The sequence below is a fragment of the Sciurus carolinensis genome, chromosome 14 (genome assembly GCF_902686445.1).
Source record: "Sciurus carolinensis chromosome 14, mSciCar1.2, whole genome shotgun sequence".
Classification (NCBI taxonomy): Eukaryota; Metazoa; Chordata; class Mammalia; order Rodentia; family Sciuridae; genus Sciurus; species Sciurus carolinensis.
In genome coordinates, this window is record NC_062226.1 from 52,966,216 (window position 1) to 53,210,008 (window position 243,793).

The 243,793-nt window shown below is 38.7% G+C and overlaps 1 protein-coding gene across 1 annotated transcript; it reads right to left on the reverse strand.

Annotated features, from left to right (window-relative positions):
* Positions 1 to 37,006: 37,006 nt before the first annotated feature.
* Sh3gl2 (SH3 domain containing GRB2 like 2, endophilin A1) lies at positions 37,007 to 237,920 on the reverse strand. The gene is made up of 9 exons (XM_047525840.1): positions 237,601 to 237,920; positions 88,011 to 88,079; positions 75,463 to 75,535; positions 48,163 to 48,306; positions 47,178 to 47,311; positions 45,090 to 45,248; positions 42,872 to 42,975; positions 40,553 to 40,683; positions 37,007 to 38,577 (listed from the first exon to the last, which is right to left on the reverse strand). Exons 1-9 carry the CDS (start codon positions 237,643 to 237,645, stop codon positions 38,378 to 38,380), a joined length of 1,059 nt encoding a protein of 352 aa, XP_047381796.1. The 5' UTR covers positions 237,646 to 237,920; the 3' UTR covers positions 37,007 to 38,377.
* Positions 237,921 to 243,793: the final 5,873 nt, after the last annotated feature.

Sequence of the window (243,793 nt, forward strand, 5' to 3'; positions counted from 1 at the left end):
TCGAAGAGGGAGGAGTGAAACCCTGGTCCATGTTCAAATGAGAGAAAGCAAGGTCGGAAGGAGATACAAACTCTGTCACATCGAGACTGTCCAAGAACTGCGGCTGCTTTAGATGGGGGAGGAATATCCAGTGGCACAGAAATCTGAGGTCTTTTTTTGTTTTAAGGTAGTCATATAATTTTTAAAACTATCAGAGTGTTTTTAAAAAATACTCTAGGCAAGCATTCTACCACTGAGCTACAACCCCAGCCCAGTAGTCGTATAATTTTTAACTTTTTATTATAGAAGTTCCAGGACAAGTACCTGATAAAAGCTGCAGAAAGTAACTTACATATGGAATGGAGTACCTGAGTGCAGTGAGTTCCCTGCCCTAGTAAAGGTGGATGGTCCATTGATGGTAGTAGGGCAGAGAGATTTGCACTTTGGATAGGGATAAGATGGATAAGAAGGCAGAGCAGTGCAATGCTTATGGGGAGCTCAGCACTATATACAGTCTATTCATTTTAATACGACCCCTAACACTCAACTGAACTTCAGTTGCTTCATGAGGAAATAGAGATAATAGAGCCTGTCTCATGTTTAAGAAATAAATACATTAATGCATATAAAGAACTTCACATTGCACTCCATAGATAGCGCTTAATAAATGACATGTTTCTTAACCATTAATCATGACTATTGGGATTCTGATTAGCCCAGTAGTCAGATGTAAACTTTCCAAATTCTCTAGTTGCAAGGAACTTTAGCTACCAATACTTGTGTTTCTAACCACAAGGTGGCAGACAGAGGGTCTCCCTAATGTACTCCGGGATCTAGTTTGGAAAGAAACAGTGAGAAAGCAGTAAATCATGAAGAGGAAAGAAAAATGATCCAGGACCCACATGCTCACAGCTAGAAACAAATCAGGGTGGGACTTTGAAGTCAGGTCATGGATTGACAAGTTTACTGTGCTTTGACTTTTATATGGTTCCTTTTTTGTTTATTTTTTATAGGAATGAAATATCATTTGAATAAATAGAAGCTTTGCTGAAAGTTCATGCTTATAGTGACTTTACTCCATGAAATAGAGACAAGTGGGACAATGTGGTTAGAAAAGGGAAGTATATATTTATAGTCATGCGAGGTAGATGCTGGACATTCATACAGCAGCCCTCCTGCCACCCATCCACAGCTGCCTCCAACTCAGGCCAGCATCTCTCTGCATGAAGACATAACCCACACAAACCTAAGAGTCCTTTCCTGTCAACTTTTCTTCCAAGCTTACCCTCCCCAAAGTCCTAGTAAAAGAAATACAAAAGAATGACTTTCCCTTGGAAAAGGCATTGACATGGGGTTCAGATGAGTGGATCCTAGTCCCAGTTGGGCTACTTTAGTAGTTGTTTGAGCTTGTGGACAAATCACTTAATCCATGTCCTCACCCACACTCTACAGCAGATGACCCAACTCTAATTTAGCTCCAAGATGTTGTTCCCTCCTCACATCTTACCCTCTAAAGCAGAGAACACCATTCTCTGAATTCTAGCACCTAATCCTGAGTTACTTGATCTATGATCCACAATTCACATGAAAGTACCCAGATGCAAAGACAGTTAAACTGGGAAAAAAACCTTGAAAATCAAGTAGTGCTGCCCCTTCAGTGTAGAGATGAAGAAACTGAAACTCATAACAATAAAGCAATTTAACCAACAACAGTTAATTAGAGATTAGGCCAGGGCTGGGGTTCAAGCTTTCAGAAATTCTGATCATTCCCACACATACACACACCCCACACCCTTTGTGCAATGAAATTTTAAAGAGCTTTGTTGAAAACAATTTAGCCTCCAGAAAATTCACCCATTTAAGTGGCATAATCCAATAATTTTTAGTAAATTTACAGAGTTGTGAAACCATCATTACAATTTGATTTTGAACCTTTTTATCACCTCATAAAGCTTGCTAGACCTGCCCATTTCAGTCACTCTCCATTGCCAACACAGCAGACATTAATCCACTTTCTGTCTTTACACATTTACTCTTCAGGACATTTTGTATAAGTGAAACAAACAATACATATTTATCCTTCCAATTTGTCTTTCATCAATAAATATGTAGCCACCTGCAGATTTTCTGAGTCCCTTATCAAGTTGAGAAAATTCCTTTCCACTATAGATTACTGAAATTTTTTAAAAAATCATAAATGTTAGACCTTGTCAAATGCTTTTTTTGTCATCTATTGAGATAGCAATTTTTGTCCTCTATTCATATTACTATGTTAATATGGTATTACATTGATTAATTTTTTAGATATTTAAACCAACCTTATAGTAATGGGGGAGATCCTGCTTTGGCATGGCATTTAATTCTTTTTATACATTGTTGGATTCATTATCCTAATGTTTCATTGAGGATTTTTGCATCTAGACTACTGAGGAATATTTGATGGGTTTTCTTGTGATATCTTTGCCTTTGGTTTGGAGGCAGTAATGGCCTCATGGAGGTTATAAAGTATTCTATATTTTCTGGAAGAGTTTTTGAAAAATTGATATTTTATAGAATTCATGTGGGTCTAGGCTTTCCCATGAGGGAAAATTTTCTATTATTAAACAAATTATTTATGATAGGACTATTCAGATTTTGTTTCTTCCTTGATTTTATTAATTTGTGTCCTTGTATGAATCTTCCTATTTCATCTAAATTTTCTAATCTGTTAAAATAAATTTGTTCATAGTAGTATTTCCTTACAATGCTTTTCATTTCTGTTTAAGGGCAACAATAATGCCTCCTCTTTTATTCCTGATTTTGGTAATTTGTGTCTTCTCTGTTGTTGAGCAGTCTACATCAGGTTACCTAGTCCCAGCACTATTGATATTTGGGCTCAATAATTTTTATTAGGAAGAGGCTATCATACATGATAAGATGTTTACTAGCATTCCTGGACCCTATCCTCTGGATATCAGTCAAGCACACGCGCGCACACACACACACACACACACACACACACACACACACACAAGATATAGCAATTAAAAATTTCTCCAGATGTTGACAAAGGCCCTTGGGCAGCAAAATCACTGATGGATGAGAACCACTGGTTTAAATAGTTTCAATTTTGTTGATAATCTGTTTTTCACTGATATAACATATATGTTGGGCAAATTGTAAACAAAAAAAATGCATGTGGCTCACAGTTCTGGAGATTGAGAAGTCCAAGGTCAAGGGTCTCATCTGGTGAGGGCATTCTTACTGTGTCATAACGTGGCAGAAGTTATCACACGCGACAGAGAGGAAAAGGAGAGTCCCCTTCTTGTAAATAACCCACTCCCACAGATAATGGCCTTAGCCCACAATGAGGGTGGAGCCCTCAGAGCTCCCACCTCCCAGCGCATTGAGGATTAAGTTTCCAACACATGAATTTGGGGGGAATAAATTTAAACCATAACCTAAACTTTTCAAATAATCAACTTTTGTTTTCACTGATTTTATCTAATTTTCTGTTTTTCATTTCATTGGTGTCTACTCTTGTCTTTCTTATTTCCCACTTCCTGCTTGCTTTGGATCTAGTTAACCTCTTTTTTTCCCTCCTTAATTTCTTCAGAGGGAGGTTTAGATTATTCAATTTTGGGTGCACACAGCAATTTTAAGACAAATTGCTAGAAAAATGCTAGAAAACCTAGCATCCTAGTATTTTTTTATGTTTTAACAAACAGTAAACTGTTAAAAACTTCTCTGCATTCAACATTGCCTTCCCTAAGAAAAATACTATGTAAAGGAAACAGCTATGGTGTCCTAGCCTCCTCACTTATCCCTTAACCCTGTCTCCTTTAAATTACACAAGTCCTTAAGTCATTTCTTGAAACGTCTTTCCTACCTTCCATCTGCATTCTGACTTATGGTTTCTTTTTTCCTTCACTCACATTGAAAGATTAGCAAATCTGATTGAACAATCGCTGCTGATAATATAAAAGAGTATTATTTTTGCTAAATGCTATAATTATGAATGGCACACATAAGTGATCAATACACAGTATTTGCTGGGCTCAGTATGCAGGGGTAAAGCACTTGCCTAGAATGAACGAGGCCTTGGGTTCCATCCCCAGTACCATAAAAAGAAAAGAAGAAAGTGGTACTTTCTAAAGTAATCTCTATCTTTGTTGTGCTAATGTAGATGATAAAGGAAAAATTAGACATAAAGACAGGACACTTTTAGATCAGGAAGGGTGGAGGAAATAAAGTCACATCAGAAAGGAAAACTAAGTTAAGTTAGGCTGGTAGTCAACTCCAATTCCATGAACAGGTGGCAAAGCTAGGATGGGGTTACTGCCAGGAGTGAGAGATGATTTTAAGCCTCCTTAATAAGCATGAGAGCCAATGCTTGGAGACCAGATTCATTCAGTGAGCACCAGCTCAGGAGCAGAGCTAACCATAGGAGATGGCAAAGATAAGTGAAGGGCAGAGTATGAGAATTTGGAAAAGTAAAGAGGGTTTTGGATGGAGAACATTTCCAACTAGTCTGCAACTTGCCTTGCTGGGTTCACCAGGTTTGGTCCAGTGGACTTAGAAATTACAAGAAAGCTGTCCATCAGCTGGCAGCCTCCTCTGCCTGTGTGCTGCTCACAGGGGACAGTTGCTGTGCCCTGCCTCCATGTGAGGCACATGCATGTTCTGCAGGACCTGTGAGTAGGAAAGCAGTTGAACTGAACATTCTTTCCTTGATTCCAGTGCCTCTCCCTCTCTCAATCTCTACCCTTGCCCTCATCCCTTTACCAGTCGCAGTTCATCTTCCATTCTCCTTCACTCTTTTTGTTCCTCTCCCCCTGCCCAAACCTGGCTTCTCTCACATTTTTTAATTACAAAGGGCTACATCCAAAGCTAAGCCCAACACTGGTGGAAATATTCTTTCTCTACTTTAAACCCTGCTTCTTAGGAAATATCAATTCTTCCTATTTCAGGACAGCCTGGGTGCAGTGCATGGGTGTTTACAGAACAAGAACATATTGTAGCTTTGCATAGACAAGCAACAGGGAAAATGCTGAAACCAGAAAATTGGGGTTGGAACTGAAATTCTATGGGTAGCTCTCTTCTGGGTTGAAATGTGCCTGTTAGCTAGGGAATGTGGCATGAAAATAGGGGAAAGTTAGCAGAAAAATGTTTTTATTAAGAAGGGGGAGAAGGTGCTGCCTGAAAGTTCCAGAAGCTTTACAGGTTTAATTTTTGCAACTCTAAGAAAGGGTTTGGTTTTGTTTTGTTTTTAAGAAAGGGTTTTGATTTTCCTTATTTTACAGAGGAGCAAAAGTGGGACTCACAAACTCAAGTAACTTGCCCCATATGAGCATGTGACAAAACTGGGCTTCTAACCCAGGGCTGAATGACTCCAAAGTCTCCTCTTTTCAATACCACACTGCTTCACAAACCATTCAATGGAGAACATGATGTGAACCTTGGACATTTTGTGGTCAGCCTTCTTTCGCTTAATAGTCCCTAGAGAAGAGAATCCTGGAAAGTTGACAGCTTGAATGTTTCCTGATCCCCTTCACTCCCTGCTTGAATCCAGCTACTTCTCCTGAGTCCAGCACTGCCATGGCTGCAGCTGACAGAGATAAAGGTATAGATTACTTAGTGCATAGGACTTTCCCACCTGGGCGAGGTAAGAACCTAGAAACAGTACTGGAGACCTTAAGGTCAAGGATTACAATACATAAACCAGAAACAGAACTTAGCCCACTGAGATCCATGGGAAACCCTACCTCCCACCCTAGGAATGGGCAATGGGGCCTGGATAAATGTGTCTGGCTTCTCACCCCTGAAATGCTTTACTCCTAGTAAAAGGGACTTTCTTCTCTCTACTCCTTAGGTGGGAGAACCCAAGGAGTATGGGAAACAGAAAACCTTCTTTTTGATGCTGACACCTCAGTAGAGAATGATAAACTGTCTGTTGCTCCATTACTGTCTCAAAGGAGCAGAGACCACCAAGTTTCTTGTTGCTCCTGGGACAACACCACTTAATATGCATCAGAGTTGAAGCTAAGCCAAGTGAGCAGACAATCAAACCCAATACAATTACACACGTGGGTGTCTGGAAGTCAGCAGGAGGCTGCCAGAGGAGATGAACAATAAATGGGACAGGAAAACCAGTTATTAAAGAGATTAAAGTACAACACAAAAATTGTCACTCAGTACCGAAAAACACAATTGAAAATTATAAATTCGATTAGTGAATTGACAAAAGAATAATCACCACTGAGATTGAAATCACAAGCCAGATAAATGGAAAAAATATTTTAAAGAACTAAGTAACAATATAAGACAAAAGTCATTGGGTAAAAAAAATAAAAGGTTTTGAGAATTAATTGAGGCAGCATAAGAAACAAATGAGTCCCAGAGGAAATAAAAGAAGATTTAGAGGTGAGACCATCAATAAACATAATTAAATAAATCACCGAAGAAAATACTCCTCAGTTGTAAATGAATTTGTAGCTGCATAGTGAAAGGCTGCACATAATTAAATGTGAAAAATACAAATGAAAACAATGTTTTGTGTGGTATGTAATATACATAAAAATAAAATACGACAACAGTACACAAAGGAAGGAGGAAATAAACAGAAGTATGGTGCTTAGGATCTTAAAGTATATGTGAAGTAGCATGTTACTTCATGGTAGAGAAGCTAGAGACAAATATTTTAATATCTAAAATAACCACAAAACAAAGAGGTAAAATAAAAAGCAAATAGCAAGAGCAGAACCATTAAAGATCTAAATTACATTAAATATAAATAGACTAAACACTAACTTTAGAAAGTGATTGTCTGATTGGTGCTCCAAAAAAAGCAAGAACAACTATATGCTGTCTACAAAAAATGTACCTAACACAGATAAGTTAAACATAAATGGTTGGGAAAAGATATACTGTGCAATTATTATTTCTATAAAGAAAAGCTAGAGTATATAAAAATCAGGCAAACCAGACTTCAAGGCAAGGTACATTACTAAAGATAAAGACATATAAAAGGTCAATTCATTAGGAAATGTAAAAATCTCAAACGTGCATGTGTCAAACAGCATGAAGTAAATGCTTGCAGCAACATTTGACAAAATGGCTCTGCCTTCCTCTGTCACTTCTAAGCATCTAAAAATATAAAATCCATTCTTTTCATAGTGGGGCAAAGAAAGTTTGTCGTCTAAGCTATGGGGCTATGCTTTTCTGATCCCTGAACTAGAATACATGTGTTTTTTAAAAATATAAGTATGAGCTCTGGTTTCTCATTCCCCATAAAAGGAACTTGAAGTTGCCAAAACAACAATAATAAAAATTTGACAGAACTAAAGGGTGGAAAATACACTATCAGAATTGTAGAATTTTATACTTCTAATAGAAGAAGAGGCCAAAAAAATTTTTTTAAATCAGTAAAGATACAGAGCATATGCTCCCAAGTATGGTCTGGCTAACAAAGAGGCTCCCTGAGACCCTTTCAAGGAATCTGTGAATTCAGAACTAATTTCATAATAATGCTTAGAGGTTATGTGTCCTTTCCACTCTCATTCTTTACTAGAATAAAGCATAAGAGAAAATGTTCAGAATCAGGCAATTTGTTCTTATATGGGGTGTGAAAAATACTAAGCCTACAAGGAAAAGTATATAAATTCTACTCTATCAAAATTTTAAAAACTTCTATGCATCCAAAGACACCACAAGCAAATTGTAAAGTCAAGTCATAGACTAGAATTTGTATTATTTGCAAAAAAATACTCTGATATAATACTTAAGCACAGAATCCCATACATTCATAACAAAAGTCAACCAAAAATTTTTAGTTGAACAAGACTTAGACACTTTATAAAGGAAGCATACAAATGCCCAAGAAGTACATGAAAAGGTGCTCAAGATTATTAGTCATTAGAGAACTACAATTTTAAAGTCTAGTGAAATGCCACTTTACCAGAATGACTAAAATTAAAAATAATGACAATATCAAGTGCTGGGGAGGAGATATGGAGTAACTTGAACTTTCATATACCACTGATTGAGAGTAGAAAATAGTACAAACTCTTTGGAAAATGAATTGGCTACACCTTAGCAAGTCAAAAATATACAAATTCATACATCATGTACAAATCTCAAATACACCACAATAAGCAAAAAATGTCAAACACAAAGTATATTCTGTTAGATTTCATTAATCTAAAGTTTGAAGAAGTTCTATTAAAGGTAAAATCAATCAATGATATATTTCAGTTTTATAAATTATACTTCAATAAAACATTAAAATTATCTCATAATGTTTACCATCTCCCCCCTCCCAAAAAGCATAGAAAGTTCACAAAAACTACAAAGTACGTTTTATAAATTCTCTTATCCAAGCATACATGAATGGCACTATGACAATTCTTCCCCAATTTGGAATTCTACCTCTTCCCTCAGGCTATCTCTTGTAGGAGATCTAATTGCCATTCTGTGGCATAAAGAATGAGTGAATCTACCAGTTGATAATTGATTCATAATTAAATATAATTATGTTAAGTGTAATTTTATTATACTTAATATAATTTTTCTGTTAAACATAACTAATTTTGATTTCTTAGTTTTAGAAAAGAATAAAAAGTTATACCTCTACTTACTCTTTAACAGGTTATCTTGGACACCCTTGGACATGTGTCTGCCATTTTGGATATTGCTGGTTCAAATGCTTTGCAACAAGATACACTGCAACTTGTGGCTCAAAAGCAGTCTCAAAAGATAAAACCCAACATGGAGGAAGGGACCAGAAAATGAGGGTGATTCTAATTCATGCTAAAGCAGTAATATTTTATTCTGTTGACAATGAGTTGCCTCTAATATCTCTTAGGAAAATGAGAGATAAATCGAATAGCATTGCATGAGCGCTAAAGACAGAGAGATCAGTTTGACTTTAGAGAATGGGGTAGTCTGAATTAAGACAGGGACACTGGGGTGGAGAAGAGGACAAAATTAAAAGACATTCCACAAGCAGAATCCAAAGGTGTCCAGGCAAAACCACTGATAGTCTTGGTGGTAGACCAGACATGGGAAATGAGAATGTAAGAGATGTGATAACTCTCCCTGGGTTTTTGACTCAGTAGTTGGGTGTGTGGTGGTACCCTTAGCAAGAAGGAAGTCCTGGAGGTAAAGAAGGTAATGATTAATTTATCTTTGGGTGTCTCAAACCTTCAGTACCCAAGAAATGCTCAGTAGGCATGTGGGAATACAATGCTGATGCACAATAGTGGATCTTGTTAGCAGACAATGGACACTTCAGCCTGAGGCTGTTGTCTTACTGGTCTCAGTCCTGCAGCTCTTCCTTAGCAAACAGTGATTGCTGGGAGAAGCTCCACCTTTCTTCCCTGGTGTCACTGATATTCTCTTCCTTCCTTGCTGTACTTGAGAAGAATGTAAACGGATGCCATCTTCCTCTCCCACCTCTCATTAGTTATGTCTCAAGGTTTGGTGACTCTGACTCTGCTGAGCTTGTGGATCATCAAGCTTGTATGCCTGGCAGCTTACTTTCCATTCTCTTCATCAAGGAGCCACATGCACGTAGCACTTAAGCTTTTGCAACATGCCAGGCTTGTGCAGGAGATCAGATACACAGAACCGCAAGAGCATGGCACTTGTCCTCAGGCTTGCAGTGGACATACAGACATACATACGGTTGTTCGATGTTATAATCATTAGATTAACATGGAGATGGCTGAGATTGTGTAGGATTTGGTGGCAGGGTAAGGCTGTAGTAAACAGGGAAGGCAACAGAGAGGTAGTAGCCATTGATGTGACACTGAAGAATATACAAGAATCAGCTGAATAGGGCAAGATGGAGCAGATGAATGGGTCTAAGCAGAAAACCATGTAAATACCTGAGGGGTGATAGAGTCTAGCATATTGCAGAGCAAGCAATTGTAGACCATGTAGTATGTGTGGCTGCACTGCAAGGTGCAAGGACAGAGTGTTTGAGATGGAACACTCTGTAGGAAGAGCATGTGAATTGTTCACAGAGCAAGAGCTAGGCTTTGCATGGAGTTTAATGTTTCACAGGCAATAGGAACAGTCATTTTCCCATTTGGGCTCTGTTGTCTAGATGTATGAACAGTCTGGAGCTAGAGAAATAGTGTCTTTGACATCATCATGGGTGTTCAAGAAAAGAACATTTGCTGGTTAGTTAAGATGTCTATTGCTAGAGAAAACCAAGTTATGAGGTCTGTGAGGTCAAGGCGTGGGGTCCTTGGAAAGGGTAGCCAGTAGTGAGCCATCATTGGGCCCAGGATCCAGCACCAGCTCAGGGTGCAGACATTCAGAGGACCTGCCTCAGAACAGTTCCATGGGTCAGACTGACAGGAGAGTCAATGGGGCCTAGAACACCAACATTGGCTCCAATCTCATTTCTGCCTGAAATTGTGCTAATTACCTCTCAGGGACATGGCAAATCAATTCCAGTGGACAGGGACATGGCTAGATTCCTAGGGGAAGCAACAGTCATGGCAAGAGCCACAGGGACCATCAGAACTCAAGCAGACACAGAAACCTTGGGCCAAGACAGTGCAATGGCAGGTACAATGACAAGATGGGGGAAGAACACAGGGGAAAGAGAGGATGGAACAGCAGTGATGGCCAGAGGACACAGCCACCCTATGCACATGCAGATGGCACAGCCTTAACACAGGTTCCTTGCAGAGATATCCTACAAGCTTCTGGGTTCCTTATCGGCTCTAAGTGTTTTTATGATTTTCATTCCTTCATCTTGGTAGAATGTGGGAACTTGTCAGAAGGACAAGGAGCCAGTTTTATCTGTACCCGTTTGAGTCCCAAGTAAAATTTGGTGCTATAGATAGTAACCCATAGAATGCAATGAAGTTCATCAGTCCATACTTATATAAATACATAAATAAATAAGACTTCAAAGGGGACTAAAGAGGCATGACAACCAACTGCATCGTACTATCCAAATTGGAGACACGCAAGAAAAGTAAGTTTATTTTTTGCTACAAAACACATTAATGTGACAATTGATAAAATTTAAATAGGTCTATTGAATGTAATTATAACTATAAGAATATTAATTTCCTGGTTTTTATCATTGTGCTGCCATTATGTAAAGAGAGCCCTTGTTTCAAGAAATACACTCTGAAAAATTAGGCATAAGGAAGCATTATATTTTAAATGTAATTTCCACTGATTCAAAGAAAGAATTTAAATCAAATTGGTAAAGTGTTAACATGTCAGGAATCTCCAAAGTATATGGGAATTTTCTGAAATATTTTTGCAACCTTTATGAAAGTCAAATTATTTCAAAATATAAAGATTTTTAAAAGATTTCAAAATAAATAAATAGAAAGTTTCTATGAGGTTTGTACTTACAAAGAATTGCACAGAATCTCATACAGGATGCACTGAGCTAAGGCTGGAAGATAAGTAGGAAGATACCTCTTCTACTTATACCCACTGTGGGTCCAGAATGGTTATTTTTCCTGGCTGTTTCCTGTTTCCTAATGTCCTCTAATCTAATTCCATAATATATACTGCCAGGAAATGCTGGTTCTCTGCCCCTAACCACAGAGCAGCCACATTCAATGCTCTGTTGGCACACCTGGAGTCACCTCTGAGCATCTCCTGAGGTCACAGTACCTATGGGGCAGAAAGCCCAAACCATGCCTCCAACTACAGGTTCTGGTTATTTTGCTGATTGTGTCCCCCTCTCCAGCATCAGTCTTCACCCCACCCCCTAGAACCTAACCAAAGTATTACAGGGTTTCAAATAAGCCAATGCACAATTTCTTCTGAGTTTTGATCATATTCTATTTGTGTTTGTGTTTGATCAGAATCTAGTGGGAAAAGAATCATAAATTAACCAAAACCACAAACTGTGGTAGGAAGAGCACTGAACTAAGAGTCTTGCTTCTACCACAACTAGCTGTGCGAGTTTCTGTAATTTACTTCTATAGTTCTCATCTATAAAATCAGTAATCTGAACTGAACCTTCCTTTGTTGTTGTTTTGTTTTGCAGTACTGGGGATCAAACCCAGGGATGCTCTACCACTAATCTACATCCCATCCCTTTTATTTATTTGTTATTTTTTTTACTTTGAGATGGGATCTCATTAAATTTGCCCAGTCTAGACTTGAACTTGTGATCCTTCTGCCTCAGGCTGGGATTGTAGTCCTGTGCCACCGTGCCTAGCTCCAAATCTTGATAATGGTTATTATGGTCTCCTTCACCTCTAAAAATGTGGCTTATTTGGCAAAAATAGGATCCTAATTAGAATAAGTTATACTTCATGTATGTATAATATGTCAAAATATACTCATGTATCTAAAAAGAACAAATAATAAAAAATACTGTTTATTATTAAAGAAAAGGCCCTCTGACTTTAAGCAGGTTGCATACCCATGAGAACAAACTTTTCCTCCTGAGATAAAGTGATGAGACTTTTGCATTTGATTCTCAGAGTTGACCTTGGTTTGAGTTCATGGCATTGACCCTGCTTCACCCAAGGGAAGGATTATAGCTGAGAGGCAGCATTCCCACACCCAAGTTCTATTTTACAACAACGCCTGGCAGCTTTGCTATGTTTAGCTTAAACTATTTCTGGATACATAACAGTTAATCACCTCTTCCAGTGAAAAATTAAAGGAGAAAAAAAATGGGAATAAAAAGGAGAGGAAAGAAAACAAAAACAAAACAGGAAGTCCTATATCATTCCTAAACACCCCTAACTCCCTTCATCTCTGAGATTTCTCTGCAACAGTGGGCATATGAGTTATGCCTATGTCTGGTATCTTCAGGTATCTACTTTCTTCAGTCCTGGCTCAGACTCAGCAGCTCTGAGTTGTCAAGGAGTTGGGAAAGCTGTGCCCAGTTTTGCATGAAAGCAGGATTTGGGCATACACATTTTAGAATTATTTTCCAGGCTCTTCCTTCGCCCTTGGCTACTCATCCATGCTGAAGTCTGTGGCACTTTCTCCCTTAGTCCAAACTTCTGATATATCATCTCTTCTCTTGGTGACTATTAAATACAATTTATTTACTTTTTCAGATTTTGCTTTGATCTGATTGTTCCTTTTTGCGAAGAAAAAAAAATCCAAGTGAGAAAGAAAGTTATGCTCAATTTCCCTTGTGGGGCCAGACAAGAGAATATAATGGGAGTCTTATATCCTGGAGGAATGCAAGGAATCCCGAAGATGGGCACAGGCAGCCTGAGCCGACTGCTTTTTATAACAGAAAACATAAGAACAATGAGAGTGGGCAGTGTACACTGGGAGTAGACAGGATAAATGGACTCTGGGATCCTCGAGGCCCCAAAATTCTAAAGGTTCTGTACAATAGTGGTGAAAATATTTTTTTCCTTTATCATGTCAATTTTGTAAAGTAATAATAACATAATATTAAAATATCAAACATACCAAAGTAAAAAATTTAGTATAATCAGTACCTATAGCATTTCTCCACATTTGTTTTCTTATATTTTTGGATGCGTTTTCATATTTGCTCTGATATAGACATGAGTATGTTTGTGTACTGCTAAAGCACTTTGAGAGAAATTACAAGAATACTTAGATTCTAAATACTTAAGTTTTTCTTTCCAAAAATAAAGACATTTTGACTTAACAGTAATAACATTGTTACTCTCAAAATTAACAATAATGTCATAATATATGTAACACCCTGCTGTCAAGTGTCTTCATGGTTCTAAAATGTGTTTTATATTTGATTTGTTCAAAATAGGATTCAGTCAAGTCACTTGCCTGGCTGACTGCAGCATTTTGTATTTATCTAATTATTCCCTTCTGGTGTCATTTCACTTATCTCAATCATCTTTTTCTCTTTTCTAGAGATTAAATCTGAAGGTTTGATTTTCAGTTTCAAGATTTTTGGTAAGACTCTTCATAGGTGGTGCTGTATGGTATATAAAGAGAAACTTGATACCTGGTTATACAACTAAGGACACTAAATTTGAGTACCTGGAAAGTACAGTCAGTTGTGCTGTGAGGCCCCATAAACATACTTTAAAATCATTGTGCTGTGTATAGTATAAACCACAAGGTTATGGGGGAAATGAGGTTATAGTTCAAAAACTTTTTGGTGAAATGTTTAAAAAAAGAGATAAGTACCTTTTAAAAACAGCAGCATAGTTTTACATATGTGAAATGACTAAGAAAGAGGTAAATACCACAACAAATATGGATGGTTCTTAAAGTTGAAAAAGACCTGAAGTTTGCCTATGGAAATAGGTATCAGTAAGGTTGAAGCTAGTGGACTATTGGGAGGTAATGGAAGGGGGTCATCTGAAACTAAATATGAATGCCTTTACAGCTCATTACACAGTGACATGGGTGGCTGGAAGATATATACATGTGTGCTCTTTGTGCATCCTACATTACTTGGCTTATCTGGGTATGTTTTTTTTCTCTTACCTTTTATTTATTATGCACAAAATCATGCATAAGCATGAGTGAAAGAACATTATGCTTCCTCATAAGTACATTGGAAAGTATTTGCATTTCAAAACAAACACTATATCAGAATTGACTGATTTGGTAATTTACTCCTTTTGTCTTGATGAATCTAGCTTGAAGTTTATCAATTTTTGTTCTTGTTGAAGAAAAAGTTACTGTTTTCATTCCATTTTTCTGTTCTTTTGTTCTCTGGTTCAGTTATTGTTCTCATATTTATTTATTTCCTTCGTTCTAGTTACCTTTAATTTGCTCTTATTTTCTGACTTTCTAAAGTAGAAGGTTTAGTATACTAGTTATAGATCATTTTTTCATAACTTTTTAAAGAAATATATTTTCTCTCTACTGTTTTAGCTACATGTCACAAATCCTGATAGGTTATGTTTTCACAACATTGGATTCAAACTATTTTCTGAGATTTCTACATCTGTGAAGATGGAATAGATATCCTCTTCCTTATTCTTTCTGTTAGATATAGCTAAAAAATCCTGGATATCATATATAAAAGAAACATAAGAAAACTCTGAAAGATAAACAGCAAAAAACAGGTGAGCTAGGGCCCTACCTAGTGTTTATTGTGCACCAAATCTTAAGACAAACATGTATGAAAATGCTTTGTGCACCATGGTGATATCTATGACATCAAGAGGCAAAGCAGGGATCCTGACCTCTCACCCCCATATGGCAGGAACACCTTCCTGTCTTCAACGTCTTGGCACCTGCCCCCTTCTGGGTGTCCATGGAGATCCACTGGGTAATGGACTTCCTTGCCACCTGCCCTCAACAAGCAAAGTCTCTCTTTCACCACTGTCAGGAAGCCTTCTAAATAAGATGCAGAGTCTCATAACACATTAACCAAAATGTTCTGGTACACTTGAAAATCACTTGTCATACCAAGAGCTAGGAATATCTTGACTTAATGAGAAAGATAATGAATAGATGCCAATGGCAAAATGACACTGATATTAGAATTATCTGACAAAAAATTGAAAGCAGCAATCACAAAAAAAAAAAAAGAATCTCTTGAAATAAATGAGAAAACAGTGTCTGCAAAGAAAGAGAAAGATCCAGAAAGGAAATGTAATCTATCAATAAGCACAAAATTAAAATTTTTTGTATAAAATATATAATAATGGGAATAAGAAATTTAGTGAAGGAGATCAACAGCAGAATCCAGAGGACAGAAAAAAAATAAAAACTGAACTTGAAGATAGAATAATAAAATTACCCAATCTGAACCACAGAGAAAAATCATCTGAATAAAGTCAACAGAGACTTGGGGACTTATGGCACTATGACAAAATATCTAATATTCATGTCACTGGAGTCTCAGAAGGAAAAGAGAAAGAGTGGGACTAAAAAAGTATTCAAAGAAATAATGACTGAAAATTCCCCAGATTTGGCACAAGGTATAAACCTACAGATCCAAGAAGTTAAATAAGTCTCAAATATGATAAATTCAAAGAAGTCTATGCCAACATATATCAGAGTCAAAATTCCAAAAACTAAAAGCAAAGAATAATTATTGAAAGAAGTGAAAGAGAAACAACTCCCTCCCAATTGGGGAAAAATAATTCAAATGAGAATGAATTTCTCATTAAAATCATGGAAACCATACACAATTTTCAAGAGCTAAAAGAGAGTTGCTGTCTGCCAAGAGAACTGTATCCAGGAAAAAAAAAAAAAAAGTCTTCCAGGGATGAAGGGGAAATCAAGACACTGTCAGCCAAAGGAAACCAAGAGAACATGTCACCAGCAGACCTTCCCTAAAAGAATGGCTAAAGGAATTTCTCTAAAGAGAAAGGAATGATGAAAGAGGAATCTGAGTATCTGGAAAGAAGAAAGAACAGTGGAAAGAACAAAAATATGAATAAAGGAAATTTTACTTTTCCTCTTGAGTTTTCTAAACTGTGCTTGAAAGTTGAAGCAAAATTATAATACTCTCTGATTTGATTCTCAATCTATGTAGGGGGTGTTTAAAAATTAATATTTATTTAGGGCAATTATAATTGCAAGACAGTAAATGAATGTTAAGTGAGCTAAGTTTTCTACACTTCATTGTAACCCATAAATTACTGACAATGGTAGATAGATAAGGTGTGTGTGTGTGTGTGTGTGTGTGTGTGTGTGTGTGTGTTCTCTCTAGTAATCAATTTCTAAGTAGGTTCAAAGTTGAAGCATTTAACACTGTCTGAATTAGATTTAAAATTCTGTATTTTTTAAGAAGCAAATTTACATTGAGCATCTATTTGTGAGCCTATTAATCTTTTGAAGACATGAAGAGTTGTATATTTGATTCCCCCATCTCTGGGGAAACCAGACTTATAGACCTCAAAAGAGGAATAAGAATATAAGGTACGAAGTAGATTCTGTAAGTATTCAGAAAATAGAGAGTACTTTGTTCAAGGAAGATTTCATTGGAGATTAGACATTAAATGGGCCCAAAGAATAGCTGGGACCTGGAAGGAGCCTATGGAGTGTGTGAACACAGCACCTTTTGGCAGGACAGCAGGCTGGCACAGAGCAGTCCTCACATGGCGGGTCATTAGGAAGACCTGGTAATTGGGAAAAATACTGGTTTCTAAGGGTCAACCAGAAAGGTCCTCAGGTATTTCCAGTGATTATCCAGGTTTGGAGCATCCACAATATTAAACGTATTTAACACAGGCTCACAGTTTGATAACTGAGGGATAACATGTCTGTTTCCATATAACTATTTGATTACTAAAAGGTTTCATCAGATTACCAGTTCCCTATGAATATAGCCCTAGCTATAGAAATAATTGATTAAATGATATCAAATATCCTTACTCCCATTTACAGAAGTAAATGGCTTACAAAAGTAAGGTTACAAACCAGACATGGAGGCACTCACCAATAATCCCAGCTACTTGAATGGCTGAGACAGGAGGATCTCAAGTTCAAGGCCAGACTCACCAACTTAAAGGGAACCTGTGTCAAAATAAAAAAATACATTTTAAAAGGGCAGGGAATGTAGTTAGTTCTGTGGTAGAGTTCCCCTGGGTCCAGTTCCCAGTACTGGGGGGAAAAAAAAGCTTACAAAGGTTAGCCAAGGGACAACATCACATATATGACAGACACTTACATACAGAGTGTAGTGGGTGGTGGCAGCTTTTTCTTTCACTTTTGTCTTAGCTCTCATAGCCCTGTAGCCCAGTGGAATTCTTAGTTTGTGGACTGGCTTAACAGGAACCAAAGGAATGAGGATCTCCTGCTGCTTAAAGCTTCCTGCAGGATGTGGTTCCTTCTCTTTCTTGGAATACTTCTCCTCAGGCTTGTCATTCCCCTTAGGGACAAGATTTAGGTATCTGAGATTTCATGTGCACTTGGGAAAAGAGAGCCCAGGAAGTCAGAGACTCTCAGAGTTCAGGAGAGCTGGCTGACCTGACACCAGGTTAGGGCCTACAAGCCCTTGACCTTTCCTCTTCCTCTCTTTTCTCAGGTTTCAGGGAACCAAGGCTGGGGCCAGATGGGGTCTGAAGTTTCTGGGATATCTAAACACCTATAAATTTAGATAGAAGATAGAAGTCTTTTCTACAGTATCTTGTAGAAGTTTAGAGTTAGATGTTTGCAAACCTCAGAAACCTTAATCACTGTAAGCAAATTATTTAAATCCAACTACTTTCAAAACAATTTAGCTTAGTGGGGTAATTGTAAAGTGCTGAAAAACAGCTATGGACCAAAATGATTCCACCCTAGCACATGTTAAATAACTGCAGCATGGTAAAATATTCTCATCATTTTGGAATAAAAAAAATTGTCAACTAAATTATCATTATCCTAGAAATGAGAATGGAGTTTCTTTGTTGTTTTTGTCTACAGAGGTGTCATTCAAGGATTCTCCATAGCCCATCCATAAGGGTACCTTATCTTCAAGTTACTTGGGAGATACAATGATGCTTATTATGAAAAGATGTTTCTTCTAAACTCTCTTCATTTGATTTCCATTTAGAGATTAGATCTGAGTGTGTAAATTATCTCCACCAATTTTTTGCTCTTTCAAATGCTCATGTGCTTGTATTTTGGGGTTTGTCTTTTTAAAACCTAATGCATCCTCACAAAGGTTTTGATGGAGGAGAAGGAGGGGGAAGAGGAATAGAGAGCAGGTAACAGGGGTGGGGGGAGGAGGAGAATTTACAATAAAACAAAACAAAATAAAAACAAAACACACTGATAGCTTGTCTAATCTGCTGCTGACCTTCATGGAGATGCTCATGACCTGCATGAGAAGTTGCTGCTGGTTCTTGAGCTTTCCTTTAGGCTCACCTCCTACCAGAGCCTGAAAAGCACGTGAACTACTAGATAAAAGAGTTGGATTTGAAAGGTGCAGTGCTTGGTTCTCTATCAGAGCTGTGGGAGGCTTGGCTGTGTCTGCAAAGTCTACAGAGCATTTTTGGAGACAGTAATATAAAAACAAAACAAAGTCTTTGTCTCACAACCACTGAAAGGGCCTGTCAACCGTGAATCAGTTCTCCCCAGCCCCACCTGCTTAGATAAGCAATTATTCTTAATCCTGCATCTCTAAAATGCAGAGGATTATGCTACGGGTAAACTTTCTCAGAGATCACTGAAGTGTTTTTTAGAAGGTAGCATGTGGAGTCAGGCTTCAGTGCTAGAGGGGCCAAACTACTTCCTGATGTAGTCATCCATTGATTTTCTTCTAAATTTATTCATTCACAGGATAGATTGATAAGTCAGAAGCCCAGGTTCTGAACTGGGTTCCAGAAGTACTAAAATGAATAGCACATGCTTGTTTTGTTCACAGTCTGACAAGAGATACAGACACGCAAACAAGAAAGCAAGGTGCCACACAGCACGGTGGTAAAGGAAACGCTTCACCAACACTTTCCCCCAGGAACCCACGCTCCAGGTCAGCCGCTATGAACCAAGCCTGGGCAAGATGGCTGCTAGCACAACACACTGATGAGTTTGGGGGATATTTTGTGCTTTTCTATATTTTATATGCTTCCTTTGTCCTTAAACAAGAAGCCTAACCCAAGCTTCTCTTGGACACTGAGTAAAACAAGTAACTGCAAGCCTCCTCATCCCAAGCTAGTGACATTTCATTTCCCCCACCAGTGACCTACAAGGTGCCTCTGCCCCCACTGATGCTATTCTTTGCTTGCCACAGGCAAGCTCCCTCTGGACTTGAGGTTGATTCTCTTCCACCACAATTTTTCTGGAATTAAAGGGGAAGACTCCCTTTCACAGTAGTATCTATGGCTCCTTAATAGGCTCCCAGACAGGAATATGCCCCTGATGATATTTGCGTTTCCTGTCTTGAGGAATTCAGGTCCAAGTTTCCTGTGGTTTGCAGGGAAGACATTTGAATGGTACTACCTAGTTTTTACCTTACAAAATACTTTTCTCTGACCCTGAATTAGAGCACACCACTCTGGTACTCAGCAGGATGCCTCTGCCTGTTAGTCTCCCCACACCATTTGTTATCTTAATCTAGGAATGGGAGGGTCAATTAATCATTTAACCTACCTATGGTTTTTGTTTTGTTTTGTTTTGCCTTGTCATTCTCTCATGGAGAGAATATTCCTTCACAGTCCAAGCTCCCCTGGTAGCATTCAGATCAGCCTCTTCTTCTGCAGATACACCTGCAGGTGCTTGCAGATGGTCCATCCTTCTGAGTCCAAAGAAGTATGAGTAGAAAGCCAGACCCACACAGTTCCCCGTATTTGTAACATTCTTAATTCCAGCAGAGTGCAGCAACTGAGTAACCCTTGAAACTTCAGAGTGCAGGGAAAATGCTTCCTTGCTCTCTATTTTTATACCGGAACTCCTAAAACAGTTAAAATTGCACAAGGGAGAAGGAGAAGGGAAGACAATAACCAAGTTATTTACTTACCACATATGTGAATAAAACTTTACAACACATTTGGTAATTTAATTACATTTCATCTTATTATCCCAAACATGTTAAATCTACAATTAATGCCAGAAAGTCAGAAATGCTCTTGATAAGAGATGAGGTGATTTTGGATTTTGTTTACCATCTGTTGTAAATTGCAACGTAGCCCGTGGCTTATAAAGTGAAACAATTCCCAAACCTCATCCCATGAAAAGGGGCATTTTTTTTTTTCTTTTCTTTCCTTTTTTTTTTTTTTTAGGTCTTCTCAGAATTTTTATAGAAACTCTCACTGAATCTTACAGGAATTCTTACAATCATCAGGAAGTGCTTGAGAGCCAACAAAGTCAAAAACAAAAATCTTTGGGCCTTTACTCAACTGGCAACTTACAAGCATGAAATATGCCTCTGGTACATTACTAAACCCTGAAAAATTATAGAATGTAAATAAAACATGATTCTCAAGTAGTCTCTTATGGATAACTATTCATATTATCATAAACAGAAAAGCTTAAGGAGTCACAGGCACACAGAGATCCCTTAGCAAATAGCACTTTCAATTATTAGCATCTGTGCTATGATGGAGGCACAAGAGTCTTTAAAGATCCTATGGCAGCACAGGGAGAAGAGGGGCAGGAAACTAATGCAAGATCCTCCAAGGGGGTGCTCTAGGCTGAGCATCCAGAAACAGTGACATATTCCAGTGAAGAAAAGGCAAGAGCTTTCTCGACAGAGGAATAGCATAAAGGAAAGCAAAGACTTGAATTGACGCCCAGATTAAAGGAACCTGAGTGTGTCCTATATCAAAAGAATACAGGGTTGAAAAGATGGGTGGGAGTAGATGCAAATATCAAGGCAAGTTGGGCCCAGATTATAAAGGACATTTGAAGGTTAGAGTTTATAGACAATAGGGGCAAACATTTTGAGGGGGGAAAGTCATGTGGTCAAACCTATGACTCTGGAAAGCTCATCTTTGGGGAAGATAAAAAAGAAGGACTGTGTAGGGATAGGGACTGCAATTAGGAGGCTCTTGTAGAACAGGAGGAGATAGGAGGAGGAGGAGACCCAAACAGGGAGTGAACAGCAGAGACGGTGACTTAGGAAAGAGTTAAAAGGCAGGTTTTTTTATTATGAATTACTGTGAAAATATTCTTTCCAAGTTACTTTCCAAGTTTTAAATGAGGTTCACTTCTATAAACTGCAAATTCTTTTTCAATGAAAGGAACAACTGGATCTTTACAATCTGTTCCTCCTTAGCCTGTTCCCAGAGCCTAGGGAGGTAACCTGTTAGATTTTGCAGGCACCACTTGGTGGCCGCTGCTTGAATTACAGGCATAGGACCCAAAAGTATTAGACTGTCTGACTGAGGTATTTTTGCTAACCTGTTGGGAAGTAATGACAAATGTCACACTGAGGTTTCACTATTTTCTCAGATAGGATAGGAAATGATTTTTCTTGAACTATAGAAATAAACATTATAAAGGTTCTTACTTCAGCTAACAAAATGAAATACTGCCATTTGGCATGAGAGCAGAAAAGGGTGGAAGGACAGGGGCAGAGGACACTAAGAGATAATAGTGCAGTCCCTGGTGCCTGGGTTACCTCTTCCAGATCATCCAAGCCTGACTATGAACTGCTGTCAATCACAGAACAATGTCAGAAACCCCCAAGCTGCAGCCCCCTGTTATTTGAAATTGGAGATCCTCACTGTTAACCATAGTTGTTTGGTATTAGTTTTGGCATTAGGGGTACCAAAGAGCCTAACATAGATGACTAGGTCAGCCTTTGTTTAAATAGCACCCTCAAAAATGAGGGAAAAATAATGAGACCTCTGGATTTGGCCATTTTGTAACACCCTTCATTTAATCATCTATCAAAAATCCAACCAATTCCATCATTAAAATCTTTCAAGTACAGCCTAATTTGTGTCCACCGTGGGTCACCTCACTACTGCCACCACTGTCCTGCCCCTAGCACCTCTTGCCTGTTCCCTGCTCTCTGTAATAACCTCCTGGCTGGCCTCCCTGCTTCAGCTGCTGACCACCCCTCCCAGTCAGGTCAGCCAGGATTTTCTTTCTGAAGAGTAAAACAGATCAACTCACTCCACTGCCTTTGAGACAAAAATTTCATTCCTCATCAAACCTACCAGGCCCTCCCTTCTCCACCCCTGCGACCTCTCAGACCTCATCTGCCCCCACCCTTACTCCCCTGCTGTAACTCCTGTTGGCTCCTGGCCACAGAAACAGGCCAGGCACTCTTCTGATTTAGGGTTTGCTGCACTTGCTTAAGTGTCCAGAGTGTTCCGCCCACTACGGCACCTACCTCTAATAGCATCCTCCTCCAGTCCCTTACTGTGCCTTTTATTTATTTATTTATTTATTTATTTATTTATTTATTTATTTATGCATACTTTATTATGCATGTTTGTTTGTCTCCCTCCCTGGAAAGTAAGTTTCATGAAGTCAGGGGTTTATTTATCTGTTTTGTCCCTGTTTCTAGAATAATGCCAGGCACATAGTAGGTTCTCAAATATGTATGAAAGGCATGAATGACTGCTTGAACAACACACTCTCTTTATTTCCAGTTCTGAAATAACACTTACCTTTACCCTCACAACATCCTCGGCCAACCTGGTCTGATTTCCCACAAAATGAAGGCACAGAATGGGCTTTGTAGCAGGTGACAACAGACTATGCTCTACAGACCACTTCAGCTCTTCAGACCACTTCTTTGGAACTCAACAGTTGCACCTGTTCTGCCTAAGAAGGGGAAATTAAAGCGTGCATCACATTAGCAATAAACCTCAGAAGAGTAAGTGGAAGTAGGCCATAACTCTGAATGACCTCAATAGAGTCCACGGATGCATTACACAAGCAACATATAACTTAAAAAATAATGCATGAGTTCAATCTTTTTATTGAGAAACTCAAAAACGGTACTTCTGTGAGGAAAAATAAAAAGAAAGCAAGCTTTCTGCTGCAGGAATCAGCAAGCGCTGAAAGGCACTCTAGCCAAAAGCCATAGTGCCCTCTACTGGCCATTTGTAGCTAACAAAGCCATGTGGGGAACCACAAAGAGGGAGCCACTTTATAGTCACATCCATTAATGGAATTCTTAAAAAAACATTTCAGTTCCTTTAAAAAAAATGGGCTGTAGCTATAATAGGGGGTAATATTCAGTCCCTATTTTCAAGCAGGTTGAAGATTACTATGAGGAACAGAAATTTGGAATTAGAATGAGATAATGATACAATCTAGAACACTAGCTGGACATTTAATCCAGCAAGTAGAAGTGTGAGGTGATGCCTGAGCTGAGGTTTGAAAAGAAACTAGGAGGTGACCAGGGGCAGGAAGTGGTGTATACCTGAGGATTTACATCCCAGGTGGTGGATCCACAGATACTGAGGCATGGAGGTGAAAAAACATGGTTAGGAACTCCAGGAGTAGAAAGTCGGGATAATTACTTTTGGTTGCTTATCTACCACACATTCTCCCACCCATCTTTCCTTGCTGATTTGCTTTTTGCTTGGTGTCTGAAAGTACCAGATAATGATTTTCCTAGTTGCTTTTATGGTTAAAGATAGACATTTGACCCAATTCTGCTCAATGAGATTGCAGGGGACATTGATGGAGGAATGGATGAGATATAATGTCTTCCATGTTAAAAAAGGAGACACTCATAAGGGCACCCTCCACTTTCAATCTACTTGTTGATGTCACACGAAGTTATTGCTGTTTCATGAAGATGTTGCTGTTGCTGCCATCTGGTGACCATGAATGTTCAACAATGCTCTGGAGATGGCAGTCCTTGATGAACTTATGGAGCTACTGAACTTCCCCCACCTATCTCTGGAATTTTGTTATGAAGGAAAAAAAAATAGCCCTTATGGCTTAAATCTTTCTCGATCAGGTATTCTGTTATTTGTAGTCAAGATATATTCATTGCCATGTTCACATTCTATGATGCGAGGAACCAATGGATGATTTTAAAAGGTTATAATATAATAAAATTTGTATTTCAGAAAGACCAAGTTAAAACAAGCAGAAAATGAATTAAACAGGACGAGACAAAAGGCAGGAAGACAAATGAGGATGCTTATAATGGTAAACATCGAGATGGAAGGAAGAAGGCAAAAATTATGGCCTTTTGAACCGATATACACATACTCACACACACACAATTTTAGAGGTAAAATGGACAGGATATGGTCATTTGTGGGAGAACTATTGTTGAGATAAATGGAAGAATTAAGAGGTTAGGTAATGACATAGGTGGATGAGTTATATCTTAATGACTCAGATTTTAGGAGAAGAACCAGATCAAGGTTGGGATGGAAATGAGTAATTGTTTGGGACATACTGGGTTTGAAGAGCCCAGAAGAAATGTCCAGTAGGCAGCTGAATTTTATATAGAGAGCTCAGAAAATCTGAACTTGAGATAAAGAGTTACAACATATCAACATGCACATGGGAAATGGATCCATGAAAGAAGATCAGTCTTTTGGAGCATATGTATAGAGGGAAACAAAAGAAGTGAGTTAGAAAGGACACTTCACGGTGACCAACGTTCGCAGACAGAAGGAAAGCCTCATACAGACTATGAAACTGCAAAGGGAGAAAGCAAAGAGAGAAAAGCGCCTCCAACGGCAAAGACAGGTTCCACAAGGAAACCTCCTACGTCAGAGGATGTAAGTGAAGTAGGGTCAGAAAAGGATACCGTGATGACCTTTGCCAGGGTGGTGCTGTGGAGTGCTAAGGGCAGAAGTCAGAGTGAGTTAAGCAGAAAAGATGAAGAACTGACTCTTCTTTTAAGAAGATGTCTATGAAAGGAAGGAGGAAGATTGAAGACAGGGACGCATGGGGTCCGGGAGGTGTGAGAGTGTTTATATATTGAGGAGAAAGAACTGTGAGAGGAGGCAGGCAGGTCTGAGAGGGATCCAGGTGGTAACTGATGGGGTGAGGATTCAGGGGGTTTGGAGGCACACACCTCGCAAACAATTCCAGCTTGCAGTTCCCTCTAAAGAAATTTAAATCCGACTCTCAAGGAAAATTCAAGCCATCAATACTGGAGCTCTCCCACTTCCCTAGGCTCCAGCAAGGGTCCTAGCACACATCAAAACATCTGGATGGAAACTCCTGGTGCTAACCACAGTGGTTATCACAAAGATGCTGATTCTTCAAGCCTGCAGGGAGTGATCTTCTTTGGGTGATGCTGGGAGCTTGTAGACCTGAGGAGTCAGCATCATTAGATTTATCACACAGACATCTCAGCATCCCCCAGGGAACCACCACAGGGTCCCATTAATGGTTGGAATTCCCATCTCTTTTCCACCTCCAGCCTCCTCTTAGTACTCAGAAAATCATTCTGCTCCTATATATGGTAGCTTAATTGTGTCTTTTATTTATTTATTTTTTTGACCCAAACAAGCTGCCTCTCCTCCTAAAGGAGAGGAACATGAAAGGAATAGGTGAGGGTAAAGACACAGGATAAAAGCGCACAGCCAACCTCCTCAAGACAAGTATCATAGGACTATTCCTGTGCTTGAACTACCTAAAGAGACTTCAAAACATGGTATTGGCATGACTTAGGAGTTGCATTGCTTTAACATTAGCTGGCAAATGATACAATGTCGTAATATCTCAGGGTCCCACTAACAGATTAGGATTTTATGGCTCCCTATCCTTAGTCTGACCTGAGGATAGCCCCAAACATGCAAATGTAATTCATCATTCTTACCTAAAAATCAGCTCTGTGAATCAGATGTTCATTCTGAAGATGCCATTACACATTTTCAGTTCAAAAGAAGGAAGTGATTCTATTTGAAAAGCAAAAGCAACAATTCTCTTTAGATACTTGGACAAGGACCATATTCTTCAAGAATTTAAATGCTGAGTATAAGACCTAGAACTCCCCCAACTAAAGATTCCAAAACCCGGTAGTTAAACTGCATCATTAAATGCAATATTATTAAGAGAATAGGAGAGGAGGTGGTGGTAACTGGTGTACAAAGAGGAGTCTTGTGTTTTACACAATAGTCCCCAGCAATATCCTGGGAAGGGGGAGCTTGGTGGGTGGAAAGGTACATTCCAGATCTTCTGTAGGAATACCCCCAAGGTGGAAATGATTGCATCAGGCTATCAGAAAAGTTGGACATTATGATTAATGACTACCTGAAATCAGATTAAGCACAATGAGGTTAAAATTCAGCTTTCTGCACAGCTCAGCTGTACAAACAACACATAGATCAGATGATCTGGCCTTTCCAGCCTATGTGAGCATTTCTCCACCAGCTGGCATCCCACATTGCTTGAGTGAATGTTGAACCATCGTTAAATAAATAAATCCTTGCCGCTAGTCCTCCTGAGGCCTATTTCCCAGGCCTGCCCATGTGAGAAGCAGCTTGCTCATACAAATCAGTGCCTGAAATTTGAAGCATCTGGCCTAGTGACTTCAATTTTAGGCTTATATTTGAAAGCACAGCTTTATTTCTCTGTTCATTAAGCATATCTCATGTGGTCAGCAATCCCACAGGCCTTTCATCAGGCCTCAGGTTCAGTTCCTTGGGAGGATAATAGCCTATATCTTTGAGAAGCCCCCAAGTACTTCCAAAGATAATGTGGCACGGCGGGGGGTGGGGGGCACCTCACGAAACCATTTAAACATACCCATACTGTCAAACATACCCTGAAATTTTCTAAGATCTATAGAGCCTTGTTATGGAATTGGCAACAGTCAAAGCTTATATGTTACTTACATAAATTGTAATTGAATAACTTGGCATTCTTGTTAATGCAGAAAACAAAATGGCCCTCTGGCACCTAGACTGAGGTCTTGAGACTCTATCTCCTACTCAAAGGAACCAGGATTCCTTAAACAAATATTCAATTTTAGTTCCAGGGCAAGAAACCTACCAGATGAGCCTGGCACATTTTACCTCACCAGCAAGCAAGGAAGCTAGGAGGGACACCTATATGGAAGCATCTATATGGAAGCAGCTATATGGAAGCACCTTAGAATTCAACTCAGATGAAGTCACACTTCACACTGACCCAAATAGTGGCATTCTGAGTACCAATAAGAATAAATGAAACATATTAAATATGCTAGATCCATGAGTTCACAATGGTACTTATTGGTCACCATTGGAGATGCTAGTGAATTAACTCTGTTTTCAAAACAGGAAAATAGAAGAGAAAAAAAATCAGATTTTATGCTACCTTTCTTATATAGCCTGTATATAGCCTGAGAAACAAGTAGTGGATAAAAGGAAGTTTCTTTTTATATAAGTATTCTAGTAAATATAGGAAGAATTAATAAGTTAGGATATTACTTTGCAATTCCTAATGAATTAATGTTTCTAAAGAGTGATCATCAATAGCTGCCAAAAATCACAGAAAAATAAATTATCAAAGATTAAATGTCACTCAATGGAAGAACTCACTAGGGGTCTGTCTTGCTAAAAACTCAAGGTCCTTCTCTAGATCTATCTACCTAATTACTAGAAACAAATAGGATGTTGGGAACGTGTATACCACCACCATGGGGATACAATAAGCAAATATATGGGATGCTCTGCAGTGAATGATCTCGTGCCTTCATCAAATTGCAAGAAAACCACATAGAGTGGAAACAGACTGAGTCTTAAGAGACTATCAACCCTCCCACAAATAAAGGAAATTACTGACACCCACGTTTTTCATTGACCTTGGAGTGATCCCTCAGAGTTCCTATTTTCCCAGGATCTGAGCTGTAGCAATGCTCCATTGTGATTCTGTTAGTCCCCAGTCCTACCTCCTATCCTGTTTCTCATCCTGCCCTAACATTGAGATTCCATCCCTCCCCCATACCCTTCAGTGCGTTTGTATAAACTCCGTACTATCAGCCACATGAGCCCTAAGATCTGCAACTCTGACATCACCAAGAGGTCTTGTTCTGGGAAGTCCAAGGGGCTGGGAAGGTAAAACTGGTGCTAGAAGCTGGGTCTATAGTGGTTGGCCAATGCAGGGAGAGTAATGGAGCACATCTGAACCATAATCCCAGATGTGCAGTCAAGAAACAAGCATCAGGAGGTCAAATATAAACATTAAACTTAAAAGTAAATGAAGTTATAAATGGCAAAAGAACCAAGAGCCAGAAACTGGTTGGGACTTAGACTGGAGGGAAAAGAAGAAGAAAACAGTTGAGAATGCTTGAGATTGGGAGGACAGGGGGAGCATCAGTTGATTTTTGCTTGTCTGGCTTCTTTCTTTCACTTTGGGAGCTGCTGCTTCTCCATCCCTAAACCTTAAACCTCCTAGGACAATGGCAAGTATAGGACTATCATGGGGCTACATCCACCTAACCAGAGAAATGGAACCAGAGTAACTGGTAACTGGCCCAAGGATGAACACAGATCCCAGTGGGGCCAACCAGAGTTCTTCCTTGAGATGTTTCTGTTTGGAAGAAAAAGGGGCTCTCTTCCTATAAGGATGAAGATTTGCATCTGTCAGCAGTTATCATTCTCATGATATGCAAAAAATTGTCTATAGAAGTAGAGAATTAAGCCAACACATTAAAAAAGAGTGAAAATGTGCATATATGAGAATTTTAAAAAAACATTTTGAAAAATAAAATACTAGGTGCCGTGGCACACATCTGTAATCCCAGTAACTCGGGAAGCTGAGATAGGAGGATTGTGAGTTCAAAGCCAGCCTCAGCAACTTAGCGAGACTCTAAGCAACTCAGTGAGACTAGAAACTGTTTGGGACCTAGACTGTCTCTACATAAAATATATAAAAGGGCTAGGTATGTGGCTAAGTGGTTAAGCACCCCTGGGTTCAATCCCTGGTACACCTCCCCTGAAAAAAAATTTTTTTAGTTAAGAGAACAATAAGCACCAAAGGCATTTCTTAGTTCCTGGAGTTATTTTTATTTGTTTGTGGCACTGGGGATTGAACCCTGGAGTACTCTACCACTGAGCTATATTTCCAGCCCTGTTTTAATTTTTTATTTTGATACAAAATCTTGCTAATTTGTCTAGTCTGGCCTTAAACTTGCAATCCTCCTGCCTCAGCCTCCAGAGTAGCTGGATTATAGGTGTGCATTACCACCCCCAACTACTTCTAGACTTGCCCAAAGTGTATTCTACCTTGAAACCTATCAATTACATTTACCAACTCTTTCCTTTTATATTCATTTTTGTTTTAGTGTGTGTTGGTAATTGTCACTTGCAACAAAGATCTTCACTGCTGTAATGAGTAGGAGAGGTTTGAGCCATATCCACCTCAAACATTCACAAGGCATGACTTTTCCTGTTTGATCAACCTCCATTTATTTGGTCTTCCCAGTTTGATACCTCTGTTTTTTAAAATCTGATTGACTCTAATCTTATGAGTTCCTATTTCCCTGATCTGAAGAATAAGGGAATGAATTTTAACATGTCTATACTGAATGCAGACTACAAATAACCAAAACCATAAATTGTCACTGTTCAATATTACGTTTGCTGAAAAGAGGTGTATAAAGAGTATTTTGGAAAATGAAATTCATTTTCCCATAGGCTTAAATTACCATTTTATATATGTATCATAAAGGAAAGCTTTGGAGTGGGGGTTAAAAGAACTGATTCTAGTCCCAGAATCTGTGAGTCTTGTTTTTGGCTTTGTTTCATTATACCACATGGTATGCCTATACTGTGTCTTACACTATTTTAAATATTTCACATATATTAAATCACTGAATCCTCAACAAATGATCATAACATTTAGGGGTGCTGTTATATCCCCTTTTACAATGAAGGAATCTGTGGCACAGAGAATCTAATCTACTCAGTAAAACAGAGCTGTTAAATAGGGTGAGGGTTTTGTGTTTTGAATTTGAGGACTTGTGTTCCTTATCTAAAAAATGAGTTATTTGATAACTGTGCCATGGTGCAAAGAAAGCATAGACTTTGGAGTCAGAAAAGTTGGTGCTAGAAGGCTGAGTCATAATTTCTTCATATGTAAAATTGACACCTTTCTCTTGGATTTGTTGCATCAATTACATGAGACAATATATACCAAGCATCTATGGAAATGCTTGAGGAAATCCCCTCCCTTACCACCCCTATGAAGCAAATGGACTATGCCCCATGTATTTTTAAGATACAGGGAGCATTTGACTTTCCTAGGACAAGGAGATATCTGCCACAAATGAGGTAAGAGAGTTGAAATTAGATACCACTACAGGCTAATGATTTCTACCTTGAAGAAAAAGTGTGTCCAGATATGTAGTCCCTTTCCCAGAGAATACTCAGCAGTGGCCAATGCAGAGATTCATCAGTGTGTGCAGACAGAAGCCCTCTCTATCCACAGTCCACCAAGAGAACCACACCAGCTTGGGTCCGGACCATGAAGACAATTGAAACATCATCTCTTCAGCAGGGGATTATAATCAGCAAAGTTAGCTATGGCGTAGCAGTTGGTCTTGCATAGAGAGTAACACAGATGAGAATGAGGTTCAGGGTTCATACCTCACTCATGGACCTGATATTTCCATCACCTTGTGATTAAAAGAATTAGCATGGGCCCAGTGGCTTGGGAAGCTGAGGCAGGAGGACCTTAGGTTCAAAACCAGCCTCGGCAATGGCGAGATGCTAAGCCTCTTTACAGAAAGACCCTGTCTCAATAGAGCTGGGGATGTGGCTCAGTGCCTCTGAATTCAATCTCCGGTATCCCCTGCTGCAAAAAAAGAAAAAGAAAAAGAAAAAGAATTAGAATAGGAATTCCAGTATAAACATGGCAGTGAAACAAATTTCCTAGTTCTCCACGATATTATACAACACTAGATGAATGGAAATAAAATTGTTGGGGGCAATGCCATTTTGAACAAAACTAGACAAGAGACATAATCCTCAGGCTCAGAGGGTATCTAGGGGATGTCCAAAGTAGTCAAGCTGGTGCAGAAATGGCATAAGAAAAAGTTCTGCAGGGGGAATGCTTAGTGAGCTGTCTCAGGGGCTCAGAAGATGCCAGCAAGTATATACTTCCTCTGGGTAAGAGGCTTTCCCTGATATGACAGGTAAATATCCTTGAATATAACAAGAGTTGCAAACTCTGTGGGAGAGAAGGGTAGAGATGGATTGAGCATGAGCTGCATGCTGTGGGAGGTGGGGCATACAACGTGCATCACTTCAATTCCTCTTGGCCTTACTTCTTACTCCCGCCAAGCTGTAGCATACACTTGCATCCCAGTTTTACTGGTTTGTATGACTTCAGTTAGTGCCTTGCTCTAGGTTAGGACTGCCTACCTTGACTCTTGGAAATCTACTCTTGTGTTCAGCCATGAGATACCCAGAAGTGGAGCCAAAAGATAACTGCTTCCCCTTCACTCCCCAAGTGAATAGTTCTCCTCAGCATATTGCAGTGGGATCATGCCCTACTTGCCAAAGCAGGACACCTCAATAATGTGTCTTTGTATTGGCCATCCCACGTGCAGATTATCTGCTTCTGGGGATCATAAGCTCAAAACAATTCACCCACATACAAGGCCTGTCCTCAGATGCTGTTTATTGGGGTACCAAGCTGAGAAAGATAGTACCAGAAATGTTCCCAGAATGCAAGTACTTAGAATGGGATTTTTGGAGCGGATTACCCACCAGTCAGGTGGCAATAAGGACATCACTTATGGTAGTCATTGATGGACAAGCATCACAATTATTCACGTTTACCTGCGGGGGTTAGGATTAGGTGCAGGTGGAAGGTGAAGTTACACATGGGACTTGAAGAGTATAGGGCAACTCTACTTATAAAGATTATGGCACTGACTGCTTTGGTAATTGCTTTGAATATCCTGAACAAAGAAAATGATGGCTACAGGTCAGCCAGCCACGAGCTGTGAAAGCCAGAGAACGTCTAGGGAAGACTTTGGGAGGTCCCTACCTCCTGTGGTATGGGATAGACCCGATTAGAAATCCAAATCCATCTGTCGAGATAAAACTGTAAAGAAAATGAGATATGCAGTCTCAATAGCCTCTTAAAGTCAGGGAACGTGGAACCCAGAAAACAGCAATAGAACTGGCCAGGTGCATGAGGCCCAGAAGCTTGAATTCGGGGTTTTTCTGAATCATCCCACCTGACAGAGACAAATTCTCCACTTCTCTAGCGAAGACCAGACCTCCCTTTGCTTCAGGTTCCTCAGGCTCCACCTTCAGGCTGCTCTTTGAAAATCTCAGCCCCTGCTTCCTCTCTCTGCCTCCAGGTTGAAAGAGTCACCGATTAGTTCCTCCGCAGCAGACAGATGCGTGTCTGCTCTGGGAGAAATAGTCCACAAAGTGACGGAAGAGGCAGCTAATACGCACCAACAGGAACTAGGGATACCCGTGGGAGTGGGTCTCTTGAGAGTGACCTGGGCATGGGAGTTAGGAACACAGGCTGAGCTGGGAACGATTTATTGGCAGAGCTGCTGAAATTGGCTTGTTAAAGGACCACTGACTTCGGCAACATACCGTGGGGGAAAAGGAGATCTTAAGTTCAGCCTACGCATGAGGATTTTAAAACTACCATGGGAATTTGTCAGATTTTGACTCTTTTTTTTTTTTTTTCGTTCTTTTTTTTAGCCAGCAGAGGGCAATCTAGGTTCCATGAAACTAATTCAGGGGAAATAAAAGGAGAGTGGATATAAAATACACAATCATCAGATGGCACTAAAATGTTGGTGTCTGGATACATTATGTCAGTCAATTCAGGTTCCCCCAGACTCAAGAACCACCTTCCTCTTCCCAATGCTATTTCCTACATAACTATTTCCAATCTTTCCTGCTCCTAAAAAGAGAAGCCAAGAGAAGAGGCTTTGACGCTGCCGGTGCCAGGGGCTGAGGTTGTGCATTCTGCAGTGCTTCTCACTGTCTTGTCCTGGGAAGCACTTGCATTACAAGCTGAGAGGAAGCTGGTTCCTTCTTTCTCAATTGCCAGCCCATGTCTATTAACCGATCCTCCTCCACCATACACACAAATCAATATTCCCAAATATGAACCAGGGTTCCTGAGAGTGTGGCCTTGTACAGCCTGCAACAAACCATAGGGTTGGACAGAATGCATAACATGAAATTCCTGGCGTTACTCCAGAGAAGTGAATCAGTGTCCCTGGGGTCAGGATCCAAGATCTGCATTTTAGCATGCATCCTGTATGATTCTGATATGCCCTGAAGCCTGTGGCTGATTAATATAAAAAAGAAAAGCAAGAGCTCTGGCAGGAGCCCCATGTAGAGTCTGAGTCTACTGTAGACCACCCTCTCTCCTAACCCTCACAATACAGGAAGTTAGCAGCGAGCATCAAGGAATGGCAGAGACAGGGATTCCAAGTCAGCACAGGTTCAGATCAGTATGTCTTTCGTGCTTAAAAGGTTGAAAAACATCACTGGAGTTCCTGGATTTGCAAGATCACTATGAGTGAGGGTAGAAAAGCACATATCAAATATTATTGAATCAGTCAATAAACATGAATGTCTTAAAGCAAAAAGAGTCAACAAGAAAAAGTCAGTGAGCAGTTTCCTGCTTATTTAGAACATTTGCATAGAGGAGTGCTTCCCAAAGTTGCCTGAATTTGAGTCATGTGGGAAGTGAACTGGGACTCTCCAGAGCGTGTTGAAGCAGTCACCAGAGCATGACTGAAGTGCGACCTCTCAGGTCTGCAGAATCTGCCTGGATTTTCCCCAGTCGTCATTCTCCACAGAATATTGTGTGTGTGTGAACACAATGAACAATTAGGTGGGGAAAATAATAATAATGAATAGTGTGTCTATGTTTCCTCATGATGCTCAATACCACAGGAAGGGCCTAAAAACTAGGAAATGGCTGGCCCTTCCCAAGAACTTTATCTAGTAGGACAGTGATACTCCAAGTGTTGTCTAGAGCTGAGCAATAACACTACAAGGCTTGGTAGAAATGTGAATTTTCAGGTCCTGGCTCCAGACCTAGGACTAGTTTCTAGGGGTGGGGCTCAGACATCTACTGTAAGAAGACCCCAGTGATTCTGACACACATCAGCACTATGGATTTTTCCTAAACCTTTCTGACGGTAAATACAATTTCCTAGGTTCCTCTGTGTGCAACACTGATTCAGAGCAGCTGGAACAAGAACCTTGAAATTCAGTTTGTACAATCAACCCCAGGTGACTCTCAGTCAGAAAGGCTGAGGTAACTGCAGGTTCCTTCCTAATCTCTTACCTACTTGAGTTCTGATGGAGGCAGATACTTGGATAAGAAATGTATATTAGAATCACTTGTAGAGCTTTTTAAAAATAGATTCTCACATTTTCCAAACTCCAGTGGATTGCATTCACCTTCTGTTTTAAGCAAATGGCATCGAGATGCTCTTTGCTTTTGCTTCTAATGTGGACAATTTCACTTATCAAGCATTGTAGCTCTTCCCTTCTCCAAGTGGAAAGCCACTCTCATCTAGTCATTTGCATTGAGTGACATCCAAGGGACTGACCTTTAAGGGGCTAGCATTCAATTAGCCCTTAAAAATAGCTTTGTTCCTCTGACAGCTCCTTTAACCTGGAGTCAGAACAGGTTGTCAACAGTGGTGTCCAGGAAAGGTTGCAATGGCCTTGCTGCGTTGCAACTCTTGTCCCCAAGCCATCACCCAGAGTTCCTGTGCAGGTATCACACCTACCTCTTCATCTTGAAGTCTGTCCTTCCACCCCCATCCCCAGGGAATGAAGGGCAGTGGGCATGTTAAGCAGTTGTTAATCTGGTTGATGAAACACAGGCTTTAAAAGGTGTCCACAAGATTTCATCCAGAGTGCTGGAAGCTATCCTAAAAATACAGCCTGAGATAATGCTGATTTCCTAAGCAATGTATGCAGAATAGGATCAGCCAAGGTCCAGGTTATATACCACATATACACAGTCCCATGGAAATTTTCATTCCTGGTCATATCATTCTTATTCTGTACTTATTTACAGAGAAGATACATTGAGTGGGTGGAAAAAAACATGTTTCCAGAGTTTTCTAAGGCTTATTAAACCTTTTTGAAAAATAAATAGACAATTGCCCCACTGAACTTATTTACCATTTTAGGTTCAATTTCAGTTCCTCTTCCACTTCTGAAAGTTTGTTCTGTGATTACTTTGAAGGGCAAGTATTCTGGAGTAAGTTTAACTTACAGTGGTTCACAGAGTTGTCTATTCTATGTTTAAGATTTCATTACAATGTACTTACTATAGTTCAATAAAAATAAGAAATTCAAATTGTTATGAATCCAGTAAGTGTATTAGTAATGATCTCCAGAAGACTCTCATAAAGGTTGATTGTGTCCTGGAATCTGTGGTCAGAGCACTTCATTTCAATTGACATTGACTCATAATGAGATTACTCTGTTTGGTCAGGGTCTTGATGTTAGTTACCCTTTAGGTTACAAAGACAATATTAAACAGAAACAGGTGATATGACTATATCACATTAGAGATAATGGAATACTTTATTGGTTCAAATATGGTTGAATGTCTTTCTGAATTCAATATTCTGTATAGACCATCTATTCTTTTATTGTTGCATTTATACTACCTTAATTACTAAAATTCTATAATGTTTTAGATCTATACAGGGTAAGTCCTTCCAGTAGTTCTTCAAGAAAAAATATCCCTTTGCTTTTCCATGCAATTTTATGAGGTTTGAAACTGAACACGCAAATAAATGTCTCGAGATTCTGGTTGAGATCACACTGAATATTTCAACAGGTAAATTTGGAGGAATAGCTTACCTTTATTGAACTGACTTTTCTAATCCAGAAACACAGAATAGCTCTTCACTATTTTTTCTAAAACATTTCATAATTTCATAAGCAGAGATCTTGCACTGTCTTGTTATATTTCTATATATAGATTTGACTTTTGATGCTTTTGTAAATTTTTAATTTTTAAAATTGGTATACAAAAATCAAATAATTTTTAATATTCCTCTTATACCCAGTAATCCTATAAAATTCACTTATTAACAGTTTATCTTGAAATTTTTCTGGATTTTCTACATTCATAACAAAGTCATTAGTAACATTTTAAAACAATTCATCAGAAATAATCTAGAACTCATGTAGCTTGCACAGAAAATATTTTTGTTAGGTTGGTTATAACTTAAGATATGAAACTCTTCATGTTATTTTAGAAAATCTGGATTTGTGGTCTGACCATAAAATAATTCAAAGGGCACCAAACATATAAAGAGCATGTTTATCTTCTTGGGAGCTTTGGAAATACCTATTGTGTGCAATTTTCTCCTGTTTCCAAGCACCCAGTGCTGCTACACACAACACACCGAGAGAAAAGAATGCTGGACTTTAATCAAACTATTTTTCAATATATATTTCTCTTCATGTATGAAAGAAAACAAAAGACTGGTTGAGGTACCATATTTTATTTGCCCCTTGTTGCATTATTATTATTATTATTTTTTACTATTGCCACCAATGCATCTTATTGAATCTTGAGAACTCCCTCTTCACTTGTCTTCAGTTTCAAGTTCTCCTTCCTGGAGTTAATGGAAGTTACCAGTGTCCAGGCTAGCTCACTCCTTGCTACTGGAACTTTCCCTACTTACAGTGAGGTAGGAAGGAGGTCGGAGCCAGCTCTGGGTGCAGCAGGAGGCAAAGGAGACTGAAATGAGTCCTCTTCTACTCATTGTCAGACCCAAAGAATGGACACAGAATGAAGAAGCAGAGCCTTTGTGTTTGTTTTCAGCAATATTTATTGGAAACAGCAATTGCTTCCTGGGTGAGAGTTTATACATTAAGCAGTAAGATTTGCCTTTCACTCCACATGATCCACTACCGCAGGTGGCACATCGGAAGCAACACAGTAAATCTCTGAAAGAGTCTGTACAGCTAGATAAATAGAACTCTGGATAACTAACAGGACTTTCATGACTGATATAGGGGGAAAAAAACAACACTGATAAGTTTACATACAGCACTGTACACACAAAATGGAGGTGGGGTAGAAGGGACAGATGTAGGAGTAATGACTGAATTGGGAGAGTCTTTGCATATGCAGTCACATACCTTAAATCGCTAAGCACAAAAATCATCTTTATTTGGTCCTCATTGAGGGCAAATACACACAAACAATGTTCAAGGAACACAAGGTAAAAGTGGAAAGTAAAGACATTTACTGTTTCTTGGTCTATGAAGTCGTGGGAAATGGTTACTAGTTTCTTCTCCTTGTATCACTGTGCCTAATGAATCTATGTAATGAAACATATAATTCATAAATAAAACTGAAGGGAAGATAACTGTTCCCTCTTCTCTGTACCCTCCAGAAATGGTCTAAATATATACATGGCTTCTGTACAGCAAGAAATTTAAACTTGGAAAACCAGATCTCTTCCCAATTCCTCATAATGGAGAATTTCTTCTTTTCCGCCCCTTCTACAGTATGCTGACTGCTGTCTTACTTAGAAATAAATATCTCCCTGCAACCTTGGATTTAATAAGCAGGGGGTAAAAAACACAGGCTGTACCTCAGAAATAGGCATCAGTAGGGGGAACAAAAGAGACTGTTTCCGGAGAATGCTTTGAATCCACCATTAATACTTTTCTACTACTGGCATCAGGAAACTAACTCATTCAGACCAGAAGACAATTTGCTGGTGAGGGAGGCTTTCTTTGACAATTCCATGCCTCACACATTTGGGAAGGGACAAAGTGAAAGAAGGAACTTTCTCCTCTGTGAATGAAGAAGTTGAGACCTTGAATGGCCCCCGGGTGATAGACAATATCTTCAGTAGGATGGTTTTTCTGTGATGTGGCTCCTGGTCATATTCTAAGAAACCACAGCCTCCTGAGAACTGGGTCAACAGCAGTTCTGGGACTACTGGCTAGTCTCAGATGGTGTTTAAAAGCACATGCCATGCCCACCAGGCTTGGAAGATACCATCCGTCACCAAGGCTCCCATGGGAGCACACAAGTCAACCCAAGACACTTGTGGGGCATGATGACTTGGTCCACTGCGGCCTGCACTCGAGATGTGTTGTAAGCAGCATTACCAAAGCAGTGGTTAAACTTAACTATCTGGGTCAAGAGGAGGTGAGCCAGCCAGCATAACTTCCTAATGGGGCAGGGCAACCAGAATTTCTACATAGTTGATGGGGAAGAAGCCTGACTGGCCATGAAGCATCCCCTCATACCAGTTCTCATCAATTTGGTTGGTAAGTGTGATGATATCACCCTCTTTAAAACCCAACTCCCCTTCATTTTCAGGTTCAAAGTCGTACAGAGCTCGGCAGCAGGGCTGATCCATTGGGGCACCTGGGAGTAGGAAGAGGAGAGAACACAAGAGAATGGGGGTCTTTAACTTGCAGTATCTACTGCCTGCTACACCCAGCTGGCTTCTTGTTCCCCTTCTTCCCTCCCTCGTACCTCTCCCTGCCAATGCTTCCTCTTGCTACTGAACTCCAGCAACGCTCCAGGGGCATCCTGCCCCTACTAGTTTTCTGATGCTTTCTTCGATCTTTGGAAGTTGGATATTCCTGTTTCTATTTTCAATATGGATAAATGGCTACATCTATTCTTGTGATACATACAGCAGAGTTCATTAAGGTTTGCCTTCTCAACAATGCTCACAGATGGGGGATACAATGACTTAGGGAGCTTATAATGAGATCTAGGTTAGTAACACAGCATGGCAAGAATCCTCTTATATGAGCACTTTAAAATCTCTGCACATTCAAAATAGTACAATTAACTACATGTACCATGCTTTGCATCCTCAGAATAACAGTTCTCACTCTTTTAAAAAATAACTCACCTCTGGAAAACTGCTGTAATGTAATGAAAGCAAAAGAATAAAACACGCTGGGTTCAAGTTCTTACTCTGTGTGACCCTGCACAAGGCACTTTACTCTTGGTTTCTTTTCCAAAAATTGAAATTAACAATAGAATTTACTTCATATTATTGTGTCTACTAAATGAGATGATGTTAAAAAAGAAATACAATTTATACTTGGTAAACTGTTGCAGTGCTTCAGAGCTATGGTAGATAAAAATAATGTATTCCACCTTAAGTAAAATAATAAGGAATGGAATCATATCTTAACAGTTATCTATCTGAAATGACCAAATATATTAATATAGCCCATGTACACTTATGAATATGAATTCAAGTGCGTACAGTTCTCATACAAACTAGCTGTCTTGGCAGGGAAACAATGTAATTCATTATTTTATTTATAGAAAGTCCCAAATTAAAATGGAAAAACAAAATTATCTATTGGTTTGTGAGGAGAAGCACTGTTACAGATAATTTATATGACTAGTCCTGGTAGACAGCTACTTCAGAGCCACTGCTGTTGACACAAGGAGGCACAGCTACAGAGGTAAGAGCAAGGACAGCAAGCTGAGCTTCATCTGTGGGCTCCCATCTCCCTTCCTTTCCAGCTCCCTGAGAGCATCTTATGCAAAGTTTTCTCCTAAAGAACATCAAGCAATGAAGATGCGTGGAAAATAGGATAAAGCTGCATGTATCTAAAATTCCATAACTAGTGGAAGACAGTTCCCATGCTTTAACCAAGCCAACGTCGTGGAGTTAGCAACGCCTCACGCACAGGCTTTGTCTATCCTATGGGGAGGGGGTGGAGAGTGATCGTGACAACTGAGAGAACATGTTACTGAGTGTGCATCGATATTCCTTGGAGAAAACAAAATTTAGCCCTCGTCAGACCAACCTCAGTTACCACAGCATGGTGAACTGGGAGAGGGTGGGAGTAGGAAAAGAAACTTAGCAGGTGCTGAGGTTCAAAATACATCCATCTGCAAATATATTGAACCATATGCTCCTGTGACTCAAGAAATCCAGCTCCACACGTTCCTGGAGCTGCTGTCTCTGGGTGATGTGGGGTGTGTGTGGGTGCACACTGCCCAGGGGCTTCATTCTCACAAGCTGCATGCACAGGAGGGAAAAGATGACACGCCCAGTACCTGCCTGTGGCGCTTCAGGACCACAAAGGGGGGACAAAAATCAAATGTGTTTGCTAGGAAGTCCGTGCGCTGCTGAGTGAGAGAAAAGGGTAATGATGGGAAGGAAGTTTTACAGAGAAGTGGTGGAGGGAAAGAAAAGGAAAAAAGATAATCCTTTAACAGTTTCTACCCAACGAGCCGTTCCATGAGAACTGTGTTATTGCACATTTCTCATGAAGTCAGGCTGGAATGCTCCTAGAAAGTCGGGAAAAATTTTAACCCTGTGGACAAAGCCCAGGAAGTGAGGGCAGTGATCTGCACTTCTTACCTGCAGGCTTGGGAGTGCCGGTGTGGGAGAGGCCTCCATTGGGCTGAGTGCTGTCTCCAGTTGGAAACTCGAGGCTCATTCGAGGTTTAGGCTGATATTCTCTTCTAGGCTGAGATGAAGCTTGTCTTATTCTGCACAGAAAAGAAAGGAGAGAAAAAAAAAAAAAAAAAAGACTGTTAGCTGATTTAGAAGTCAAAACAAAAAGCAATAAAATCAAGGAGATGCTTGGGCCACTTGCCAGGCTACCATGACAGAGTGGGAAAATCAAAGGAGCCTTAGTTTTCTTGTGTCTGCACCTATGCTCTTGGAGATGTCCCTTGTCAGTCTTACCCTTGCTGTCTTTATTCTTTCTCTCAGTCCCTCTCTTCCTCCCTCCTTTTATTCAATGTTTTATGCCAATATGCACTGTGCTAGGTGCCAGGAACACAGAGATGAGCAGATACAATTCTTGCCCTCAAGAAGTTTATAGTCTGTAGGGGAACAGCACAACAGATTATCAAGTTATAGTAGTGCTGTTAGGGAGAGAGTTATAAAGTGCTGTGGATCATGGGATGGGATGGGGGTAGGGAGCAGTCTACCTCACCTGGGAAAGGTAAAGAAGTTTCAGGAAAGATGCAAAAGATCCCTAGTAGTCATTTCCAAAACACTGTGCAAGAAAGCTACTCTGTCGAACATGAGAAGTTTTGGAGGGAAGGAAGGAGAAAATACCAAGAAGGATGAGCAGTCTGAGATGTAGTGAGGGGAAAGGGAATGAGGGAGAGCGAGAGAAAAGTGGAAAGGTATGGCCGATAATATATTCTGCATACCACTAAGTATTTTCCACAACTTCAGATACTGGATGAGCAAAGAACACCAGAGACGTGCAAGCATGGGAAAGGGCTAAGGGCATGGTCATTGTAGAATGATTCTGACTTTCAATGTATTTCAGAGGAAAGAAAGGAAACTGGTCCCTTCATGTTAGACAGACGTCACAAAGGCACATACTTCTTTAGTATTCTGACATGTACAGTTTTAAACCTTTCTAGAGGCTTCAGTGATATACACATTCCCACAAGGCACAGTGCACCAAAGGAAACTGCATGATCAAAGCACCAAAGAAGATACTGAGGAGAGGAAGAGCCTGGCCAGATGGAAATAGATGACGATTCCAACAGGGCAGCTCAATACCATGGGCGTCTTCACTGTGCACTCAGCCATCTGATCAGCTATGTGTCTCATCTGGCCATAAGCTGAGAATAAAGGATGCTGGGTGATCTTTTAAGATATATATATATATAGTAAAAATCATCCTGCTTCATCTGGTTAAGTAAAATAACACATATAGATAGTTGCCAGCCTACAATGGTTTGACTTAATAATCTTTTGATTTTTGAAGATGTCAAAAAGATACACACTAAATAGAACAGTACTCCAAACTTTGATCTTTTCCTGTGTCAGCAACTTGCAATACAATACTCTATCACAATGCTGAGGTCAGGAGTCTGGGGGAGTCGGGGCAGCAAGCCACAAATCCTAGTCAGCAATATAATCACAGATATAAACAATCCCTATTCTACAGTGTACTGTGTTAAGCTATGTTGTTCCATAACTTAGGCATATTAAATGCTTTTGATACTTTGGGTTTATTGAATATAATCCCAAATTAAGTCAGACAAGCAGCATCTATAAGATAGTGCAGTGTCACTGCATGTAGCTGTTCAGGCTGTGTCCCCAAATTCAGACAGTCCATTTGCACAGAAAACTACTATAGCTCTCTCTGAAGTGCATCTAAGGAGGTAGAAGAGGTATATGAAAATGGCTCTCTCTGATAGTGAAGGACTTTATTATCATTCAGAGAAACCTACGTTACGAAAAGGTACAGGTTTTCAAATAAGTTGTGCTCGAGAGTGAGCCTCAGCTCCACCACGGTATATGACCATGGGCTAGTTACTTCACCTCCCTAAGCCTCAGTTTGATCAACTGTTATTTAGTCTACAGGGATGTTTTAAGAATAATTATATGCCTTCAGCGCCATGCTGAACATCTGCTTGCTGAACATTGCATCCATCGTCATCAACAGTATCTGGGTGTCCATCTGTGGCAGCCCAGGATAGAATCCGAGCATCAACCTCTCATAAACCCAAGACTAGATTCAAAAGAATAAAGTAAAAGCACAGACAAAATAAAAGCAAAACAAATAATCCACAAGATGCCTATGTAGGTCTGCAAGAATTTTGGCAAAAGTTTGTCTCCAAATGTATTCTATTATTTTGGTTTTTTTTTACGAATCATTTTGTATCAAGGACATGTGAATGAGAAGTGCAAGGAACTGTAACCCACCTTTCCTCCAGTCTGACGGTGACCTGCTGCAGGATCTGCACTGCCTGTTTGTGGTACTCCAGTTGGGCTTGCACAAGTGCAGAGAGCTGGCTCACCTGTTCAATCTGCAGATGGATGGGAAATCATGCTTCGGTTACCAGGTCACTGTCCTCAAGCAGCTACTACTGCCCCATACATATCATTGTGCTGTCCCCAACACACAGCCCAGTTCTTGGTAATGCTGATGACTGTATGGCAGGTCAGGCCAAGACAGACAGTTCTGTAGGCTCCAAATTCCTTAGATAAGAAAGCATCCCTGTGCTCAGAACCACATATATCAGTACCAGGAGGAGCAAGAGCATGAGTATGAACCCCCATGAAGATAACATCCCTCTATTAACAGTCTGATGTTTAGCTACCACCTTCTGATTATGATGTTGCTTCTTTTATTGATTTCTTATAGGAAAAAGATGCATTGACCAAAGGACTCTTACCTATATTTTTCATGCTAAGTTAATATTAGTACTGTAATAAAAATGTGAATATTGATCTCTCACATAAGGCACCATAGGAGGTAATAAGGAAAACCTTTGGTTCTCTCAGAGCTTCATTTGTAGTGCAAAGGGGTTTGATTAGGTGACATCTTGAGTTCTTTCTGGCGCTAATATTCTTAAGTATCCTTAGTTTCTCTTCATTTTGTGTCTCCTCCTGTGTTTTGATCAGAGTAGCAGCCTCCTAGTCAACAGAGGTGATGTTAGCCTATGAGTTCAAGGGTGGGATGGGACCCTGGGTGTAAAGAAGGAGCCCTGAGATTCAGATTCCTATATTATTCCTCCTGAGTATTTAGGTGGTCAAAGGTTATTTCATATAAACACAAACCTTTACTGCCTCTGGAAGATGGCAAAGATTAGATTTGTTCAATATGCCTTCCCTACCACAGGAGAAAAGCAGTTAAGTGATGTTATGGTTAATTTTAGGTGTCAACTGAAGTGGATAGCAAGCAAAGCACTATTTCTGGGTATGTATGTAAAAGTGTTTCCAGAAAAGATTAGCATTTGAATCAGTGGACTGTTGTAAGGAAGATGTGCCCTTATCCAAAGTGCACCATCCACTTGGCTGAGGATCCAAATAGAATAACACTGCAGAAGAAAGGCAAAGTCTCTCCCTCTCCTGAAACTAGGCATCTACTCCTGCCCTTAGACATCGGATCTCCTGGGTCTACAGCCTTCAGACTTGGTTTCTAGGACTTGCACCACAGCTCCCCACCTCTGCCTGGTGCTGGGCCTCCAGCCTCAGACTAGGAATTGCACCATCAACTCCACTGGCTCTCAGACCTTCAGGCTTGACTGAGCCATATTACCAGCTTCTGTGGTTTTGGATGGCATATTACAGGGCGTCTGAGACTGTAATGTCATGTGCCAATTTCCCTGATAAATCCCTCTCCTCTATCTTTACCTATATCTGTATTTATACCCTATTGGTTTCATTTCTCTGGACACCCTAACACAAGTAATGAGTACTTAATATCCATAAACATTTTGGCAGAAGTTGATCAGCAGTTGATAGGGTAGGAGGTGGGGATGAACAAGGACAGGAAAGCTGGTATAACAGGTCTTATTGCATAAATGAAATGAGGAAGGAGGGTCTTCCATAGTAATTTCAAAACTAAAAAAAATTAACAGAATGTAATGTCTAAAGCAATGAACAATAATTCATCACTCTGGCTGTGCTTTTAAACCATTTCGTCTATACTCCGAATGTAGTACCTATGCTACTATTATAAATCTCAATAAAAATTACTTTTTCAAAGACAATGTCAACTTTACTTCAAAATATAGAACATCTTAATCTATGTTGGACACTCAATTCTGAATGTATTTTGGTTGACATTCTTTCATGACCTCAAATATGTACTCTGTATTTCAACAAAGTATTTTTTCAAGTATTGGATTTATTCATGGATCATTACAAACATTCTTTTTTCTCTTTGCACTACTGGAAATATTTTAAGATTCATTAGCAGGAAAAAAATCTAGGTAAATCAAACTATAACAATGCAGGAAAATACTATTTCTCTACTTTATCACTTAAAATTATTTAAAAGAAGTAACCATCTATGTGTTCTCACCACGCACGTAGTGTAATCTGATTTTAACATTTTTAATATCATACCCTTTAACACAGTAATCTTGAGCCTCAATGATAAGATTAAATTAAAAACCTCAGAAGAGTCACTTACATCCATCTCCAAGAGATTAAACATGCTTGACTCAGCAATTTCTTTAGACTCATCAAATTTCTCCAGAGCTTGACGGAGCTCTTCATCTGGAATCTTGCCTTGTCGTTTCTTCTTATAATCAAAGTCCAGGCGTCGACCTTCCAACTTCTTTAGATGATGCTAAAAAAGTCAAGGGCAGGAATATGCTCTGAAAGGACTTAGAGAAAAGGTCTATGTGCAGCTCTTATCCATCATGCCTATTAGCCTCCAAAATAAGAAAGGCTCTATTTCAAAATAGCACATCACCAGAGAAACAAAGAAATATGCACTAAGGAGGCAAATGCTTCCAAATGTGGGGAAACAACTTCAAAACTAATTAAGAATGAGAAAGTAATTATGGGAAATTCCATTGTCCTTTATTTTCTGACTTTGCCAGGTCAAAGTCATGCTGGACTTTGCCTTTCCCTCCCAGTGATAAGAAGGGAATATGTTTGCACGTCCTAAACACACTTAAAAGAACATACTCAGCTCACAAATCACCACCATCAAGAGAAATGGTATCTCAGGAGAAGGCAAAGGAAAAATACTTTCCCTGAAGTAATGTGCAAAGGAATGGTATTCTTGAGTTTTTCATCATTCAGTCTGTTAGAATCACCTAAGCTGTTCATCAATAAAATAAATAATTCCTGATCACCTGAATCAGAATATCCAGGACTGGGCCTGGGAATCTCTATCTTAACATTTGTTCCAGCTGACTGTGGCAGCTCTCGGGAACCACTGATTTAGCCAAAGCCTCTGCCTTGACAGATACAACTCAACGCAAAGCCTCACTTGTACAGATTTCATCTAATGCTCCTCAATGAGCTGCAATCCCTCCTTGCACCATCCCCAGTCAGGTTTCCCAGTCTTTGCCCAACATTGTTGGTAGCCAGTGGGAAAGCCACTTTCCAAAGTCAAAAGGCACTTCCCCTACCCTGAGAGCAGCAGTCTTCTACTCTAATGAATGAAAGAAAATGCTGAACTTGCCCTTATTACTGGGTACGTCTGGAATGGAAGGGAAAGAGGGCCAGACGTTGCAAAGAACTGAGAAGAAAAGGAGGATGAAAAAATATCTTTCCCTCCCACTTCATCCCTTGCTCCTGGTCCAAGGCTAATACAAACTAAATGATATCTGTTCCTCTGGAAGAGACATTCTTTAAAACATCTGAACTTTTGGTCAGCTGTAGGTAGAGCACTGGGTCAGTTACAGTTCGGATGTAGAGCGCCAGTCTACCCCTTACTGAGTGACCCTGAAGGAGTGGTAGGGCTAAAGGAGACTTAGCTAGAACAAGGAGAATCAGAGAACCTGATTCAAGCAGTGGAAGTCCACTTAACAGTTCACAAAATTTAAGCTTCATCAGGTTCAGGAAATATTAATTGTTCAGTATCAGATTCAGTGACTGAATGAGCAAACATCACATATCCAGTCAGAGACAGAGCCCATTGAATTTAATTTATTAAAAACAGCTTGATGGGGGGCTGGGACTGTAGCTCAGTAACAGAGCACTTGCCTAGAATGTGTGAGGCACTGGGTTCGATCCTGAGCAGCACAAAATAAAACAAATAAGATAAAGGCATTCTGCCCATCTATAACTACAAAAAATTTTAAAAATAGCTTGATGATTCTATAAGTTTTAAAAGGAGGATTATTGGCTATTCCTGTTCAATCCTAATAACCATTATGAAAATCAAAAAAATGTTTAAAGTGACAATATTTTACTTAAGTCAACAAATAGTACAACTAGCATTTTAGGGGGTGATATCAGCCTAGCAAATCCAATTGATAAAATTATGCCTTCTCAGGTAAAGAATGTTATCCTTCCAAAGGGAAAGATGTTTGAAAAAACTAATGTGGAAACTGAACACAGAGAAGTCACATGTAATACACAAGAGGAGCACAGTCATAACAGTAGGCTGAAGGGTACCGTGTTTCCAGTTTCTCTTAATTTGTCTTGCAGTATTGTTTTGAATTTCATGTGCCCAGTTCTGTCAACATAAATATTAACTTAAAAAATGTTTTCTAAAGGAAATAGGCATCTGGACACCTCCTAGAGGACTAGTTGCACATACCTGAATTTCCCTCAGATCTTTGTCATGAAGATTCTGAAGGGGGTCAATGAAGTTCTGCTTCACTTCCATGTCCAAAGAGTCTTTTACTTCTGAAAGTTCCCGCATGGCCTCCCCTACCTCACCAAGTGCTGGACCTGCAAGGAGAGAAGTTCTTATGCCTTCAAGAACAAAGATGAGCTACACTTGCAATAATAGGGCCTTCACAGATGAAAATGGAGGGATTACACATCCCAAAGATGACACAGACCAGAGAACTGTGTAATGTCTTTTCCACTTAGGATGCCCATTCTGGGAACCAGGCTCAACAACCCCTCCTAATGGGGAATATCCCATATCACCAAGAATGTAACAATTTACTTTACTTTTAAAAAGTAATTTGAGAGGCTCTCTGCCCTCTCCTGAAAGTACCAGCTCTTGCTGATAGGGGACCAGTTTCAGACCAATGCATTGAGAAGTAAATGCCATTAATGAAGAGGCAGGTTCAACCAGGAAGAACAGTCAGCATGTCATGAAGCACATGTCCCACATCACAAGGGGGTGAAGACAAGAGGTGTTTAGTGTCATAGTTGAGTACTGGAGAACTGGGGTGGTGAAGGAATAAATAATGTCTCACCTGGGACAGTGGGATAAAGTACAAATACAAAGGAGCTAAGATCTAAGAGAAAGCCCATGTGGGAGGATGTTGAATTGTGCTGTGACTGCTTCCTCTAGCTCCATTCTCATTTCCTGCCAGACACACCCAACAGAAAGTGCAGAGGCACCTGGGCATGTTAATCATACCTCATCACAGAAAAAGAAAAATAAACAAAAAACACAGACAAGTCACCTTGAAAAAGAGGAAACAATTCCAAAAACAAATTTTTGGCTGTGTGTAAGTCAAAACATAAAATAGTTTGACTAACTTCCTACAGAGTTTCTTACCAGCACTATAGCCCCCATTCATAACCAAAGGAACCACACTGTGAGAAAGCATGGCATTCCTTACCAAAGTTGCAATCATCTCCAAGCTCCCTTCCGAACTTCAGCATGGCCTCTGCGAGTAGTGCCTCTGCCTGAGGATAGCCTGGCCCCTTCTCCTGGCCACGGATTTTAGACATGGTGTTGATCATGCTGAGCTTGGCTCTGGAAGCTGAAGGCAAAGAGAGAACAGGCTTTCCAAGTCAGCAATGTGGTATGGTGGAAACAGGGCTGAATAGAGAAGCAGATCTTAGATTAGCCTCAGCTCAACGATGAAATCAGCTCAACGATCAAAAATCATATCTTTATCCTTCATGGTTTGGACTTCATTTGAAAAATGTGGATGTTGATGTACAGATAGATAAAACAGATAGAAAGATATTGATGTATACATATTTTTACATATGTATGTAAATACAGACAAATGTTGATATATAATCACTAAACTCTTTCCCTTCAAATCCTATGAGGAATTAAAAGGCAAAATAAACAAAAAACACAGACACAGCTTCTCAGAGAAGCAAGAATAGGGGCTCAGATCCTATCCCATCTGTCCCTCCCTGTCCCCTCTTCATTCTGGTGGCTTTAGCTGAGATTCTGTGGCATTAGGTGGCTCCACAGAGACCACTCTGGAAACTCCTGAATTATGTGATGATCTCTAACTTTATTCCAGTTTTATATCTCAATTCTAGAAGTCTATGGAATAAAGTCCAAAATCAATGGTAAATTATTGTAGTGTGAGCCTTATGCCATGTTTCAATTACACCATCTATAAAATAGAACTATGTTCAAAATAATTTCTTAGTTAAGATTATGACCATAAATAGTTACATGAAGAAGAAAAATAGTGTGTTCATTAAAAAGACTTAATTACATCTCTTGCACATAGCTACATCTGAAAATTAGTTTAATGCCTCAAAGACAGCATATCAATTTTTTATTTGGCTTTTATTTTTATAAAAGAAGATACTCGGTAAGCAGTTCCAGTCTTAGTGGAAGAAATTGCTTTATTAACAAGTTAGTAAAGCTTATGATTTAATTTATTCTAGGATGCCTGGGTTCCTCATGTTCATTGTTAGAGCTGGGATTACACATTAACCCAGGACTGTGCCCAGGATTCCATTTGCAAGGAAACCCCTGACAGAACCACAGCTAAAGGTACTTCTAGCATTCAGTGGCTGACATTTAATCTTGAACATCTACTTCAAATAGGCTCTTATTTAAACTTTGGGCCTAACTGGTGTAAACTAGAGATAAAAGAGTTATCATGGGGGGATTCTCCAACCCTGCCTGGGGACATTACAGTGAGACAATTAAGGTCCTGGCTTTCAGAGTTTATAAGGACCTGAGGGTAAAGTCTATTTTAAGAGTAATTAGTGTGAAGTATACATACTAAGTGCCATGATGGGGGTCTGCAGTGAGTTATAGGAACAGGGCCCTGTCCAATTTATGGGGTGGAACACTGCAAAGGATTCTGAGAAGGATATATCACTGAGCTTAAAACCATACAGAGCACAGGTTGGCTAAAAGCATGTGCAAAACTAGAGGTGACTGTAAAAATGTAAAACCTTTTAATACCTCAACTTTCCATAGAAAAGTGTATCACAGATGTTAAATTTAAAAAAATTTAAAATGTCTCATGATCACCCATTTTTGAGAGGACACTGTCATTAGAGTTGAATTGCAAAGCTGTTTCTGCAGCCAGCCACATCTGAGACCCAGGAAAGTCCCAGTTCCTGTCCTCACGGTGCTCAACACAGACAGGAGCTGGGCAGACAGGCGGTGGTCTGATAGGCTAAAAATTATAAAGGCTGATACACACAAGGTGCTGGGGAAAGTGAAGAAGTAGTAAAATCAGCATAAACAAAAGAAATAAGCCAACACCTGACAAGAAGGTATGCAGGGTGAACACACGGAAAAGAGACCAAAGAAGGTGGTGAAACGACACACGGTGGGCAAGCCTTCAAATCCTGTTTTGACCATTTTACATTCCATAGGTTTATTCCATTTATGAAAGCTGGGTACTGATGAGTGCTTATACCTTGTTTCTGCTAAAAATTGCCTTTTGGTAAGCAATTTTAAATGGCTTAATATATTGTAGCTAATTTTCAAATTCCTCATTTCAACTGTTGCTGACTTATGAAGAGCCCTGTTCTCTTACTAGTTACTTAAGAACATCTTTGGCACATTCCACCTCTTCACAACAAGGAAGAATAAAGCCATATTTTATTGTCTTATTTATTTCTTCAAATGATCTAGAAAAACTATTAGTCCACATATTGAAGAGGTTGGCTTTTAAGTTCACTCACAAACTCATTAAATTTTTATTAAGAACCTTGGGTTGGCAAAAATTTTCTGTTCTTGAAAAATATCATCAGACCTTGGAATTACCATCTGCAAATGTTAACATAATCATTTCAAAATGATTTTCTAAAGGACGCTGAGTATGAGCCTGGAAAATACAAATATAAGATGTTAAGGTTCCTCTAATGGGACCACAGCCTGGATTGTTTTTGCAAGTTGTATGTGACCCTGGAAACCTAAATCCCTTTTCTCCTAAAGGGGCCTGATTATTCTCCTTCAAAATATCTCCCCCTGCTTCATCACTTGATTCTCTCTTGCGAACTGTTATATTCTCTCTGAATATGCCCCACCTTTACCTGCCCACCATCGCCATCTTAGCTCATTTGGTTTACTGAAGAAACAGCCTCCTATCCTAATAGCCATCTCTCCCCTGGGCCATGAGAGCAGGACCCCGGTCTGTGGATCTCCCAGCTGGGGTCGGCACACAGCTGTGCACACAGGAGATGTTCCACACGCCTGCTGAAGGCACGAAGGGATGAATGAGTAGACAACTCAGAAAAGACAGAACAGAGCAGAGAGTGGCATAAATGGACTGCTCCCATGCTGAGAGCCTCCTGAAGCATAAGAGAATGGGAACAAGAAACCGTGTTTCTTTTTTGAGAAATAAAAGGAATGGCATTTCAACAGACTTTTTTTTTTTTTTTTTTTTTTTTAGAGAGGAAACACCTGACCCTGTGAGCACAGGATTCTGCGGCAGTCGCCATGTGCACTGTGAGACTTGCCAGCTGACGCGTTTAGGTTGAGGGTAGTATCCCTCAATGTCCGTGTATTAAGGGCTTGGTCCCAAGTCGGCACTATGTGGAGGTGGTGGAACCTCTGGAAGGGGGTCTAGTGGGAGATTCTTGGTCACTGGGGTGGTGGGGGTGTATGTCTCTTTCTGCTCTGACTTGAGAGGCGACCATTTGTTTCTATACAAGTTCCTAAAACGATGGGTTCTCATTCACTGCCCTCACTACAGGCCACACCAGCATGAGTTTAACAGAAGTTTTCTCAGGAAACAATGAAGCAATGCCTCCAAATTTCTTAAAGAAAATAACCTACTAGTCTATATTTGAATTATCAAAGACATATAAAGGTAAAGAATATATATATCACCGTTTCTTTATCCATTCATCAGTTGAAGGGCATCTAGGTTAGTTCCATAACTAGCTGTTGTGAATTTAGCTGCTATGAACATTGACGTGGCTTCACCACTGCAGTATGCTGATTTTAAGTCCTTTGGGTATAAACCAAGGAGTGGGATAGCTGTGGTATATAGACACAATGGAATATTACTCAGCCATAAAGAAGAATAGAATTATGGCATTTGCTGGTAAATGGATGAAGCTGGAAAATATTATGCTAAGTGAAATAGGCCAAGCCCAAAAAAACCAAAGGCCAAATGTTTTCTCTGATAAGTGCATGACAATATATAATAAGGGGCAGGTGATGAGGGGAAGAGATGAATGAAGGAAATTTGGAAGGTGTAGAGGAAAATGGGGTGGAAGTGAGTGGAGGACAGAAAGATAGTAAAATGAAACAGTATTACCCTGCGTATATGTATGATTACATGAATAGTGTGAATCTACATTGTGTACAACCATAGAAATGAAAAGTTGTACCCCATTTGTGTACAATGAATCAAAATGCAGTCTGTAAAAATAAAAAAGATTTTAATAAAAAAATTTAAAAAGTATTTTGTAATTGAGGAAAGAAAAAAATAAACATACTGGAAAAGAAACAAGGAGAGGTGAACAATGGTTAGGACTGGATGGGGGATAGGAATGAAAAATCTTTTCTTCATATGCTCTGTATTTTTCCAGGAGAAATTTTGCTAGTAGACAGGAGATGATATTGAAGTTTATGGTACCTAACAAAGTAAATAAATAAATAAATAAATAATTTTTTTTTAAAAAGGTCAAAAAGTGACATTTTCAAACACACACAAGGAAGGTCACAACTTTTCCCCCTTCCCAGGCTAATGGAAGAGTTCTACTAAAATGAAAGTATAAATCAAGGAACAGGACAAGTATGGGATCCAGAACATAAATAGGAACCCAATGTAAAGAAACAGGCAGAAGAATCCCAAGATGACTACAAAGAGAGGTCTCAAGAGAGTTCCAGTATTCCAGGCACCACAGGCAACTAGAGCGGACCCTACACATAACCAGGTGTACGCAGCTCTATGAGCCAGGAGCTGCAGAGGAGTGACATGCTCCCCAGCTCCACAGCATTAATTCTCAAGTTCGCTTTGCTCCCCATGCTTCCCAGTGGGATCATGCTGCAGTTGCCCACCATCATACTATGCCTTATAATGTGCCCTTTACTGGCTTCCTCTTCTTTCCTACTCTCCTCACAGGGTTTGCTGGAATCAACTTGCAAACCAAATACTTGTGCTAAGTCCTTGTCTGTGGCTTGCTTCTGAGGAACTCGACTGAGGGAGGAGCCAATCCACAGTGCAGCATCGGGTGTTTCAACGATGAACACCAGACAGGTTTCAGTGTTTTGAGAAGAAATTTATATGTGAGGAGCTTGGGAAAGAATTGGTGAAGGGTATACACAGAAAATTCTGAAAATGAAACATAAGATAAAGATTAAGTCCAAGAAAAAACAAAAATATACACAAGAAAGAAAATATTTATTATTCTACATGCCTCGGCTTTGTACAAAGTTTACAAGAACATGAAAATTAAATACTGATGAAACACAAATTATGCTACGAACATACCAGAAAAATGAGAGGTGAGAAGTATGTGAAAAATGAGAAGATAGGAAAAAGAACAAGTAATTCCAATTTTCCACGTTGTGAATCAAATGGAAAACATCTAAAACTGGAAAACTAAGCAGGATCAACATAAACATTATTTTGAGATTAGAAGCAAAAACCAAAGAAATGGCCAAGAGAGTCTTCAAAGTGTTGCTTTTGGGAAGAAGAAATGGGGGCAGGAAGGTAATCCTGGGGAGACTGCTATGTTTTGTAAAATGTATTTAAACTACTTGCTATTTTTATGTTTGTGTATTACTTCTATTCTAAATAATTAAATTTAAAATATTTTCCATATATTTTTCCCATGGGGAAAAGGATGTTTAAAACAAGTCCTCAGTTACAGGGGTGGAGGAAGAGTCCTCAGCTGACCATGTGGCACACACCTGTAATCCCAGCAGGTTGGGAGGCTGAGGCAGGAAGAAGGCAATTTTGAGGCCAGCCTCGGCAACTCTGCAATATCCCGTCTCAAAATAAAAACAAAAGAAGAGCTGGAGGTGGAGCTCAGTGGTAGAGTGTCCCTGAGTTCAATCCCCGGTACTAACAGGTAGTTGGCTGATAGACAGACAAATAAAACAAATCCTCATCTAGTGATCAAAGCAGATAAGCAGTATTCTGCCTTGACAATCAGGCCACTGCTCCCACCCCAGGGGCCTTTCGGTCAAAAGGTTTGGTGAAAACATACACTCACTGGTATAGAGACAACTGGGAAGACAAAAATTAATAAGGCATGACAGGTGGAATGCTATCAGGAAGTACCATCAGGAGAAAGGGTCTGATGTCTACACCAGTGATTTCTAGAAGGAAATTTATGGATTGGACTGAAACAGCAGGAAGTGAAAGTGGGATAACCAAAAAGAGCTCCTACTCAGATAAACAGGGCAGTTGCTATTTTGAAACTACGCTCAACATCTATGTTCTCTTTTAAGGAAGACAAATGAGGGTAGCTAAGCCTCAATCTTCATCAGTGCCCAACCCCGAGGCATCATCTGCAGCATCCTGACCAGCTTTCTAATTCTGGGGACAGCCAAAGGGAAGTCCAGGCTCTGCTTCCCAGCAGCCCCAGCAGCCCCACACGCTTTGCCTAAGATATTTTCCGCTGACCTAAAAGCAGTGTCCATGTGAGTCACTGCTCAGTCTCCCCTAAGGCCATCTGTCCAGTGTGGCAACTAGCTGGAAATGCTGCACATCCAGTACCTCCACTCTTAGTTTTTAAGATTTTGACTTTTTCATCCAAATTAATGAAGAGGAAAACAAACCACTATTAGGTCTTAGCTTTCATGGAAAGAAGCAGAGTGCGTTAAATTAAGCATTATTTCTGAACACAAGCCGACATAGGTAGAAATTCAGCCTGTAAATTCTGTTGTTAGCTGTGTATCCCTGAGAATTATCTCATTTGTAAGGTTGTCACCAGTGCTCAAGGATAAACAGAAAACCAGGCTCTCCTCGGGGAGTTTGTGCTGCTCCATGGTCAACTTGGTTGTGCAGGGAACCACGTTTCTCAGAGTCCCTTCCCCTCCTGTTTCCATGGATCAAGCAAGAACTGGACCAAAGGGAGGCTGTGTAAGAGCTGGGAGGCAAAGGTAAAGAAGCAACCAGGACACTCTGGAGGCTGTCATTGGTTAAGGGAGCCAGAGACAGAGGCAGAGGTGCCAACAGGCTCCAGTTTGCCCTCGCTCTTTCCCACTGTGGGCTGAGTCCTTTCATTTAAAAGTAGGACTCTTTTTATAAAACTCTTCTGTACACATCAATTTTTTCTAATCCATAAAGAAGGCTTCTGTGTTCAAAAGCACCCTGATCTCCCTCTGTGCTCTGAAATGGAGCTAGCAGCTGCTGGTCAAGTCTCATCACTCCCACTGTGGTCTGTCTGATGGGTTGGTTGGAGTGTGGGTCAGGCTGCAGGCAGCTGGCCTGCCTTCCCTTACAAATGTCAGACATTACGGGTCCCAAGGTGGCCAGGCTTTTCCATTTCTCCATTCATAAAGTGCAGAAGGGTAGGGTCCTACTTCTCAGGTGGTCCAGGGAGCCACGACTTTGTACTCGTTACCCTACTCATTACCTGATGTTTTAAAACACTTTATCTTTAAATTTCACCATGAAGTTTTGCCTTATGTGAGAATGACAAAAATCCATCTTACACTGTCCCTGAATTAGGGAACAGGTTCTCATTTCCCCCAACCAGACAGGGTTCCTTAGCTAAATTATGGGTTCTAGCTAAAAAGATTTTTTAAAAGATCAAATTTAAAAACAATAAGTATTTTACACTGGAAATAATTACTACTCTTCCCACAAAACATTCTAAAATTGTGCCTGATTGAATTATTTACCAAAATATGTTTTTAAAAGATTTCCCCTGGGATATAATGAAACTAGTATTGATTAAACACTTAGGTGAAGGAGACTGCTGGAAGTAGGACCCCCACCTCTGCCAAGGAGCCGTCCTCCACTGGAGAGCCAGGGGGCTTACTCCCTAGCACCAGGCAGAAAGTAGGCCATGCCTTGTGGGTGGTTGTGAACATTCACACAGAGAAGAGGGCGACCAGTTCCCCTAGAAAAGTAAGGGCAGGGAAAGGTAATGAGCAGTTCTTTCTAAAAGAGTCAACTGTAAAGGCAGAGTAGGGAAAGGATATTGTCAGCATCTGAGAAAAGGAGCAAGGTACCCAAATTGACATCAAGTGTTCAGAGGGTGCAGAACCACCAGAACTCTCAAAAAGAGCATGTGGGAAGACAAACTGGCAGGACATTTTAGACAGTCACTTGGCAGCATGAGTCAATCTGAAGAGACATCCGCCCTGCAAGCCTGCAGTTCCACCTCTAGGTGTACGTCCACCAGAGATGTGTACGTACATAACACGCATCGTACATAAAAGGAGCTATTCAAAGCAGCTAGAGAGGGGAAACACCTTTGGTTTACTGGTGACAAAATGGACAAGAAATGGTGTGTTTTCTCATGAGGGAACATTCAGAGATGAGAAGGAAAGAACCACTACACACAATAGTAAATGCAAAGTTGAACAGAAAAAGCCAGATCACAGGAGCACCTGCTGTGCACACGGTTCTGTTTAAGGGAACTTATAAGACAGACAAAAGTGTGTGATGTTGGAAGTCAGGGAAGCTGGTGTCATGGAGGGCTTCTGGATCCTGTGGGCTCGGCTTCTTGAGCCTGTTGCCTTTATGCAGGGTCATCGGTTTACACTATGCCACTGAGGGACGCACTTCTGATCTGTGCACTGCCCTGCTCCCCTAGGTCCAAGCCACTGTCATCTCAAGCCTGGATTATTAACATATGCTCCCCGCTTCTACTCTCACATGGAGAATCGATTCTAGGGTGCGAGAGTCAGGGTGCTCCCATTTGGTGTAAGTCATGTTGTATCAATCTGCCCCAAACCCTTTAATGTGTTCCCAGGTCATTCAGGGAAGAAGGCCAAGTCCCAACAATAGTTCTGAGGTCCTATGTGCTCTATCCCCTTGGACATGCTCCTCATGCTACGGCTTTTTACTGCTTCCTGAACGCACCAAGAACACCATCTTCCCAGACTCAGTTACTTTCTATTCCCCTTACTCTTCATTTTTCTTCACTGCACTGAGAGAACCACCTAATGTTAAATATTTATTCTCTATCAACCTCACTCCACAAAGGAAGGGACTTTGTCTCATCCACTGATGTCCGCCCAAGGCTTAGAACACTGCCTTAGAATAAATGTGGCAAATAATTAAAAAACCTGAATGGATTTATTCATTCCCAATGGAGAAAGTCAAAGTTACCTCAATGTGAAGATCAGAAATGATGTCTGTAGAGTACTTCCTGGCTGTGCTTGGCACTTACAGAAAAACTCATTAAAACAGAAGTTACAACCAATACAGCAAAGTCTTCTTGGTATGGAAGTAGGTTAACAAAGAGGATACCGAGAGAACAAATATGGCATTCCAAGATTTTCATGGACAAGAGGAAAGTTTGTACAGCAGAATAAACAGGCTTTAGGTGTAAACATCTAACATTGTCTCTAGTGTAATACTGAGGATGGGCACAAGAGAACTCAATCTAGGATAATGGAATGGAGTTGTTCAGTGATGAATGTAAAAAAGATAAGAAGGCTGCTATGGATTGGATTGTGTTCCCTCAAAATGCATGTGTTTAGAAACAGGGGTTTTAGAAGTTAACTAAGATTAAATGAGGTTATAAGGCTGGGATCCTATTTCAATAGCTATTATAATTCAGTGATGTGTACTCTATTCCAGGCATTTCAAATGGAGTTTGTTCAGTAAATACAAAGGAGAAAGACAAACTCTAGATACAGAATCAAAGCACATGAGTTCTTAAACAGCAACATGCACTAACTTCAATTATTATGTGTCAAATAAAGAATATATACACTTTATGTATAAAGTAGATTTTAGGATTTATTCCTTCTAAAACATATGAGAAAAATAAGAAGAGATGTCCATACAAGAAGACTTGTAAGAAGGCTATGTGGGGGCTCAGGGAGAAGGTGAATGTCTACAGGTCAGCAGGAAAGCCCCCTTCAGAAAACAAATGGCCAGCACTTTCATCGTGGACAGCCCAGCCTCAAAAACTATGAGAACAGAATGTTTCTGTTGTTTAAGCCACCCATCTATGACAACACAATGGGACTGAAGGTCACACTCTGAAGTTCTGGGGGACATGAATTTGGGGGGAATACTAATCAACCCACTATATTGTCTTTTATATGATTATTTTAGAAAACAATATAAAATATTTTTTATGAACTTGCTGAATTGCTACATTTATGAGAAAACCATTTATTGAATAATTTTCATTTCACATGGATTTCTGAAGCTTCTATCTTTAAAAGATCCCACCTGGGGGTGTTATGGAATAGGCCAACCAAAAAGAATTAATTTTGAAAGGAGCCTCATAAAAATAAAAATTTATTGACTACATGATTTATTGATTCCTTGGGTAATGAAATTTTATTTATGGAAGCTTTATTTCTATAAGAACACAAGCATGTGGATCAATGAATGAATGAATGTGTAATCAAAAGTTTTCACAAATCTAGAAGAGACAGGTCCCTAACGTCCTCCATGCTATAAAGGTCTCCCTGCCTCCATCCCAGGTATACACTGGGCATCTGCTACTTACCTCCCTGTGGGAATCACTATTCTGTGGCAGTGGTATTTCTGCTTGACCAGCAGGGCTTTGGGGAGCCAGCTGTGTGGTTTTCCAAGTCTACCTTTAAAAATACCTTGTTGGCAGTTTGAAAATGGCCATAGGATACTTTTTAACACAGACACTGTCAACTGCTACAAGCTAAGGTGTTTCTTTTGGAGAGACTATTGTTAAACAATTAGCAGTATTAAAGCACTATGAAGTAGTTAACCTGCCAGCTTGAGGGGAATGTATTGTTCTGCAATTTTCATCTGTGCTGGCTATACTATTTTACTTAAAAAATGAAATAGTTCAAACACAAGAAGAAGTACCAAAAATAACATAACACTCATATACCATTCAGATGTTTCCTTGTTGAAAACAATTTTCCCCATCATCTCTGAACAGATACATCTTGTAAGCAGTTCTATCTGCTGGGTCTCTAAAATACGGGTGCAGCACACTCATAAAAGTGGGTGTTGAAATTTTATATACATTTGTTGGAAAAGCCTTGGGATCTGCTTTTCTAGAAAGGTTCTGTGAACTGTCAGCACGTGCAACTCAACAAGTCTCAGAAGACCAAGCACTTATGGTGTTTTCTAAGGGGTTTTGGTCCCAAGGACAATGATGCCAGAGATGGATTGCTCCTCTTCCTGAGGAAGAAATAAGGAGTTCTAATGTCATCTTTCTTATTTTAAGTTGGGTTTACTATAATTCAAAATCGAAGTTTAAAATGAATGGGATTTCTGTAGCTCTGGAAACCAGCAGTCTCTGTGGAACAGGAAGTCCGAATGGAGAGGCCCAGCACAAATCCAAGGCCAGGGTGGAGTGTGAAGGAGGGTGGAGGGGACAGGGGTGATAAAAATGAGTGCTAATGCTGGAAGGAGCAGGGAAGAGGGTGAGTCTGCCCTTCTGCACCCATCTTCCTTCCCATCACAAATGATTATGACAGGTGTGTTTGAAGAGAAACCACTTATAAATTAAAGACAAAATTACAGCCTACTTTATGCGGCTGTGTTATGCTCTCAAGAATGACTTCCTTCCCTCTTCAACTGTGAAATTTCAAAGAAGACAACATACTGAAAGGATATCTGTCTATCACAATAGGGAGAAGAAAATCCACCCCACCCTTGGCTCATGTTGATGAACACAGCTGATGTGTTCAGGCAGAGCAGGTGGCCACAGCACTGAGTCACATCTTCGTGTTCTGATTGGGGAAACCTGATGGATTTAGCACCTATCAGAGAAGACCAGAGATCTGGAACAAGTTTTGTCAAGCCTTTCATTGCTTTTAGGGACTTAATTCTTTTGTCATCTCTGTCTACATTACAGAAGCCAAGCCTCATTGCTCCAAGAACAGAGAGTTACTTGGCAGGAAAAATGTTGGATGATTTATTCTAGTATTCATAATGCTACTATCTGATCTAAAAACTTGGAAAAATCCCCCAAACATCTTGGAAAAACTGAAAATCAGGACCACATTTCATTCTATACCTATCGTTTCAAAAGTATCTATTCGATGCAGTTCACACATCATCTCTTTAATACTAGCAATGACACACAAGATAGGTTTTGTTTCTTTCTTTTACAGAAAAGAAAATGAAGCACATAAAAATAATGTTGCTTGCCCAAGGAAACGTAGCAACAAAGACGTGGAGCCAGACCTTGAATCACACTTAGGTCTTCCCAGAGTGCTAAGCTGGCTCTCACTGCTTTATTAGATCCTCAGTAAACTAGGTCAGATTAGGACCTGTCAGTAGCAGAATGCAAAGCTTTAGCTATATTTACATGCATTAAGTCTTTTAAAATGCAGAGGTGAGGAGGTGTGGTCACTCAGGAAACAGGAGTGCACTAGAGGGTGGAGGACTTTCTGACACCACACGACCTCTGGTGAACTGTCTAACCTCTGGACTTTTGCTTCTTTACTCAGTACATGACTAGCTCACCTACATCTCACAAGTCCTTTGAAATGCAAAACTTTCTGATTCTTTCCAAAAAAATCTTCTAGGACAAGTGGACCACATCATTTGCAAATGAATAGATGTAACTATCCCAATGAACACAGTGTTTTTAATGTAAAATTTCAAAACCCAAGAAATACAATCCTTTACAAAACCATTACTTAGATTGAAACAGTTATCACTTTAAAACTCCAATGAACTATTATTTTTTAATCTGCCTTAAAAAAATTTTCCCACATAAATGTATACCTCAGTCAGATCATTTTCTGATGATATGGTTTCTCTGTACAGGTCTGTGTAAAGGTACAAATTTTCTTTTTTTAAAAGCTCCAATGGACATGTCAAGGAAAACACAAAGGTAGCTTATTCTTCCTTCTTCTAAAAACTGTCAGATTTCATTAGAGATAATTCCTAAATACAAGCAGCACTGCAAACAAATATTGTTAAAACATAGAGGACCAAAGTGACATACAAATTTTGAAATGTAGTCTCTTTTTGAAGATTACAAAATTAGAACTGTCTTCTCCAGTGACACAATCTATAATCATTTCCTGCTAATTAATGCAAGGGTACATGATATCAGAGGAATAATATAGGACTAGGTTCAGATGTGATGGTTAATGAGATGATGTGTGCAAGCAAGGTAGGTACTTAATAAATGTTGGATTTTTTTTTTTCCTTTCCCACTTTTGGCTGGAGAAAATTAGTTGATAGCCACCTTACTGAAATAGCCAACAACAGCCAAGAATCTACTTACCATTTTATCAAACCTGCCAAAAGACAGAAGTTGGTTCATAGAGAGATAACAGCTAGATGGGCTGAAAAAATATAAGGAAAGGGAAGGGAAAAACATCTTGCAGGGTGCAGTGGCTCACAGCTGTAATCCCAGCAGCTCAGGAGGCTGAGGCAGGAGGATCGCAAGTCCAAAGTCAGCCTTAGTAATTCAGGGAGGCCCTAGGCAACTTAAGAGAGATTCTGCCTTAAAAAATATAAAGGCTGGGGATGTGGCTCAGTGGTTAAGTGCCACTGTGTTCAATCCCTAATACCCCCCCCCAAAAAAAAAAACAGAAAAGAAGAAAAACTCAAGTTACTAAAATCAGAAAATGGGGACATTACCAACAATTCTACAGAAACAAAAAAATTACTAAGAGAATATTATGGTTAATTTTATACTAAATTGCATAACCTAGATGAAATGAACAAACGTTTAGAAACACAAAACCTACCAAGATTAACAAACAGAAAATATGAATAGACATATAACTTTTAAGAAGAATGAGTAGTCAAAAATCTCCTGACAAAGAAAAGTCCAGTGTCTGACAGCTTCATGGATTAATTTTACCACACATTTGAAGAACTAACACCAATTTTTCTCAAACTTTTCCAAAAAAATTGAAGAGGAAACACTTCCTAACTAGTTCTATGAGAACGGAATTACACTGATAACAAAGCCATACAAATAAATCTACAGATCAATGCTTCATGAAAATAAATATAAAAACTCTCAACAAAATATAAACTTAATTCAGCAGCATATTAAAAGAATCATACACCACAGTCAAGTAGAACTTATTCCTGGAATGAAAAGACAGTTCAGCATATGAAAACTGACCAATGTAATACACCAGACTAAAAAAAAATGAAGGTAAAAAACTATTTGAGCATCTCAAAATGATGTAGATAATGCCTTGGGCAAAATACAACATTTGTTCATGTTTCAAAAACAAAACCACTTAACTAGGAATACAAGAAAATTATCTCCACATAATAAAAACCATATGTGAAAATTCCACAGCAAAAATCATGTCAATGATGAAATACTGAAAGCTTTTCCTCCAAGATTCAGAGCAAGACAAGGATGTCTAACTTTCACAACTTCCATTTGACATAGTATGGACATTATAGCTGGAACGATGAGGCAAGAAGAATTCAAATTGGAAATGAAAAAGTAAAATTACCTGTATATAGATGATAATGATCTTTACGTAGAAAACTCTAAAGATTCCTACAAAAATCTATTAGAATAAATGAATTTAGCAAAGTTTAGAAAGAAACAATATGCAAAATCAACACACAAAAATTAGCTGTGTTGCTTTAAAATGACAATGAACACTTTGAAAAGGAACTGAAGAAAAGAATTTCATTTACAATAGCATCAAAGGAGTAAGATACTTAGGAATTAACCATAAAGGAAAAAGATAATAAAAACTACAAAACATTGCTGAAAGAAACTAATGAAAACATAATAAGAATACATCCCATGTCCAAGGACTGGAAGACAACTCTTTCAGCTCAATAGTACTTAAAACAATTTACAGACTTAATGCAATTAAGATAAAAAATCTCAATGTTGCTTTTTGCAGAAAGAGAAAAACTCAATCTAAAATTTACAAAAGATCTTAAGGGATCCCAAATAGCAAAAGCAATCTGGAAGAACAACAGAAATAGAGGGCTTATACTTTCTGATTTCAAAACTTACTACAAAGGGACAGTAATCAAAGTAGGGCATGTCTTAGTCCAATTGCGTTGCCACAACAGAATACTCGATACTGGACACTATATAACAAAATAGGGCTTATTTTTTATTTATAGGGTTTATTTATTCATGGTTTCTAGTGGCTGGAAAGCCCAAAAAACATGGCGCTGGATTTCTGGTGAGGGCTTCCTGGCTTATCACAATATGGCAGAGAAGTGGAAAGAGAAATATCAGAAGGGGCATGTGAGCAAGTTGGGAAATAACCCGCTTGCTCTCATCTAACAACCTACTCCCACAGGAACTAATCTCCTGAAAGAGAACTACATCATTCCCTTCAGAGGGTATCACCTCATGATCTGATCACTTCGTTTTCTTTTTTTCTTTCTTTTTTCTTTTCTTTTGGTACCAGAAATTGAACCTAAGGATGCTTAACCACTGAACCACATCCCTAGTTCTTTGTAATTTTTGAGACAGGGTCTCGCTAAGTTGCTTAGAGCCTCACTGATTTGCTGAGGTTGGTCTTGAATTTGTGATCCTCCTGTCTCAGTTTCCCAAGTCACTGATGACTTCTAAAAGGCCCATTGCCTCAATACAATTACAGTGGGGAACAAACTTTCAACACATTAAATTGTGAAGGACACACAGGAACCATATCCAAACCACAGCATGGTGGTACTGGCATAAAAACAGAAATATAGACAATGGAATAGAATAGAGAACCCAGGAATAAACTTGATTTTTTTTTTTTTTGTACCAGGGATTGAACCCAGAGGTGCTTCACCACTGAGCCACATCCACAGCCTTTTCTATTTTTTCATCTGAGACAGGATCTCACTAAGTCCTTAGGACCTTGCTGAGTTCCTGAGGCTGGCCTTGAAATTGCACTCCTCCTGCCTCAGTCTCCCAAACTACTGGGAATACAGGTGTGTGCCACTGCACCCGGACCTCCATACATTTTTGACAAGAAACCAAGACTGTTCAAAGAAAAAGACAGTCTTTTCAACAAATAGTGCTAGGAAATTTGGATATATCTGTAGAAAGACACATGTATGTGCACACACATAGGCGCACACACACACACACACACACAAAGGATTTGGACCATCTTCTAATATAATATATAAAATTAACACCAAGTGAATGAAAAACCCAAATGTAATAAAACCCTTAGGAAACTTTTATAAAACCCTTAGAAAAAAACATAGCAGAAGTTTTTACATTAGATAATGATTTCTTGTATATGATTCCAAAGGCACAGGCAACTGGATTTTATTGAAAATTTTTAAATTTTGTGCATCAAAACCCACTACAAACAGTAAAACAGCAACCCAAGGAACTGAACATAACATCTGCAAACCATATCTCAGAGGGATCAATATTAAGAATATACAAGAACTCCTAAACCTCAACAAAAATCAAACAACCCAATTTAAAAAATGGGCAAAGGGCTTGAACAGACATTTCTTCAAAGAAAATTTTAAAATGGCCAATAAGCACATGAAAAATTGCTCTACACCATTAACCATCAGCGAAGTGCTAATCTAACCTACAATGGCATACCACCTTACACTCCATTTGAATGACTACCAACACAAAAAGAAAAATGGCGTCTGTGAGGATGCAGAGCAACTGCAATCCTTCCACACTGTCAGGGAGGACAGGGACGGGACAGCCACTATGCAAAACAGTGCCATGTTCCTCACAACAGTAAAACAAAATTGCCATGATTCAGCAGTTCTATTTCTTGGTATATATCTAAAAGACTGGAAAGCAGGGTCTCAAAGAGATATTGTCCATGTGTTCACTGCAATATTATTCACAACAGCTAAGATGTGGAAGGAATCCAAGTGTTCATCAACAGATGAGCAGACATACAAAGTGCAGCATATCTAGATATCTGCTGGAATACTATTCAGCCTTTGAAAGGAAGGGAAGTCTGACATATGCTATGACATGAATAAACCATAAGGACATCATGCCAAGTGGAATGAGCTGGTCACAAAAAGACAAGTACTATATGATTTCACTAGGATATTTAGAGTAGTCAAAAATCAGTGACGGAAAATGGAATGGTGGGTACTGAGGGCTGAGAGCAAGGAGGAAATGAGATATTATACAATGGCAATAGTGTTTCACTTTATAGATGAAAAGAGTTGTGGATGTGGTTGTTGATATGATTGTACAGCATTATGAATGTATTTCTTACCACTGAAATGTTTTTTTTAAAATGGTTCAGACAATAAATTTTATATATTTTACCGCAATAATTTTTTTTAATTCTCAATTATTTTGACTAAATTTGTAAAGTGTAGTAGAGAGAATAATATTAGAATATGAGTATAAATCTCCAAATCACACTACATTAAATTTGGGGCTTAGTACTTGCAATAAAATGTATGTAGTAAGGAGTTCAGCATCTTTCATGCTGGCAATGTGATGATTGTGAATAACAGCCTAATTTTCCTGAGTGAAACTTCAGAGCATCTGCAACTCTGAAATGTGGTCCTCTGATGCTCCATGCACCGTGAGCAATGTGCTTCCCTACCTTGCACACTAACAATTACTAAAAAACCCACAAGATTTATATGGTAATTCATTCAGTTTCATTTGAAATTAAGTACTATAAAGAATTGAGGAAAGGGAAGAGGAAACTCTGCCTGCTGTCTTGTACAAATAGGGAACTCCAGCACTGGATCACAATGCTCTCAGGCCAAATAATGGTATTTATGTAACGCCTCTCTCTGAGGTGACAGGTCTTTTATGCTCCTGAGGGGGAAAGCAGCAGGGAGGTATTTTTAAGACTCTGCTGTGGTATAGTCAGCAGCTGTAAGAACTCGTGACATGGGACAGCAAACATCTCCATGTCAGGACAGGGTTTGCAAAGTGCCAAGGCAGATCTCAAAACACACCCTGGGAAAGCAGACAAGTGCACCCCAGGAGCATAAAAAGTTTGTGCGATCTGAAAAACACACAGGCCCCAGTGTACTAACATGATGAGACTGCTTCTTCAAGTTTTCAGAGCAATGACACTACAACATTGTCATGAGAAGGGTCACACAGGGGCACTTGTCCTGAGAGGTCCTGCCTGAGGAGGAATGGCTGAGGACACATCTGAGATGCTCTCAGGTGGAACTAGAGGCCTCTGGGAAGGGAAGGGAAGTAACAATTCTTGAGCTTCTATAAAGTGATAGGCATTGTGAGAAGTGCTGTTTACTATCATGGTTCAAAACACAAAGATACCTTCAGTCTCAACATGGAATGGACTGTCCTGCCACTGCCTAGCATGTTCAGGAGACTTCCCTCGTGAGCTGAAGAGGCAGTGATGAGCACTCCCAATCCGTCTCCTACTCTACTGTATGGTATCCAGTGAGTCAAGATCAACAGGAGCAGAGGGCCTGATGGCCCCAGCAAAGAGTGATATACCTGACACGGGACCTCTACTTGGGAAACAAACACACTATAGCCACACTGTGTTGGTTTAGCTTCAAACAACACATATTTATTATCTCAGATTCTATAAGTCAGAAGTCCTCTGCTTAGGCTCTCACAGCAGGGCAAGCAAGGTGTAGGTCAGGCTGTTCGTCATCTGGAAGCCTGAGTGGGTTAGAAGCTGCTCCTGGGCTCCTTCCTCTTGTTGACTGGATGTGCTTCCTGTGGCTGTGTGACAGGGGTCTGGCTTCTTACTTGCTGTCAGTTAGTGGCCACCCTGTGCTCAAGGGACCACCCCAGTTGGTTCTTTCTCCTTAAGCAGTCATAATATGGTGGTTGCTTCTTCTAGGCCAGCAGGAGAATCTCTCTCACTCCAGTTGACTAAGACAGACTCACAATGGAAGTCAATCATGGAAGAAACAGACCATCAGCTTTGCTATATAGTGTAAGCTAATCAAGGGAGTGGTGAATGGCTGGTCCCGTGACTTCTGCCATACTTAGGGTTAATAAGAAATCACAGGCTCCACTCACTCAAAAGTCATGGGTTATAACATGGGTGTGAAGCATTAGGGGTCAACATAAGAGTGTATCTTCCATGTATACCAAGACTGAAGGTATCTTCATATTTTGCAGCATAAGATAGTGAAAACAAAATGACATCTAGAGACTGCCATATCTAAAAATTCTGGTTTTCTATTGAATGATTTTTGGGAAAAAAAAAATCAATTTTGAACCTTAACTTTTCTCATTTCAAACAGGAACAACTATAATCTAGGTCTATAAAAACAAATGGTTTGTCACTAGCTTGAGTCCAATGATCTCACACATGACAGTATGCACATCTACAACTTTCCCAAAGCAATTAATGGTGAAACATATCAATCCTGTGGAACATGATGTGGATATTGTAAAGACAAAGTAATAGCTCTGATTCTGGCCTACACGAGTCTGCAGACCAAGATTCTACCTGAAAGTGTGCTGCTTCTATAGGATGGGGTTTAAATAGGCTTAATGTGATCTGAATCATTCATTCGTCAAACTAACTGCTAGGCACAGTCTTTGCTTATAAAAAATAAGCAAAACAGACATAGTCCTTGTCTTGGATGAGTTATGATACAATGGGAGGTTCATTCACAAAATATTTATGACTGGCACTGTTTATATATGAGGGATATATCTTGTTAATTAACAAGACAGTCAAGTCCCTACCTTTGTGGAGATTACAGTCTGGATGGCAAATGGGGGTGATGGACAATTTAAAAAAAAGGTAAGCTAGAGTATAAATTCAATTGGGGTCACAAATAACAAAAGGGATAAATAATGAAAGAAGTAGGAGCGGGATATTTTAAATAGGATAGCCAGGAAAGGACCATGTCAGGGGAAAGCATCTGGTGGAGTGATGGGAAGCAGAAGCTATCTTGAGAGCTAGGAGAAGAGTGTCCCTGTGCAAATACCCTGAGGCAGGGACAAGGTTGGGTGTCAATTCTCAGTCTATTCTACCTTCAGTGGAAAATACTGAGAGTTGTAAGCAGGAGTGACAAGATATGATTTACATCTTGAATATACAGAAATGGCTAGGAGAGTAAGGGAATAAGGTAGTATATTGAACAAATAACATGACATACAAAGCAAACATTTTAAATACAGTGAAGAAACGAATCAGGCTCCTTGCAGTGTACCAATAACAATCCTACACTCCGACCATTTGCATTACGGTGACAGAGACAAGCAACGTTTTAACAATGAAACACAAAGTGAATGTACTGGAGATAAGTGCTACAAGGAAAATAAAACAAGAAAAGGTGTTAGGGAGTAAAAAGGTTGATATTTTAAACGAGAGGGACAGGAAAGCCATACAAGGTGAGATCTGAGCAGAGAGACAAGAGTCTAGAGTTGGAGAAGACCTGGAAAGGAAGGATTCGGGCCAGAGGACTGATGAGGCCCGCATGAATGACGATGCTCACGTGTCTGAGGAAGCCTGATAAGGCTGGCAAAGAGGGAGCGTGATGAGAATTGCTAGGAATGCAGGAAATAAGGCTGGACCACCAGGGCCCTGTCACCAACAGTAAGTGCTTTCAGTCTTGCTCTATGTGGGACCACTTGAGAGATGTGTGGAGGGGGCCTGTGTGATGTGACAGTGTGGTAAGAAGGAAAAGCTGGAGGGGCCTGCAGTATGGGGCTCGGCAGATGCCTCTCAGTGGAGAGGATGATTTAAACTGAGGAGGGATGAGTAATAGGACAGAGGTCAAAAAGGGGCAGGGGGGCCCTCCAGGAAGAGGGAACTGCTACCACAAATTCCTGGTGCAGTGAAGAGCTTGAGGCAGTTGAGAAACTACAAGGGTGGTAAGGTAAGATGGCAGCACAGTGAACAGGGGGAGAGGGGACTTGGAGAGGCAGAGAGTGCTGGTGCTTCTCATGCTGTGGCACAGTCTGAGCATTCCTGAGGCCTGGGCCCAGTCCCCAGCACCAGTGTAATAATGATGACGACAGCAGTCTGATTTTAAATAATGTCTGGCTTCAGTATTCTTCAGCAGTCTTTAGAGACACAGAGAATGAGTATCATTAATCCACCAGCAGTTCCAGCTGACTTAAAACTCTGAATTACTTAAGTTGTCTCAAATATATTAGGAACCTATTAACTTTCAATATTTTTCCCAAGGATGCAATAAAAATAGGAAACCACGCCAGCCTTTTCAATGCATACCGTGTATGAATCATATCGGCTATTGCTTTGCTTACATGTTCCTCTTTAATATGCTATCCTCGCGAGACCCTATTCCTTTTAAGTTTAACAACATTTTCCTCACAACTGCTTTCGTCATCTGTCCTTTATTCATTTTGTCAATTTCTCAGTGTTGGGATTTGGAAAGGTAAAAAGGGCTGCAGCCTTCATCCCTTCTTCAAGTGAGGGAGGAAGGCTGCAGATTCATCAGGCACTTATGGCAGACATACTGAGGGCAAACCACACTGAGTCCAACGCCAAGAGCTTTTAAAGACACTGGGATGAAAACACTCAGGCCTGTCCTCCAGGAAACACAGAAAATACAGTGCTGTGCAAAAAAGGACTGGGCAAACAAAGGTCAGGTGATCCATGCATTGACTTTCAGTTCTTCCACCACCAAATACCTTATAATCACTGTATTTATTCATCTTTGAAAGAAGATGATTAAGAGGGCAGCCTGTGGGAAAGAAGTGTAATTTGATATAATATCTTTTCAGGGACTAATGAGATGTTTTAGAACTAATGCAGCTAACTTTTATTTCCACAGGCAACATTCCACAAATGAGATTTGAAATTATTATTTAAAAATACTGGATAGAAATCTAATGATCCCAATTTAATACCTCAGTCTCAGACACACTGGAAAAAGACCTTCAAGGCATTTAAGACACTAGAATTTCTATAGAGAACCAAATCTCTACTGTGCATAATATAATATTTTTTATGTTCCAACTATATTTTTTCTCAGCAGCCTAGAAATTTGTATCAGTTTATGACATTAGGGTCAGAATAATTTCTCAGTGTTAAGTGAAAAAGTCTCTACCATAGCAAGTATGCTACAGTTGGAATGGATTCACACTCTGATGTGTGATTCCGTTTGAGGGAAAATCTCTACACGACCATGAAATGAATGTACAGATGTTAAAAATAATATAACTTAATGATCTTCAGCTTGATCCCAAACAAACTTCATTTATCTATTGAAAATAAAATATATGAATATGAATACACCAAGGGGCCAAAAATTAAACATTTATCAAACTATGAACACATTCAGCATTTATCAAACTAAGTAGTGTATATTTAAAAAATCTAAACTGGTTGAATGGAGAACTCGCTGGTGCTGTGCTGTCCATTACAGAAACACAAGGAGCTACAGGGCACTTAAAATGTGGCCAGTCCAACTTAAGATGTGCTGGGCTTAATACATACTGAATTTCAAAGACTTAGTATCACAGAAGAAAAAGAATGCAAAATACCTTGATAACTGTCTATATGAATTAATATTTTACATGTTGGGTTAAACAAAATGTATTAAATTTCTCTTTTCATCTTACTCTCTTGATGTAGCTCTTAGAAAATTTGTAATTTCATATGTGATCTGCATTATATTTCAACTAACAATGCCTATTTAGTGCCTTTTTCTTCCCCACGAGGCATGAGAACACTTAAGAAACTGAGTTATATTTTGTCCAATGATCTTTGCTCTTAGAGACACAATAGAGTAGACTTTGTGCACAGTGCTTTTCATGTTCAAATTATTTCTTATCTACAAAGGAGCTCTTGCACACTGTTGAAGGTAATGTTAATTGATTGGTGCAGCCATTATGGGGACCAGGATGGAGGCTCTTCAAAAAATTAAAAACAGGAGTGTCCTATGACCCAGCAATCCCTCCACTTGGTATATACTCAAAGGAAATGAACCTGTCTGTCAGAGACACCTGCTCTCCCACGCTCATGGCAGCACTGCTCCTAATAGCCAAGGGATGAAAACAACCTAAGTAAGTGTCTATCCAGGGATGAATGGATAAAGAAAATATGGTACATATACACAATGGAACTACTCAGTCATAAGATGAATGAAGTCCAGACATTTGCAACAACATGAGTGGAACCGGAGCTCACTGTGTTAAGTGAATTAAGTCCATTAAGTGAATTAAGGCACAGAAACTCAAGTACCACATGGTGTCACTCATATGTGTAATCTACAAAAGCTGACCTCACAGAAGTTGAGAGCAGAAGGGTAGTTACCAGAAGCAGGTGGGGTACAGATGGGGAAAGGTGGATCACTGGGCGCAAAGCTAACAACAAGACAGGAGTAAGAGTCTCTGGGTGCTTCTGCACAGTGGGAGGACTACAGATAATAATAATGTATTATATGGTTCATAAAACAAGAAGAAAGAATTTTGAATGTTTTTGCCATAAAGAAATGGCAAATGTTTGAAGATACAGGTATGTATAATCTGATTTAAACATTATATAATATATACATATATTAAAACATTACATGGTACTTCCTGAATATGGATAAATTTTATTTTTATGCATCAGTCAAAAACAAATTTTAAAAATATTTTCTAAAAATATCTTATCCAATCAGCTTAGAAATCAGCACTGGTTCTGCTACTCCTATCAGATTTCACAGTCCCAGCTGAAAGACTTTACAGGTCTGTTTCACACCCTTGAAAGCCCTGCTTCACAGGGCAGAACTTCTGGCCTATTGAGTTCCTGTGCCCCACTTACCCTTCCTCACCTCATCAATCAGCTGGAATTTCCACAAGGAATTAGCTGTGCAGCCCTGTGGTCCACCCTCCTCAGATGTGTGTCAATTACACTGTCAGACTGTCAAGTGCCAGAGGTATGAACCTGATAAGGGTCTTATTTTACCCCCAAAACATCTAGAATTGGCCCAAATAGAAGAAAACGTTATGTGATAAATGCCTGTTATATGTGTGGTTCTGATGGTTTGGGAAGAAGAAAGTTTTTACCTCCTCTCCTTTGTACAGCAGTTTTATTATATTACCTACTGTTACCTGTGCTTCCTAATTCACTTATTCAAATAGCCAAGAGCCTACTGGCTGCCCTACTGGCTGCCGGGAACTGAGCTGGGGGTTGGGGATGCATCAGTGAATAAAACAGGCATGGGACTGTCCTCAGAGGGGGGAAAACATGTTACATGATTTCAACAAGGATGACATGTGACACTGCTGAAAAGAAGCTGGAATTACAAGAGGGACACTGACATGGGCCAAGGAAGGGTTCTGCACACCCTGTGTACCTCAACCTGGAAGAGCTGTTAGCTTAGCAAGGGGGAGGGGAAGGGCAGGTTGATGAGGAAGGAGGCAGGACCCTTCAAAGCAAGGCTGAAAATTTAACACTTAATCCTAAAAGCATGAAAAGCTATTGAGAGTTTTATGAAAGATAACAATGTGATCAGATTTGCCTTTTTAAAATGTCACTGTGGAGGTGGGCAAGAACGAATGTGGGACTTTCACAGAGCATATCCATGAATTCCTGAAAATTCATCAGAACCTCCTTGGTCATCGTGTCAATAGGGCCTGAGTTTTAAGATTATAAAAGCTGTGTAAGCTCCACAACAACAAGATCTGAAACCCAGCAAGCACCCCAGAGTATAAATCTAACTCAGGGTACTCTCAAAGTACCCGCAAAGCACTCATTTCCACTGCCTGAACTGGCTGTCCATGTAAATTTGTCACTTGGCATCAGTCTCCATCCTGAAGCAAGACAGTCCTTCCTTACTCAGAACCAGCACCCAGCTATCCAGACTGGTTGACCACTAGCCCTGGTTCCTGAGAGCTGGGGTGGTTAAAATACTTAGTGCACTGCATAGATTTGGAATATTGTTTCTGCTCTACTGTGCCAAAGACTGGGCCTCCAAATGCTGGTCAGACTCCTGTGCCTGCTTCACAATGACACCTGGGTTCTGAACAACTAGAGTACCTTTTCCAGAACTTCTATGCTGTGTCTGCTCCCAGGGCAAGAAATTCAAGGAGGAACTAAACCATACCTGTCATAAACCATTAAAAACAGATTGACCAAATTCTGTGCAATGATTATATGATTTTTCATTTGGTTCTTAATTCTTAGGAGTGACATTTATTTGTACATATATGTGACTTTCCTATAAATGAATGCTTTTCCGAAACCAATCTGAGACTGCCTGGTGATGGCCTTAATTGTTCTTCTGGGTGGCAGATATCCATTCAATTCTCAAAGAGACATAAAACCATTATATTGGCAATTAATTAGCATGTTCAGTACGCTCTTAAAAATGTGTCATTTCTAAAAATACACATCTCCCTCAATTACATCCTCCTTTAATCTTTCTTTATCAAAATAAAAATAAGCCTTAATCTCATAAAGTTTCCTTTCTAAATTTTCAGTGTGTCCATTCTGAAAGTGAAGGACTCTTTAAATCTAAAGGAAATGAAACTCCTTCTTCTAAGAGGCAGGATGGCTGAATGGAAATCATGTAGACTTAGGAGGCATCAGGCCTGGGTTCCAATCCCAGTTTCATCCCTTGTTGGATAAGTGACTCCAACAGTCTCTTAATTTCTCTGGCCCTTGATATTTCTCTGCACAGCATGAAGTTGTCCACAGCATTTGCTTTCTTAGGCTGCCACTTCAGATCAATACAAACTGGATGGCTTCCACAACAGACTATACTCTCACAGGTCAGGAAGTCTGAAACTACAGTCAGCAAGGTTGGTTCCTTGCAGGTACTCTGTGGGAGAAATCCTTCCTTGCCTCTCCCCACCTATGGTGGCTTCTGGCATTCCTTGGCTTGTGCCAGGTTGTGATGGCTCTGCTCACTCCTCCCACAGTTGTCTTCTGAGACTGGGTCCTCTCTCTCCTCCTCTTATGAGGGCACTGGTTCTTGGATGTAGAGCCCACCCTAAATTCACAGTGAGTTCTTCTCAAGATTCTTAACTAATTACATTGGGAAAGACCCTATTTCCAAATGGGGTCACTTTCTGAGGTTCTGGGCAGACCTGAATGAGCGGTAGGTGGGAGAACATACTACTCAACCCCCTACACCTACTTATGACAGAGGATAACTCACTCAAGAAAACTGACAGGTTCCCAATGAGGGATTTGTTAACACAATTTTTAGTTCACGCTTTACATTACAAATTGTTCAGTTGTGTTTGATTTTTATATTAAGATTAATAGTCACTTTAAAAGATGAGACAGTGACTATAACTAGTACTGCGCTGAAAATGCACTCGGGCTCAATAAATATTATATTTCTCCCCTTGTTCCCTACATTTAGCCCACAGTTGTGAGTTATTAGCATAATTCATGTGTGAATCTCAGGAAATCATAGGGCATTTCAAGATTCTATGCAAAATTAAAAAGTTTCCTGCCCAAAACAATCATTTCCTATGAAGTAGGGTATTAGTTCTCTTTTCAAAATCTGACCCATTACTGTTGTTTAAATATTATGGCATAAACATGCAGCTAAGGTATCTCTGTATTTCTTTTGAATAGAAAGGTTATGAAGAAGGTTCTGGGTAAAAATTAGGGGTTTGGCTTTTGTTGTTCTTTTACCTAAGTTGCTAATAACTATTTGAATATTTCCAAGGCTTGCTGTCAATTAAATTCTTGGTTCCTATCCCTTCTCATACTTTTTCTATATTTTCCACCCTTACATTATCTCATTTCTTAACATGTTTTAAGAAAGAAATATAAAACAGAATGTTAGTCCCACATAGTTTGTTCATCTTCAAAATAGCAGCTGTGCTGCCATAGGTAAACAAAATTTGATTGAAAGCTGCAGCCAGGTGGGCGGCGGAGGCAGGGGTAGGATAGAGTTAGCAGCCTTACTAGGACTGGAACTTCCTTTTATCTCACACTCCACTTTCCTTGTCTCTTGCCCACTTAGGTTCCATATCCAAATCCACTGGGGCTGAGACAGTCCCTGCACCATCTTTCCAAGAGCCACCAGAGACATGGCATTACAACCCAAAACTCCCAAAGAGACCCGTCTCAGGAATAAGCGCTTCCAAATATTCGAACATCTCAAATACATCCGGCCTTGTTTTGAGTTTCTACACTGTGGCCAGGAATGGATGTACAGGAAGTATAATGAGGAGGCTTCCGATGTAGGCTGATCTGCTTTGCTATACCTTGAACCTACTGAGAGAGGCGGTTCTGCCTGGTTCTCTTTTCAAAGTACAGATCGATTATTTCTATTACAATTCCTTCCTCAAAGGTTAGCAGGAACAAATGTCGATCCATGAAATACATGAAGAAGAAACAGAATCCAGGACAACCCTCTGATGCCAGAGGAACAGAGGCCCTTTGTATTTCACAAATGTATTCACCTTCCTATTTTTTCACAACTTCTGAGATTATATCTTATCTTAAAATTATCCCAATTTTCTTCCTTACCACCTCTTGAAAATTAAAGGTCTACTGCTAAGAGCTGGAGGCCTGACGTTATGTGTCAATCAAGCTGGCCATGCACACTGTTTGTGAAATACACCACGGTTGGGTAAAACACCACAGCTCCTCCAGTTGCCTCAATGTGATCTTTAAAAATTCACCCTTCCCCAGGTGAAGCACTCTGTGTAATGTCACTGAACCTCCAGAAAGGTAGACCAAGGAAGAAGAAGCACATCCAACCTAAAATGTCTATCAAGGAGAAGCTAAAGGTTAACTGAGAGACACGCCAAATACAGGTAAGACGATCCCTTACCTGGATTGGGTTGAAGGTATTCAATTGTTTTAGTCATTATTTCCATCACAGCCCTGCTGGTGACATCCACTTTCTGAAATGAGAAAATACACATTCTAATTGACAAAAATCATTAGTGTTTTATTAAGTCTATATAAAACCACCATTGGGGCAACAGAGTAATATCAAGTCCAGCAGTAGGTGGTGAGGGGCTGCGGGGAGCTGCTAAAAAGAATAACAACTGTCTACCAAGATCTGAAAAACCTATTTATTCAAGGAGGAAGCCGACAATTGCCTAAAATCTGTTTCAAAATATATTTCATTATCTCCTGGCAAAAATAAGGTTGAGACAGTGAATCATATTTTTTCTCCAGAGGCAATCAGTGGATGTCTATGAAGTACCAGGCATGGTGGCATATTTCACTGCCCTAAAGGAAAAATAATGTGCCAGGTGTGGTGGTGCCCACCTGAAATCCCAGGGGCTCTGGAGGCTGAGACAGGACAGACAGACGAGTTCAAAGCCAGTCTCAGCAATTTAGTGAGACCCTAAGCGACATAACAAGACCCTGTCTCAAAATAAAAAATAAAAAGGGCTGGAATGTGGCTCTGTGGTTTAGCACCACTGGATGGAAGGAAGGAAGGAAGGAAGGAAGGAAGGAAGGAAGGGAGGGTGGGAGGGATGGAGGGAGGGAGGGAGGGAGGAGAGAAAAGAATGCAGTATCAACTCTGCTTACTCAAGTATGAGAGGGAAAGATTTTATTTAACTTCTGAGAACATCCTAAGGATATAAAAATCTTCAGTCAACATGTTTTATCAGTCCTTGAACATATGGTTAATTATAAATAAAAATCGTGATGTTAGAGTCTATCTCAAAACACTCTGAGCGGTCAGCACATGTGTTCACTGTGCCCTCCTCCTCAGTCCCTCTTCCCCGGTGGAGAGGTGGTGGAAGCCACCCAGTGCAGCTAGGTCCCCTCCACCTTGCTCCATGAAACCCTTCTTTTATCAACAGGTATGGTACACTCATGTACACTACAAGGAAAATGACTGACAGAAATAAATGCATCCATGTGTTCAAGGTACATGCAGCATGTGCTATATGAAGTATTAGTCATAGGAAGCAATTTTAATAATGAAATTTAGATCATGATTAAGTGCATGAAAATTTTTTTTGTCTGTCAGTTTACTGGAAATCAAGGGCTCTTCCCTCAAATATGTTTCCATAGTTTATTGTATCCACATATAAAATCAGTCTTGCATGGAGTAAACCTCCTTGTATTCCATAATCTACCCATTAAAAGACTTTATCTTGTAGTTCAGTTTTCAGAGCTTAATAATCTCCCACTCTGTGGCAGTCATAGGACTATGTGTGTGTGTGCTATTATGGGAATAAACAGAGGAAACAAAATTTTGTGTTAAGGTATCATGGTATAAAACTATCTTTAAAGCATCCTATTTCAGATTTACCCATCTACATAAGTCCTGTATCAAGAATATTTGTTCTTACTAGTTATACATAACAGTAGAATGTATTTTGACACATTATACATATGTGGAGAATAATTTCTTATTCTGGTTGTACATGTAGAATTACACTAGTCATGTAGTCATACATGCACATATGAACATAATGTCTGATTCATTCTATCTTTCCTATTCCCATTCCCCTGCAACCTTTCCCTTCATTCCCCTTTGTCCAATTCAAAGTACTTCTATTCTTCCCTACCTCCTACTCCTATTGTGAGTTAGCATTCGCATATAAGAGAAAACATTCAGTCTTTGTCATTTTCGGATTAACTTGTTTCACTTAGCAAGAAAGTCTCCAGTTTCATCCACTTACTGGCAAATGCCATGATTTCATTTCTCTTTATGGCTATATAGTATTCCATTGTGTATATATACCACATTTTCTTTATTCATTCATCAGTTGAAGGGCACCTAGGGCTGGTTCCATAGCTTAGCTATTGTGAACTGAACTACTATAAACACTGATGTGGCTGCTTCACTGTAGTACGCTGACTTTACATCCTTTGGGTATAAACTGAGGAGTGGGATAACTGGGTCAAATGGTAGTTCCATTTCAAGTGTTCTGAGGAATCTCCATACTACTTTCCAGAGTGGTTACACCAACTTGCGGTCTAACCAACAGTGTATAAGTGAACTTTTTTCCCCACATCGTCACCAACATTTATTGTTGCTTGTATTCTTGATAATTGCCATTCTGACCGGAGTGAGATGAAACCTCAGTGTAGTTTTAATTTGCACTTATCTAACTGCTGGAGATGTTGAACATTTTTCCATTTATTTGTTGACTGATTGTATTTCTTCTTCTGTGAAGTGCCCATTCAGTTCCTTTTCCCATTTATTAATTGGGTTATTTGTTTTTTGGTGTTAAAGTTTTTTGAGTTCTTTGTATATCCTGGAGATTAATGCTCAATCTGAGGGGCAGATGGCAAAGATTTTCTCCCATTCTACAGATTCTCTGTTCACATTCTTGATTGTTCCCATTTGTTGATTCTTGATTTTACTTCTTGTGCTTTAGAGTCTTATTGAGGAAGTCCATTTCTGAGCTGACATGATGTAGATTTGGGCCTTCTTTTTCTTCTATTAGATACAGGGTCTCTGTTCTAGTGCCTAAGTCTTTTTTTGGGGGGAAGGGATACTGGGGATTGAACTCAGGGGCACTTGACCACTGAGCCACATCCCCAGCAGCCCTATTTTGTATTTTATTTAGATACAGAGTCTCCCTGAGTTGCTTAGCACCTCACTTTTGCTGAGGCTGGCTTTGAACTCTCGATCCTCCTGCCTTAGTCTCCCGAGCTGGGATTACAGGTGTGCACCACCACACCTGACCTAGTGCCTAATTCTCTGATCCACTTTGAGCTAAGTTTTGTGCAGGGTAAGAAACTGGGGTTTAATTTCATTTTGCTACATATGGATTTCTAGTTTTCCTAGCACCATTTGTTGAAAAGGCTATCTTTTCTCCAATGTATGTTTCTGGCAACTTTGTCTAATATGAGGGAACTGTGTTTCTGTGGGTTTGTCTCTGCGTCTTCTGTTCTGGTCTACATATCTGTTTTGGTGTCAATCCCTGCCGATTTTATTACTTTAGCTCTGGGTCTGGTATTTGATGCCCTCTGCCTCACTTTTCTTGTTAAGGATTTCTTTGGCAATTCTGGGTGACTGACTCAAATTTTTAAGATGTTTTGGGTTGGAAGATCTAGGAAGGAGATTAGTTCTGAAAGGAACAGTGGCCCTTGGAGTTATGCACTGCACAACTTGTGTTGCCACACCTGGAGGTCCTGGTAGTATTAGTAAAATGTCAGTGTCTAGGACCTCAAGCCACGGAATGGTTTAGGTCAGGACAATGAATCCAAAGGGTGTGTGCAGAAACATGCTGAAGTTTCAGAGAACGCGAGTAATGGGAAGACAAATGCAGATCTCCTGCAACTATATAAATGACAGGTGGCAAGGAAATAGATGTCAGAAGTACCCAGAAATCCTCAGGCTACAATAGGAAGGAAAATAATTCCAAAAATCAGTGTTTCTAAGAAGTGCCAGAAGACTGGAACTGTCTGATGATCCTTTGATACTCTGATGTCACCTGCTGCTAAGAGACCTATTATTTCCAACTATCTTACTTCTCTGTCCTTAATAATAATAACCATTGCTATTACAAGATGTTTTCTGTTTGTCAGAAACCAGTTTAAGAAATTTAAATATCTTTACATAGATGAGGAAATCGGAAGAGCTGAAGACACCGGCCCCAGAGACTGTGTTCACAAATACTACCCTGTATCTTCCTTAGAAGACGGGCAGCAGGAGCCTGCCCCAGCCTGAGGGGATACCCCAGCTCAGAGCTGGGAGGTAGTTTGTACCATCCCCCACAAGGACTAGAACCTGACAGCAGTCAACAGAACAGGTCAAGAGGATAGTACCTGCCATCCCATCTTCTGTTAGGTTTTCAAAGTTCTCAATGTCTATAAAGCTTTGTTCACAAAAATTGCTCCGCCCTGAACTCCAGAGAAGGAGGGCTCTCCCATACTGAGCTGCTGGGCCACAAATCCTCAGTTCCAAAGGTGGCTCTGCAGAAGCTGGTGCCAGCAGCGCGCACCTCACACTGTCCACAGGAGGTGCAGCAAGGAAGGCTGTGAAAAGCCGTTCTCATTCAAGTGGGGAACCCCTACCCCACCAAGCTCTGTAAATAAGGAGCTTAACTCCTCAGGCTTTCTACAGGGAGGCTATTAGCTTGGTTAAAACCAGTGGTCCCAAGAGCACAGGGACCTTGGAGATACCAATATTAGAGTACTGTTTTGGGTCCCTAGAGAGGATCAACCTTAAAAAGAATTGGGAATAGACACTATTCCAGTGTCACTGGTGACTTGACCAAAGTCTCTCAGGAAGAATTCAATTCAACCCAGACCATTACAGACTGTGTGCCCACTGGGGCAGGCTCCCTCAACACTTCTTTAGCTCTATCTACACCCGGCTGATCAGGATACAAAATGGCCTTCGTTGCAAGTCCATTTTTGAAAAATACTTGATGCAATATAGTTATCTATATATTTTCTTTTCATGATATGTACCAACAGGGAGCAGCTTTGGGCAAATCCATTCAAGGGCCCTTGACCTTTACCATCACTTGATTGAATTAATAATCATAAGAGGCCAGTAGCACAATTAGTTCAAAGCCTTAATTTTTCAAAAGTGTGAGTCTGAGGTCTAGAGAAGGGAAGAATCTCCCTGAGGTCACACAGTTATGGGAAGTAAAGTGGTTCCAAAGGTTATGGATTAGGTTTCTAAGAAAGAGTACTAGAACTGGATTGTCTCATGACCATTTGCTATTACAGAGTCATGTGCCAGTAGGAGGCTGACTAACTTCTCACTTCTGTCCATCCCTGTCCTCAATTAAAAAGTTAGGACTTTTGCTAAGTTATGCTGTATTGGCCACAGACAACCCATGAATCACAGTTAAAGACAATCCTAAATGTGCCTTGTAAGGTACCTGTTAGGAAAGCTAGTTATACCTAAACAGGCAAGAACATATTCTTTTATTATCAGAACCGATAAAATGAACATGAATAAGATTTACCCTTACATCATTTATTATAAGCAAGAGTTTATTCCCACTTAAGACTAGCACAGTTTAACTTTGAATTTATGACATAACAGCTCTTTATTTCTTCAATGCCCAAATTTTCCAATTATTTGAAAATAAGCTTTGATGCATCCTAAATTACAGCAACTTCCATTCTTGTGAGCCCCTGAGCTAAGTAACCTTGCCTGGGACTGGTAAGGAGGACAGTAGGGTAAGGCTGTTTAAAGGAGATGAAACTATAAATATGTAAATAGGCATGCTTTCAGGAAATAAAAAACTCTGGGTGAAATAAGGTTTTTTCCTGAAGGTAAAATCAAGGACATACATTCTGGGTTTTTGTTTTTGTTTTTTCCTTCAATTTTCTCAGTGCCAAGATTTCAGCAACTGTCAATACTTTAGAGTTAGGTGGTCCTTTCTCTGCTTTCCAGTCTTATAATTTACAACTTTAGAGAGGGTCAAAAATAGCTCTTTCAACTTTCTTTACTCACTATAACAGTTTCTTCTTCATGTAAGTCAGGGTTTGGCAAACTGTAGTCAATGAACCAGATCTAGGCTGGTCACTACTTAAATTTCTTTAAATGGAAAAAAAAAATCAAAATAAGACTACTATGTTGCTCATAATAATTCTACAAATTCACATGTAATGTCCTCAAACAAGGCTTTTTGGGAACACAGTCACACTCATTCATTTAAACACCACTGATGATTGCTTTTGTGCTTCAATAGCACTTATGAGGAGCTGCAAAAGACAAATCAGAGGCCCTCTGGCCCCCAAAAGCCCAAAACACTTACCAAAAAATTTGCTGACCCCTGATCTACAGTGCCAGCTTCATTATGTATGCCCTTCTGAATCCATGAATGATGCTGATCGTTTCACCAGCTGTCTCAGTCTTCAGAGACAAGATCCCAGATACCTGAAGGCACCGACTTGACGGGAGTGGGGTTACTGTTCCTGGGACATCTGATTATTACCTTTCTGTCCCAGAAAGTCAGCGCTCCCTGAACTTAGCAAGCACACATGAACAACACGGCATTCTGCATGGAGCAACAGGAGATAGGATTTCAGACTGTCTGGTGCCAAATCATACCAGATGCTGTCAGAGGGAGGCAGAGCAGAGTTTAAGAGAATATCAGACATCTTAAATGAAGCACAGATAGTCTGTGGGTTTGGCAAAATAAATAGGTGAATCAAGCACCCACTTAGACAAGGGGTAACTCACAGTGGTTTCATGAAAGAAGTTAAAATGTCACATGAAACACTTAAATCTTTTCAAATTCTTAAGTTTTTTTTAATCACCAAGGCAAAGAAAACACAATTACCAAGAATGTACACACATTCACTTAAGGTACCTGGAATGAGAATAGTTAAATAAAACAAGTCACAGAGACATGAGGAAGACAGCACCTGAGAAAGCCTGGCAGGAAGACTCAGGTTGATACAAGAGTGAGGTTCTTTTTTTTTTTTTTTTTTTCAACAGTTCCTTTTTATTTACCTGTTTGTTTTTATTTTATGATTTTTTTTATTGTAAACAAATGGGATACATGTTGTTTCTCTGTTTGTACATGGCGTAAAGGCATACCATTTGTGTAATCATAAATTTACATAGGGTAATGCTGTTTGATTCATTCTGTTATTTTTCTCCTTCCCCCCCACCCCTCCCACCCCTCTTTTCCCTCTATACAGTCCTTCCTTCCTCCATTCTTGCCCTCCTCCCTAAACCTAACTCTAACCCTAACACTAACCCCTCCCACCCCCCATTATGTGTCATCATCCACTTATTAGCGATATCATTCGTCCTTTGGTGTTTTGAGATTGGTTATCTCACTTAGCATGATATTCTCCAATTTCATCCATTTGCATGCAAATGCCATAAATTTATCATTCTTTATGGCTGAGTAATATTCCATTGTATATATATACCACAGTTTCTTTATCCATTCATCAATTGAAGGACATCTAGGTTGGTTCCACAATCTGGCTATTGTGAACTGAGCAGCTATGAACATTGATGTGGCTGTATCTCTGTAGTATGCTGATTTTAAGTCCTTTGGGTATAGGCCAAGGAGTGGGATAGCTGGGTCAAATGGTGGTTCCATTCCAAGTTTTCTAAGGAATCTCCACACTGCTTTCCAGAGTGGCTGCACTAATTTGCAGTCCCACCAGCAATGTATGAGTGTACCTTTCTCCCCACATCCTCGCCAACACCGGTTGTTGCTTGTATTCTTGATAATCGCCATTCTAATTGGGGTGAGGTGGAATCTTAGGGTGGTTTTGATTTGCATTTCTCTTATTACTAGAGATGTTGAACATTTTTCCATATGTTTGTTGATTGCTTGTAGATCTTCCTCTGTGAAACTCAGAATAGCTAAAGCAATCCTTGGCAGAAAGAGTGAAGCAGGGGGTATCACAATACCAGATCTTCAACTCTACTACAAAGCAATAGTAACAAAAACGGCATGGTATTGGTACCAAAATAGAAAGGTGGATCAATGGTACAGAATAGAGGACACGGACACAAACCCAAATAAATACGATTTTCTCATACTAGACAAAGGGGCCAAAAATATGCAATGGAGAAAAGATAGCCTCTTCAACAAATGGTGCTGGGAGAATTGGAAATCCATATGCAACAGAATGAAACTAAACCCATATCTCTCACCATGCACGAAACTAAACTCAAAATGGATTAAGGACCTCAGAATCAGACCAGAGACCTTGCATCTTATAGAAGAAAAAGTAGGTCCAGAGCTTCAACATGTCGGTTTAGGACCAGATTTCCTCAACAGGAATCCCATAGCACAAGAAATAAAAACAAGAATCAATAACTGGGATAGATTCAAACTAAAAAGCTTTCTCTCAGCAAAGGAAACTATCAGCAATGCGAAGAAAGAGCCTACAGAGTGGGAGAAAATCTTTGCCAATCACACTTCAGATAGAGCACTAATCTCCAGAATCTATAAAGAACTCAAAAAACTCGACACCAAGAATGCAAATAACTCAATCGACAAATGGGCTAAGGAAATGAAGAGTGAGGTTCTTAATCACTCCCTATAACCCCAGAGTTAACTGCCTCTGTCCCCAAACCGCCTTACTTAACGGAAGATATCCTGTGTACTGAAAAAGTTTGATAGTGTTTTGAAAATAAAGTATTAGGTTGAGATTATTCTAACAGTGACTGTTACCATTATTACTATTATTTTGCTGATCTTCTTGAGCACTGCCTTCAATACATGGAGGCTAGAAATACACTGTAAACATGTACCCAAGGGGAAGCTCATCTTCATGAGATTTCAGGCCAGGCAGAACGATGTCTTTGAAGATCGGCGTCTGTGGGACTCCAGGCCTCCTCACAGCTTTACCCCAGCAGCCGAGCATCTCAGCCCCGTGGGCCACATCTCTGTCACCGCCATTCCATGAAGGATACACAATCAGCATGGTGGGCACCCATGTGCCCACTCAGAGATGTGTGCCACCCTAAACCTACTGGCTGCACTTTTACTCCCTTTCCTCTCTGCTAAGAGACGTCTCTGGAATCTAAGTAAGAGTGACATCATTAAAAAGTGATGCCGTTAGGAACACATTACTTGCTATGAAACTCAAGAGCTGACTAGTGTTCTTCACATGACAGCTGGGAACTGTGGGTTTAGCCTGTTTTGATGTGGGCAGTGATAGGGAATTCGGTAATTTCTGGAGTCTTTTTTTTTTTTTTTTTTTAATAACACCTCTTATAGCAAAAGTTCTTTCTGTATTAAAGCAGAATCTATCCAACCATGGTTTCTACTCATTAATCCCAGTTCTGTCACTTGGGGTTCAAACCCTCTCCAACCCAAAGACAATTAACTGTATGAAGATAATGATCACGGACACTTGTCTTATCAGTCTTTCCCCTCATCCCACTCTATCAGCAATCCTCACCTTCACACTCTCACTTGGAAGTGCAGTCTTTTTGTTGTTTCTCAACATCTTGCTTTCATTAAAACTTGAGGCTGCCCCTTAAGAAGAATTCAATTTTTACTAAAGGGCCTACAGCCAGGTTTCTAACCCTAGAACCTCTTCTAGTTTAAATGGAAAGAATTTCCAAGGATATTTTTCAGGTTGAAAAAAAAAATACTAGACCCCTTGGCTAGGAATTCTGCTTTACCCGTACTTTCAGAGACAAGAGAGAATTTCAGGATCTAGCTCAGGTCTCTCTACCCTAGGACGCTTCCACTGATCTACCCAGCTGAGGCATCTCTCCTAGATCTTCATGAATTTTCCCCAGGGCACCAAGAACTATGTCCTATTTGCTACAAATTTATATGTCTTTTCTGACCCCCTCCAAACCAGAAGCCTCTGGCAAGCCATGACTGGGCCTCATTTATCTCTGTACTTCTGGTACCCTGGCACAATATCATTTACATATTTTCCAAGTGAGTTAATGAATGTAACAACACATCAAAAAAACCCACAGAATCATTACAACAACTGAAGGAAATCTGAGAAGGAATCAGAAAGCCCTCAAATTCTACAATTTTCTCTTTAAAAATCTACAGTTTTTCAAGGGACAAATCCACCTAATGTCTGCACCATAGTAAGGAATTTTGCCTGTTTTTAATGAATCTTGTGAGCAATAGATAGCATTTAAACCTAAAGCAGAAACAATTCCACGCAAGGTACTCAAGAGGAGGAGAGAGATCATTATGGGAAGGGTTCCTGCAGAGAGACATAGCCACAGGTTCCCCCCAGTCAGCTCAGGGAGGGTTAGGTTGGAGGGCTGGGAGACACAAGGGGATTTAACTGCATCTTAGCAAGAAAGTGTGGGGCAGCAATTAGAGAAATAACCTCCAGGAATATCTACCTCTCTCTCCCTGTAGTAGTGCTGCCTGATGCAGACCTCTAATTTATTTCATTTTATTGTCTAATTGCACGTCTGAGAATACAGCTGAACAAAGGGCTCTCTACTTCAAATGCTTGATGATCAGAAAACCAATTGCGGGAAGGCAATTCTTCTGTAGGCTCGGGAACACTGAGCTCAAATATTATAATAAACGAATTAACAGGAAAGAAAAGATTTAAGATTCTAAATCCAAAGCAAATGCTTTTCAATTAACACAAATCTTATAGCTTAAGTAAATCAATCAAGGGTAGAGTACAAAATTTTCGAGAGTCACAGATGAGACAAAAGGTGTGTGGAATAAAATGGATGTAATTTCCACACTGAACTGAAATCTAAATCTCTGAATTTACTTTGGTAAAACCATAAATGCTGAACCATCAGTAGTTCTTTCAAATAATCAGAAGTTTATTGCAGGAATTCTAGATTCTGAAATAAAAGCTTCAGAAACTTTATATAAAACAAGAGATATAAATCCTATTTTATCTTCGGACTCCAGGGACACCTGCATTTGCCTAAATAAAATACTTGCAAGATCTTCTTTGTTTTAATTAATTTGTAAGACTGACATAGGTTTCATAGCAAAGTAAGTCTCCAAAGTTCTAATGAGTTGTTCAGAGATAAACTCTACTCTGTTCTCCAAATTTGCTATTCTTTTTAGTCTCACTTATACAAAAATTTCGTCTTTGCATAGTGAGCTACCTAGCTTATCAGCTTTATTCCTGCAAGATGCTGAAATCAAGACCAACTTCTACCACCTGGTACTTAGTTTCAAATTCCTAAATCCCTGCCTAATCTGTCATTATGACATGGCCCTGGCCATGTGGCAAACTATATATGCCCTCAGGAGAATCAAAGGATAAAAGGAGAGCTAAGAAAGACCAGGCATAGAGCAGGGCTTGGCATGTAACAGAGCCACGTGGCTGTTCACAGAAGGGGTAAGAGCTCCACTATTAGGAGTGGAGGAGTCAAGTCATTCTGGGAATGCGTGTCAGTGTCTGGAGACTCAGATGCTGTAGAAGGATGGGTAGAATACTATTCCTAGTAGTTGACAGCTTTGACTGAAGATCAGGTGGTACTAATAAGACGAGAAAAAGGGACCAACACAAGACTTTAGTCTGTGCCAGTTGACAACTTGTTATTTATTTATTTATTTATTAGGAACTCAAAGGTTTTCTTGTATTACCTACTTGCATCTTATTTCCTTTACCAGAAGCACGCTAGGCTCTGCTAACTCGTATTCGGCCTCCACTCTGACATAAATAGCAGGAAGATCTTCCCTGCCCACCCTGTGTGGGTGAGTTTCCCCTGTGCCTGGCATTTCTAGCACCAGGTTTCATTAGCCCTGCCACACTGGTCACATGTGTCCAAAGTGGAGAAGACATTCTCCGTGGACTATGAATTTCACACACTCAGGAATCCTCTCTGTATCCTAACATTCCTGGATCACTGGAGGCATAAGGCAAATATCTGTTGAGTTCATCAATGAACTCATTAGGAGAAAAACTGAAAAAGGCAGGGAACATCTAGCAATTTTTTTTGACTCTTTACGAACATAAAACAATAGCAAAATTGAGGCAGTCACAGGAAATGATGTGGACCAAACCAAAAAAAAATTTTTTTAATCAATCAATCTATATATCTCACACCCGTAAAATACTTCTGATATAGCCAAATCAGAAATGCCTTTTACAATAATGTACAGAAGCAAAATTCTTCATAATGCTTAAATGTGGTTTCCAGGTATTACAGGCTTGGGATATTCTTTGCTTGTTAAGTACAGGATTTGTGCTCCCAGATCCATCACCACCAGCAATTTAAAACCCAAGGTATTTCTTTGCACAATTCAATACACACTCTTCATCATAACCCTAAATATTGCTTGCTATGAACAGTCTTAAAGTGAAAAAGAAAATATGGCTTATACCCCAAGAGAAATGAAATATTTTATTCACTACTTCCACCTTCACTTGTTAAGAATCTAGAATCTTTTAGGCAGAACCCTAAATGAGTTACATGATTTTTTAATCCTTAATAAAAATTTCCCAAGTGGGTGTTAGTATTCTCATTTTACTTCTATATATATAAAAGAAAAGGCTCTGAGCAATAAATGGACTTTGCAAAAAGGGGTAGAAGTGGAGTTGGGGCCAAGCCAGATGGGCTCCAAAACTACATTATCTCCATTCTACCCTGTGGATCTGGAGGGCACCACTGTCAGAAAGTCCCCTACAGCCAGAAAGTGACTCAACCTCTTCCAAAAAACATTTGGGACATCGTTCTCCACCTTCTCCTCTTTTCTTCCCACCTCACCCTAATTCAACCACCAGCTCCACATTAACCTCACGTGGAAAAGAGATGATAGAACTCATGAGGAGCACAGCATTATGACACTCCACCTTCACCGAGGTTTTGTTCTCGGGATACCACTGAGGGACAACAGGATACTTCAATTTACTGTTTCAAAATATACTTCAAAAGGAGACTATCTTTAAAAACCATGAAATGTGTTCTCAGATACCAGTAGAGAGCAGCTTCCCCTGGCCCTCTCATGGTGGACAACTTTATGGCAAAAAGAACTCAGAGTGGTGGGGACTTACCCTCTCCATCTCCTTGAAGTCATCATCTAGCTTGGTTCCTTCAGCTCCTCCAACCTTTTCACTCACTTTCTGCAAGAAAAAAAAAAAAAAAAACACAAGAAAATTATTATAGTTTCTTTTACAAAGATGTATTTAAAGTTTTAAGCAGTTTCAGAAACATCATCTAGCTCCTTCTCACTCTGGCCTGGGAGATGGTGTGTGGCCACACGAAGCTGCTCACCCACACATCTACTGAGCTCACAGGCATGGCAGTGGGAGGATCATGGCTCCTCCCTGTGCTTCCTGACCACTGAAGTCCATGTCAACCCTTCACAGTTCAGCTCCCAACTATGGATGCAGGTGATACCCTAAGTGGAATGGGCAGTGCTTCTGGAGCTGGCTGATATCTTACACCTAGTGGAAGTGCTCAAAGAGCCAACTGAGGGGTATGAGAACAATGAGACATTTCCGAGAAAGATGCACCACTTGTCCTGGAGGTGGATGTGCTGACGGGTGCCCTACAAGGTTTACAGTCCGTATGTTTGTTCCTCATCAGCCATGGGGTACCCAACGTGGTGCTGAATGATGAAGACACAGAGACTTAACCACACCAGGCACCAGTTTTACATTTTGTGGTGATGTGTTGCTTTGTTGATATATATCCTGTTTGCTAGTTCTGCCATGTGTAGCCCTGAGCCTTGGTCCAATGACATACTGACCACACAGTGTTCTTGAGTTTCATGATCTATTTTTTTTTTTTGGCATCAAAGGTTCAAAACCAAAAAATTAATAAATGAAAGAAACATCATTTAATTCAATCTCACCGTCATTTTCTGAATTAGGTGACAGTCCTATTTTCACAGTAGGAAACTGTAGTTCAGAGTGTTTAAAAACAACCTTCTGTGGGTACTGAAGCGAGATTTTAAACTTCTATCTTCTATTTTCAACCCTGTTGCTCTTTCTGCTATATAAATCATCATACAAATATACCTAATCACTAACATTTTCCTTTTGGAAGTTCTAGGGAACAGCATCATATAATAATCATTTTCCTCCAATAATGGATCTAAAATGCTACCTAGGTAGAAAATTGCTACTTCTTCAACTTATTCCTCAATGGGTTATTGAACAGATAATCACAAGCATCTATCAAACTATTAAGCAAAAAGAATCAGTCTAGTTGATCTTCAGATAAAAGGACTTGAATACCAATCTTTCACAGCTCCCTGTAACTGTCTACACACCTTACACACAGAAGACAAACTATATGGAAAGATGTTGAGGATATTTCTTTGCAACCAATCACTTCCTATTAATATACATTTGATATTTATAAATTAACACATGCAAATTATCATTTCCACATGTAAAATTCATGTTCATAAAAAATAAGCCGATTTTTTCTGAAATAATTATTCAAATTAAGGATAATAAAAAATACTTTGGTTTCACTGAAGACAGGAATAATGAATACTAATGATACAAAATTTCATTTTCCCTTAAAATACCCTAACTGTAAAGGTAGTTAGAAGTATTCCCCTGAAACATCCCTGTATTACATAGCTATCTCACACAGATAACTAAGTATGCTTTTTAATTTCCTTCACTGGCTGCTGGGCGGAGAGTCCTTGCAGAGGATCTTCTCCATGACCAAGGTGTAGTGATCTCAGCAGCAACCTGGGTTATTCTAGTGAGCTAGGCTCACCTCTCTCTAAAGGGGTCCTGTATGTCTAGTTCCACCTCCTGCCAAGGAAGCTCTGATAAATCATTGTGCAGGCTGCAGGTGTCTTTCTTATCCTCAATATCTCACTACCATTCTCACCTTCTTTCTGCCATAGGGAAATATTCAGAATAAACTACTCTTGGTAAAGCTGAGACTTAGAATTCTATCACTCTGAATACCAGATGCCATCCCTTCCCCTCCCCAGTAAGAACAGAAGGAACGGAATGCAGGGGCAGAGCAAAGGGACTGACTCCTCTACTCTGCTATCTATGTGGAGCTGTTATAAAGATTATGTGGCATAATAACCAAAAGAACCTATAACTGAACCCACAAGGTACAGAGCAAACCCTAGCTCTCTTCTCTCACCAATAAAGTTATAATTGTGGTATTCTGGTTTCTTCCATCAGTTAAGTGTCCTTTCATACTTGGAGAAGAAGCTAGCACTTTTCTTTAACACAATATAATCTTAGGTGAGATAAAGGTCTGTGATTCAAATTGAAAGGTTAATGCAAATAATATTAATATTTTTAATTTGTATCACTGACACTTTCATTTGTAATTTACCATTTGTGTTCCCCAAGAACTATGTAGAATAAATTTATGCAAAGTTAGAATTACATAAATTAAATTTCTTGCTCATGATAGACACTTTTAGCTAGGCAGAGGTAGAACCAGAACCTGAACCTTAGTTTTTCCACACCAACTGCCAGGCTTTTTCAGATTCATATCACAGCACTGAAGAGCTGTCCTTGGTGCTGGCCTTCCCTGCCTGATGTTTCATCAGAACACCAGATGGGCAGATACAGATTCCCTGCCTTAACTTTTTGTCTTCAACATCAGCCTGTGCCCTGAATAAGCAGATTATCAATTCTTTCAGCAGTCTTCACAGATCCAGAATTTGCCTGGCATTAATCTTACCTAATGGGATCTGGCTCAGTAGCTAGTTTCTTTACCCGCATCCTAAAGGATTTTTGCCAAACCTGGAATGGAAGGGAGAGATGGGAGAGTTTCCAAACTAGAATTCAGTTTAGAACTTCCTAGTGGAATTCCAAGTGCCAGAGACTTAACCTGCAGGTTCAGGTTCAAGTTATAGAAAGTCAAGAATAGAAGGGAGGGTTCTTAAAGGTCATTAATACTAAATTTTCCCTATGATCAAATTTTTACTATGCCACACTGATTTCCTCCCTCATTTCTGTTCAATGAGAGCAGTGTCAATTCAGATTTTAGTTTCTTATTCTTTTTTTCTTTTTATTAGAGGTTTATAGTTACAAATAATAGTTGGGTTCATCCCAGCAAATTCATATACACATGGAAGTCAATTTCAGTTTTCATTTTATTCTTGAAGTACATGGTTGATCATTAAATTTGGGTTGTGAAACTCAAATATAGTTAAACTCTCACACAATAAACAAAAACTTTCTACATGATGTTTCCATTCTACAGAACTATCTCCATGATCAAGAAACACACTACCTCTTGAAGTTCCACTTCTGTCAATAAGAATTGTTATAGTTAGACCCCTCGCATGACCTGTGAATCAAACATTTAACTTTATTTGCAAAATGTACACAAAAAGGCAGCTAGCTGAGAAATGCCTCCATGTATAGAAACATTGGAGAATCCTGGTAATCTTGGTGTAATAGCATTCTGACCAGTCCTAGGGAATGGAACATGGTCCTCATCCAAATCACAAGGGCTCGTATCACCGTCTCCATACCACAGTACTCAATGGTGAGTCATTTTAATTCCCTCCTTTCTGCATCCATCAATAGAGCAGCACAACAGTAGCTGGCTCCCTGTATCAAATGGGAAACTGGGATCACACTGGTCATTAGACTAGAACTGATCCTGGAAATTCACACTGAGGCAAATTCATCAGTCCACAGGTTTTAACTGTTTAGTGTTCAAATGCACGCAGCAAACAAACAAACAAACAAAAAAAAAACTGTGTGGGAAGGGAGGGAGAGGAAGATAAAAAGGAAAAGGGAGCACAACAGTGAGAATGAGAACATAATAGATCATTTCTTTTCTCTATGAAAGCTTCCATTTTGCTCTGAAAGATCACCAAACACAGTCAAAGATGCTAGCAGTTAAATACTGATCTGGCATGATTGGTTGGTTGATACAAAATTCTTTATATAATTATGTTCCTAAGGGGAAAAAAAGTATTACTTAAAATGACATCTACATTATTATCTGTGTTATTTTTCCAAGTCACAAAGGATCTAAATATATCAAGGCACTGAATAAAACATTGGGCTAAATAACAACTGACTCATTCCTTAGGAGTAGAGCAGAGATCTTGCCCTCCTTTTCTTTTAATACGTTTCTGAAACTTCCTTTTGTTTTATGCATAAGAATCCATGTGAGGAATACAGCATTCCTGAGTCCATGTGAACAATAGTAGTTTTCTTTTTCTTACCTGATGCCATTTATTTTGTGCTATTATTTTCCAGTGAGATGGTTTCTAAAACTAGGACTCCATAGTACTGAATATTTTGGGATGCTTCTAAGTAGTCTTTAAGTGCTTGTCATTTGATAAATTGATCATCTATTTAAACAAACTTTAAGAAAATCATCTGGATAAAGCAGAACAGTAAAAATGATCCCATATATCTCTCAGTATCATCTACAAATTCTCCTGTACCATCTAAACACTCCCCAAAAACTGAAAATTCAAGACCTCAATAGTACCTTTATTACAACATTTACAGCTTGTGCTTTTCATCTGTCATTACATTTCCCATACACTCTGTCTTCCAACCAAACCAAAAATCTTATTTTTAATTGTATTCCTCACAAGAGGTACTTAGAAAAGATTTATCAAACCCAACAGCAATGTAGTTTTGTGAATATTGCCGTTAAGGTGACTGAAAGGTGCCACAACTAAACAGTCTTTCAAAAGAGAAAATAAATAATACAATCAGCTCAACATTAGAAGTCTTCATTTTGAGTCTGCCATAGTTGTTGTCTCACACTGTTTTTCCTCTGTATACCAAGAAAGAAAAATGTCAAAGGGAACCAACAGCAAGACACATCTTAAATAAATGACCACTGTTCCCAGCCTAAAGGATGCTGCACTACTTTCCAGCAATGACTCATCCACCCCCAAGTTATGTGTCACCTCCAGGCAGAAGACACTCTGTGCTCTGGTTGCAGCTCTGATTCTCCTCAGCATTGCATTACATTTACTAAATCCTTAAGAACCAACTACAGTGTCTCCAACTGAAGGTCTCCTTGAAAATCACATCATCAGTGAAATTCAATAGACTTTACCAAATTCACTCCCACACCTGTAAAGTTGTTTACCTCCTAACTTCCCTGTTTTTGCCCAGTTTTATCTCACATTGTTCATCACACAAAGCCAGGTTTTCTTACGATCTACCAAATACACTGTGCTTATTTACACTACTTTATACTTGGACCTATTTCCTTTTTGTACCTATTTCCTTTTCCTACCATTTGTCTTACATGTTCAGATATCACCTTTTCCATCATCTGTGACTGCCCAGCCTACCTGGAAGTTATCAGCTCCCTATGCACTCTTAGTGAGACTCATCTTCTATCAGACTGCCTAGAACTATCTACTTATTGAGCAAAATTGATGAGGATTTTTGCTCAGCTGAACTGTAAAATGCTAAAAGCAGGAATCATATTGCATGTGTTTTCACTTGAAAATGTCTGACATCCCAGTACCTAACACAGTGACTGCAGTGCACAGCAGAAAAAAAAATCTCAATAAAGTATTTTAAGATAAAAATTGCATATAAATTAAAGGAAGATGTTCAACTATGAGTTAGCATTGATTTTGTTTCTCCTTTATGAGAGTGTAACCTCCCCTCTAAATATAATATCTCTTTATCAGAAACAGGCAAAAAATTAGAAAATTCAACAAACTATGACGTATGATATTTTATTCACAGTCAAGCCTAAAACCTGTCTGTCTTCATTGTAACTACTCTACATTCATCCACAATATTTCTTTTAGTGTAATCATAATTATTATTAAAGATATACACATTCTTCTCACTAATCCTGATAATATCTAAACATATTTTAGTTTATATGCATAAGCGCATGTGAGTATATATAAATAATAGAGGACACACAAATTATGCTGCCCAATCTGCATAATGTAACAATTTATAAAATAATTTACTTACATATACAAAGAATGGCAATTCAGTAAATGGAAGCCAGTTGAGGCAAGGGTTTTCAACAACTGGATTTAGAGTCAAGAGACATGAGTTTCAGTCAAAAATGTCACCTAGTAGCTGCATGAAAGAAAAAATGCATAACCTCTCAGGGGCTCAATTTCTTCACCTAAGAAATGAAAATCAACATCATCTGACACTGAATTTTTTTTGAGAACTCTATAAACTTATCAAACCTCATTATTAAAATAAAGGATTATTGTGTCTTTTTTGAGTGTTGGGGATCAAGCCCAGGGCCACACACATTCTAGGCAAGTATTCTACCACTGAGCTACACTCCCAGCCCAAGGAGTAATGTCTTAATAAGCAGCCTCACTCCCAGGAAAGGTGGATTTTAAGTTGTTTTTTACACTTAACAAAACAATTGTAAAAGTAATTAAAATGCATTATTAAAGAACGACATTAATGTACAAGCTCTTTAGAAAGAAGTTGTTATAACTAACCCTGTAGGATGTTGTCCTATTATACCAAAATTTGTAGAGGTATTACCACTGAGAAGAGAGAAAGAAGCCTGTCTTCTTGACTCCTTATGAAAGCTCTTTAACTGTTACTCATTTTTTTAACTATAAAATAAAAATTATAATCCAATATCTGGTGACATGTCAAATATTCAGAGGGAAACGTGAAAGTCAAAATTACGGCACCATTTTCTTGGATTAGGGTAACTACATATAGATCTCAATTTTTCAGATGTTAGTACTCCATGTATGAAAGTGGCCTCAGTTTATGACAGACAAATCTCACACTAGTTTTTCTCAGCTGTCATTATATTGGAATGCTTAAATGCCAGGATGTTTTGAAAATGGATTTCAAAAAATATATTTTTTCCTATCCAGAAATTAAAGATTTTCTTAGAAAATGAGCAAAGGCATTTTTTGTCTCTCTAAATTGAGCTAATTCTGACCATTTCCCAGTACCAAGCAGAATTTATACATTGAGGAAATTAGAAAGGTTCCTCTTACATGAAAACCAATGATTTTCTCCCCCCAGACAGAACAAGATAAAGACTGATTATCTTCCAATATCTAGAGCTAGAAACTTTAAAATGAGTTCTGGTGAGCTAAGTGCTTGGCCTGTTTCCCAGCTCACACCCTACCTTGTTCCTTGTCAAATACTATAAAGAAAATGTAGAAATTGATTTGTACATAGCTCTAATTGTTACTGGTGTGGCTCAATGGGGTTAAAGGCAATAACCTAATTCCCATCTCCCTAAAGTGAAATTTCCCAACAAGCATGGAGCTCATTACATATACATACCCCTCAAAGGAAGTTGGTAAAATTTATTTTATAAGTATCATTCAGAGTTCTTGGCACTTCACTGGAATGATACCTTATAACTATCATCATTTGCAAGTGATCTTATTTTTATCTTGTAGAAAAATTTTCAAGTATATACAATATGCAGACTTTTGGTTCCTCATCAGGTAAAGGGTAACTGGAGAGGGCAGTTGACCAGAGGGGGTGATATTTCCATAATGTTTTTCCTCTCTGGCAATAGGAAGAACTTTTTTCATTTTCACAGTCCACTGCAATAAGCTACTGAAGTAAAAAAAAAAATTAGACAATATCTGTTAAAAACAGACTTCAAGACTTGAGGCAGAAATCATACCATGTACTAGTTTTTTAAAAAATTCTATCCAGAGTTGCCACAAACTCCCTAGAATTAAAAAAAAAAACTCATAAAGAGAAAAAGGGTGCTTACAATTAAATTGAGATTTCAGATCTACTTAACAAATGTAGAACCTTTTGCTTGATAATTTGAGTTGATAAAGCAAAGGAGGAGATGATCTGGGCTTTCTTTGTTAAGAGAAACTTCCTGGGAACCCCTTTTTCTACTCACCAGTTTTGTGGAACAATCTATAAACATCCCTGGGCCTTTTCCCCATCCATGAAATGGGGTGAGATATAGTGGCACTGGAAAACAAAAACGGTTCTAAAACATCTTACAACTAAACTTGGATGCCTATTTCTGGGATGGTTAGTTTCACTTATCAACATTGGTAAGCAACAGTACCCGGTTATTCAAACACTAAGCAGGTGGTGCTGTGAAACATTTTATAGCTATGATTAAAATCTACAATCAGTTGAGTTTAAGTAAAAGAGATTATCCTTGATAATGTGGGTGGGTCTCATCCAATCAAAGGAAAAGTTTTAAGAAAAAAAAAATGAGGTTACTCTGAGAGAGAAAAAAAAAAAATCTGCCTCAAGACTGTCACATCAGCTACTGCCCAAGTTCCTGAGTCTGCTGGCCTGCCCTACAAATTTAGGCTGGTCAGTGCCCACAACTGCATGAGCTAATTCTGTGAAATGGAACACTCTCTCTCTTCCTCTCTATATACCCACATTCATATCCAATTGGTTTTGTCTCTTTGAAGAACTCAGATACAATTTCTACCTTCTGCAGTGCTACTTAGATTTCCACCAAGGTAGGAAATTAGGAAAAGGAGGAAAAAAGAAAAAAATGATGCAGTATTTGAAGAGAGGATGCTATGATGTTTTGGGGTTTTTCTTTTAACATTAAGGTTATTTGGTGACAAATACCATTTTTTAAAAACAATAATAAATACTCTTTAGATTAAATACATCAAATGGAACAAATAAAACACAACACAAATTAATGTACCAAGGACTTTGCTAGCACTGAAATTTGGGCCCTGATTCCACACCCAATAAAACACCTGTCTTCCAGAAAAAGGTTGACTATCTGGGTTGACTACAAACAATATGCAAATTTATTGTACAAAAATTCTTTAAAAGTTTTAAACTTTTCCATACAGTTTACATTGCTAAAAATTGTTGGCAAACATTTTCTTGATAACAAGAATTAGCATCAGTTCTATCTTACTGTCCTCCAGTAAGTCTAAAGCCTCCTCCCTTTGTCTACACTATTATTACCACTACTATGTCAACCCCACTCTGCCTTTGAAGATTTCCAAACCCCTCTGTGCTTCTAAAGCCCCTGAGTTTAACTATGGTTAGCACTTGTTAGATTGTATTTTATCATCATGGTTTATTTGAATGTCTTTTTGGAGCTCCTTAAAGGCAGTGATCTTTTTTCTGTTTGTTTGCTTTTTAGTACTGGATACTCAACTCAAGACTGCTTTACAACTGAGTCACATGCCCAGTCCCTTTCAATTTTTATTTTGAGACAAGGTCTCTTTAAGTTACGTAGGGCTTCACTAGGTTGCTGAGGCTGGGCTTGGACTTGGGATCCTTCTGCCGTAGCACTCCCAAGTTGCTGAGATAACGGGTGTGCACTACCACAACCAGCTAAAGGCAGTGATTTGATCTTGTTCTCTGTTTCCCAGAGTCCAGTGCAGCCTCTGGCACATGGTCTGCAGTGCACCAGCAGAGAAGAAGGCAGTCAACAGGATGCCGGACTCTGCATTCAGGTTTCCTTCCACTTTGAAGTCATTCCCTGAATAATTCCTGTATTCACCTATTTCTCTTCCCCACTAAACACCTGCCTGCCAGTGGCAAAGCAGGAGGACAAGAGGTGGTTATAGAAAACAGGGAAATTAGTAGCAATTCTGGTCACATTCTCCAACTGTACTATCTTAAACTGGTTCTTTTCCAAAGGCAATATGTAGGCATGACTCTTGATAAGCATATGATGAAAACAAGGTAAAATGATTTCATATGATGAAATCAGGGTAAAAACAGGAATCACTTAACAGACAAAACAATGTTACTATTTTTTCCTTTGTAAGTCCTTCTTCCTGTCCACCTCCATTCCCTTCCCTCTATTTCACTGATCTTTATTCTATTCATTTATATTTTTTAAGTTAGTTCCTTGTAGACATACATGAAAATGTGCTGCCTTTTTTAAATACACTTGTTCCCCCACCACAATATCTCCTCAACCACCACGGTGTTAGAATGCAGCCACCTTCTCATCTCTGCCATTAATTCATTTGAGAAGTGTTCACTGGATGATTTTTATGTGTCAGGCATTGAAGATACTGTAAAGAAGATGTGCAAAGGCACTGGGGATCCTGGGGGAAGCATGGTTCCTCTAAGAAGCCAGCATGGAGGAGCATCTGTGAAGGGAGGAGAACGTCATCAAGCTGCAGCTGGAGATGTTGACAAGAGCCAGCTCCTACAAGTTCTTTCAGAGTAAATAAAGCCCTTTATCCTAAGAGCAATGAGGCAGTGTATTAGTTCAGTCTGTCAAAACAAAATATCATAGTCTGAGTGATTTAAACAATGGAAATGTATTTTCTCACAGTTCTGGAGGCTGGAAATCCAAAGATCATGGTGCTGGTGCATTGGGTTTCTGTGAGGACTCTCTTTCTTGTTGCAGACATCTGCCTATTCACTCCACCCTCACATGACCTTTCCTTCATGCTAGTGTGGAGAGAGCTCCTAACATACCAGGGTGCACCCAGGAAAAGCTTAAGTTCCAAAGCATAGGACAAACCCTGGACACTAATTCCATCATAACACCCAATTCTCAATATATCATCTAACCCTAATTACCTACCAAAGACCACGTTTCCAAATACACACTGGAGTTAGAAATTCAGTGTACATTTTTGGAGGCATGCAAACATTCAGACCATAGCAGGCAGAAACATAACAGGATTTATGATGTCAAGGCTTCATTTGAGATATTTTTAGTGCAAAGCCACTCGGCCAAATGAGAGCCCAGCATCAAAGAAGGGCGCTGCCTTCAGAGGAGCTCCCGTCCCTGCCATAAGGGCTCTGCAGTATTTTGCTTTCATTTGCAGGACCACAGAGTCGTGACTGTCACAAGGCTGGCATGCACAGAAGAACATATGGCTTCTCTCTGTAAGAAGTCCTGCATGCCTCAAGCCCCAAATTTGCTAATAAAAACATCCTGTTCTTTAAGTAAGCTCAGGGAACACATTTTAAAAATTGTTGTTTTCTTTTTGTTTTAGTTTCTTTTCCTTTTCCTATATATATTTTTTTTTTCTTTTTGGTTTTGGTACTCCTCCTTACATAGCATATAAAATCCCCTAGTGGGATTTAATTTTCTGGAACCTAAGAGAAATTTTTTTCCCCAATAAACTATTTTATAGTTTTCTGCAAACTGTGTTTCTCTTGAGTGAATTACCATCCACTCTTACATAATATTTCCCAACTTAGAGCCTGTTCTACTTGTTTAAGTCTCAGGGGAATCTCTTCAGCAGAAAGTTTTAGATACCATACTATTGCTGGAAGAGAAAGTGATACTATGAAGCACAAATGAAAATAGAGGAAAAGTCCCTGTCAATTTAATTATGGTTCACCATCTCCTCTACTAGTTAAATACAGGCAACTTTCTTTGATTCTTAAATTTTATTCAAGATACGATGACTATGCCAAGGCAGAAACCAGAGCTTAAGCAACATTAGCCTCAGATTCCTGAAGAAGAAAAAAATTAAGTTTTAAAAAGCTAACAATTTAGCATATTAGTTACAGATAGTTTCAAATAAAGAAATAATGGGTAACAAATTCAACTAAAGTCCCTTTTATGCTCCCTGCCTGCTGTGGGAAAACCACTCTTCTTCCCCATGGCAGTCTTGTTCTTTTGCTGCCCACGTGTCTGCCTTATTCTGGTGTTCTCCAAAGCAGAACCTGGGGCACAGATGAAGGAGCAGCAGATTATTGGAACTGAAGTCTGAATAAGCAGAGGGAAGGCACAGGAAGAGAGAAGCAGGCAGGACAGGTAAGGTCAAGGAAGGGTGTGTTCTGGAGCTGGTTACCACAGCAGGTCATATGGCTCAGTGCTGCTGGGGTCCCCAAAGCACTGTGTGGGTACACCTTAACATAGATTTTTGGAAGAACAGGAAGTTACGGCAATCCTCATTGGCTGAAGGTTGCTTTGAGGTGTTTTTAACTCCAAACATATCAAGGTGCACCCAGGATTAGCTTAACTTCCAAAGCTCAGGACAAACCCTGGAAAAGAAAGGCTGGAGGTGGGATGCTGGAGCTATCCACCAAGCCTAGGCTGAGGATGTGCAGTCACAGGCATAAGGCCACCTGTATGGTAGGGGCCTGCAAACTTGTTTAGAAAAGGGACAAATAGAAACATTTAGGATTTGAGGGTCAGATATAGTCTGTATCACTTGTTCTTTGTTGTTGTTTTTATAATATTTTAAAAATGTAAATAACATTCTTTCTTGTGCTATTCAAAAACAGCCCATGGATCAGATTTGGTCCACAGACCACAATCTGCTAATACCTGTGCTATAGTACCCCTGATACACAGGATTTATTTTCTGTTTGTTAACTGATATAAATGTTATCACACCATATATACCCTTCAGTAACTTGTTATGTATCTAACTTAAACTTGGGCTATAAGTAGAAGTAGACTGTATATTTTAACTGCTATACAATGACCCATTAAAAGGATACATCAAAATTTGTTACTCCATTTCATCACTGATACATATTAAGGGCATTTTCTATTTTTCACAAAGCATTCAGCCTAAGCATGCCTCTGTTTCCTGTCACACAAGTGAGAAATTTCCCCAGAATTTATGCCTTGAAGTAAAATTACTATCATAAGGTCTGAGTATATAATCTTTGACTTATTTAGTTATTACAATATTACTCTCCAGAGTAGTTCTACCAATTTATGGCACCACCGTACTTTACCAAAATTCCTGTTCCTCCGTATTTTCCCTAATACTTAACTTTTGTTAGCTTTGGTTTTGCAAATGTGAGTTTACATTGAATCATGTTTTGAATTCATACTCTTGACAGGCTCAACACCTTTTCATCTGACCCCCTTTGATTCCTATTGTATAGATTCCTTTACACATTATGCATCTATATATTTTTTTATTGCTATTGTTGTTTTTTCTGTTACTGTACTGTCCTCTCTTACTCATGTACTGTGTAGCAGTTCTTAACATCCCCTTTGTTTCTGACAATTCTGGCTAGCTATGACTGCCAAAAAAGAAAAAAGAAAAAACCCTACACTGTTTGAATCAATACCTTTGAGTCAAAAATCAACACATGACTTGGAAAATATGGTATCCACCTGTTTATTCATCTACTCATTCATTCACATATATTTATTGAGAGTTTACTATGAAGTGCATTCTTAGTACTAGAGACAAAAAACACAAAGATATAGAAGGTCACAATCTAATAACCACATTCAATGACAAAGATTACTCCTCCAGATGAGCTGAATGTTACTTCACTTGGAGAAAAGTTTTGGGAATAAGGAAAAGAAGAGGGACCTTCCAGAATGGCAGTGAGATCAGTAGACACCCTCTTGGACAACACTGCCATTTATTTATTTAACTGGTAAGATTTACTGAAAATAAACTAAAAAAACATTTAAAGTCCCTGGAAATCTTCCTAAAGGCACAGCAAATAGAGAAACTTCTCTTCAATAAAACATACTAAATCTTGGTAAGAATGAAGTCCCGCAGGGGCTATGACTTCCTCCTACGCTTTTCCCACTTCTGTGTGAAGGAAGCTCCACTGTGGGCAGATATGGTCAAGTACAGAGGGGCTCCTGCCCTCCCAATTCCTAGTGGAGGGCTATGGTTTCAACTGAAGGGGCAGCTGCCAATGTCCCTCATTGGTCCCTCTCCTCAATCATGAAGAGCAGAAGTACAATTCCTAGCTAAAAGGACTCCAAGTCCCTTCTCCCACTTAGCTCCCATTTGTAACACATGGCTCTGACCTCAAAGCAAAGACTGAGAATATTGAAACCCTAATCACCCCACTCCAACTACCTCATAGGGTAGAGATTCCACACCGAGGGATACGAGCTATAAATACTTAAGCCATCTCACCTTCTCCTCATTGTCTGTTCATACTACAGGGTTGTCTCCAGGAGAAGCGGGCTACTCTTCCTACCTCCAAATCTGGTTTAGTGGCAGAGGTTCTGCCATAGAGGAGAGGCAGGCCCTAAAGACGGAGAGCTCGCTACTGCCTGAGAGGACTGACTTTATTTGGAATGGAAAGGGGAGAAGATCATGCCTAAGGGCATTATCAAAAGCAATGGAGATTTTTGTGGCAAGCAATAAGTAGCTTCGTATTAGTGGCAAAAAGTGAAATGGTGAAATAACCATAATTTAACAGATTGTGAAAGACATCCAAAGAGTATTCCTGAGGTCACACTCACTTCTAGGAACCCAAAAGACTAAACGCTTGACCCAGGCACACATCGCTTTTATTTTTAATCAGGAATAATCAGGATGGAATATAGAGAAGACTTTTTAAAATGCCTTAAGTCATGCACAGGTCCATTAAAAAAATGAAAAACCCTTACAGACTCAAGAAGTGTAAGAAAAGCCTTTGATCAAACAACCACTAAGCTACTTTCACCCAGGGTGACCCCTAGAAGTCGAGCTTAAAAATAAAATCACATTTATCCTTCACAGTCTGTATAAGTTCATATTGCACTTTCTCAGAAGCCAGAGAGAGAACCTCTTGAGCTACTAGAACCTGGCTGAACTCAGCACAAACCACAGATCCCCTGAACTGTGGAAACCACTACACACATCCAATTTCCTGGGGCAGCTTACACAGAAATTGTATCAATAAAGGTTTAGGTAGACCTGGGGGTGATACCTAGGAATCCAGGCTATTAAAGACATAGAGGAAAAATAAAATCTGACTAGGGACATCAGGTTACACACCGTGAAGAAAACAGACTTCAAAGAATTAGTCCAGACAGATCATTAAACAAATGATCAAACAACTTCAATAAACTTCTTCCATAAGAGAGAATCAGTATCCACAGATGCTGTGTTATCTTAATGTGCTATTTTCAACAAAAAATTATGGCCCATGCAAAGCACACACACGCGCGCGCGCGCGTGCGCACACACACACACACACACACACACACAATATCCCACCCCCAGGAAAATACAATCCATACATGGGGCGGGGGGAAAGGCACTAGACACTACCTTTGCAGGGTCCAGATGGTGGACTTAAAGACATGAAAGTGGCCATTATAAGGATATTCAAAGAAATATGGGAAATTGGGCTGGAATTGTGGCTCAGTGGTAGAACGCTTGCCTGGCATGTGTAAAAAGTCCTGGGTTCAATCCTCAGCACTGTATATAAATAAAGATTCATTGTCAACTAAAATATATAAAAAGAAAAAAGAAATAAGGGAAATCATGCATATAGAAGTAAAGCATGATGATTGTTTCATCAAAGAGAATGTGAAAAAAAAAAAAAGAAAAGAAGGAAAAGAAAGAAAATAAAAGGAAAAAAGAGAGAGAGAATATGAAGCTGGGCACAGTGTCATGATCCTGTAATCCCAGGGGTTCGAGAAGCTGAGGCAGGAGAATAAGAGTTCAAAGCCAGCCTCAGCAACTTAGCGAGGCCCTCAGCAACTCAGTAAGACCCTGTCCCTCTCTAAATAAAATATTAAAAAGGGCTTAGTATGTGGCTTAGTGGTTAAGTACCCCTGGGTTCAATCCCCCCCCCACACACACACACACAAAAAAAAAAGAATAAAAAGACATTTTAAAAAATGAGAAATGAAAATTCTGACACTAAAAAGTATAAGTGAAATTAAACAATCACTAACTAGAGGGGCTTAGCAATGATTTACAATGGTAGAAGAAAGAATCAACCTACCTGATATAGATGAATGGAGATTAGGCAAACCAAAGAACAGGAAAAATCAGCAAAGAAAAAATAAACAGAACTTTAGAAATATGGCACACCATCAAGCACACCAAGACACTCATAAAGAAAATATGAGGAAAAAGGCAAAAAGAATAAAGCAATAATGGCTGAAAACTTCCCAAGCTGATTAGAAACACTGATCTACACTTCCAAGAAACTCAGTGAACTCAGAGAGAACCACACCTAATCCATCAAAATGTTGAGAGATAAAGGTAAAGAGAAACTCTGGGAAATCAAGAGAAAATTATTAATTATAGTAAAATTAACAGCCAGCTTCTCATCAAAAACAATAGGGGCCAGGAGGCAGTGGCATGACACATTTAATATGCTGAAAGAAATAAGTTTATTCTGGGAGACACAAAAATCCAGAAAACAAAATGTGAGTAGAGTCCTGTGGCAACTAGGAACCCTCAGGCAAATAAAGCTGGAAGAGGGAGGTGGCAGTAAGGAAGTAATGAGAGAGCGTGATAAAGGAAAACACAGATGTTACTTGTCCAAAGCTTTTATCTATTAAATGTTAGGTAGAGAAAATCCCTCATGTACATTATTTGGGAGTTTTTGAGATATTATCATCTCTTTCATCTCTGCTCAACCAGATAAGCCAGTGAATCATTGTGAATTTAAAGTTGGTATATAGAAGATGAATAGAATCATTTGTTAAATTTTCAAAAAGGAGTGACTAAGCACACAGGTGATATTGAAGGGATATTTAATTACATAAAACAACCGAAGAATTTATTAATTCAAATATTTTGTTGAAAATATAAATATCAAGTCTTGTTAAAAATAATATGACACATAAGGGAGGAGTGGGACAGGGGCAAGAATGGAGGAAGGAGGGACTGTACAGAGGGAAGAGGGATGGAAGAGGTGGAAGGGGTGGGGGGAGGGAAAAAAATAACAGAATTAGTCAAAAACTATTACCCTATGTAAATGTATGATTACACAAATGGTATGCCTCTACTTCATGTACAAAAGGAGAAACAAGATGTATCCCATTTTTTTACAATAAAAATAAATTAAAAAAATAATAATAGGCACAAGAAATGTTGCAAGGCTCTCTGAACAGATTAAAAGAAAAAATACATAAATATAAAAGATTTTGAAGGGGCAATATAAAAACTTTGCAGAAATAATGCAAATGAAATCTTAAAAAAAAAAATTGTTTACACCAAGGAAATAAGCTTGTGTTAGTGTCCTAGAAAACATTGTTCTTGTTGTTTTCTGTGAGTGCATTTGAAAACTGCTTTTACTGTAGAGTATTGTTTATCTTTTACAACTAAAGCAAAATTGTCTAGCACTGACGATTTACGTATTTGTGAGAAAAAAGGGCATGATGCATCAGTGAAGCTGAGATAATAACCCAAGAACTAGCTATTCAATTTAGAGCACCTGGATATGCATGACCCACCTATGCCTGCCACAGCCTACTAGTCATAGTTGTTGTAGTCAGATATGGATATACATTACATGCAGAACAAAATGACTAATATAAAGAAAATAAGTAACATCCCTATCAGATAGTGAAGGGAAGTGAACCCAAGGTGTATAAATGCTAATGAGCCATTTGATAAACAGGAATTTTTGTAAACCAACATTTCACTGCACACTCCATAGCCAAAGGTTAGATTACAATTGTGTAATGAATATTTCCAAGAGAAAAGAAATGTTTGTGATTGCATGTGCATGATGTTTTCTCTTGAATAATGGGATGTTAACCATGTTCAACAAGTTTTTGTCAGCACAGAGAATAAAAAACACAAACCTTTGAGAACCTATAGGCTGGTGTTGCATGCGTGAAAAACTGACATTTTGTGCTAAAAATGGAAAGTAATAAAGCTAACTTAGAAGATTTTCATAATCACATTTGTCTTGTCCTGAAGACACAGATCAGAATGAGGTTAATTTAAATAAAGAGAGGAAGTCCCAAAGTCACACTTCCTGGGTACCAAACCTGCCACTTCCTGTTTATGTCATCTTGGGCAGGTGTTTTGCTTTCTCAATGCCCTGAGATTCTTCATCTACAAAATAAAGCCTGTAGATTTTGCTTCCAAGTGGACAAGGAAACTAGGGGAGAGTGCATACTTAGCTATTGTTATGAAACTCACACGTCTTCAGTTACACACCATTGGACCAGGGCTAAGAGTGGCAATAAGAACACCAACCAGGTCATCACTTCATCAGAACTTTATTTTTTTTCCTTTTTACAGGGTGAGAAAATCTTTCCCTTCTTTAATTGGGGCATTTAAAATAACTACTAGTAAGCAATTTACATTTCCAGTGCTTTTTCTGGTTTCCACCTCTACTTTCCTCCCTTGTTGAGTTCACTGATGCAGCAATTAGTGCATCAAAGATGCTCAATGCAGAAAAGACTGCTGATTTCTATGGTGCTGCCTTCCATCCCTGCTCAAAAGATCTTCAATTTTCACAGTACAGACTTTTAAAGAATATAAAAACTTGCTTCATCTTTTTTTAGTGAGGTGTGATTTATGGTTTAGCAATCTGGTATCCTCTGTATTGCTGTGTTTGAGGATCCATGTCTTCCATAAGATAACTATAAAGATTAAATAAGCAAAACTGTGTGGAAGTGCTTTGACTAGTGACTGGAACTCAGTTAATGCTGTATATATTGGATATAATTTTAATCATGTTATTTATTATATATTACATATATTATTAATAGTTTAATAGGTAATACTAATTATTAATATAGAAATTCACAGTGAAAATCATTTGGTCCTTATTCAGCTTGCAGACTTCATTATTTCCCTGGTCGGACATCATCTGGGTTCTCCCAGGCAGAGGGCACTGGCGTTGCCGTTGACATCGCCTCATACAGACCTCATGGCACTACTCTCCAGAGCTGCCCTGCTTCACTATTTTTCTATTAGTTGTTATATTAGAGTTCTCAAGAGAAACAGAAATAATAGAATATACAATAGAGAATTTATTAAGGGCACTGGAAACAGAGAAGTCCCATGATGCACTGTTTAGAAGCTGGAGAACCAGAAAAGTTGGTAAACTGTCCAGTCCAAGTCCAAAGGCTTCGGAACAAGAAAGGATGATAGTAGACTCTTACTCTAAGACCAAAGGCCTGAGAACCCAGAGGATACCTGGTGCAAATCCCAGAGGCGAGAGACCAAGAATCTGTAGCTCTGATGTCCAAGGGCAGGAGAAAATGGGTGTTCCAACTCCAGAAAAGATAGAAAAATCAGAAACTCACCTTTATTCTGTCTTTTATCTACTTAACCCTCAGAAATTGGATGGTTTTGGTCCACATTGTTCAAAGGGACCTTCCTTAGACAATTTGCTTACTAGTTCAAATGCCAAATCTCGGCCAAAAAAAACTCCAAAGATTACCAGAAATAATATTCTGCCAGCTACAGGAATAGCCCTTAACATAGTCAAGTTGACACCTAAAAATAACCACCAGAGTAGTCGAATGTAAAAAAAGTAATAAAAAAAAAAACATATCGAGGAACATATATTTCCAAGTGCAGTTAGAAATGTAATGGGATATTTAAGAGAAACTTTTGCAAGAAATTAAGAAAACAACAACAGATTGGTTAAGTAAAATATGGTACAGTCATCTAAATGAAACAAGCACTTAAAACCATGGAGGTACTTGCTTGCCAGACTTTGGGAACATGCCTTTCTACAGAAGTAAAGTTTCCCCTTGCCAAGCTAATTCCTATCACATTTGATTCCTTGCATACCAAGGTATTTCTAAGAAATTTAGCGCCCAACACGGAGCAACGTATGTTGTCTTAAGAGCCGTGGGGACTCCCTCCTCAGAGGAGACACATCGTGCTACCTTGATGTGGCAGCCACAGAGTGGGGAAGGAAATCTGTGGTTCCTAAGGCCAACAATGGACCCAAAATTGAAAGTGATCAATGTGGACAAAAGCTTTAAGCAAGAAACATAGCAACCAGGCAACTCTGTGCATGGACCAAGGTAAGAAAATCTATTCTCAAGAGAGAAGTGCCTCCTTGGTGGTCAGGACATCCTGGAGGTTGTGTGAGTGTGACAGAGACATAAGCGCAAGAAACCTCCAAAAAGGGGGTGGGGGAATTGAGTCTTTATTCAGAAACATTAGACCACACCCAGAAGAGAGGGAAAGGTAAGAGCAAGAAACTCCAGTGTGGGAGTTAAGCCTCTAAATAAAATAGTCTAGAAAAAGAAGAGGCCTGCAAGGTAAAGACACTGAAATACCCCAGATAGTATTCCAGCTCTCATGTTAAAACTATGGCAAGATGGTCCTAGAACAAAAGGGAAAAAGAAACCAAAAATGAAGAACACTGTTGTTTTATTTTGACTCATTGATCACACAGGGAGTTTGGGGTATACAAGAAATCTCCAGGAAAAATTCTAGGCCTAGGGATAGGGAAGGAAAAATAGAAAACACAGGCCTTTCCCATGTCTGAGTCATACTGTAAAAATCTGTGACAGGTTCTATTTTAACTTCTAACGGGTTAAATTTGATAGTTCTTTTGCCTCCTACCTGAAGGCATTTAATATCTGATAAAGTGCTACCAAATCTTAGTTTCCTATTTGTTTTATGTATACTTGTGCATACCTGCATATTGTATGTCATATCTGTATACATGCTTGTGCCTTTATCACGTACATGGTATCAAAACTGGCTTATTGATAAATAAGTACTCATAAATTCAATGAATGGATCCAAATGCCTTGCACTTCATGTAACTTAAATAGAACTTTAACCAAAAGGGTCAATTTAAATTGGTAAGAGTAAAGATGCCTTTGAAATTACTAACCCACATATTTTTCTACATTGTTTCTATAAAATGTTTAAAGGGTAATGTCCATTGCTTCTAAGGATTTTTCATCGGCAGGAATAACTGACTTGAAATGTTAACTAGAGGGCTGGGGATATCGCTCAGTTGGTAGAGTACTTGCCTTGTAAGCACAAGGCCCTGGGTTCAATCTCCAGTACTGCAAAAAAAAAAAAAAAAAAAAAAAAACAGTGAAATGTTAACTAGGCTTGTTTAATACCTTGGTTTTCACTGGTAACCTACGTTATAAATGGGTAAATTAGTTTTAATATAAATGGGATTGATCTTCATAAATGTGTTTGTTAGAACAGACATGATTAATTTGCAAAGTTACAATGCTAATACATCAACTAATTATAAATTCAAGTACTCTTGGCTTCTTCAATTCCATAAGGTAACATATGTTTGAGTATAGTAAATGCATTTTTGGTAAATGGGGAAAAGTTTGATTGCTTGTTTCTGAGTCTGAACTTAAAAGCAAGATTACTAAGTTAAAATTCTAACAGGTGTAACTGTATATGCAAAGAATACAAAAAGGTTCAGCTGTGTTTTAATTAAAGTGCTATAAAAAGCTTATTAAAAGGAGTAATTTGTCTAAATTCAGAAATTTCACAAGGATTGTTTCAAAATACAAATTTAAGAGTCAGCAACTAGAAAAAGATGTGAGAAAGTTATGGAAAATTAGGAGAAAAAAAGAAATGTTTCTGGATGAGAAAGTATTTTGTATGGTAAATTAGGAGAAAAAAAGAAATGTTTCTGGATGAGAAAGTATTTTGTATGGTAAACAAGTTGTAGAATGTCCATGTAAGTTCCAAAAGCTTTGTGGAAAATAAATCTCAAAAAGTTCCTGTATGTGATTAAGTCAGCTATAATCAGCATAGTCAAAATTGATCAAGGTTTATTTCCTAAAGTTAACATTTAATATGCTAATAATCCTCTATTTTAGAAACAACAATGGCTCTTGAAACCACTGATCTGATCTGCTCTTATCTATCAAGATAATTTCTTAAGTCTGTTAGGTATTATTACTTAGGGAAACTGAGTCTTAAAGGGATTAGGGTTTTTAACCTGTTTTAAAATATTCTAAATTATAACTGGTTAAATAAACAACTGTTATGTATACATCTGAGAAGTGTTTGAGCCTTTTCTAAGTTTTAATGTAATAGTTAAACTTCATTAATAAGGATATCTGTGTAGCTGTGACCCTCACCATTACTAACTTCTCTATATAATAGATGTATTCATGCTCTTTAAGCACAAAAGACTTTTACAATGTAAAGCTTAGGAAAGCATTTTACCAAGTTGGTATTCTTTGAACTAAAATTATCTGTAGCAATATTCTCCTTCAGAGGTACATAGAAATAACCAATCTGGTTGGTACTTATGTCGTTTAATATTTTGTAACTGAATAAAGGTAACCTGATAACAATAAGTTATATATATATATTAAATTTAGGGTTATTCTTTACAATTTAAGTGTAACTTTGGATGGTAAATAGGAGAGTCTGATTTAAGTTATTAACTCACTTGGCCTTTCTATTTGATTCATGTTTCAGATATAATGTTGTATTATGCTAACTGATATTCAGATAGATTCAGTAAATAATACATGAGAACTCTGTAAAATGACATTTAAGAAAGAAGCAAAGACCAGTTTCATAAATAAAGAACTTTACCCAAGATTTTTCACCTGTGTTAAGACTGCCTGTTAGCTTATTCCATGTTAGGATGGCTCCAAAGTAGGCCAGAATTAATAAGCACATCTAAATTTATGTTCAAAAGATAGGTTTATTGTTGTAATGACTACTGTGATCTCAAAACAAACAGGGAATGTAATAAATAACTGAATAAAGGTTTGGGATTATGAAAATTATACTTCTTGGTTCATAGCTATTATACAAACTGAATATGCTTTTGCTCTTTGTTAATTTCATTTTGTATTTTCCTTGTAAAATTTCATGACTGCTGCCTGTTAGTGTTTTGTGCAAAGCACAGCTTCTAACAGAACAACCTGAGTTAATTTGAGATGATATCCTATCACCTACAGAACAGGTAGGATGTAATGCTGACTTCCAGTACTAATATTGACCTCGATTAATTATAAATATTAAAGCTAAAACTCTTTACTCCTACTGCAAGACTGGTGAAACTGACCTGCTAGACATTTAAAACCAAAATTTGGAGAGTAAAACCAAGGAAGTAAAAGGGCTAAGGAAAAGTTAGCCAAAATTTTTGCCCTTGCCCTCTAAGGTCAGTCAGCATCCAGGGAACAATGGCCCCCTCTATGGGTCCTGCAACTCCAGTAAGTCACCTGACCTCCTAATGGGGTGGGCGCGGGTGGTGAGGACCGTAAAGACCAGGAAGTCAACCAGCACACATTCTGTAAATAGGGGGGTCACTGGAGGGGAAAATGTCCCTGATGCTTCTGAGGGAAGCCATATGTGATCAGCAAAACCCAGACCCATCCTGGCAGATGGCACAACTGATAGAGGGAGGCTAAAGAACCAAGAGACTTCTCACATGTTCCCAAGAGTGATCCCCAATAAATCTCAGCTGATTCTTAACAGCACACAGAAACGAGGTCCATTTTGACCAACTTGGTCTTGAACACCTGGCAGGAGAGTATAACCAAAACACAAACATGAATATTTAAAAGAAAAAAACAATCATTCTTTTAATGTAAATTGTGATGTATACTTTTGTTAGTCCTCCAGAAAGTAAATAAAGCTGGGAGGTTATAAAGGAAGGGTTTTTAATACAGGAGTGCCTGATAAATTTTACAAAAGGCTCTGTCAAAGTCACAAGTTTGTTCTCAGTCAATTTGAGACCTACAAATCTTCCTAACTTCTTGCACAGGCGGACTTGATTTGTGTCTCTGTTTCTGTTGTTTTGATTTTGCTGGTATGATTATTATGAGTTGCTGCTCACTCCTCCTCTTACAGTTCACAATTCATCACTTCCAGCCTCCCTGCTTGATTTTAATCAAGACCTGGAAAGAAGACAAGGTTCAACCAAGCTGAAAGACCTCACCAAGTGCTCTTAATCACTGGGACAGCTATCTAAACTGATAAAAAGGGGAGAATTCATACCATGGGCAATTCCCACCTGAAAAAGTATGTTTAAGATGGATGGCAATCCAAAGGGTACAAGAACAAAAATAAAAATGAAACAAAAGGCATAAAAAGAAAAGGAGGTAGACTTGTGAGAAATAAAAAGTCTAGTGGTCCATTTTCAGAATATAGTATTTACTGGATTATAAAATCCAATCATAGCCATTTTAACTATAGCCTTTCCTTTTGCCCTTCCCAATTTTAAAATAAGCCTATCATGTAAACTGTAACTCCAAGTTCCTCCTATCAGAACCAGGGGCAGTATTAAATTAGGGATAAAAACAAGCAGACTGCCCACTCAAGTGTGCTTCATTGGCAGATTTTGTTGGGTAGCACACCCTTATGCATAAGTAAAGTTTGCCTTGCTGAGTTAACAATAATAATAATAATTTTTAAAATGATAGAAAAGATACATATAACATCATAAAGCCTTAAAACAGTATAATTCTGCTAAATGTATAAACATGAGAAAAATAATTCCTCAACATATCAAAACTACCTCCATTAAAAGAATTATGAACTATTTAATTGTTTGTTTACTTCTCCTTTCCATAATGAATATGTTATTTCTTTTGTAATCCTTAAAGAAACCCTGAAATGGTTAAGTTCCATGGAAACCCCTAGTGTGGCCACTTTCATGCTAATTTCCTAATCCAGATAAGGGATTGAGTGGGTCTGCATCTGGGACCCAAGCCAAAATCAAACACCAAGCAGTCAGTTAAACCAAACTGCCAGTCTCAGAAAACTGCACAGAGACTCTAAGCTCAAGCAATGGGAAAAATGAGTCAGAAAAGAGAAAGCATTCAGAAAGGAGAGTGGGTGTGGACAGAAGTACCAACCACATTTTGTTATCAGTCTGATCTTCCAATAGGGTGACTCATCTCTTATTTGCCACCAGGTGCACCCTACTACACAACATGCTGCCCTTCAATCGGATCAAAGCTTTCCTTCTGGAAGACATTCTAAAGACTACTGCAGCACACACTTTAATTGTCCACACTGATCAAATTATAGTGGTTCACCTGTGAAGAGGTCACGGTACGAATGCATACTATGATTCACAAATCAAGAACTACCAAATTTCTGAGCTGTGCATTTTTAATCCCCAAGATTATCAGACTCTAGAGTTAAATTCAGAAAACTAAGTGGTCTTTTATTTCTCACATTTCCTCAGATCTCATTTCACCTCAAGTAGGATAAGCATGCTAGAAAGTAAATTTCCTATTTCTTCTGTTCTTTCCTGTCTTCAAAGAGGCAAATCATGCAGTTATTTCACAGGCAGGGTTATCTTTCTGTTGCATCATATTTTAGTATTCAGTTAATTTTTCTGTATGTGAAGGAGAGTCTGCTAAAATTAAAATTTTAAAACCAAGCAGAAAAAACTAAAACATCTTTCCTTCCACTGATAAGCTATAAATACTACTTTGTCATTGATGATTTTGTGTATTTGTTTTGACCTGCTACTTTACAAAAAGGATACCCAACATATCAAAAATATATTGGAGATTTTATAACTGAAAGTAAAAATATTCTACTTATTGAAAAAATGTACACAATGTATAACTGTACTTCAACATACATAAAGACACACAGTCATTATCTGTCATTTTAAAAAGATATCTGACTTGTATTATATGCAGGTGGGATACACAGTCAAATGTGGGAAGGATTCTTCACAAAGTATTATATCCTTTAAATATCAAAAGTACAATTTCCAAATGTGCTGAGGAAGACATGATGTGTCCAACACCAAAAGCTTAACTTTATATTCTGAGTAAGAATCTATTTCTTCTTCATGTTTATAAGCTGCCCTGCATTCGGCCTATCATGAAAACATTGATTTGAATAAGGTCTTGAAACAGTTCCTATGAACAGTCTGGAAACAGTAAACCCACATATACAGTTCTTTAAAAGTTTTAAAGGGTAGGCTCTTACTTAGCTTAACCACCTTGGAAGGAAGTAATATTTGGCATAATGACTGCTCTGACAGGATAAAGTAACCTTAGCTAAGTCTGTGAGAAGGAATTTAATTTTAAACTGGTTTTCATAACAACCTTGAAGAATGGGTTGACTGTACTATCCCAATTATACTCCTTGAGCTTAAAAGTAACACACTTAAGGTCCTACGGTTATACTGACCAAATGAGACAGGCTATACTAAAGACTGTGATGAGAAATGTCTATCTCATTTTTTTGACACTCAGGATTTAAATTTCTCATAAAAATATGCCCTCAGAAGTTAGTAAAAGGAAGGGTAGCAATAAAAACACAGGGCCACAGACAGAAGAAGGGGATATGCTTCATCCCACATCATAGGTTCACTCCCCAACACCAGTGTTGCACCAAAGCCACCCAGAGACTAATTAAAAGTTCAATGCATCCTCCACTTTCCTTAACTGCTAATGATATTTGAAGCTGGGGTCTGAAAGCACCTTTTTTTTTTTTTTTTTTTTTTTTTTTTAGTTGTAGATGGACACAATACCTCCATTTTATTTTATTCATTTGTTTATGTGGTGCTGGAGATCAAACCCAGAGCCCCACACATGTGAGGCAAGCACTCTGGTACTGAGTCAGGATCCCAGCCCCTGGACGCACATTTTTAACACATTCCCCAAATATAAGAAATGCTGCCACACTGTGTGCCCTCCGGGGCCCAACATCAACAGTATGTCATGTCAATACAAAGTTCTTTCTCTTAATTTAATTTTTGGTATTGGCAAAGTAATTAGATGCTTTAAAAAAAAAAAATCACAGTAAGAATCTCCAAAATCCTCCATGGGAGGCACAGTAGGATCTGGTGCTACAAAACCATGAGATCTGAATTTGCCGTGACTTACTTCTGAAAGTTGTTTTCTATTTCTCCATATGGTAAATGCTAAAGTATTACCACTGCCATCTGGAGTTGTAAAAGTGTTAAGCAATAAAACATCAGTAGAGCTTTACAGTGCCCCAGCTCACAAGATTCAAATTCACATGAAGATTCACTGAGTACAAGTTGCCTTTTGCAAGAGTTAAGTAAAAATAACCTGCAATAGCAGGAGGAAAAATGAACCTAGTGCATGCTTCCACCCCTGTGGGCATCATCATACACTGAAACTCATTAATTATGTGGAACCTAGAGGTTTCCAACAGAACCTTAAAGCTGAAAAGGTCAGAAGCATAACATGATTCAGGAAAAAATAATCAGAACGGATCAACTGAGGACACATCTTTGACTATTACCACTAATAATACCAGACACATTTATAGTCTTTACAGAGTACACTTCAAGTGCCTTCATTAAGCTGATCTTCTCTAAAATCCTGTGAAGGGTCCAGCACACTCTGCACACTTCTGTTAGCATCATTTAACTTCTCTTCCCTCTATTTGCCTATGAGTGTCTGGAAAGGAGAGACGGCATATTCTCTTCTGCATCCTTAGCAAGTGGCATGGTGTCTAGTTCCATAAAGAAGGTAGAAACAGGAAACAATTGAGGCTTACAGGGACCAAAGGTTTTCATTCTGGAGAGAGACTTGGAAGGAAGGGAGCAATAAGTTCTCAAATATGAGTGGGGCTATCGTATGGAGAGGGGATTAGCCTAACTTTGCATGACTTCACTTAACAATTTGAATGGAAGTTAGTGGGCGACTTATTCCAGCTAATACATAAAACCGTTTCTAACCATAAGAAATGTCTAAAATAGGAAATGTGTTCTTCAAACAGGAGTTGCCTAATAAGACAATACAGGAAAGAATGTATAGAAAGGGTTTTATGCAGAGTTGGAGGTTAAGCCACATGACCTGAAAGTTTCCTTCTAATTAGAAGATTCCACAAGTCTGTTCCTTGAGACATCTTACATTGGTGATTGGTAGTAACAGAACGAGACCCTCAGCCATACATCACCATTCCTACTGCACCACAATAGAAGATTCTGCAGACCATTTGGCTAACAGGTTCTACCAAGTCCAAGGCAGGTCATCAGACTGCAGCTCCAAGGCAAGGCAGAGTAAAATAGACTAGATTTATCTTCCTGCCCAAAGACAATCAACATGTTTATGTACACGCGCGTGCGGGTGCACACACATGTGCGTGCGTATGAGAAAAAACCATTTTAAGACTGAGTATCAAGCAACTAAATAGTGATCCCTGATTGACAGGAAACAAATGAGATTATCTCTACACTGTCCCAATTTAGTGCTCTGAGAGGTTTTTCCAGGCCACAATGCAAGGACACAGATAAAGCCTCAGAGATCACAGTTTAAGAAGACCAAAACAACTAGAATTTGTAGGACAGAGTGACAGTGCACAGGAAGGACATCCTGGGGATCTCTAGAGAGTCTCTTAACCATTCAGCAAAGCACTGATCATCCTATGCATGTGAGGAAAGTAACCAACAGTGCAGGAAGAATTCAACATTAGGGGGAATCATATCCAGCACTCACGTGGAGCCAGGTATGGTACCTATTTAGTACCTACTCCCACCAGATAAGTTGGAAAAGTTAAAAATTGACATGGAGTTTAGTAGAGAACTCAAGTAGTCATGGAAGTGCAAAGCAATGCACTTTAGCAATAACTAAACATTGCTCTGGTCCCCCTAGCAAATATTAAAACAAGATCTAAAAGGACAAAACTATTTCCAAGTAATGTAGCTATGCTCCAAAACAAAGTTCAAGAAGTTTTTTTTTTCCAGTATTGGGGATTAAACCCAGATGTTCTCTATCACTGAGTTACATCTCCAATCCTTTTTATTTCTAATTTTGGGATAGCATCTCAATAAAATGCTTGGGCTTACCTCAAATTTGCAATCCTCCTGCCTCAGACTCCTAAGTGGCTGGGATTACAGGCATGCACCACTGCAACCAGCCCAAAGTTCAACATTTTTATAAGACTATAAAAATAATCAACCTTCAGGGGAAATTCATAACATCATGCAACCAAAGATTATCAGGCACACAAAAATGCAAAAAATAAAACCATGATCCATAATGAGAAAAAAACAACCAATTAAACCTAATTCAGAACTGAAACAAGTGATAAAATCAGTTCACAAGGAGAGTACAGAAATTTATTATATTCCACATGCTCAAAAAGTTAAATAAAGAATGAAGAGATATAAACCTCTAATATATAACATCTAGATATGATAACTACAATATTACAGATAAAACAAGATACCAGATAGCATTAATACCAAGAGACAATGCAGGGGAAAAAAATCAGAGAAATTTAAAGATAGCAATAGAAACTATCAAAAAAAGAAATAGAAAAATTAATCTTACCAACCAAATTGACCTTATTAACACATATAGAACACTCCACCCAACAACACACATTTTTATAAAGTATACATGGGATATTTATGAAGAAATACAATAATCTCAGTCATAAAATATATCTCAATACATTTAAAGGATCTCAAGTCATACAGGTGACTTCTCTAGCCACAATGGAATTAAATTTGTAATCAAGAACAGAAAAATTCTTAGAAAAATTCAAATACTTGGGGCTGGGGTTGTGGCTCAGTGGTAGAACACTCACCTGGCAGGTATGAGGCACTGGGTTCAATTCTCAGCACCACATATAAATAAATAAAAATAAAAGTCCATCAACGACTAAAAAAAATTTTGAAAAAAAAAATCCAAATACTTAAGAAGTAAATAAATAATCTATTTCTAATTACTCCACTGGCAATCAAAGGGAAATTAGAAAGTAATCTGAACTGAATGGAAGTACAACCCAGGACTTATGAGATGATACTACAGTAGTATTTTTATGGAGAAAATTATAGCACTAGATACCTATGTAACAGACAAAGAAAGATCTCAACACAATGACTTGGGTCTTCTACCTTAAGAAACTAAAGAAAAGCAAAATAAACCCAAAGCAAGGAGAAGAAATAATAAAGTTCAAAGCAAAACAATAAATTTAAAGGAGAAAAATGAGAGAGAAAGCAGGCTCTTTGAGGATCAACATCAATAAATTCCTAGGTAGTCTTATCAAGAGCAAAGAAAGTAGATAGAAATGAATAATATCAGGAATGAGGGAGCTGATATCACTACAGATTCTACAAATTCTAAAGGATAAGTGGAGTTTGTCTAAGAATAGGTTTAACATTTAAAGAATCAAGTACTATATTAAGAAACTAAAATGGGAAATCCATGATTATCTCAACAAATGTATAAGAATTTGACAAAACTCAACATCTACTTCTGACCCAAATTCTCAGAACCAAAAGGAAATGCCCCAAAAGTTAAAAAGGACATGCAAGAAAACCCATAGTTAACATCAAACTTGATAGTGAAAGAATGAATGCCCCTCATCATCAGCACAAATCAAGAATCAGCACAATGATGTTCACACCTAACATTTCAACTCAACACTGTAACTGAGGTTATAGCCAGTGATATCCACAGATGGATATGCAGACAGAAAATAAAATGTTAAAGATAAATAAAAGGCATCCAGATTAATGATTTAATTATTTATCAAATCTAAAGCAATCACCCATTCAGATACAGCCAAAGGTCCCGACAATACACAATGGAGAAAAGACAAGACATTTTAACAAACGGTGCCGGGAAAAGTGGTTATCTATAAGTAAAAGAAAGAGACTGAACCCTTATTCCTCAACCTGCACAAAAATCAACTCAAAATCAAATACCTAGGAATTATACCAGAAATTATGCAACTCCTAGAAGAAAATGTAGGGTCAATACTCCAACATAAAGGCATACACAGTGACTTTCTCATTAGGACTCCTGAAGCTCAGAAAATAATGCCAAAAGTTAATTAATGGGATGACACCAAGTTAAAAATTTTCTGCACAGCAGAAGAAACAAATAAGAATGTGAAGAGAGAATCTACAGAATGAGGAAAGTCTTTGCTAGCTACTCTTCTGACAGAATTATTAAATATTAATATAAATATTAATATAAAAATCTCAGAAACTTAATAAAAAAATCAACTCAAGGAATGGGCAAATGAACTAAACAGACATTTCTCAAAAGAAGAAATACAAATGTCCAACAAATACATGGAAAGATTGTTCAACATAATTAGAGAAATGTGAATCAAAACTACACTGAGATTTTATCTCACTCCAATCAGAATGGCAGTCATCAAAAATATAAATAATAATAAATGCTGCAGGGGTTGTGGAAAGGAACATTTTTACACTGTTGATGGAACTGTAAATTAGTACAACCACTATGAAAATTAGTGTGGACATTTCTCCAAAGACTAGGCATGGAACCACCATATGACCCAGTTAAACCACTCCTCAAGATTTATCTAAAGAATTAAAGCAATACATATGTACCCATGTTCATAGCAGCACAATCCACAACAATCAAACTATGGAACCAGCCTAGGTGTCCATCAATGGGTGAATGGATAAAGAAAATGTGGCATATACACAAAACCGAGTTTTATTTGGTCATAAAGAAAAATCATTTCATTTTCAGGAAAATGGATGGAACTTGCGAACAATAAGTTAAGTAAAATAAGCCAAACTCAGAAGGTCAAGGGTTGTATGCTTTTTGTCACATGCAGACGCTAAAGAGAAAAAAGGAAAAGAAAGGTGGGGTGGGAGGGTCTCATGAAAATGGGAGATCAGTAGAGGAAAGAAATCAAAGGAAGGGAGGAGAAAAGGGAAAGAGTAAATATTGGAGAATGATTTTGGCCAGATTATACTTGAGTGAGGCTGCAGACTGTAAGGTCAATATAAAAATTGTTTGTATTTTCATATACTAGTAATATATAATCATAATTAGCATGAAATACTGTTCAAAACAGCATCAAAAAATAACATATTTAGGGATAAACCTAATAAAGAGACAAACGAGATCTATATGTGAAAACCAACACTGGTGAGCAAAGTTGTTAACAATCTAAATAAATGGGGAGCTCTAACCTGTCAATTCACTTTGAACTATAGATTTAATACAATCCCAATCAAAATCCTACCAGAGGGGTGGTGAATGTGTGTGCACAAAAACTGACTAACTAATTCCAAATCCATATGGAAGTGTGAAGAACACAGATACCAAAACAATTTGGAAGAATAAAGTTTGAGGGCTAATATATGGGGCTTGAGGACTTCTCATAAAGCCTCTGTAGTCAAGATAAGATGGTACTCACTTCAGGATAGACAAATGGATCATTGCAACAGAATAGAGGCTCCAGGAATAAATATGAACATACAGGGCAATAACTTTTGCAGAGGTGAAAGGACAATTCAGTGAAGAACAAACAAGATTTTTCAACAAATAATGTAGAACAAATGAATGTTTATATGAAAAAACTTCAATCCATACCTCTTCTATAAATAAAAAATAAACTGATCATAGATAAAACTCAAATATCTAAAACTATAAAAATTTCTAAACAAAAACATAGGAAAAATCTTTAAAACTTTGGATTAGGTAAAGATTTTTTTCAGATATCACACTGAAAGCACAAACAATAACAGGTTTATTAGATCATCATCAAAGTTAAAATCTTCTGCTTACCAGAAGGCACAGTTTAAAAAATGAAAAGTCAAGTCACAGACTGGGAGGAAGTATTTACAAAGCAAATATCTGATAAAGGACTTGTATCCATGAGACATAAGCAGCACTCAATAATCAGTAAGAAATAACCCAATAAATAAATGGGCAACAGATTTGAACAGAAATATCATCAAAGAAAATATCAGAATGTCAAATAAGCACATGAAAAGATGCTCAACACAATTTGTCATTTGGAATGAAAATTAAAACTACAGCTAAATATTATAGCACACCTTCTGGAGTGGCTAAAATTAACCTGCCATACCAAGTGTTGGTGAGGGATAGAGCAACAGAGATTCTCACTCATGACTGTGGGGCTGTGAGATGGAACAAATGTGTAAAACTGCTCTGGTGTTTTCTTAAAACGTTAATCATACATTTACTATATGATCTAGCTATTCCACTTCTAGATTGACCCAAGAGAAAAGAGAACATATGTGCATTTAAAACTAAAATTTGTAATTTATACACAAATATTCTTAGCAGCTTTATTTGTAATAACCCAAAACTAGAAACCCTGAAAATAGATCAATAGGTACATAAGGATAAACAAGTTGTGGTATATCTATACTTGGCAATATAAAAGACTGAACTATTCACACACACATAAACATGGATGAACCTCTAAAAACTTATGCTGACTTAAATGATACCAAAAATGATATACTACTATATGATTCTATTTACATAAAACTCCAGAAAATGCAAAATAATCTATATAGAAAAGTAAGAATATCAGTTGTTGCCTAAGGAGAGAGAGACAGGGACAGGAGGGAGAAATTGCCAAGGGATTTGAAAAAACTTTCAGATGGACATGTGAAACAGAATGATGGACATGTACACTTTCTGGCTTGCAGTGGTGGTTTCAGAGAGGTAAATAAATGTTCAAACTTTTACTGTACACTTTAAGTAGGCATAGCTATTGTATGTCAATTTACACTACAGATGTTATATATAAGAAATCCCAACAAAGTCAAGGAAACAATATTTTTATGCCATATCCTTAGGTTTTTGCTTCAAATAAACAGTAACAATAATAGTAGTAATTGCAACAAAAGCAGCAGCAACAACTAATACTGAAAAGTTATTGTATTTCAGGCAACCTTCAAAGTGATATGCATGAACTGATCAAATTATTACTCAGAACCACCACCCTGTTTAATGAAGTGGTGCTATTATCATCATGCTTCAAAGATGAAGACTTGTTTATTTGCTGTGTCTTCAAGGTTCATGAAAAACAGAAGGATTTGTCAGAATTTCCTTCCTTTCAAGGCTGACTAATATTCCATTGCACATGCATGCTCATAAGCACATATTTGATTTTTCCAGTCATCTGCCAGCTAATGACCATTTGACTTGTTTCCACCTTTTGGCCTTCTAGCTGTTGAAAGTGCTTGCTTGCTCTTTTTGGTTGTATGCCCAGAAGGGGAACTGCTGGATCATATGGTTTGTTACAGAATCACCCTAACCTCTATTCCTAAATCCCGGTACAGAGTAAATTCCCCAGAAGGCAAATCTGATCATGTCACTCTGAGAATTAAAATTCTTTAACAGTTCCCTAATTGACTTTAGCATGAAATTCAAACTCCTCAACAGGGATCTTTCCCAGACAACTGCACTCTCACCCCAAGGACTCTGCTCCTTCCTCCAAGGTTTCAAAGCATCTACAGTACTTCCATTAGCACTGCCTTCACTCTGTTATCACTGGTGTATATTTCTGTCTCCCTCATGAGGCTCTAAGTTACTTGAAAACAAGATTCATACTTTTATTCTTTGTATCCACAGAACTCTTCCAAGGCCTAGAACATAATAGAAACTCAATATGTATTTGTTAAATGAATGAATGTCAGTTCAGCTGTCCAGAGCAAAGAAAAAAAAAGGTTAGCATATTATAAAATTTATAAAATAAGTAGGATAACAGAGTAGACCAGATGCAGGTCAAGTGTGTGTGTGTGTGTGTGTGTGTGTGTGTGTGTGCACATATTTACAAGACATACACATCCGTAACCAGAAACCCTTTTTTCTTTATGTGTAATATGAACTCATTCACATGTTATTTCCATTTTCAGCCATAACCACCTCATGATGCTGTCTGGGGTCCTACTAAATACTGTGGAGGAAAAGAAGCTAATGACACACAGCCAATCTACCCATCAGGCCGGTATCTGCAGCCCCTCTCCCTCTCTGCTGAGTAGAATCACACACCTGTGTATGATCTGCATATGGACCACACATCTTTAGTTTTACAGACTTGCCACACAAGAAACATGTTCTCACAACTGAGATTAGGAATCCTGTATGACTTCTGTTTTCATGCATGGACCAAAAACGGTTTCACTGCCTAATGGTAAAATATTTGAAGAGTACTTCAGCACGTAGTCAAGCCTGGTAAAAGATCATGGATAATGGTTTCCTGAAGAAACTATATTTGAACTAAAATAAATGACAGTTTCTAACTATGCACAGTAGGTGACTGCTTATTTTTTTTAACTTTGTGAATCTTAGTCAAGGAAAATGTCAGATTTTCGAAAAAAGTTCTGGTTTTCCAGACAGTACTGTCACCAGATAAAGATGGTCACTGAAAATATTATCAGGCTATCTGTTAATGAGTTAGTCTACTCGGACCATGACAGGTAATTGGAAAGGAGTGCCCTCTCTTGTAAGTAGGTGCAAGTGAACAAAACTAGACTCTTCCAGGCCTAATGCTTCATGGGCCAAAAATGAATAAGCCATGGGAAACATTCCATCCCACATGACTTTAGGAACTTTTTAGATCATGAGAACCTCTGGATTAAATAAACAATTTACCTACATTAGAAACAAATAAAACGTTTTCATGGGTGTCAATCACTGGGCTGGGGTTGTAGCTCGGTGATACATTTGCCTAGCATGCACAATGCCCTGCATTCAGTCCCCAGTTTAGTAAATTATTTTATTATTTAATTTTAAAATCATTTAAACAATCATGGCAGCAGGTACTGAACATGGAAGGAAATAATCATCTGGTCACTTAGGACTCAGAATTAAACGTAAAATACATCAGTGTTAGAAAGGGAATTCTTTTCACCTCAAATGTAAAAAAAAAAAAAAAAAAAAACCTAAATTTCCAGTAAAAACTAAGATCTGTGGTAATAAGGAATCTCAAATGCACTTTAAATTTCCTTAAACTTGAATCTTGTGATCAGGTTGGATTTGCATAGCCTAATTTCTTAAATGAGGCCATGCAGAACTTAAATAGCACATTTTGAACAGTTTTCAGAAGTGGACCTCCTTCACACAGCAAATTCAAAGCACAAGAAAGGGTAGTACCTTGGCATAGAGTGCTAAGTAGTCCTCAAGCTGCTGGAGACAACCACATGCCCATGGTGAGAGAACATTTAATTTATGAGCAGAATGTAAGAAAATCAAATACATATTTGCTAACTATATATTTGTTGAATTTCTAAGAAAATCAAGCTCTCATGGTTCCCTCCTCTAATTTTACATGTTTTAAAAGCCTAGGTGAGAATATTTTCAAACTGGAATTGTGCTACAGTAGGATCCCTGAATGACCCCAGGTAGTTTCTCTGAACAGACACATCTGACATGAAGGAAAGCCCAAAAGAATCTAGCTCAGTAAATCAAAGGTACAAAATGTGTTTATCAGTTAAGCTGAAATAAAATTCAGCATCACTGTCCATGAAAATTTTAAAAAACCTTAAATACAGGTGAGGTTGTAGAAATACAGGGGAGGGAACAGCAGAAAGGAGCGAGGGTGGCAATAAGAATGTCAAAAAGCAGGCACCAGAGATGGGAGAGTACTGGGACCCCGAGGGAAGAAAAAAACCAAGACCAAGAGAACAGTCCAGACCTGGTACAGAGAGTCCCTCCCATCTCAGAGGCTCCATCTAGGGCAGCAACGAAGCACAGTTCACTCATAATAGACATGCTGAGAGATAAGGATTTGCTGAATTATCTGTGTACATTCTATTTAATACAATAGGCACATCATGCATAAAAGCTGCATGCTTCCAAGAGAGTGAGTATGAAAAAAAAAAAAAATCCGGGTCCTTCATTTAAGGGGGATATGAAGAATAAGCACACAATGGATGTATGTGAGACAGCACCTGCCCACAAGGTTACCTCATGACCTGCTTCTGTTAGGACAGGGTTTTGATCATCAGTAGCAAGTAGACAAGCTCATAGAAAGAGTTTCATATCTTAAAGGTAAGGAATTAGGGGTAAACTCTAACAGTTATAAAGTAATAAATGGCTGCTGTCATTGCTAAGTTTCATTCTCCTTTACTGAAATAGTATATTTTCACACCCAAAATGAAGAATTTCTCATATTAAATGAACACCAAAGTGAAAATTTTTAATTTAATTTGAGCTTCTGTTCATATATATGCACCAAGTTCACAAATGTGACTTGTGTAGCACAGTAAGGCAGTTAGATAGTAGAGAATGCTATAAGGTACCTTCTGCATACCACTGTTGTGTCTGCATCTGTCCTTCAATTACACAGCTTTCAAACACATGAAGGACAACAGATTGCCCAACCAAGAGCTGAGACTTAAAATTAAATGCCTCAAGTGTGTAGTTATTGGGATTACAAACATGTTCTGTGTGGCCCCAAGATGTAGGTTCAGAAGCAAGAGTGAGACCTGGCGGAAGACAAATTTCAGCTCAACTTCAAAGTGTCAAGAAATGTGATGGACTGGCTGAGAACACAAGTTGTTGCTTTCTCATTTCATTCTAAAAGCCTAATGAAATCATGATAAGGTAATGGAGGATCAAAGAACCAAGGGTCTTGCCCAAGGTCACAAAGCACATTGAACCCAGGATACAAAACTGGTCAGATTCAAAAGTGCAAGTTCTTTTCAAGGCTCTAGGCTGCTCTCCTAAATTTCTGGTCTCCAGTGTGGGTCAAGCTGGGGTTGATCAACTGCTGCTTAGCAGTACAGGGGTTTTCTACGTCAAGCCTTTATGTACAGACACTGCCTAAAAAAATCCTTCCCACCCTGAAATGCTATTGCCAATTCTACAAGTTAACTGATTGAATGTCCTTTTAACGCTCTATTGTTGAGGCAAAACCCAGAGCAGCTTTCTCTAGCTTTCCCTGACTCTTACTTAACGCTCTTCTACATGAAAAAGCAAGACTGTATTTTTTAAGCGTCATTATTCATTTTAATGGCATACATTTAGTCTTAAACATCAAAAAAGAGGCAAATGCATGGAAGACCCAAAGACCCTCACTACCCAACTATGAGACATGAAAAGCTGGAAAGGTTTAAAAAAAAAAAAAAAAAAAAAGATGCAAATCTGCCTTCATAAACAAAATGTACATTGATACAAAAGAAACAAGAATGACAACATAGTATACATCATATAACACAGAAAAAATTAATGTACTGCATTCATTCATCTTTGTGACTGAGATAAATGACCACATAAGTTTACCAGGATAAGAAAAAGATAAGAGGAAAATAAAGTGAACTATGAATTTCTTTAGGAACAGCAACTGCTCACCAAGCATCTGGCTGAGCCTAAAGACTGGTGCAAAGTTCATGAAAAGGAGCTAGAATCACAGGCAATGTGGAGAAAGGGAGTTTAAAACGTGCATGCATGTGTTTCATGCCTGACTGAAAGCCAAAGCACAATCTAAGGGGAGGAAGGACGAAAACCTTTGTAGAGGTCTAAAAGGAGGAAACAAGGCCACAGGAAAGGACACAGGTGTGAGGATCAGGGCACCAGGGTTCAGGTCCTGCTGGGCAGTCTTGGGCAAGTCCCTCAGTCACAAAAGAATAAAAAGGGTAAACTCAGATGACACAGTTCTAAGTTTTAGTTAAAATATATTACTGTGACACATCTTACTACAGATATTCAGATTTATTATTTTGATACTGTTTACTAAAACTTTTAATATTGCTTTGATCAGTCTTTAGCTCTGCATCTCCAAAAATCTTTTTATTAAACTATTGTTAAATCACATTGGATAAAACTGCCACAAGTTTTTTTTCTAAATATAGTCATACTCATTTTAAAAGTAAAATGAATGATTATAACATTAAAATCTGGTCATCAGTCTCACAATTAGTTGCTCTCATAAGCATCTTTATGGAAAGTGAATCACTTGGGCTGATTGTTCAAAAAAACTTTTTCTTATTGTTCTCCTCTAAGTTATAAATGTCCTTAAATCATTTCATAGCCAAAGAAGGCAACCTCTCTCATTTGTGGAAAGGCGGGAAATTCTGCAGGCAGCCAGGCTACCACCTTTACATTTCACCAGAGTTGACTCTTTCTTCAAGAGCCTGCGGCACCGGCCCAGGTCTGAAGTGTACACACCTTGCAGGGTTATCAGAGACTGCTGTGTCATCCGCCACAGTCCTGGGCGACTTCTAAGGGAAGCCTAAAGAACGGGCAACATTCAGGTCAGAACAAGATCCTGGATTAACAAAAGGATAATCAAGGGACGCAGCTGACAGTGAGGCATTAACAGAATCAGAGCATTAGGAACACTGCACACTGGGGAAGCAGATCTAAATTTAGTAAACTAAACTCCTATTAAAATAGGAATTTCTGCAGCATATTCCTCTCTTTTTATTTTAAACATCTGTGAAGTTATAGGCCATGCCTTGTGTATGCTTGTGTGTCTATGTGGATATTATTTACCAGAAGATTCATTTTTTTGTGCCTTAAAAATAAATATGAATATTAGGGAATTATTTTCTAATTGTGATAATGATATTTTTTTTCAGTATACCACTGGAGCTATCTAAACGGTAATAAGTTTGAGTGTTTGGTGTGTGTGTGTGTGTGTGTGTGTGTGTGTGAGAGTGAGTGATGGGAACCCATTTTAAATCTTATCACAAACTCTTCAATAAAAATCAAATTCTTTTTTTAATTTATTTTATTGTAAATGGGATACACGTTGTTTCTGTTTGTACATGGAGTAACATCATACTATTTGTGTAATCATACATTTACATAGGGTAATGATGTTTGATTCATTATGTTATTTTTTCCTTCTCCCCCACCCCTCCCACCCCTCTTTTCCCTCTATACAGTCCCTCCTTCCTCCATTCTTGCCCCCCTCCCACCCCCCATTGTGTGTCATCATTCGGTTATCAGCGAGATCATTCGTCCTTTGGTTTTTTGAGATTGGCTTATCTCACTTAGCATGATATTCTCCAATTTCATCCATTTGCCTGCAAATGCCATAATTTTATCATTCTTTATGGCTGAGTAATATTCCATTGTATATATATACCACAGTTTCTTTATCCATTCGTCAATTGAAGGGCATCTAGGTTGGTTCCACAGTCTGGCTATTGTGAATTGAGCAGCTATGAACATTGATGTGGCTGTATCTCTGTAGTATGCTGATTTTAAGTCCTTTGGGTATAGGCCAAGGAGTGGGATAGCTGGGTCAATGTGTTAAGGAAAATGGTTTTTGTACACACACATGCACAAAACAAAGATATATTTTTTGGACAAGATGATATGATAAACTTCAAACTAAAGAAGTTCAGCCATGAGGTGATAAGGGTTGAAACAAGATGAGAACATAAATGTTCATTGTTTTTCTCTTTACTTTTCCATCTTTTAAAATTTTTTTCCATGGAAGTTTTTTTCAGTACAGTGTGATATCTTTTTATATAGGTATGAATGTTGATTCTTTCTTTTACAGTTCCTGGGTCTAGGGCCATAACTAGAAAAGCTTTTACCAAACCAAATTATTTACTTTCTTTCATGGTGCCTTCTAGTGCCTAGAAGGTTTCATTAATTAGCAGTTAAACCTTTATTTGTTCCATTTGGAACTTATCCTGGTGTAAGACATGAACTACTTTTTATTCAACACAACTGCTCATTTGTTCTGGTATCATTTATTGAAGCATCTATTTTGTCTTCACTGATCTGAAATCCACATTGCCTTATATTAAATTACATATGCATTAGGGTCTACGGACTATCAGGCTTCTCCCGATTTGATTTGTTCCTTTATGCCTCTATTTTCTGAGATCTCAAAAGTTAGAGATACAGACTGAATGAGATCCAAGTTCACCATTTTCAGACTGCCTCATAAATTATGATGCGTACAACCTGACTGACACCATCACATCAGGTGGTCCCACGATTACTACCACTCAACTGATCATTTGGTTAAGGGGGTGGCCACCAGATTCCTCCATTATAAAGACATATTTTCATTGTTTCATTTAACAGCAATTTTTTGGAGTGACACTTTGGCACTGTAAAACTACTGTAATACCTTTAGCATCCTGAGTGGCCCTTTGCTAGAATCATTTTCCCCCCACTGGGTGCTGCAAAATTGTGATTTTCTAATTTTATGATTCCTTATATATTACCTACGTGGCATTCTCCAAAAAAAAAAAAAAAAACAACTCCATTCTGCTTAATGCCTCCTACTTTCAATTTAATCTTGTTTGATAGTTGGTTCAAAACTCTTCCTTTTTAAATCTGCCTTGCACACCACTGCTGATGCACTGATTCTCAACCTTTCCAAATCACTGCACTATTAGATGTATCTCTCACATGCAGTACAGAGGAGGTTCTTGCTTTCTAAGCCAAATCAAAACCTTTCTAATTAGTCAAGTTAACCCACTAATTTTTGTTGATTATGTATATAGTATGGGTTCAACTGTGTCCCCAAAACATGTTGAAATCCCAAACCTCAGTACTGGTGAATGTGGTCTAATGTGGAAATAGGGTCATATTGGTAATCCTATGCAGATGTAGTCAAGATAAGGTTATACACACTACATCAGGGTTGACCCTTAATCAAATATAACTGGCCTAACTATGAGAAGAGGAAAACAAACAGAGAGACAGATATACAATGAGAACACCCTATAAGGATGGAGGTGGAGATCAGTGGTGCTCCTAAACCAAGAACAGCATGGATTGCTAGCAAGACCAGAAGACAAGAGAAAGCCAAGGAACAGATTCTCCTTTGTGTCTCCTCCGGTGTCATCAGAGATAAGTACCCTGACAACACCTTCACTTCAGACTTCTGGGCTCCAGAACTGTGACGGAATAAACTTCTGTTGTTTTAAGCCAACAATTTTGCAGCGATTTATCACAGCAACCCTAGGAAACTGAAAAGTATTAGTATGGTCTTATTTCTATCATATTTTAGGCAATACTTTGTTTTTAGGCTTTAACATTTTGTTATGGGTTATTTTACTTTGCATTACCTAAACATACACGTGCAGTTTTTAAAGACATTGTTATAGTGGGTGAGAAGGTGACTCACTTCCAACTTCTCCCCTAAGAGAGACTCAAAATCATCCATGGTAAAACCCAAATCTGCCCCTCACTCTTAGACAGCTCAGGTCTTTGCTCCCTCTCTGTTGTAGCTTTTGACATTGCTTTCCAAGTAACTCTGCAATGCACAAAAGCATGTATTTGGTTTTGCTTTTGTTTGTTTCTACCCAGCATTGCTAGGTGTTTTATAGCAAACGTTTTTCAAATTTTCTAGTCTACCTTGTCCCTCTGGGAATATTCTGTATATAGATTTACCCTGTGTTACAGAGGATTCATTCAGACACCAGAGGGAGTCTTCTTTGCTAGATTTGCGACTCCATTTTCAGTGCCTCTCTCTCTTCGGTTGTGGGCCCACTTCAAGCTGAGAGGTTATGGAATAATGGAAAGTGACAGCTTGGGACTTCTACCAACAGGGACTAAGGCCCAATATAAAATGACTTGCCCAAGGGCAGACACACTTCATGTAGCATGATGAGACACAGCTGAAAGCATCATCCATCTCTTTAACCTTAGAGATGCATTCATCTGCTACTGTTTGATATGGTTCTTGTATAAAAAACTATTTGTCTAGTTTTCTTTATAACATATGTTTAAGTACTCAGACTTTGATTCAAAATATCAGAAATCATGTGGCCTTACTGCCAACAGGATTTTAACACAGGTTTTTGCACAAGACTCTTTAAATCAATCACAAACACAGAATATAGAAATATTTCTAAAGAATAAGAGTTAAATACAGGGAAATCCTGAAGACAATCAGAATGGCAAAAGAGTCTGGCTAAAGAACAAAAGATGGACAATAATTGGTAAGTTTCATAAAGATAACTAAGATTCAGAAATCAGTACTGGCTAACCTAACAATGGACATCAGGAGCCCACAGAGAGGTGTCAAGGAGAGATCTCCTACTCCTCTCAGTTTCTGATGAATTTTCAGCTCACAAATGGACCTTCAAGTATTGCTTTAGGAAATTTTAGCTGGAAGACCGTGAATTAGTTATGCTACTAGTTAAATCATACATATGTGGGAAAACACATTAAAAAAATTAGAAATGCTTGAAAGGCTGAGTAAAATCTGGCCATTCCTTGAAATACCATGAGAGAGCAAGTGATAAACAGCTCAGTCTCTGAATCCAAATGGGTTGACGTGACCAACTTGACACAAAGTTAGGGGAAAAAAATAAAACAAGAAAAATAATAAATCCCTAGCAGATGGATCCCAAACACGAGAGGAACTCAAGTTCTCTAGAGATAATTTTGCCATGTGTATGGCCATATGCTGCTCTTCTGAGTTCATGGTAGTCCGAACTATTTTCCTATTCCACAGAGATTGTCAGCAAGAGTAACAATGAAGGGCATTCAGATGCTCTCTCGGGAATGTAAGCTGGCACATCTCTTCTAGCACACTAATTTGCAACATGGGTCAAAATTCAACAGATCTTTGATACGGCAACATGACACCTGGGTATAAAGTATTAAGAAACAAGTAGACATTCAAAGAACATTTACGAAATGTTTATCATGACACTATTTATAACACTGGAAATGACCTACATGTTCACCATTAGGTGACTGGCTAAACTACACATGTCATCAATGACATACCATGTGACACAGAAAACAGATAAAGCCCTGAATAGAGGTGCCCTTGTTCAAAAACCCATATGGTCTCAAGTTTATGAGGCTTCACAGTACCACAGGCAGGCATTGCAGGTCAGGCCTGTGGGACCAGTGTTCAATAGTGGGACCTTGTTTTAGTCAGCTTTTGCATTGCTGTGACTAAAATACCCAACAAGAACAACTTATAGAGGCAAAGTTCATTTGGGGTTCAAGGTTTCATAGGTCTCAGTCCACAGATGGGCTCCACTGCTCTACGCCTAAGGTGAGACAGCATATCCTGGGGGAGGAGCCCAGCAGAGGAAAGGTGCTAAGCTTCTGGAAGCACCAGGAAGCAGAAATAAGAAAAAGAAAGGGGCCTCAGGAAGAACAACCTTTCCATGGCACACCCCAGTGACCCACCTCATTCCAGGGATGCCCCACCTGTCTATAGCTACCACCTGTCAGTCCATTCAAACTAGGATGGACCAATCAGGTTAGGCTCTCATAATCTCATCATTTTACCTCTGAATATTTCTGCATTAACAGGACCTTTGGGACCTCATATCCAAACCATTCCAGATCTCATGTCAGTGAGGTTACAGGGTAAGAGCGCTCACAGGAGACAGATGAATACTAAGGCTCTTCCCTACTTGAAAGCAGATCTCAGAGAAATTCTTTTTGGACTGTGTAAACTTGGTGCTGGTGACTGAGCAGGGGAGTTGGGAAGCTGAGTACAGAAAGAGAACACACACGGAGAGTGATAGAGAAATTCCTGTCAATCTGGCAAGCATGTATTTCACTGGGGTTTAATTTAGTCTGAAGAAATATGAGGTCTACCAGCCTACTTCATTCACCTTGAATGTTATGAAACAGTTTCTGCTGCTTATACACAAGTCTAATAGTACCTTTACCAAATGATTGACAGTGAATCAATCATGATTTTATATATATCTATGGAAATATTTGCAAGAATTTTGGCTTTTTCTTCCCACTTCCTTCTATATTTGAGTTTAATAATTTGCATATACTATACCTCTAGGAAAAGATCAAAAACTAAAAGGAAAAAAATTGACTAAATATCTCACTTCCCATCAAGGTCAGAAACATCTTCTACTGTACTTGTGACCCACATAGAGAGGAGATAGAACAGAATTAAGTCCAACTCCTTTAATTATGCAGAAAAAAGTCAGGGAGTTTGTTAAATGACTAACCTAACATCACTTCATCTATCTAGTTTAATCTTGTATTTCCTTTTCTTCTTTTGCAATTTTTTATTACTCAATTTCAGCAAATGAAATTTTATTTCCTCATACCATGTCCTATTTTCCTTGTTTATCTAAAGCCTGGGACTTAGAACCATTTTTATATAAACATGTTCATGCAGATGAAAACATACTTTCCAGGAACTTCCTCCTGGTTCTTTCCCATTCACTAAAATATTCCAGATATCCATCCATTCATCCTTCTACCTATAAGTCTGTCTTTATACGATCCAGAAATTAAAAGTTGTCTGTAAAGCTACGCACATCAAAGCTGACAGTAGAAGTCATAACTAACAGTGTGTGGGGTCATTTTATGAGTTAGAACTTCAGAGTCAGAAGGCACCATTATTTAGGACAAGACAATAGAGGCCTGGGAGGATGAAGACACTGACCAAAGTCACAAATTACTCTCTATATCCAAACTTGGACCCAAGTCTGTAGATTCTTCCTATCCAGGGTTATTTCTACTAAAGTACATAATAGTCATCTTTCAATTCTTGCAAAATTAGCAAGATCCTCTAGGGGAATACCCTGTCAAATATATTTAAGGTAACAAATAAAAAAAAAAAAGAAAAGTATACGTAAGGCTGGAAAAATCCTAGAAGACTAGCTGTGGGAAAAGATTTGGGATAAATAAGAGAAAATATAGAGAAAGAAGGATGGTAGAGAGAGAATGTGTCTTCTAAATACTCAGAGCACATTCTAGATCTTGGCATTTCAACACCAACCTGATTTTACTATCTCCTTTCAAGCAACATGGTGACAACAGAGCAAATGAGAAGAATGTAGGAAAAGCAACCCAGGTTAAAGTCAGGAATCCTGGGATTATAATTCTAGAAATTTCTATATAAAATCATAGGGCACTTTAGATGTTCCCTTGGTCCATTCCAAGCTCAGAAATCCATGGGTGTTTGATAGCATTTTCCTTGACAGAGTAACTACCATAATTGAGTACTAAGAGATTTTGAACAATGTTGCTAGAAGTGGATGTTGCTTTGCATTCCTGAGGTCATATTGTGAACACAAGATCCATTACTGGTCACTACTCTGGACCCTTTTCATTTGAAGATGAGCCCAAGGTCAAATTGTAAAGGCAGCTTTGAAACCTGGAAGAGAGCACAGGGTCTGCTGTTAGCAGTGAATCTGCTCAGCTCTGGGTTTCCACATTCCACATGGCCTTTGTAGGACCTGTGGTGTCAGGGAGCTAACCCTAAAGAGGATATGACAGCTTCTGACAGCATCAAGGTTCCAACACTGGACTTTGTAAATCCCCTCCAAAGAGCACATCCCTCATCTGCCAGAGGCATGAAGGCTTCTGTGTGTTCAGTCTGTACCAAACCACCCTTCAACGAACAAGAGTCCATGAAAGAGAAGGGAGGGAGGATGACAAGAGATACAATGCCAAGGTGTGTGCATGTCACTTTTAGTTTTAGCATCCACACAAACTATGTTGGGGTAAGAAAAACCAGAAACAGGAGGGAGGACCCAAAGCCCTGAAGAATAAAGTGATGATTTTTCTGCTGCAAAATATGCAAATATACTTTCACTTTGGTTTTGTTTATAAAACTGTTTTCTTTATAGTCAATTTGCTTCAGGGCACAAACATAAATTTAAAAACATAATTAGAATATTGGAAATGTAATTTGCATTGAAAATATTCTTCCTTCAGTAATAAAGATACTTTTAAAAGATATCCTCTTATAACAAAATGTCCTCAATGTCGATAATGTGGGTCTCCCTGAGCCCTCAAGCTGCTCCTAATTAAAACACCAGGTTTCATAACTGTAAGGAACTTGGTTATTACAGAAGACCTTCACGGAAGGGATAAGAAAGGAGAAGCTTGGGGAAGGCATGTGATCTCTATCAGACAGCAGAAAATCTTACACAATAACACAGCCTGAACTACAAGTAGCAGGCCTGCCTTCTTCTGGTCTAGCGTTTTCTTTCCCCACTATGTCAAGTGTCTTTTAAAAATGCAACATCAGTACAAAAAGGTCTCTATTACTCACTGAGGTCAGATCTCAGAACCCCAATGTTCCCCACCAATTCCTTCAGATAAAATTCTGTTCTCTAATTTCAGAGACAATACGCTTTTTTTTTTTCCACGATGTTTCCATTTAAAAGAAAAAAAAAAAATGTGAACAGATTTTTCTTTGCTTATCCTGCCAAGAAGAAATCCAGTCCTAGCTCTCTGCATAATGGCCACCCTGACAGAAAAAGGGACTGTGATTATGTAACTGCCATTCGACCCACCACCACCACCGGGAGCATCAATACAGAAAGGGCTTTTTATAGAGAAGGTCAGAAGGCCCCTGGCGAGCTCACAGGGAGTTCAATACCTCCTGGTCACCTCCTGAAAGTTGCCATCTGCGGGAGTGCACTGAGATCTAAGCGGTTGCATTTGTTGCCCTGAGATTATGTGACACCAAAAACCTACTGACTCAGTAAAAATAATCCAATTACTCCTCATGTGTGCAGAGGAGAAGAGCTAAGTAAAGTTTCTAACCTCTTGGAAATAAAAATCTCCAATATTTGCCAACGCCTCAGGCATCTAATCTACTGTGTATCATGCAGAGACAAGTTCACAGGAGCCCGAGTTCCTCTCCCATCCTTCACCATGTGCTTGTCCTCCAAAGGAGGCAGAGGGATCACATTGCGGTTTAAGAAAATGAAAGTATCTTGGTAAGATGTTGAGCTAAGAGATACCACTGAACTCCACAATTTGCACCCACTGGACAGAGTCACAAAAAGAACAGCTAGGATTGAGAACTGGATGACATTTCTTATTACCTCTGCTTCCTAATTGTTTTGTTCCCTTGTATTCCCTGTAGTAGTCTCTGCAGGGCCTCTTTCCTTCACAGCAATCTCTGGTTTCTTTTCTACTCTTTCTTAATTATTTATTCATCTCTGTCATTTTATAACTTTCACTAGATTTCTTTAACATTCAAAGAGGTGGCTGCAGTGCAAGAAGATCATCATCAAAGAATGCAGATGCTGCCTCCACACTGCTCCCTACCAAAAACAAAAACAAAACCCCCAAAACACAATGCCCAGTCCATAAACACCAACTTGCAAAGATTTTGGTAGGCTCTATGAAGTTTGGAGTTTGGTATTTAACCAATAATTTTAATAGTTCAGAGCAACACCTGAAGGAAATCACCTTTCCCATGTCAGTGGCTCACAGTAATCTAGAAAGAATGATGGCTTCTCTCACTTTATCCAGAGGTCCACAATTTCACTGCCAACCATCTCATAAGGTTCAGACCCTCAAATATTTGCTTTCTTCTTCTTGACTTCAGATCTACTATCTAAACTGACAGTCTAGGAGGTGTGGGGGGTGAGAGATGACATTTAATAAATTAAATTCTGAAGGCTGAATGACATCCAATACTGTTAGCTGCTACAGGAACACTATGCCTTCTATACAGCAAATCCAGTGATCTGGGTATTTAAAAAAGCAATAATTACTTTTAGAATAGAACAACTGAAAAAAAATCTCTCCAGGAAAAAGAACTAATACATTTTTGCTAGTATTAATAAAAAAAAAACAGGCAATCAAAACCAGACTCTTGGTATACTCCGAAATGTGCTTCCCTCTCCAATTTCCTTTCAGAATAAATGGAAGTTTCTAACCAGAAAAAAAAATATATCACTGCCTTTGAAAAACATTCAAAGGTACAGAGGAAAGTAGGAAAATAAAATCTAGCAAGTATTTCATATAAATTTAGGTCATTGATAAGTTTCCTAGATTTCATCAATCAGCTCTTCTAGCAACAGAAATTAATTACCATGATACTTCCATCCAAGATAAAATTATTTATTATTCTAACTATATTGATGTTCACTGCAGTTTCTGACAGCAAAATGAGACCCCTCTCCCAACAGTGCCTTCCACTCCCTGCTTGGTTCACCCAGATGAGAACTGAAGTTCTTAGTAACTCCAGTTCTGTTCTTACAAAATAATATTGACTAGAAAGAAAATTACAAATTTTCAGGTGGAAATACTGCTGTCTTTTCATATGTCTGTAGAAAGACCTTTGTATAAAATGGTCAAGTACAAAGCAATCTTTCATTTTATTTTTTTGTGGGTATCTGTGTGTTTGGAGAGCATTTATATCATTCAGTCATGCAAAAAAAAAAAAAAAAAAGTATTTTCTCCACTCCCATTTTACATAAAAGCAATGGCAATTCCTGGAAAGCAGAAACCATGTATTTTAGTTCACCTCTCCATTTTATTGTCTATCTAATGTAACTAAAAGAGCATCCATCATGTTTCCTGTGGGCAGGATTCTGTGCCAAAAGACATGCTTTAGTGTTTCCCAATGGAATAATATCACCAGTAACCAAATCCCTCAAAAGAAGGACACCAATCAAGTGGCCAACTATCACCTTTTCCTGCTCAAAAACACTCAGTAAATTTCCAAAAACCCATGATCAATATTAGTATACATGAAAATTCCCAAAACTTTCAAAACAAGGTCTTTTTTATTTTCAAAGGGCACTACAATGGCATGGCACAAAGAAACCAAAGAATATTAAAAAGTATGTAGTGAAAAATATTTCTCACTGTCCTGTTTCCAATTCCCCTTCTTTCCCCATGTAATATTTACAAGGAATCACATTTTCCAGTTTCTTGTATGTCTTTCCAGAGTTTCTCTAAGCAACAAATAAAAATACCAGAATGTGCTGCCCCTGCTTCTTACACAAAAGTTAACATAGTGTGTTTATACCTTGCTATTCTCCTTATACACAGCAAACCCACTCTGCATTTTTAACATTTGCAGTGTTACATTGAATAAAAGTACCATCAATCTGTCCCCTATTACTATGCATATACTTCAAGTCTTTCCAATGTTTAGCCATTTCAAAAATGGTGACAACCAGAGAAATAAGTTTTACCCAAGTTGTTTACAATGAATCAAAATAAATAAATTATAAAAAATGGTGTGTTGAATAACTTTGCACATAGATTACTTTATACATAAGTATACCTAAGAAATGAATTCTCAGGAAAAGACTTTTTGTAATTTTGATAAGTATTACTAAATTAGGTCCTATTATTCCATTCTTCAATGGCTGAAATAAACAGCTCTTCAGGACAAACCCTCAAAGAACATCAGGCTGTTTATGTAGAAGAGGTGGCACTTTATAACAACTGCCAAAAACATATAAAACCATTAACTTGAAAATTCAAATCAAATAATGGCAAGGTGAAATGTGATATTCCATAAAGAGGGAAGCCTAAAATGACAATCCAGAATGAGGAAATGTATAGTTCTTATTGTGGTTGGAATAGTATGTTTGTTTTTTTAATAAAATTCCAATTGTGTTAGTGTAAAATCTTCTCTAACTGCAAATCCCATTATTTTTTGTCAAGAGCAGGAATACCAAATTAAAGATAAAGAAACTATTTGTAAATTTTTTAAAAATCAGTCACATTTCGTTTGTTCAATAAACTATGTGTTTCTGTTCACATATAGGAGTCATAGGCAAACAAACTGAAGAATAGGCTTAAAATGTGATAAACTTAGAAAAACAAATTACATAGGAACTCATCTGTAGACTATCCTCAAAAACTAAAGGTTAGCAAGAAATGTTCTTAGTACATTTTCTAAGCAATATATTAATATCCAATTTTCTATTATTTTTTCAAGAAATTTAAAGAGGTAAACAATGTTTTATTGATAATAGTATTAATGTTTTCTGAATGATATGTAGAAGACATTGCATATGAATAGAATTTAGGTCTCAAAGAGAAGGGTCAAAAGTGTGGCAAGAAGCTATAAAGCAATGAGTAGAGCAGGTAATAAAGAAACCCAAAAAGTATCTGGACATGATTCCACTTACAAAAACCTAAATAATCTCAACCTCTCTTTAATGGAGTGTGCCCAAGAATAACTAAGAACCCAATGTGAAACTGCTAGAGAAGAGAGAAGAACAGCATGAGTCTCCGGCCACATGAAGAAATTTAAGGTATTCTCCCAGAACTAGCCTCTTCTGGTATAGAAGTTCCACGAGGTCGGGGGTGGGGTTCTTCACTCTGTATGCTCAGGATCCAAATTAGTACCCGGCACAGGGCAGGTGCTCATCATCACTCATGAGGAACTGGATATCTTCCCAGAGGCCCAGCAGACCATCCTTGCTAAGCATGATGCCACAGCCCCAAACCACACTTTTGTGTCCTCCTACATCAGTGCCCAGAGGCTGTAGATAATAGATCTAATCAATTTGTGATAAAATGCTAATAACGTCCAAGCAGTTTAACATCTTGTCCCTTTGCACCCAAATAAGGATATTGATAAATCCTAGAAAATGTTCAAAAGCTGGTTATTTCCAATAACTGGAAAGAAGAGGAGATGCTGACTTCCCTATCTGACCACTTCAATTTTGTCTCAGTGAAGATGGACTGTAAGTGGACTCTCTTCAAGTTCCAGCTCTATTCTACCAGAGTCTGCTGGAGAAAACAGTTGTCTCAATTAAATGAGAACCCAAGAAGTGAGATCCCAAAGGAAATGGAGTTTTGTTTCTGTGCTAAAGATGTGAGGAGAGGAAAAACTCTTTTAAAGGTCAAATTTGCCCTTTCTGTATTTTATAAAAAGATTCTGGTCCATAGGGAATTAAGAAATAAGATTATACATTGGGAATAAGTAATTATTCCAACAAAGAAATCATCTAGGAAAGGAATGGGCTGAACAATATTCAGGGTCTTGCACAAGGGTAATTCCCAAAAAATGCAGTCATGTTAAACTGAAGCTGCTTTTCACAATTGCAAAAATTATTATGAACCAACCTTGACACCTTACAATCCTAACAACATTCTTAAAACACAGGGATAGCTTTAACTATGGAGGGCCTCTTGGTTGAAGGGTCCCTTCGTGAGTTCAAAAATGTTCTCTAAAATGCCTGGGTCCAGAGATATGAAAAAGCACAGTATCAAAATCACTGAAATTCTGGAATGAGTCTCCCTAGCGAAATCCATCCCAAAGTGGAGAAGGTAAGTGTGCCACTGTCTTAATCTGTAGGTCATTTTTCCTTCAGAAGCCTCAAAAAGAACTTGTCACCCGTTCGCATAAAGTGAAAGCAAAAAAAAAAAAAAAATTATTAAATGGCAGAAAACATGTAGCCTGCCACACTTCCCAGGATGAACCCATCATTAACTGTAACTAACTTGCTAAGTCTTGGTCACACAAGGTTTTCAAAGTCTCTACTCTGCAAAGTATACCCTCTTCTCCAAAGAAGGAGCTAATTTAAAAATGTAAAATTTGCTACTGCTTTTAGAGTCAGGTGGGGGTTAAAGGAGTCAGGTTTGGGGAGGCAGGGGAGCAGATGTCTCTTTACCTCTTGCTAATCGCTATGTCTACAATTCATTCAGGTGAAATCTACTAGGTAGACAGAGTACGGTGGGCTAAACTTCTTCAGCAAATGCCCTGACTTTCCAGAGTGAATAATGATTCACAATATGAGTCTTTGTATTGTATTTACCTAAATGCCCGCAGTGCCTGGTAATTTGCCATTCTTAGTAAATGTGAAGAGCTGGGAAAGGAGGAGGAGGGCATCAGTGTCCCGTTAGGCAGCCTGCCTCATGCAAGACACAGCATACGGTCCTGAGGTTACACTCCCTCTCCCAGCAGCTGTGCTAACATCTGTTTAGGCTGGCCACTGGAGTTTGGTGCTTCGTAACTACAATTACTGGACAAGTAAGTGGGCATCCTATAAGGTTTCTGGGCCATGGTTTTGGTAAAAATTTAACAGAAAAACAATTGTAAAGAGGACAAGTCATTCAAGGGAAACCAAGACCAAAGTCAAGTAAGTCAGAATCAAGGGAGCTGCAGCATGAAATTCAGATGGAGGTAGGAAGGTAAGGCCTGGAAGAGTCCCCGGAACAAAGTCTGAGGCATCCAGCATTTTACGTAGTGCCTGAGGCCTCTCATTAGGGAATGCTGAAAGCAGTTAAAGGACAGATGCAAAGCAGACACAAATATTTATCCCATAAATGTCATTATGCAGTAATTTCCTGCCAGGCAGTGAGCTAGACACTGTAGGGTACAGAGATAAATCAGAGAAGCACAACCACTTCAGTGTTAGCAATCTAGAAGGGAAACAAAGTCTCATACATACAAAATGCTAATGCATGACAGAGAACAACTTTTTGAGAGTCAAAGAGAATGGGGTGTACGCATGTGGAATAAAGGAAGGAAGCAGAACTGAAGAATTCTTATATTTACCCAGTGTCTATCTACCATGTGCCAGGAGTTGCTACAGATGTTAAACAGGACTAACAAAGTCCCAGGTCTGTTGGGGACTAATTTCTAGTGGAATGGATAGAAAAGTAAAAATACATAAAAATGATTTCAGAAAATACTACTATGAAGAAAAATAATACAGGCCTTGTGGTTGCAGACTGTAGGAGATTCCATTTTAAGCAGGGTAGTTAGAAAAAGACCCTTCTAATGACGTGGTATTTGCCAAGAGACTGGAGTGAGCTGAACAATACCTGTGGAACTCAAGGCAGAGGAAGCAGCAAAGGAGAAGCATGAACAGCTCCAGTAAGTTCAGCAGTTGAGGTCAGTGTGACTGGAGCAGCGCTAGGGAGGTAGCAGCTAAGAAATGGAATCAGAGAAGTGGCCAGATCAGGCAGGGCCTAGGCCATGGCAAGGACGCTCCACAAGAGTGGTCAGTGCAGTGGGCTCCAGAATGTTCGCGTCCCCCCTTTGATCCCATTTTTCATTAGTAGAGCACATTTGTTATAATTAATGAGTCAATATTGAGACATTATTAACTAAAGTATAGAGTTTATTTATATTTGCTTCTTTTTTATACCCATTTTTCTTCTGTTCCAGGATCCCTTCAGGGTACCATATTATAGTTATCTTTTGTGTCTCCTTAAGGCTCCACTTCTTTGTTTTAATGACCCTCACAGTTTAAGGTACACTGGTCAAGTGTATTATATGCTGTCCACTGGTGTTTGCCTTTTGTTTTCCTCATGATTAGACTGGGGTTGTGGGTTTAGTAGTACCAACTGTCAACAAAATTTATCACTATTGATGTGGACCTAGATCGCCTGGCTGGGCAGTGCTTTCCAGGTTTCTCACCAGGAAGCTAGTCTTTCTCCTGTTTCCTTCCCCTTTCCGTGCTGTACCCTTTGGCATGAAGTGTCCATGAGCAGCTCACACCTAACAAGTGCAGAGTCATACTCTCTTTCTTTTATGAAAGAGTGCATAAATTATTTGGAATCATTCTGCACAGAAAACTTTTCTCTTCTCCATTTACTAAAGCATTCAATCATTTACTTATATCAGCATGGGCTTACAGGTATTTATTTAAAAGTTTTGAAGCAATACTATTTCATTTATTTTGTTACTCAAATTATTCTCTTTTAGCTCTCTGAGCTGGCTCCTGCAACCCCTGACACATCCCCATCAAAATGTTTTACATTTTTGCCTTCTGAAGTTCTAACTACAAAATGCTCTGACTCATCTTGCATGTTTCCTGTTCCCAGTCCTAGAATCAGCCATTTCTCCAAGGTGCCCTGGCTCCCTTTACTGGATAATGGTATTGGAAACCAGATCTGAGCACTGAGTGTACTCATGATCTCTGCTATTTTTTAACAGTGGATTTGACCTTCTTTTCTCTTCTTCTGATCATAATTTATATGCTTCCCCTGTTACGTTACTTCTCCCCTTACCCCCAATATTATACTTTCACCCATTTTCTATTCTTATCTGCATATTTTCAAGAGTTAACTAAAGTAACCCAGATCAAATACTAAACACAACAGAAAATCACCATTCCAAAGGCAATTTTACTGATTGAAAATTGAAAAAGGGCTGACCTCTTGTGCTGCTCAGTCTTGCATAAAACCAAGTTCAATGGATAGAACTAGATAATCTTGGTAACATGCTATTGGTTGGATTTTGATGGTCCCCCCAAAGGCCTGTGTATTAAAGGTTTTGTCCCCAAGGAGGTACTATTGGGAAGTGGTGGAACATTTATAATGTGGGACCCAGTGAGAGGTCCTTAGGACACAATGGGCATGCTCTCAAAGAAGAGTTTAGGACTCCACTCTCTCCCTGTCTCTCTCTTCTTTCTGGTTTATGAGATAAGAAGTTTTGCTCTGTCAAATGTTCTTACTGTTATATGCTGCCCTCACCAAAGGCTAAAAACAATTGGGCAGCTTAAATTGGAACCTCCAGAACCATAAGCCAAAAAACACCTTTTCTCTTTCTAAATTAATCACCTCAGGTAGTTCATCATAGTGATGCAAAGCTGACTAATACAGTACTACTTTAGCATAGGAAGATATAAATAATGCAGATGATCTTGGTACCACTTTACAAAAGGCAGACATCTATAATCAACATAACAAGTTCAGATCCTGTCAAAGGTATTTGAATTCACAAGTGGACCGAGACTGGAACAGATGAATTTGGTGAGTTCAGGGAGCAGAAGGGTAACTCTAATCTGACAGAAAGTTGCTGCTACCATGCTGAGCTATGCAGTACACCTGGTCTGTGTCTTTAAATACATTAAAATTATAGAGAGACTATCCATCATCTCTCAAATGAATTGTTATATAACAAAACTGGCTTTAGGGAGCAATCTTTGATACCATCACAAATATTAGGTTACTTTCTAAATTATAGGCCCCAGATAATAAGTAGTCTTTGAGACCCTTTCCATACAAATCCTTAAAAGTCACATCATTATTTCTCTCTCATTTAATAAAAAATTATAAGACATATTCAGCATAATAATGGTTTGGGGGAGGACAAACAATCCTCATTTTAGGCTTTCTGTATCACCAGAACTGAGATAAACCTTTATATTCTACAGGGAACATGACTTTCAATTTAAGTACATGCAGGAAATAGTTCTTTTAACAAACTGAATTTTATCGTTATGAGTTCAGGTCTATGCTAGAAAGCACATACTTTTAACTACTTTCTTACATCTATAATTTTGTTTAAGATTTAAATTATGTTTTTTACTGTGCTTTAAAAGTCCTTTAAACTATGTACCCTGTTGCAGGCATAAACTGAAATAAAGCCTCAGTGTCTCAGTTTAGCCTAATCTCCCTCCAACACATGCAACAATACTGTACTCCAATGACTTTAAGGCCCTTATTTCCCATGAATCCCAGAATAATATTTGTTCACCTGCTGATGAAGTCATTGTGAAGTGCAAGCTCTCAACGTCTTGTATCAATGTGGAAAATGACAGGACAAGTTCTTGGACTAAAATAATTCAAAATACATTTAAGTGGTTCTAGATATTAAACTGGGAATGAGAAAAGCAAACACTACATGAGAGAGCATACTTAAAGGCTTAATAAGTTTGAATACTAGCCATTACCTTCAGTTCTTACAACTAAGTGGTCCTTGAGATCTTTCCACATAACTCCTTAAGATTTACATCATTGTTTTTCTCTAGTTCAATAAAGATAATTATGAGACTTTCAGCCTAACAATGGTCTTAAGGCAGAAAGCTTATTCAACATGCATCTTTGGTCTCAGACAGTTTTCACTGCCTTTCAAAAATACAAATGCTCATGATGTAGTTCATCACTGAGATTCTACCATTTTGCAGAGTCTGTTTTCAGTCTTCCCATGTGTCCAATAATGAATGGATCCTGTGAGGGTTAGCTTTACATGTCCTCTTGTCTAGGTGATAGTACCAGTTATTCAATCAAGCACTCATGAAGATACTGGTGTGAAGGTATTTCATAGATGTGGATAACACTTACATGCAGTTGACTTTAAGTCAAGGAGATTATTCTTAGTGATGTAGGTGGGGCTCATAGAATCAACTGAAAGAATTTAAAAGCACACTAATGTTTCCCTAAAGAAGAAATTCTGTTGCAAGACTGCAGCATTGACACCTGCCTTAGAGCCTCCATCCTGACCAGTCCTATGGATTTTGAACTTGTCAGTCCCCACAAGCACGAGTCAACTTCTTGAAATAAATTCTCTTGGTATCGATAAATGCTCCCCTAGACATCCCACTGATTCCTCTTCTCTTGAGAACTCTGATATAAATCCCAAGCACTTTACCTGATAAACATCCAGAGCCACAACAGTGAACTAAGATCAGACAAATTCATAAAGTCATAGATAACCGAAGAGTTGGTTTATCGCAACAGTTGAGTGCAACATGGTTCTTACTTTCATTTCCACAGACATTTAATGTCAGCAGTGAAATGAAGAGTAATAAGGACTTTGACAGATTTGCTTTTTTCTTTCTTTCATTTTGGAAGATATTTTTGCTGGACACAGGATTTTCAGTTTATGTTTTGCATTTCTAACTTGCCTAAAATGGGATGAGAAATCTGTTTTGGTTCTTACCTTTCTTCTACAATGTCTTTGTCTCTTCTGGCTGCCTTTGAGGATTTTGGGTTTTGTTTATTTGTTTGGGTGGGTGGGGGAAGGCTATTTGGTTGTTTGGTTTATTAGTTTGAATATGCTATGTTATATTCATCCTACTTCCTATCTACTGAACTTTTCGTATCTGTTACTTGCTGATATTAATTTTGGAAAAATTCTATGCCATTATCTCTTTAAATATTTTTCTGTTCCTTTCACTTTCTTCTCATCCTGGGATTCTTATTATATATATGTATATGTGTGTGTGTGTGTGTGTGTGTGTGTGTGATAATATACATAATTTATATATATGTGTGTGTATGTGTGTGTGTGTATACTGTGTTGCAATATTTTATATTGTCTCAAAGCTCCTAAAGGTTCTAGTATTTCTGTTTTGGGTCCCCCCTTTTTCTCCATGGTGTTTCAACAAGGGAAGTTTTCTATTTACTTGTGTTCAAGTGCTCTGATTATTTCCTTGGCTGCTGTCAAAGACATCATTCTCTCTGTTTTTCATTCCTAGCATTTTCAATTTCTTTTTATAATTTTCACTTCTCTACTGAAATTCCCCATATGTTCAAAAATATTATCCCCTTTTCCACTAGACCCTTTAACATATGGATCATAGTTATTTAAAATTCTCTGCTAGTTCTAACACCTGGGTCACCTCTAAGTCTGGTTCTATTGACTGCTTTGCTTCTTGTATGTACACAGCTTTTCCTTCTGTGGATGTCTTGGGAGTTTGGGGCTGAAAGCCAGACATCCTGGGCACACTGACATAAACAGTATCAGTGCTAGAAAATGAACATGGGTCTTCTTCTGCTTGTCTTTTCTATGGGAGTTGGCTGAATCTACTTGGGAGTTGAAAGCTGAAATTTGGGGTTATTGTTGCTATAGGTATTATCCTCAGCTCATCCCAGGTTTTCCTACGGCTTTAATGTTACCCCGTGCTTAGGGTGGGACTCTTTGTCAGAGTGTTTCCTCAACTTCTGTTCTACCCTCAGCTTAGATTCTCCCTTTATGCCTGTACCTTCCAAGGGTGGCTCTCCATGGTCTTCCCCTCGCCTAGCAGTGGGCAGTCACTCCTATCACTCCAGGCTTGCTAGCCCAGTATGTGTACAGAAGATATTCTCTATGCTGCTTCAACTCAGTCTTCGGCAGGATTTGCATGTGAAGGGTTGGGGATGGGGCCTTTCCAGTGACAGTGCTATTCTTCCAATATTAGGAAGCTCTAATAGTCAGGGTGGGTAATATTTCCTCCTCTGGAGAGAGAAGGACTTGCCTGATCCTTTCCCCTGCTGCAGGAGGCATTCTCCAGTGCCCCAAGCCCACAGTTGCCTGCCCTTCCCCAGGAACCTAAGACTTTTGTTCCAAAGATGGGATGGTGGGGGGCAGTTCCAGAAGAACTTCATGCCTTTCTTATGGTGGTTTCTGTTCATTTCCCCAAGGCCTGTTCACAAGAAAGGCACTTCAGTCACTTGCCTTGCCCCCAGTTCACTCCCTTGAGCACCTGGTAAAGTCTACAGCCTGCCTACACATGACCAAATTCTCACACTGCTGTTTCCATGCTGTTGCTCAGCTTTCAGTACTTTAAAATGTAGTTGAATTGTTTTCTTACCAGTTTATGTGACATCCAGCATCTGCTCCAGGTATGTATCTCATCCTGTCTATTTGGAGGTTCATATTTCTCCTTAGATTTCAGGTTAGTTGACTATCCTGAAAACTAAATTCTTTGAGCATTCCAGAAGAGTTGCACTTTTGTAGGCTATCTGGGGCTTTTATTGTTGTAAGCAAAGAGGCAACACTCAACTTTATACATTCTAGCAGAATCCTGATCATATAAGGATTTGCTTGTTCAGGAGACTGAAATACAGGAATGCACATGTATCATGCCAACTTGCCAATTATAAATACATGAGCAAGTGTTCAAGACCCTAGATAAAATGTTACCTCTTAGAATTAATCCAAACTAAATGGGTTTTGCAAAGAAGAAATAGATCTTGTGTCCCATTTGACTTCATGCTTCCTTAATTTATGGTGACATATGACTAAGTTACGGGAAACCCTTCAGCAGACTTAGTAATGTGTTTTCATTTTTGCAGGAAAGAGAGAACAACATGATGAGGTCAAAGAAAAAGAAAGTAACAATAACCAAAAGACCAGCATTGACTGGTAATACTAAAAAGTACCACTCCCAATCCTCAGATAGATTGTAATAAGACATTTATTTGCCACTTATCTCTTTCCCCCAACCATATGCTTATGAGGAATACATTTCCTAAAACTAATTTATAATACTTTCCACAAGTATTATATTAAACTATTTTTTTCCATCTTAATGTAGTCACTTTTTGATACCTACAAGGTTTATAGATGCCTGGATAGTTTAAAGATTTTGTTACGAATTGTGTGAAATAATAACTAGTTATTTAACACAAAGAAACACCGTGGACCTCAAAATAAGTTCTTAGAAGAAAGTGATAAAATATTAAAAGCTTCTGGTTGGTAATATTTAAAAGCATTCAGTATAAAATTAATATTGAACTATCACCCTCATAATGTCAAAGCACATCACTATAAAAATTATACAATCCATGTCTTATTACAAAGATCAAACAAGAGCTAAAAATACAATTGTATGGACATGTGAACATGGATTGGGCAGAAGGAAAAAGTAATGAACTTATCTTTGCTTTTAAATTTTTTCATACAGAACAAATCAGAATCTGAGTTTGAGGACAGAATATCTTGTTTGCCCCTGCGGAAATCCCTAAGTCAGCAATAATGACTGTAGGCAATGATGAAGGAAGAAGACTTCTCCAGAAGTTTCTGATGCAGACTGACACTGGTCTCTTCTCAGTCATGAGTTTGTTTACTTGATGAAGATTGTATTGACATTCTTGTTTTAAGAGAACAAAGCTGAGTTGTAAAAATTATATTGAGGCTGTGTAGAAAAATGTCACTTTTAGAGATGCACAATTATGTATTAAGACAGAGTAATGACATTTTGTGATATACTTCTTCAAGTTTTGACAAAATTAATTCTTCCCATAATATATGCTTAAGTAAATTTTATAATAAAGTAGGTGGGAAAGGAAAGAAATGAGAAAATTACAGGGAGACACCAGATCAGTAATTAATATCTGGAATTAAGATTAAGAGCAAGAATTTATGTTAAGATATAACACATGCAAAGGCAAAAAGGATACAGAGAAATAAACACAGACCCTCCACTCTAAAAACCTAAAAGATGACTTCAATAAAGTAGATAGGGAGACAAGGATCAGCTTTGCTGCCATATCAGATGGTAGCATCTGGGGTGGGGGGGGGGACACAAATCAAGGAGAGCATCCTACAACAGCCAGCATGAAGCACTGAATGCAAAAGAATTAAAAGAGGCACTGTTACAGTTTGGATGTGAGGTGTCCACCAAATCTGTTGTGTTAATGCAGGAATGTTCAGAGGTAAAATGACTGAACTGAGAGCACAGTAATCTAATCAGTCCATCCAAGTTTGAATGAACTGACTGGGTAATGGTTGTGGGCAGGTGGGGTGTGGCTGTAAGAGGAGGGTCACTGGGAGTGTGCCCTGGACGGGTTTCTCTTCCTGTGGCCCCTATACTCTCTCCTGCTCTGCATCCTGACACTGCACCAGGAGTGCAGCCACTTTCCGCTACTGGGCCCTCCTGCCTCAGGCTCACAGCAATGGAGTCAGTCTTCTATAGAGTGAAACCTCTGAAACCATCAGCCTCAGATAAGCTTCTCCTCCTCTAAATTATTCTTGTCAGGTATTATGGTCACAGTGATGCAAGAGCGATGCAAAGTTGACTAACACAGGCACAGTGGTCAGTAAGAAAAAAAAAAAAAAAAAACACAGGCACAGATGAGGATGTGTGAAACATCATGGTGGTTTTAGGGAACTAAAAGAAGTTGTACATGGCTGAATGGCAAAGTATGCACAAAGAATGGAAAGACAAGAGTGAAATCATGGCGGCTATTAGTCAAGTCAAGGAGTTTACACTGTCCTGTTTATGAATAAGCATTATCTAAGTATTTAAAGGGGAGGAATGTGGCCAGAATTATATTTCTAGAGAATCATTAAAATTGCAGGATAGAAGATGGACTTGAAAGATTCAAGAACAAGAACAAGAAGACCAATCAAACTCAAGACAAGAGACCATGAAAAGAGAGGTAAGGATAGACTTACTAGGGGAACAATAAGACAAAATTGGTAGACCATGACAAATGACTATTTAAGGGTACTGGGGCAAGGAATAGAAGAACCCAGGGACAGTTCTAAATATTACCCCAGATAGGGCATGGCAGAGTTGGCAGAATAGTCTTCTCTGTAGAAGACAGACAGACAACATAAGAATGAATGTTCAGTATGTACTGAAATATACAAGCCTAAATTCTCAAAAACGACAATGACTCTTGGAGGCCATTCACATAAGTATTAGAGTTACAACCATGAGCATGGATAAACTCATCCATGGAAATCCTCCTGAGTGAAAGGGAGACAGCTTTCTCAAAGAGAACTAGAAGTGAACAACATTACAGTGTTTGATGAATACAGGTTGTATTACTCTTTGTGTAATCACTCCTCAGGTCCTCTGCACTTAGGGGGACAGGTACCTTAGCAGAAGGGGGAAAGCCCAGGCTCTGCTGCAGCTCCTTCACCTCCTGAAGGAGTATAGGTCAGGATCCGACTACACCAAAACTTGAAAACAAACACTTACTTAGGTTGAACTAATTTTCAGCCAGATAGGTATCTGGGGTTCCTTTTCTTGGTGAATTAAGCCACCCTATTCACTAACCTGATTATAATGAGCTCAGGTCAAGGAGCTTAGAATTCAGCTGCCTATAATGGCTGTTTTAGTCCCTGCTCAATCAATTATTTATACCTCAGGCATCTTAACATTAAGCAAGTGGTACACACATCTGATGATAAGTGTTCAGTTGCTTGGAAACCAAGGTTTTTCAGATTTTCCTTCTCTGTTCTCAATTTTAACTATTGCCAAACCATAAACTTCAATATCCAAATTACCTTAACTACAAAATATGCAAATTTAGTATACACATTTTCAAGATCTTTAAATAGCAGTATTTATCTCACATACCAGAGTAGATTTAGGTCAAAATAAAACATCAGATTGACAAGGTCAGTTTCCAACTAAGTCTCATGTGACACATGGAGCTCTGATACTAGGCAGTAGGCAACTCCCTGTCAATTCCACAGTAAACAGGATTAATTTATTGATATTATTTCAGTTCAATGAAGGTATGCATACAATCTGTGATGAGGTAACACAATTATCATGAGACAAAATAAATACCTAAAGAAATACAAATTCAACCAAAGGTTTTATTAGCTCAAGGCAGCCAACTTGTCATTAGCAGCTATAAAGGCCATTACATTTGAAAAATTAAATTTCAGTTTAACTCTCAATTCCACTACAGTTAATTACGTGCAGAATAGAGGTACAGAGCTGCAAAGGTTATTCAATGAATTCTGAAGTCAAGGCCTTTTGTTTATTAAATATAGGATCTTAGAAAATAAATTTAACTTTTCCTTAAAATTTTTTCTAAATAAGGTACTCTCTTTCCCTGCCTTGAAAATGCAGTTGAAGATAAGAAATCTGATGAATATATGAGGGTTCAATAAATAGAAGACTTAAAACGTTTTTCTGTCTCTTTCTGATTTAAAATTTAAATACCAATCTTATTTATCTTGTCTTGCAATAGACATAATGACACCTAACTTATAAAATTCCTTAAGTAGAAGATCAATCATAATGCCCAGCAATCTTCCTTGAGATAACCTGTGCTCCATTCCATTAATAGAGACTAGTGATTTTTCGAGTGTGGTTCCTAGGTCAGCAGCCGCAGTCTGGCCCTAGGACCGCAGAAATGCAATCAGTCCCATCCCAGGCCTGCCGAGTTGGAATCTCTGGTGGTGGAGCCTAGTAATCTGTGTTTTAACAAGTCTTCCAGCGGATTCTGTCACCCACTGAAGTTTGAGAATCACTGATATATATATAAATTCCATTGTTTCCAATAGATAAAAAAGGAACAGAAGAGTAATTCTATAACATTGTTTTCTTAAAAATGATAACCGGAAAATTCAGAAAAGGTACTAAATGTGCAGCATACTAAAATAACAACTTGCCAAGGGAAATCAGACTAAACCTAGTCATAGTTGAAGTTGGGAAAACAGAGGAAATACTACTTGATGGTCTATTTATAATTTAATAAACAGCATGAATTAGACAAAAACATGTTGTCAATATACTGCTATTGTTTCTCCCTCTCCAAGCTTGAAAAATACCTAATAACAAGAGCAACCAAAGAATATTAGTCCACCATATATGAAAACATACTAAAAAGTTTCTATAATTAAAACAGTTTGGCAGTTTCTTATACAACAAAACATGCAATTACCATACAATGCAGCAAACTCCCTCCTGGGTATCCTAGAAAAATTCTGTATATGAATTATCATAGCAGATTCATAAGTGAAAAAACTAGAAACATCCCTGCTGTCCTTCAACAGGTGAATGATTAAACAAATTCACAAACATGATGAATGAGTGTGAAACAGTATATGCTTTTGAAGTTTTGATCTGCTTCTGTTAGGACAAGATTTCAATTATTAAGCAAGTAGACAAGTTTGGGACTTTACTGGAAATGAACTATGCAATAAGTTGTATGAATTTCTAAGACATTATGCTGAGAAAAGGAGGGGAAAGTCAATTCCCAAAGGTTAGATCCTGTATAATCTGCCTTTCATACTATTAAAATGTCAAAATTATAGAAATGGAGAACAAATTAGTGGCTGCCAGAGAGGGTGAGAGAGGAGGTGGGTGTGGTTATAAAAGGACAACGTGAGTAACCCTTGTGTGATGAGACTGTGCTGCATGCCGACTGTGGTGGTGAACACACGAACCTACACATGTGATAAAACAGCACAGAACACACACACACAATACAATGAGTTCAAGAAAATGGGAAAAAAATCTGATTGGTGTAAATGTAAACTTCCTGGTTTTGACACTGTACTACAGTTTTGCAATACGCTACCATCAGGGAAAACTGAGTAAAGGACACAGGAATCTCTCTATCATTTCTCACAACTATATGTGAATCGAAACTAGTAAAAATTAAATTTTCAACTTAAAGTATAGGGAGCTGGGGATGTTGCTCAGTGGAAGCATGCTTGCTTAGTATGTGAGAGGTCCTGGTTCAATTAACAGTACCACAAAAATAAATAAAGTATGGTACCGGTATATAAACAGATCAATGGAACAAACTAGAAAAATTCAGAATTAGACCTATTCATATGAAAATTTAGTGTATCATATAAGTAGTACCTAAAATCACTGAAGAAAATGGACATTTAATAAATGGTTCTAGCGTGTATCTCAGTGGTAGAGCACATGTCTAACATGTGCAAGACTCTGGGTTCAATACCCAGAACTGAAAAAAATAAAATTAAAAAAATAAATGGTTCTGAGACAATAGGCATTTTAGGAAAAAATATATATATATACTTATTGAAGAAAAACATGCATTAATTCTTCTATAACCTAAGTATAGGAAAAGACTTCCCTTGACTCAAAATTCAAATGAGAGAGAGATTGACAGATTTGTCCATGTAAAGGAAAATTTAATTGGTCAAAATTAAAAATTAGAAGCAAATTGTAAAGACAAACAGCAAACCCATACATTTATGAATAATTGATTTTTAACAACAAACGGTAATGGGGCAATTTCAACAAATGGTGATGGGATAACTGGTGGAAGACTGAAGCTGGATGACTACTTATACAAAATTTATCTCAAAATAGATCAAAGACCTAAATTTAGAAGCTAAAACTATAAAACTCTTAGAAGAAAATATAGACATAAATCTTTGTCAACTTGAATTAAACAACAGCTTCTTTCATATGACAACAAACCACCAGCAACACAACACCAGCACCCTGGCAAGTTGTACTTCATCATAATTAAAAACTTTAGTGCTTCAAAGAATCTTATTTTAAAGTTTTTGGAAAATAGTTTGACAGTGCCTCAAAAGGGTAGACAAGTGTGACTTGGTTGTTCCTCCCCATATAAGCCCATAAGAAATGAAAAATTTTGTCTACACAAAAACATGTACACAAATGTTCATAGAGGCATCACTGGTAATAGCCAAAAAAGTAGAAAATGTTTTGTATCCATACAATGGGGTATTATTTCCACAAAAAGGAATGATGTACTGATAGGTCTATAACATAGATGAACCTTGAAATCATTATGCTAATTGAAAGAAGTGAGGCACACACGCACACACACACACACACACAAAAAAAAAAAAAAAAAAACAGGTAAATCCATACAGACAGAAAGATTAGTGACTGACAGGATATACAAGGGGTAGGGAAAATGGCTACTAGTGGGCCTGAGGTTTCTTTTTATGGTAGTGAAATGTTCTGAACTGGATGGTGGTGATGGTGATTTAATAAAAAATACAGAATTTTACCCTTTTAATAGATGGATTTTATGGTACATGAATTATATCCTCATCAATAAAGGATAAATGACAAACCCTAAGAAAAAATATTTGTACTACATATCACAGTTAAAAAGCTATAATCACTAACATATCAAGAATGTTTAAAATGGAGGGGAAAGAAATCAAAAACAATTTTCAAAACCAACCAAAAGGCGCTGAAAGAAAATTTACAAAAAGTTCTAAAAATGGTATTTAATCATGTGAAAATATGTTCAAGTCAACACCTAGTAAAATAAAAGCAAATTTAAACTATAACACAATACCATTCTTATCTTTCAGATTAGTAAAACTTAAAATGTTTGATAACACATTCTATTAACAAGGTTATGAAGAAATAGGTCTTCTCATTACCATATTGGTAGGAACTTAAGTTGGTACAGCCCTTATGGACAGGAATATAACAATATCTATCAAATTCACTTTTGGGTTTACCTTTTGACCTAGTGATTCCACTTCTAGGAAATTACCCTAAATATACACCTTATGCACACACACATTTGTGTACATATATACACACACAGGTTATCCATTGCAGCAACATTTCTAGTTGCAAAATACTGGAAATAGCCTAAATGCTGATGTCTGCATAAGCCACATGATGTCCAAAGGAGACTTCGAACCTATAAAAAACGAAGTCAATCTCTATTAACTGACATGTAATAACACCCAGATTATATGATTACATGGGGAAAAAAGGCAAAGCATTCTTGAACATGTGTGCACTCTCTCTCATACAAATATGCATGCATGCACGCACACACACACACAGAGTCCATGTTACCTTTATGTGTGAAAGAATGGGAAAAGAAAATTTACCAAAAAAAAAAAAAAAAAGATCTAAAAATGGTATTTAATCATGTGAAAATGTGTACAAGTTAACACACAATAAAATAAAAGCAAATTAAATATAAGAATGTTTTGTATCCATACAATGGGTTTATTTTTGCAAAAGACATATAAGGATAAATTAGGGCTGGAATTGTGGCTCAATGGTAAAGTGCTTGCCTATCATATGTGAGGCACTGGGTTTGATTCTCAGCACCACATATACATAAATGAATAGAAAAAAGGTCTATCAATATCTGAAAAACATTTAAAAATTTATAAAAAGGATAAATCAGAAACTAATGACAAGAACTAAGGTGAAAAGCAGGTGGGACGTGAACTGGAGTCATGGCACTTCTGGGGGCATATTAGTCTTGAAACTATATTACTTCATAGATCCAAATAAGTAAAATCAGCAAGCATGAGTGGAGGGATCGTACAACAGAAAACAACATAAACATATGAACCTAACTGCTGCAGTTAAAGAACATAATCAATTCAAGAAAAGGGATAAAAAGAACTAACCCAAGTCATTTGACATGGTTTTTATTATGTACTCTCAGTCTTAGATAAAAAGAACAATAAACGATATTGAACTCTAGTTAGTAGGTTTCTTTTCACAGTAGTACAGGCAAGAAGTTCTAAAAATATGTCTTTTAATTGAACAAGAAAGCAAGTATATGAGAGTAATGAAGGCCAAGCTTCTCATAGGTGGTGAGTTTAGTTACAAACATGGAAAGGAGAAATACTAGTGTGAACCCTATGGTATGGAACTGAAACTGAAGGTGTCAGGAAGAAGTCAAGCTCTTGAACAGATGGATGGATCAACAGACAAATGGATGGACATGTATTTTTGTATACTTTTTTCTTTTTCCCTAGCTTTGGCCTCAAAGAGGGTCTAAAAGTTAGGACAGCCTGATAGCAAATACCACCAATACCAAGATCTAAATACCATTCCTGACTAAAAAGAACCAGGATTCCTTGGAGAACTGGCTGCTTCTAGCAATGCAGAAGAAAGAGAAACTTGGAACATCATGATGTGCCTGAAAGAAAGGAAATGCAGAAAGATTGACAGTGATAGGTCCAACAAAGAAGAAGCTACCTTCGGGAGGGTCCCACTGGCCAAGTCTGGAAGTTTGCACATTAAAATAAATAGTGATGATAACAGTTTATAGTCCATTGAATAAGAAGTGATCAGTCTATAACAAATGTAAACAAGTTAGTAATAAAACAAATACAACTTTAGAAAAATCTGTTAAGATACATTGTATATGGTAATTTGCCGGTTGTCCTCAAAAACATTCAGGTCATGAGAAGGATAAGGACTGGATTCAGATTAAAAGAAACAAAAGAGACATGACAAATACAACATATATAGATAGATCCTGGGTCCAGGGGCAGAAATTCTATATAAACGTCATTATTGGGACAATTAACAAAATTCAAATTCAGACTGTGAACAGCAAACATCCTAGTTCTTTTGATGTATCCATTGAAAGAGTTTCATGTTAGTCTACATCTCTCAAATGATTCAGGGAAAAAAATATATGCATGTAAAGAGAGAAGAGCTAATAATAAAGCCAATGAAGCAAACAGTGGAACAATGATGAATCTGGGTAAGGAGCACACCTGGAAGTTTTTTATGCTTCTGGAATTTTTCTATTTGACATCATTTGAAAAAAGTCATGCAAAAAATGTCAGTTTCATTAAAATACAATCAAAGCAAAAAAACTAACATTTTTTAAAGCAAAGGAAATCTGAAATCTTGCACTGTGTTTTGAATAAATGAAATGTCACTATTCTCTTTTAAAGTTGAGGAAATTGAAGAGGGGGAAAAAAGATGAGGAGATAAGAAAGAAAGAGTATTTGTATAAGTGTTTAGAAAATATTTTTATTTCTTCCACAAAGCACTCTTGGATTTCCTATACAATTCTGTACTTCTATCAATCATAGAGACAAAGTCATTTTCCTGGTTGAACATTAATACATTTTAATACAAAATGTACTTAAATGCGAAACTTTTGCCTTTTTCAAAATTTTTTAACTTTATCACAACCATGTGAGTTCAAGTCCTTCCTGAAGAGCAACAAACTAAGTGAAAGAGATGCAAAACTGTGAGTGCATCTTAGAGTGAATAATGCAAAGCAAGTCAAGAACTGAAGATTCCAGAAGCCTGTTCAGTGTCCACATTACAACTGCCCTGACTCAAATTTCTCATCAACATATATCTGGACTTTTTTATATATATTCATATATATATAAAGTGAGAAAGAGAAGCACACTCTACTAATATATTCATGGTAATGCATTTTTACCCAAAGGAAATTAGAAAAATAATTTCCATATTTTAGTCAGAGATTTAAGCCTCGTAGTACACCCAATAGCTGTTCCTTTAGCAGCTAGTAATTTAGCTACACTCAGTGAAAGGCTGTATTATGAAAAAAAAAAAGTAAAAACCATTTATAAAGGACATATATTTTAAAAATTTTTCTGTTTCAGTATTTTTCTCCTTTAGCATTTTTTAATTTAAACTGCCACTGGTGGTGACAATAATCAAGAAATGATGATTAGAAAAGTATCCCTCTCCACACCCAATAAGTCATAATAATTTCACTAATGAAGCATCATTTTTTAATTCAAGTTATTCCAGAAGATATTATTCAATTTCATCTTAAGAGGTTTATTTTTTTTTTCTTTTTGCTATGGTTTTAGTTCCTAACTCTAGTTCAGTCACTGGCAGCAACTTCACTATAATTATAAATGCAGTAAGTCTGCAGGGCTGAGGCCTATATTAAATTGTGGCACAGTAGATTTTTATCAGCCTTGACATCTATAGGATGGATTATTCCCCAGATCCATTAATAAGAATATAATTAGCAAGTAGCTATGAAACATCAGACAACAATCACAGAACAACACCACATCTGTATTTCAGAACCCTGAGTTGGTCATGTCTTTTGATTCCCAGACAAATTACTAATCCTTTGATTCACAAAATCATGAAAACCTAGATTTATCTTTTGTAATGTTAATTAGTGTATGTGTTAAAATTTAAGTCTAACAGAAAGTATAATGTCCAAACCAGTAGGAGGAAAATAATGATAATTTTTTCAATAAAAAGAAGTTAAGATTCAAGATGGCGGCCTAGAGGGTGACTGCATCCCCAGTCGCTCCAGAACCCAGGAGTTAAGAAGGGGAGGCATTGAGAGACTCGGACTGAAATAGAGCCACAGGTGAGTCTGCCCACTGGGTAAAGCTTGGCCCGGGTGGCAGGCACAGATAGAGGTGGTTTATCAGAGCAGGGCAGGGCAGCTAGAGTCTTCCCCAGGTAGCCTTCCACACTCTGGCGGTGGGCTCCTCCCACACGGCCAGCAGCACAGTGCAGGCCCCCAGTGAGAGCCTTTCCGCACAGAACCAGCTCCAAAACCTGGAACCAGTAGGGGGCTTGGGGCAGCTTTCTTCGGATGCACTGCATTATCAAACTCCTCCAAGACATCAGGCTACTGAAGGCTGGGAGGTGATACACTGGAAATCTACCGGGACACTATAAGCCAATAGCGGAAATCTGCAATGTCTCAGGGTCCCACTGACAGCTGAACAATATGAGAAAACAAGGGAAGAAAATGTCCCAAACAAACCTAGATACTACATCAATAAAACCCAATGACAGCACAGCAGAAGAAATGTCAGAAAGGGAGTTCAGAATGTACATAATTAAAACAATCAGGGAAGCTACTGAGGAGATGAAAGAGCAAATGCAGGCATTGAAGGAGGAGATGAAAGAGCAAATGCAGGCATTAAATGATCGCACCAATCAACAGTTAAAAGACCAAATACAGGAAGCAAGAGATCATTTCAATAAAGAGTTAGAGATACTGAAAAAAAAAAACTGAAATACTTGAAATGAAGGAAACAATAAACCAAGTTAAAAACTCCATAGAAAGCATAACCAATAGGATAGAACACCTGGAAGACAGAACCTCAGACATTGAAGACAAATTATTTAATCTAGAAAACAAAGTTGGCCAAACAGAGAAGATGGTAAGAAATCATGAACAGAATCTATAAGAATTATGGGATATCATGAAAAGGCCAAATTTAAGAATTATTGGGATTGAGGAAGGCTTAGAGAAACAAACCAAAGGAATGAACAATCTATTCAATGAAATAATATCAGAAAATTTCCCAAATCTGAAGAATGAAATGGAAAACCAAGTACAAGAGGCTTATAGAACTCCAAACATACAAAATTACAACAGACCCACACCAAGGCACATTATTATGAAAATACCTAACATACAAAATAAAGACAGAATTTTAAAGGCCGCGAGAGAAAAGAATCAAATTACATTCAGAGGGAAACCAATAAGAATATCAGCAGATTTTCAATCCAGACCCTAAAAGCTAGAAGGGCCTGGAACAACATATACCAAGCCCTGAAAGAAAACGGATGCCAACCAAGAATCTTATACCCAGCAAAACTTACCTGCAAATTTTACGATGAAATAAGATCCTTCCATGATAAACAAAAGCTAAAGGAATTTACAAAAAGAAAGCCAGCATTACAGAACATTCTCAGCAAAATATTCCATGAGGAAGAGATGAAAAACAACGATGCAAATCAGCAACAGGAGGCGCTAGCCTAAAGGAATAGCCAAATAAAGGAGAAACCAAATCATGTCAAAAACAAATATGAGTCAATTGACTGGGAATATAAATCATATCACAATAATAACCCTGAATGTTAATGGCCTGAACTCATCAATCAAAAGACACAGACTGGCAGATTGGATTAAAAAGAAAGATCCAACAATATGCTGCCTGCAAGAGACTCATCTCATAGAAAGAGACACCCATAGACTAAAGGTGAAAGGATGGGGAAAAATATACCATGCATACGGACACAGCAAAAAAGCTGGAGTATCCATCCTCATTTCAGATAATGTGGACTTCAAACCAAAACTAGTCAGAAGGGATAAAGAAGGACATTACATGTTGCTTAAGGGAAGCATAAATCAGCAAGACATAACAATCATAAATATCTATGCCCCGAACACTGGCTCATCCACGTACGTCAAACAAATCCTTCTTAATTCCAGAAATCAAATAGACCACAACAGAATAATACTAGGCGATTTTAACACACCTCTCTCACCACTGGATAGATCGTCCAAACAAAAATTGAATAAAGAAACTATAGGTCTCAACAACACAATCAACAATTTAGACTTAACAGACACATATAGAATATACCATCCAACAAAGAACGAATACACTTTCTTCTCAGCAGCACATGGATCCTTCTCTAAAATAGACCATATTTTATGCCACAAAGCTACTGGTTAGCAAATACAAGAAGATAGAGATACTACCTTGTACTCTATCAGATCATAATGGATTGAAATTAGAAATAAATGACAGAATAAAAAACAGAAACTTCTCCAATACCTGGAGATTAAATAATACACTATTATATGATGAATGGATAACAGAAGACATCAGGAGGGAAATAAAAAAATTCTTAGAAGTAAACGAGAACAAAGACACATCATATCAAAATCTCTGGGACACTATGAAAGCAGTACTTAGAGGAAGATTTATTTCATGGGGCGCATTCAAAAAAAGAAGTAGAAATCAACAAATAAACGACTTAACACTACAGCTCAAAGCGCTAGAAAAAGAAGAGCAGACCAATACCAAAAGTAGTAGAAGACAGGAAATAGTTAAAATCAGAGCCGAAATCAACGAAATCGAAACAAAAGAAACAATTGGAAAAATTAACAAAATAAATAGTTGGTTCTTTGAAAAAATAAATAAAATTGATAAACCCTTAGCCACACTAACAAAGAGAAAGAGGGAAAAAACTCAAATTACTAAAATTCGGAATGAACAAGGAAACATCACAACAGACACGAGTGAAATACAAAACATAATTAGAAGCTATTTCGAAAATCTATACTCCAACAAAACAGAAAACCTCGAAGACATCAACAGGTTTCTAGAGACATATGAATTACCTAAACTGAACGAGGAGGACATACACAACTTAAATAAACCAATCTCAAGCAATGAAATAGAAGAGGTCATCAAAATCCTACCAACAAAGAAAAGTCCGGGACCAGATGGGTTCTCAGCCGAGTTCTACAAATCCTTTAAAGAAGAGCTCATTCCAATACTCCTCAAACTATTCCATGAAATAGAAGAGGAGGGAACCCTCCCAAACTCGTTCTATGAAGCCAATATCACCCTGATACCTAAACCAGACAGAGACACATCGAGGAAAGAAAATTTCAGACCAATATCCTTAATGAACATTGATGCAAAAATTCTCAACAAAATTTTAGCAAATCGCATACAAATATATATTAAAAAGATAGTGCACCATGATCAAGTGGGTTTTATCCCAGGGATGCAAGGTTGGTTCAACATTCGGAAATCAGTAAGTGTCATTCACCATATCAACAGACTTAAAGTTAAGAATCACATGATTATTTCAATAGATGCATAAAAAGCATTTGATAAAATACAGCATCCCTTCATGCTCAAAACACTAGAAAAAATTGGGGTAGTGGGAACATTACTTAACATTATAAAGGCCATCTACGCTAAGCCCATGGCCAATATCATTCTAAATGGTGAAAAACTGAAAGCATTCCCCCTAAAAACTGGAACAAGGCAGGGATGCCCGCTTTCACCACTTCTATTCAACATCGTCCTTGAGACTCTAGCCAGAGCAATTAGACAAACCAAAGAAATTAAAGGGATACGAATAGGAAAAGAACTCAAACTATCCCTGTTCGCTGATGACATGATTATATATTTAGAGGAACCTGGAAATTCCACCAGAAAACTTTTAGAACTCATAAGTGAATTCAGTAAAGTAGCAGGTTACAAGATCAATGCTCATAAATCCAATGCATTTTTATACATGTGATGAATCTTCAGATAGAGAAATTAGGAAAACTACCCCATTCACAATAGCATCGAAAAAAATAAAATACTTGGGAATCAATCTCACAAAAGAGGTGAAAGACCTCTACAATGAGAACTACAGAACACTAAAGAAAGAAATTCAAGAAAACCTTAGAAGATGGAAAGATCTCCCATGTTCCTGGATAGGCAGAATTAATATTGTCAAAATGGCTATACTACCTAAAAGTGCAATACAGATTCAATGCAATTCCAATTAAAATCCCAATGATGTACCTTTCAGAAATAGAGCAAGCAATTATGAAATTCATCTGGAAGAATAAAAAACCTAGAATAGCTAAAGCAATCCTCAGTAGCAAGAGTGAAGCAGGGGGTATTGCAATACCAGATCTTTAACTCTACTACAAAGCGATAGTAACAAAAACGGCATGGTATTGGTACCAAAATAGGTAGATCAATGGTACAGAATAAAGGACATGGACACAAACCCAAATAAATACAATTTTCTCATACTAGACAAAGGTTCCAAAAATATGCAATGGAGAAAACATAGTCTCTTCAACAAATGGTGCTGGGAAAACTGGAAAACCATATGCAACACAATGAAATTAAACCCCTATCTCTCACCCTACACAAAACTCAACTCAAAATGGATCAAGGATCTCGGAGTCAGACCAGAGACCCTGCATCTTATAGAAGAAAAAGTAGATCCAAATCTTCAACTTGTTTTCTTAGGATCAGACTTCCTTAACAGGACTCCCATAGCACAAGAAATAAAAGCAAGAATCAACAACTGGGATAGATTCAAACTAAAAAGCTTTCTCTCAGCAAAGGAAACTATCAGCAATGTGAAGAGAGAGCCTACAGAGTGGGAGAATATCTTTGCCAACCATACTTCAGATAGAGCGCTAATTTCCAGAATCTATAAAGAACTCAAAAAACTCTACACCAAGAATACAAATAATCCAATCAACAAATGGGCTAAGGAAATGAACAGACACTTCACAGAAGAAGATGTACAAGTAATCAACAGATATATGAAAAAATGTTCAACATCCCTAGTAATAAGGGAAATGCAAATCAAAACTACCCTAAGATTTCATCTCACCCCAATTAGAATGGCAATTATCAAGAACACAAGCAACAATAGGTGTTGGCGAGGATGTGGTGAAAAAGGAACACTCATACATTGCTGGTGGGGTTGCAAATTAGTGCAGCCACTCTGGAAAGCAGTGTGGAGATTCCTCAGAAAGCTTGGAATGGAAACACCATTTGACTCAGCTATCCCACTCCTTGGCCTATACCCAAAGGACTTAAAATCAGCATACTACAGAGATACAGCCACATCAATGTTCATTGCTGCTCAATTCACCATAGCCAGATTGTGGAACCAACCTAGATGCCCTTCAGTTGATGAATGGATAAAGAAACTGTGGCATATATATACAATGGAATATTACTCCGCAATGAAGAATGATAAAATTATGGCATTTGCAGGCAAATGGATGAAATTGGAGAATATCATGCTAAATGAGATAAGCCAATCTCAAAAAACTAAAGGACGAATGATCTCGCTGATAAGCGGATGAGGGCATATAATGGGGGGTGGGAGGGGTTAGCATTAGGTTTAGGGTTAGGTTTAGGGTTAGGGATAAGGAGAGCGGAGCGGTAAGAATGAAGGAAAGAAGGACTGTATAGAGGGAAAAGAGGGGTGGGAGGGGTGGGGGGAAGGGGAAAAAAATAATCAAACATCATTGCCCTATGTAAACGTATGATTACACAAATGGTATGCCTTGACTCTACGTACAAATAGAGAAACACATGTATTCCATTTGTATACAATAATAAAAAAAAAAAAAAGAATTGGAATGTTAAATCCACCTGTAATGCAAAACCAATCTACTGCTCTGTAAATTCTCTGCGGAGTTTGACAAGATTTTATTTTTAACCTAGCAAATGAAAAACCCATTTGAACTACCTCGTACTTGAATAGCCGCATATTAATGATAAATATGAGGCTATGAAAAAAAAAAAGAAGTTAAAGCAGCACAATAGTAGTAAAGAAGCAAAAGTAAACTTAAAATGGAAGAAAAAAATATAGATATAGGATATGAACAATATACCCTCATCACAGTGTAACTGTTCTATACTCAAATCAACAGCTGAGATCAAATCTGATTTGTTTTCCAATGCCAGCAATATGCTATTTAAGAGAGACATCTAAAATAGAGTTGCTCTGCTTTGTTTCAGTTATTATACTAAATACTGATCTTCGAGAGAAGATCACATTTATGTAATTTTTTTGACACCAACAGAATCCTAGCTGTTTCAGTTTCTCCTAAAGAGAAACTAGTCTTGAGGAAAAAGAGCTCAAAAAGGAGAAGACTTTCTCTAGAAAATGAGGGGTAAAAAAATGTGACTTAGGAGTAAATACTTTGCTAAGGCACACAGCCTACAGTGACTTAATAGGAAGCTCCTTTCTTTTCCACTAGAATATATTCTCCCCAAGAGATTTATTAAGAAAAGATTTGGTCAAAGAACAGAAAGCATACAACTTTATACATGCCACTTGAAAATGTGAAATTGGGGTGTTAACATGCCAAAAGAGAGGGCCAAACACTCGAGTCCATATCTGAGTGAAAGAGAACCTAAATATCAGAGGCCCAGCCTAACAAACACAATCGGAGACCCAACTGGAGGTCTGGTGTCCATACTTGCTCAGAAATGAGGAAGACAAAGGAGGACAGTTTTCCCCAAACCCGAAGAGTTCATGGTGACATACCCCGTTACTGAATTTATGGGAAGTCACAGGATCAGAACCACATTCTCCTACCTGGAGGCAAACAGTCTCCCCTACAGCCGATATGCATTTGTTCTATCTTTGGACACAATAAAGAGGGGCAACCAATCATTTTCCACAGCAGCCTACAAATACCTCAAGACCTAATCTCACCTACATGTTAACTCCTCTCTTCTCTGGGGCATACCATGCTGAGTACTCTGGATCAGACGAGGCCAGTCCACTGTGAAAAATCACCTCATCATAGGAGGAAGCTAAACATCCTACTGTTAGTAACTGATAAAACAACCAGATAGAAATCAAGGAGATGGAAGACATGAAAACACATTGAACATCTGGATCTACTTGACATTTATAAAGCACATCACCCAACAACAGAATGCATATTCTCACCAAGGATCCATGGAATAGTCAAGATACATCACTTCCTGGGCATAAACAAAGTCCAGCAATTTAAAAGAATAAAATGACACAGGGTTTATACTCTGACCATAGTGGTATCAAACTAGAAATTGACCAAAAGTCAAAGTGGTATCAAACTAGAAATTGACCAAATGTGCTTTAGAAATGTCAAGTAGATCCAGATGTTCAATGTGCTTTTCATGCAATAATCTCAATGCAATAATCCCAACAAACCCATGAGAGAAGTATTACAACTCAGACCCCACATTTAATCAAAGTGAGACTCAAAAAGATGTGCTAGATAAGTATTAAGTGTTAAAGCCAAAATTATATTCAGAACCGTCTGTTTGTGAAGTTGATACTTTTCACTATACCTCTCAATGGAACTTCCAATCCAGCAGTCTCCAAAACTTTTAATCATACCTATTAGTTTTTAAGTTAAGTTTGCACCCCCAATGCATACAGTTTTGTTTTTATTCATGTACTATCATCCTACTAGGCAGGTCAACACAAAAAATACCTTGAAAAGTTGATACCTAAACAAAGAGAGGTCCTAATATTTTCTTCATGTGACACAGTGATGGCTCTGAACACCCCTTGAAAGTGAACATTGCGACTAAAGCCCTAGCTCTTTGTCACCTACTTTTAAGATTTTTTTTCCTTCCCCACTTTTACTGGTGCCACTGGTTTTCAAACCTAAATTACAGCATTGCACACTGATCCTTGTTCAATTATGACCCACTGCTCCATTTTGTCAAAATATCCTTCCATCCTGAGCCTGTCATCCATCATATGGCTCTCCCTCTCTCTCTGTTTCACATAGCTGCAACACTGAGAGCCCTGCCCTAGGACCTTTATCCAGATCAACAACAAAAATGTCAACAGTACAGGAACAAAAGACAAGTTCTTCAGTTTATCAGATTATACTAACCTATAACTCTGAACATTATTTTTCAGTTACTAATTCATCTCATTGCTTTTACAGTCCATACTTTAACTCTGAACATTATTTTTCAGTTACTAATTCATCTCATTGCTTTTACAGTCCATACTTGACTACTTTATTTGTAGAATCTCACAAGTAAAATATTTTCAAACACCCACTGGAAGTTTAAGTGTGGTACTTATCACTTTTCAAATAAGTTCACCACCAGAAGAAATCTTGACCATGAGCTAGTCCAAACCCTGAAATGTAGGAAATGTAGGAAAACACTGAGACTCAGAGGAATTAAGTGGTTCTCCCTTGGACACATGGCTGGTAGAAATAAAAATCTCCCATCTAGCTCAGGCTGAAATCACCTGGATTTAAATTTTGTCTTTACTACATCATCAGTGGCCTTGAAAGAAATAAGAAAACAAAAGGGGGGGGGGTAATATTTAAAGCACTCTATTGCATGCCCAGTGCTGCATGCTTTTTTAACTAAAATCTCATTTACTAACCAAACAATAAATGTCTGCAGGCTCAGAGAACAAAAGCAAATGAACAGGTAAGAATCCGACAGCAGGGAGCCGCCATACATGGAAAAATGAAGAATACATGGCACCCAGTGAAGCTGCTGGACACACACAACGTGAGCAGCGCAGTCAGCGGTGTGGGGAAAGGCGGCTCATCTTCTCATTTCTGAAAACCGGATTATTACAATGAAACGTACCATGTTTCCTGTCAGTGACAGTTTCAAATTCAACACAGCCCTGACCACACCTGCACAGCAAGCCCACTCATGTGCAGGGCACTGTACACACATCCTCTCATTAAATCTTACCATAGCCACAGTTTTAATGAATGAGGCTACTGTCACTCAGAGATGTAAAAAGTTGTCCACAAAGCTAATGGGGGTAGAGTTGTAATGCAAGACTGTTTAATTAATACCTCCATCACCCTTTTCTCCTTTCCCAGTAATAGCATCTTGAACCTTCAGCTCCTTTCTTGTTTAAAGGAAAATAATTTCCTAAATGAATTACCATTTAGGCGTTCAATGATTTCATCCATTGCCCCTCCAGGGACAACTCCATTGTACACATGGGTTCCTAAAGAGGAACAATTCCACCCAAAGGACTCGTTTCCCATGGTGGATGTTCTAGTATTTGGCAGGGCAAGTGGTGGTAATCTCTGGGGACAGCTTGGAGGGATTCCAGTTCCCATCATCTCCCAGATGCCCCCCAACCAATAAGTACACTACAAAAACACTTGGTATACAAATGTCACCTTCAAATAAACATTCAGTTCAAATTAAAAAACCATTATGGGGATCTCTCACGGTGTTCATGAATAAATCACATTATATATGCCTAGCACTGTGACTGGCATATACAGCAGATGTTTAATAAGCAATATTATTTGTTACTGTTTTATTAATTGCTATTCTAAGTCCAGTTTTTACACATCCAATGCAGTGACCCAGTGAAATTTAGAAGATATTTTCATCAGCTTTTGATCCCCCAAAGAAGAGGATAATAAAATGTCACTAGAAGAAACCAAAAACAAAAGCATTATAATTCACTACTAATATGGGCTATCAACTGGCTATTTTGCTTGCTATAATTGTCTAAGCAAAATAGATCTGAATTTTACTTTTTTGGTTTTTTTTTTTTGTTTTTTTTTTAAAGGACTTGGAGAAAACTGGTGCTGACACTCATTACACAGGCCTCAGAGAATGAAAGTGGTTTCTCCTTTCAGCATCTGAGGTGACAGCAGCAGACATCACAGACTGAGGTTTTTAATTAATGATTTTCCATGACTGTCAAAAAAAACAGCATCTTAATCACTGTTCATTAAATGGAGTTTCTGCAAACAGAGAATATATAATCTGAATAACAGAAAGAGGCATTTCTGACAATTCAGGCTCTAGGATGAGCTAACAGGGAGTGCCTGCTCTCTCTGTTCTTTCTACCTGCAATCATGTAACCCAATTCTGGATGCTCATCTACCACAGCTATTTAACAACATACAATTTTTATTAAGCCATCAAAATCCCAATGGAATCTTAATGGTCAAAACACTGTAAAGTGAGTACCATGAAAACCTTGCACCAGGTTAACAGAGAGGTAGTTGTGGCAACCTTTTCTGCTGCAAGAGTAGTCACTAAAATGACAGCGGAAATTGACCCTTAGGGGTCAGACGCTGTTTCCAGGGTTTTGCATATTTTAGTTCATTTAATCCTTGCAATTACCCTATGTGAAAGCAACCACTGTTATCCCTGTAACAGATGATAAGTCCAAACATAATTAAGAAACTAGCCCCCAATCATATAGTGATTGCCAGGAATGTTAACAGATTATATACACGTCTACCCTGTTTACAAAGCTCATTCAGGCACATCATCCCACCTCGTCTTCTTCATAACTGCCTTTAGAGGCAGGTATTTTACTACTGACCCTAATTCATAGATGAGCAAGCAGGTCAAGCAATCACAGGGCTGTCATCAGAATCCAAGGCAACCACAGTAGCCAACCCATCCCTAATACCAGAGAGTGCTTTGGTTACTCTACACTTCAAACATTCATGTACTACCCAATATATTTTTTTTCTTTTCCTGAAAGTCATTAAATGAACTGAGTTTTTCAGTCTTTACTGTAAGAAGTTAAAAGGGGCCATATTTGTTTTTTCATTTCATTTTCCTTAACTAAATTGTGTACTATATAACTCATCAGTGATCCAATGTATTCTTTAAACAAAGAAAAAAATCCATTGAAAAGTCTTTTTCAATAAGCATTAAAGATATTCAAATATGTTCCTCAAGAGGTCTGTACATAACTTAAATAGCTAACACTAGCAGTTATTACTTTTCATGCCTAAGAGTATGGATATAATCATGATAAAAGATATCAATCACAGTATACACTTCAACAATTTATTATTTGTTGAGTACCTGTGATATTGATATTGAAAATAAAACACAATTTCACCAATGAATCAGAGGCAAGGTTAACCCTGTCAGTGCAATCTACACAGCAATGTTACAGAATTGTCTTTTTTTTTTTTTATGGAATTTATGGAATTCTCAATATCTGCCCTTAGTGAAAAACCAACTGGATATTTCATAAGGTCAGTAGTCAGTCACTCAACTGATTTTATGACATATCAGTCAATTAGTTAATTATCTGAATATTACATAGTAAAGAATATTAACATAACTATATGGTTAATTTTATTATTATAAACCGTCCATCAAAATAATTTTTACAACATTCCCATAAAAATGATTCATGAGATTGTGTACAAGATCCTTCAATGCAATTTATGTATAAAATGGAGTACTGCCTAGGTAACAAATTATTTATAGAAAGCCCATCTAAGATTTCTAAACTCTTCCAACTCCTTTATCTAAAAAGTGAAGCTGCACTTCTCAGTTCTGCAACCACCTCAGGCTCTGAGCAAGAGCAACAGGAAAGGGAGGGAGAGAGCATGGCTCTGCACTTTTCCCGCACTCCTCCTCCACCCCCTCACCCTCTTTTTCTAAGAAATATCATCACGATAAGCTTTTATTTTGCATTCTATTTTTTAACTGAAGATAAATCCCAGTAACTTATGAATTCAACTGGCATTGTATTACCAGCAGATTATCAAGATTTCTTATAAGAAATTATAGTTGATGCATGTACAAGTATGTAACAACAAAGGCTGCCATCCATACAGCTATAATGCACCAACAAAAATATGGAAAAACAAATTTAAAAAATAACAGCTCTTTATTAAAAAAAAAAAAAGAATTAGAAAAGAAATTACAGTTAATGGCCACAAAAATCGTGCAACTGATTGGATAGGACAGAAGAATCATTTATCCAAAGAATTTAAACTTATTTTGAGACCTTTTTTTTTTTTTTTTTACTGAAGCTAGAATTTAGCCACACACATTCCCTTTCCCGAATTCATTTTCTCACCTTAAGTTATGACATAAGCACTGATCATAAAAGGAACAAAATTGCCATTAAATTATCATCATTAGAGTTAGTACTGAGCAGTTCATTTGCCCATAAATTAAGGTAAATATTACCTCAAAGTCACTGCTGAACTTTAAAGTATTGCTATAATTTTTTATTGCTGCTGAATTAAGTTCAGCTTATAACTGAGTATCTGAAAATACTACAAACCAGTTGGGAGTTTTATGTGTTGGACATGCATACTTCCAGACCTGGTCAGAGCACGCACGGACATTTTTATATGGCAGCTAAACCCAAACTGCATCTGAATAAAAGCATCTTACTGGAAATCAGCACATACCTATACTTCTTTCCAGAAAGGATTCCAAGACACCAACACAGAATTTAAGAAATGAGTCAACCACCAAGTGTTTAATCCTGACTTAAAATGGGCCCAGGTTTCCGCACCTCCCGAGCTGTACAATGAGGAAGGCAGCGCCAGAGGAAAGAGCAGAACCCCTGACCAGCCCACTAGAGGGTGAGGGGTGGGGACAGCAGGAAGAGCCTGCACGGAAGCTCCAGTGGCCATCCTTCTGCAGCCCCTGAGAGAGCAAGTGCTGTGTGAATTAAGACAGACAAGAAAATGAAATATTTAGTTACTTATTTTAACAAGAAATTACAGTCTTCTGACAAGCTGGATTATAACTTTTCTCTTTTCCATTCATGGACCTGGCTTGATGCCTCTTAGGTGTCCAAACCATTTCTAGAAGGAAAAGGAAATGCCTGCCTATCCAACTCTTCCTTATCACCTCCTCCTGCTGAGGGATTTTTCACAGAACAGCACAGAACAGTGAGATGTATGAACATCTGCAGAACACTGAACCAAGTCTGTGTTTTTTTCTGGGACCTAATTAATCTCCCTGCAGAGCTCCTATCACAACCTCCATGAGCATCATGACAGTTAGTAAGGTCAGAATTCACAAGGGAAATGTTACTTTTCTTTTTCACTATTACCTCATTTCCTCTATATATTGAAGTCTTATCTCCTACAGTAGAGTGTTATACTTTTGTCACATAATAATGTGTTCTTGTTCCCTTCAGTATACTATTTCTTGTTCACACTAGCTATGATTAATATGGTGATGATTAAATTCATTTTACCTACATCTTTATTTTCATACATTTCTCTTTCACAATGTCTTCCTATTTCCTCTTATGACACCTATTACTTTCATCATTAAACTCTATTCATTCTGAGCTCTAAAGCTATGCTTTCGGATTAGCCTTGCTGACAGGCATGCTGGCTCAGGGACAGGGTTCTATAAATAAATCAAAACCTCAGTTGTCTAGCCAAGAGGAAGATTCATATCTACTGCTACATTTTCAAGGATGGCTTTTCCATTCATTTGATTAACAAAGCTTCACTGAACACAGGGAAAAAGTACAGCAGCCTCCTCCCCAAAAGGAGTGTAGTTATTCAAAGGCAACAACACAGAAACCCAAAACAGTAACATTATAATAAGGACAATACATGAGTATGAGACGGAGAAAGGGTGGTTCATTCTTCAGCAACACAGCGGAGGTCAGCGGGTAGCAGGAGGAGCACCCAGGGAAGTATTAAGGTTTTCGTCCTCTGACTTGGAAGAGGATTCTCATTTGATTCTCAATCCCTGGCCCTCCTGCAGCCTGTGACTCTCTTCTTGGTGTGACACCCTCCAGAAGCTAGTTGCTAATTAGAATCCAGGGCAAAATCAAAATAAAAGACAGGAGGCCTGCTATGTAAATACACTGCACAACTGCTTTTCTCAATGTTAAAAAAAAAAAATCTTTACAGTCATTTCTTTTGTTAAAAATTTGACATTTTTTACCCATTAGAAGTCAGGTTATCAGGAACCCTCCATGTCAGCCTCCTGTGAATGTCCCCATGAATATTCACAAAGAAAGTACCTGTTCTCTTCTTTTGTAAAACAGCCCAATTCAGCCACCCTTGAATTGATGTGCTAGCACCCTTCAGGCTTCCCCTAGTTAAGTTCCTCTGAGCAAAGGCCACTGCAGCACATAGTCTTTCCTCACATCCTGTCACTCAGCGTGGCACAGGGAGTATGCAGTCTCCAACAGCATGACTCCTGCAACCTGAGCCTGGTGCATCCAGAGCTGGTGGCCAGGGGCTGCACCATGCTGCTGCCACCTTCAGTCAGCAACTCTCTAGGCCTGCCAGGAAATGAGCGTGGTGGGGACCTACACCTCAGGATGTCGCAGAATACCACGGGTGGTGCCTAGCCTGGAGGGTGAGAAACAGAACTCAGTTACTGAGAATTTCCTTTCTTCCTACCTGAGACACCCTAGCTTCAAGTAAATTTTCCCGCGCAGTCACGCAGGTCTTTTTTCAGAGCAGGTCTTATTTTTCTCTTAGAGAAAGGCTAAGTGGTTCTCGATCTCAGTCACCAGTGAGAAAATAATATGAAAACATGTTTCTCCAGCACAGCTATCCACATGGTCAGGAAGTATTCTTATTTTTACTACTTTTAACAAGTTGGATTCTGTTGTCTGATGTCTTACACAGATCTTCCATACTCTATCTCTGTTTATTGGTCTTAAATGAACTACCGTATAATGAAAATCAACCAGATTTTCTTGTATATCCCTTTATTCTCCATCAAAGTTTTCTAGACACAGGTAGACATAATAAGCAAGTCAAGGTCTATGAGTCCATTTCTGCTACTGTCACAGAATATCAGAGACTAGATAAGTCATATAGATCATAAAGTGATTTTCTCACAGTTCTAGTTGAGAAGTCCAAATTCAAGGTACCAGCAGGTTCTTTTGGTGAGGGATGCATCCCAGACTCGGGGTAACTGTGTCTATGCCTAGTAGAAGATGGAAAACAGAGAAGGACAAGCTCCCCAAAGTCTGTCTTACATATGTATTTAAGTAGTAGGTATTCATTCATTCATACTGGGGATTGAACCCAGGGCACTTTACCACTGAGCTAAATCCCCACCCTTTTATTTTATTTATTTATTTATTTTTTAATTTTGAGACAGGCTTTCACCGTGTTGCCCGGGCTAGCTTCAAATTTAACAATTCCCCTGCCTCAGTCTCCCAAGTTTCTAAGATTATAGGCATGTGTCACCACCACCTTCCAGAAGTCTGTCTTATAAGAGTCTTAACCCCATTCATGAAAAGAGGGGCCCTAACATAGCCTCATCACCCCTTAAAAGCCCACCTCTTAATACGATCACAAAACTTGAATCTAGGAGGTGACACTTTCAAACCACATTAGCAGGTCAAAGTTCCAGGGGATTAAACGTGAGTTCAGAGAAGCCCAGGCATCTGAGGAGCAAAAGCACCACCAGTGAGAAGCAGCAGTTCCAACAGCCTAGCTAGTGTCGGAGGACATGAGTAAAGGAAGGCGCCACAGTGTCAGAAGAGGGAGAATGAGATTCAAGCTAAGAGATGTGGAGGCTACAAGGAGAGGGACAAGGAGTCTCAGAAGAATAAAGAAAAGCACATGGATGGAAAAAGGAGTTGAAGAAATAATAACTGAAATTTTTCTAGAACTGAGGAAAACATAAATAATAACATATCTGATTTAAAGAGATTCCACTGGAAGGGAGAAAGGAAGAAATAAAAGGAAGCAAGAAATAAAACAGGTATGGTAAATAGAAAACATAGTATCATAGGGTTAAAACATGAAAAGTAATCTTAATAAAAGTAAATGAATGAAACTTAACACCAAAAGATAGATTTCTCAGATTGGATTTTATTAATTTTTTTGGTGGTACTAGACCTTGTGCATACAAGGAAAGCACTCTATCACTGAGCTACTCCCCAATCCTCAGATGAGGCTTTTTAAAATCATGACTCAAAGAGTCAACATTCAAGCATGCAAGATATTATGTCAGAAAAGCATAAAAGAAAGCCAGCGTAGCAACATTACAATCAGACAACAGAACGTAAAACCAAAAACATCATCAAGAACAAACAGGGGCCAGGCATGGTGGTACCTGCCTGTAATCCCAGCAACTCAGGAGGCTGAGGCAGGAGAATCTCAAGTTTGAGGCCCAACTCAAATTTATCAAGACTCTGCCTTAAAATACTAAATAAAAAGGACTAGAGATGTAACTCAATGGTAAAGCACCCATGGGTTCAATTCCCAAGGTGGAGGGAAAAAAAGAACAAACAGAATTTATGCATGGGAAACAATAATGGTATACAGAACAAATATACAACAATCACAGAGGGATACATACCTAAAAATGTGACCACAAAATATAAAAATAAACAAGCAACAGATCTATTAGAATAAACAAACTATTTGCACTGGATAATTTACTATGCTCCCCCCAGAAACAGAAGATTTAAATAATGTTTATTATATTAGATATAATATGAAGACACTTCTCTCAGAAATGAGACTGTCAATACCCCAGTTAATAGTGACGTATTACAAAATTATTTGTTTCTGTAGAATTTTTGAAACACAAACTATTTTTTATTCTTCACACTCATGAACTTGGTCATTCATAGACCCAAACGGAAAGCTCAAAAGTTATTTAAAACATGTAACAGATTATGCTCTTATTTCAATGTAATAAAGACAGGAACAAATAATAAAAGGTAACTAGAAGAGATTTCACAATCTGAAATCTAATAAACTAAATATGTATTATGTAAAAGTGACTAAAAATTATTTACAGAAGAAATAATAAGAGTAATTCCAAATCCTTAAAGCATCATGAGAAGGATAGAATTCATGCCAAACTTTATGAGATACACCTAAAACACTGGGTTGGAAATTCTGAATTTTAAATGTTTCCCATAAAATAATAAAAATTAAGCCAATTACTAAGTGAATACTAAATCCATTAAAGAGGACAAAACCAGGAGAAGAGTCAGAAAAGAGAATTCAGGGAATAAAAACAAAGGTAGATATCAGTAAACCGGAAGAAAACCAATCAACTGAACTGAATAATAAACCACCAGTAGAGCTTACACACAGTTAATAATTTAGAAGAGCCTCAGGCAAGACTGCAGGGTGGGAGAGAGGGATCACTGCCTCACACCATTTAAAGACTAGATAAAACTATGGAAGTAATGAGTGGGGAAACAGTAAGAATTTGAAACAAGTGAATTAACAAAAAGAGAGTGCTGGAAATACCGAAATGTAATCTTTAAAGTGTTGACAGGAAAAGCAATCATCCTAGAATTCTTTACCCAGCAGTAAATAGATCTGAAGACTGTGGCAAAATAAAGACTTCTTTAGAAAGACAAAAAAGCTGAAAGAATTCATTACCCACACTGCTAGAAATAAAGAAATTCAGCCAATAAGGTAACAACATTAATGAGAGAGTTCTGCCAAGTTATCAGGGAAGCAACCAATATACAAAAAACAAAACAAAACAAACAAACAAAAAAACCACACAATATAATTTGTCTGTACTATAATAACCAATCAGGGAAACATGGCACTAAGCAAAAAATAATGATAATAAATAATAATAATAATCCTCCTAACGTGACAAATTTAAAAAATACAATGCATCTAGTAATTAACCTATTAAATACTGCATAAAATTCTCAATAGAAATTTACAATCTTAGAAAGTTTTAAAAACCCTGAATAAATAGAGAAGATGCTTATGAACAGAATGAATTAACATTTTAAAGATGCCAATACTCCCTAAAATTAATTGATATCTTCGGAGCATTTCCTATAACATCCCTTCAGGAATGTGATGGTGCTTGAAAATTAATTCTAAAAATACACATGAAGGGGGGGGGGAATTAATAGCTTAGACATTATCTGAAGAAAATAAAGCCAAAGTTAGAAGGGGCTTATCCTGCCAGATATTATAATTATGTTACAATAATTAAGAACAGTTAAAAAAGAAGAATCAGGAAGCAAAGTCAAGGACTGGGAATGTAGCTCAGTTGGTAGAGTGCTTGCCTTGCAAGCACAAGGCCCTGGGTTCAATGCCCTGCACTTAAAAAAAAAAAAAAAAAAAAGAAGCAAAGTCAAGAAGCAATACATGTTCTACTTCCCTCTCGTACACCTACACAACACACACATGTGTGTGTGCCTCCCCCCCACACACACACAGAAAAGAGGCAAACCACAGAAAAGGTCTGAGGTCAGTTACAGGTATCAGAATTCAGGCCTGAGGGAGGTCTCATGGTTCTATAACTAGAACATTAGGGTGACCAGGGAAGGGACCTGTAATAAGACACCCTTAAAATGGGAGAGTAAGACTCAAAATGCTCTAAAAGAAAGAAGCACTATGAGCAATCTAACATGTTAACATGTCCCAAACAGAAAAGAGTCTATCATGTATTCAGGGCTACTTCATGTTACCGTTTACTTGTGATTTTACAAAAATATGCTTCAGTTCATTGGCTATGAAAACATCAAGTGGATCTCACCTCAAATACTCTTCAAACAATCTGTAAGAGTAACATGATTATTAAGGTATGAGGAACACATGGACCATATTCCACGTTCCATGTGCACTTCAAATTGTCAGAAAGATGTCATTTATACTTAGTTTAAGTAAAATCCTGGCACTGATCACATCATATTTACTATATATTAACACACAACACATGAAATATCCTATAACTAAGTTGAGAATATAAATGAAAATAACATCATCTCAACTACAGTTTTTAGTTAAACTTCTTATCAGAGTTGGTATGATATCAACTTTACTCTCTTCAGGGAAAATGTCCTTGTCAGTACATTAGAGATGTATGGGACATTAAATAAAAACAAGTGGTTATGAAGGTTTTTATTTTAGATTAAATCATGAGTGTCATTCTACATTTTTCTAGATAGAACATCTGGATATATTAAAAAACATTTTTTTTTGGTACAAACCTGTCAAAACTATTAAGTATGGTTTTTCTTCTTCATTTCTCTCTGTTACAACAGATGTATAACAAATTGGTTTGGAAAGTTTATCGAAAATTCAGGCATAGCAAGAAAAAGTATTATGGCTTCTCTGAAAAAAAGAATATTACACATTCTATAAACACCCAAACCACTGATTATTTTTCCCATGCCCAAAATGATGACATATATGTTGTTATTAAAAGAAAAATTTAGTGCTTACTTTCCACAGTACATATACTGAAGTCAGAAAGACATAAAGATTCAAATTGCCACTGTAAAAGGAAGACACTCAAGTTCATGAAGTGTCCTAGATTTTTAAAAGGGCTGGGATGTAGCTAGTAGCAAAACACCCCTAGGGAGGGAGGGAGGGAGGGAGGGAGGGAGGGAGGGAGGGAAAGAAGGAAGGAAGGATGAATTGCCTGCATTGCATCATTTGAGTTATTTCCAGTAAAGTCAACTCGCATATGTAGTTAAATACCATATAGTAAACTAACATTTTTCAATTTAAATAGAAAAAGTGAGTTTTATGACATTTCCCACTACCCTTTCAAATATCATACATTAGGTAACTTACTATCCAATTATTACTTTTTAATTTAAATCATACTGAAAATGAAAACCTTTTGATTAAATCAGGATGCATTATTTATGAAGGAAAGTGAGTTTAATCCAAAACGTAGGTTGTAACTGTGTCTTTGAAAAACTGTACACTGTAGAACCTCATGAGTGCTTGAGTTACGAGAGAACAGAATAAAAGCCTACATTGACATTTTTTTTTAATTGTAGATGGACACAGTAGCTTTATTTTTTTTATGTGGTGCTGAGGATTGAACCAGTGCCTCACACATGCTAGGCAGGTGCTCCACCACTGAGCTACAGCCCCAGCCCAACATATTTATTCATTTACATAAGCTCATGTAACAATAGCAGGAAGCACAATTATACTCAGTAAACCAAAACCCTTGACAGAGATGTGCTCTTTGTATCTAGATTTCATTGCAATAATCTGGGAAACACTTGACTGATGTGATAATATTCTACGGTACTCTGCTTCTGTGTGTAGGATGTAAACCACACTGCCAGTCCTTTCCAGAAGTTGCTTTCATCATGCATAACAGGAAACTCCTCTGAACATTTCACCTTTACCAAAAGACAGACTTGATACGATATCTGAGATCTGTCAACACAAAAATTCTAAATCCTGAGAAGCTATCTGAAAGAAGACTATGACTCATTTTCTAAGCAGCTTTCTGAGGCACTATCCTCAGTACATTTTGAAAAATGAATATATTAAAATAATGACAACAATAAGCTATTCCAAGGGAACAGCCTCTCTCAAGTGTCTAAAGAATTAATGTACCTATGCTAAGAAGCAAACACTGTATCACTGAGTGAATTAAAATCAGCATACTGACTTTCCATGACAACAAAACCAAACTCCTTTGCTTGGCACGCCAGAGATGAAAAGATGTGCTGCAAGTTCCTTTCAAACCCAGTTTTCAACTTCTTATGTATCTTAATGTAGCTAAGCTGACTACTTAGTCCTCAACCCCATCTCAATACCACTAAACTGGCCTTCCCCTCATTTTGATCATGCTCTTTTCCCCCAAGTACTCATCTATGCAAGAAGTCAATTTTCAAGGTCTGATTTTTAAAGATGCCTCTTTCAGTCTAAGTGCTAACATGCCACACTCTGAATTCTCCACTCTGTGCTAAATGCTTTTATGCATTATTTCATCTTCCCAATACCTCCCCAAGGATAGCCACACTAATTACTACTATTAAGTGCTTATTACATGGTGCCAAAGGTTTTATGGCATCACTTAATTTAATCTTTGCCACCAACCATTTTGTTAGGCTTACTCTACAGATGAGGAGTGTTAATTTTGAGAGTTAAGAACAACACATCCATGGTCTGAACATGAATTCCAGCTCTACCACTTCTTCCTAAATCAGCAGCTTCCTCAAATGTTAAAATGTGTGTGTGTGTGTGTGTGTGTGTGTGTGTGTGTGTATGCGCGCATGCGTGCATGCACACCTGCACCTGTATATGGGTGTGTGTAACAAACAAGGCCTGTTACAGAGCTGTTGTAGCCATACATAAAATCACCCACATACAGCATTAAGCATACCATCTGACATACAATGGCAACCTGCTAAGTATCAACTGTTAATCTTACCTCACATTATTAAGCAGAGTGTTTTGCTTAATAACAAAATTGTATTTTGTTATTAAAAAATGTATTTTTATTACAGAATATTCCCTAATTTAAAAATTGTTTCTTTTACAAGTCAACTTAGAGATGCAGTTTGTAACTTCAGGTCATGAGAAAACAAGAATCTGAATTCAAATGCATCTGGATTGACCTGATAGATACATCTTTCCCCTTACCTGCTACTATAAGCAAGCGTACTACAGAAGCAGTGTGGAAATGATGATTGAGTTTATGTTCAGAGGGACTGGAAAAGCTATTTGCTTGGCAACACCAGTGGAATTAAAAGGTTAAAACGTAATACTCATTAAACTCTGGCACAGACTTAATATTGGAAAGTTGATAAAATAATCAGCAGCCACCACATAAAAGACTCCTTTATAGAAGCTTAATAACATTTTTTTAAATGATCTCATCCAGGTAAAAACAAAAAATATTGTTCAACTTATAATTTTTATAAGATTCTATAATTATATATCCAAATTTAATTCCAGGCTTCTACTTTGAATTTATGCATAAATTTAGATAAATCTCTGAAAGGAAGCTTTTCTTTATTTACATCCTTCCTCAGAAATTGTTTCTAAAAAGTTAAAATACTATTATAATGGGCAAAATACTGAAAGGAAAACAATATTCCATGAGTCCTTGACGATGTGTTAAAAATTATCTGAATGTTTGTATAATGGAACTTTCATTTCAAAGACACAGCAATAGTATGTAAAAGAAAAAATAGCCTCAGTAAATAAACTTTTGAAGTAAACACTTCAAAACATTCCTTGTCCTTGGGGTGCTGAGAAAACCATAAGAGAAGCCCAGTAAAGCCACCAGCCGACAGAACACCATGCTGGGCACAGCGCTGCTGCGTCCGACCCAGGTCATTTCAATACATCTTCACAATAGCCATGCGAGATGGGCACCACCAGGCCTCTCTCACGTGCTGGTCTAAGATGGTCTAAGAACCAGCATATGAGAGATGTCCTTTAAAATAAAAACAAATGTTGATTTTCTTTAATATTATAAAGCTTTCAGAGAATGTCTTCTATAAATCTGTCCAGGCTTTTCATGGCAGGTGGAAATAATTGTCTTGGAAAAGGAAATAAAGAATATGCAGAATGGGTAAATACAATTTATTAAAAAAACAGGAAAAACATAACCTCTTTCCAGATTTTCTAGTTACATAAAGACTAGTAAAAAAATAAGAGTATAGAATTTTTAGAAAAGTAATCCTTAATCATATTTAATGGAGAACCACCACAGAACTTTTTCATTAGTAGTGGCAAATGAGATGAACAGGAAGAGGCTACATTTTTTTTAATATTTTTACTTTATTAGGGTATAATATGTAATTCCACAACTAAGTACAATTGAAATAGTAAGTTTTGAGTCATTTGTTTTAAGTTTAATTTTTGTAATTGCACACAACCTTGTTACTGCCACTACACTTGAGATAGAACACCAGAAAAGCTTCCTGGTACTCCTTTGTAGTTGACACTGTCAACCAACTCCCAGTCCAGGCAATCCCTGATCTGCTTCCTTCCACTCATTTTACTAATTATAGAATTTCATTAAAATGATTCAGACAGCATTTGGTCATTGGGGTTTAACCCCTTTCCTGTAGCATAATTTTTTAACATTCTCTTAAAATTCAACAGATATTTTCACATATTAGTATTTTGATTTTTCTAGTGTCCAGAAGTATTCTATAACAGATATATCATGATCTGGCTGGGTCCAGCTGGAACTTTCAGGAATAATGCTGATATGAACTTTCACATAAAAGTCTGTATGCACAGATTATCTCTCTTCAAAAAACACCAAGGAGTTGAACTGCTAAATTACATGGAAAATTTATGTTCATCTTATAAACAGTATTAAACTGTTTTCCAATTTGCATTCCCATCAGCAACATCCAAGGGTTCCAGCTGCTTGCCATCCTTACCTACACTTGATACTGTTAGTCTTTTTAACTTTTACCATCAAATGGGTTTGTAGTAGCATCTCACTGTGACTTGAATATGCATTTTCCTGACAACTAGTAACAGTTAACACCTTTTCAGAGCTTATTGGTCATTTATTTATCTTCTGTTATGAAACATCTCTTCAAAGCTTTTGCCCTATTTTCACTGGGTTATCTTGTTCAATGTGTTTTAAGAGTCCTAGTATTCTGAATGCAAACTTTTTATCTGATTTATTTTATAAATATTTTCTCATGTTGTATGTATGGCCTACCTTTTTTCCTCAGGGGTATCTTTCAAAGAACAAAAGTTTTGAATTTTGATGAAGCCCATTTTACCACTTTTTTATGGGTCGTTTTTGCATATTTTTAAAGACAGCACTGCCTAATTAAATATTAAGTGTCACAAGAGAAAATGACAAAGCTTTCACTTCAATTCTTACAATTCAGAATTCAGACACTCATTCGTTATCCACACCCCACCTCGGTACTACAGATTAAACCCAGGGGCACTCTACTACTGAACTGCATCTTGCTTATCTCATATGATCATCATTTTAAAACCCTAAGAGGTAGATACTAGTACTACTTTTGCTTAGCCTAGTAAAGTAGCCTAGTGTTTAAGAAGATGGACTCTGCAGCTAGACTGTCCCTATTCAAAGCCCAGCTCCACCCTTTCCTTGCTACATGATCTTGAAGTCACTTAATCTCTCTCTCCATTTCCTAATTGGTAACACAGAGAAAAATATTAATATTTACCTCAAAGGATACTCTAAATATTAATGACATAACACATATAAGCATTTAGGTTACATATGTCATATAGTAAATACTATGTAATTGTCTGCTCTCCCATATTTATTTTATAGGGAAGCAAAATGGATGATAGACATAAACCTACCTGAGGGCAAAGCCACTGGTGGCTCTCAAAACATGGTTCTTAGACGAGCAACCTCAACCTCACCTAGGAACTTTATAGAAATGAAAATTCTCAAGCCTACTTTAATCAGAAACTCTGGAAGTATGGCCAACAATGTAGTTCTGACAAAACCCCAGGGATTTTGATGTCCTTTAAGAACAAGAGGGTGCTGGGGTTGTGGCTCAGTGGTAAAGCGCTTGTCTAGCACACGTGAGGCACTGGGTTCAATCCTCAACACCACATAAAAATAAAAAATTGAGTGAGAAACGGACACATCCACAGATAATAAACAGCATGGGTGCTATAAGGGAGCTAAGAGCAGAGGTTTTATGGGAGTTCAGAAGAGGTTCCAGAGTCTCAAAGCAACTGTTATGGAAGGCAAGGGACTTGGGAACTGTCTGTCTAGGCCTGACTCTCACAGCCATATACCAACCAGTCTCCATCTACCAGCTACACTGACTCAAGTAGTAATCACCTAAGTGGCTGATATGGCCTTAACTGTTGGACAAAAAATATAACATAACCTGAATTAAAAGTTTACTCTCACATTCAAAAACTATCAAACCAAAATTCTATAGTTTATTCCACACTCCACCTAACAACTTCAGTTGTCAGGAAACAAACCTACTAAAGAAGAGACCATTTTAGCAACAAATTCTCCAGGTACTTAGTTTATCTTTTTTACTCTGGTCTGAACTTTCCATATAATTAGCAGGTTAGGGCAGATATTATACTACAAGGAAAATGGGAGAAATATTTAGGAATATCAGCACATTCACAAGCATGAAGGAACTGAAGAGCTCCATTGTGTTCCAGTGTCCAACCACAAGAAAAGTTAGTATAAAATTTAAAACATTAAGAAAACCATCCAGAAAAAGCAATGCAGGCAACCATTAGAACAATAGAGACAACTGACCTTAATTTTGGTTTTGGTTTTAAAGACTGTGTTAAGGATAATGTAACTAAGTACCATTTCAGTGGATACAAGAGAAACTATTTGAATTAAATGTGGACTTTAATTTCTTGCCCATGAGAGGTTAAATCTTTGCCTTGATGTATGATAAAGATCATTAACTCTATGGCTAATAAACTTGAACAACTAGAAAATAATCTTCCTGGATCCCCTCCCCCCCCCAAAAAAAAAAAAACTGATACCTAATTTCCTTTAATATTATCAAAATAGCTCAATGGTGCATGATTCCAGTAGTGAAGAAGGTCATTTTGCAGTTATAATCAAAGAAAGGAATAATGAAACAGGATATTTCAGGCTAAAAAGGCCATATAATAGTGTTTGTAAAGATGGGGGGAGTTTGGGTGTGGGATAAAATGCTGGGCATTTCATACAGGTCAGGCATGTCACTCATGACACAGACTACCCATCCTTCATTGAACAGTGTGCTGCCCACAGTGGCAAGTGCTGTGTGGGCATCTAGAAACACTGTGATAAAAATGCAGCTCGGGTTTGTCCATCCAAGGTTGTCTTGCTAAACACTTCTTTCTAAGGAACTATGACTTTTTTAAATACCATCATCATGGGCATTTGCACATGCATGTACACACAGGAACCCCACACCCGACCCCAACTGATAATTCCATGAGAACCTCAGCAGGGAGGTAAGAGATAAGATAACCAAACCTGTTCCAAAGAAGCAAAGCTTCAGTGTTCCTATGACTGACTTGGTAGTCATGTGCCCACGTGTGGTCTAATCACTGCAGTCATGACACCTTGGTTACTTGATGCCGTTATATAGCTGATAAATGACAGCTAGAGAAAACAGCAACTGCCACCGTGTGGCTTTCGCTCTTTCAAAATTTTCAGTAATAGTCCTTAACTTGAGACCAGAGCAACCAGGAATTCCTTGGAGAGCCTTACGAGGTCCACTAACTTTCCCCCTTATTCCTAAGCACCCAGGGACATTACAGCTAATTCTAAGACACATCTCAAGGAGCTACACAGATTGCCAGGCTCTTCTACTGCATATACTCAGCATGCACCTGCCCTCTCAGCCTGTCTATGCTCTGTGAGGCAGGAAATGTGCATTCCCAGCCCCAGAACACAGGCGCTAGACCCATTTTAAGCACTCACATTACTCTGCATGAAACTGAGTTCCTACAAATGAGGCAATTCAAACCCAGGACTCCGGAGACCATCCCTTTCTTTTTCCATTTCATTCCAATTAGAGGCATTCATGTAAGTGACTCTGTCTCCCCCTCAGAAGCTGTCACCACAACATAGCATGAAGACGCTGATCCTTCCCTATCAAGACCCTGCTGCAAGCTCCACAAGCCAGAAGCCCAGCTCTATTGTTTGGTCCTGTAGTTCCCAAAGCCAAAGAAGTACTGAGCATTTAACAGGCTCAAAATCTGTGGGCTGATGGAGCGTGCAAAGTCATCTTTCCTGCCCCTTTCACGGAAAACGGTCACTCGTTAGTGTCACACTAACCCTTTCACTGCATTTCCCCCCAACTTTAGAGAGGAAATAACGTTACAAATGGTTAAGAAAGCCTTCAAGCTGTACTAAAAGCTTTCTAGAAACAACCCTAAAAAGAAGCTCAACCCTGAAAAGAAAATGCTTATGCCAAGAAAAGATTTCAACATGTCCACAAAAGAATTATCAGATTAATTTCAAAACTATAACAAAATATTGACATTTTTCAGATCAATTTCAAAAATGTTGACATAAGCATGTAAAACAAGGAGCAGCCTCAAGCCATCAATAAGTCACTTTCCAAAGTGAGTGTCCTTATCTGTGGACTGGGAACAAAAAAGCACAGATGATGTCTGCAAGGATAATGGGAAGTAAGGAGAATGAAAAATGTCTTAGGGTCCCTTGGAGCTTAAGATATTACACCTAGGGTTTGTACTCAAAACATTCAACCCTAGTCACTTAACCTAGACAAAGTGCTGAGTTGTAAACCTGTTACCAAACCCAGTTGATGTGACTATCTGGTGTGCTGGGGCTTTGCTTTCTCCAGGACAGACATTGGTGACTAAAAATTAAGCCTTTGTATTTTCCATCTACAGAATTGCCAAAAATCTTGTTTGATGAGCTTACATTACAATAAAATCCGGAAAAGGACACAAAGAGAGAGAGCAAAAGGGACAGTTAGAAAGGCCAAGGTTCACCAAATTCATCATTGGCCAACGTGACCAAGAAAACATGAACAGGAGAGGGTGTCAAAACACTAGGCTGCTATTTTAGCCATATGCTGTGAAGCAAGAAAAACATTTTGAAAACTCACTCCTCTTTCAGCAGCAAGGTACACAACCTTGCTGAATGGAACATGTCCATAGATTTATTGTATATCACCACTTTCCCAAGGAAAGAGAGAAGATCCTGTCCCCTAGCAATCAGAAACTGGAATGCCCTAATTAAACACATTCTTTTGGATAGAAAGGCACAAAATCTATTCCTATAGTCTCTTAACTGAATACAAACCCGAATCAGTGAAGAAAATTTCAGTATGCGGGTCACTGAGAGTTTTATTTATGAATAACATACATAGTATTAATTAAAAATACAAACTTTCTTAGCTTGAAAAATATACAGAAATGTTGTGTTCTAATGTTTTCCCCATATGTCCCATATTACCTTATACTCTCGATGTGAACCTATTCTATTCCACAACTGGGTGAGACATTTTTACTGAATTAGGATAAAAGTTTGTTACACTCACACTATAGTCAGCATTTCTTTCACTACTTAGAAGATACCTTAGTGACTTGAAGCACCCACACTGAGCATTAAAGGGTCCGTTTTAAAGCTCACCTACAATATCTCTCTCGCTACTGCACTGAAGAGATAAGGAAGGTCAGGGGACATTCAGTGAACTGCTCCAGGTCATGCGTGCCATCCAGCACAAAACCAGGAACAAGCAGTAGCTGAGGGTGCAGACTCCTGGTTCTCACGGTTCCTGCAACAGGCACTGCTGTTCTGCAGGCAGAGTCACAGCGCTGACACCTGGGAGCAATCCGTCATCAGAGCGCAGGGGACAGCTCAGCACAGAGATCCACACTGGTGGTTTTCATAGAATTGGTGAAACTATAGTTAGCCCAACCTGTAGCCATCAATAATGTATCTAAAATCCAAGTTCCACCTGATGCCCAGCACCGTTCTACAGCAATTCAAACTGCAGAGTGTGTCTTCAACAAATATTTAAAAGGGGGGAGGAACAGAGACACGAAAGTAAATTTTAAAAGAAAGAAGTTAGGAACCTATTACAGATATAAAGAAAGCCAAGATAGTAAAAGTAAAGTGTCACCTTAATTAAAATGATTAGCCATATGGAAAATATAGCTTTTCACCCAATCTATTAGAGCTGGAAAATGCCACCAAAGGCACGTTACAGTATAAAACTCTGATTTCAGAGCTCAGAAAACTGATCACCAAAAGGTTAGGAAAACAATTCACAATTGATTTACAAAGGGGGTTATTGTGAGGGACAGAGCTAGATACTACTTACTCTCTGAAGAATGAATTACTAAAATCCCTTCTTTTCTCTCGTATTTTTTAAAAGCAAAATGTACTGCCAAAAACAAATTACTTAAAAGAAATGTGAGAACAGTAAACAATTTGTTATGTGTACATCATTACCTATTAAGTTTGCATGTTTCACATTCTTGGGTTTATTTTATTAACAGAAGAGTTAATACAGGTTAAGGACAAAGACCAGTTCAATTCTCCCTCTTGGTCCCTCCACAGAAACACCACCTCTATGCCATAACTCAAAACTGGAGTCTCAAACAGTAGGCATATACAGGTAGACTCTGGACACTTATTAATGCAATCAAGGACCATGTATGAAATCAGTTGGTACTTATCTTTCCTTCTCATCATTGTGCTTGGACCTACATGCTAAGTGCACAAGTGTCTCTAAAAGTGTCCCAATCCTCTACAGTCATTACAGGAGAAAGGGCCATGACCAAAAAGTTATCACTGGTCCAGTCCCACCATGCCCAAAAAGCAGCAGATAGAGATGAGACCTCACACTCCCCATTTGCAAATGGCACCAAATACAATAAGCTGAAGACTATTTCAGCTCCAGAATATTAATTAGCAGTAATCTCTTTAATCAGTGTATCTGTGGCCTTTACTAGTCTCCAGTTCCACTACAGTCCTGTACCTATCACAAAGGTCTTAATAAGAAAAAGCAAGGAGTCAAACCATGTGCCTTTTGCCATTTATCCACCTACTACATTCTGCTCTTCCCTGACAGTCCACTTGGTGGTCTTCTGACACTGAAACCCTGTGATGTGCTCTCCTGAGAGTTCCTCACAAGGACAAATGTGTGTGAAAGCAAGGTTAGAACATTTGAGCACAACCAGTGCCACTTCCTGAAGTATTCAATACATACTCAGCGGTAGTCTAACACTGGGCTGGGGATGTAGCTCAGTGGCAGATTGCTAGCCTACTATGCACAAGATCCTGGGTTCAGTCCCAGACTACAAAATAAAGAAGAGTAGCAGCAACAACAATAGTAATAATAGTAATAGCCTCCACACAGACATACTGTTCTGGGAAAATTGTTATGAAATGAAAGGCAGTATTAGAAATTTGTGAATGAAAGACTTCCATCACCTTGTTATCAGTGCTATTCATTCATTGAATATTTCAGAGTCTACATTATCAAAAAATGCTGGTAAAGATATTTTATAGCTTTCCAATTAATAACCACAAATCCATCCATGTATGCACCAATTCATTTGCAAAAAAAAAGAAAGAAAGAAAGAAAGAAAATGTACATTGTACTTCAATTTCAATTATGTGTTAGGTCCAAAGAACATGAGCAAAGGTATAGTCCCAGTTCCCAAAGATCAGGATGCTGCCATCAATTTAAATTTGAAAGTCATTTGAGAAGCCTGCCAAAAATGATGATTTTTATGTCTTACCCCAAGAGACTTGACTCCAGTAAAAACAGAACATGAACCAGAAATTCGCTCTAATCTCAAGCACATTCAGGTGATTCCACAGCAGGTGGCCTGGGGACCATCCCTTAAACAGTAGACTAAGAAAAAGCAGAATCTATACAGAAAGAACATTCAAGGAAGCACCTAAAAGTCTAAATCAGTGGTCAGAACAGGACTATAAAGACTTCAGGGGACTAAGACACCTGGACATTAGCAAATGCAGAAGGTAGGTCTTTCAGAAGACCATCAGTGAAAATGAAACACAGGACCACACATGTGTCATGGCTCTAACAGAGATGACAGTATGACTTCAGGAAAAAAAACTTCAAACACGTACGTATTTCAGCTGGATGCAGTGGCACATGCCTGGAATCCCAGCAGCTTGGGCGGCTGAGTCAGGAGGATTGTGAGTTCAAAGGTAGCCTCAGCAAAAGTGAGATGCTAAGCAACTCAGAGAGATCCTGTCTCTAAATAAAATACAAAATAGGTCTGGGGATATGGCTCAGTGGTTGAGTGCCCCTGAGTTCAATCCCTGGTACTCAAAAAAAAAAAAAAACAAAAAAAAAACATGTATTTCATTTCTATCTCAAAGTTATGATAACACTTCGCTGCAATTAAAACAATGAGATTTCAGTTATCATACGAACCCTTGGCTTACTAATTGCACAATACAAGGCCCAGAAGACTAGCTCAGATCACACCTGTCATAAAAGGCAGAACTGGAGCCACAACCCAGGTTTTCTGGCTCCCGGCCACCCAAATGCCATGCAATCATCACATCTGAAGGTCAATGTCCCAATTCATCTCCCAGTCCTCATCAAAGGCCACATTCTGAACTTTGAAGCAGCTTCATACAGTTTGATGGACAGAAAGCATCAGGGGAAAAGGGGCAATTCAATTTTCTAGAAATTAATTAAAACATGGATTTTTAGAAACAGCTGGTATTACACATATGCTGTGCTAGGGTGAGCATTACTTCTAAAAATATTAAAGCTTCTCTGATGGAATTGGATCTGAGATCAATTCTTAGCTGGCAACCTATAAAAAGCCTGTTTCACTCTGAAGATCTATAAAAAGGCAGCTGGCAGGACTTCACCCATTAATAGTTAGAGCCCAATATACTATTCTCCCTTGAGCAGAACAATTCTAACCAGAACTTTTTGCCTGAAATTAAAGCTGAGAAGGAAAGGAAGGTCAGGTATGGTGGCACATGCCTGTCGTCCCAGCAACTCTGGAGGCTAAGGCAGGAGGATTGCAAATTCGAGTCCAGCCTCAGCAATTTAGCAAGATCCTGTCTCAAAATCAAAAGTTCTGGGTACAGAGCCAGGTGCTGTAGCACATACCTGTAATCCCAGTGACATGGGAGGCTGAGGCAGGAGGATCCCAAGTTCAAAGCCAGCTTCAGCAACTTAGCAAAACCCTAAGCAACTTAGCCAGACTCCATCTCAAAATAAAAAATAAAAAAGGCTGGGGATGTGGTTCACCGGTTAAATACCCTTGAGTTCAATCCCTGGTACTGAAAAAAACAATTTTCTTTTTAAATGACTGGGTATATACCTCTGTGGTAAAGCACCCCCAGGGTGTTCAATCCCGAGTACAAAAAAAAAAAAAAAAAACAGAAGAGGGTAGGAGGAAAAAGAGGAGAAATGGGAAGAGGAAGTAAAGTGGGGAGTGGGGGTGAGACAAGAGGGAGGGAAGGGAGACAGAAGAGCTACCCCTTACAGGAAAAAACAAAACCAAAAAACTTCCAAGCTACTAAAGCTTCCAGCTCCCGATGTATGTTGTTCCTCTATCTTCTCTCTACTTAAGACTTTCACATCAGTCAAAATGCCTTAAGTCACCAAAGCAAGCTGCATTGCATTGGGTAGGACCCGAAGTTATGCATGTTTACACAGAGATAAATGTGTGCATACACACAGCCCCAAATAGTTACCTGGCTGTCTCCAGCACTAGAGCTGCATTTACATTTAGCACCTCATTTTAGAAACAGATTAATGATCCTACTCTGCTTCTATCAAAGAATTCTTTTAGCTTGGGGCGAATTTAGGGAGGTAAGGGGGTCAGGAGAAGAGTTACATACGTCTAAAATGTCCATGTGCTAGTAACAATGTTAAATACTTGATCCTTCAAATAAACATATTGGTTTGAATGAGAGGATCATATTCAAAAGAGGAAACTGAGCCTCAGGAGAGGGTAACTTTGCCATGGTCACACAGTCATATCTCAGACATTCAGTGATTTGTGCTTTATGGTGCAAAATACCAAGTGAAAGAGACATCACTCTTTTGACCAAAAAGAACTCAGAGCCCTTACGTTTCTTCTATATTCATCTTAAAAACCACCCTGTGCAACAGAACAAGAAAAAAATGTTGAGATGTGAAGGTCAAAATACAGCAGGGGGAATCTAAAGTCAATTCTCCCCAAACCACTGTGACATTACTGAGTCACCAGAGCTGTAAAAATAAACAACCCTTGCAGTTCCTGTACAAAGAGCCACACGGCCACCCCAGATGCCAGGTGTCTTTCCTGCTAATGCCATCTGGAACCTCTATCTCAGGAGGTTTACCTGGGTTTTATCCTTTGTTTGCACATTATCACAGGGATGAAGGGACATGGTAGGATAATAAATACCTCCTCAAAATACCATCAGAACATAGTCACAGCAGTTTATTTTTTAATTCATGATACTCATAGCATTACATGAAAATTACACTCTCAAATAAAAATAAAATTTTTCATGGCAGTGTGACTACATCTAAAGCACCTTGTAAATATGATTATTTTTATTATTTCTAATTTTTAAAGTCAAATAACAGGGTCTGCTTGCTAACACTTCATTTTTTACTTTTCTTTCCCCCAATGAGATCACTTTAGGAAAGAAGGTCAGAGTTTCCGGACCTCAGTTTAAAAGAGCTCTGAGCTGGGACAGGAACAAACCCAGCAAAGCTGTTGTGATCAAGGACTTTCTCAGAGTTCCACCATTATTCCTCAAGAGGTAAGCTGGTAGTCTGCCTCTCACAGGAAGATGAGCTGAGAGCAGCCAGGGGCACAACCATTACTATGGGTGACTTGCAGCTCTGCAGCATGAACAAGAGAACAGGGCAGAAGGATGTCTCTGTGGTGAGTGCTAAGAAACATGGCAGCTGATGTTTTTGTTCCTTGAGTGCACTGCAAGAACACAGGCTGGTTTTGGAATCTGGCAGAATATACTGTTAGTCCCTGTTCTTCTATTTAATAGCTTGAACATGTTATTTAATTTTTAATACCTACACTGTGGGACAGTCAAAAGAATGAGATGAGGAGAAGGTACACACAGTACATAATCCCAGATCTGACACACAGTGTAAGTAAAAGCAGGTCATCCTGGCCCAAGGAAGCAGGCCAGGAGAGGAGGCCAGTCCCAGAATTCCAAAGTAATAAAAGGTCATTTTCAAGTCCTCCTTTCCCTTGACTCTTCCACAAATTAATGGGCTCAGAAACCCATGAGGGAGGGACATGGAAGGCAAATCCGGTCCTCCAAAGGAAGGTGAAGAACACGTACTGGTCGCCACGTTGTAGTTGAAAGGTTGGCAAATGAAAACAAGAATCTGCAGAAGGCTGTGGAAGCCTTTCCTCATAAAAACACATTAATGCAAAATATAATATTTTGCATTTAATTCCAGGTATCCAGGAATTCTTCAGTTAATTGCCTTTGGGTTACTAATAGAGGTTAGTTGTATATGCCTTGAAGCAACTGCACTCCATGGCCATTGTTTTACTCTTAAAAAACAAATTTAAAAATTTAATCATTATTACCATTTGAAAAATGCATGAGCATGAAGCCCTTAATAAAACAGCAAAACCAAACATAAGCAGGAAATATGAGAGAGGAGAACATGAACAACTAGGGTCTGTCTGAAGCTCAGAGAGGCTTCCAAAAGGGGCACCTGCGACATTCTCTAACCTCAGGCTATATCCTCAACTGCCCCTCACAAAGCTCCCCCTCTATATCACTCTGTCCATTCCCAAACACGACCATAAGCCAGAGCAATCTGAAAATCCTAACATGGGCTGAGATTCCCTTGACATACGGAGGCAAAAAAGAACACGTGCCAAGTAGAGGTCAGAATCCATCCCAGACCTGCACCTGCAGAGCATACAAACACGGGCTCCTGCAGGCTCCATCTGCTGTGTGCTATGGTAGAGGCCCCTCTGTGAACCATAACCAGAGAGCCAAGATGACACTTCCCCTCCCCCACAAGATGGTCCACCAGTGCAGGTGAAGGAGACCCGATGAGGAAGTCTAAAACAAAGGAGAAGAGAACAGCTTTCGGCCCTGCTTCACTGACTGCAGGCAGTGAGCCTGATGCCACTACACAGGTTTTCCCTTATTTCCTGGGGGTGATCCTACAGCTTCAGACAGACTTCCCAGGGAAGGTTCCCCACAAGGACACAGAGTGACCTCATCACTTACTTTGAAAAACTGTACCCGTGGTAAGTGAAGTCCCAGATAGGAAACTGATTAAGAATTAAGACATCGACCCCACCTCCTACTTCCAATTTCTGAACCTAAACCATTTCTAGAAGCTTGCTAATCCTCTTCAGTCTTCAAATACCCGAGACCATGGTGAAGGACCACTGAGCTGAGAGACATAAGAGCCAGGATGAAGTCCTGCTTCAACCACTTACTAGCTGTCTCCTGGGTGGAAAGTTTTCCTCTCTGCCTTAATTCCTCGTTTACAAATGGATTTAATCTTTCCTGGATTATCACGCAAGGATGTTGCCGAGGAGATCCACAGAAAATGTAGGAACACATTTTAAATAGCTCTGAACTGTTAAGGAAATGTCAGAAATCACCAGGGATGTGAACTGCAGGATGGGGGAGGAGGGTCCACATGGAAAAGTGAATTGTAAAAAAGGAGCCATGTGTTGCCACAACCCTGCAGCAATGATTTTGCTCATCCACACAGTGGTACAAAGTGAGGCTCCCCAGACTAGGATGTGGTACAGGATCCAGTCAGCACCCTCTGGTACAGTGTAGACTGAAGGGCCCTGGCAGGCTGCTCCTACAGACAGCCACAGCATCCTCCCCTCCCCAGTCCCACATGGGGAACAGTGTTGAAGGAGAGCTACGGAGCTCAGTGACAACCCAAGCGCAAGCCCAAGAGAGTACCAGAACATGCATGTTCTTTAAAATGCTGCCAGGCCCCTCCCAAGGATGATGGCCAGAGGGGAGGGGACACAATCTGTCAGTCCACCACTAACCAAGGCTTACAAAGAAATTAAATATAAAAGCAATCTTCATCTTGGACATAGTCTGAGTATATGGGCTTCATTTAACAACTGCAAATCAAAACTGCCCTTCCTCATTATTTCAAGGTTTCTACTTGATCCAACAACAAGAAATGGAGGGTCTCTCAGGTCTGGTCTCTCACTTCACAGAAAAGAGAGAAACCCTGCATATGAAGTTTCCATTCCTCACCCTTTTTCCACCAAAAGTACTCTGGGCTCCTCAAAGAAATGGCTGATTCCAAGGCCAGGGCAGAGTATATACAAGATAAGCCTGAACAACTTGTTATACCAGAAATAGTTCTCAAAAAAAGGGGGCTAGGGGGCATGAGGACATGCTACATGGATACAGATGAGTACAGCAGTGAATTGTAAACCAATGGGAGATGAGAGTTCATGAGTCTATACCATTAGTAACTAAATAAATATGAATAAAGGAGTCTCTTGCTTACAGAACACAGAAGGCAGATGTGCATATGGAAGGCGTGCTGAGATGGAAAACCATGATTGTGCATCTATCACAGCAAAGACTGGACGTAGTAAAAATCATCAATAGATGCTAAACCTTGTACTTATTTTGATGAGAAGCAGGGTTATCTGCATTATTTTAAAGCATCTCCCACAGACTTTATTGCAAGGGAATAAAAATAAAATAATTAACTGGTAGAGACACTGGACAGCATTCTGATTGAGTGATCAAAGGAATCTCCATCAATGAGGCTTCCATGCCCACAGATGAGGGATCCTGAGAAGGACGCACGTCAGCTCTGCAATATTCCACTGAGACTGCATAACCTGTGTCAATCATGAGAAAATATCAAACAACCCCAAAAGGAAGACCACTCTAGTCCTTAATGGGAAGAATGCTTTCTTAAAAATTGTCAATGTCATAAAAGGGAAAGTGAGGCAACTGTTTCAGTTTAAAAGAAACTGATCAATGATATAAAACAAAACACCAGTCTGTACTTAAGGGGAAAGTGTTACAAAAGACATCACTGAGTCAACTGGTCAACTTGTTATATGAATGTGAGACTTGATTTTTAAAAATTATATCATTGTAATTTACTGGAGTTGATAATAGTGCTGTGGTTCTGTAAGAGAATATCTCAATTCTTAGGAAATAAATACTTAGGCATATGGAGGTAAAGAGTTATGACATACTAACACATCCTAAAAACAATTCCCTAAAACACTGTGTACATGTGCACATGCACACATATGCCTATACATGGGCGTCTGTAGGAAATGATAAAGCAAACAGGCTAAATATAACAACAGGTGAATCTGAGAAAAGGATACATAGATGTTCTTTGTACTCCTTTTGTATAAGTTTGAAATTATTTCCAAATGAAAAGTAAATATGAACAAAAAATATTGTTCTCATTTCCTGATTACATTCTTCTTTACATATCACCATGTCTTAGCTTCCAGAACATCATTCTCTTCTGAATTTCCTACTCTCTCTGACTGCTCTAGAGGTAAATCCTCTTGATTTCCTAAAATTGGTGGGTCTCTTGTTATCAGTCTATGCACAATCTTACACAGAATCCTGCTTCAGATCTACAGTCTTGCTGACAAGACACAGCTTTAAAGAAAAACCACCAGAGAACCCACTCATTCCTCACCCCTACCACTGAGAGATCCACTCACATGGAAGGGCCAGGAAACAAACGTTTTATTTCACACTAGAATAAATGGAAGCTAGAATGAATGGATGAATTATTTTTAAAATTACTCAAAATAAAGGGGAAAATAAAAAAAACAAGTATAATTTCACTCTGCTACATTGTAGTAAGTAGAGTATTATTTTAAAACACTGAAGCCATGGATGTCACAGTTTTCACATCTTTGTTATCATGTCACAAGCACATACCCAGCCAACTGAGTATAGCAGCAGGTCAGACTTAGGATCCATTATTCTTCACTTATCAAGGCTGCCTCTCACTCCCTCATTTCAAAATCCAGGATATTAAGAATCCCTGCTAGCTTTCTATCTCAAGGAAGAGGACAGGTCCAGGGATGCATCAGAAAACAATAGGTATTGCCCAATATTCTTTCACTTTTTTTACCTGCTATCACTTTTTTGTCCTGTAGAGGATAAAAAAGAATAAAGTCGAGGACACCTCTGATGGCACTCAGATATCCCACAGGTGGGGTGGATCTGGAAATAGGAGTTTTTCCACTGACAAGTGACCTGGGTACCCAATTCCAGTGTCCCAGTTACCATGAGAGCATTTCAAAACTTCCTAAGAGATTCTCCCTTTTTAGGAATGCTACTGAAATTATGACCCAGCCCTGGCAAATTTCTGCCTAAGAACTGGAAGCATTCCGCCCTTTTGAACGCTGCAGATGGCTTATTTGCATATTATAATTCAGCCAGTCGATGATTGTTTGGGGGCATTATTGGAAGAAGCAGATGGGTGGACAAACATTTTTTTAATGTGTCACTCTGGCGAGTAACCAGGCTAATAAATAATCCCTAAATAATAAACTTTCAAATCAATTCATAATGCATATTCATTAAAAGGTTACAGAAAATGCCAAAATGACAAATAAAGAAATAGCCTTGTTCTAGTTTGCCCAAAATTTACATTTGGGAACAATCAATGGATGACAGATCCTACGGTTCTACAGGGATATTGGCTATGGAAAACCAAAGTGGAAACATTATAGAGGTTGAGGAGCAAACTTTTTAAGAACAGAGTAGAAAACAAAGTACAAAACTGGGGCAATTACTGGCATAATCCCAGTTCAAATGTCATCCTAACTGTGCCCCAAATCAGCAGATAAAGTAAAATTTGTTTTTGTCCTGAATTATCCACATAATAGCTTTAATCCTCTATGATTTAATCACGGAATCAGAGAAAGTAGACACACCTGATAGGTCCAGAGCCCTCCCAGTTACTGGCCAGTCTTAGGTAGACTTAATCTCAAGTAATTTTTTAATTTTATTGTTTTTTATTTCATTTTTTTATTTTTACAGACTGCATTTTGATTCATTGTACACAAATGGGGTACATCTTTTCATTTCTATGGTTGTGCATCATTATGGCATCAATACTTGTTTAAAGGACAATGATCATAATCTCCCCTTTCTTATCTGATCAGTGGCATGCACTGATCACATGTCAAGAAGATTCTGGTGAAAGTAGCCCTTAATGCTGTATTTCTGCCAGTTCTTTAAAATGTGAAACGAAGCCTCAATTTAACTTCATGGATTAAGATGTAAAGAAAATGGCTTCAAAATTTAATGCTTTTTGGAAATTTAAACTTTAAAAAAATAATTTGCTCCAGCTACTCAATCTGCGTACTCTTTCCCTGTGAAATTTTTTTTGATGTTTAACTGTTAGTTTCCTAACCAATTAAAAAAAAAGTTCAGTCATTTGTCCTATATTCCCAGAAAACATCAAGAAACTACATTACAGACTCAAAAATCGGGTGGAAATTGTTTAATATTCCATCCTTATGATGATGAAGTGCTAGTGGGAGAATAACCAATATATTTTGTAGCATGTATGAAGAGTCAATAAAAAGTTATATACTCTGAATCCTTTTAAAAATATTCCCTAGGGCTGGAGGTACAGCTCAGGGGTAGAGAGCTTACTAACGTATACAGCGCCCTGGTTTCCATCCCCAACACTGCAAAAAATAAAAAAATCAGAGATGTGGACAAATATTTATATATAAATGTGTTCATGCCAATGTTCTATTGTGAAAAAATTTTGGAAATAATTTAAATGCCCAATAATAGATGAATGAAATAAATTCTGGTTCACTCAACTATGCTTTAATTATTTAAGTAGCGCAATTTAATAATCAGATTTTCTAAAAATATGTAGCATAATGAAGGAAATACTCTACCAACATGAAGGGGGCAGGATTAAGAAACGAAGGCTATAAGGAAATACACTCCTCAAGAACAAAGTCAGCCCTCTCTAGCCACTGAGATCCAGAGGGTTTTCTTCTCTACACCAGAATTCAAACCCTAGTTGCCATCTAATAGATGTCAAATCTTGAGCAAACTGCTATTCCACAATTTGCTCACTTGTAAAGTAAGTACAACAGAAGTTTGAAGATTAGTTAATACATGTAAAATACCAAGCACGGTGTCTAACACCCATACATACTGTACAGGTGTTGACAATTTTATTACCTTTCTGTACTTAGAATCTTCACGATATTCCTCAGTTGTTTTGGGAATATAAAAAACTAAGTATTACTAAAAGTTTTGATTATCTTAATAGAAATCAAATGAGGCAAGAATGCAATTCAATATATAAATCCATAATCCCTTCACTGAAATGTCTGGAACACAAAAAGATTTTCAAATACAGAGCTCTTAGGGACTGAGGGTAGCTCAGTGGTAGAACATGAGCGAGGCCCTGTTTTTGATTCCTAAGCACCATAAAACAAACTAACCAACAAATGCAGAATTTTTCAGATTTTTCAACAATGATGACAGTGTATTGACCATGCTCTATAAAATCCCAAACCAGGTCTGGGCTAACACCCTAAAATCACACAAACATTTACACAAAATCAGGTAAATCAAGACTATAAATACCTACATATCAACAAAGGCAAAGTTCCTGTATGCAGAAACTTCACCTATTCAGAGGTCTATAAATTTGAATTTATAAATTCAACTATGATTAAGGAATCATGAATCTATTCTACCAATGCTAGATAATGACTGCAGCAACATGACCAATTTCTGCCACCTCAGATACTTGGAGAAATGATAATCATTTCCTAGTCCTCAACTCTGGTAATATCCCACTGGAACAGGGTATACCGGGGCTACAGCAGATGCCTTACTACTGAATGAAGCTTTACAGAGGTGTTCTGTTCTGTGCACTGAAGAAGTGCTTAGCACGACCCTTAATCTCTGTTGATAGCACCTTTGCAGTCATGATAACCAAAAATGTCTCCAGGCACTGCCAAAATCTTCTCTGATGAGAAACAGGGCCCCAGAGCAAAACAGCAAATAAACAGACAACCATTTTCTGCTCCAGATTCTACAAGAGAACCCCAAACTACAATTTCTGCTACAGTGTGGCTTATTTCAGAAAGTCTCACCCCTTTCCTGTACCCCATACTAGTCCCCAAATCACCAAAATGACTTTTCTAATTTTGTCCCAAATTATCACAACATTCTTTTTACAAGTTGCAGCGTTAGCTCCACTAGGCTCTACCCAAGGCACTGGATCCCACCTTCTCTCACACTCACAGATCATGGTTGTGACATACAGCCTTCCTAATAGAGCCTAATACTGCCTAACACAGCCTTCTCACACTAAGAAGTGGGACAGAGAGGTGAATAAGCTGCAGACACCAAGAAACATGCCTCCAAAGGCAAATCATTGGTCAGATGAAAAAATCAAAGGTTTAGCTAGTTTTTGAGAGACAGGAAGAATCACGAAGGTCAGCACTTCCCAGAAACTGTCTTGCCAGCTAGGCACCTTGAAAATGTGATGCCCAAGCAGGTCTGAAAAGCTGTGTCTGACAGCATGTTGATGTGTTGTTGTTCAACCACATGAATACTTTAAGTCTTTAATATTTTAATTATTTTATGACAGCCCAAGAGATAAGGTCAGGGAAAGAGCAGAAGAGACATCACTGCTTAACCTTTTGCACTAGGCTAACTGTATTATATATTTGGAAATAAAAATAATTATATAAACTAATTTCATCAATCTCTGGAGAATAAAAATCAAAAACATTAGAATGTAATACTCTGCTAAAACAGCAGGCAAGATTAGTAAAAAGGTCAAACGAGGAACTTTACTATATCAATAATGATTCTGTAGACTGATACCTTCTTATTTTTTAAGAATAAAGGAGAAAATACTTTCTGATAAAGTTGTGGCAACATTTATTCTGCTTCATGATTTCATAAAGACTCATAATCTCACTATTAATTTGCTGTTATGTGCAGACTCATCTCTCCTCTCCCTCCTATACCACTTCATAAGAAATAAAATAAAAATACCACCTCCACAAAAAAACACAACAGCTTCTTTCATTAGTTCAATGCACACAGAATTAGTTCTGGAAAATTTCTCCTTGTCGATTCCAATGTCTTAAAGTGCTGTTACAACCAATTAGCTGGAGTTGGAAGTTACACCCATATGCTATGTTTGTCCCCCAAAGAAACAAAATGCAGCTGCCATTTTATGAAAGATGGTCCCTAACTCACTGTGCATCACATCATATAGTCGTGCTTCTTTGCTAAAGTGGTGGCTCTTTTTCTGTTTGCTTTGTTGCTGGTGTTGTTTTAGCACTGAGAATTGAATCCAGGGCCTGGCACACACGGTAAGCACATGTTCTTCTGCTAAGCTATTCCCCCAGTCCCTTTTTTGTGTTTGTTTTAATAAAAATCTACAAACTTCCGAATTTTTGATCTTTTTCCCTGAAATCTAAGTGCTTATCCAATGTGTGAAACAGGTATACACAAAATAGCTTAGTAAATAATATTTTCCATAACACATTAAGTCTGATGTAGGATAAATATAACAATGGGTAACTCTCCACTACTGAATGAGTGCCTTGTAAACAGGAAGACCGGGAGAAAGCAGAGGGCCAGCTTCCTCAGAATCATAATTCCCATAAATACCCCTCTAGCTATTCCCATAAATACTTGTCACTGAGCACTAATATTACATTTCTTACATACAGATCTATAACCTTCCATACAATAAAGTAAAATGGTTAAAAAAAAAAAACTTTTTAGTTACTAGAACAAAATTATCAACTGAGATCACACTGCCATATAACAAAATTCCACCAGGTTAGCATCAAATTTTTGGTGCAAAATAAACTGAATTATTTTAACGAAGATTTCTTGGTAATGGGATAATGTAGTTTTTTTTTTTTTTTTTAACTAACTTCTACATTTTTCACAATGAACATGAATTAATAGGGGAAAATTAAAAATAAGGGGAAACTGATAGATTAAAATATTATATATTTGTAAAGGATCAATTTATTCATAGAAAACAGAGATGGTTTTATTTGTGAATTGCTAAAAAGTCCTAGTAAAGACTTCATGTGAAACACCCCTAAGCAGGTCTACAGCCGAGGAGGATTCTGGGAATCCTCCAAAGGATTTCCCAAGCCCTGCAATAAACACTCAGTAGTAGTTTACTGGTGGTCACTTAGTAGCTGAAAACAGACAGCACGCAGCCAGGGACGCAGCCAGGGTCCACAGTAGTGAGGAGAGGGACATAAGGACAGAAAAAGTAGGGAGGTTAGGACATTCTCAGATGGATCTGATGGGGTGCTCACATTGCTAGGTGGTACCGCACACCTGTGTGCATCCCTGGAGTCAGAAAATGGTCTTGTAGAGTCTCCTTTATGAGGGAAAATTTTAGTGCATTAAAAGACCTTGTATTTTTGCTCACGTCTACTTGTGTTTCCACCAGCCAAGTTCCTGTTGTTAACAACTGCCCCATATGAGCAAAAACAGAGCACTTAGTAGAAACAATATCAACTTTGGGGACAGCAACTTCCATAGCCCACTTTCCAGCTAAATTTAGGCATCCCTAATCTGTCCGAACCTCGGTTTCTCCATTTACAAAGCAGTGGTGGTAATAATAACAACAACAACAGCGGTAAAACACAGTTTGGAGGTTGTTACTCTATGCAAGAATGTGCATGGTGTAATACTCTGACACACAGGAGGTTCTCACTTAGTGTTGGCTGCCTGCCCTTCCCCCCCAGTTTGCCCTATTACAGAAAACAGCTACCCTGTCCCAATTCCAGAGCCACTAAAGATTCTGACATAGATCTTTAGTGGGCCAGACCCTCCTGCTCTCTGAAATCCAGCCAAGTCAATTTCCTTGACATAAGGGCTCAATCCAATCTTTCCCATTTCCTCCAACTGAGAGATCTGGCTAGACCAGTCAAATTTCCAAGTCTAAAAGGGGCAAGGATTTTTATTTTTTTTCTCTTTTCAGAAACCATGCATTTTCCATCTCTCTTTATCTCTCTCTCTCTCTCTCTCTCTCTCTCTCTCTCTCTCTCTCTCTCTCTCTCTTTATACACACACACACACACACACACACACACCACACACAATAGCAACTTAATCAGGACTTTGAGAAAGAACAGAATGCTTGAGATTTGCTAAGAATGCACAGCACTTTACAGCACCTAAAAAACCAGTAATCAGGTTACAGATTTCCCAAAGAAATCTGTTAAGAAAGCATGTCCCCTTAAGTTGAAAAGAAACATAAATGGCATTTTGCCCAGAGCTTTCTCAAAAAGAGTCAAATAACTGAGTTTGCCCACCAAAGAGGGAGGAGGCAAGAGTGTAAAAGAAGCACAAAAACGCTTTAGAAAGTGACCACACAGATCTCCAGTATTGTCGTCATTCATTTGATTTACCAGGCAGCCTGCCAAATAAGGCGCCAGCAATTTAGTGGCATTAAGATGAGCTTCATTGGCAAGGAGAGAATAGGGAAAAGGAAAGCTTTTCATGTTGCTAAAACCAAAATAAGAATTTTCAAATGACCATGTCAACACCATTAAAGCAGGGAAATGCTAAAAGGACTTCTGTGTACAGGAAAACATCTGCTAACTGACCATTCTTTTCCTGCTCACCTCACATTACATGCATTACAAAGTACAACTGGGAAGCCCAAGAAACAAGCCAAGATTTTCTCCCATCAGAAAGGTGTTCTGCAGATCAGATTTGTTTTTTCTTTTTTTAGAAAGGACTTAAATATCTAGAAGAAAACCAATTTGTTCTTTATTTGACCAATAAAAATCTGAGAGCTCAGCAAAGCAAAGAATGCAGCCTTCCTCTGGGGCGGCTTTAACAAATTAAATTAACAAATATTCAGAACTGCAGGGAACAGACTGCTGGGGGAGGGATAATCATGTGGTTTGTTGTCAAAAATATAGCAATTGTTGTTATTTATCTGAACACAATATTTTGTCATTTAAATTTTCAGCAATATCAGCTGGATATTTGGTAAAGGCAGGCATAGTTGTCAGCCAGAGCTTGGATGGCACACCACTGCTTTTATGAAAAAAGTGGTTAAAAATTAGGTTGTTGGGCCTTTCTGTGCTACCCAGGGAAGGCTCCATACAGCGCTATTCTTGATTCCTATAGTAACTTAAACAGAAACTGTCACAATGTCTGGAGCCCTTGACATCCTGCAAATGAAGGAGGAGGATGTCCTCAAATTCCTTGCAGCAGGAACCCACTTAGGTGACACCAACCTTGATTTCCAGATGGAACAACGTATCTGCAAAAGGAAAAGTGATGGTATATACATCATAAATCTGAAGAGGAGCTGGAAGAAGCTCCTGCTGGCAGCTCATGCCATTGCTGTCATCGAACACCCTATTGATGTTAGGGTCATATCCTCTAGGAATACTGGCCAGCAGGCTGCGCTGAAGTGTTGCCACTCCTATTGCTGGCCACTTCACTCTGGGAACCTCACTAAGTAGCTCCAGGCACCCTTCCAGGAGCCATGTCTTCTGGTGGCTACTGATCCCAGGGCTGGTCAGCCTCTTACAGAAGCATCTATGTCAATATGCCTACCATTGCTGTGTGTAACACAGACTCTCCTCTGCGCTATGTGGACACTGCCATTCCATGCAATAAGGGAGCTCATTCTATGGTTCTAATGTGGTGGATGCTGGCCCAAGAAGTTCTGCACATGTGTGGTACCATTTCCCATGAACGCCAAGGGAGGTCATGCCTGATCTCTACTTCTACAGAGATCCTGAGGAGGCTGAACAGGTAAAGCAGGCTGCTGTTGAAAAAGCAGTGACCAAGGAGGAATATCAGGGTGAATGAACTGCTCCAGCTCCTGAGTTCACCTCTACTCAACCTGACGCTGCAGAGAGTCTGAGGGAGTAGAGGTGCCCTCTGTGCTTATCCAGCAGTTCCCTACAGAAGACAGGAGTAGCCAGTTGGCCAGTGAAGACTGGTCTCCAGGTTCCACTGCTCAGGCCACTGAGTGGGTAGGAACTACCACCCAGTGGTCTTGAGCTCAAAATGGAAATAAGGTTATAGAAAATAAACACGTTTCTTTTAAAAAAAAATTAAGTTGTTGAAACTTCTCATGCAAAGAAAATGGAAAATACCAATGTTGTATTTCTTCAATTGAATGGAATTAATATTGCCATTACTCCATTACTGCGACTCAGTTCTCAGAGCCTAAAGCATGTGGCATTAGAAAAGTGACTGCTCTTATTTAATATTACTGTACAGTGAAAGACTGTCTTGATTTCATCAAAGCTAATAAAAAGGGCAAAAGCTCCTTTACTCTTTTTCAAAATAAACATAAGACAAGTAAAATGCCAGCAGAGAAAATAAATGAGGCCTTGATTCAGGCTTAGAATTGTTACAGTTTAGATATTAGGTGCCCCCAAAAGCTCGTGTGTGAGACGATGCAAGAAAGTTTGGAGGTGAAATGATTGGGTTATGAAAGCATTAAGCATTAACATAATCAATGTGTTATCTCCTGATAGGGATTAACTGGGTGGTAACTGTAGACAGGTAGGTGTGGCTGGAGGAGGTGGGTCAATGAGGACATGGCCTTAGGGTTTATATTTCGTCCATGAGGGAAGCTCTCTCTCTGCTTCCTGGCATCGTGTTCCCAGTCACTTGGCTCTGCCACATTCTTCTGCCATGATGTTCTAACTCACTTGGACTGTCTATAGACTGAGACTTCTAAACCATGAGCTCCCAGATAAATTTTTCCTCCTCTAAAATTGTCCTTGTCAGGTCTTTTAGTTTCAGCAGAGAAAAAAATAAAACAAGTATGGACCTTGAAGATGTTATGATAGTTGAAAAATTCTGACAGAAAAGACCATATACTGTGTGATTTCATTCATACAAGAAATGTCCAGAATAGACGATGCCAATTCGCAGAGGCAGAAGTACATCAGTGGTGGTCAAGAGCTTCTAGGAGGTGGGTGGGTCTGGGGGCAAAATGACAAGTGACTGCTAATGAGTTTCTTCTCATGTGACTGAACACTCCGAAAACTGACTGTGGTCATTTGTACATTTGTGTGTGAATACACTTAAAGTCACAGAATGGTTTACTTTCAAACAGCACCCTAAGTGTGAACTGTATGGTGTATGAATTATGTCTCAATAAAACTGGGGTTTTCGGAAAAATAACATACTTGTCTACTTAAACACACAAATGAAATACATTCTTTTAGTCATTCTCCTATATACACACCAGTTCCCCTTTCTCTCCTCACCTTGTTCTCTAGGATTGCTTGTTCTCTATAATTCTAGAACTGGTCTTTGAAAATGTGCTATATTAAGAATCACCTGTGCATTTTGTTGAAGAGCAGATGAAGATTCTTTATGTCAGAGGTGGAGCCTGAGAGTCTGCATTCCTCGCTGTGGATCAGTCCCACACCTAAAGGTTGTCCCACATACAGGGTTCATGACAAATCCTAAGTGCTGAGCACTGAGCAGAGCTACTACCCACAAGTCTCACCTAGGCTACTGTTGGGAAGGTCTTTCCTCCCTGTTCCCCCAAGCACAGAACTGGAGAGAGGCAATGCTACTCTGGGAAGCCAGACTTCCCACACCCAGGCAGGTCCCAGACTGGCCTTCTATACCAGCTCAGCCGCTAAGAGGCTTTCCACCAGGAACCTGTCCCTTTGAGAATGTCCTCAGATGTACAACCTGACTCAATACTCTTAAGCTACTGATGTCATAGAGTTGTTTCCTGTGTGAAAAAAAGAAGCAAAAGAGCTTAAAGAACCACAAAGAAGTATGCTGCTTTGCAGTGAGGGAAGAGTGTCCACAAAGGCAAGTTTTCAAGACATTCCCTGATGGACACGAAAGACAAAGCAGCTGGGCAGACTCTGCAGGGCAGTTCCCAATGCCTCCTTTTGTGGCACTGAAGGTGGAGACCACAGCAATGGGCCTCACTGCAGGGTTTAGTGAGAATAAGTCCAGTTTTCAGAGGAGGAAGATTTCGGTGGCCAAAGCTAACAAGCACCTTCTGAAAGGCAATAATAAAAGCTTTAATGCATGTCTCAGGGATCCACTGAAATCTGGGTCAAAGTCACTGTGAGATCATGAAGTTAAAGATGAGAAGCTTCTGTTACCAGCCAGAGTCTCAGACAAGTCCACACTCCACTCACACACAGACGAAGCACACTACCAAACTGACAGGAAAACTCAGGTCAAGAATTATGCTGTAGCCAGAATGAACTGAAGCCAGGAAAACTCAGGTCAAGAATTATGCTGTAGCCAGAATGAACTGAAGCCAATAAAGATCTACATAAGCTTCACTTTCTTTTTTTTTTTTTAATGTTTTTTAGATGTGGACAGACCTTTATTTCATTCATGTATTTATATGTGGTGCTGAGAATTGAGCCCTGTGCCTCTCACACGCTAGGCAAGTGCTCTACCACTGAGTTACAAACCCAGCCCCAAGCTTCACTTTTTTTTTAATTGTAAACAAATGGGATCCATGTTGTTTCTCTGTTTGTACATGGAGTAAAGGCATACCATTTGTGTAATCATACATTTACATAGGGTAATGTTGTTTGATTCATTCTGTTATTTTTTCCCTTCCCCCCACCCCTCCCACCCCTCTTTTCCCTCTATACAGTCCTTCCTTCCTCCATTCTTGCCCCCCTCCCTAACCCTAACCCTAACACTAACCCTAACCCTAACCCCTCCCACCCCCCATTATGTGTCCTCATCCGCTTATCAGCGAGATCATTCGTCCTTTGGTTTTTTGAGATTGGCTTATCTCACTTAGCATGATATTCTCCAGTTTCATCCATTTGCCTGCAAATGCCATAATTTTATCATTCTTTATGACTGAGTAATATTCCAGTGTGTGTGTGTGTGTGTGTGTGTGTGTGTGTGTGTGTGTATCACAGTTTCTTTATCCATTCATCAATTGAAGGACATCTAGGTTGGTTCCACAATCTGACTATTGTAAATTGAGCAGCTATGAACATTGATGTGGCTGTATCTCTGTAGTACATGATTATATATTTAGAGGAACCCAGAAATTCTACCAGAAAACTTGTAGAACTCATAAGTGAATTCAGTAAAGTAGCAGGTTACAAGATCAACGCTCATAAATCCAATGCATTTTTTATTTTATTTTATTTTTTTTTGCGGTACTGGGGATCGAACTCAGGGCCTTGTGCTTTCGAGGCAAGCGCTCTACCAGCTGAGCTACCTCCCCAGCCCTCCAATGCATTTTTATACATAAGTGATGAATCTTCAGAAAGAGAAGTCAGGAAAACTACCCCATTCACAATAGCCTCGAAAAAAATAAGATACTTGGGAATAAATCTCTCAAAAGAGGTGAAAGACCTCTACAATGAGAACTACAGAACGCTAAAGAAAGAAATTAAAGAAAATCATAGAAGATGGAAAGATCTCCCATGTTCTTGAATAGGCAGAATTAATATCAAAATGGCCATACTACCAAAAGCTTCACTTTTTATTAAGTTGTAGTACTCTAAAGATAACAGAATAGTTCATTTCCCTGTAGAATATAGAATAAATTTTAGTTTCCATGAACAATTTCAACAAAAATAAGAAAAAAGAAACCAAAATGCACTATACATCTATTATGTACCCATGTTTATCCCATGAAAAAGGAAGTTACTTTAAAAAACATGACTAGTCAAAAAATATGGAACTTAGATTTCTCTAAAAAAAGGTTTAGGAGACTTGTATAAAAAGATAATGACCCATTTAAATATTATAGGACAGTTTTAAAATCAGATAGCGTAAATGGATGGAACTGGAGAATATCGTGCTAAGTGAAATAATCCAATCCCAAAAAACCAAAGGTCGAATGTTTTCCCTGATAAGTGGATGATGACATATATTGGGGGTGGAGGGTGGGGTGAGAGAAGAATGGAGAAACTTTAGACTATGTAGAGGGAAATGAGAGGGAGAAGGGGCATATGAAAAATGATGGAATGAGACAGTCATCATTACCCTATGTACATGTATGATTACATAAATGGTATAAATCTACATCATGCACAACCACAGAAACAAAAAGATGTACACCATTTGTGCACAATGAATCAAAATGTAGTCTGTAAAAAAGAAAAAAAATCAGATAGCATTACTCTACCTATATATTTCCTATTGTAGTTTATATATGAGGTGTCCCCCAAAAGCTCAGTTGTAAGACAACAAAGGAATTGTTTGGTGGTGGAATGATTGGATTGCGAGAGTTGTAACCAACCAATGGATTAATGCATTGGTATGGGTAACCACAGGCAGGTGAAGAGTGGCTGGAGGAGGTAGGTCACACTGGGGACATGCTTTTGAGGTTTATATTTTGTCCCTGGTCGGGCTGCCTATGAACTGAGATCTCTGAAACTGAGTTCAAACAAATTTTTCCTCCTCTACACAGTTCTTGTCAGGTCTTTTGGTCACAACAGTGTAAAAGCTCACTAAAACATTTTCTTACAGAAAACTTAAATTTTACAAAATAAACTTATGAGGGGCTGTGGTTGTGACTCAGTGGTAGAGTGCTTGCCTAGCATGTGTGAGGCACTGGGTTCGATTCTCAGCACAGCATATAAATAAATAAAATAAAGGTCCATTGACAACTAAAAAAATTTTTTTTAAAAACTTATGCGGTATCTTCCTAATTTGCAAGGTTATTATTATATGAACATCAAGAATTTAAGACATCTTTCAGGAAAATGAAATTTGTCAAAATAAATAAATCTTACAGAAACAGAGAAAATACAATTTTAATTACCAATTCAAAAAAGAACTTCCACTACAAAGTAATGAGAGCCTTATTAACAACCTGGCTTTGACATCTTTCTTCTCTTTATTCAGGCAGTAATTTTTCAACTATATTAGCTTTAGTGTAGAGAATCTACAACCTAAAAAGTAAAATAAATAAGTATAATATGTTCATCAAAAAGTATCCCTACAACATAAGAGAAAACCTCACTTTGAGGGGACACTGCTCTATTTTTTATTCTGCCTCTGGATCAGCAAAAACTAGCTTATAGAAGAGAGATTGTTTGTTTGTTTGTTTCCAAAGAAACTTAGAAAACTTACTAAACTTCTTAGACTTTGCTTCAAAAAGTTTTGTTTCACACTAAAACAAAATAATCCAAAACACAATTCAACCACTGTGCTTTTTAAAAATATGAATTTCCCTAAGTTTTAAGTTCCTCTTGCAGTAAGCACTCATCTACACTAAACATTCATTCCAAATGTATTAACCACCTAAACCAACCTAACATTCAGATATCAGCTTTTCCATGTTTCTGGAACTAAACCATAAACTCCTTGAGAACAGAGAACAGGTCTTCAACACCCTAATGCCCTAGAGCGGGTGCCTATTTAATACTGTTCACTGAATACACGAAAGGAATCTGAGCCCTATGCGTGCACACAGCACTGATCTCCAGAAAACTCATTGTTATCAGTTCCTTACAATTAAATCATCAATTAAAATGAGGAAAAGAAAGGAAGCTGTCATTTGCTGTATGCCAGACTCTTAACCTGCATTCATTTGAGTATTTAATCCTTACAATACCTTGGGGAAGATGAATCAGGACAAGGTAGAACTTGCCCACAATTGCACAACCAGAGTAAGTCTGGTCCTTGATTCAAACTCAGGCCCACAGAGTTTAAATTGCTTACAGGTGATATTTTACAGACTGACCAATTTAGGGAAACACAAATTGGTGGTACCAAGGACTCCGCCCTTAATGTAGCAAATCAATACCTCAGCAACGTACCTACGTTAGAAAGTGCCTTTGACAGTCGCCAATCAGATGTCTGGAACTCTCACAGGTCACAAACATGATTCCATAAAAGCACAGGTATGGTGCATCTTGCTGGGGCTTCCAAGAACACACCACCCCACTCTGCTCATTTATGTGCCTCGTCAGGTATGAGCTGGGGGCCCTTCTCTAGAGGCAGCCTCTGCTCCACAGTGGCTCTGTAATGTGATTTACAACATTTTTTCAGAGCCCACAGTCTCAATAATTCTCCCCAAACCCTTACCAAGTGGTGCCCATTAGGTATTCACAGACCTGCTATGACCTGAAGATCCATTTAGGACACATAGGTATTTTCAGGCCTTTACTAAACATCCACCCTGGGCTCCTCTTCCCACTGGCTCTAGCTTCCCATCAAGGTCCCCAACTCTCCCCAGTCTATCTTGTCTGGCAGGCTTCTCTCTACTTGCTCAGTTTACACAAGCATCTAATTTACTGCCCTGAACTTGCCAGAGTTTTATGGGTACAGAGACCATAAACCAAACAGCCTCTGATGATCTTCTTGAACAAGACTGAGCATCTTTGCTCTTTCCTTCTCTTTCGTCCCAACTCTCCTTGGCAACATCCCCAGGAAAATTTCAACCTTTGCTTATCTAGTGATTGTACTGAACAGCCCTGAGTAGTTGGGTTCAAGCTCTAATTCTCCCTCTTACAAACAGTGATCTTCAGCAAGCTATTACACCTCCTCCATTTCCTCACCTACAAATGGGAATGCCAGAAATAACCATTTCACTGGGCTGTGAGAATTGCTGCTCATTAAGTGCTCAAGTTTACCACTGTGCATGAAGACTGACAGCAGATCTCCTATACATACATGGATCTCCAACCAGAGCTGCTTTATTCAAAAACTTTAATTTATCAAAAGAGTAATGCAGCCATCTATAATGGAATTTTATGTCCATATTAACTAGAACTAAAAAGGACTAAGTAAATCACATTTCCATTTGTTACTGAAATTAATTCATGTTTTCCCCGACCTAATTTCAACCTCAAATCTAGTTGACAACTCCTTGCTTTGAGCCTTGGGGGAAAATTTCATTTGCTTTCTTGAAACAATAATGTAAGGGGAGATAGTAAAAAAAATCAAAAGCACTTGCAGCTCTCTCAAATTTCAGGGCTCTGTTCCTGACAACACTCTGCCTAGAGAATGTCAAAGCAGCTTAAAATATCATGGTGCTTCTGAATCAACAAATTGTAACTTCACTTGAGTCAAAACCAAAATACTTGTTGCTCCCAACTTATTGGGTGAGAAGGAATCAAGTCTGTCAATTTTATTCATCAGAATTTCCATTAATAAGTTTTTGTTAGTAATAACATTGATCATAAAGAGGGCAGCCTACAAATTCCAAATTCAAAAGAGAGATTCCTAAATATTTAACTTCCTCAGTAGTTTACATGCAAGTGCAAATTGGTCTCTCAAGCACAAAGATTCCACTTTAATGTCAATAGAAGAGCTAAAAGGTAAGAAAAATCTTAAACTTCTCCAAACTAATTAACATTTCATATCATCATATGTCCAGCATGGGCACTAGTATTTGGTATGAAAATCTTCAGTAAATCATAATATTAACTGCATTTGATTCATGAGTCTGATTAGGCTGTCATCACAAATTATTTTCATTTAGTTTCAATTTAGACGATTCTGTGATGGATGAAAAACACACAGAAGATAAGGTCCTGGAACCTGCTGGAAGTTTTAGCCCCTCAAAATTTGAAGAAACAAGTCAAAAATACACGTATGTGTTCTATGTGCATGTGATGTAAATATGTGATGTAAACAAAACAGTAAACCTGTAAAAGAAAACAATACTTTGCGAAAAAAAAAAAATACTGTAATTTAATCATTATTTGTTAGCTAAATATACCATCATAAAGTAGTTCTTGCCTGGACACACAATCCTCCTCTCTAGCAGCCCCTGTAAGGAGACAGAGAAGGGGCTCCCACCAGAGAACATGCACTGCTGAATGTGGGGTGTCTCCATCTTCCACCTGAACTCATGGGGAATCACAGGAGGCCCCTTCTCGACTGCCGACCCTCTGCTTCTAAATCACCATTTCACCACTAGACAAGGAGCTGCCTTGACAAGAAACGGAACTACTCAAGATACTGCTTAAATCTGGAGACAAATCATGTTATTCATCTGTTGTGGTGTTTCCTGCATTCTGGGACATGAGTGGGGAATGCCTGACACTAAATTCCTCCTTCACTCCCATACCAGGAGCCCGGGAAAATGTCAAACAGAAACTGTTAGGCAGCTCAGATGTGGGGAGGACATCAAGCTTTCACTTCACCAGAGAGCATCAATTAAATCTGATAAAAGCTTTTTAAACTGACTTAGCTTTTTATTTCCTAGTTCAAACCTCTCAGGATGGCAGAAAAGATACCCAACTGGTAGAGACATGAAGATTGGCAGAGTTCACACCAATCACAACAGAAAGCAGATGCTACTCGAGCAAAGGACAGGCTAATAGATTTGGGAGTGCATACTGAAGGATGCTGAGCCCCTGCAGGACAAGATCTTTTCACCCCTCCTCAGACCTCCAGTCTCCTACTCCATCAGGCACATTGCTCAGTACACGTTGGCTATATGAATATTCCTTGAGCACACACGACCTCCCTGGCAATGTCAACAGGATGAGGTCTTCCTCCAGATACTGGTAAGAGCAAACAGAAAAGAGCCAAAAAGAGAGTGATTCAGCAGGGAAGGGATATTTACTATCTGGAGTCCACGGGGAAAAAAGGTCCTTGTGAAATAACACTAACACCTCTGTCCCTACCTCAAACTAAGCCAAGCTCTACCTGCAGACCCCCAACTGGCTTCTGGGGACAACTGACCTAAAGAAGACAGGTGACCTATTCCTCAGATGCAGGAGAACATACCCTCGCCTGCAGTCAGAGACCAGAGTCCAGCATTTCTGTTCTTGGCACTGCTCGAGAACACTGTACCTTCACAGATGCCTGGCCTCCTCCCTGCAGGGACCTCCCCTGACCCTTTAAAACTGACTCCTAAGCAAGACCTATGCCGGCTACTTCACTCTCTTCCTTACAACCACCACACCAAGACAGGTGCCCACCCTTGTACCACACCTGGTTAACAGGGAGAAGAGCATGCAGCTCAAGACAGAGAGCTAATAAGGGATTGCGACTGAGCCTCAAAATTCCAAGACATCTGTCCCCAAGTCCTGCTTGCAGCCCATGCCAGGAACAGCAACAATAACAAATACAATAATGAAAATCACTAACATTCTTTAGTTATCGTATGTGAAAACACTGTGCTAGGTATCAGACATGGATCAGCTCAATTCATTCTCTTAACAACCCCCACGGGATACTGATATTGTTCCTATCTTACAGATGGGGAAGCAGGCGAAAGAAGTTAACCTATGTGTTAATTTGACAAGCAAGAAGCAGATCCACAGTGGAGCCCAGGCAGAACCTCTTACTGCAGCCTGCACTGCCTCTACAGAAAACTGGATGAGCCCAGTGTGGGCACTGCTCACATCAATTTTCTCATCTCCAAAATGAAGGCACTGGAGCAGTTGATCCCTTCCAAACAATAGTTTGTTTGTTTTATTTTTTTTTTTTTTTATCATGCATAGGACCAAGAAAGCCTCATTCCACTGTAATGAGAAGGTTTTTTGTTGTTGTTGTTGTTTTGTTTTGTTTTTGTTTTTGCAGTGCTGGGGATCAAACCCAGGGCTTTGTGCTTGCAAGGCAAGCACTCTACCAACTGAGCTATATCCCCAGCCCGAGAAGCTTTTAAAAAGTAAAAATTTTTAAATGAGGAGAAGCTCAAGATGGCAGACACTCCCAGCACAAGTTTTTTTCTTTATAGAATAGAAACAAAGCTAGAGGTGTGTAACTGCTCCTAAAGGCAAGTGGCTGTTGGTAGCACTCAAAACAAATGGCATACAAAAGAAAAGCTGGGGATTTCAGAGACTAGGGAGAAGAACACAGCAAAAGAAGTAAAATATCCCAGCTCCTGGCACCTCACTCAGGAGGACTACCCTTTCCAGGAGGGTAAAAATGAAGTCATAGCTTGGCACAGAATGATGTATCCTGAAGATAAAAAAGCCTAAATAAATAGGTGACCTGGTCTGGACAACAGGCTAGCTTTAGAGAAGAAATTCAGTACACCTCTGAGCTAACACAGAGCCTGATATAGCCAGGTGCCATCTTGGAAAGGGTCCTATTGTTAGGAACTACAATGCTCTGAGAATCAGAAAATCTGGCTTAATAAGGTCTCAGGGTTCCTGTGTAAATCCTGCTGCACCAACTGCTTAGAAGGCAGACGCATGAGACAGGCGAGTCTCGGGGCATGTCTCTTACACAAACTTGCTGAGGGGTTTATGCTTGAAGAAGCACAGGCTGTGGTGGGGTTGGGAAGGAGGGCACATCAGTGGTTCAACGATCCTGCCTTCCATGTTGTGAAGCAACACCAGTCACAGGTGGTTTCATTTGGGGCCAGGTCTCGAGGTGCAGGGATTGAGACTACAAATGATTTGATCCCTGCGACTGATCCTCCAGTTCAGAACCCTGTGGTCTGAGTGCTCCCACCACCCTCAAAGGCATTCTGGGGATAAATCCAGGCTTGGAAATTTGCCACATTTAAAGGGGGAACACAAGCTCTCAGTTGTTAACTGATCCCCAGGTGGCACAGACCGCAGGATGCTGAGGTCCAGCTTCTGGGAAGATAACCCCTCAGAAGCAGCAGAGCAGAAGGACCTCATGGTGAGGACACCACATCTATGCAGGTCCCATACAGTGATCGCAGCGGCACCAGGTCAGATCACCAAGGGCTGGTAAGTCTGAAAGGGAGTCCTACAGCAGGGAGGTATGACTCCAGTCTCTGCCTCTCCCTGTGGAGTACCTAGATTTGCACCTGTCTCCAATCAGAAGACAAAAGTTTCAGGCCCTTCAAAATGACTGGAGCAACTAGCATCAGAATTTCTTTCAAGAAACACAGCTACTATCAACAGCCTGTGGAAATCCCAACTCCTGATGCCACTCCATGATAAGAGTAATCACAGAAGGCACACCCTACATACCTTTCCTACACATCCGCCTGAAACATCAGAGTGTCCCCACTCTTCGCAAATTTACAGAGACAGTGGGGCACTCTAATCCCAAGATGGTACACTAAGACCAAATCACAAATTAGAACCAAAGAAGCTACAGAGAGATTAAACTATGGAGTCCAGCAGGAAATAAACTCTACATTACACAACAAATTAATACTCCAAGTCACTGGCAGAAGAAAACCACATAGTAGTATGAAAGCCACCAAAAGCAGAAGAGACAGCCATCCAAAAAGATGGGCAAATCTCAACATAGAAAAATGAGAACTACAAAAAAGCAAGGTAATATGTCACCTCCTAAAGTTCATAACTTCATAGTAATGGATTCCAAAGATATCAAAGTGGATAAAATGATGGAAAAATAATTCAAAAGAATGATTTCTAGAAGGCTCAATGACATTCAAGAGAATACAAAAAAAAGTTGAATTAACTAAGGAAGACAATGCAGGATTATGAGTGAGTAATTCAATAAGAAGACAGAGTCTTTGAAAAAGAACTAAACAGAAATCTTGGAAATTAAAAAAAATCAAGAGTCAGATTTTTAAGAAACTGTTGAAAATTTCACCAATAGAATGGATCAAGAAGAAGAAATAATATTAGGGTTTGAAAACAAGTCTGGTGAAATAGCACATTCAGACTGCAATAAAGAAAAAAAAATAAGAAAGAGGGAACAAAACATACAAGATCTTAAGAACACTATTAAAAAACACAAATGAATCCACAATCAGAATAAACAAGGGAAAAGAGCTATTACCTGAAGACATTAAAAAAAAAAAACTTTTATACGGCAAAGGAAACAATCAACAGAGTAATGGGACAACCCACAACCCACAGGATGGGAGAAAATCTACCAGCTATTCATCTGAGAGTGAATTAATATTGAGAATATATAAAGAACTCACAAAACTTTACAATGAAAATAAATCATCCAGTCAGTAAATGGGTGAATGATCTGACAGATACTTCACAAAAGAGGAAGTACAAGTGACCAAAAAATGTAAGAAAAAATGCTCAAAATCCTTAGCCATCAGAGAAATGAAAATGAAAACTACATTGAGATCCCATCTCACCCCAGTTAGAATAGCTAAACAAACCAAAAAATAACAAACAAAACCAAAAAATAACAAACACTGGAGGAGGTTGTGGAGAACAAAGGAACCCTTCTTCATTGTTGAAAGGAAGGTAAATGAGTACAGCTACTCTGGAGAGCAGTATGCACAACCACCAAATGATCCAACTATCCCACGCCTTAGCATATCTCCAAGGAAATCGAGACAGTATACAAAAGAGATATCAGCATGTCTATGTTTACTGCAGCACTATTCACAATAGCCAAGCTATGGAATCAGCCCAGGTGCCCCTCAACTGATGAATAAAGAAAATATGGTATTTACACACAATGGAGTATTATTCATACATAAAAAAGAATGAAATTCTGTCATTTGCAGGAAAAATGGATGAAAGAGGAAGACATCATGTTAAGTGAAATAAGTCAAAGGAAAGACAAGAATCACATGTTTTGTCTCATATGGAAATTGAAAAAATTTAAAAAAAAAAAAGATTACCTGAAGTAAAAGATGGACTCAGACTCTAAGAAGGGCATGATGGGGAAAGGGGAAGGGGATACGGCAACGGAGCATAGGAGAAGGGAGTTCATGATTAAAGCATGATATATGCATGTACGGAGTGCCTCAGGGAAACCCACTGATTTGGACAATCAATATGTTAATACATATAATAATAGTAAAATGAAAAAAGAATTACCATGTAATCCAGAAATCTCACTCCTAGAGTAATTGAAAACAAGGGCTTAAGCAGATATTTGTACATTACTGTTGTTAGTAACATTATTCCTAATAGTCAAAAGGTAGAAACCATCCAAATACCCAATGAAAAGTAAATGGATAGATGAAATGTGGTATATATCCATACAATGGAATATTATTCAGTCATAATAAGGAATGAAATTCTGGCCCATGATATGGCACATAAAAACTTTACAATCATGCCAGGTGAAGTACGCTGGACACAAAATGACAAATGTTATACAACTGCACTTCCATGAGTCAGCCAGAATATAAAAATTCATGCAAAGTAGAACACGAGTTACCAAAGGCTAGGGAGTGGAAGAAAGGGAGTTCATGTTTAATGGGTACAGAGTTAGTTTGGGATGATGAAAAAGTTCCAGAAATGGAAACTGATACTGAATCACACACTTAGAAATGATTAAAATGGTAAAGTCTACATTATGTAATTTTTACCCACAATTAAAAGATGCCAATTTTTAAAAATATTTTCAATAAATTTAAAATTTTTTTTAAATCAGACTCACTCAGATAGGTTTGCTTTTTTAAATTTTTAAATTGTAGTAAAATATACATGGCATAAAATCTGCCATCTTAACCATTCGCTGGCATATACGGGTCATTGGCAAAAAGTACATTCACATTTTGTGCATCACCAACACTCATCTCCAAAACTTTTTTTTTTTTTTAGCTTTTTATGTTTTTAAGGCCCACTGAGCTAAATTTCAAGATCTCCCTCTTTTTTTAAGGCTGAATAATATTCCACTGTATGTCTACATCACAGTCTATCCATTCATGTGTGGACACACCTGAGCTGCTTCCACCTTTTGGTTTTCGGGAATAATGATGCTGCTGAGAACACAGGTGTCAAATACCTCTGGGTAATGAAGGAAGCAAAATGGATTCAATTCATGCTTAAAGGAATATTTATCATAAACAAATCAAAACCTGCCATTCCAGAATTCAGCTGGCCTCCCTGAGCACAGGCCTGGAGACTTATTGATGGCACATCCTCAAAGTCACATAGCATGGCACACAGGCACACACAGCACTGCTCCCTTCCCAGGACCAGGCTCCTCTAAGTTGGGTTCTTTGTGACTAAAGAATACAATAAAAACACGCAACCTAAAGAAAATCATCTCTTTAAAAATTACCACAAGGAGGAAGATTTGGATGCATGGAATTTAAGTTGGACTTTTCTTGACAGTACATCAATTTTCTAGATAATTGTAGCACTTCTTTTAACCATCCTGTAGTTAGTTCAAGCATTTTTTAAAATGCTTTGTTATTCTTACAAAGAAATTTTTCCATTTTGGTAAAATTTTCCTTTTTCCCACCCCCTTATCTCCCCAAAAAACAGAATAATAAAAATTCACAATCAAATGTCTTGTTAACATTTAAAAATTTAACGCTTCTCTTGCAAATCAATAATGCAGAAATTTTTTTTCACTGCTAGGCCTACAGAGGACCTGTCCACTTATCACATTTAGGAGTAAGTCTCACCTGGAAGGCAAAATTCACATCTCCCAGAGACGGGTGGAAAGGGTAAGGTGGCTTGCAGTCTCTACATTTGGAATGTGCTATAAAACATTTGCAAAATGAGAAGCAAACACCTTACAAAAATGTTCTAGCTAAAGTGTGCCAGGTAATATAGTTCTATATATGTTTCATGATAACACAGCCATTAAAAGACTGCAGTTTCCTAAGAGAAGAGTTTAGACAATAGCAATTAAAATTATACTTCATTGTCTAGAATTTTGAGGTACATAAGCAAAAGTAAAAAATAACCCTGCATATGATGCAGAATCCTTGGGGAGACAGGCCCATCAAGTACAGGACCACTTCTAATGGTCTCCTTGTTCCCAAGCAGCCTGTAAGCAAGCCAGACCTCAGCCAGAGGGACAGAGAACAGGGCTGGCTTGTTTAGATAGCACACCGAGCTAAAATTCAAAGACACTGCAAATAACTTAAAAAATAAAAAGCATGGGGATGGGAGCCCAAAGGTCCCATTCCAGGTATGGTCCCATGAATTAAGATCACTTCTGTCAGGCCCTGGGGAGCCAATGGGATCCTGCCTTGAGTTCAAAGGAGAACAAACAAGAAGAATGTCTGATTGACACCATTCAGTCTTTTCCTATTTTAAATCTACCTGTCCCATAAATAGAAATGATCATTTTCTGGACGTTTTATAAAGAGTGCCCATGTGGTTTTCAAGAGGTAAGAAAAGTAGTCTGGGGACGAAAAGTCATATATTAGCTTACACCAGGCTTTCTGTAATGCCTTTAAAAACGGTGATTATAGATGGGAACAATCTGTAAGATTTCTCCCAAGTTTGACCATTTCTCTTTTATAACTACTACAACTGTAATTACTTCATGATTTGACAGAATCAAATCCACCACAGATGAAGATTTCCCACCACTAAGATTCTCTCTTTAATGGCCACATCCCAAGTTCCCAGGGGGAATTCAATCAGTTGCCTGATCAAGTATAGCAACTCAAAATGGCCTAAAAATCACTTCTGGTTCCACTTGAGCATTCCATGAGACTGAAAACTTATAATCTCATTTAACCACTCACTAACTCCCTCTCCTTCTTCCTCTGAAATACAAAAATTCAGTTACTGTCATAGTTTGTTTTGAATTATAACTTCACCTTTTCTAAAGTACACTTGGGAAGACTATTTGATTTCTATAATGACTAAAGAAGACATTTTACAAGGGACTAAGGGAATACCATCCACATGGTCACTAAACAAAACAAACACTCCTGTGAACCTGAAGAAACACACGTATACAACACGCTGAAACCAGTATTTCACCCTTTAGGGAAAACCACCAAAATAGGAGATGTGAGTCATTAATTACACTCAGCTATTTCATGGAAAGCAGCAAGCTGCTTATAAGTCTAAAAATACCCTCTGAACATTGAGCCCTGTGTTTATTTTTTCCACCTTTCTCCATTTAGCTTTAAGTCCTTTTGGCAACACATCTCTCCTAATTAAAGAACAAGACGTCACTTAAGACAATGGGAGCTTCAACAAGCAAGGAAAGATGAACCTGTCCATGACAGGCATATCCAGACCCAACAGGACCGGAGTTGTGGCATGAAGATGCTGAGCCATGCAATCAGGAACCACAAGGAGAGAATAGGAGGCATCCAAGGAAAGGCCTGGGCAGCACGTGTGCACATGATTAGGAATGCTGAGGTCACGTGGACCAAGTGGGGTGGATCACAGTCGTTGTCACAGAGCTAATGAAAGAGGAAAAATAACCTCAAAATTTATAGTGCTCCATTGCCTACTGCAGCTCCAGTTCTTGTTACAATCACCAAACCCTAGACCCTAAATTCCAAATTCACTTCACCTTTCACATCTACATAAACTTCATGTCCTTCTTGTTTCTGTTGAGCCTTCCAAAAATCTCATCTATAACACTAGGCCAAGAGGTTGTTTTAAATCCCAGTGAGTCCCCACATTGTGGATTTCCATGAAACTAATCTTAAAGTCCATTCTCCAAAAAATCCAAAATAGTGGTACATATTCATGGACCCAGTTAATGTGCTGAATATTAAATGCTATTTGTAATTCTGAAATCAGCCTTCCCCTAGTAATACAGAACAAATACCTTAAAACAGGATAGAAATCACATCCCGCACATATATCCTCAGCACAATTATGCAGCTAGATTACCCTGTCTACGGTGCATGTAGGACTGCTCCATAATTAGTTCTTTATTAAACTGTTCTCTGAAGAGCTGATGAGAAAAGATGTGAATCTGAGCCGGCTGTGCTGCTTAATGCTTCCAGGGAGGTGTGTGTGGAGGTGGGTTATGTGAAATTCTTCAACATTATACTATCATTGATGCTTTCGGGTTTCTTTTCTTCCCCCCTCCTTTGTCTTTGTTACTCTTTTAAGGCTGAATAACATAGGACATTTAATTAAAAACAAAAGAGTTAAAGAACAGCCATGCTGAAAAGGCTGTGTTTCTATTAAACATTGATCCAGTTCATCGAGGAAGGCTTTGTGCTATGGAATAAACTCCAGCACTCATGCAATTTTAATGATCATGCCCTGGCACCTCATTCCCTTCTTTGTGTTTAAACTGCTGCTCAGTGTCCTGAATATTTCAAACATCCCTAACACGGTGACTAAGAAGGCCAAAAGTGAGAATAGCATTTTTAGGAGCCAAAAATAAGTTTTATGAGAATGTAAATACTGGGGCTGGGAGTGCAGCTCAGTGTAAAGTGCTCTGCCAGTGTGAGCAAGTCCCTGGGTTCAAAATCCGTGCACTGCAAAAAATTAAAAAATAAGGAATGTAAACACTTACAAAAGGACAACAAGACATCTTAGTTTTTGTACTTCATGAGCAAGATAACTGTTCCAATTAGGAAAAAATAAAGATACACAGGGCTTAAGGTCAGATACAGGCCACACCCATGATATTACATCCAAGTAACATTATAAATGCCTCGGTAAAATTTACTGTCCCCTACCCAACTATATCCAGCAAAGGCTTCTATAGGGATATAGATTACATCACTTTAATGGTCTCACAGAATACCATTCTGTTAGCAGAAAACACTGCACAATTAACACAGCAATGGATACTGAACATGTCTTTGCACACACCTCTGGGTATCCCACTTGTGATAAAGGCCAACAGGTGACTTAATCAAAGGGAACCTACAGATCACATGCACTGCCTACCCAGAGAGAAGGGACCTGCAGGACAGAGAACACCCTCTGACCTCTTGGCAAAGCTGTTTTTTTTTAATGGTTTACTTTTCAGTTTTACATGGAAAGCCCTAAATTCCATTAGTCATTTCCAACACCTTTAGGATGTTCTGGCTAGTCACCAGTTCTTCATTTTTAAGTATCAAAATCGCCATCTATATTTTATAGTCCCTGTACCCGAAGTCAAGTTCAGAAAGTATTTCTCCAGCTCAAGAGAACCCATATTTTCCTTTGACTACCTTATAACCTTTTACTTTCATGTTTTTCCAACCCATAAAAATTTTTTTTTGGTAAAAGGTATGATAAAAGATCCAGAGTTATTTCCCAATGGATAGATTCACACAACATTTACTCAATAATCCATTTTTTCCTCTGATCTGCAATGCTGCCTTTATCATATACCAAATCACCACAAGTATACTGCTATTACTTATTACTGGACTCTCAATTTTGTTACACTGAGGTAATGATTAAAAGATTCATTTAAAGCCTACCCTAGCATCCACTGCCAGTGTCACATTTTGCCTCTGTCAACACAGTAACAAACTGCTGTGTTACTCAGGATGAGGCTCTTTTCTGAGCCTTTGATTCCTCATCAGTAAAATGGGAATAATGGTACTTTCTCCACAGGTTACCACAAGGATCAAGCTAAATGGTCAGTACTACATAAGTGTTACTTATTCTTATCATCATACCCAAAAGTAGGTACAGACTTGAGCCCTGCCTTCAGGAAATAGAAACCAAGAAGGAAACAGACATTTAATCTAATAGCCACAAAATTAACACTCAATCGGAAAGCAGGACAAGCATTATCAAAAGGAACCTGATCCCACCCAGCAGGTCAGAGAAGGGAACTCCAAGAAGTAACATCTGGATTAAGGGCTAAAGGATACTGCATATTGAGTTCTAATAGGAGTAGGGCACAAATTTCTATTTGTGAGTGGTTTGTTGGGCAGGGAGAGACAACCTAACACCCTTGCCAGGTGTAGCATCTAGGGGACAATATCAAACACACCACCACACTCATGCACTGCACTTCTTTCCTTCCCTGTCCCTCACAGCTGCCATACCAGCATGTCAGGCTCTGCTGGTAATCTTCAGGTCCAAGAAGAACATACACGATGTTTCCAGACTCTCACAATTCCATCACCTTTGTAAAAACTTCAGCCAAGTTGCTCAGCTTCTCTTTTCCCACAGGTTCGATGATTTAATATTCTCCCTAGATAGGTGCCATGGCAGCAAGCTAACCGTATACACACCATAAGACACTATAGTGTCACTCCACATTCATCAACAAAGAGAGAGTGGTTAACTGAGTTTCCTGTGTGAAACAAGTATCAGAGAAGCATTCCCAGCATCCCCTGGGTAGAGTGAAATCATCATGTTCTAATTATTTGACATTTTTAATAAGGAATTTCTATTTGGCAGGACACATTACTCAGAAGACCCAAATAGTGGGACTGGGGATGGCAGAATGTGTACTTAGCACGCGCAGTCCTGGGTTCAAACCCCTGCACCAAAACCAAAAAACAACAACAAAAAGATCCTAAGACTTTCAAAATAAGGGTAATGCCCCCACTTAAAGAAACACATGTAAAAACCCAGATTTAAAAACTTCTGAGAGAGAATCACTCTTCATTTGATATATAGGTGATCTATAATAAACCTGTTACAAAAGTTTTTTTAAAAAGATGAATGAGGGAGGAAAAATGAATGGAAAAGAAGGGAGGAAGAGAAGAGAAGGAAGGAGAGCGTTTAAGGAGGATTTACCAACCAATTACATCTGGGAAACTGTACACAATTATACCCTGCTTGAAGAATTCTGAACATTTTATGTTTAGGCTCCTGAAAGTCCTGAAGTACAGAACTTTGCCTACTCTAGTATTTCGCAAACCTATCTGGCCTCTGTTCACGTATCTCCCCCATACTCTATCTATTAATAGAAGGCTCTTTGGACAGCAGTCCCTGAGGCTGAGGAGCTGGGTCTTTGTCTGTGTAATGTCTTGTGATGTACTGCCACGTTCGGGTGTCCCTGAATCAGCTCACGTGGTTTTAAGCTACTAGCAGAGATGCTGGGCTGGGGTCTGAGCCCCTGCCAAATGATGAGAAGAAGGTAAAACATATTTAAAGTTATAATGCAAGAAAAGTGAAGGAGTTTAATCCACAGAAACACAATCATATGCCTTTTCCCAGCCTGTATGAATACCACAAATCAAAACAGACTTTATGATTCCACAGTCAACTCCAGAGCAAGAGGAGACTAAAACAAAGAGACATTTATGACTCCATCTTTCATAAGCAGAGTTTTTAAATCAAAATAGTTTATAAAGTAGCTCATTAAGGCATACTTAAATAACCTGTTAAAAGAAACAACTCAAACTAACTCACACTTCACCTCCCACCAGCAATGCCAATAACAGGAGAAGCATCCCACGCAGCCCTCCCACTGTCACAGGAGCCATCTAAGAAGCACACAAGGCAGAGTCTGTAGGCAACAATGTCCCAGTATGCCACCTCTACCTTAATTCAAAAATCACTCTGACATAGTGATTATTTAAAATGCTGGATTATTTTCCAATACTTTTAAAGGATCAAAAACCTTAAGTTTTGTAGGAAATAAAGCATCAGTTTAATATAAGCTTCCAGCAGATTACTATTCAGGAAAACAAAATTCTTAAAATAGAGTCTCCAACTCTTTCTCAACTTACAAGTGAACACTGGCTCCAAAAATTTAAAGAGATTCTCCAGAAGCTGTTTTCAACTTAACAAGGGAAAGTGGGGGCAGAAACAACTTTACTCCAGAAACAACTTCATAATTATTTGTCTTGGAGTTCAAAGCACTTGTCACTGAAGTCACTGACGCCCCAGAGAAAGCCAGTCACTATAGAGGCACACTTGTGCCCAGCAAGTAGCACCCTCAGTGTTCTGGGTGACTTTGCCAGATGTGTCCTCCCTGGGTGGAAGTTGAAAGTGGCTGCCTATCTCATTACCAAGGCTGTGTTTCATTGTAGTGATTTTTCCATTTGGTTTGAGGTGCAGAGAAGGGGTAGTATTTTTCCATTCATGGTTCACTAAACTTCGCATATTCTAAATAGAAGCCCATAAAGGCTACTAAGAATACTTTACATTCACGCTCAAAGGGGATCACTGGGAATATCTCCTATCTTCTTTTCAGTGTCTCCACCTCACTTCACTCTTCTTTGCTGATAGGGAGTGCCGATAGCTCTTTTGCAGAGAAGCTAGACATGACAGATGCCCAGGAGACTCCTGTCCAAGAACAAAAGAATGAGGTGGAACAGCCCACCCCAAGTCCCCAGTATCTTACAATCTCACAGAAGCACTGCTCTACACTATGCAGGTCCCAGCTGCCCTCCTACACTATATGCAAAGCACAGAGTCAATTTTGTGACACTTTTTCCTCAGGATAAGACTACAGATCTGGAAAAGAAAATCTTTAAAAGCCAGCAAAAGCCATTAGTAGCTTCTTATTTATAATGCTTCTACATTTCTTAGAGAAACAGGAAAAGCAGCCATGCATTCAGAAGAAACTTCAATAGCACAGTTTAACTCAGGATTCTACAAAGGACATGGCAGGTGTTCCAGTAGCCTTAAGTTAAATGCTAAATAATGGAGCAAACCTACATCTATTTACAGTTCTAAAACTTGGCTAGAAACTGGGTTTGCTCCCCGTCTCTGTGGTGGCTCCTAAAATTCTTCTACTCCTGTTTTCAACTTAACATGGGAAAGTGGGGGCAGGAATGAGAAGATAATGAACTGGGAAGAAAACTTAGTGATAGATCTATCTAATTACCAAAGACAAGGAAAAACATGTAGAAACAAACTGCTCACACATGTACCCACTGACCAAGAACAATCACTAAATATTCATTTAAAAAGATTCTTATTGTAGCAATACAGCACACTATCTGGCATATCAATTCTCCATGTATTTTAGTTACTTTTATAGCTATATTTTTATAACATTAGACATATTGCATATGTTTTTGCCCTTTCTTTCATTTAGCAATAATCATAAATATTTCCTATATCAATAAATATTACTCTATGTGTAAAATGGCTATGGAGATTCCATTATGTAGACTTGCCATGATTTAATTCCCATCCCCTAAATGTTTGACATTAGGTGGTCTCTAATTTTTTACCACAGTAACTATTAAAGAGGACAATCTTCTACATGACCTTTGCATGCTTATACAATTATTTTATGTGGACAGATTGCTAAAAAGAGAATTACAGGGAAGTAAACTGATACTTCGAATGAGAACCCACATTCTGACTATCTTGTTAACATACAATGTAATCATCCTCTTAATCTCTGCCTATCTAAGTAATCAAAAAAGTAACACATTGCTGTTTGATTTCCATGGTGTTTACATTTGTGTTCCATAGTTCTTTTACATATTACCTTTCTATATATTTTTTTTAATTGAACTCAGGGGCACTCAACCATTGAGACATATTCCCAGTCCCATTTTGTATTTTATTTTTTAAAGACAGGGTCTCACTGAGTTGCTCAGCTCCTCACCATTGCTGAGGCTGGCTTTGAACTAGTGATCCTCCTGCCTCAGTTTCCTGAGCTGCTGGGATCGCAGGCGTGCACCACCATGCCCGGCTTGCCTTTCCATATTCTTGGGTTGATTTTTCTACAAGATGTTAATCTTTTTCTTACTGATTGCTAAGAGCTTTTGGATATTTCTTGGTTTAAGGCTAGAACAGAAGTCATGGTTGAATATTACTGGAAGGTGTTAGATCTGAAACCAGCTGGATTGGTTTCAAATCCCGACCATGCCACCATAGCCATGTAACCTTGTGCAACTTAACTTCTCTGTGCTTCAGTTTCCTCATCTGAAAAGTGGGGATAATAATGCTGTGGCCTCATGGGGTTATTGTGGGTAGCAAACAAGTTAAAACAGTGCCTAGTCAACCAGTCATTTTTACAATTAAGGGTGTTTATTTTATACTTATAAACTTACAATTCTATACAAAAATGCTTTAACTGCTAATTTAAAAGTGATATTTTTTTAAAATATATGTTTCTCAGTAAACATAAACTTCAAAAATATATGCCTAGGATATTATACACACACATGTGCGCACACATGTGCATGCACATGCATACACACATACACACACACACACATGTACACAAGAAACAGGAAATATGTACTCATTCAGCAGGCATCAACTGAATGCCCAGGCACTAGGAAAAAATGAAGTACAGAAAGATGAGGTCCCTCTCTTTATATCTGTCCTGGAGGATAAGAAGGAAACACAGAAGTGGGCCAAGTGCTATGCTTGGAGAGCTACAATAGGCGATTTTCATTGTACATGGATGGGCATGTGACCCACACCAAAAAGAAGGAAGTGTAAATCTATCCCTCAGAAATACGAAGCTGAGACCTTTAAGAAGCATAGATTAGTCAAGCATAAAGGGGAAAGAAAGGAGGGGAATTTCCACACAGATGAAAGAACAGGGCTCAAAGGTTCCAATGCAGGAATGTTCATTCAGGCACAATAAACCTCACTGGGCAAAGATGTCCAAGACATAGTAGAGTTATAACCTGGAGCTGTGAGAGATGAGATGCTCAATGTCAATCTCCTTAAGAGGGCTTATGAAGGCTCAGGGTTGGGAGCTATAGTCACTGAAGAGTTTAAAAGAAGAACAATATTAGGTTTGTTCTTTAGAAAGATCATTACTGGGCTGGGGATGTGGCTCAGTGGTAGAGTACTTGCTAGCATGTTTGAGGCCCTGGGTTCCATCTTCAGCACCAAAAAAAAAAAAAAAAAAAAAAACCCAAGATTATTACAACTGCACTTAGATAATAAATCAGAGAGGAATAGTGTCTGAAGCATAACACATCTGAACCGAAATCAAGCCCCTAAATATACCTCAGTAATAGAACAAAGGAACTAAGGAAGTACAGGAGAGAAGAGTTGAAATCAAGAGACTATGCTTTTCTATGGCCCCACAGGTGCTCAGAACAGGAAGACTAGGAGGAGATCTGGCCTCTGGGCTTCCGAGTCTGGGCTCCTACTGATGAGGTTCTGCACAGCCTGATGATCGATGGCCTGGCTCCATTTCCTCATTATTCCAAGAGTTTCTCTTGAAGTACCTACCTCCCTTCTAAACAGGAGGCATTGAACAGATAACTCAGTGCTGCTCTAAACAAACAACCTTCCCTTTTACAAAAGTTAATCAAATTCCATTATGAGCCTCCTTGATGGTCAGAAAATGGTTGATCATTTATACAAACAGCAAAAGGGGCATGTTTTTAACAACAGTTTAGACACACGTGTGTCCTTATAAGGATATAAGAAAAGCAAACAGTTTCTCCTACCATACTCTTACAGCACCAAACAGAATATTTTTGTAATCTCTGGTCACCAAAATTTATGGGGATTTCTGACCACCAAGAAGCAGTTCTGCAGTTGATTCTACAGCAGGCACCAGCTGGATGCCCCCTAATTCAATTCTGACACCATCTACATGGAAATAGCATCAGATCTCAGAGGTTGAAGACACAGTCCCACTAAACTGCCCCCTCTTCAGAAGCCAACCACAAACTCGGATGATGGCTGTGCTTCTGGCCAGTCAACTATAAATCAGAATTCCCACTACTTTCTCCTTGGGTTCGATTAACTTGATAGATTGGCTTAGAGCCTCTAACTCAGGGAACAATTGTACTTACATTTATCCACTTATTATAAAGAACACTACAAAGGATGCAGATGAGCAGGAACATGGAAGAGATGTACATGGTCAGATATGGCAGAAGGGGCACAGGCAAGCATCCAGTCCCTCTCCCAACATGCTCCAGTAATATCCACTTGTCTAGTTGTCAGGAAGTCTTCCTAAGCCCTGAGATTTTATGGTTTTATGGAGGCTTCATTAAGTAGGCATCATTGATTAAACCACTGGCCACTGGTGATCAGCTTAACATTCAATCCCTTTCTCCTCCCTGGCGGTTTGGGTTACCACTGAAAATCCCAACCCTCTAATCAGGCCTTGGACCAGTCCCCATCCTGACACCTAGGGCCCCCAGTCACCAGTCATCTCATTAACAGACAAGAGACACTCCTACTATGCAGAAATTTCAAGAGTCCTAGGAGTCTATTTTGCCAGGAAACTGGGATTAGGACAAAATACATATTTTACAATATCTTCGGTCCTCAATAACACTAGATCTCTCGCAGAGGATAGTGTTCACCTTATCTTCTGCCTTTTCTTTCTCCTTAAAAGTCTCATGGTACCATTGATACATCTACCACTCATCTACTTGTGAATTTAACAAAGACAGAATAAACCTTAACTCAAGCAAGAGCAGCTAGAACTTTAATCTTTTTTGTATAAATGCTTGTGGTTTTTCCACTTAGGAAAATGAGACAATGATTTTAAACTAAAACAGTTAATTTTATGTTAAATTAACTGAATTAAGAGACACTCAGCTAGCAAAACATTACAATTTTCTGGGGGGGGGGGGGGTCCAGAAGAGATTAGTATTTGAATCAACAGGTTAATCAAAGATCCAATCCACTGAGGGTGTGGGCAGAACAAAAAAGCAGAGGAAGGGTGAGCAGCTTCTCTTGAGCTGGGACTTGCATCTTCAGCTGCCTGCAAACATCAGAACCCCAGGTTCTTGAGCCTCTGGACTCCAGGACTTAAATCCAGCAGCCCCCAGGTTCTCAGGTCTTCAGCCATGGATTGAAAGTTACACGTTCTGCTCCCCTGCATCTTAGGTCTTTGGACACAGATCAAATTACACCACCAGCTTTCCTGGTTCTCCAGTTTTCAGAGAATGAGCCAATTCCCATAATAAATACTCTTTCATACCTATATCCTAAAAGGTTTCTTTTTTGCTGAAGAACCCTGAGTAATACAGTCAGTAATAAAAAAAAAAAAAAAAAAAATGAATATAGGAGTCCAAAAAGTCATGAAGACAGAACTGAGTGACAGATTTGGGAAACAGTCCAATTACTTCACCATATGGAAACAGCCTACAGAAACTGACTGCCTATGTTCACTTTAATCACTCATAGCAGCAAAAAACAGGAAAAATATCACTAGACACCAAGAATCTACACGTTATAAAAGGTAACTAGTACATATCACATGGTATCAGCATAACTTACCACCTCATAAGAGTGGAGGGGTATTAGTCATCAAATTTAGACAAAAAATTGACAGGTTTTATAAGTTTTCTATTTAAGGCACATCCTCTAACAACAAAAAAGGAAAGTCCTTTCATGTAAGGTAGTTGATAAAAATACATCAACATTATTGAAATCTATATACTTTGAGACTCAGAAAGTATCTGAAAGAACCAGTGAAAGAAAGTGAATGCATCTTAAAAACTTGCTGAACATTACAAGTTTTATAAACAATAAGAAGCTTCTGTTGAAGCTAGGAAAAAGAAGTTATCCACATCTATATTAAGAAGTTTGGAGATGAAACAGATTAAAGGCACTGTATCTCTCTGGAAAATCTGGACTGGATTTAAGGTGCATATAATGACCATATAAAATTAAAAAATCAAAGATTTGAGATTTGTGAGCTTCAAAGGGCCTAAAAGATAGAGAATACTGGATAAGATGAATGGAAAAGAGCTTAATGGAAAACCATTTTATGCTTGTTAAACTTATAAAAAGTGAACCTGGAGACAACCAAGAGCTAGGTTGGGAGGAGAATTGTATCTCTGGATAAAAGGATATTAACATTCATAAGTAAAATCTTGATGGCAATACTAATGATGAACATCTACAGAAAACACTGCCTCCAGCTGATGTACAAGGATGGGGGATGGCCACAGCAAAGGGTTTGGCCTTGTAGGTTTCTCTTGCCCAGATGCAGCCACTTAAGCAGTTATGAGTGGTATAAATATGACCATCAAGCCACTGGACATGGCATTACTTAAGAGAAGGGGCACCCCAGGGTCACCTCCAGTGAGCAGTATATGCAGAAAATGACAGGGGTGAAAGCTGTACCCACCCTGTAATCAATTTCCAGAGGACACCTCACCTTCAGGTTGCTTAGTACTCAGACACAGACCATGCCTGACTATTCTCTTCCTGGCTGCACTATTCAACAGTCTCCAAATCCTTACAAGACATCTCAGAGTACCAGACCTCATCCTTTCAGAATTATGTCCAGCACTGTCCACCAGCTGCATCCAGAAAACCATTCAGAACTATTGCGCCACAAATCATGCCACAGAGCATGGCAGTAACACCCACCTGCTACAGAGCTCACTCTTGCAGTCACCTCTTGTGCTTAGACACCTCACTGTTCAAGTATGCTGCACAGATCTGTATCTTCAACAGCATCATGAGCAATGTTGAATTGCCACGCAGCCCTTTGGTAGTCCAGTACAAGCGCATTGCATGTGTCTGTGTTGGCATCAGCCTTCCTCAAGCACAAAAGCAGAGGTACAGTGAACAGGCAACCACTCTACCCTCCCTGGTAAAAATCTCCTGTGTACTGTTGGAGACTAATAACTCAAAAAACCTCTTTGCAGTTCCTCAGTATCTCCGTCCCAAGGTAATGAGGCTGTCACTGTACTACTACCAGTCCACCAAGCTAAGGGGCTTCCCATAGAGAACTCAGCAGTGCTACTGTTTAAAACTGATCAGGGAGCAAAGAATATATTTGTGTTTCACTAAAGACAAGCATCTACATATTAAAAAAAAAAAAAAAACTTAAGCATTGTATGAAAAAAATATATAATATATATAAGATATATTTAAAAATATAAATGGAACACTGAACCTTATATATAAGGTTGATCCAGCAAAATGGACTTAAGATTCATAGAGGTGTATATATTCTTGTTGCACATACAAGTATGTGTGTACACTCAGCCCCACTTCTATGTTCTGAGCAAATTGCTGGGCTTCTCCCACCTTATTCCTTTGTACTTGTGAGAGTCAGACAACGGCCATGTTATAAGAACCAACTAATGAAACAAATAGAAGTGACTATTTTCTGCTGTTGTGTAACATTATCAAAATTACCAGCTTAAAACAATATCCATTTATTAGCACACAGTTCTACAAATCAGAAATCTGGGCCAGCTCAACAAGGCTCTATGTTCAGGTTCTCACAGTGCCAAAATCATGGCATTGGCTAGAGTGGGCTGCTGTCTGGAGACACTGGGGAAGCATCCTTTTCCACCCAGGTTGTTGGCAGAATCCAGTCTTTTTAAAGCTGTGAGTCTAAGGTCCCTACTTCCCTTGGAGGCACTGTCCAAGAGCAGCTCTCTGTCCTATAGCCCCCTACAGGCTGGTAACCACAGTGTGACCACTCTGTCACTCATCCAACCTCTCTGACTTCCTCTCCTGCTATCTGCCAGCGAAAATCCCCTGCTTTTAAAGAACTCATACAACTATATGATCTCTCTTCTGCATGTAAAGTAACAATCTCAGGAATGACATCTTTTCATACTGAAGGTAGCACCCACACTCAAAGAGCAGGGGACTGTAAAAGAGTGAGTCACTGGGGGTCTTCGTATTCTGCCTACACATTCTTCCAGACTAGTGCATGAAAATCTCTCATACTATCCCAGAATACTCTCTTCCTTTAGCAACCTTGAAAACTAAGTGCTAAAGGAAGCATAACACATTCAGGTTCATCCTAGATGCCTGACACAAATAACAATAATTAAGAATGAAAAGAACTTTGAGCAACAAAGTTCTACTAAGACTTTTTGGTTAAACCAAGAAGTATAAATTACTACAACTAAGTTGAGCAAAGTTTACATTAACACAACCAAGTCTATCAGTTGAAAACTAGATCTAAAATAGAATTTCCACTGTGATAACTGGTTAATAGTACTGACAAGAAGAAAACGGTGCAGAAGCCTTTTTGAAAGAATATTATTGCCCAAGTCAGTCTTAAGCTGTGAGTAATTAGAAGCCTGTGACTATAAACCAATTCTTGAACTTAAATGAGAAGTTGAATGCAAATGTTACGTAGCTCCCAAAGAGCCCACACTTCCCTGTCACTCTCATTAGATTTGGCCAACTATAAGAACAAGAGTTCTACCCAGATTGCAGAGCCAGGATCAAATAAAGGAACTTCCTTTACTCTAGGGGTTTGGGACTCCACAATGCCTACCCAGCAAGATGGCAGAACTCTAAGGGACAATAACTGCTATGACTCCCAATCTTGCCTTTCACTGTGATGTTTCTATGAACATTTCTTTTACATTTCACTTTAAAGTATGAACAGATTATGTGCTACATGCACTAATAGGCATTATAACTGGTACTGAGATACTTCTTAGCTATCTAAAACTGCTCCAGTCAGAATCTATAGGAAAGGTGCCAGCTAAGGAAAGTTCAATATGAATTATTAGAAAAAATATATTTTTTTCATATATCACAATTGAAAAGAGGTCTGAACATATTGCCTTAAGATCTTGCAGAGGCCTCAGAACATTAAGCAAACCTGCTAGGAGCTGTGTGTTCTCCTGAAGTATTAGAGGCAGTGAGAGTCTCCATACTCATGTAGACAACATGCCATCAGACACAGATACTGGGACAGAGCTACTACATCATGTTTGGAATTTAGAAGTTATATTCAGTGTAAAATGTTGTTTCCTGAACCATTGGTCTTCAGCTAATAATTTAGTATCCTAACTAAACATTTTATTGTCTGTAAGATAACTGAGTCTCACCACTATGACATTTTTAAATAGCTATAGCTCTTTTCTTAGGCTTTATCATAAAGACCATGTAAATCACCTCAAGTATTTTAGCTCTCAAAACCATTAGTGAAACAAAGAAAATCTAGACAAACAAACATTGAAAAGTGCTGTGCTATGGATATGGACTTTTAAAACTTTATTTTTTTTTCTGCTGTTGTCTCAACATCACCACACACATAATAAGCTGTAAGAATCTATCTAGGTGACCAGGTACACAAATGTGATAAAGTTGGCCCCTTCCACAAGTTTCCAGCCCACCCTCCCTGACCAGATAACAAACACACCAAAGAAATTCCCTCCAGTGCTAGGCACAGAGGCACACACCTGTAATCCCAGTGACTCAGGAGGATCACAAGCTCAAAGCCAGTCTGAGCAATTTAGCAAGGCCCCATCTCAAAATTAAAAAGAAAAAAAAGAAAAGAAAAAAGGCTGGGAATGCAGCTCAGTGGTAGCGTGCGTTTAAGTTAATCCTCAATGAAAAAAAGAAAAGAAATTCCCTCCTGCCTTTTCTTATGTACTCCACCATGATCCCCTATAAAGACACTTGCCCAGGAGTCTTCCTTACTCAGTGGAGCTGCTCCCCTGCTGCTCCACATGTGCCTCCCCACTCTCCAGGATACAGTGATTCTGTCTTCCTAGGACCTGAGAATATAACGAAATTTGTTTTCCTGAGTCTATCCTATGTACCCTCCCGTGGTCGTGCCTGACGGACCACCTTATAACAGCACAGAACAGGATAAAAAAGGGTTCAAAAAACAAAAAGAAAAACTTACGAGAAAAGGGAGCTCAAAGAAACTCACTGATTTCTTACCCACCTAGTATCTTGCCTATCTGGTCTTAAATTATGAAGACAAACCCAGGAAGTCCTAGCAAGAATCCACTTTATGCAGTCCTTAAACACCACCTTCCTTGCCCAATTCTCACTATCCATCTCAGCCTACTTCCTCAGGCTACCACTCTAAAGGAAGTTCTAGGGTTGCCTGATGTTTGGGGACTCTATATGCAGTACAGAGGTTTAAAAGAATAGAATCATCTCTGCAAGATTCAGGCCTCTTCATCTGAATATTAAGTCCCTATCTCCCTCCATGACATTGGTCTTCAAAACAGTCACCATTTTCCCCAACCACATCTTGCCATTTTCAACGACATCTCTAACTAATTCAGAAGATATATTAAAATGTTCCAACTAAATTAAAACCAAAATTCATTGAAACAATTTAAAACATTAAAGAATTGGGGGCTGTGGGTTGTTTGCAAAAATATAATTGCGTCAACAACCAAAACTTCAGTCGAGAAGAATCTCAGCTGGGAGGAAAATTATTTTCTGTCACTAGCTTACTTTCATGCACCCCCACTCCACTGCCAAGTGCATCAGTGAGCTAGCATCTTAACAACTTTTTAAAACATGGTTCAAGCTAATCTCGTCATACACGAATGGTACTCTCAGAAGCGTTCTCATTCAATCCTCACACCTCTGGAAAGGTTTTTAAATATTTGATTGCCCTTAAATATAGTTCAGAGAAGGCTGCATTTTGATGAAACATTCTCAAGCCCAGTAACAGAATGGTTGGAGTGACAGTTATTGTAAGAATCACGCCATTCCCTCCAGACAACATGATCAATTGCTTGTACGACATTTTCACTTGATGGGGGAGAGCAGGGATTAGAAATTCCTTTAAGAACCTGGTGACAGACTACAGACCCTCTCCCTCAGAAAAATGCATATGTGAAATGTGGCATATAATTTTGGAAAATATATAGGGCCCTGAAGCCTACTGTCAGACCTGACAAAGGAAACAGGCATAGGAACTGTCAAGCAAGAAGCCACACTTCAAGATTTTAAAGGGACAGGAGCTATTAGTGCTCAGAGCATGCAGTCAAGGAACTGAGAACTTGACTCAGTCAGAACTAATTATATATTTCATTTAATACCTTAATTATCAACAAATGCATGAATAGATTTATATCACATTCTCCTGAGCAAAATATCTAGAGAAAATACAGCATTTTAAAGGAATGAAAGCTGAAGAAATTAGTTAAAACAGAAAGGCATAGAACATCAACGTAATTACATTTTCCCAGGTATAGAAACTGAATGTGATAATAAGCATGTAACAAACTGTATCATAAAATACAATCTACCCAAATGAGTTTTATCATTTTAAAAAATCAGGAGATACAGCGTACAATAGGTGCTATGGTTTCAGTGTGTCCCCCTGAAGTTCGCGTGTTGAAAGTTTATTTCCTCAATACAGCAGTGTCGGAAGGTGGGGTCTAGGGGAGATGTTTGGGTCAAGGTTATGGAAGCCTCATGATTGGATTAATGTCTTCCTCACAGGAGTGAGTTGTCTTTCTCCAGAGACTGAACAGTTTCTGGACTTTGGATTGTTAAAAAGCAAGTCCACCCTTGCCTCTTACACACACCACACACTCGCCATTCTGAGCTGAAGTGGGACAAAGCCCTCAGTGTTGGTCACCCAATCTTGGACTTCCCAGTCTCCAGACTCATAAGCCAAACTAAACCTCTTCATTAATTTCCCAGTCTCAGGTATTCTGTTATAACAACAGAAAATGTACTAAGACGGGTAGGTGTATTTCTGTCTTAGTTCAGGCTGCCATAACTGAATACCTTAGGCTGGATAATTCACAGATAACAGAAATTTATTTCCCACAGTTCTAGAGTCTGAGAAGTCCAAGATCCAGGCACCAGCTGACTTCATGTCTAGTGAAGGTTCACTCTGTTTCAAAGATGGCAAAAGGGGGCAGGGGCACTCCCTTCAACCTTTTTTTAAGAGCACCAGTGACACTCACGAGGGCAGAGCCCTCAGGACTGAATCACCTCCTAAAGACCCCACCTCTTAAGATACTACCTCATGAGAAATTAAGGTTCAAAATAAGAATCTGGGATGGAGACAAATTCAAACCACAACAATATTCCTACCAAACTCATTTTTTAAAAGAAAGCATACTGCATTCAATGCAATAAAGTTATGTAATATTTATGGACTGACTCATCCTTCTAAATGTTGAATCAGATGAAGTATTCAGAATACTGTAATGAATCCTTTAGTGCAAGAAAATGTTATGAATTATCTCTCTCAAAACATGTATATGTCAAAATCTTAACCCAGTACCTCAGAATGTGACTTTATTTAGAAGGACACTGCAGATGTAATTACTGAAGTTAAAATGAGGTTTATGAAGAACAGTGGGCCAAAAATCCAATATGACTGATGTTTTTATAAAATATGTAAAGGAGCCAGATACAGAGAGAATGCCATATGAACATAAAGGAAAGATCAAGGTGATGTATCTAAAAGACAAGGAAGGCCAAAGACTGACTAGAAGTTAGGAGGGAGGCCTAGAGCAGATTCTGCCCAGTGCTTTCATAAGGAGCGTAGCCCTACCCACACCTTGATCTTAGACATCTAGCATCCCACTGTCAGGAAGTGTGAGGCAGTACATTTCTATTACTTAAGCCACTCAGTATGGGGTATTCTAGCAAACTAATGCAATGAACAAATTATGTTTACTCTATAACAGAATTTCATATGTTGCTATAAAGTAAGATACATGCACAGATACATAACATCAAATGCATGGTATAGTGAAGTTAATAAAGAGGGGAAAAAAAGCACAGATTTTGTAAAAGCAGCATGTTAATTGAGCTTTTTTCCCCCTAAACTGCTGGTTTAAAACACATTAAAAAAACTGACATTACGCTTGAAAAAATGAAATCTCAAAATGAATAAACAGTAACAAAATGCTGATTTGCCCTATTTTATAGTTTAAAAGTTAGTTTAATTACATGATAAGTTATATCTTTATGAGAACTTAATAAGGCATATGAAAAGATGATCATTTTTGTTATTTTAGTATATTCTCATACAAAAATATTTGGCAAAAGCATTTTTTCATCTCCAAATGATAAAGGTATTAAAATGACTACCGGCAACAAGACAAATAATCAGTTTTAATGTAAGGACATAGTTATGAGAAATTTTAGTAAAAAAGTTCCAAAATAATAGTTCAAACACTAAAGGTATACTGCTTGATTAGTACAAATACCATTCTCACTAGGCAAAAAGTTCAATTCTGTAAAAATAAGAAACGTGTGCCTTCTATTTATACTATAGGTTACATAATTGAGCATGTCAGTTCTCAAAAGAAAATAATTCTAGGTCTAAAGATTCCTTCATAGGCAAGATCAAGTTCACTAATCTATATGGGAAAAATGGCTACAAAAGTAAGACATGACTATTTCCCTAATATCCTTGTTACATACAAATATTAGCACTATCTGTACACATCCTCAAAAATGCACAGAAAGAGTAATCTTGGCCTTAAGTTTTCTAACATAGTTCTCCATCAAGTTATGAACAAGAGACTATGCTGCTTCAATTTTGAAATACAGGCTCTTCAGCAAAAAGAAGAAAATAATGCAGTAATTCTGCACTTGGATTCAGCATAATAAAATAGTAATCTTAACAGACCTTCTCCAAACATGTAAAAAGTTCTTATGTATTGTAATTCAAACTTTTTATTCCAAATTTTAGAGCTACATACAACTGCAGGATTTGGCTGAAATGGAGTCTCGTATGATTATTTTGTAAGGTAACAAAGCTGAAAATTATAGCTTCAATTTTCTCATGTCTCATTATTGGTATAAGGGTTAGTATTTTATACTCATGAAATTATCCTCAAGGTTAACAGCTATTTATCAGGCACTTTTGTATGTGTTCTACAAACTCATTTATACTCAAATCAACCTTGAGCAATGACTATTATCCTCATTTTAGGAAGGACAGATTCAGAAGTTAACTCATTCAAGGTCAGAGACAACAGAGTTGAGATACAAAAACCTTAGCCTGACCCACTCCAAAGCCAAGACTTCTAACTGCCTTCAGGGAACAAAGTGTTTCTGAGGTCTGACTAGGAGAAGTGACAAGTACCTTAATTTCAAAAAGGTTACTAACATCAAAGAAGTCTTGCCAGAAGGATAACATGCACAGCACATATGCTGGTACTGTAAATCTGAAGGGAGTTAAAATATAAAGCTTAGAAGTCTTCCTATCTAAATCATCAACGCACTTAGGCTTACAAACATTTCTGGCAGAGAGGTCACAGAAAGCTTCCTTAGAAAAGCAAAAACAAGGGGTATTTTCCTGACTTCCTAAAATTGACAAAGTTAATTTTATAAAGGCAATTTTATAAAGGCAGTGATAACAGAGATAACACCTTGCATGCAAAAATGCAAACACACGTTTGCCTGATGAATTTCATGCTTCATCTGTCACCCTACTTAACCAATTTGACTCTACAAAACACAACACTCATCTTTTCTGTATATGGTTTCTACTTACACTGCTATTATGGTAGGCTGGGAAAAAAACTCTTTCCTTCTAAGAAATTTACTATTAATTAATTTACTATGAAAACGCATTTAAGGCATGGAAAATATTTTCTAAATCAAAGAAGTCCTTAAAGATTCCTTAAACTTGACTGTTTCAGAAGAATTTTTTAAGGGTAATCCTATACATTATGCAAAAAAAAATAGGTCACATCAAATAAATATTCCCTTATTTTTCCTTTTGTAAAATTCTTCAGCTGGGCCCAAGGTGACTTAATTTTTTTTTTTTTTTTTTTTTTTTTTTTTCCTTCTTTTGCAGTGCTGGGAAAGAACCCAGGGCCTTGTGCAAGCACTCTACTAACTGAGCTATATCCCCAGCCCATAATTTAAATTATTACAGTCTGAATTGGTTAAGTTTGACTATAATCACAACTAATTAAAAGAGACACACCTGAAATGTAAAAGGCTCACTAAAAATAATACTTCAAAATATTTGATTTTAAGTTTTCATCAGTTAGGTTATGCCATGGCAGCAAAATTCATGGGAAATTTTTACAAGACACGCACACGGTTGGTCAAGTCTAGGCCTCAAAGAAGTTTCACGAAGGAGTTCTCCAAGAGAAAGTTAATGAGTGTGCTTCACTGAAGAAAGCCCCCATCCTCCACTGCCCTGGAGCCTGAGGACGCCGGCGGGGGTGGGATTCAGAAGAGCGCAGACCGCGGGCACCTCCGAAGTCACCCGGGTGCGGACAACCACTCATGCCAGCGCATCCCAGGACAGTCGGGCGCACCGACACCGCAAGGTCACCGAAGAAGGAGCGACTTTACATAATCTCCCGCCGCGTCGGTGCAGCCACGGTCCACTCCCCGCAGCGCGGGCGAGTGGCGGTGCGGGGGCGGCGAGCAGGGAGACTAGGCGGGACGCCAGGGACCCGCGGGCGCCTGCAGCGCCGCACCGAGCCCGGGGCGCGGTGGGGAGCGGGTTCCCGCACCAACCGTCCCGCAGCTGCTGCGAGAGGAGCGGGAGATTCGGGGCGCGGCCAACGCGGACTCAGCGCTGGGCCGGGGTCCCCAAGCTCCCAAGCGCCCCTCGCGGCTCAGCCAGGGACCGCTCCTCGACGCACCTGTCACGCGCCTTACCTGAGTGGCTTTGTGGAATTGCTTCTTAAGCCCGGCCACCGACATGGTGCAAGAGGTCGCGCCGGCGGGGCAGCTGCAAGTGCGGAAAGGAGACGGCGATGGAGCGGGACCGGTGGACCCAGCGGGGCGGCACGGTCGCCAGGCCGCCGCTCGTCCTGCAGCCGCCGGGGCTGTGGGCGCGGGGGCGCGGAGCGGAGCGGGACGCGGGCTCGTGCGGAGAGACACCCTGACGTCAGGGGCGGGTGATGCGGCCTCTTAAAGGGGACGCGGGAAGCCCCGCCCAGGCGCGGGACTGGTCAGGCAGGTGGTGCGGCGCACAGTACCTGGGCGCTGACCGCCGCAGGCTGATGACTCCTCGGCACCTCGGTGGGCTGAGGACTGAGCGTGTACCCCCCCGGGGGAGTTCGTTAGTGCCCCGGACGAACTGCGGACAGGCTGCTGCAGCTCCGCAGTCCAGGCACAGGAAGGACTCAGGTGACTTGCTGGGCTTCCAGGTAGCCGCAGCGGCGCTGCCTGCAGACAGCCCGCCTGCCCTTTGAGCCCGGCCTTTCAGCAGCCTGAAAAGGAGGAGTGGCAGTCTATCTGGGGTAATGAATAAGTCATTGCTCCTTTTATGCCTTGCCCCCGCTTGGTTTGTCACAGAGAACATTTATCTGCCCTGGTTTCAATATCCCTTAAGCCTGTATGGTTTACCTTAGGGAACACCACCAACGCTTTTTTTCTGGTCTGATAGAATTTAATGACTTCAGAAGAAAAGCACAGCTGAACAGGTAAATAGAATTGAGGTGTTATTACAGTAATAACATTTAATCTTCTGTTTACAGAAATGGAAAGGCCCAAAGTGTGAAGTTGGCGTTGGTGCAATTATGGTAGTGGATTTAGGGTTTCCATTTTGAAGTAATTTTTATATATGTGAAAAATCTTCATATTAAATTGTACAAATGCTAAATATGGAATTAAGTATACATATCTGGACTAAGGGAAACTGATGGAATTAGGTGAAGAGAGCAGAGCCTCATCAGATGCCTTCCATGCTCTTGACATTAGCCATTTCCTCTAGGTTTTCTAGTACTTAAGAGCTCATGAGAAAGAACTTGAATATTAACTCCACATAGGGACCAATGTGATAGAAAAAGAAGCCAGAGTGACAGAAGCCAAGGATGAGTAAAGAAAACATGGCAGAATGGGAGTCCTAGAAATACCTTTACCTCTTTCTACCATCAACCTAACCACTGCTGCTTGGGCTCAGGGTGAACACCTGGTGTTCCAAGGGGATCCTATCCTTCAGTCATAGTCCTTGCTATTAAAAGTTGAAACACACAAAGGCCAAGTCCAGAAGATAGTGGCAGACACTAAAGCAGAGTTAATGTGCCTACTTTGCTGAGAACAGCAGACAGGTAGACCAACTGTGTGTTAGTTTTTACTGATGTGCATACATCTTCCAGTGCACTTTCCAAAACCTTTAAGTGGAGGCACTATGACAAATTCCAGCTAGTGGGTAAAGAAAGAAAAAAACCTATTGCTCTTGGCAGAGAATTTAACTGTTGGCATAAAATACACAAAGCCCTCTTTTCCCACTGCAACAATATTTTACATGGTTGTGGTTTGTCAACCAGGACTCAAAATGAAGACAAATGAGGGCAAAGTCCCCAGTTAACGTTCAATGGGCATTAACATGAATGAGAAATAAACCTGAGTAATGTTAATCCCCTGAGGCTGGGGTTCGTAGAAATTAGTCTTCTCTATTTTTCCAATTTTCAAGTTTGCCCACTACTTATCCAATTGAAAAAGAATTTTATAGTTAGATTTTACCATGTAGTCCCAGATCTGAACAGCAGAGCATTTTCATATAAGGATGGGTCTTGATTGAAGTTGTTAGAACAATTAATCTACAAAGTGAAGAGCCTGGGATTCAGGAGCTCTTATCTCTGACTATGAAAGGTGTGAAATGGGAACCTGAAGAGTCTCCTCAGAACTTTTAATACCTGACTGAACCGAAATGAAACAAAAGCTGGTCTCTCCCTTTCCCTGGTTCTTCATCCACCAACTTAGAAGGCTTATGCTTCTAAACTTCAAAGGAACTACCTTGGGAGAAAGAACTACTTAAAGAGCCTTGAATCCTTTTGTAACCACTGTTAATTCTGCTGGTGTCTCCTAGATCTCATCTAAATTCAGCATTTCTATTGAAGCTGCAATTTATACCAATAAAGATCTTTGAGATATTACCTTTGAAGAGATTTGTTAGGCTTTTATTACCAGTAGGCATCATAGTAAGAGGTGTTGGGGGATGGTAGAGCAAGATTAGACTTTGAGTCCCAGGGAATTTCCTGGCCAATAATTCAAATGAAAACCCTTTTTATGAATATTTATTGTGACTGGAATACAAATACAGCAGACGCTAAAAAATTCCCAAACACAGGTGCCCTTTTGGTTACAAACAATCTGCAATAGAGACTTCAGAGAAATCCAGAAGCACAGTGCAGGGAAAGGGGAATCAAAGGTCAATGAGGAAGAACTTTGACAAAAGCTTGTTGTGATTCAACATATTGCCCTATAGTCTCCTGAGATAAAATCAATGTAAAATGGTAAATAAACCTAGATCTGCTTAAAAAAAAAAAAGTCCCAATTAAATGAAACCCCTACACAGCACCACCTTGCTAATTGGGCAGTAAATTCATGGTCAGCAATAATTCCATCACATCATTCATGCACTATTTCTCCTTGCATTATGCCAAAGCTTCTGGCAAATACCAGATCATTAGTTTTCACAGAGCTGCTGTATCCCTGATACCTTTCAGATGACCCCTAGTTCCAAGGAGGCAGAGAAAAAGCAGCAGCACCGGTCTTTCTGCCCATCAGGACCACACCTCTGCCTGGTACGGGGAAACTGCTCTAGACCTCGTGTCTAGGCTCCACAAGCACAGGAAACAGCGAAGCAAAGGCATTTCATCCCAACCTATTTTAGAGATGACTAAAGAAAGGTAGTTCAAGGAGGTGACTTATTCATCCTTCCTTTTTATACTCCAGCCTCTAGTTTCATCTCAGGACAGCCTCTAGTCAGTGTTAATAAATGTAGATTTGAATGAATGAATGAATGGATAGATGGACGCACAATACATCCATGTCACCAGTGTTGTCTTCCTACCGCATCGGATCTCATGTCCAAAACCTCATCAGATTATCCTGTATTGAAACTTGGATTGTGCAGGAACCAAACACTTACTCTGTGGTGAGTGGCACTTAACACTTTGTGCCTCTGGATGCAACCAGGAGCGCTGGCTCCTAACCAGCATGGGCAGGGATATTAAGCCCTTTCCTAGAGGTGAGAAATCAAAGGAAACACCACCTCAGTTTCTCTGCTTCCAGGTTTATCACCTATCGCCCACATTGCAACAGATACATAGAGAGTGATATATTATTTTTTCTTTTTGAGATAGAATATGTAGGTCTTTTTCCTGGTAATGTGCTCTTTCTTTCTTTACCTCTCTCATAGGCAGCCTCCCTCCAAAGCACAGGGACTTCTTCCTGCAAAAGCTTCCTAAAAAAAAAGCTTAGCTAAACCCTATTAACCCAGTCACAGAGGGAGAAGAGGGGACTTAGCTAAATGAGTGACTTACAGCTTCTTACACGTGGGCTATACTCATTACTTACATCCCATTTTGAAATACTTCCAACTTCCCTAGCAAAGCCCTGCCATCTCTAATACCCACCTCCAGTACCTTTGCTATGAAATCCTTCCCCATTTAGTCTTCACTTTTGGAGCCCCAACACCCCAATTGGGCACCTGTGCTGTGAACTAAGTCTAATGTGTATTGTAGAATTTATATATAGTCTTAGATTCTTACCTCTTTGAGTGCAGGATCTTATCTTTACTTTTTTTTAAGGATTTTTTTAACCTTTGCTTGCTTTATTTATTTATTTATTTATGGTGTTGAGGATCGAACCCAATGCCTCATACTTGCTAGCTGAGTACTCTACCACTACACTACAGCGCCAGTCCCTTAATTTTTATTTTTTTTTTTAACTCTTAGCAGATAATACAGATACCCACTCATTATAGACCAATTGAAATTTGAAAAGCCTAATGAACTTTTAAAAGCTAGCCCAAGGCTGGCGTTGTAACTCAGTGGTAGCGCATGGGTGAGGCACTGGATTCAATCCTCAATGCCACATAAAGAACAAATATATAAAAAAATAAAGGTTAAATTCTTAAAATTAAAAAAAAAGGTAGTCCAGCAGAAGAAAAGAGTGAAACTGATTTGACTTCTCTCCAACTGTGCAAATTGTTCAATAGTTCTCATTGATACTCTCTCAGTATCCAAGCCTGCATCTTCAGGACCCTGTCAATTTTGAGAGTTCCTGATGTCCTTCTTATAAATTCCCCTTTGTTTCAATCAGGCAATATTCCTTTCTGTTGTCTGCAATCAACTAATTCTTAGTGATGCATCCCATCTCCCTCCTTGCAACAATATTGTAATTTCAGCTCTATTTCCCATTTGGCTAACCACAGAGATTTAGGAAACTATTGTTCCTGCTAACTAACCACTGTGTTAGACTTCCCTCTCAGACAAGGATGGGCAGATTGAGTGACAAGGAATACAGTCATTTAGCAAGTGTCAATTCTCCCTGTAAGACATTGACATTCTGATTTACAAACAGAACCTTTTGTTTATTTGATTAGTATGTGTCAGGTTGCCAGGGCCTGAACCTCCCCAGCCCCTGGGAATTACAGCTGATTGCTTGTAAATAAATGCCAAGCAACTGAACTCTGACATGACAGTACCACTCCTGGAATGAGAATAGCCTTAATTAGGGGCAAGTTGTTAGGGCATCCATACCATTGGCTTATCTATTTGAGTCTTGCATGAATATATTACCATTAAAGATGCAGAAGACATGCTGTTAACCTTGAACGTGAGATTAGTCTATTAAAGTATTTTGTTAAAGAGGACAACTTCTATTGCTATTTTAGTAACTAGTTGGCTATGCACAGGAAATCTATTTCTTAGTCACAGTATGCATTTTGTCCCATCATGTCAAGGTTACATTCTCTGGATTACAGAAATGTCCAGATGAGGAAGGAGAGATGATTTAGTTTATAACAAACCTGTCAACAAAACTAAGAACTTAGAGTATAGCCTTTCACTATTCTGTCACTGTCTGCTTCATATATGGAAATAATAACGTATTTATTCTACTTTACCATGTTTTTAAAAATGCAAAAAATACTTTAAAATGATGAGATGATACACAATTTACAATTATTTAAATAGATCATTTATCCTTGATTGGTTTGAGTTTTTGTTTTTCCTTTCCAACTATTTTTTAGATAGGCTGTTTTATTAAATGTGCTCATCTTGCATTTTCTCCACACATATAAAGGTGGCTTCATTGACAACAAATCTGATATAACTCACCATTTTAAAAACACATTTCCAACATTTAAATTAGCATTGACACTCCCTCTTGTAAGGAATACCATTTTTTTCTCCAAGGTCCAATCACGGGAAGTTTACCAAGTAGGGGAATTTCTTAAATAAAGATCTTGTAGCCAGATGCGGTGGTGCAGGGTTGTAATCCCAGCATCTTGGGAGGCTTAGGAAGGAGGATTGAGAATTCAAAGCCAGCCTCAGCAAAAGTGAATTGCTAAGCAACTCAGTGAGACCCTGTCTCTAAAATAAAATACAAAAAGTAGGACTGGGGATGTGGCTCAGTGGTTGAGTGCCCCTGAGTTTAATCTCCCATAACTCCTCCAATCCTAAAAAAAAGACCTTGAAAATATTTTTAGTTCCCTGTGGATGGAATTGAGTTAAATTGGGGAACTTTGAACAGCAAATCTTAAGATTCCCTGAATTCTAAAGGTGTATTACAGTGAACAGGGAGGAAATCCCATCTCAGCCTACAAGGGCAAGACCATTGGTCACACCAGTGAAAAGAGTAGAACCGACTAAGATGGGAAGGAAGAGGAGAGAGCAAAGGCAGATGCTCCTGGCCTCCAGCTCCATTGAGAAGAGGCAACTCAATTGTTAAATCAGGTATAGCGAGGAATGTGACAGATAACCCTCTTTCTCTCTCTCTCTTTCTCTCTCTCTCTTTCTCTCTCTCTCTCTCTTTCTCTTTCTTTCTTTCTTTCTGTTTTCAACTAGAGAGATTTGGGTATGTTAAGAAACCTAGAAAGGAGCCAATTTAATAG

Excerpts from the sequence above, each read along its gene's own strand:
- Sh3gl2 (XM_047525840.1), bottom strand. The coding sequence starts at position 237,645 with ATGTCGGTGGCCGGGCTTAAGAAGCAATTCCACAAAGCCACTCAG. Across the intron at positions 45,249-47,177 it reads AAGATCTGAGGGAAATTCAG|CATCATCTAAAGAAGTTGGA; the intron begins GTATGTGCAACT and ends TGACTTTTTTAG. Across the intron at positions 38,578-40,552 it reads CGGCACTCCCAAGCCTGCAG|GTGCCCCAATGGATCAGCCC; the intron begins GTAAGAAGTGCA and ends TCCTACTCCCAG.